At 37.0% G+C, this 252,394-nt stretch overlaps 8 protein-coding genes across 14 annotated transcripts in view; 2 read left to right on the top strand and 6 right to left on the bottom strand.

Moving 5' to 3' along the window:
• def6a (DEF6 guanine nucleotide exchange factor a) overlaps positions 1-6,727 on the bottom strand; it is a 13,380-nt gene extending 6,653 nt beyond the window's left edge. Inside the window, exons 1-4 of one of the 2 annotated variants that reach the window (XR_014609489.1) lie at positions 6,560-6,727; positions 5,166-5,306; positions 4,682-4,861; positions 1,013-1,240 (exon numbers count right to left, since the gene is read on the bottom strand). Coding sequence is in view for 1 of the 2 variants with exons in the window: in XM_084138693.1 (XP_083994819.1) it covers positions 1,013-1,240; positions 4,682-4,861; positions 5,166-5,306; positions 6,560-6,655 (645 nt within the window). In the remaining variant the exon portion in view is untranslated. The remainder of the gene's footprint in view (positions 1-1,012; positions 1,241-4,681; positions 4,862-5,165; positions 5,307-6,559) is intronic. The other variant, XM_084138693.1, reaches the window with a different exon arrangement.
• A 2,371-nt stretch (positions 6,728-9,098) lies between these two features.
• sin3b (SIN3 transcription regulator family member B) lies at positions 9,099-26,695 on the bottom strand. The gene is made up of 19 exons (XM_084138583.1): positions 26,196-26,695; positions 24,652-24,758; positions 24,408-24,561; positions 22,719-23,057; positions 21,208-21,360; positions 20,298-20,420; positions 20,079-20,168; positions 19,852-19,970; positions 19,544-19,754; positions 18,738-18,854; positions 18,398-18,636; positions 17,268-17,451; positions 15,912-16,605; positions 12,700-12,869; positions 11,878-12,051; positions 11,626-11,718; positions 11,379-11,470; positions 9,767-9,965; positions 9,099-9,593 (listed from the first exon to the last, which is right to left on the bottom strand). Exons 1-19 carry the CDS (start codon positions 26,304-26,306, stop codon positions 9,360-9,362), a joined length of 3,603 nt encoding a protein of 1,200 aa, XP_083994709.1. The 5' UTR covers positions 26,307-26,695; the 3' UTR covers positions 9,099-9,359.
• Positions 26,696-27,279: 584 nt separating this feature from the next.
• xpr1a (xenotropic and polytropic retrovirus receptor 1a) lies at positions 27,280-94,825 on the bottom strand. The gene is made up of 15 exons (XM_084138442.1): positions 94,389-94,825; positions 88,245-88,296; positions 49,077-49,178; positions 45,675-45,895; positions 44,595-44,744; positions 44,318-44,401; positions 43,200-43,281; positions 42,874-43,061; positions 42,216-42,395; positions 39,693-39,861; positions 38,731-38,925; positions 33,326-33,492; positions 32,559-32,698; positions 31,392-31,613; positions 27,280-30,669 (listed from the first exon to the last, which is right to left on the bottom strand). The coding sequence occupies exons 1-15, from the start codon at positions 94,455-94,457 to the stop codon at positions 30,612-30,614; spliced, it is 2,079 nt and encodes a 692-aa protein (XP_083994568.1). The 5' UTR covers positions 94,458-94,825; the 3' UTR covers positions 27,280-30,611.
• Positions 94,826-96,282: 1,457 nt separating this feature from the next.
• Positions 96,283-131,549, top strand: acbd6 (acyl-CoA binding domain containing 6). Its single transcript, XM_084138441.1, has 8 exons — positions 96,283-96,874; positions 97,459-97,523; positions 97,809-97,905; positions 99,166-99,248; positions 103,190-103,295; positions 110,894-110,983; positions 126,591-126,621; positions 131,093-131,549. The coding sequence occupies exons 1-8, from the start codon at positions 96,599-96,601 to the stop codon at positions 131,245-131,247; spliced, it is 903 nt and encodes a 300-aa protein (XP_083994567.1). The 5' UTR covers positions 96,283-96,598; the 3' UTR covers positions 131,248-131,549.
• A 5,219-nt stretch (positions 131,550-136,768) lies between these two features.
• On the bottom strand, positions 136,769-149,221 carry lhx4 (LIM homeobox 4). The gene is made up of 6 exons (XM_084086537.1): positions 148,956-149,221; positions 145,381-145,552; positions 142,508-142,710; positions 140,425-140,579; positions 140,168-140,339; positions 136,769-138,685 (listed from the first exon to the last, which is right to left on the bottom strand). Exons 1-6 carry the CDS (start codon positions 149,038-149,040, stop codon positions 138,297-138,299), a joined length of 1,176 nt encoding a protein of 391 aa, XP_083942663.1. The 5' UTR covers positions 149,041-149,221; the 3' UTR covers positions 136,769-138,296.
• A 9,694-nt stretch (positions 149,222-158,915) lies between these two features.
• qsox1 (quiescin Q6 sulfhydryl oxidase 1) lies at positions 158,916-188,621 on the bottom strand. Its single transcript, XM_084086761.1, has 12 exons — positions 188,215-188,621; positions 187,090-187,190; positions 185,674-185,722; positions 184,863-184,965; positions 184,051-184,141; positions 183,590-183,735; positions 178,994-179,128; positions 176,922-177,051; positions 169,586-169,708; positions 168,302-168,440; positions 164,332-164,508; positions 158,916-160,595 (listed from the first exon to the last, which is right to left on the bottom strand). Exons 1-12 carry the CDS (start codon positions 188,501-188,503, stop codon positions 159,727-159,729), a joined length of 2,352 nt encoding a protein of 783 aa, XP_083942887.1. The 5' UTR covers positions 188,504-188,621; the 3' UTR covers positions 158,916-159,726.
• Positions 188,622-190,667: 2,046 nt separating this feature from the next.
• On the bottom strand, positions 190,668-227,418 carry cep350 (centrosomal protein 350). Of its 6 annotated transcripts, none has more exons than XM_084087583.1 (40): positions 227,278-227,418; positions 226,291-226,381; positions 224,754-224,954; positions 224,408-224,504; positions 224,277-224,320; positions 223,389-223,503; positions 222,489-222,645; positions 221,095-221,654; positions 220,739-220,852; positions 218,835-218,954; positions 216,302-216,418; positions 213,842-214,464; positions 213,307-213,431; positions 211,807-212,702; positions 211,258-211,408; positions 210,879-211,024; positions 210,475-210,646; positions 208,460-208,713; positions 208,163-208,332; positions 207,959-208,069; positions 207,582-207,722; positions 207,347-207,480; positions 206,884-206,991; positions 206,610-206,776; positions 206,312-206,514; positions 205,914-206,101; positions 204,293-204,380; positions 203,984-204,130; positions 203,715-203,869; positions 199,409-199,644; positions 198,317-198,507; positions 197,661-197,802; positions 196,861-197,021; positions 196,554-196,690; positions 196,371-196,453; positions 194,315-196,254; positions 193,508-193,981; positions 193,253-193,399; positions 192,885-193,007; positions 190,668-192,716 (listed from the first exon to the last, which is right to left on the bottom strand). In XM_084087583.1, the coding sequence occupies exons 4-40, from the start codon at positions 224,490-224,492 to the stop codon at positions 192,555-192,557; spliced, it is 9,087 nt and encodes a 3,028-aa protein (XP_083943709.1). In that variant the 5' UTR covers positions 224,493-224,504; positions 224,754-224,954; positions 226,291-226,381; positions 227,278-227,418; the 3' UTR covers positions 190,668-192,554. The 6 variants fall into 6 exon arrangements, with proteins under 6 accessions (XP_083943709.1, XP_083943707.1, XP_083943711.1 ...); XM_084087581.1 differs by having other exon boundaries at positions 218,835-218,957; positions 227,278-227,406; XM_084087585.1 differs by having other exon boundaries at positions 205,914-206,098; positions 218,835-218,957; positions 227,278-227,406.
• A 22,329-nt stretch (positions 227,419-249,747) lies between these two features.
• The window catches only part of cacna1ea (calcium channel, voltage-dependent, R type, alpha 1E subunit a), a gene marked incomplete at its 5' end in the record, with an annotated part of 148,361 nt that continues 145,714 nt past the window's right edge, over positions 249,748-252,394 (top strand). The window contains one exon of the mRNA XM_084086491.1: positions 249,748-250,223. Within this exon, the coding sequence (XP_083942617.1) occupies positions 249,748-250,223 (476 nt within the window). The remainder of the gene's footprint in view (positions 250,224-252,394) is intronic.

Raw genomic sequence — 252,394 nt, 5'->3', positions numbered from 1 at the left:
AAAAAACTTAAAAAGGTAATTGCTACTGTTTATCACACAATTCGGACTTTTTTCCTCACAATTGCAAGTTTACATCTCACAATTTGGACGTTATAACTCAACAATTGAGATATAAACTGGCAATTGTGAGAAACAGAATCAGAATTGTGAGATAAAGTCACAATACCAGTTAATAATCCAAATACATTTACATTCAGCTCATTGCACATGAACACTGAACTCCAAGAGAGAGGGAAGTTGCACTGATTGGCTTGCGTTGTTTGTGAAATTACAGTCTGACAGCAAGATTTAAAATTACTGATTCGCTCTGTTCATCTGGATGAATTAGTTTACTTATTCAGCCTGCATGCTAATTATTGTTTGCAGGAATTTAGCACATTTCAAGCATGGAACTTGTAGGAATGATTCAAATGAGGTGCAATACCCACAATCCTGCACTAAAATTCAGGCCCTAATATATGCATTTATATATTCAGGATTAAAAATATATATTCTGACTGATAACTATATATTCAGTATTTACATTTATTCAGAGTTATAACTATTTATTCTGACTTATTATAACTATATATTCAGTATTTACATTAATATATTCAGACATGTAACTATATATTCAGATTTATATATTCAGATTTATATATTCAGATTTGTAACTATATATTCAGGCTAATAACTATATATTCAGGATTTACAGTAATATATTCAGACTTATAACTATATATTCAGGATTTACATATAATTATTACACACACTTTTTTTTAAAGACAGTAATACTTAATACAAGGATGCATTTGAAAAAATTAAAAATTAAATTAAAAATTAAAAAAAATTCACAGTAAAGACTCACACGTAAAAAATATATTACAAATAAATGCTGTTCTTTTTAACTTTCTATTCATAAACAGACTTCTTTCATACACACGTTGGGTTTTCACGTTTTATGGGGAACAAAGTCACAAACAAAACGAAATGATTATTAAATAAAACTAATATAAAAAGATAATGCTAATACCTCTTTCAGCACATCACCCACTATTTCCCGGTACACCTCCTCTATTGCCATGCTGATGGTTTCCTTGACAATGCCCCTCGTTAGTTTCCCAGAATTCATCATCTCCAGAAAGGCCCATACAGAGAAGCCATTCTGCTGAACAGAATCCTGGGAAACGAAGTCCTCGAGTTCAACAAGGTTCAGCTCAACACTCATGGCCATGCATATCTTCTTGAGTAAATATTCAACCTGTGAAAAATAAATAAATATATATATATATATATTTTTATGTGTTATAAGATTAGCTATTTGATGCTGCAGTTGTGCATTTACCAACCAACCTAAAAAGACCGCATTCAAACAGGCACAATGCAAACACTTGTTTGTTTTAATGCTGAAAATATTACAATTGTATTGTAGCTACGAAGCACCAAGATATGTCTTTACTCCATTCTGTCTTACTTCTCTTCTATGAAACTGTCACAAGTTACATTATGATTTTACCAACAGTTGCAAAACGGGGCACAGGAAATCAATCAAGCTGCAAGAAGAGAAACAGCACAAGGGCGGTGGGAAAACACACACGTTCAGCACAAACACATAAAAGAGAGAAAAAAAATCACCATGTAAATAGGCTACAGCAGCTCTGACATCTTCCCACTGACACCAACATCACCCTTGTTTCCTGACAAAAGCTATTTAAAGCATATATGCATGCATTGGCAGTGTTGTGCCGTTCACAATGAAAAGCAAACAAAATAAAGATGAACATGACAGACTACAAGCAGATTTGGCAGTATGATTATCAGAAACCGAAAAACCTGCAGGGGTTTTGACGATTACCAGTTTCAGATGAAGTGGAAAAACTGAAAATAGCATATAGTAAATGGTGGTCCTGTGGTTAGCAGCAGGTTTACAGGCGTCTGATTTGATTTACACTCTAAGTTCTAAGAATGTTCTCAGAGTCTCAGAGTTCTCACTGTGACAGACAACAGTACAAAACATTCTACTTTTAATAGGAGAAATATAGTAGCCCTAAAAGTATTTTTAGGTGTATTTGTAAGTAACACTTGAATGTCATTGCATTAGATGTTAAATGTTAAACTAAGAGGAATCTGCAAATAAATTATGTTACAGCTTTTCTCAGAACTAGGTTCACATTTCTGAGGCATTTTTGCACTGTTAAAGGGGTGCTATAATGCCCTTTTCACAAGATGTAAAATAAGTCTTTGATGTCCCCACAGTGCGTATGTGAAGTTTTAGCTAAAAAAAAACCCACAGATATTTTTATATAGCATGTTAAAATTGTCCCTTTTTGAGGGTGAGCAAAAACACACAGTTTTGTGTCTGTTCCTTTAAATGCAAATGAGCTGCTGCTCCTGGCACAGGGGGCGGAGCTACAACAGCTTGTGTCTTGAAAATTTCAATGTTTTTATGTTCAAACCGGAGTCAGACAAAGATGGAGAGACTCAAGAAGAAGTGACAACATGTAGACAACATCACCCTTGTTTCCTGACAAAAGCTATTTAAAGCATATATGCATGCATTGGCAGTGTTGTGCCGTTCACAATGAAAAGCAAACAAAATAAAGATGAACATGACAGACTACAAGCTGATTTGGCAGTATGATTATCAGAAACCGAAAAACCTGCAGGGGTTTTGACGAAACCCCTGCAGACTTTTGGCATTTTTAAAGCTCTTCTCAAAACAAATTTTTTTAAACTTGCATTTGAATGCTGATGTCTTATTGTGATCGTTCTATAGTTATTTTTATGTTGCTGTTGTTTCTATTAAGTTTTACTTGTAGTATTTCCAGGTGGACTGTGATTTTATGTACAGCGCTTTGAGAAGCTGCTTTTAAAGGCGCTCTATAAAATAAAGTTTATTATTATTATTATTATTAACATTTCTGAATGGTTAGTTGATGAATTTATGTAGCTTATGTGTAGATATCTTCTAGTCACTGATTAGCATATTCTGTCAGGGTTTATGTCAACTTTAGGGTCCGTGATGTCACTAACCCGGGAGGAATGTCATGCAGTCCCTACCAGCCATTTGTTGTAGTCCTTAAAAAGCAATTTCTTTAAAAGAAAATAGCTCCCTTTGCTTTGAACTTTGAGCATCATGACTCAAACAGCAACATTACACACTATTTAAAGTTAAAAAAGTGAAATCAAATGCCACTTGGTTCGATATTTTATCAAATGCAATTAATACATTTTTGAAACTTTATTTTTTTTTTAAATTTATTTAATTGATTGGATGGTTAAGGTTTTGCTATTGGTCGATCTCATGTGAGTGACAGGTTGTCCCACCCTCAAACCAGTAAACACATCATCAGAGAAGAGAAAAGAAATCACCGTTGTGCAAATGATGTGCACAGACACATCATTTATAATAAATAGAGCATATTTCATAAAAAGACAAGAATTGTCCATTTTGATTTCAGATTCATGACATTAAGTGTGCCCAATAATATTTGGTGCCACTATTTAACAGCCTTTCAGGTAAAAAAAAACATATAGTACTGCATAGAAAAACTGTGGGTAACACTTTATTTTGATGGTCCCTTTTGAACGTGCTGTTGACTATAAATAACTTTGCAACTATATGTCAACTAACTTTCACTGGAGTATAAGTAGACTGTCTGCTTAAAGGAACACTCCACCATTTTTTGAAATAGGGCTTATTCACCTTCTTTCCTACATTTAGATAGGTGGGCAAATGCATTTTTGTCTCAGTGCATGCATTGTTTTAGTTTGACAGGGTCGGCGCTAGCTTAGCTTAGCATAATGAATGGAATCCTTTGTTGCCAGCTAGCATGTCCTTAGTAAAAGTGATATAAAAAATAAAAAAACCCCACCTAATTACTTCTTGTGGCCTGCGTATTCACAACGAGTACAGATAGCGATGCAGATTAACACTAGGCGATTTCCTAGGCAGATATTGACTTATATATTAAGGACTATATTAGGGGGAAGCACAGGCGAAGCACTGCTACTTGGGCGTGATATCTCTGCGCCCAAGTAGCAGTGCTTCGCCTGTGCTTCCCCCTAATATAGTCCCAAGTCAATATCTGCATAGGAAATCGTCTAGTTAATCTGCATCGATATTTGTACTCATTGTGAATACACAGGCCACAAGAAGTAATTAGGTGGGTTTTATTTATTTTTTATATCACTTTTACTCAGGACATGCTAGCTGGCAACAAAGGATTCCATTCATTATGCTAAGCTAAGCTAGCGCCGACCCTGTCAAACTAAAACAATGCATGCACTGAGACAAAAATGCATTTGCCCACCTATCTAAATGTAGGAAAGAAGGTGAATAAGCCCCATTTCAAAAAACGGTGGAGTGTTCCTTTAATATCTGCAAACACTTTATTGTGATGGTCCTCCAACAGACACTCTACTGACTACAAGTAATTTTGCAACTACATGTCAACTTAATCTAACCCTAACCCTACCAGTCTATTAATACTTAACTAACACTCTAATGAGAGTTAATAGACACGTAGGTGCAACGTTACTTATAGTCAACAGAATGTATTAAAGGGACCATCAAAATGAAGTAAAACCAAACTGTGTACTGATGGGATTATTTAAGGCTTCTGAAAATTGATCTAAATGACAAATAAGATGTTTATTTTAGGCACTGAGACGCATTAAGTACTGTAAACATGAATCTCACCTCATCAGGGATTATGACCAGTGGATATCTGTCCTCAGAGAGAAATATGAACAGACACCAGAGCCGGAAGGCGTCTTTTCCAGGTAAAATGCTCTTTCCCTCAGGTCTATAGTTCTTCTTGGCAGTAAGAGTCCAGCAGAGCTCATCCACATTTTCTTTGATAAATGTTCCTTCCACCACCTTACAGAGAGGAGACAAACTCTCAAGTCAGAAACTATAGCATCAGGAAATGCAAGAACGTTAATGATAAATCATTGATGTCAGGCTGAGTTTATGATGAATGCCATATCGGCCAGCACAATATAAAAAATAAAAATAAAAAAAAAGTTGAAAATGCACTGATTCGGAGTGCTGGAGGAACATATATACCTTCATAGAAATGCACACAAAAAACATTGTCTTGCACAGAATGACATAAAAAAGCCTGGGTCTCAAAACAAAATGGCTACTACAGTGTACGAGAATGTATAGCAAGGCTGTGTACCTTGTCCAGGATGTATTTATTGAGGTAGGGCATGTATCCCTGACTGGACACGGGACCGTCGTCATCGTCTCTGAAGTGCTCCTCGAGAGCCGCCGGATCGTGCGGGATCCCCAGAACTGTGTAAAGATTATGAGACAAGACCTGCAGAGCAACAGCACACATCTTAACATTCACCAATGGTCATAAATACACAAAACATTACAGGGGATTTAATTGATGCTTTTAGATGCATTCAGCCTTTCATAATTGCAAAATTAGAAAAGAATGCAAAAGACATGCATTCTCACACTCTTCGACCCCACTTTATGTATAAGTGAAAATCAACTTGTCCTGAAATGAGGCAGACCACAGGTAGAAGTATTTATCCATATTAATTTTAGCATTCTCTGCTCTCAGAGGTTTGACTGAATTTATGATACTGATATCATAAGTCATATTTATTTACTCATTAATGCTTTTAACAGGCAAGATTTTGACAAATTATTTGCTGTTAGATTCCAAACAAAGCATCACTAAACCCCTTCCGGCAACAGCAGGGCTATTGCATTACTTCTCTAACTTCGCTTAGGAACTTCTCTAAATGTTTCTTTGAAAATGACAGAGCTGGTGGACTAGAGATGAGTAGATCAAACAGAGTCTGATCTCACAGCACACATCCGGTGGCCACCGTTCTCAAAGCTGAAGATTCAAAGATGATCAGTTTGAGCCCATTTACCACTTCAGAGCTACAATGCCCCATGGTCAGAGATGCCCCATTACAGCTGGTCATCTTGAGATATGGACTGGACTAAACCTAATCATGGGACTAAACATAAGCAACAATCTGTACATCCATGCAAAGCCAGCATCTGTACAAACATAACAAGGTGTACTGCAGTATAATTAGCTTGATGAATACACAATTTTGCAAAACTAAACAAGAAAGCACCAGTGAATCTCAGAAACCTCAAGCCCTATGAGATCAGGCATAATTTGCTTTTTAAAATGCATGAGAAAAAGAAAATACATAATTTTGCATTTCCATAAAAATAATACATTTAAATCTATGAATGTACAGATCTAAGGTATAGGCTGAATACTATATTTGAATAGTATATATTTGGACATTTGAATATTAAAACCTGTGACCCAGATATTCAGCAAGTTCACCATGTGGCAGCTGATGATTTGCTCACACAGGAAACACATCGCAAGCAGTTAAAGCAAGTGTATGGCATTTTTAAAGCATAAGATAGGAAGGAAAAACAATAATTTAACGTAATTCATTGATCCTTTTTCTCTCTATTGGATCAAGGAATACATTTTTAAGACCTTGAGGTCTGAGAGCCGTATGGAACCCCATTTTTCAGCATCCTAAAGTTTCATCATAGTTCATTAATGAGTTTGCAGCTCACCTTTAGTTGTGACTTGGACACCTTTCCACTCTTCTCCACATCTAGAGCGGTGAAAGCGTACCAAATGGACTTGAGCAGTTCTGAGCGCAAGTCCATGACTGCACCAATTTTACTCTCCGTTTTTCCTTTTTTCACTGCCTTCTCCTTTTCTTGCTCTGTCGTTCAAGGCCACCCACACCCACCGCACAAGTGTGCATCCTCCAACTGGCAAATGACACCCCCTGCTGGGCCAAAACTCAATCAAAAAGGAATAAAGTTCAGCAAATGTTTTGATTTGAACAGAATAGAAATCATCACAACAAAAAACATGGTATATAAAAGTACTTTCTCATACATAAATGACACTTGCTTTGGGTCAAGTCAAGTTAAACTCACTTTAGATCTTGTAACTAACAAAGAGCCAAATCCCTTTTCTAAGTAAATCTACAGTTCATCTGGTCTATTTATAAGCTCTGAAAGAAGAAGCACTCATTTGGCCCTATGATGCCAAGTAACTCACTCTTAAAATTCGTTATCGGAGAAAAAGAGGAACAAAAAAAGAGAGAGAATACAAAAATAATGTTCACTCTTGAAAAGTGAAAGGGTTCTGAACTTGATTAAGCCCTAAATGAAAGCTGCTATCTTTCAACTTTTGAGCTCTACAAACCCTAAATCAGAAACTTATTATTATTATTATTATTAAATTATATAATAATAATAATAATTAAAAAAAAAATAATAATAATAATAATAATAATATATATATATATATATATATATATTTTTTTTTTTTTTTTTTTGGGTGAACAAAAAATTAACCCAGTCAAGATATTTGACCCCAAAATCAACAAAAAAACAAAATAAAATAAAGCTTGCTGAGAACCAAGTTATTCAAGTTAAGCATTTTCACCCACAATTCCTTAAAAAATAAATAATAATAATTCCTGCATCATTAAATGTATGCATCATGCTAGTATTTGTTGTACCATATTTTATTTATATTGTTTTTTTATTTTTAAAAAGAATCTAAATTATTTTAATCATATACATATTAAAATGATGGTAACACTTTATTTTACAATGTCTTTGTTACATATCTTACATGTACTTACTATAGTAATCACAGTAAATTATGCATAATTTCAAGCAACTAAACCCTAACCCTAATTATATAGTAAGTCCATGTCGTTAATTAATATCAGGAAAATAATGTCACAATGAAGTGAAATATGACCCAGACACTTTGTTCAACTTTGGTTGATATTTCACAAATCTTCTCCCTGTCAAAACACAACTTACAGTGCTATGCATAAGTTTAGACACTCATGCTAAAGTTGACTAAAAAGAGGAATAAAAATTCATCTTTTGGAAATTGAACTTAATGCCTTAATTAAAAAAATTAGGAAAAATCCAACCTTTAAGGACACCAATTTTCTTTGTGAATGAATAATGTATCCTAAATAAATAAATGTTCTTCCTTAAAATACAGGGTGCATAAGTCTGGACACCCCTATGTTAAATTCCCATAGAGGCAGGCAGATTTTTATTTTTAAAGGCCAGTTACTTCATGGATCCAGGATACTATGCATCCTGATAAAGTTCCCTTGGCCTTTGGAATTAAAATAGCCCCACATCATCACATAGCCTTCACCATACCTAGAGATTGGCATGGAGTACTTTCCATAAGATCATCTCTCAGTGCAAATCAAACCAGCTATTAGGCTAACTGAAATAAAACCAAGCCAATCTCTAGGTATGGTGAAGTGAAATATGACCCAGACACTTTGTTCAACTTTGGTTGATATTTCACAAACCTTCTCCCTGTCAAAACACAACTTATATGTACATAAAAAACTGGTTTTACCACCATAGAATCTATAGATAGATTACTATTAAAAAGTAACACCCAAAAAAAAAAAAAACATAACATTGGATAATGTGACATTCTATACCAAATGTACAGTTTACTGATGCAAAGGCAAGAATCCAGCAAGAATCATAACCCGTTCTTTAAGAACTGCACAACTAGGTTGTTTATTTCGTGATAACTGATACAGGATAAATGTTATACATTCTTTTTTTTTTTTCAAAACACTGATATTTTGTCATTTTTCTGTTTTAATATGTAAAAATTACACCAAACAAAAGCAAGGATTTGGCGAGATTGATATGATACATGATCTGGATGTGTAACAAAATCGACTATAAATCATGAGCAGCGATTGACGGGCAACACTGGCAATTCTCTGTTCAGTTATAAGAGACGATGATAACAAAGAACACAAAACAGAGAACTAAAACGAGGACGTTACGGATAAGATGCCAGTGCGCGCCAGAGAAACATAATTCTTCCAGGTCATCATTCATAGCCAAGAAAATGCACACAGAATAATCTTTCTGCTGTATATATGCAATTGCTCAAGCTCTTGAGTCGACTGTACTGTACAAAAAAAGACATACAGATGTTGTAGACATACTTTAAACCTAGTCTCTCAATACTTCAGTATAAACAAAACAAAACTCTGGTTTCAGGAGCTAAAAACTACAATGGACTTTCTTAAAAAAAGGAAAAGAAAAGTTTTTGACATTCACATTTCTGAAACGTCTGGTAACGGCATTGATCATGATGGACTAGTGTTGAGATGTGATGCTTTTCAATGAGGCATTCCCTCCTTTGAGCAGCTGTCTGTCCTCCTTAAACCACTCCCGTCTGTTCGGCGTGATTCGGCCGAGCGCGTTTAATCTCGGCCGTGAGAATGAGTGAGCGAGAAAGAGACAGAGAGAACGAGATCACAAAAATCCATCCCGAGGCTTGAGGTTGTTACGGTGAGGCGGGGGCCTTGCTGTTGTAGTGCACCTGGTACCTGTTGACATGTAAGCCTTTGACCTGCACGGACACGCAGGTGGTCTTGCAGGGGATCATGTCCTCATCTTCTTCTCCCATGAGCCAGTCCTGCACGCTGCGCTCGGCGGCGGGGGACACGTTATCGCTCAACCAGCCCCGGTGCCACTGTTCAAAGCGCTCGTGTTGAGCCCGTGCTACTCTGTGCTGGGACTAGAGAGACGGGACACAATAAACAATAAATACACTACAGTTCGAAAGTTTGGAGTCAGTAACAGTTCATATTTTTAGGTGCTAAAAGACTAGAATGAAAAATGTATATTGACTATAGAAAAGGTCAGGATTTGTTTTTGTATTGTATTAGCAATTTTATTTGATCAACATACTCTCCGGGCCTTCACCAGGGCTCCTCGGCGGTACATGTAGTCTTCGGAGTTCATCACAAACACCATCTTGTGCGTGTTGAGTTTGAAACGGCAGTCGAGGTTCCCGGCTGTCTCCACACCCATCTTCCGATGCCACTCTCTCCGGCAGCGCATGGCTTCCACCTGCTTGAGCTGCCAGCCACGGAAATGCCTCAGATTCCTAAAGCGGAGACGCACAGAGGAGCCAAACAAACGTCAATCTACTTTCAACTGGCCAGACCAAATTAAATTTACACGAGCCAATTTTTGGTTTGTTAGAGTTATGTAACTGGTCTAGTAATGAAAGCTTGTTTCCACCACAAATTAAAAAAGTTAATTGCAACTCAATTCTGACTTTTTTTCTCTCACAATTTCGAGTTTATATCTGGCAATTCTGACTTTATAACACGCAACTGCAAGATATAAAGTCAGAATTGTGAGATATGAAACTTGCAATTCGGTAGCCTGACGTCATCATACTAGTCAGAATGTGAGTCTGATACTGCTCCATTGGGCTGTGATTATGGGGCGTGTTTCAACCGAACCAGGAAGGAAAATGCATCTGCACTCAATTGGATAGACCTACAGCCAATCAGAGCAACGGAGTATGTGACGTATGTTTTCATTCATGTTTCCGATCGAAAAATGCCTTGATCGCGGTCGATATCTTCTATAACAGGCGCGATGGCGGAATCTACACGATGTTTTATTAACAAAGTTCGGGAGGCGCACGTTTAAATAATCAATCCAATCAACTTGTCATCAAACAATAACCGTCTACACTATCAGCATGAGAGGAAGCATATTCACTCTGTCAACTCACCTAACATTCCTTTTCAGCATCCCTCCACTCACTCTTGGCTTGTTCTTCCACAGCCTGGAATACGGGGGGAGTACTTTGGCCTCAGGCCGAATACCGAGCCCGGAGCCTCTCCTCGGACAGCACGTCAAATATGCATTTATTCTATCTGACTTATTTGTAAGTGTGAACTCGTGAAATCTCAATTCTCCAGCGGCAGTCATCTTTGTTGTAAACGAATTCAACCCAAGCGCTCGTTGATGACGTGGATGATTACGTTACCGTTGCTCATCTGTCCATCATCGTATAAAGCCCGCCCTGACAATTTGATTGGTCCGAACAATTTTTGTTCGGGCATAATAGCTCCTCAACGGATCGAGTCCAGACAGAACTTCCCGACCTAAAAATGTTGTGGGCGGGGCTAAGTTCGGCTGGCATCCAGGCTAGCAATTCGGAGAAAAAAAGTCAGAATTGCGAGATGAAAAAAAAAAAAAGTCTGAATCGTGAGATAAAAAGTCGGAATTACGTTTTTAAATTGTTCTATTCCGCGGCGGAAACAAGCTTTCATAGTCTAGGACTTCATACTGAGACCTTGATTAATTTATTACAGAAACAGTGTCTGATAATATGAGGGAATTTATTAAAGAAACCAAGTGGTATTGGGCTTGTCTACACCATGATCTGGGCCACCCCTCCAAATAAAATAAAATCATTGCACCTTTAAAATAAGAAATTGACTATTAACCATCTGGCTACAAAAGGGAAAGAATAGGCATAAAGAGAGCAGGTTTTTACCTGGGTAGAAACACAGGCTTGAAGTAGTAGCCTTCTGCCTGAGAGCACACAGACTCTGTCCCTATATACTGCTCCATGTAATTAGACAGGCTCTGAAACAACACCATAAAAATCAGTTAATAATAATGCACTGGAAAACAACACTACACTCCAGCCCCACCAAACCAGATTACCCCATTACATTTAAAGCTTCTAAGAAAAAACAACAACCACAAACTATTTTCTGTTGTAAAAATCAGGTAGGTACCTGAACATCCAGCGGGTCATCACCCTGAGCCTCCTCCGTGTCCAGCAGCTCAATCGTTAAGGTTACCTGACCTTTGTTTTGAATGAACATGACCTGACAAGAGAAAGAGTCAAGAAATTACATATAAAAGTAATTACAAAACATGCATGACAATTCATAAGATTAATGCAACTGAGGAGGTGAATATCACATTTTAAATTAGATATCCATATAAATGTTGGTCATATATAGGCACAGCATTAGGTCAAGCACCTTGAAGCAGTTCTCTTCGGCCATGACTCTCTCTGCCTTCCATTGGTAACTGGCCTCCCAAGCGGCACGGACACACTGGGACGAGAGATTCCCACCGGCGGCCCCCCTCTTCCTCTCGGACAGGTACAGCTCAGTGACTTGCAGACACACCTCATCACTGACCAGGTGTTGAAGCTGCCAATCAGAGAGAAGAGCACGTTAACACCCCGATCACAGTAAAGGCTCTTTGGTGTATTTGCGGGAAAACAGAGACTCAGACCGTCACTCTTATGATTCTATAATAGGGTTAAAAAATTAATTGAAATGACCATATGACCTCCCACAAAAAAAATAATAAAAAAATCTGCACCTAGAACTTCACAAAAATGGACAGCATGTCACTTACAAGTCATACAAATTTTTCTTTCCTTGCATATTCATTTATGACACTTTTCTTAATTTCAGCTTTCAGCTTCCAATATATATGTGTATTACTCTTTTTGGTAACATTTCATAATAAGGTCTCATTTGTTAACATTAGTTAATACTAATGTAGTTAACTAATGTTAACAATGTAACATTATTGTAAAGTGTTACCCTCTTTTTTTTGTACTTAATATGAACCAGAACCAAGAACCAACATCATTTATAAAAAGCAAAACCAGCCATTAGGAAAAAGAGTTGTAAATTACAAGAGTAATTTACTTTGGTGCAATAAACCTTGACTAACGTTATATTTGAACTTCAAGGGGAAAAACACAAATGCACAGATTATGGCCTCTTTGAAAGTATACAAATTACCCCTAAAAACTTAGCTTTGTGCAATCCAACTCTCTGACTCACCTGTCTTACGATGTTCTGAATGAGCTTGTCAACGGTGAAGCCGATGTAAGCGTGGATGGTGAACATCTCTCTCAGGGTGTCCTCGTACTGCGTGGACTCCAGGTTTCCATCCAGTAGACTGCGTACCATGTCTAAGAATGCTGGGTAATATTCCTCTAACTCCACCTCACCTAATTTAACAGACATTACGTGTAAACATTGAGCAAGAATGTTAATTTGGTTCTAAAACTAGACTTAACTATCGCAAAGTGAATGTGAGTGTTACTTGCTTTCCATACAAAACTTGCTGCCACAATGCAAGTGCAATGGAAGTGCATTAGGGCTGCACAATATTGAAGAAAAGTGATATGCATAACTCGTTAAATAATGCAATATTTAACATGTACAAAACAGATACTGAATAATCAAATGTAAAAATAAAACTTTTGTCTTCACTGTATGAATTAAATAAACACTGATTCTTATTTAAGCTATAAAAGTTATCCTGCAGTGAGCGATTTTCTCTTTGTTTTTTGTTGTTAGATTAAAATTAATAACACAGATGGCAGCAGGTACATTAGGCTGCTGTCACTTTAAGAGCTAATGCACGGATCCAACATACTGTTACACGCGTTTTCTTTCTCAACCGTTTACGTTCACTTAAGACACTACAACCGTTTAAGTGAACACTCACCAAGACGGGCATTTTGACATAATTTTGTGTGTATTTGGCCATAAAAGCTGCGGAAGATAACTGAATTCTGAAAGGCGTTGTCTGAAAGGTGCGTGGGAGTATGCTTTGAATTCTTTTCCGCAGCTTAACTCCTTTAAACATTATGCATATCACACGTATGTAACGGTCATGTGTCTTATTCTCTGCTATCTGTCAACCTAAAATTGACATTTACCTAACTTTTTGAAGTATTAAAATCATTCAATTATCGCAAGCCATTGTGATACGCATATCGCGATATGTACATTTGCTTTGCTCTGCTATAGGATTGATTGCACGTGGCGACCCATTATCTCGGGCAATGGTACACTTACTGAACCTGCGTCCAAGTTTGTTGATTTATTTATTAAGCCTTTTGTGAGGACTCTTCCGTCTTTCATTGAGGATACTGTGGATGTCTTAAACAGCTTGTCTAATTTAGGCAATGTTGGGTCCCAATACTTAATTAGCATGGATGTAGAGTCTTTATATACCAACATTGACCACGAGGAAGGGTTACACGCCTTGAAACACTTTATTTCTGATAGAGATAATATTAGACCTCCTTCTCATTTCATTGTACAACTCACTGAGTTTATTATTCACAACAATATTTTTGTGTTTATTGACAAACTGTACAAACAGAAGATTGGCGTTCCAATGGGCTGTTGTTTTTCACCCAATTATGCCTGCCTGTATTTGGGTTTATGGGAGAAGTTACATGTTCTTAACCCGAGTAATTCTTTTCATCATTGTATAACATGGTATGGTCACTACATAGATGATTTATTGTTTATCTTTAAGGGTACTGACACTCAGGTTCTCGAGTTTCACCAATACCTTAATTCTATAAATAGTAATATTAAATTGTCTCTAGAATACTCCAAAACCAGTATTGATTTTTTAGACCTAACTATCTCTATTGACCCAGAAGGGAAGTTGCATACTACAATTTTTAGAAAAAAGACCTCTAGAAATACCATCCTTAGGGCTGATTCTTTTCATCCTCCTTATCTCATTGATAATGTACCTTTCGGCCAATTTCAGAAGTTACGCCGCATATGTGATGATGATGTGGATTTTGAAAAACAGGCAGATAGTATGTCAGAACGTTTTATTAAAAGAGCGTACAAACCAGATATCGTCGCGCATGCACGTTCCAGAGCTCTATCCCTGAACCGGTCTGATACCTTGATTAAGAAGGTTCGTAAGACAGATGCTCAATCCCGCCCGTTTTTTGTCACACAGTATAGTAGGGAGGCTAGACAGATAAAACGGATAATTCAGGATAATTGGGCCATTATGAATTCTGATCCTGTCCTCCAAAAGGTCTTTCCACAACCGCCTATATTTTCTTACAGAAAGGCTCCGACTCTTCGAGATAAGTTGGTGCATAGTTATCTCCCCCCTGAGAAGAATGAAAGTTGGCTTAAGAGACCTATTGGGTTATATCGTTGTATGAACTGCCCTCACTGTAGTAATATCATCCCCTCAAAAACTTTTGTGGATTTTAAATCTAACAGAACATTCAAAATAAAAGATTTTATAAATTGTAACACTACATTTGTTATTTACCGGTTATCGTGCCCGTGTAAGAATGTGTTTTATGTAGGTCGCACTAAAAGACGTCTACGTGATCGGTTGGCGGAACATATGCCATTCGTATTAGTAGCCCTGACTATCAGATGGCCCAACACTTCCTACATATGCACAACAAGAATGATTCTTTACTAAAAATAGAGGTCCTGGAACATGTGAGACCTTTTGATAGAGGTGGTGATAGGATTCGTAGACTCAACCAGCGCGAGTCATTTTGGATCCATCAACTGGATGCGCTTCGATATCCAGGTTTGAACGATGACATAGAATTTAAATGTTTTTTGTGACGTTACCTATGTCTGTACATTGGTTTTGTCTCGTATTTATTTTTTACTTATGTTCATACTTGATACTTATTTTTATGTATTTCTTTTTCCTCCAGATAACCTACGTTGAGGGATGTTATTGGGAGATATTTGGGCTCTTTTTTCATTTTTTTCATTTCAATTTTTTTTCATTATTTCTTTGTTGGTCACCTGTTGGTTTGCTTTTGTTGATTTTCCCTATCCTGTAGACCTGATTGTTTCATTGGATTAATTGACTAATTTGGACCTTATTAGGTTAGTTGATGTTTTGGTTTATGGGTGTGACTTTACTTGCTTATATTTGCTGCCATTCTCTTTTTCTGTGTGACTACCCTGATGAAGACCATTTTGTTGGTCGATACATGTTGGTGCATATATATATTTCTAAAATGACTTAAGCCACATTCATTAAAGGCTTTTTAACCTGATCCTTCTCCTGTTATTTTGCCTGGGACCTGCTTTTGTTTTCCTTTGGATTTTTTTCCCTACCCCAAGAGCACCTATCTTAAACTCCTCTGACTCTACCTGAGCGCCTGGTTGAACCTCTCACATGTACATTTGCGATATTTTGATATATTGTGCAGCCCTAATGTGCATCATTCAGGAAATCTACTCACTTGGCTGTTTTAGACGCAGCTCCATGGCCAGGTCATTAGCCTTTTCTCTGCGCCCCTCTCCCATGAGCAGCCGTTCCCGATTCTGCTCCGCCCTGTGTTCCAGTAACTGTCTCTCGGCTTGCCTGTAAACCTTCAGCAGCCGTGAGCAGAGGGTCTGGTGCAGCCTCAGGAAGAAGTACCAGTTATTATTGACGAAGAACAGGTTGTAGACTCCATCCAGCTCCTTCTGGTGCTCAGCTTCTGGGTCTCGCAGATCCACCACCTCTCCTTCTGGATTCATGCTGTGGGAGGCCATAGAGGTGTCCATGCTCTGAGGGGAAGTGCATCGTCTTCGTCTGGAATCGCCGTTCAACTGTTGTTGGCCGCCTGACGCTGAGACTCCGCCTCCTGCGGCGGCGCCATCCTCACCCTCTGCCTCCTCGTCCGTAAACTCCTCAGTCTCGCTAAGCTCTCCACGACGGGCAAAAAAGAGGTCAGGAACGAAGTGCTGGATGATGCGCTTGATGTGGTCCTTGTCATCCTTGTGGATGGTGGGCTGCCGCTTGACGTGGTAGATGATGAGGGAGGCGGCGTCCTCCAGGATCTGTTTGTCTTCATGAGTGAAGATCATGTGGGGCTCGCTGGTCAAACCTGTGCCCGAGCCGTCACGACCTTGCTGGCCAACGCCGCCCTCTTCTGTGCTCTGCTCCTGCCGCTGTGGAAGGGAACAAAAGGGCTAGTAACAAGTTGTTATCTGCATGACACACACACGACTTTTGCAGCAAGTGACCTAATATGAGATTTCAGATGCTGTACTCTGTTCTTATTAAACAGGAATGCAGAATTAAAGTATTGAAAATAATATTTAATGTGTTAAATAATATTGGTATGTGGCTCTGCTGCTTTTTTGTCATGTAAAAACATTGACAAATAAATTAAAATGATTTTTTGCCAAATAAGCTAATAAAGAAAATTAGGTATCCAGTCTATTGTGTTTCCCTACCTAAGAAACATTCTCAAAATGAGGGATGCTAATAGGGATAAGAAGTGAAATGTCTGCTGCCTTTTTTACATTGCGTGGTAAGGATGAAAAGAAAAAGGTGAAAAAACAAACAAACAGTATTTTACAGAATAATGACAGGACAACAAACTTTGTTATAGACGCATTTATGCATTTGACTTTCAAATTGTCAGTCACCCACAAGTTTAGTTCTTTATTAACTTCCATTGTGACTTTAGTCTCTGAAAAGATATAGACCTACATTACCACTACTGCAGTCAAAATAATGTAGCGTGCGAGACTCAAAAAGGTTTCTTTCAGGAACGGATTATAGTCATGGGAAATAGCTGCAGAAAAAGAAGAGCCGCAAAACTCACCTCATCATAGATGCTCTCTATTTCATTGAGAAGACTCTTGGATCGGAGGGCCTTCATGTCGTTCTGTTTGAAGTTGACACCCTGGTGGTCCAGTGATTTCAGATACGCCTTCTCGTATTGCTCTCTCCAGATTTTGTTGAAACCCTGCTGGGCCTCCCTCCACTCCTCCTCTTTAGCTTTCAACCTACGGCAAGAAAATCATCAACTTTTTCATCAAAAATGCTTTTTTTCCTGCTAGATGGAGGAATTATTAAAAATTTATGAACACAAATGACTGCAAAATAGTAGGGGCAGTGCACCTAAAAATTACAATCGTCATCTACGGTTTTCATTTTAGATGATCTATCCCTTTAATTTAGCTGTCAAATGAAACTGTAGAGGTGAAACTTTAGTAGTTATTAAAGGGTTTGTTCACCCAAAAATGAAAATCAGTTACACACCCTCATGTCATTCCAAAAGACTTTAGTTCATCTTCGGAACACAAAAATATATTTTTAATGAAGTCTGATTCTGAGTCTGAAGTCTATTCACCCAAAACTCTTGATGGTTCAAAATGTTCATAAAGAGATTGTAAAATAAATCCTTATGAATGGTGTGGTTTGATCCTAGTCTTCTAAATAGACACATTCAGGCGTACATGCTTGACATGCAACAACAAACCTCATTGGTTCTCGCAGAACCACAGACATGCTGCCATAACACTCAAAGGATGAATCTCATTGGATCTCGTGGCTCACGCAAGCAAGCATTAAATCTGTTCATCTTATAAAGCGATTGTCTCTCTTCAGAAGACTTATTAAACTGCTCAATACATATAGATTTCTTTTGCAATCTATTATAAACCAATGTTTTAAATAGTCTTTAAAACTTCATAGTTTTGGGTGAAAAGACTTTCAATGGAGGTACAGAAATCTCAGATTTCATTAAAAATATTGTTTGTGTTCCAAAAATGAACGATAGTCTTATGGGTTTGGAACGACATAAAGGTGAGTAATCAATGACAATTTTCATTTTTGGGTGAACTATCCCTTTAAGGGTTTTTTTAGAGGCAGTGTGAGAGAGATGCAGGGGAGAAACAAGAGAGAATTACAAAGGAAAGAGAAAAAGAAAAATAAGATTTGTTTGTTAACCTTTTAAGAACAACAGGAACTGCAGTGGCTGGACTCCTCTTCAACCCCTCTATGATCTCTGGAGCCTTGTCGCCATATATACGATAGACTGCACGGCGCTGTATGACCTCAGAAGTTCCACCCAGGCAGTCGTCCAATCGGAAACGCTCTTGATCCTCTGGCGAAAGGCGTGATAGCTTCTTCTGCACGCTTTCCAAAACTCTTATCGTTGCCAAATTAGTCTCAAGCACAACATCCAGCTACAAGGTTTAAAAAAAAAAGAATAAAAAAAAAAAATCAAGATACATTTCAACTTAAACCCTAAACCTATATTTGATATTTTTAAAAAAGATAATCTTACCTCAAATCTCTCATCCTCACAGCGATGAAGTTGCTCTTCATATGGTGTTTTCTTGGAACTCACAAAAGTAGAGTCTTCAGACCAGGAAGGGAATGAGACCCAGGTATCATTCAGCACCTAAAATAAAACAATGAGCTTGAACCGCTTGTACTACCATCAGGATTCTGACCCCATGACTGAAGCCTCCATAGATGTAGCAGTATCTGATTGCTGCTTTAAAGATGTCTGGAACACCAGCCACTTCAGATTTGGCATGAATATCTAGCTTATTATAAAATTACTGTTTACAAACAAGCGTTCAGTGACGACACCTCCAGGCACCCTGGAAAAAGAGCTATTTGAGATAAGTGCTTCCATTCAAATTGATCTGAAAAAAGTGCAGTGTGGGGGCTGAAACACCCCGGTTTCCAAATGATTCATGGAGATTTGGATTTCTGCAGATTTGTACCAACATCCGTGGATCAGGAAAACTGACGGCTGCGTGGATGATGATTTTGTCATGGCAGATTTGCATTTATCTTGTATTATTAGCGTACGTATGAGGTGAAATGCGTATTAAACAAGTTTTTATTTTATTTTATTACATTACAGTCAATATTAAATAAACACACACACACACACATATAAGAACTACATTACAACTAGGGTTGTCAAAAGTACCGACTTCAGTACCAAGTCGGTACTGAAATTTAAAAAATGTGACACTTTGAGTGCTGTTGAGTGGAATCATAAACATCTGTGATTGGCCATTGTGTTCATTATTATAGTAGATATTACTATATCTATATCCAGTGAAAGTGCAGTACCTCTTTGCATATAGCAGTTCGGCCAGTGCATTTGGGCTGCTGGTAGGTCTTGGGCAGGGCTCTGTAGCTGGAACCCAGGCGTTTACAGGAGGCGTAATCCACTTCTCTGCCTCCAGCCTCCATATAGCGGTCGGAGAGGCCCGAGAGGGCATGAGACAGCTCTTTATCACCCAAAAATGACTTAAATTGGGTATACAGTTCTGGAAACTTCCTACAGAATGAGACACCAGTGGAATAAGACTCATGAATGTCATATCAGGGCTGCAAATAGGATTTAATAAACATGCCCTCATTTAAATCTGTCTTACCCCAAGAATGGAGTCACAAGCTGCAGGAGTTCGGCCCCTGAAACTACTTCCTGATTGAACAGGGCTATGCAGCGTAAGAAATTCTCATACACCTCCTGACTCTTGAGCAGGCGACGAACCTAAAAAGATAAATAAATTAAATTGTTCAATGGTTGAAACTATGCAAAAAATCCTAAGGCAATGGCTGACTTGCTACCGCTTAGAACAACTGTGTCTATGAAACGCACCTTGTCAAAGAACGTGAATTCCCGCAGGACTCCATGTTTTCCTACAGCAGCAAAAGACGGGTCCTTGGAACATGAATATTTCATTTTTTTCTACATGGGTGAAAAGATAAATTGTTAAAGCATAAGTAACCCACATATATTGGGAGATATTTAAACTTTACAAGTCTTTCAGATGCAGAGGTATATAGGATCCTTGCACTGGCACGAGTGAACTCTGACCTTCAGAAGCGGGGTCATGTGGGGCATCAGCATGGGTCTAGGTCTCTTCTTGCTTTGTTTATTCATTTCCTCTTCCTCTGCTCTCTTCAAATGGTCTTTGCCAGTCAAAGAACCTCCAGTGAACTGGAATCAGAGACATAGTCCATATAAAAATCACTTTATCACCCATAAAAAGTTTGGGGTCGGTAGGTTTTTTTGAAAAATGTTTTTGAAGGAAGACTCTTTTGCTCACCAATGCTGCATTTATTTGATTAAAAAAACAGTAGTACTGTGAAGTCAAGTCAAGTCACCTTCATTTATATAGCGATTTTAACAATATAGTTTGTTTCAAATCAGCTTTATAGTGATAATAGGAAATTAATGTAACAGAGATTGTTTCGGCTTTACAGCAGCTCAAGAATAAAGTTATTGTCCAGCTAAAGTTAGATTCACTTCCGTTAACTTACGGGCGACTTAATATGTGAAATATTATTACAATTTAAAATGGTTGTTTTCCATTTAAATATATTTTAAAATGTAATTTATTGCTTTGATGGCAAAGCTGAATTTTCAGCATTGTTACTCTTCAGTGTCACATGATCCATCAGAAATCATTCTAATATGCTGATTTGGTGTCAAAACACATTTCTTATGATTATCATCAATGTTGAAAACAATTGTGCTGCTTATTATATTTTTGTGGAAAGTAAACTGTGATACAAAGTTCAAAAGAAAAGCATTTATTTGAAATAAAAATGCGTCGTAACATTATAAATGTTTTAACTATCAATTAAATACAAATAATAAAAGTATTCATTTCTTTTAAAAAAAAGTCTTAATGATCCCAAACTTTTAAATGGTGGTGTACACAAAGTGAAAGTGAAAGACAAAAGGCAAATTTTTAAAAGTACACAAAGGGTAATTTTCTAACCAGAGATCTCTTTGCATCAGGCAAAAACTGGCCAAACTCCGCAAGTAGATCCTCTTGACCTTTGAAAAGGCTTGCCACTTTAGAGAAAACCTCATCTTCGGTCATTCCTCCAGTGCTACGGCCTCTGCTCTCCTTCACCTCCAGCTGCTCCTTCTGCAGATGGACACAGGATGCCCAAAATCAATGAACATCGATAAGTTTACGGGATGGATAGGAAAACAGTCCAAAAGCCCATTTCCTTTAGTGCTAGTAGGTGGTAGCCTAGTCTCAGCCACAAGGCATCACACCCACACGGTCTGTTCATCGACCGTCTGATGCATACTGAATGAAAAACGGCAGACACTTGCCAAAAATCACAAGCTCCAATCTGATTGGCTTGCTGAAACTGAAGATACCCACAAGAAGAACTGAATATTCCTACATATGCTTTGTTTTCTGATTAAATGTCTGAAATTATGAGGATTTCATACTTTTAGACTGACAGAAATTCAGATCCCAAAGTATACAGACATTGTTTGCGGACCTAAATGCACATAATGAAAAAAAGAAATAGGTTAGGTTATGGCTTTTCATGTTGTTCAAACAATTTCCAGTCTTAAACGTGCCGTAGGTGATTCTCTGCAGAATTGTTTTTTGTTATGTTGGTTAAAATTCTCCTCATATCCTGATAGCAATCACTCTGTTAAGCGGTCTATATGTATTTTTATAAATATATGTTGTCTGTGGAAGGCGTAGGACCATAAAATGTTCGTTCAATCGTTGCGTTCGGTCCGAACGGTCCTATAGCATGTGTTCCCTGTCAGTCAATGTGTGTTTGCATACCACTGGCTGTTCACGCAGACACAAGTCATCAGCGCTCTCACGTACGCAGTGCAGACAGAGCGAGAATGGCAGGTAAGCAGCAACAACCTAACTTTCCTTCTGAACGGACAACAAGTGGCACTGGCAAAGGATCTACGATCTATATATCTTCATCGGAGCCAAGCAGCCTCTCATCGTGGAAACCCTGTCATGCCAGAAATATTATTACACACTGACAAGTTTTGCTAGCTAAACCAACCGAAAACTTGCTGCATCTAATTCTGTTTTTAAGAATTTGTTTATGTTTGGTATTGTAGTGTTACTAATTGTACTATAAAGTTTTCTCACTGGTGAATGACGCATGATATTGGTATTGCAGTAACGTTGTCTCCAGTCTTCTTGGCTGTGCGCGTTCATGCTTTAGGAGGCGTGGCTGCTTTGGACGGCAATTTGCAGGGAGGGTGGGGCGTACGCTTTTACTGCTATCAGGCTAAGCTATCATTTTCCCAGATGTGCTACAGCACCTTTAATGAGCAGTAATTGGCCAAAAAATGCTACATAGTGGACCAGACCTTATGTCGATAGTCAAAAGTCCAACTCTGTGATATCAGTGGTAGCCTAGTGGTTAAGAATCTGGGCTGGTAATACAAAAGGTTGTTGGTACGGTCAAACCTAGAGAAAAACAGAACAAAAATGTGGTTTGCTCTCACCTGGTATGTATGTAGAATTTCCAAAAAGGACCGGTAGGTTTCTGGGTTGTCCAAAAATCGGTTTTTGATCTTATTGACGTAACTGATGGCGCTGTCAAACTCCACAGGACTAGGCTCTGATGTGGGAGGGGACACTGACGTGGTGGCCGGCTGTGATTGGCTGTCTCGGCTGGGCAGAGGAAGTGACAACCTGCTTGATTGTTCAGGAGGTCCAGATGATGAAGCGATGCTCTCAGGAGAGGTCACGGCTTCATTCTGAGCCGACCCTGCCTCAGCCAATGCTGACGAAGAGGCGCTAACCACAGGGCTGCCCGTGCTCCTTCCTGGTCCTGGAGAGACCTGAGGGCAAAGAGTAAGAACCATTTAACTAAAGTCTTGCTTCAATATACCGAGAAAGACAACATCCCACATAGGTTCATTACATCACTTTTACACAAAACATAAAAGTTCTGTGTAAAAGTGAACAAGCATTCAAAAGTCTCTCTCTAATACTCACCAAGGATGCATTTATTTGATAAAAAATACAGTACAAACAGTAATATTGTGAAATTGTATTACAAAGCTGAATTTTCAGCATTACTCCAGTCTTCAGTGTCACATGATCCTTCAGAAATCATTCTAATATGCTGATTTGCTGCTCAAGAATTTTTTTTAAATTATTAATGTCAAAAACAGTTGTGGTGCTTGATATTTGTGAGTAAACCGTGATACGTTTTTTCATGATTCTTTGATGAATAGAATGTTCAAAAGAACAGCATAAAGAAATTGAAATCTTTTGTAACCCCATAACTGTTTATCAACTTAATGCATCCTTGCTACATAAAAGTATACATTTCTTAAAAAAACAACAAAAAAACAGCATATAAGCTGTCTGTTGCATTTGAGAAAACATGGTATCAAACTATTTTATACTTAATTGGTTAAAGTTTAAAGGTATGAAATAAATTCATCCGCAAACTGAATTCATCATGCTAAAAATCTGAGGAAATATCCATAAAAATGCTACATAAATAATTAAAGGAATTATTATCATGTAATTACAACTATAACGGTTGACTATGACAATCAAAATGACATGGAAGCTGTAATAAACCTCTTGCAAATTTTCATGAAGTAACTGTCCATTTATTCTTAAACACAAAGCTAATGCGACCGATTCAGCGGACTACTCCCTGACAGTCTATGTGGCATGACATCACCAAAGTGTGAACTCAAAGAAGCCAGTGAGGGGCCCATTTGAAATGGGGCCAAAGTCAACATGAAATCAATATCAACCCTATTTACTCTATTAATCACATTCCTGTATTCCACATTCCACAATTCATCAGTGCGCATTAATAAAATTAAATACAAATATTTGTTTTTGCAATCACTCATTAAAATGTAATTACTTGTTCCACCTCTTCTTTTCTTTTCTGCCAGCAAGTCAGTGTGGGCTATTTGAAAAGGCCAAACAGCTATTTAGGCATTGTTTTAGCAATCTTGCATTAAGAAAAGTTAATAACTGTACTAAATAGGCTTTCTCCAAATATCTTGTTTCACTCAGAAATGTCACAGAAGTAAAATTTGTTGTGAATTCAGTGTTGACCTTTTCACAGTTGACGAACTGAAACAAGCAGTGAAAATGAAGAACAAATCACAGACACCAATGCAAACAAGTAGTAAACTGTTATGCACCACAAGTTCTACCTGTGAGGGAAACGGGGACTGAAGAAATGCCATTCCATTCTTGGGAATTTCGATCCGATAGCCAGGAGGTAAAAAGGCATTAAAACCCAGGACAAGGTCAGGATGTCCATGGAAGAGCTGAGAAACTCTGTTGATAACGCCTGGTGTGTCAATGCTGAGGATGGAGATATCAGAAATACAATCATTCATTAATTATTTTTTTAGTGTATTGGATCACATTTAAAGTCCACAGACACTCACATACCTTTGAGACTTAAACTCTTTCATGATATCCAGAAACTTATTGTATATTCCCGGATCATTTCCAAACCGTATTTTGACTTGGTCCAAGTAAGATAAGGCATCCTCCACCTGCAACAGGAATAAACCTTGTTTACCAAAATTATGCTTTCAAACAATATAAAACACAGTGACAGAATGCTTACTGGTCTGATATGTAGTGTGTTAACATGGTACAATAAAGGTATGGGAAGGTAATAACATGCATTTACAAAAAAAAAAAAAGTATCATAGTACTGTAGCACTACAGTATTCATGGAAGTACCATGGAATATAAAGACAGAGATGCATGAATTTCACTACCATGGTATAGATCAAAGTAACATGGCATTACCACAGTACTTTTTTCCAAGGTGCAAAATACTGTGGCGGTATATGGTACTTTTAGTAAACTCCTTTTTTTGGCTCGTGAAAGGACAGATGTGGGTCATCAAGTCCATTTCCAGTGAATGTGGAGCCCCATCCCATTGAATGACTTTGCATTTGCTTATAATATTAAAGTAATATATTGTCTACAGTTTCTCTGAATTATACAAGACAAAAGAAAAAAGCACGGAGACATTTTATTTTTAAACCACTACACGCATAGAAAACGCAAGTTATTCGATTTTCCTCTCTCTGTTCAGAAGAACAAAAAACCCAATGAGAAAAAAAGCACGCCTTAATAAACCTTCAAGATAAAAATAACAGTTACAATGTCCCATACAACCTATATGATGCAAAAAAGTGACACAAAAACAAGCGGTCTAAAAGAAAAGCAGCCGGTTTATTTTCTCTTTGTATTTTGATTAATTTTCAGTGAGGAAAATAAAGGCTCACTGACTCTTTTAGCTTTGCTGCGTTAGCAGTAGTGCTAGTCACAACACACAACAACCCCGCTACGATTTCACAACAAAAACAAACAAAACGCGATTCAAACTGATTTTTAACAGAGAATCGCTTAAGCGATGGTTAACAAACACTTTTGATTTCTTTCAACGGTCAGGTTAAAAACGAAAACGGATACATTTATGACAAAAGCAGGTGTTAGCTGAGCAAACCCCCTTTCTTTCTATTTCTCATCTACGTCAATTATATTAAAATAAACCGGCTTAATCTTAAACAAACCAGGCGTAACGCGTGATATTTTTTGGCGGACCCACAGTAAAAATCTAACCGGTTTTGGTTTTAACAAAGAGCAGCGGTGAAAACACGACCGCGTAAAGGGAAAACATTAGACTTTAATTCAGCAGATTTACTTCCATCTTGTTTGACTGGTAAACTAGCATGGGTTTGACCAGGAATCGGTGCGTTAATTTAATATAAATCGACTTTTCTAGCTTGAAATGGTGTGAATAAGTGCGTAAGATTTTCAAATCCATTTACACACACACACACACACGCACACACACTCAAGTGTGAATGCTTTGATATGCCCCATATGCATTTGAACAGCACAGCACTTCCTAATACAACACAATGCGTTGTGAGAGAGAAGGAAACACATGCACTTGCTGCAATGCTCTTTACCTTTAGTTTCTGAAAGTGCTGTTGCTGGACTTGCTTCTGAACCACATAGGCCTTGTCTTGGATCTGGTTGATTTGCTTCGCAGTGCTGCTGTGAGCCTGAATTTTCGCCATGGTGCGTTTCCTTCGCCACCAACAGCCACGATGATTTACGGACGCTCCGTATTTGCAGGTTGTTCTGGCGTGCAAAAATCAGTTCGGTACTGGGGGCCACCCTGCTCTCTTCCCCCCACAAGTCCAGTCTACTTTACGGACGGCCACCCAGTTACTCCAGTATAGACTTCCAGCTCAAGCCCGCAAGTGTGTCGAGACCTCTCAATCCCTACTAAAACTACACCATCAAGCGGAAGAATCAATAACGAGTCCCCATCGATATCCACGAAGAGAACGATAAACAATGTATGTTTTTTTCCCCCCTCCAATGATCGTATTTTTTTAAACAAATTGTGTATGTCTCTTTAAATTCGGCGGCAGCTGTGCGCTCGATCCTACCGTCCGGAAACGGAGGGAGTTGTGGAGAATTGAAAAGCGCATGCGCACAAACCGAAAGAGGGCGGAGCGCACGGGATCTCAGCGGCCGCATGCATGAATGGGATTCTGCACACGTTTTTGTTCATCGGGCGAGTGTTGCAAAAAGTTGTTTTGCATCGATTTAAAATGCTTTTGACTGATTGATTGCTTTGATCAGTAATTTTGATAAAACTATAGGCTATATAACATGTTAAAATATATTGTTTACAGAAATTAATCAATTTAAATGTGACAACTTTAGTTGTAAATGAAAAAATATGTCCCATTGTTTCAGAAGAAAAATAAACATTTTAGTTATTATTATATATTCGTGTATGAAGAATACATTTTCTATACTACTCTTCATTATTGCAGCAGGGAAAAGTTAATATGTCTAAAGGAGAAAAAACTTGCAACCTATTGTATACAAATTTTAAATCTGGCTTTGGGTGTCATTGAAGAAATGTATGTTGTCACCTATTCAAATATTTTATTCAGCACCATAAAATATAGCTTATACTGAATGTATCAGTTCCTCGAGTCAGTCTCTTTGTGAATAAATAAGGCGGACACAAAATGAAGGTTTTAAAAATAAGCGTGGTTTATAAAACCCAAATATGACAGGATCACCAAAGTGTATACAGAAACACAAATGAGATCATCGGTGGAACCATAGGAATACACTCAACATTAACAAACTACTCTGTAAAAGGGGAAACTCTGAGACATTTTCATTTTCATGTGTCTATTTAATCACAGAACCACAAGTTTTTCTATTTTTTCTTTAAGTCTTAACTTACTCAAAAGTACAACCATCTACCAACTACAAACAATGTCACAGTCAAGTATTTAAGAAGGGATACAACATCAAGATAGGAAGATAGAAAAGATGCAGAGATATCAAGCACTTAACATCATGGGTGTAAGCAAGCAATCAAGTCAACATAGTTTATTTCCCCCATGAAGAAATGATGTCAGGGCTTGTGTATTATTCTAGTTCTGTACTTGAAAAAGTAAAAAAAAAAAAAGTTACAAAATAAAAACCCTACATTTTGAGGGTTCATCTCATAATAGAACCCCTAGTTAGGGTGTTAATGAGAATGTTAACACGTCCCTTTCTTCTCCCAATCCTCCCAGCAATTCCTTATCAGAGTTCACAATATCAACCCAAAACCACTGTCACCCAACAAGTCCTGTCAAATGGGCACAAACCCTGGGGATGAAAGTGTTACGAGTAGAAATATACAGATAAAACCGATCACATTCCATATTCACTAAAGCATCTTAAGTTACACTATTTCCATAGAATTCACATATGTAAGACAGTGTGGGATTGTGGCTAATCAAAAATGCCCTTCATCTACCATAATACTGCTCATTTAAAGAAAAAATCTCCAACTTGTACATAAATAATTAGTACAATAAATTAAACAACATTCTTTTACACATTTCAAATGTAAAAAATTAAACTATTTACAGTGCAAAACAAAAGCAGCATGCAGGCAAGACAATTGGCAATGCATTACAAAAAGCACTGAATGGGGAAATTTGTGCTCAGCATCCATTTATATACAGCGATATTGGTTCAGAAATGTGAAAGTGTATAATTTCCCAAAGATTTGTGTGCCACTCGGTAGTCCACTTAATTAAGGATTCAGTCAGTTCTGAGAGAACTAAAGACAGAGCAAAGTAAAACAGTGTGCCAAAAGGTCATTTTGAGAACGACAAGATCGACTTTTCAATAATGTTATAGGACAAAAGGACTGCACAGTAACACAGTAACACCACATTTTCGAACGAGGATAGCACTCTATATTCTTTTGCAGCCACAAATCACATGTAGTTCTCCCCCTTCTTCTCTGATAGATTTGAATCTTTAAATTTTGCCTCAAATGTGTTTAAGCAAACAATAACTTAAAGTCAACTAAAACACAATGCCTGCTATCTGTACATCATTTTTTTCAGAAAGCAGGAACACTTTTCTTTTAAAGAGCTAATAAGAATATGAAACAGCAAGTAAGAGCGATTGTGAAGACAAATCTTTCTTTTGATTAGATTTTAGTTACAGCTGAAAGATTGTGCTTGCAAAAATACATCGAAGCATGCTGCTGAGAAAATGAACTAAATGCTGAAAAAAACCCCCATACATATCAGCAAAAAACAGCCCTGGTGTTTTCGTTTTTATGACGACAGCAATAGATATTAATCATAATAAAAGTCATTCTAAGTTAAAATGACAGTATTCGCTCAGCATTGTGATAAAAGAGGTGAAAAACACTCTCTTCTTTTAATGGTGTCTGAAATTCAGAGACCACATATGAAAATGTATGAAAGACAAGGTAGTTACACCTGTCTCGCAAAAATATACATTATAAATCATGTACAATCACATTTTTTCATCAAAATGTAAAGATGATTATAAAGATGTTGCCACACTCATGAGGCATACAAATAAACAAACTGTGACCATAGTTAAAGGGATCGTTCACTATCTAACCAAACAGTTCCCACATTCTTAAAAAATATCTTTATGTTCAGCAGAAGAAAGAAATTCATACAGGTTTGGAACAACTTGAGGGTGAGGAAATGATGACAGGATTGTTATTTTTGGGTGAACTATCCCTTTAAGATGTTGGTAAAGAAAAGGATTTCATAAAAGATATCTCCTCGACGCAAGTGAACTAGTTTTTGATGCACAAAATATCTTACGGTTTACCATAATACAAAACTGATATCACAACCATAAGAAATATAATTGACAGGCAGTGGTTGCATTTCCTCTTTGGCTTGCAGTGGTTAATAAGTGATACAAAAAGCCATGTAGGAAACACATTAGTTCTGTGTCCACTTCCCTTTAGTCTGCAATTTGGTGACAACTATTACTGAATCTTTTCAGTTTAGTGCATCATTACAATTAAAATAGTTCACAGAATCATCTGATATTTTTCAGTGGGCGGCATTTCTTTTACCCAAATGGTATTTCAAATATTAACCAGCAATGACAGGTTTTCTTACAGTAGTTTCACTGGTTAAAGTGTGAATATAAATAATAATTCTAACAGCAGTATGAAAACTTTTAGTTTAACATCAGCTATCACTCCCCAAAAGAAAACACACACACACACACACACACACACACACACACACACACACACACACACACACGTGCACGCATTCTCTCAAACATGGCAAAAATATGACAGCTTTGATATCAAAGCAATGCATGTTAAAAAATAAAAAAATAAAAAATATTTGCATATTAAATATGACGAAACAATAAAACACTATGTTTTTTATGGTAAGGAAATAACGAGCATTTCCAAACAGTGCCACCAGGGCCGTACTCTGATGTCATGACAACTCAAAAAAAAGAAAGAAAAAACTATCATCTACTAAATATAACAAACATCAGCTACTGAGCTGATGTTATTTCTAAATGTGTGCGGCTTGAGTCCGTGCTGTGTACGATATTATATTATTCTTTCATATGATAACTCTCCTCCCTGTAGATCCTAGTTATTTTAAGTTTGTAAACAGTCATGTGCAGTAATATAGATTCAAAAACCTAAACAAATGTACAAAAATGTATCAATATAGAAGAACAAAATTAACAAATCTAATAAAAAAAGTACCTTGAGGAAAATTCCACACTTGGCTTTTCCGTGCGTGTGTGTGTATATCGTTGTATGCGTGTGTCCGTGTTTGTACGATGTCACTGTTGTGTCCTGATATGTCTCAAGGCTGTTTTTGTGCTTAACTCTGTCCACTACTCTGTCTTTGGATGGTATCTGTTAGTGCTGAAGTGAAATATGTGTGTATCTGTGTGTGTTTGAGATCAGGTGTGCTGAGGCAGCTCTGTGAGGAACCAATAGAAAGCCGAGACAGGTGGCGGGACAGTGAGATCTGGGTTCAGCTGAAGGCCTCATCGTCCGTATCCTCAATGAGCACCTTAGTATCCTTCTTAGACCTGTCAGAGAAACAGATACAGTATCATTTCAAGCAGCTCTGAAAAGTGCTGATCTCAAACCTTTAGATTCAGTTTTTTTTTTTTTTTAAGAAATGAATGCATTTGTTTTTAGCAAGGATGCAAATCAGCACATTAGAATGATTTCTGAAGGATCATGTGACACCGAAGCCTGGAGTAGTGATAAATTATAAATAAATTACATTTTACAATTTATTAATAGACAACAGTTATTTTAAATTGTAAGAATATTTCACAATGTTACTGCTTTTGACACTATTTTTTATCAAATAAATGCAGAACAAACTTCTGCAAACAGAAAAAATCTTACCAACCCCAAACGTTTATATATATCTGTTAAATACACTGTACAAAGTGTTGACTTGCACTTTATATCAAATTACATTTTAAGTAGCAACTAATATTATTACCTAATCTAACCCTTAAATTTAGTTTTGTTAGTGCAACCTAATGCATTTAAATAGATTTGTTGATGTTAATATATTTAATAAAATAATATTTTTGATATTTATGTTTTAGATAAACTTTTTTTAGTGAATTACATATTATGTTTGCAATGACTTATTTATTATATATGTTATTTAAGTTATTTCATTAAGTGTTATCAGTAGTTTAAATACAGACTAATTGCATAAAGGTGCACTAATCGGGGCTGCCTATCCAAAAACTGCTGAAATCTGTCTATTATATCTATAATGTCTTACTGAGAGGACAGCAGGGGCCGTCGTAAGGACAGGCTGTAGCTCCGTTTCCAGCTCTTTTTGCCCTGTCTGTTCCGGACTCCATCCTCCTGGTCCATCATCTGCTCCAGCAGCGTCTGGTCGTCAGCGTTTAGAGGAGCCACCGAGATGTCCCGCACCGCTCGGAACTCACCGCAGTTATTCAGGTGCTCGTTCTCAAGACGGAAGAAGTTCCACACAAAACGTCTACGGGGAGAACAAATGCAAAGAAAGGGAGAAGATTGAGAGAGAGAGAGGGAGAGAGAGGGAAAGTTCAGCATGTGTTTAATGTTCTACAACAGGGTTTCCAATACTGGGCTTCATGAATTAATGAAAAACTAATTAAAGAGGCCATATTATGCCGTTTTACAATGTTTTGATTTTGTTTTTGTGGTCTACTAGTTTTCATGCTGGAATGTTAAAAAAGTTTTTTTTTTTTTTTTAAACACAGTTTATATTGTTGCAGCACTCCTCTTCCCAGTCTGTCAGTAAAACTATGTTTAGTTCCTGTCTCTACCCTTCCTGATTGCTTGGCTGGATCAGTCTGATGGCAGTTTTGGGTGTAATGCATTACCAAGTAATAATTTACTGTAATTTAATTACAGTAATGTAACTGAATTAAAGACTGTATAGACAATAACAATTCTGTATAAAACAATGGTGGATTTAACATCAAAGTTTAGCAATTAGTAACAAGTAATGCAATGCTTTTTAGAGAGAGCAAATAGTACACAAATCTAATTAATAATCTAAATAATCTGTTGAAGATGTAATTAGTAGCTAGTAATTAATGACATTTTTAGAGAAACTCAACCAACACGATTGGTTAACTGCTTTGAGCATGTCATGTGACCATTAACTGACATCAGAGAACCATGAACATGCAAATGTGTAGTGAAAATCTCAGGGGGTACTTCAAGTAACTTATAAAAAAATAATAATAATATGTACTGCGATTAAACTGAGAGGGGTCATAGCACTTGCATATTGTTGTCCTACTGTTAGTTTAACTGCTTCTATTGTTCTCATTTGTAAGTTGCTTTGGATAAAAGCGTCTGCTAAATGAATAAATGTAAATGTAACTATTTTAGCTCAAAGGGATTTGGCTGATGAAAAGAATTGGGAATCCCCTGTTCTACACAAACATCTCACCTAAACACTTCCAGAGGAGCTAAAATTGTAACCACGATGTCCTCGATGGAAGGAATGGCAGTCATGGAAGTCAGAGAGATCTGCAGTGTCCAGGCGAAGCGCAGGATTACATCTTCTATAATAGCAGAGTAGTAGTAGGCCTAAAAGGAAAAGGAAGTGACATCATGACAGTTGGAGGTAACAGATAAATATCCCTGCTGACCGTTATAATAATAATATCCCTGCTGAAAAAACATCTTAAACCAACCAAAGCTGTTTTGCTGCACTTGTCAGCAGGGGAGAACAGAAGGCTGAACAACTAAACCAGCTTAAAGGGATAGTTCACCCAAAAATGTTTATATCTGAATAAAAGCCTAAATTAAATCTGTTCATCATATAATGAGATTGTGTCTCTTCAGAAGACTTGGTTTGATTTATACATTTTTGAACCATCAGAGTTTTGGGTGAATTAATGGAGGGGAGAGAAATCTCTCAGATTTAATTAAAAATATCTTCTAATTGTGTTCCGAAGATAAACGAAATTCGTATGGGTTTGGAACGACATGATGGCAAGTAATTGATGACAGATTTTTCATCTTTGGGTGAACTATCCCATTAGCAACAAACCAGTTAGTTAGATTGATTATTTTGCTTTGCTCCTTAGAAGGATTGAACCAGCAACACTGTGCTCACCAGAGCAGGTTTTTCACCACTACATCACATCACATCACCCATGATGGACATAATACTGTTTTCAAGATGGCAGATTATGTTCTGGCATATCTTACTTTATGTGGGTAAACAATCTCCTCTCTCAAGAAGGTATTCTCGCCTGCGTTGCGGTCGAAAAGACCCCAGTCCATCTTTAGGTCCCAGATCAGGGTGTAAAGCGAACTGACGACTGAAGACAGGACCAGCATGTAGAAAAACACCTCAGCGTCTGCATGTTTCTGATCTGAAACAGAGAAAGACACAAGTTAATTTGACACTATGTCCACTAGAGGGAGACATCCATCCATCCATCTATCTACACTTTAAAAAAAACTGTTTTGAGACTGTTTACATTACTAATGCCATTGTGTCTGTGGCTATTAATCTATTTAACTGTCATTCACGGTTAAATTACCATGTCAAATACTAGTGCTTAATTTATATTAATTAAAACAATGGCATGATGACCAAAATGCACCTTAGTAGGTTAAAGATACATGAACAATAAAAAAATATTTTCATATAAATTTGAATCTAGCCTGCACTTTTTTACTCCCCTTCTGTTTTTACTGATAAAAACTGATACATACATGTGTCCTACTACCATTACCTTACATTACATTACCTATTACACTACCATTGTCCTATTACACTACCAAAATGTCCTCAGATATATTTTTAAAGAAATCATTGGTTTTATGTATCAAGGATGCATTCATTTGATCAAAAGTGACAATGAAGACATGTTTCAATGTTTCAAAAGAAAATCTTTCAAATAAATGCTGTCCTTTTGAACTTTATTACTCAAAGTATTCTGAAATGTATCATGGTTTTCGTAAATATTTTAAGCAGCACAACCATTGATAATTATGAGAAATGTTTCTTATTTCTTCTGCACCAAATCAGCATATTAGAATGATTTCTGAAGGATCATGTGACACTGAAGACTGGAGTAATGATGCTGAAAGTTCAGCTTTGCCATCACAGGAATAAATTACATTTTAAATTATTAAAATAGAAAACAGTTAATTGCAATAATATTTCACAACATTACTGTTTAATAAATGCAACCTCGGTGAGCATAAGAGACTTCTTTCAAAATCTTACAAACCTAAAACTTTTGAAAGGTAGTATATATTTAGCTATTTTTACAATGCTGTTCCAAGAAAATAATATTACATTGGATATTACATTGAATTATTTATTTTTTTTGCGGCTTAAGACCAAAATTGCAATAGTACAACCCTTATACATAAGTAACCTTGAAGCAACTGCGTTATATAATCTGTTGAAAGGCAGAGGATAGAAGCTGTATGGGAAAAGGAATTAGCAACTAATATTGATGATGAGGCACGGGAGAGCATATGGAATCATGCCAAAAGATATTATTTTGCACAGGGGCAATACAATTCCCAAAAAAAAGAGTAGGCAGAACTGAAATATAAGAATAAGAGCTATCTTGCAGTACAACATTAGAGCATCAGTGTAAGTTAATAGGGGGCGAGACATTTATCAGATGGTGGAACAAGGCAGGTCTCAGGTCAGTGAATGGTTAAATCTCTTAGGCCTCAGACAGCAGACGGTGCTGAATCTGGAACAGGCCCATCCGTCTTAATAAAGCCTTTCACACGCTGCCATCCAGGCGCCAGGAAACCAGCGGAGGACATTTTTCGCCGGAACACATAATAGCCCTGTCCTTCCTATTTCAGAGCTGAGCTATGAGTGCCCATGCTGAATACGGTGTCCCTAGATTACCCAAGATGCTCCAGATGCTCGCCCCAACAAGACACTTTAAGAGTGCAATGCAAGTCTAATCCCTTCACACAGGCCAGCGGCATTCTAGGGAAGCATCAACATTTGAGCTGATATTAGAGTCATTATAAAATGGAATATTGCAGTATTTATTATAAATTATGTATCCGTGCATATCATTAATCTTTTTTTTATAAATTCATGTGCCCTCATAATCTTTAATCAAAATAACTTCCCCTCCCTCTTGCAGTGACATCTCTTCTCTTCTATTCTCTGATGACAATGACTGTGTTTGCTAGTGTGAGGGCGGGACAACCTGTCACTCACATGAGATTGACCAATAGCAAACCACAACCATCCAATCAATTCCAGATGGACAAAATCAAGTCACACTACATTTTTTTCTTGTTTGAGAAGTCATTTCACTCGGATATACAATAGTGAAGAAAAGACTATTGCAACTTCCGTTTCATGCCAACTTTAAGAATTGTGTTTTACATAATACACTGCAACATATTTCTACATTTGATGCACATAATTATTATTATTTTACCTTGACAATACCTTTTGCTCAACCTTGCCCAACAGCAAAGCTCCATCCCAAGATCATCTATGAAAACTAAGCTGTGAAGATGGATAATTCATGAATCTTCATAGCTTTGACATCTCATCTCTGAGAATATTCATATTTGACAGTCTAGATCTACATATCAATGCATATTTAGTATTAAGCAACAGTGTGTACTATGCATGTAAAGTTGAAGTTAGCCAATTAAAACAGCAGTCATTTAACATATATAAGTCTTAAAGATACATGAGCACAAAAAGCCAGATCAGAGAGAGAAAATGGTCATGAAAAAACAAAACAAAAAACAATTTAGGGTGCAAGAAACATTAACTAAAATAAAATCAATAATGCTACAAACGTGAACATGGTTCCTATAAAACGTTATCCTATATCTGAAACAATACTTTGATATTTGGGCCATTATAATTTTCTGTAGTATAGTATATATATATATATATATATATATATATTAGATACAGTAGGTCTGACAATATGAGATTAACGTATTGGCCAACAACCGTGCCAGTTTGGCCAATGAACAGAAGTGTTAGTTCCCCATTGTATCAATTATAAAATCCTCGTCAACTGATAATACATATTTCTGTTTTCAAAGTAGTAATAATCTTTGAATATGAAAATTGTCTCATCTCATTTGTCATTAAATTGAATGTAAATACAGGCCATCTGCTACCCTGCTCAATAGATTTCACCATCGGCCATTAAAAAACCCATGTCGGTCAACCACTACTGGTCACACTGAACTTTCGCTTTAACCTCATTAACACATCAGAAGATTTATGTAAACATGAACTGTGATGACCCAAACACATTTCCCAAAGGACCAAATCCCTCTCAGTATCCTCCTGAGTCCTCAGACAGAAATAGTTTTCATCCTTTGAACATTGACAGTGTTTTTGTGTCTTTGGTAATAGAGTGCAGGATGTGAAATAGAATGTGTCACTCTCTGCACTTGACCACATGATGGGAACATGACAACGAAAATCAAAAAGAACATCACTGAGTTTAAAGTTCAGGTATGTAAAGATTTTCAATATTGACCACATTAACTGATTAATCTGTACTAAACGGTAATATTTATGCACATGAGCTGTGATATTTGACTACATACAGCCATCTCTTGTCAATCATTCCTGCGTACTTCATCTGAAGCATATGTATTCTTGGGTACATGTGGTCTACATGAAACGGTTTAAATCTGTGCAATGAAGCCATCAGAGCAGGTAAGCACAGGTGTTCATGTACACATCTCTATAGCTCTCTAATATGCTTGTTTTGATCAAAGATCCAGGTCTGATACAGAGAGAGAGAAAAAAAAATCAAATCATTTTTTAGCGGTTCAGAGCTTCATCATTATTCTAGCGATACGCTCACACTGTTCTGTCTCGCCACAGGCAGGCAATTACAGCTCAACCTCCTCTAGATAGTCCATTTTCCTTCATTTCCTCTTTTATTTTTTGCTCTCTTTCTCTCTCCTCTCATATTTCTCTCTCCCCTTTAATCGTTTTTCAGTGTTCACGTAGCATCTTTCCTTTAATCTCTGTTTGGATTTTGCTGTCTTGTTGGATGTCATTGAGCTCTTCAGCACATATAGCTTAAGCTCAGATTGGCATTTCTCATTTAAGTTTAAATTAAATCTTTGAGGATATCGACCCTTTACCATTTCTACAATCAGTACTACAGTGAAATACAACACTAAAAACATGTGTAATGATAAAACAAATACACTTACCAATGCATAAATTGCCATTTCAATGCTAGTGTGCAAGGCTAATAACACATCAAACTTACAATCTCACACACCTGTTTGGCTCGTGACTAATGTTAATTTATACATTAATTATGCTCAGACATGTTACATTCCTTTGGGATTAGTTTCCATGAAAACTAAAATAAATAGAATCCATAGACTCATTTATCAGGGCAGCTTACAGGAGTGAACATCAGTTTCAATCAGGGCACAAATGATGGAGGTGATTTCTGATGCATTCATAAATTAAACTGGCTCACTGCCAGGAACGTCTCGAGCGAATCCTAATGAGTGCATTGAATGCATGGCGAGATTGTTGGGTTGAATGGGGCCTCTTTCACTCCTATATCACTAATACAGAGATGTCTCTAATACACACTTAAGTCTGGACAGGCTGTCCACCAACATTTGGATACTTCGGAGTAGAATTCTGTTCAACGAAAACATAAATGCAGTGGCGTCAAATGCACCCATGCTTGATATTTAAACACTGACATTCAAGGGAACTACCCAGAAACGACTGTGTGTGCATATAAATAATGAAATGGATGAAACGGATAAGCTGAGTGCTTTGAGATCGATTTTTGGCAAAAGTTGTCTTTTCGAAGAGATACGGGAAGGCATGGAGGCTGACTGTTTGATAAGAGAAAGTGAGACAGGCAGAGAGACATGTTTGAGCAGCAGTCTTCGCACTTCAGATGGATTTCAGTGGCAGAATAATCAGACGGTAATTGTAGATAGAGACGAGGGATATGTCTGGAATCTTAATGACATGCTTTTAAACTCTTTAGATTTTAGACCGAATGCAGGATAATTGCTGTGATTGAATGCAAAATGTGGTGTTTGGCGACAAATGAGTTTTTATAAAGCAGGGTGGCTCTTTTTTAAATGCATAAATGAAACGCCAACCTGTTTCTTCTTGGTACAATTCGTCTCTAACATAAAATTGAGATGTTTTCTCTTTATGTTGCTATATAAACCAGTCTCTAACAGACAAGGACAGGCTCATTTTTTCTTTCTCTGCTTTCTCAAAACATGCTTTTGTTGCCTGTTCACCTGTATCTGTTGTAAGCAAACAATGGCAGCCAGGTGCTCTCTTTGTACTGAACATTTTACACTGGAGTCAGTGTTAGATTACAACAGCAATTTCCACAGAACAGTAAAAATACAATGTATTCAGGATATAAAAAGCAAAACAAAACACTGTTTCTTGTATAACCAAATAATTATTTTTACCCAGATTCCCCCGAGACAAAACTATTTTCAAGTGACATTCACCAGTCTGAGCACAAACCTTCAGAGAGTTTTGTTTTTCAAGCTAATTATAATAATTATAATGATAAGTCATGGTCACATGATCACATCATGTTTGCAGTTAACTTGTTTGTTTTTACCTTTGTGAGTTCTGTAGAGGGCTGCAAATGTGACCACAAAGAAGGTGGTGGAGTATTTCCCAGCATTCACCAGGTGAGGGAAGGCCCTTCTGGTGTCACGGTAACGTCGCAGACACTGAACAAACCGCAGCCAGGCAGGCAGACAGTGGATGATGGCCCGAATTCCGTAAGAGTAGCTGTTACACCTTTCGTCACCTTATTCCGGAGGAGAAACTTATGAAAGCATGTTGATATTATCAAGAATATTCTCTCAATATTGCAGTAGAGTAATATTAAAACATACTGGATTATTTTTTATATGTATTTCTACAAATTAAATGATGATTTTATAATATAGTTCAGGGCCCAACAATTAGGATTTTGTCTTGCAAAATAAACTGAAATACAGTATATTTTACATATATACACAACATTATTAAATAAGAAAATTGTAAATTGTGCTAAATAACTAAAAAAATTAATACATATTTTAACAAATATTTTTGTTATCATATTTGCAACTAAATTACTAAACCTAGAACTAAAACTAAACCAATTTATCATATTTGCAACTACAAATCTGAACTACTCATCTGACCAGGCCAGCAGAAAAAAGCCATAGAGTTGAGCCCTGTTGCTCACTTTCACTTTCTCTTGGTCTCTCTCACTCACTTTCCATCTTTTTCTTTCTCAGTATTTTCCTGAGCTGGTGTTACACATTTCTGCACCATTAGACAGCCGCTGATGTTCTGAATTTCCTGGTCCATTTCACATAAACTCCACTGAACCTGAAGAACTCCTGTCTGTGCTAACACAGCCTGTGCAATCTTAATTCATATGCAAGGACAACTAATCATAACCACCCATTCATCTACTGTTACATACAGTATAAGGTTGAAATTGGGATGGCTTAACATGAATGACTCTGTCTGTTAAAACTTGAATCAGTACATTATAAGATGGCTTCATTCTGAATCAATTACCATATGTGGAGGGAAGTAAGCCGCTACGATCTCCCCACTGCAGCTCCATGCTGTAATAACAGACCAGATACTCCAGATCTGTGAGCACAATGACCAGGGAATTGAGTTGATCCGCCAGCCAGAAGTCTGCAAACTCCACTCGGTGGAACGGGGCGGTGGACACGCGGAACTGAGAAAATACAAACACAGGAAATATGAAGCATAAATATTCATACTGTATACAGTACATATAATGATCATTGTGGACAATAATAAACAGCAGAAGTCATCTGACGTGCTTTATGCAAAACAGCTCATCCCTGAGGCAGAGTGAACTCTATGAGACAGCGAGCGAAAATCTTAATGAGAACTCAGCCGGCTGAAAGCAAATCAATGGGGTTTTTATTGCCTGATGATCTGCAATATCAACTCATTGACCTCACCAATAAAACACACTTAACTGTCTGTTATATGTGAGGATTGAGTTAGATGTGTTGCACCATTAATCCAGCAAACTGTGCCTCGTTTAGAAACGCATGACTACACATTTAGAAATCATATCCAGCTGCCTGAGATTGAGAGATGCACATGAAAAAAGTAATAACCATTTAATGCCAAAATAGGTTTAATGCCATGTTGAAGTATAAAACTATATGAATCATTTGGATAAAGACCATTTTAGTAAAATTAAAAAATAAATTATTAAAGTAAATATTTTTCCCAAGAGTGTCAAATACTTCAGGGTAAACTGTACCAGCATCTTTGCCTTCAAACGCATATCATATTATTAATAATATTTAAAATACTAAAAAGTTGCATAGTTACAAAAGTACATATATAATATACAGTATATATATATATATATATATATATACTGTATATATACACACACATATATATATATATATATATATATATATATATATATATATATATACACACACATATATATATACACACACACACACACATACATAAAAATATATTTTTTAAAAAGTAATTTAAGTTTGATGACAAAGATGATAATTTTTATGCATGCACTTTCAACAATTACAATATGTACTAAATACTACAATACAAGAGCTGTAAATAAAATTACACAATTAGACAATAAATAAATAATTAAATAAATAATGTGAAGATAGATAGACATTGTTTTTTTTGTTTTTTTAATGTTATTCTGTGGCACACTCTATGCCATGAAATGAAATGTTACCTCTCTCAGCCTTCGGGGCAGTGCTGACATTTCCCAGCAACACACTTTTGCATTACACCGATCTATGCCATCATTCTCTTGAGGCTCAAATGCCAGAAAAAATAGATTTCTCCCCACACAAACTCTGATCAGTTATTTTTACCTAATGAAACAGGTGAAGGCAGTCCACAAAAAATGCTTTTAAGCATACAGGTCTGGATTTGAAGTACGTTTCAAGGTTATACAGCTGCATGTGCAACGCACAGCTTGAGTGTGACAGCGAGTTCGAGCTCTGGGAAGAAAGCCACCCACTGTTTGGCCATCAGTACGTGTCGGTTTTAATCTCCAGGAAGTGTGTGTGTGTGTGTGTGTGCGTGTGCTCTAAGGAATAAGGCTCCAGTCTAGGTCAATTAGATGTAGGGAGGGCAGTGAGACAGAGGCAGGCGGCCGCTGATGGCTCCATCTCAATAATGATTGCACAGGCACAGTCTTCACATCCGCAGAGATAGAGCAGCAATCTATTTTCCCTCACCTCACACAGAGACACACATAATCACACTCGTGTACACACACACAGACCTCACTGAAACACTCCCAACACACAGGTTGGGGCAAGTTAGTTTTCTTTTTTTTAAAGAAATTGATACTTTCATTCAGCAATGACACATTCAATTGATCAAAAATTATATATTTTAAATAAATTATAATTACTATTTCAAATAAATGCTGTTCTTTTGAACAAAGAACCCTGAAAAACATATCAGTTTACACAAAAATATAAGCTATGATAATCAGCAAATTAGAATGATTTCTGAAGGATCATGTGACACTGAAGACTGGAGTAATGATGCTGAAAATTCAGCTTTGCATCACAGTAATTAATTACATTTTAAAATATATTCAAATAGAACAGAGTTATTTTAAATTGTTTTAATACTTCACACAGTATTATTGTTTTCACTGTATTTCTGATCAAACAACTGCCACCTTGGTGAGAAAAAGAGGCTTATTTCATAAAAATGCCCCTGTATCGCATGCTACATGTGCTATAAAACATTTAAAACAAAATTTGAAATGCTGTCTTTACTTGTATAACATAACCAACTTTACTTGAAATCTGCCACACTTCTAAGTTAAACAGGATATTTGGGGTGGAATGTTTTTTAAATTCATCTGGAACTGATTGGATCACGAAAACTAGGCATTGCATATCTGAATGGAGCCTGCTCACATTATGATGACGAAAAAGGGTCTTCACTAATTATCAATAATATTCTGTTGCAATTAGAACTCTAGATTTGTAATATGTAAAGGTTTCACAGCATGTGCTGAAAAGTTTTGCCTCTCACCAGAAGTTTGATGAGCCAGAAACGGGATTTGTAGTAGGCAGTTTTGAAGGGGTTGATGAGGAAGAGCAGCATGAAGCCATAGAGGATGAGGGGGTTCGCCTGCATAGGGAGCCAAGTGTAGTCCGCAAACAGACAGGAAAGGATGCTGAGACACCACAACACCCCCAAAAACCCTGCGATCTACAGCAAGAGAAAAGAGGAAAAGATTAAACTGAACATCAAGATTTTCAAAACCTGGAAGATTTTTTTCTTCCTTCCTGTTATTTTATCTGTCAAATAAATGCTTTTCTTTTGTATCACTGTTTCCACAAAATATTGCCTAGCATAACTATTTTCAACATTGATAATAATAATAAATGTTTCTTGAGCATCAAATCAGCATATTAGAATGTTTTTTGAAGGATCATGTGACACTAAAGATTGGAGTAATGATGCTGAAAATTCAGCTTTACCATCACAGGAATAAATTACATTTTAAAATATATTCAAATAGAAAAAATAACAGATATTTTAAATATCTGTATATTATTTAAAACTATTTTGATCTTGGCAAGAATAAGAGACTTCTTTCAAAACTATTAAAAAATCGCACCAACTTTTAAACGGTAATGTATACAGAGACTCTCTGTAAAGTTTCCTTCTCCATGACGTGTCTCACCTCAAACAGATGCTGATGTGAAAGATTGTTTCGGGGGTTCAGCTCAAAGATCAGCACATGATTGACACCCGCCTGCCTCCAGCCATAAGTGTTAATCCCCAAGAGAAAGAGAAACTGGATCAAAAGGAAACCGCCGCGGTAGATGCGCACCAGTGGCCAGATGTTCTGATTACGAATGAAAAAAGCACCTGAGAGGGAAAGATCAGTCACACAGTTGTATAAATTACTGCAGTATTCTATCATGAATTTATACACTGGATAAGATAAAGATTAACAGGTATAGTTGGTATGTTGGTCTGAGTGTGCAACAAGGTTAAAAACTGTACCAGTAAGGACGAAAGCAACAGCCAGGACCATGAAGATCCCACAATACAGTCCCACACGGAAGGTGGTCCAGGCAGGTGCAGGCTGAGGTTGAGGAAAAAACAGACTTGATCAATGCAATAACCTTCAGGAACACAAGTAATGCATCTCAGTGCAGCTTTTCTATAATGCATTATGATTTAACTTTGCATTAGCAATTGCACATGGGCAAATATTCAAATAATGGTATATTTTAAGCCATGGCAACTTAACATTTCAAGTTAAGTGCATTTTTAAAAATAATTAAGTGGATGACTTCAACTCAAAAAACCTGTATGCTTTCAGTTTTACAAGCACATACATTTTTACACTTATGTCATGCAAAGTACAGAGGGACAAATACATTATCCCAATTAAATGTAAAGCAGTATTCTTTTCCTGCAATGTTTTGTACATGATGTTCTAGGCAAAGGTGTATCTCTCCACCCACACTGCTTTTGCATTGTATAGTTCCTGAGGATTTACACAACTGTTACTGACCTAGAACTAAAAGTACTGCATGAAAAGAGACTGCAGATACTTTTTCACATATTTTTCTTGGCTATCATGCTATTTTTTGACAAGCATGTTTGTTGTTTCATACTGGTTAAGTGTTTTGTATTTATCACAAAAATATTCTACACAGACTTCATTGAAAGTCACTTTGGCATATAAAATATATTTTATTAGATGTATGTGTAAAAATAATAACAGTCAATAACCTCTTATTTTTCATTAAAATTATTTTATTCATCATATAAAGCGATCGAGTCTCCTCAGAAAGTTTGGACTAAACCGCTCAATTCATATGGATTAGAATCTCTTTATGATCATTTTGAAGCGTTGAAGTTGTAGTTGCATTGCTGTCAATGGAGGGACATAAAACTTTCAGATTTCATCAAAAAGATCTTCATTTGTGTTCCGAAGATGAACGAAAGTCTTATGGGTTTGGAAGTAAATGGTGACAGAATTTTCATTTTTGGGTGAATTAACCCTTTAAAGGCATTGAAGACAAACAAATAGCATCCAGTCGAAAGTCTGAGGTGGGAAATCACTAGGTTACACAATTTCTGTGTTTGCATAAGTGAGTTTCTTTTGTCACCTGTGCTGCTCCAAGAGGTGGAACCCTCAGCCTCTTCATGGCCTTCTGACGGTCACCACCTTCCAGCTCTGTGGTCACCAGAGCCTGGGCACACGAGGGTCAAAGGTCAGACAGCACACTTTAATTTGATAATTTCTGATCTTAAGCTTCATTCTAATGCACTCTAGGGGTTTAGCATCACTTACAGCAGCTACGGGAGTGTACAGTAACACCATCACAATCTGATTATCTTACGAGCAGGAAGTCAAAAGTCTAAACGTGGAGACAGGCAGTCTACCTCGGTCTCAGAGATGAGCTGTGTGATCTTCTTACAGGTGTAGAATGGAGCCACCTCCACGTGAGCCACACGCCAATCGGCTCCACGCTGTGTATCCAGAATCTTATCATGTTTCTTCAGGATCTTACGGAATCCAGTGAAGTTCAGATTCTGTATGAGGTGTGGGTAAATCAGAATATGAAATTAAGTTACACATCTAACACAGAGTAAAGAGCAATCCTCTTTTTCTATATGTTGAGACTTGTCTACTCATTTATTTATTGCTATTTTCCACAATTTAGGATAATGTAATAAAATTAGACATTTTAGAGAAAAGTCATGAAAACAAATAAATATTCCAGCTCTTCGCTCTGGACATCTGATGCATCCTGGGATATGTTGTATGTTGTAACTATATTAAAGCAGTTCACATGTGAGTTGGATACCTGTTGACTACTTTCCCTTCACTATCCATTTAAAGTCCACATTGTAAAGAAATTCACATGTAAGCACAACCAATATTTGGGTATGAAATTTATTTCAAGAATTTAATCGTAAACCTTTAGATCAGGGTTTCCCAACCCTGGGAACTGGTTCATGAGTTAATGAAAATAATTGATGTAAAATAAAATATTTTTTAAATATAAACAAATCAAAATAAGATACTAAAAAAAGATGAAATATTTTATTGGTTTACCTACATGTCTTGTAAACAAACATCAGAGAACCATAAACATTTGAATGTGTAATTAAATTGTCCAAAGAGGTTTGACTGACAAAAAAATTGGAAATCCCTACGTTAAAATCATGAAAAACACAAATTAAGTCAACCGTTTCCAAACTGATGGAAGGATCAAGAAATATGGGCAAAAAAGAATATGGAGATATGTATAACATTTGTAAAGTGCACAGGAATGAAGATAAAATGAATGAAAACCCAGCTGAAAAGAGCAGCATATGTTGAGCTTTGAGTGCACGAGTGGTGGTCTCGTCAACAGAGAACAACAAAAAAATGAAAAAAGTGTCAACAGAACCAGTCAGGAAAAGGTCAACGTTCAGAAGAGGAGATGAACAACAACAAAAACATGACAAATTTCAGACCTGGTAGTTCTGCAGGAGAATGAGGCTGAGGTAGAACTCGCTGAAGGCCAGCTGCAGGTCTTTGATGTTGCGATGTTTGTTGCGCTCCTTGTTGGACAAAGGCAACACCGTTTTGCGGCGACTGCGCAGCCCTGGAGCGTTGCTCTCCCGCTGGGCGTCCAGAGACGTCTGCAGCTCATTCTGCAAAGTTGCGAATCGCCGCTGCGCCTCAGCAAGTTTCTCTGTGAAGATCCAAAAAGAGAAGGAAATATTAATCATTAGGCCTTATTGATGATTATTATTTGATTTGATTTATGGTCTTAGAGAGCAAATGAAATGGCAAACAAAAAAACCTTGGTGTACGCCAGGACGGAAAAAGACGATCTTAAAAATGTATTAAGAACTATTCAACTATGTCTATCGAGAGACATAAAGTCTGCTTGGCTTACAACCCTGCAACGAGATTCACCAGAATCCATTTGCATGACAAATAAATCCCTCATTTTACCCATCAAGTGGAAAGTAAAGCAGACAGATTTCCTGTCAGAGATGAGCTTCTTCCTGTAAGGGTGATATCTCAGACAGCATTATCAGCGCTGGCCTGTGTCCCAGCACAGTTTGGTGAACAGGAGCCAGCTCGCCCATCTCACTTTCAGAGGAAGGAAATGGGTATTAGGTTCAACAAGTAAATACTGGGAGCGTATGGGCTATAACCCTCAGCGAGAGACGGCAGAGTCCAGGCTGAAAAGGAGAATGAGGAGGAGAGCTGCCACACTTTGTATCTACAAATCTAATTTGTCCACTTTCTCAGGGATTTCTTTTAGAACTGCCAACATTTTCTCTGGTCCCAAAACAAAAAAATATATAAATGTAAAATTTTTATGAAAAATCCTAATTTTAAAAAGTTCTCATTTTAAAAGCATTTATTATTTATTTATTTATTTTTGTTTATATTGTTGATAGAATTTTATATTATTTATGTGTATATTATTTAAAAAATATTATTTATTATTTATATTCTTACACATAAATGTAACCGTTTTTTCCATGAATGTTCTGGTTTTCTTTACAAGAACCGCTGAAAATTTGGGTAACACTTTACAATAAGGTTTCATTTGTTAACATTAACAACATTTGTTAACATGAATGAAAAATATTTCTACAGCATTTATTAATCTCAGTTAATGTTAATTTCAACATTTACTAATACATGATTAAAATCGAAAGCTGTATCTGTTAGCATTAGTTAATGAACCTGAACTAACATGAACTAACAATGAACGGTAGTATTTTTATTAATTAAATGTTAACAAAGATTAATTAGTACTGTAACAAATGTATTCCTTATTGCTAGTTACTACTAACCTTAACTAATGGAACGTTATTGTACCAAAATGTTCATAAACTTAGCTGGCTGAAAAATATGGCAAAACATTTCAACCAATTTTTACTGATGCAACCAAGGCAATCACAGGTCAAAACCTGATTTATGTTCGCCAGTTTAAAACCTGGCAAGTTGACAAATAGAATTTGCAAACAAATGTCACAGAAATTTTTCAGAAATGTCCATAATAATAATAATATAAACTAAGATATAGTAATGGCTGATATAGGGAATGTCCAGAATAAACATTGGCTGTGAATAGAAGATCTGTCCTTAGGATCAAATGAACGGCACAACCTCGTTTTCTTTCATGCCAATTTCAATAGTAGTCTATAATAGTCTGAATAAGTTCTGTGCTTCTGCATGCTGAACTTGGCTGCATGATGGTACTATGAATTTATGTGCTTAGCAGATCTCGTCCACTGGGACAAAGACTGCATGTACTGAAGGTTTAGAAGCTATGTTGTTAATTCAGGACGACTCAGGGGGGAGGCAGGGGTCTCGGCCATAACACAGTCTGGGTCAACTAGACAGAATTAGTTATAGTGCAGTAACAGCGGCTGCCATCCTAATATGAATTTCAGTTTCTAATTCATCAAATATGAGAATGCCTTGCATATCACTACATAAACCTTGAAAACAGGCCTGTGTATGCATGGACAACATTATCTGCAGAATAACATCGTATATTGGCTAAATGAGCATTTATATTTTTATTGACATCTTTCCTGTTTTATCTTGTACTACTTTCTAGTGAAGGAAACCTTATCTAATTTTGCCCTTGTGGAAAAACATCCATGTGTTATTCCAAAAGGAAAAAATAAGATGGGGTCAGAGATTTTTCCAGCTTAGTGGACTTGCCAGCTTTCTGTGGCTGGGCAACTCGATTAGAGTTTATTTTGGTCCGACCATCAGACCTGCAGCACTGAGGGAGTGAATGATTTTTAGTGGCAACTGGAGGATAAAAAGACTAAACCAAGATTATAAGCAGAATGAATGCTTTCCTTTCATGTTAAATTATCAATGTGCATCTGCGTCTTTGTTTCAGAATAAATGCTGATCCCTCTGTCACATCTCATTTTGAGATTTTAATTTTGAGCAGAATTAGTTATTGTTATATTCTCATTTATGATGTATGCTAACAATGCATCAACATGCAAACAAAGCATTAATCTCATGCTTCCAATGTATGTCTGTTCTATCCAATAATCAGCCACTAGAGGCAGTAGAGATCAGACATTCTTGTTGCCCTGAAGTCAATGCAACAAAACAGCTTATGTTGCAGTGTGCATTTATTATCAGTCCAAACATAGTCTATTCCCCTTGACGCAAGTTAAACCGACTATGGCAGGCATTACATATTAGGCTACATCATGTTCCCAAAGAGTGCTGTACACCCTGACCTCATGCAAAGGGAATCCCTTGACGGCATTTAGCAGACCGCTGCATTTTAACCACGTGGACACAGTAAAGTTTGTTTCCACTTGTGCCATTTATGGGTTACAGATAGAATGCAATAATAGTAGTCAAACAGTTAGTATTATTAAAAGTTAATTATTAACGATGGTAAAAAAGTTCTACTACTGATTGATGGATACATACATGTACTTTTTGTGGAGAGATTGTTAATTAATGTATGAATTACCATTTAGAGAAATTAATCATTTGAAGGAAATTAAGATTTTTATTCAGCAAGGATGCATTAAATTGATCAAAAGTGACAAAAAATTCTGTTACAATGAACACTGTTCTTTTGAACTTCATATTCATCAAATAATCCTGACATTTTTTTTATCAAGGTTTCCACAAAAATATTAAGCAGCACAGCTGCTTTCAACATTGATAATAATAAAGAATGTTTCTTGAGAAACAAATCAGCATTTTAGAATGATTTCTGAAGGATCATGTGACTGGAGTAATGATGCTGAAAATTCAACTTTGCCATCAGTAATAAATTACATTTTAAAATTGATTAAAATAGACGACAGTTATTTTAATACATAAAATACAGTTTTCATGGCATGCATAGAAAACAATACCTGAATAGAATGTGTTGATCTTGGAAAGCTCCTTTTCGCATGTCTGAAAAAACTTCTCCTCAAACTTGGCATAGTACCTTTTGACGGTGTCTTCATCTGTGACTGAAAGAGAAAAAATACAAAGGCGTAAATCTATGTTCATGTTCATATTCAGCAGTGGGCACTAATCCACTCACACTAGAGATATCCACATTACCATTCACAGCTTCATCTTTATACGGACTCTTCAAGGCCAGAGAGAGTTATAAAACGAGCGCTTTGAGCTTTAAACAACAAGTCTAAATTCCAGATTTCATATGCAATATAAGCATGTTTGTTAAGTTGATAAATGTTCAATGTTTAAATATGTTGCAGCTGTCTGTCTATTTCTGTCTGCTGTCTTTTTAAATTCAAAATATGACAATTAAAACAACTGATTGGCTACTGATTCCAAGATATTTTACGTCTATGTATATTGTGCATAGTACCTGTCACTTGTCCATTTATGTAACACTTTAAAAATCAGCAAAAAGGTTATATAAATAAAACTCACTATGAAATGTATTAATTCATTTGCTCCATCTGAAGTTATCTGTACTGTTCACACAAGTACGAGGCATCTATGCTCACTTTGGCTAAACAGAAATGTGTCCCTTTGCAAAAACAAACATTGACAAATAAGAGAGCACGACACTGTGTGACAGGGGTGCAAAACTCAGTTCCTGGAGGGCCACAGCTTAGCTTTAACCCTAATAAACTTTGCAGGGCTGTGGCCCTCCAGGAATGCACCCCTGCATGATATAGAGCTGATATAGGGCAATTTGTTCAGCAGAGTGATGCAAACTTCAGTATGATTGCATCATCCATGACTTCTATAACATGATGCACTTCATATCATGCATGACACAATATCAGCTTCAGGGTCCAGTTGTACAAACATAGCCATTATGTTAAGACAGTGTCTTAACATCTAGTATGACACACTAGCAGTTGGTCAAGGGGCAGTCAGTCTTTCTTTTCGGTATCAAATCAGACCAATCTACGTTTTTATGTAACTGACTCAAAAAAGTTATAAACAGTCTTAAAGAAAAAGAAAGAAAAAACTGACTTGTAATAGTCTTAGCGGTTTATTCAACCAACCCGAGATTGCATCAGTCATTGTTTTGCCTAAAAATCAATGACTGTCCAAAGCTAGTGATAGACTTATTCATAGATCCAGTCAAAGATATATTTTAGTAATTTCTGGTTTAAATTGAGATCCCCTTCCCTTTATAACTCCCTTATCCTCTGCTATTCCCAAGTCAAGGGTCATATTTATACTGACCAAATAGCATCTTGAAAACTAGAGCCAATCAACAATTTTAAGCATCATTTTTGTTCTCAGTGACACAAAATTAGTAAAGTTTGCATTTTGGTTATAGCTAAAGAAGCATTTTGGCTGTAGACCAGTTTTATTAGAGTATGTCTTACAAGAAAATAATGTTTCCTACTTCAAAATTGCATGTTTTACAAGATTCTTTGAAAATTCTTTCCACACCAATTTTGTTTCCAATGTGCTTTTGAAGATTGACAACAAAGAGAGAGAGAAATGACCCAGGATGAACTCTGACCCCTTGCGTCTCTCTGTGTGATGTATAGCAAAGACAGAAAGAGTAATTCTCTACAACCATGGACACCTGTGCTGTTCCCCTAACAGACACATTCAGCCCACATATAACTGCAACTCAACTTCACCACATTTCCAGTGATCAGCATAAATTCGTAACATCTTAATCTTAATGCACGTTCCTGGTGCTGCACAATTCATCCATGCATGTTATTCTAAAGAATAAAAGTTTGTGGTAACACTATTTTAAGGTGACGTAGTTACACGTTACTACAGTACATGTACATAGTAATGACAGTAAATTATGCATAATTACAAGTAACTAACCCTAAACCAAACCCTAACCCAACCGTAACTCTATAGTAAGTACATGTTAATTACTCAGTACTTATTTGAGGAAGTACAATGTAACTATGTCCCTTTAAAATAAAGTATAACAGAGTTTGTTTTGATGGAAGTCCTCCATTAAAATGTAACAGTCTACAAACATGTAACGACTGAAACTCCTTGTCTTTCCTGCTGAAGATACCAAGGCTGTGTGGGCAGGGATAAATAATAAAAACTATCATATAACATCCACAATCCAATCAAATCCCTATAGATAAAATCCATTTTCCACTGAATATTCAGTGCCACAAATGTGTCACATCACAAACATTAAATTTAACTTTTAACAATACGACAAGAAAATGTAATCAAATAGCACAGATTGTTAAAAGTAAAGCATGTAAACTCATTATGTTTCTGTTGTCACAGTAACAGAGGAAGCCATGTGTAATGTCTTTCCTGGCGTCTTCCTGCTGTTTACCCGTGACCCGGACACAAAGGAACATGACTCAGAGAGGAGAAAAAGACCACACTGGAAAACAGAAACATGTGCTATGTCATGTCTATATTGATTCTTGCCATTTTGTACGTATGCAAACACAATAAAGGTGCAAGTGTGTGTGTATAGTATCAACAACAATCAAACCCACCATCTTGGTGTCACTACAGCCATGATCTACCAAGAACAGGGTTGCAAATGGGCGGAAAATATCCGGTAAATTTCCGGAAACTTTCCATGGGAAGTTAAGCTGCATTGGGAATTTGGGAAATATTCCAATTTGGAAACTTAATGGGATTTTAGGGGAATTAAAGGAAATTCATTGGAAATTTGGGTAATTTGTTCAAAGTATCATTTACAAACAGAAATATAAACATTTTGTTTGGTCATATTCAGACATGCATGTAAACTAATAAAAAATTTAAAAAATGACATTTTTGACTTTGATTTATTTGTCAGTAGAACTTTAATCGATTCTTCATTGAACAACAAAAAAATAAAAAATAAAAATAAAGCTGAATAAAATAAATCCCCCCCAGATTCAGGGGTGTGGCCAAGTCCCCTTTTATAGGCTCACCTGCAATCTTGCAAATGTCCAGTTTATTTCCATTAATTCACGTTAATTCTCATATATTCCTGTTAATTGCCATGGAAAGTTTCGAAACCCTAACCAAGAACACAAAACACACTTTTTTTTCTTTACTCTCATTCAGTTTTGATGGAAGATAATCCTATAAAGCCTAATGTATTATTAAACTCAAAACTTTGCTGAAAAACCTGTTGTACACAATCTACACCATGCTTTCTGTCATCTGATTGATAGTTTATAGTAAGTAAAAGGTCTTTTAGTTTATTTCTAAAACTGTCTGCCTTCATGTTTCAAGATCAACACTTAATGAACTAAAGCAATTTAGGTTTACTTGATTATCCATACATTATTTCAGAAGAAATGTGAGTATCAAAATATGATACATCAGGCTTTTGATGATACGTCTCTCAGTTATCATTGTATTGCATTACATTGTATGTTTTGCCCCCCCCACAATAAAAACTACAGAGCTTTGATCATAAAACAACGCATTTATATCATCTTACTAAGGCATATTATTGGGAGATATAGAGTGACAACTGATATTCATATGCATTTTATGCAAGTAGTCTGATATACTGTTATAAAGATATCATTGGTTTACATTACAAGCGAGTCAGTATTTCATCTTACATTTTGCCTATATAAACATCAGCAACTGCATTAAATTGCATGTTTTTGCTTAGATTGGGTCTCTTAATAAAATTGAGGCAGTTTTCCTTTCCTTTTTCCTAAATCAAACTATATGGGCCATAAAAGCCTAATGTATCAAATATTATACTCTATGATAATATAATATAATATAATATAATATAATATAATATAATATAATATAATATAATATAATATAATATAATATAATATAATATAATATACGTAAACTTGTTTTTTAGATTTTGTCTTATGGTTCAATAAATGTTCAATTTCAATATTTTTTTTCAAACTATTATTTCATGTCAGGCTTGGGTTAAATTTTAAACTGATATCTAGAAAAATACTAGGCTGTATCATATTTGTACATTTTAAATATGGTTTTCTTTTCAACCTGTTTGGTTTCATCCATAAAACACATTAACTGTCAGTGCTTTAATTTAAAGAGTGAAGTACAGAACCCTGACTTCAGCACACTTTTCCTGACTAAGGAACTTCCTGTGTCTTAAATCCTACACATAAATCCTGCACGCCAATCCTATAAAGCTGCAACTAACACTTTTTTTTAACTGGGGTTATCTCGCTCTCCCTCGCTCTCTCTCTCTGTCTCTATCATACCTCCCTTGACAGGCTCACATGAATATAACATTTTCCCTGTGGGTGCCTAGATTTACTAGAACTGACTGTACTCAAGGATCAAGGGATCAGACAGTGTATTGTTTTACCCAAAAAGCCCTGCAGGAAGAGGATTCATCTGCCTTGCCTTTCGGAACAAAGAAAGCAAATGTTTCTTTTTTCCCCAATTCTTTTCCATTAGGATTACATTGCAAGACTGGCAAGTTCAATTAAGCAAGTACACGATTTTACGTCGCAGAGAACGAGAGAGCAATGCATGTATTGTCCAGGGTGAGCGATATCATCTCTCATTAGAGGGCTACTGGTGGTGAGTGTGTGAACACAGCGATTCCTCGACGACAGCTGAATGACCTATCCTCATTTTACAATCCATTTAACCGCCTCAATGCTGTTTATCGCCCTCGTCTCGCTGTTTGCATTGTCGCAGCGCTGCTAAACATGGGTGTGAGTCCCTTATCTCCCCTCTACATGGTGATCTCAATCATCGCAGTTGAATTAAACAGTGCGCCTGGCGGCAATAAAAAGACACAGGAAACGCTCTGTTGTTGGAGGCTTTTACGAGGGCCCATGATCCAGAGTAAATTAGAGGGGGTGATTATTCGCTCTCGCTGGCATGCTCTATTAAAAGGCTGAAGTGTGTGGGTGGGATTGCAGCAGGACAGCCGTGCGGTGGAACCCGTTAAGCAGGAATGATGCATGCTGGGAAAGAGACACAAAGTGAAAACATGAAACGTAGCACATAAAAGCCTCGTACAGCCATCCGTTTGCCCCCCCTGCCCCCTTGCTAAGTTCAACCAGACCCTCAGAGATGAAGGAGAAACCTTGTAGCAGCCCCAGTCTCAGTCTCCACCAGCTCTCTCATCCCTCAAGCCACAATTAGCCCAGCCAATCAGAAAGCTTCTAGGGTTGGGAGATGATTAGCAATGCACATTATTGAGTCTGATACACCCAGAGCAGCCTCCATGTAAATAACATGTATAAAAGCAAAGTAAGCACGAGGGAGAAGTTCTTTCGAGGTCTCAGTCTAGACTTATTCATCAGAGAGCAGCTCAGCACATTGAGAGTGTAAATCTTGGTTTCCGTAGGGTTGGGGGCGGGGGTTGCGGGATTCCCGGCAGCATCCAGACTGGGCGAATGCATTAGGAAGTGGGGTGGATGACACAGATGGGATGTGAAATGGATGGTGGGATATGAAATCTGAGCTGGTCAGAGACATGATGCTGCCAAGGATTTGGTTCACAAAAATGACACAATGAAATATTCAGCTGTACATGTCATCCTGACAAGACACTTTTAGAAGGTGTCTGCTAGTTCCTGTTCACTTCTAGATTTAGGGTGCGTCTAAATCAGCTCCCTATAGCTTCTGAGCTAGTGAATCAGTATATCATGTTCACAAATTCGGGAACTGGTAAGGACAGTAAAGGACGCTGGCTCACTACACATTTGGACACTGACTGACACTCTATTTCTGGCAACGTGACAACGTCGTCCTTGTACATCATCACTACTGGTATTTATGAACATCTGAATCTTTCTGACATTACTTGTAATGTTATTAACTTTGCTTGTTAGATATACGTGCAACATTTCAGCTGTGAATAAATTAGCTAGATTATGTTCATTACCTGTCTAGTGATGTATGTTTATGCTGAAATATAATAAAATAATGGTTTGCCAGTCAATATAGAATTTTTTTAAAAATATATTAAAAGAATATTACAACATTTATATGTTTCACACATTACACAGCAACCTTATAAATAAATAAATAAAGACTGGATTAATACATATATTAGAACAGGAAATCTTTTACCTGGGACACCTTCAATTATACAGTTTAGTTGTCATTATATTTATGTGTTAGTATGTAAAACTATTGTGCTTTTATAATAGTGAATATTTTCATACAGTCTCTAAAATTCAAATGAAAGAAATAAGAAAGAAAAACAACAATAGACAAAAGATACCTTAAAAAAAGTCTAAATTGAAAAATAGGCACAGAACATGACTAAAAAAGTGGGTTCCACTTGATAAATCCATGGTCCAAAATGAACATTTTAACATTTCAAAAGCGGGATAATTCAGAATTCAAAAGACAAAAATGGGAGCCAAATTTGACACTGCTCTTGGCAAGTGTTTATACCTTGGATAAATCAATGTATTCATTCTAAATTTCAGAGTTTGGGAATATCTAATAATCATATTTACCATGGCCTCATTTGAAAGCAGCTCCACTCAAGTAAGTGAGCTGTCCGTGGTTCTGAAATTGTGTTCCAATTCCAGAACGCTCTCAAAAACTCTGGTCTAAACTCTTTATTTAGAACAATACACTTTTGTGCAACTATAATGAGACATTCCATTTCATTCTCGAAGAGAAAAGTTACATTTATGAAGGTATTCATGATTACACAGTTTGACCTAAATCTTTCAAACTGCATCACAGGAACCCTTAAAATAATAAGCCTCAAAGTGCACAACTACTTCAGTCTAAACTTTGTTCTCATCCTTCCAACCATTATTCTCAAGATATCAGATGGGAAGATCTGGTCCATGTCATCAAACCGACAGATCAACACAGATTCATTCCATTCACCAAGAATGTGACTTGACAGTAAACGCCTGTAAATAAGCAAACATAATTTGCGTGATTTACCCAACTCTAACATCTGCAGTCTGTTAGAGAGCAGTACAGACAGGATATTCCCCTGTAATTGTGTTAGGGGTTCCTGGGCTGGAAACATTGCATTAGAATTAATCGGGGAAGGCTTTGTGACTAAGTGGCCAGTCCTAATCTACTTGTTTTTTAGAAATACATAACATCTTTAGAAACATTAAAGACTGGAGAGCTTATTCTTATTGACTGAACAGATTTAAGGACACATTAACATAGAATCTCAGTGGAAATAGCAGAAGTTAAAAGTTTAAGATGAGAACAGCAAACGCATCTCTAAAAAAGGATTGTCTGCTTATCTCCACATAATCCCTTAAAACACACAAAAAATTATTCAGAGATTGCAGCCAGAGGTCTGTTTAATTCTGAGTCTTAAAATTTCTCTCTCTTTAGCTGATGCGTGAATGAAAAGCTGCCGCTGAGATTGGCTGTGTGCCGAAACCCGCTGAGCATCTTAGCTGTGAAGTTTTATCAGTCCAGCTCACAGTCAGACACAGGCCAGACGTCTGCATACTCTGCCTTAAAAACAGCTTCATCACGGCCCTGTGAAGATTTCTCTCTCTCTCTCTGACTCACAGGAAGCTAGAAAGGTCACTGATAAAACCACCACTGAAGATCTGTGTCCTCTGTTCAGCTCAGATGCTTATTTTAAATGTCATAAGTGTAGGTTTACAGCAAATTTCTGACAGTTATACAGGTAGACTAATAATGTATGAACAGCATTTGAACTGTTTTATATGGAAGCTTGTTTCCGCCACAAATTGAAACATTTTAAAAGATATTTGCGACTTTTTATCTCACAATTGCGAGTTTACATCTCGCAATTCTGACTTTATTCTGACAGAATTGCGAGATATAAAGTCAGAAATGCGTGAAATAAAGTCGCAATTGCGTGTTATAAAGTCAGAATTGCGAGATATAAAGTAAGAATTGCGTGAAATAAAGTCGCAATTCTGACTTTATAACACATAATTGCGAGTTTATATCTCGCAATTCTGACATCTTTTCTCCAATTTCTTTTCTCCAAGTCCAATTCTAAGGGAAAAAAAGACAAGACTTTTTTTTTTTTTTTTACCTCAGAATAGTTTATATCTCACAATTCTGACTTTATAACACGGAATTGCGACTTTATATCATGCAATACTGACTTTATATCTCCCAATTGCGACTTTATTTCTCAGAATTGCGACTTTATATCTCGCAATTGCGACTTTATTCAGAATTGTGACTTTTTTTCTCAGAATTGCGAGAAAAAAAGTCACAATTCTGACTTGATATAATGCAATTGTGAGAAAAAAAGTCAGAATTGTGAGATAAAAAGTCGCAATTATTATTATTTATTTATTATTCAGTGGCGGAAACAAGCTTCTATAGTTTTAGCTATGCTCAATGAATAAAATCATCGTCAACCTGCCAGGAAACACTCACATATTTAATAAAATAGGATAAAATAAAATAAATAGATTAGAATATAACAGAATACAATTATTTAGTTCTCTTAGTTATAGGCTTCTTGAATTAATCATGACAAGAAGACATCGTCTACCTCAGCATGCATTCACAGCAAAGACATTTCACCACACTTTCTGGACCAAAATGTAGTGAGGAAGATACTTTTAGCCTTGTTTCACTTAGTTTTCTTCAAATGCAAAGTTTGGAACTGTTAGTACAAAGGCAGGGTTCCTCTGTGACGCCACAGAGGAAATGTCACCTTTGAAAACAGCAGAATGGAGCTTTCAATTATCTTCAGGCAGCATATCTACAGGCCAAGAGGCTTATGAAACAAAAGACTTATTAATCCAGTCCCCAGCGGTGAGCTCTGTCCTTGGAATTAGCAGGGGTGCGTATTTCAACACCTCTGTATGCAAGTGCTGTCTCTCATCTCCGGTAAATGTCAGAGAATAGAGCAAGTTTACAGACATTATAGAAATTTTTATGCTGATCTTCAAAAATACGAGTATATAAGACTCTTCACCGTAGTATTATAGCCAATTCTAATGACACTCTAAGATTTAATGTTTAACACCCATATGTAAGGTATTAACATATGATCTTCATCTTAATTTTACAGCCAATTAAGGCATAGCTATTAGCTTAATAAGATTGCTAATTCAGAGATTACTTTAAAGAATAATGAGCTGATTTAAATGCATTAGGCAGAAAGAGCATGAGTGGGTGGCTTAAATCATGTGACGCATTGCATAGAAATCTCCATTAAAACACTCTCTGTTCTCTCTCTCCTCCTCAAACCCAAATAATAAGGTTCATTATCACATCCTCCCTTAAGTATCTTTGCAAAGACTGTAACCTGTTTATGGATACATTCCACTGCTCTGTCAGGCCCATTACACACACACACAGGTGCCTATACATCTCTATTACAGGCGCGGAGGAAGAACAAGAGCTGGGTGGAAGCATTTTGACAGGATCTCAAAATATGGAGGACTACGATAATGCTTCAAGCCGGATACAGCGCCTCCAAAATTGGATCCAGATTTTTAGCAGATTTCCTACCTTGTATCCATCTAAAAGAAATTTAATCAATATTTTTAGCCCATTTTCTGGGAATAGAATATTCTACATTTATTTAGATGGATACTGGAATAAACACTCTCAGAGCTAACAGATATGGACTAAAGCTACAAATCGCTAATTATGATTCGTTTAAGAGTCCATGTTTAAGCAAATTATTAGCGCGCATTACCAGTGAGCATCTTTATATGACAAAATTACACCACACCACCATAATCAACAAAGCCTGATGCCATTTTATTTGCAGTCTAGACAGCTTCATTGATTTTAATGGGAGCACTGTTTTAGGGTATTACATGCACTTTTTATGATACAATAATATTTTATATTAGTCAGAATTTTTTCACAAACCATAAAACAAATTCAAACACTCAATCCTCACATTACACCTTACAGTCACATCTATCTATAAATTACAGAAACGTCTGTCTGTCTGTGTGTGTGTGTGTCTGTGTGTGTGACTGTGTGTCTGTCTGTGTGTGTGTGTGTCTGTTAACCACATATCTCTCGAACCGTTAGTCCGATGGATTTCAAACTTGACAGGTGTCTCGCTACGGTCACGAGTAAGTGCAGTGCCAAGTTTGACGTTGTTTGGATGAGAAATGCTAAAGATAACGTTAAATATATAATTTTTAAAAGGTTGTGGTTTAAAAATAAACATTCTGACATTAGAGGGTTGTATCGGTCAAAGAAGCCCCAAGAAGGTTGTGGTTTAAAAATAAACATTCTGACAAAAACACTCTGTCAGCTACACTGTTTACTTCTGAATATTATATTTTATTCACGGCCATCAATAGTAGTAACCTAGCCTGCTCCCTGAATTCAATGCGTTCACAGTCTCTTTCACGGGCACCAAACCAACAATTACTAAAAACACACACAAAAACTGATTTTGCACGGGCATTTTGCACTAGTAACACGAAATTCTACATTATATATTACATTCACAAAAAACACAATTATACATTACATTCCAATAATACCACGTTTTCAGTTAGTGTACTTTGATTATTGATAATGTTCATAATTCAATTCTAAAAATGTCACCACACTCTCACCTACCCAATCCATTAACATTATCTGCCTTGTTCCAGGACTTCATTTTATACACAAGATTAGCTTGAATAATGTTCATTTGTCTTTTATATTGAAGAAAAGACATATACAGGTAACCTCTGCGGTCATCCGTAAAACAGGAAAGCGTACCACTCTTTAGTCTTGTTACTGATGACAGTCTTAAGCTGTCTCACATCTATAGGGCAATTCAACGACACATTCAAACAGCGGTTAATGAGATGTCTCGCATTTCTGCCTCCTCAGGCCCTCTTGAGACCAAAACAAGACACACAGCAGCTGCTCCCTGTTTCCTGAAGATACTCCAAATGTGTGTGGGAGAGAGAGAGAGACAGAGAGAGAGACAGACAGAGAGAGAGAGTGAGAGACATGTGCTTGTGTGTTTTTTCAGTGTGTTGCATGCAATGTACAAATCTAATGTTGTGTTTACACTGCAAAGGTGGCAAAGGAGCTGCATTTAAAGTGGCATATAAACCCAAAAAAGTGCATTTACACAGGTACATTTACAAAGAAATTACAATGGTATAAACCGTTGTGAAATAAAAATTTACAACAACAGAAAAATGTTATATTAAAACACACACACACACACACACATATTATATATATATATATATATATATATATATATATATATATATATATATATATATATATATATATATATATGACAACTTTAGGGCTGCTCTAATACTGCATTTACACAGAAGCAAAGGACATCAGAACTGCCTTAAATATCCCCCCAAAAAATTGGAGAAAAAAGCATTAGCAAGCGTAAAGTTAGAAATACTCTTTCCACTGTTTTTCTGAGCTTTTTCAATTTCTCATCTTGTTTTGTCTGCAATAATGACATCCTACCAGAGAGCAATTTTATGTCATCTGTGTTTGTGAGACTGACATCGCTGTTATTGACCCGTCATAGGCTCCTGCCGTTACCTTGTAGCCATTAGCAACCGCCACGAGCAAAACGGCCTTTCAACCGCCCAGCCAATTGCCTTCACATGAGTGTGTGTGCATGAATGCGAATGAGCAGGTGTTTGCTGTGTGTGTACATGCATTCCAGCATGTGTGTGTGGGAGTTGGAGCCGCAGCATTGCGGCTGTGTGGCATTTGTATCTTTTGTGCGTGCAATGTTTCTTCATTTTTCAATTTTCCATAGGCGGCGAAGCATAACCAACATTTATCCGTATACACAGAAGGCATAAATTTCACATTTCTTTCAGACAGAGCTTGTTGCAAGCAATCAGCAGGAAAACTAATCAATGCAGCTTTGATTGAGAATGCCTCCTGCCTTTGTGCTGCCTGATATCCACTCGCCCATTGATTATGTATATCCCGTAATCAATAATACACACAACTATTACCATTCACAGCACCATTACACAGCAAAGCATAATGAGATCAGACAAAATCTCCATCACAATGTGTGAGATAATACCAGTGACTGGGAAACACATGATTTTATCGCCACAAATTACAAATAGAAACAAATAGTTGACATACTCTACCGATCAAAAGTTTGGGGTGTGTAAGATGTTTTAAATGATTTTTAAAGAAGTTTCATTTATTAGTAAAAACTGTAATACTGTGAAATATTACAATTTAAAATAACTATTTTCTATTTTATTACATGTTAAAATGTTATTCCTGTGATGGCAAAGTAGAATTTTCAGCATCATTACTCCAGTCTTCAGAAATCATTCTAATATGCTGATTTGGTGCTCAAGAAACATTTCTTATTATTATCATCAATGTTGTGCTGCTTAATATTTTTTGTACAAGTCTTTACTGTCACTTTTTAGCAATTGAATGTGTACTTGTAGAATAAAAGTATTAATTTCTCCAAGAAAAGAAAACGGAGGATCTCATTTTTTGTTTTACTTTCAACAGTTGTTGACAAAAGTCTCTGCTAAAGCTCCTGAAGCTCCTGAAGATGCTGGAACACAGAAAACCTTTTAGCAGTACTCGTCTGCAGCGATATATGTGTGTGACTCTCACTTACAGCAGGTCAGCTGTAAAACGAGAAGGATTGTGGGTAAAACCTGTTGTCTGTGTTTCTTTCAGTGTATTGGGCTCATCTGTAATTGCTCGTGTTTTTCACACTGGTAATTACCAGAAGGCCTTTGTCTACTGTTACCGTGGATACCAGGTCATGTGACTAGCTGGAAGGGTGTGAACTGCATATATGAGGACCTGTGGGATATATGTGTGCGTGGATCTGAATATTTATTCATCCCTGTAAAAGCTCTTAGTGTGATGATGGGCCACATAACCTCCAGAGATACACCTCGCCCCTGTCAGCCCCGCCCTCTCGTCTTGGCCCCGCCCCCACCTTACCCCACACTGACACTGCATGAATGAAACCACTGTTGATCACACATTCACCAGCACAATCTCCAAACATTTCTTGCTCATTAAAATCATCACCAACAATCCTGATTGGATCCTAAATGTCATTGTGTTGAAGGAAAAGGCATTAGCCATGATGCTAAAAATAATAAGCAGCAATTACTTTTTTAGAAGATCACTATGGTTTTTTCCACCAAAAGTTTGCCATGTTGGTAGCATCAAATCTTCTAAAGATATTCAGTTTCTTTTGAGGCACTTACATTTGGCATTTTATAATCAATCATTTTAATTGCTACAAATAAAATTAGGCATCACAACAACAGTATGAAAATGGAAATTCATTTTAGGGTTTGCGACGTAAAAATACAGAAAATTAGCATGCACAATTAAATATTCATTATATATTTCTGATATTCTGTATATGTGACCCTGGACCACAAAACCAGTCACATGGGTAAATTTTTTTGAAATTGAGATTTATACATCATATGAAAGCAGAATAAATAAGCTTCCCATTGATGTATGGTTTGTTAGGATAAGACAATAGTTGGCCGATATACAACTATTTGAAAATCTGGAATCTGAGGCTGCAAAAAAAAAAATCGAAACATTGAGAAAATCACCTTTAAAGTTGTCCATTTATGTTTGCGATTGTGCTGCATCACTCACAAAAATAAATGTTTTATATATTTACGTTAGGAAATTTACAAAATATCTTCATGGAACATGATCTTTACTTAATATCCTAATGATTTTTGGCATAAAAGAAAAATCGATCATTTTGACCCATACAATGTATTGTTGGTTATTGCCAATAATATACCCGTGCGACATGTGACTGGTTTTGTGATCCAAGGTCACATCTATCCAATATTGACATATGTGGATAAGTATAATTAATACAAAAATAAAATTAAAAACATCAGTTAACCACTGTCACTGATTGTGCATCCATGCCCCTAAAAAGTATGTAAAAAAACAAGCCGTGCTTGCTTACTTTACATAGTGATCAGTCAACCTTCTTCTGCAGAGGCCCGAATAAGCTGCAATGTGGATCAGACTTTATGCCGAGAGACAAAACACACAGAATCTGATGTGAGAGTAGATGAGGAAGACAGACCACATGAAACTCAGTCACCCTCATCCCCATCATCAGCTAAAAGGAACAGAAACACACTCAGTTCCCCTCAATTGCTCTTGCTATTAATGAATAACAGAGAGATGGAGGAAAACAGAGAGAGACCCTAATTTGCATCCGTAGCTTTGCATTTAATTGTGCAGTGAACGGTGAAAATCACAGCAGGCTGCTCATTTAACAGCTCCTACGCAAACAAGCTTCTACAAAGCTCTATTTTTAAATGCCATAACCTTAAACTGTCTGTATTACAGGTGCTCACATCCATCACCACGTATGAGTCAACCATTCAACCACCCAAACTAGCAGCTTTCAATCTTTCAGTAGTCAGGTCACTTTGCTGAGCATGAATGAAGAAGAAACATCAGATTATTCTGTTATAATCTACTCCCTTGCTAAAAAAATAAATCTGTTATAATCTGCTAAAAAATATTCTATTATAATCTATAACTAAACTAAACTAAAAAAAACAACAACTACATTTTACAAAATTAGTGGGCATCTAATCTTCTATTTTAAATCTATAAAAGGAGATTTCAATTATCTCTTTTGATCTGTTCCATCAGTATTATTAACAGTGATCAGCAGAGAAATGGTAATGAAAAACAAAATTATGACTGTTTATAATGCAAAATTATTTACTAAAAATATAGGTGGACTACAGGGGAAAAAAGTAAAACCCATAAAGTAAGGGTGCATTTACACAATAACAATGTAGTAAAAACAGAGGAAAAGTTTTTCGCATTTACAGGTCACCTGGTGTACGTGAAGTTGATCACTCTTTCAAGAAGACGCGGTATGCTTGGACAGAAGACGAGACAGAGTTCTTTATTAAACTCATAAAAAACACTGGATTCTAAGCAACAAAGAAATGGCACAATTTATCAAGACCTTGAAGCAGACAGGAGGGAGAAACACACAGAAACACCTCATACGTTCATAAGTATAAGGGGCTTTTCTTGCCATTAATGCTTGGATAACACGCCCACGTCTCCTTCGAATAAAAATAATGGCTTGTGTGGTGGCTGCATTGCTAGGATTTTTGGAGTGACTTATCATGAGAGGAAAAAATGACATTTTGGTCGCATAACATCGGTTAATGGAAACGCTGTAGTTTCGCAATAGTTTTTTATCGACATTTAGAAAATATTGCTAAAGTTTTGTGCAAATCTGTAATGGAAACCAGGCTAATGAAACTCCTTGTGATTTCAGTAATGTGTGATGTGGCCTTAGAGAATGAATGCAATGATTGGCTCTTGCCCCACAGCTACGGTATAATGCTAATGTCATGACCTTAGTTATCGATTGCTCTGCTTGTAATGCCGACAAACACACACACACACACACATTCTTGTTAAAGGCCTTACTCTCTGGAGTGATTTTAAATGACCAAAGACCGCAATCCCCCCACTCCGCCCCTTACTGGCAGGGCCCAAATGGAGATTGCCCGCTGTTAGGACAGGAATAAATCTGGCCCATAAATTGGTAGAATGGGGTGTAGTGAGTATGTATGGGCGTGTTTAGAATGGGGGCAGAGAGCCAGTAAAACCATTTGAGTATGTGTGTGTGCTTTAGCTTACCCGGTGAGCTGTCTATCACAGGGATTCAATTATTTTTGTTATGTCCCCACTGGACTGAGTGTAATCAGGAAGTCTTTGAGCCAATCGGACGTTTAATTAGATCAATGCGGAACTAAAGAGCAAGATAGTTAAATGTGGAAACAAGAGGGAGAGAAACTGAAGAAAGTCTATTTATAATCAAGAATAGAAGAATGAAAAATTGCTTCTTTCTCATACAAAAGTTTGATCACATCCATTATCGTTCAAAAGTTTGGGCTCAGATATTTAAAAGGTTTTTGAAAGAAGTCTCTTATGCTCACCAAGGCTGCATTTACAGTATTTGATCAAAAATACAATAACAGTAATATTGTGAAATATTGTTACAATTCAAAATAACTGTTTTCCATTTGATTATATTTTAAAATGTAATTTATTCCTGTGACGGCAAATCATTTTTAGCATCATTACTCTAGTCACTTGATCCTTCAGAAATCAGTCTAATATGCTGATTTACTGCTCAAGAAACATTTCATATTAATATCAATGTTGAAAACATTGCTTACAATTTTTGTGGGGATTAATATTTTTTCAGGATTCTTAGGTAAATAGAAAGTTGAATAGAACAGCATTTATGTAAAATATAAATATTTAAACATTATTTAACATTTCTTAAAAAAAAAAAAAGTGTAGTTTGCAAAAAAGTTTCACAGACTTAAATGAGGGATAATTTGACTTTGACCAGTAAGCAACGCTCTAGCAACAACCAAAAACACCCTAGCAACCATCCAGAACACCCTAGAAACCATCTAGGATGGCATATCAACAGCCAAAACACAAGTTTTACACAGACAAAAAGTTACACAGACAAACATCGAATGTAAAAAATACATAATATATTCCAATTCTAACAAATATAAATTAAATTTTAATCAATTAACAATCATCTAATCTTCCCCTTTCAATTATGAAATTTGTGTAACAGAAGGTGTGAAATGGAGATGAGTGATTTCCATTATCTTTTTTATCTGGTCCATCAGTTCACCTGCATTAATAAGAGCAGTGAACAGTGATTCATCCAGATGTGGGAGGCACATTTCCCATCAACATATGATACATGCAATCATGATGTGAACTCCTCTGGGGTATTTGACTGTGCTGAAAAGTCAGAAGGTCAATTCTGTGTGTGTGTGTGTGTGTGTGTGTGTGTGTGTGTGTGTGTGTGTGTGTGTAGGAGAAAATAAGCAATAAACACATCACTGTGAACAATGGTGCTGGGTGAAAGAAAAAGAGAGCGAGAGAGAGCGAGCGAGCGAGCGAGAGAGAGAGAGAGAGAGAGAGAGAGAGAGAGAGAGAGAGAGAGAGAGAGAGAGAGAGAGAGAGAGAGAGAGAGAGAGAGAGAGGGGCTCACTGTTTATTGCACTTCTACAGTCTGGACATACAACAAAACAAACACACACACACACACACACACACAAGATGAAAGTCAAGGACTGTGAGAGGGGAGAGTGAGTCCAGCCACTGAGCTCAAACACAATCGTTTCATCTATACATCTATCAATATATCTCTCTCTGGCTCCCCTTTCTCTCATACTTCCATGCCCTCTCTCTCTTTTAAACACACAATGCATGCACATACACATTATTTACACATAAAATATACCAGCACTGGTCATGCATAAACATTTTAAAGCAGGTTTGTTGAATAAACAGAATGATTTACTGCAGGCCTGAATCCTTCGAGGTCTTCCAGTAAGATCTGCAATGCTTCTGCAATATATTGCAAGCACCTCACTATGAAGGCAACCAAAGTAACATCAGAGCCTAAAACACTTCCGCTGCAGCCGAAATCGGATACTTCCTTACTATATAGTAGGCAAAAAAAGTATGCGCACATATGTACACTCGCACATATCTTTCCACACAGAGTGCCTCTTGAGTGTTTTTTTACTATTTATACAGAAACCCTTGACTACTTGTCTGTTTTAAGAGTCACTCTTGACCATAAAGCCAAGTGTCTCTCAAGCTCGACTTCCCCTCCCCTCATTTAGAGCATGAATTTTGACTGACAACTGATATGATGTCATTACAGAATGTTTAAAAAAATATGCTTGACTGTTTATGACAACTAGTTCAACCATTTTGCATTTAATGATTTATGCAAGGAACTAATGTTTTGAGGGGTGAGCCTATTCAACAGGGCAACAGTAGGCTATAATATATTTTGATCAACATGACATAAGCAATTGATAATGTAGGAAACCATAGACAATTGCACATAATCAATTGCATGAATGTACCAACGCATTTGCAATTTGTTCAAAAGAATCAGAAATGATGATGTGGAGGTTGAACAAGTAGTTTTGAGAATTTTAGTTGTGATTTGAGAAATGCACCAAAGCGACTAAGAGAAACTGTAATGATATTAGGCCATGTGGAAAAAATAAATTACACCCACAACCAGCAAACTGTTTCTCAATTAGCAGTATAAATGTTAGACAACTCCCAATGGATGTTACCTTGAAAATGGATGATAATTAAAAAAAAGAAGAAAAAAAGAGACATTTTTGCCTGCCAGGTTCTTTGAGAGCCGCAGTGAGACTTCCTTCTATTGCTAAACAGTTTTCTTAATGTCACAGAAGCTGAACCAGTGAGTAGTTTACTCTCCTCTGGGTCATGGGTTTGCTGCCGTGCGCTGCACTGTGAACAGATCACAAGAATTATCGGCGAGAACCACTCTCTGCTCTTTCCAGCCGAGCATAACAATGCTCTCCTCAGCTGGCATGAAGCCCAGCCTTTTGCATTAAATTAACACACCAAAGCCCTGCGAAACAAGAGCCAACATTAAAGTTAACACTGCTCTCTATGTTCTTGTCCCAAACATGGTGGAGATTGCTTGGCAGTGCATTACATTGCATTTCAGCATGCACAGAGAGACCTGTGATTTGCTTTAAGTTCAACAAAGTACTGTGTACAGAAATTAATTATGCTAGAAATTATTGGCCAGAAGGGAGTGCAGAATGCATAAATTTACATGCATAATTAAGTTGATGCTACAGGTGTGACACTGATTTGAGGTCATTCATATCTGGGGCACAAATGGTATGGGAGGAGTTGCGCAACAAAGTTTAATACTAAGGATTAAGAGTTTGTTTGTATTTGCTCACATTAGTTACAATTTACAGTCCAATCAGCACAACAACACAGCGAACAGTTTTCACGTTTAGCAATTGAACGCTAGAAAGAGAGTGACAGTGATGGCTAATTTTACAAAAGCTCTTTGCTTTGGCTGGAATTTGCATAATTGCAGCACTTATCACGCCATCACATGGAGAGTGAACAGTTTCGCCCAGAAAGGACTGTCGGCATGGCAACAGAGGCAAGAGTTCAGCAGGGACGAGGCGAGGGAGGTGGAGAAAGGGGTGGAGAACTCTGAGGTGTGGCCGTGCGATAACAGCGGTGATTTCAAGAGAAAGAAAGACTGCCAAAACCAATAAACAGGACACTTTAACATGATAATTTGTTAAACATTCAAATTGAGTTCAGTTACATTTTTACTTTAGGAATCGTGTACCTGTTTAGCTGTGAAAATTGGCAACCAACTGATGACAATAGAGGAAAAGATGACTGATTTCAAACTTCATACCCGTCGTCTCTATACCAGTCGAGAAAATGCCAATGAGATGAAAGGGAATGCAGTGAATAGTGTTTTCCAGGTATTAGGTATAAAATGTTTGGTTACCAACATTCTTTAAAATATTATCTTTTGTGCTCTGCAGAAGAAAATAATTGATACAGGTTTTGATCAACATGAAGGTGAGTAAATAATGACATAATATTCAGTTTTTTGGTGAACTGTCTCTTTAATGCTAATAATAACTCTTAGGGCCCTATTTTAACGATCTGAAACGCAAGTGTCAAAGCGCAAAGCGCAAGTAACTTTGTGGGCGGGTCTTGGCGCTGTTGCTATTTTCCCAGCGGGATAAATGACTCTTGCGCCAGGCGCAAATCTAAAATGGGTTGGTCTGAAGTAGCTTCATTATTCATAGGTGTGGTTTGGGCGTAACGTGAAATAAACCAATCAGAGCGTCATCTCACATTCCCTTTAAGAGCAGACGCGCTTTGTTCTAAAGCGGATTCCTATTATAACGGCGGATTTGCCAGACGCGCGCCAGGAGCGGTTCACAGCCAAGGAGAGCAACGCTCTCGTCAGGGACGTTGGGGATGGAGAAACCCACCCAAATTAACTTCGGTTAAAAAGGAGTATGATAATTTGGGTAAATGTGTAAGCTAGATGTATGCTTTTATAATAAATTGTCTATCTATCTATCTATCTATCTATCTATCTATCTATCTATCTATCTATCATAATAATGTATGATTTGCAAAAATGAAAACTGCTGCTTCTGTGTAGATGAGAGAATCAAAGTGTATGCGCGTTGTGCACACGCTACATTGATTATGGCCAAGCATGCGCCCTTAAAATAGCATATGAATAACATGCGCAACGCGCCACTGACTTTAAACTATTTTTTCCTGGTTAGTGGCGCAATTGTTTTCTAAACCTGCAAAATAGCATTAAGGAACGTTTGCGCCGGAACACGCCTCCTTTTTTGCGCTGAACCGCCCAGGGAGCGCAAGTTCATTCCCTAGTTTAGCGACGTGCTTCTGTGGAGGGAAAAGCGCGCTTTGCGCGGGTGCAAAATAGGAATGATACATGCGTCAGTGTACAAAGTCAATTGCGCTGGGTGCAAGATAGGGCCCTTAGAGTGTGTTCACACTTGTAGTTTGGTTCGCTTGGTTGGTCCGGACGAAAAAACAAAACAAAACATTTAGTCCTAGTCCATTTAGCATTCAGATTGGCATTTTTATATGTTGGCAAAGAGATATGTTCACAACCTGATTGGTTGGCTTTTATGACGTATTGCCTATTTTGAGACGGAACTTACCGAACATTCAAAACAATGCTGTGTGCTAGGATAAATGCGCTCATTGTATGTGCGTAGCCTAACCAAATATGATGGTATTTTGACCAGCTGAGATTTTGACCAAACCCTTCCTGTTGTTGGTCCGTTTACATGTGTTTGGTCTGTGTTACGTTTATATTTCATTTGAACCACACCAGAGTTAGTTTGGAAGTCGAATATAGACCCATCTTTTCAGAGGTCTCGCTTGTTTGGTGCACACCAGGGTTCGGATGGCAGCGTTCACACTAATTTAAATGAACCGCACTAACAGAGCAATCGTACCAGGGTTTGTTTTAATTGAACCAAACATGCCAAGTGTGAACACCCTTAGAGACATTAGTACGAAGCAAGTCCAAAATATCACAGAAGACAACATCTATTCCCGTTAAAAAGTTGGGCAGTGGCTGTGACCTACATTTCACCCAGAGTTCTTACTTAACTGAGAGAGTATAAACATAGTTTATAGCAGACCTCCAAAGCTCAGTTTACTGTCTAAATACTGCAGCGAGGTGAGTCATCCAACCAGACCGCGAATCAGAGAGCTGGTTCTGGGCCTCTGTATCAGTACACACCGCCTACATAACTGATACCCTTAAGAAACCAAAACACCACATAAAAAAGCACATAAATCAAATAAACAGAGCACAAACCATAGTTTACACTGACAAGTGCAGCACAATGCTGTTCAAAATATATAATTAAAGGGTGCACTTAAAACATGTAATCCTCTTTCCTTGAATGCCTAAGGTTCTGACTGTTATAAAACAAAACAAAACAAAAACTACAACTATAATGATATTTAAAGTCCCCCTGTGGTGAAAATCAAGATTTTAATGTTGTTTTTATGTCTATGTGGTGTTTTTAATATGCTAGTCAACACCATTGCTGAGTATTTTCTCTTTAAAACTGCAGCGATCTAAAGCACGGTTTGAAAAATGTGGTTTGAAATCGCAGACGTTTCTTACGTCACAAACTACCTTGTAACCAATCACGTCAATGTGCCGGCTTAGCATAGCTGCCTCTCCATATAAAACTGGAATAGGAGAACATATTTTAACATTGATAAAAACTTTTAACAACTTTAACTAGAAAAGGTGTCAGAAGCAGTACATTTTAACACCAGTCCAGGTAAATCAGCAGAAAGTCTAATACCTATTTTATTCATCTATTAATCTGTTGACCCATCATATCATATCATATCATATCATATCATATCATATCATATCATATCAATATCATATCATATCATATCATATCATATCATATCATATCATATCATATCATATCATATCATCATCTATCAACCAAAACCCCAAATTTACTTTATTTTATTACATTACATTACATTATATTACATTACATGTCAGAAATGTGTATATTGACCCATCAAATCATCATCTATCAATCAAAACACAAGAAAATCCCTACAGGTTGGAAAACACAATGACATTTTTGCTAGGGATACAAATCTCCCAAAAATAAAATCAAATAGTATTTTATTTCATTTGAATGAATCACAGTGCAGAAACGTATGAAAAAGACTCAATGATAAGCTGGTGAGTAATTATTAAAATTCAGCTTTATATAAATAAATAAAAATAAATAATAAATAAATGAATAAATAAATAAATAAATACAAATAATTGTTTTTAAGTATTTTGGTTCGTTTTAATAAATCATAGTGCAAAATGTATAAAAAAGCCTCAATTGTAAACAGGTGAATAATTCTTAAAAGATTTTTATCTGCACATTCAGTCTGTAGCATTTTGCTGATAACTCAAACACAAGAATGTAAAGGGAATGAAACGCAACATTCAATGCCATTTGAGCTTAAAAATGTATAGTTCTTGTGCTAAAGGTCCTTCATCCTTTGTTATGCAAATACAAAAACGATGGAATCAAGATTACATCAAAAGGCTTGGAGGTTGAATGTAAATAAAAAGTGCTGGAGAGAGAAAGAGAGGAAAATAAAGAAAGAGTTAGGTGAAGACAGGAGGAGGTGGTTTGCCTTTTTTTATTAAAGCACTTACGATGTCAATCACTTTCAAGGCCACTTGCACAATATGTGAAACCGCTGTTACCAAGCAACGCTCCTGAGTGCCTGGATACTTACAGTAGCTCTCATCCATCAGCCAATCAGCAATCAATGCCGACATCCGCAGTCCCAATGGACCCACTGACCTTTCAAAGCGTCTCTGCTGCGCTGCTACCTAAACATCCACACATGACAGCGCTACCTGTGCAGAATTTTCATCTAACAGAACATCCATCTAAATATCCGATGAATATCCTATCCATCCATCAGTCAGTATACACCTGTCAATCATCCATCAGTCAAAACACAAGACCATCTCTACAGATTAGAAAACAAACTGACATGTTTGTATTATTATATTATATTATTTTATTTTAATCACAAAAGCATTCACACTATCTAGAATATAAAATGTAGGCATCAAAATAGAATACACAGTAGAAAAATGGATAACTGTTAAATAGTTCTGATATCAGGAACGAAAAAAAGTTTACTGATATTATCTGCTTCCAATACCAACTGAATCAGACCAATTGCAATAAATAAAAAAATAAAAAAATTATATATATATATATATATATCCCTTGCATCCCTTGAATGTGTCTTGAACATAATTGTTTGCATCTTTATTCAATGGAATGAACAAAATATAAAAATCTATTTCTAAACAAATCCACATATTTCAAACATATCCAAGCATTATCTCAGATGATTTACTTTTTCTCTAAAAAGGAAAAACAAACCAGATAAGCCTCCTAGAAGTAATCTGTACAATCACACTTTTAGGTGCCACACTTTTCTAGCATAGCTTCAGATAATTTCATCTTTCCATCTCGACAGATGCTGTGAGGAGAGTTGTTTCAATGAATAAACACAGGGAGAGGTCTCAGATACTCTCTCACCGTCAAAAGAACAGAAACAGCCCTGTCACCGCTCATCTTTGTACTTTCACGCTGACAGCCCTCTGCTCCACCACTTTAGTAAACTAAACTGTTCTCTAAACAGCCTGTGACAGCCTCTGTGATGTGAGCTTCAGCGTGCGTTTGATCCGGCAGGTAAGAGAGAAATCACAGCTCTGGAGGAAATCTCATTCTATCAGTAAGCCGTACGAGATCCGGAACATTAACACTGACGCTGGTGTAAACTTCAGACAGCCATTAGCACTAAGAAGAGTATCAATAATGCAACGCATTAGCCCAGTACAGCAGGAGAAACGTAGAGACCTGCCACCTGCTGCCGGGGTTTTATGAGGAGATATGACTACCCCATGCAGCTCAGGGGTCATAAAAACTACGCTAAGTGTTGTGTCAATAGCCTGACCAGAGGACATTAATCTTAACCAAAGTGTCTTGGCTACAGTTCAGCGAAGGAAAATACACAACCACAGCCAATAATAAGAGAGAATACACAACTCAAAATGACAGTACACTCAAAAAAGCTGCTAAACTGAAGCATACATACACAACCGGCCACAAGTTTGGAGTTGGTAAGATTTTTTTTACGTTTTTGAAAGTATCTTATGCTTACCAAGGCTGCATTTATTTGATCATAAATACAAGAAAAACTGTAATATTGTGAAAAAAAAAAAAAAATTCTAGTTGGATATATTTTAAAATGTAATTCATCCTGTGATGGCAAAGCTGAATTTTTAGCATCATTACTCCAGTCTTCAGTGTCACATGATCCTTCAGAAATCATTCTAATGTGCTAATTTGATGGTCAGGAAACATTTCTTATTATTATCAATGTTGAAATCAGTTGTGCAGCTTAATATTTTTTTGGGAAACTGTGATACTTTTTTGTTTCCGGATTCATTGGTGAATAGAAGGTTCAAAAGAAGAGCATTTACTAGAAATAGTTTTTTATTTATTTTTTATTTATCGCATCCTTGTAGAATTCTTTTCTTTTACATTTTTAACAAGTAATTATTCAAATGTAAATATCCAAATAAATTCCCAGTTGACCTGGCATTGAACCATGAACTTTGCAAACACTGGCAAATTCTTCCTGGGATGCATTTATTGTAGCCTTGGAAACTTTTTTCTCCCAGGGCAATATTAATCACCTGTGCAGCCTGACTCCTGAAAATTGCATGTAAGCAAGCCAATATGATTGCAGCTTGCAATTTTAGGCTTTCTTGTCTGTCTGAGACTGAGATTGAGATCACCTCATAAACCTCGAAACTAACACTGACTTATAAAACATTCAAATTCTTCTCTGATACACCATTTCGATCATTTGATATCCAAGTTTCCTCAAGTTCTCAGGACTGGTTAGATTCAGCGTGTGACTTCTGAGATGTTTGCATTGCCAGTGTCTCACCCATTGCAAGCTGCAGGTTGTTGATAAGGAGTGAAACCCTGGGCTTTTCTTTGAGGACAGTAATAAAGTGAGTAACGGATACGCTCACACAGGCCTGTCTGAGCTCTTTGTGTGACAGATAGATAGGGGAGAATGCTGCCCACAACAATGGATTAATAGGCATGAAATGCCAACTTTAGAAACATAATTATTTGCTTTTTCTAGCAATTTCTTTTTCTCCAATTCACCTGCAATACTGGGAACTTTTCAGAAATATGGTGAAAAATACAACCTGATACTCAATGGTTAGGTGCTCAGGGCAATAATCATTCTAATATGATGCTTTGGTGATCAAGAAAAATTTCTTATTACCATCAAAAAACAGTTGTGCTGCTTAATATTTTTGTGGAAATACATATTTTTTCCAGGATTTTTTGATTAACAAAGTTCAAAAGAACAGCATTTACTTGAAATAGAAATCTTTTGTAACAATGTAAAAGTTTTTACTGCCACTTTTGATCAATTTAATGCAACCTTTCTGAAAAAAAATGTGTAAACTACATTTCAAAATTTAACAAGCACTTGTTCAAAGGTAAAAACTCATCCCCAGATGACCGTGCAATAAACCATGAACCTTGCAAACACTGACAAATACATCGATTTTTCCTTGGAAGCATTTAATGGTTCAGCTAAATATTATATGACCTCTTGTATTTTATATGAGGTTTGAGTCTTTTCTCCGCCAAAAATTGGGACATGTCTCAAGACTGTTTAAAACCCTCTTGTATACTTGTGCATATATATCTTTGAGGTGGTGAAAATCACCATTTTAAGGTGGCAGGGAGAGATATTTAATGCATTTACAACAAGTTTGTTTTCATGCTGTTTATTTAATGTTATATAATAGTTTATCAAATGAAATGCATGGTATCTGTGTCCTAATTTTTTTTTTTTTTAAAGTGTACCCTCTGTGTGGAAAGTGCTATTAATAACGTAAAAACGAATAGGCACAAACATACATTCCAAGTTGAAATGCACCCACTTTTCAGATTTTACATGCATTCTGACACAACGTCCAAAAATAAATTTCCTTGCTGAGCTCCACATGAATAAAATGATCTTTCCAGTGATTATCATCCTGTCATATCACACAGAAATGTTCGGCTCTGGAAGCTCCAGCTGTAGTTTACAGGGGTGAGAAATGACAGATACTCGTTGGCACAAATCCAATGGTGTCTTGACATCCAATAAAAAGCACCATCCAATAAAAAGCACTCATTATCCAAAACAACATCCACATGAGGTGGGATGCAAGGCACGAGGGATAAAGGAAAGTTGGGCTAGTAAATAAAACTCTGAATTTAACTTTGACAGGTGAGTCAATGTGGCATAAACATGGTAAGTAAATGAAACCGCCATCATTAAAAGTCAAGTACAGTATATTTAAGTAGTAAATCAAAACAATGTAGCATCCAATACAGTATGATAAATGTAACATTTGGTTACTGTTATTGTGGAGAGGAGAATAATCCTATTAGATGTGAAGCGGATTGCTGTGCTAGAGGAGGAGGCTAATTTTAGCATTCTTAATCAACACGGCTGTTTTTCTAGCTGTCTCTCTCTCTCTCTCTGGGAACTATGAATCTTGTTAATGTTCCATGATTCCAGGAAGTCATCTCTAAAAACACTTCTAATATTTCTATCCTTTAACAACTCACAGGTTCAGTTCCAGCCATTCTTAACCAGACTTTATAGATGACCTGTAAACAGCACACGAGCAGAGATGCAAAGCTCTTGTCCTGTGTCATTCCTGAGCTTGTTTTGACACAGTACAGAGACATCCTGACTGTCTGGTGTTTGAATCCCACTGCTAATGCCCTTAAGAGTTCCTCTTCCATCATCCTGACGCAGGGCCCTATATACGGGAATGCTTTGCTTGGCTTGATTTGATTATGAGCAATTTCCATGCTTGATTGAATAATACAACATTGACCTTGGCGGTTTCATTTATTTTTCACAATGACTCCCGTTGAAAATGTAGAATTTCAGACATTGAGCAAACCATTTTCCAAACCTTTTTCCAAAGAAATGTAAAAAAAAAAAATTGTTTTAAAACTACTCACTTGTGAAATTGTGTTCAATGCATTACTATAACATGTATGGTCTGTTTTGGTTTCATTTTCACTGTGTCTGTTTTCTCCAGTTAGTTTTCTTGGTTGTTAATGAGTTCTACACACCTGTTCCGTTTTTATCTTGATTACTCTCTCCATATATTTAAAGGATTAGTTCACTTTTTTTTGTGAAAATTTTTTTTTTTGCTGATAATTTACTCCGATGTCATCCAAGATATCCATGTCTTTCTTTCTTCAGTCGAAAAGAAATTAAGGTTTTTGAGGAAAACATTCCAGGATTTTTCTACACAGAATGGACTTCAATGGCAACCAACTATACCAATGTTCAAAGAAGGTTCAAATGTCCGTCTCAATGCAGCTTCAAAGTCTCTACGCGATCCCAGTCGAGAAATAAGGGTCTTATCTAGCGTAACGATCGGCCATTTTCTAAAAAAAAGTAGGTTTAAAAGGTTTACTACAGCCATACGTGACTATACACTATGCACATATGAAATGCAAGAAACAATTCATAAACACAACAAATGAGCCTGTTGAATTACTATCCTTTTTCTGGCAGACTGAAAAGGTCACTTCAGGAATATCCCTGCAAAATACAGAGGCTCTATTAATCATGACAGTATCCAAGGCTAAATTAACATTTCATTTGCATATTCATGCACTTATATTTCTAATTATTTAACAAGTCATTAAAATGATTTACTCTCCTGACAAGAGCTTAATTTTCATAAACAGTGTGAATGTCATATTAAACCAGACATAAAAAGGTCAGATGTAATGTCACCTGTTACTTGAGGACAGTATGCATTTTTTGATACAACGTTTTTGAAATTGAGCAATGCGGACTAAACATTTTAATTAAAAAAGATTACAATATTATTTGGTTTTGTGGTCATGATTTGGTTTGACACACACACATATATATCATTTAATACACAGAATAATAATAATATATATATAATTTAATAATAATATTTATATATAATTAACTATTGTAAAATATATTTTGTCTAATTAATAATATTAATTTAAATATGCAAATAAACTTGGTTGATTGATCTTTAATTAGACAAACAATTTTTGTTTTAAAGTCACTATGAAATCCAAATAGCCAATTCTTGTTTATGGAATATTGCAGTATTTATTATAACTGATTTATCCGTGCACATAATTATTTTTATTTTTTAATTCATGTTATCTCATAATCTTTAATCAAAATATCTTCCACTCCCTCTTGCAGTGACATCTCTTCTGTTCTCTGATGACATGAGGGCGGGACTACCTGTCACTCACATGAGACTGACCAATAGCAAACCACAACCATCCAATCAATTCCCGATGGATAAAATCAAGTCCCGCCCTACATTTTTTCTTGATCGAGAAGTTGTTCACTTGGATATATATGTTACAATAGGGAAGAAAAGACTGACTTGCTGACTGAAAAAAGGATTTTATTCAGTATTTCATTTTAAATAATCTCTTAAATCTCACCTAATAAAGAAGACACTGGTATAAGCTACAGGCCTGTTAGACTGTAGTAAACACAATGAAGCCTAGTGAATGTTGCTAATAAGTGAATCTGTGGTTCTCCTTCATATCACTGATCCCGCCCCCACTCGTCTCACCATCAGATCGCTCCTTTTATCTACTTCTCCAACTCCCATCTACTTCCACCCTCCGTCTCCATCGTTCCCTCCCCAGGGCTTACGTGGGCCATCTGTACGTAGCGTGAGACACTCTGGTGTTGGATTACAATTAGGTTACAGTGGTAATTGGTGATTATTAATACTCATCTCGAATATATTACCCGCAAGCCGTGGATGCTGAAATATGAATGCATCCTCAGGCGAGAATGTAAATTGTAAATTGTGGATAATCACTGCATTCTTGCTAAAAAAAAGAATTACACAGTCACTCTCTGAAAGCTTTGCCAGCAGATGTTGAGGTGATCTATCAATACATGCATATATAAAACATCTGACTTGAGACCAGATAATATTTACTTCAAATAATATACGTAATTAATGCCCAAACAAAACAAAAAAATATATAAATATTTGACATACTGATTTACATACTGCCGCCTAAAAACATCTACAGATCAACGTTGTCTAACCAGAGCTATTAATCACAATCATAAAATAATAACGTAATAAAATAAGATAATAAAAAGCTTCAAAACACATCATGTCATTTACTTATTCTGATGGTTGTGTAGTTTTTAATTTAATTTCCAATCCAATAAAGCTGGGGTTAAAATACTGAGGTGGGCTTGCATTGCACATCTTTACTTTGTGAATAATTCATCATTTAATATAAATCAAGCTGACCGGGAACAATAAGCATCAATAATTCATACAGCCATTTCTCCTAGAGTGTCTGGCTTTTCAGAGAGCTCCTATATGATTTATATCAGATTTTTTTTTTAAAGATAACACTGTTTATTTGAGTGATTAAATAAAATGATCATTTTAAGTGAAATTATACAGGAAGACTGTTTTTGTGATCTTCATGTCATAAAGTTAGCTAATGAGAAGTGCATTGTAGGTGTTCAGGTGTAAAGAAATGAGCTCCAGGACTCTTCCTTCTTTCTCTAATGTCAACCAATGCCTGTCAATGTCAACAGAGTTTCTACAGTCTGTGCTTTGCTCTAGGCTACAGTACGGCATAAAAGGATCTAAGCCAACATGGGAATATACGCGCACACACACACAAAGACACACAAATCACAACACACACTTACCCAAAGGGGCAACAGTCAAATTAAACCCACCTGCTTTGGCTCACAAAGGCAGCAGGATAAATTTAGCCCCTATAAAATAGTACAATGTTTCCTACACGGCCACTAAATGAGTTTTTGACATCTATATATAAAAAAAGGCAAATAGGCCAAGGTGACTGAATAGTTGAATAGTTGCATGAACACGACGACTAACAGGAAACCAGTTATCCTCTGCGAAACACAATCAGATTACAAAAGATTTTTTTTTTTAATCTACCATTTACCGTCAAAATGTAAAAGTATCCTTGTATTTCCGTGGTTGCAGGACGTCCTGTATTTGCTCAATTTTCTCACATTGCTATGGGGGTGCTGGCACCTCTGTGAACTCCCTGGAGAGAAAGACCATTAGAATATAGATTAAAGATGAATGTGTTGAAGACCTCTCAGCAACACAATCTGTTCTGCTGAGACACACTAGAGACAGATCAACCAATCAAATTTCAGCTATCAAAGTGAAAGTGGAGATGCTGATGGATATAGTCTGTTTTTTTGTAGCATAAGGACAAGGGATGTCCCAGGATGACCTTATAGGGATGGAAACTGTGTGCATATTAAGATTATTTGATCAAATGAAACCACAATGGATGATTAATATCAAATTCAAAGTTCACAAATGAACAAACTGTTCAATGGTTCAAAAGTATTCATTTTATAGAAATAATTTGATACAAAAAAAAATCTTTCAAATAAATCCTGTTCTTTATTCTTCAAAGAATCCTAAATAAATGTATCAGTGTTTCCACAGAAATATTAAGCAGCACAACTGTTTTCAAAATAAACTGATAATAATCAGAAATGTTTCTTATACATCAAATCAGCATATTAGAATGAATTCTGAAGGATCATGTGACACTAAATACTGAAAAAATTATGCTGAAAATTCATCTTTGACATCACAGGAATAAATTACATTTTAATATATATATATATATATATATATATATAAAAATCAGTTATTTTAAATTGTAATTATATTTCACAATATTACTGTTTGTACGCTTTTGTTGTTGTTAAATAAATGCAGCCTTGGTGAGCATAACAGACTTCTTTCAAAAACGGCAAAAAAAATCTTACCAAGGCCAAACTTTTGAATTGTAGTGTAACCAGAGATCATAGCGAATAAGGCACCAAAACAAGAGGAAAATGTGCTTTTGTATGCGTAGCAGAGATTTGAAATACCTGAGCATATGGCATCACGGCTGCCTCCTATAGTTTTCTTTAGACCTCCTCCCTTAGATACAGCACCAGCATATGTGCGTGTGCATATAAACGAGAGGAAATGTGTGCAACAAAACAAACATTACAGAGCAGATTATGTCTCTATTTCCAAATGACATCAAGAGAAAACAGAAAAAAAAAATTGTTTCAAGTTTGTTTTAAAGAAAGAAGTAAGGTGTCTATTCCATGGCTCATTTAAGTGAAGTCATAAATTAAAAATCTAAAGACAAATGTTTGATGATATAAGTGACGTTTCTATCCCTTGTGTTTCAGATACTGCTGCACTGAACCCGTAGTTTCTATGCTATACATCAAGCGATGTCTCAAAAGCCATTATAAGAATAAGTATGTGCTAACTCTTTTAATAACATATCTTTCCATTTATCTTTATGGCAAACATTCTGCGGCTTCTGGATATTGAAACTGCAAGTCATAGATGCATCCATCAAATGCGGTCTTAGATGTTTAAAAGCTTAAGTGCACATTGTCCAATAAGACCTTGACTCCTGCTGCCTCCCATAACCTCCTGTCTTCCCCTCCCCCGTTCTTCATCTACTGCTGACAATCCCCCACACCGTTCGGCCTAGATGTAATTCACAGATGAATAATGGATGGACTTTCATCTCTCCTGGATTTGGGGTTCACTGCTCTAAGCTACTGTATCTGAGGCAGCTGCATTTAACATGAGATGTGGGATTCTCCTACAGTCTGCCTGACTGTATCTCTGTCTGACTGTGTGCTAGTTTAGGCATTCCTGTTTTGAAATGTTTCACCTATCAGTAGGAGGAAGAGATTTGTGATATCTTACTACGCAAACTCTTCTTTCATAAATACCTGTCCCTCAGCAACCACCATTTCACTTAAATGCATCAAACTTCTCTTTTCAAATGATTTTAGTATAAAAGCTGGCATTTCTTAAAAGACAACATGAAATCAATTTTTTTTTTATGAAGCAAGTGTCCTTGATTTGATTGTGCAGGGTTTATCAGTGTACATTTCTCTAAAAAAAAAATAAAAAATGCTTTCATAAAAATTATTTTTTTTACACCTCTGAAACAACTTTGGAGAGATAGGAAAAAATTGAATTGTTAAATTAAATTAAATAGAGATACAATAAAATAAATAAATATCTAAATACATAAAATAAAGAAAAAAAGAAAAAGAAAAAATATATAGATAAAAATAATATAAAATTTATATTAAAAAAGAAAAGAAAAAAAGAAAAATAAAGAAATAAAGAAAGAATAAAATAAACCAAATCAAATTCTAATAAATAAATGTAAAAAATCAAGTACCACTCTACATAATTTTTTCACTGAATATTCTGAAATTCCCACTGAATTCCTCGGAAATATGTCACATGAAATAAGTTAAATGTGTCATGAATGCAAGTTTATTTAACAGACATTTGAACTCTGCTAACCACTCATGTGTTTTTCCATCTTATAAACATCCTTCCCTAGCATAAATGTTTTCATATACAGAACAAATTCACTACATTTACAATAAACGTAATCCATGTTTATTTATGTCAGAGTTGATGCATTTCTTTCTCCACCAAGACGGAAGTAAAAACAAACCAGCTAGTGCACAATTATCATAGTGCTCCACATCTGAGTAGCAGTCCATCAATAATGCAGGGTATGGGGGGTCTGGCACCAGGCTGATTCTGCGAAGCTAGCGGAACCCGTGAACCTCCTGGCCTCGTGTCCTTGGGCCAGCACAACCGGGGAACGGCGCACTCCCAAAGCTCCCCGATCGGAATCTGTGCTAATGAGAGCTTCTGCACCTCCACACGCATGCCGAATAATAACAACAACAACAAGACCTCCTACACTTAAAATAGCCCATCACATGTCTATCAACGGCAGGTTAAGACAGGATGGAGGGAGACAAAACTAAAAATACACCTCCGCAACACAAGAGTTGCAAGTAGGAAAATAAGCCACTATTATTTGTGCAACAGCTTTAATTAATTGGCTTACATGAACCTAGCATTCAAATGTTTTTAGGAAGGTTGTCCAGATGGTCAGTAAAATAGCTTATTCATACCTGATTAATTAGCAAACAAAGTAGTGAATGAAAGGCAAACATAGTTAGATCTTTTTGAATACTGAAAAGCATTGTATTCATTGTGGCATTTGTGCATCAAGTGCACCTGAATAATTTAAATGGATAATAAAAAAAGCCTGAGAACCAGACAATTTAGTCCATCAGAACACGTGTCTGTGAACCGTGTCCAGATTCAAAGTGGAAGTTATAGTATGATGCCGTTCGCTGCTCTTTGATCAGAACGAGCCTAAAACACTAATTACACTGGCTGCTCTCTCAGCAGGCAACAAGCTGTTCACAGCTCTCCATGACAAGAGCCCTGCTCAGCTTTAAATGAGCTGTGTGAGCAGCATATACAACACGCACACACACACACACACACACACACACACACACACACACACACATATATATATATATATATATAAAAAAATGTTTCAATGTATCGTCAACTATTTACCATTAAAAAAAAAATAAAAATACAGTGACAACAATAGGATGGTATTTTAGTAGCTGTATATCTTACTTTTAACCAGATTTTTCCTTAAAGGTACACTAACTTTTTTGTTCAAAATTAACTATTTAAATAATGAGTCAATACATCTTCCAAAACGTATTTTGTCTTACTCTGATTCACTATGTTAAGCCTATTATTACAAGTGTTTATATGTTAGGCCTGAAGGGATGGTTTTCACGGGAAATTGCATACATGCGTCACTCACCCGTATGTGTCGCGTCATATCCGTAAATAGAGAAAAGTTGCTCTCTCTTTTTCTTTTTTTAGTTATGAGAAAGAACAATATTCATCTGCACAAATCACAAAGAGCCAAAGCACAACCAAAACAATGTTCTTCCATAAAATACATGCAGTTTTGTTTGTTAACCGCCAGAGGGCCAAAAATTACACAGTGCACCTTTAAGTGCACTATATAAGGCAAGGCAAGGCAAGGCAAGTTTATTTATATAGCACATTTCATACACAGTGGCAATTCAAAGTGCTTTACATAGAAGAAATTAAAATAATAAAAAGAAATAAGAATAATTAAAACAGTTTAGAAAAATAAAAAATAAAATACAGTACAGTACAAACAGTCGGACGAACATTGGCACAGTGCTCATTCATTAAATGCACAGTTAAACGCATGCATTTAATTAATTATTAATTAATTTAATTATTAATGAATTATTATATAATAATAATTAATAATATTAATTTACCAATCTAATTGAAGCATTAAAATTGACTAATAACCACCATGACAATACAGGTGGCAATAACAAAAATGAGAAAAAGTCAAACATAATCTAATGTGCCATACAGGAACTTCTGGGAATATCCTTTGAATTTTTGCACAGTAAATTATATGGGAATTTATAGTTTTTACTTGCGATGTTCAACCATTTATAATTTTTTTTCTGTAAAAATGACTAAATTACAGTGTAAAAAGATCATTATTTAAATGTACTTGACTCAAATGTATGTGACCCCCAGATACAAGATCCAAGGTCATCCAGTCCCCCTGCTTACTGCTCTATACAGAGCAGGACTCTAGATGGTTTCTTATGTCCCTGTGTTCATTGCAACCAGGAAGATCATTTCACCTCATCTCTCTCGCTCTATTATTGGAGATGTGCCCGAGCAGCCAGCCAACCAAGAGCTTAACCTATAGAGCAGAAGAAGATACACACAATTGCCTTTCTGCCGGTATTGATTCAGCATCATTAAACCTTCAAAGGCTGGAGAATTCAATAGGAATGTGTCTGAATCTTTCCATTCAAAGACCGAGACATAAAAAAAGAGAACTCAGATACTGTAGTCCATGAAGAGACATGCTAAACCACTGGATATATTGAAAGAATACTCAGTGAGGAAAAATGCAAGGACTTGATTTTATCCATCTGGAACTGACTGGATTGTGAACACTGATTTGGCCATGTGATGTCAACTAAAAAAGAAAATAATAACATTAAAAAAAAAGAAAAAAAAAAGAGAGAATGGACTGTTGATGGTCATGTGCCTCTTCCTGTCTGTGGGCGGTTCTTGTCCAAAATAAACAGCAAAGTGTATACCAGAGAGCCAGTTTCACACAATTTTCTATATGCACTGTGGCCATAAACACAAACACTCTCTATATCTTAATATCTAATATCACTCTCTGTATATCTTTAAATGTAGTAATTTCTAGTCGTTTGCTGGCTTTAGCACATAACAGAGCTGACAACAGCACTAGCTTCACAAGCACAGCAAATCTCACTCATTGGACTTCATTCATAAAACATGAGCATAATGTTTTTTGTGTAAATCGTACATAAAACCATTCTGCCATACATTTTTGAATTCATGAAAGTGTTCATATTTTCAAAATCTTCGTACGAAAATAAGACGCTATTTTTTACCATAAATATATATAATAACAAAATGAATGAGTTAACTAAATGTGTGTTAACTGTGAAAATACATTTGACAAAAATGAACAAAAATGATTGAAAACAGCTGTGTAGTACATTTTACATTTTATTGCAGACCTGTTTGTGAATCCTATGGAAAGTTTTTTTATGAATGTTTCATAAATGAGGCCTATAGTTGTGTATTACTGTAGTTATTTTTCTGAATTAATGCTCAATTCGTCTGGCTAAAACAAAAGAAAGAAAGCAAGCAAGCAAGGTAGTGCTCATATTTACTTCAATGCTGTCTCGTCTTTAATTAAAACTGCAGGGCTCAGACAAAAGGCCCGCAGTGCAGGTTAAATACTCCAAATCCATAAAAGTCTTGGAAGAAGCAAGCACACACAGGCCATTTAAATGCACTAACCTCAATTACATTTAAACTGATGAGTTTTAAACTGGCAAGTTAAGCAGAGAGACATGACTACAATGTTATGAATCACTCACTGGTGGGAGTCAGATGACCTTTAGGTAACCATGGGCAAACCATTACTATTACAAAAGTGTAGTGTCTTGGCAAACCCCTCTGGCTCAAATTCATATTTACACATGCTAATGAGCTTTGTTTGCCACAAATGTGCCATTTACTCCGCTCACAAGTGATATGTTATGTTGTTCAGGTAATGAACCAAAACTCAAATCAACTTAAAATATTGTAAAATAGTTTTATTTTCATTTTTAATCAGACCAAATAACTTTTATCAATGCTTTTTGGTATTCTGTATCACTGAACTTGGATTCCTTTCTTTATGCTTCCCTTAAAATGGGAATCATCTTAAAATGGAAGGCAGCACACTAGGTTTTGGTACACTAAGGGCCGGTTCACACCGAACTTGTTTTTGCTAGAGACGTGTTTTTAAAAGTTTAGAAATTTTTAGAAAGCCATGTCATGTGCGAGACGCTGCATTAGACATGAGGGGCGAGAGTGATGGTTAAAGATGTCCGTCTAGCGCTTTTACATTGAAAAAGTAGCACAGTGGGATATAAAAAAGCATTCTGTGTGATTGGCCCCTAAGTTTGTCACAAATAAAGGGGTCTTGCATAAGGGTCCACAGCAAGTTTACAGTGATCTTTCATCCTCTGTCTTTCAAAGCATTTATAAAAACACTCACGTACATCAGTCCTGTTTCCCTGCTCAAACGCTTTAGCATACTGAGTCGATCTGTGTTCCTGACACTCTGAACTGCCCCTCTCTCAATATTGAGCCTTCAATATGACTCTATCAAATCAAGCCAGAGAGAAAGAGAAAGAGGGCCGTAATAACCCAATAAATTACCTCCCTGGGGCACCAGTGTGTTCACAGAATATCAAAACTCCTCTTTCTTACACTCTGCAGACTGTGAAGGAAAAAAGCTTCCTCGTAAATCTAGCAGCGGTAATTAGTGTTCCGGGGGAGGTTTATTTAATAAAATCATCACTTGATCTCAACAGACTTTGACATTGCAAACCTGTATGTGAAAAACTACTGCGTTAAGCCTCACAAATCACGTTAAGAGTTTTGATAGATATGAAACTTAATATAAAAGCCACATGACAGGTGCTTCAATAAGTCTGTCTATTTTTCAGCTCTATTTTCCTCTCTTTCATTCTCCATCAATCCACTTTCCCTACAGAGGGATATCAAAGCGGTTTAAAAAAGGAAAGGAAGAGACCGCACCACAGCTGTGGAGATACTGTTAACTGTGTGAGGCTTCGGATGAATGCTGGGAAAGCGAGGAAGCCATTGATCTTTATGGATTAGTTCTGATATGCTGGGTTTAGACACGGGCATTACAATACCATATGCTGGTCACATTACCGTTATGATTTGAATTAGCTTAATCCTGTGCTTGCATGACATTACAACTGTTATTCAGTTGATCTCCCACTTGAATTTAAAAGGTAAAAAGTATTCAAGGTATGTGTTCTGGTTCTTAGATATTACTTAAAGGCATAGTTCACCCAAAAATGAAAATTCTGTCTTCATTTACTCAAGTTGTTCCAAACCTACGGAGCCCCTAAAGGGACATGGTGAAAATATGAGATGGATGAGAAGTGTTCCCTTGCAAAAACGTTTGCATTCCGCCGAGAAACTTTGGGTTCATGCGCAAAGAGCTCAAAAGGTTTAGAGAGTGAACGCAAAGTTTCTTGGGGGAACGCAAAACATTTGTGAGAGAACGCATTGGCTTATTATTTTTCCTCCAATTTCATTTTTTCCCCCACCACCATGTCCCTTTAGAGGCTCCGAACAAACCTGTATGAGTTTCTTTCTTCTGCTGAACACAAAAGAAGATATTTTGAAAAATGTTGGTAACCAAATAGTTCATGTGCACCATTGCCTTCCATAGTTTGGGGAAAAAAAGTTATTATGAGTGTTTTTAAATATTAAATGTGAATTTAATGTATTTAAAGGGGAAAAAAGGGGGTAATAGGCCATAAGCATGCACAATTCTATATCGAATATTGATCAATGTATCTATCCAATAACAATAAATTAAAAACAAAATAAAATTTGTAATATTAGTCTATAACCGTTCTGGCCACACACACACAAAAAAAAAAATATATATATAATAATAATACTTCATGTGTTTGTTTTGAGTAAATCATGTTCACATGCAACCTGTGTATTAAAATAATGTAAACCAGGGTGATTATATGCAGGAAAGAGAATTTTGTATGCCAGTAAGCAAAGCCCAGTTAAAATGCAGCTCAGGCTTTCCCTCTTTTCCACCCAAAACGTTTTTAACACAATAAATCTGTTATCCTGACGAACAGACATGCCAACTTTTCTTTCATTTCCCACCTCAACGGAACCCTGAATTCGAAAAACAAGGTCAAAGTGGCCTCCACACACACACACACACACACACACACACACAGAGTCTGACAGTGACATTCAGAAGCACTGACTGGAAAGAACATCTCTTCTTTAGTTTGACAGGACCTTACAAACACACACACGCACACACACACACACACACACACCATCTCCTGAGGGCTGTTAGTTTTTAGTTCCCCGAAAGATGAATGCTAAACTGTGTGGACCTTTTACAGGTGTCTGGCACTGTTATTAATGGCTTACTCAGTCTTGTTTCTGGCAAAATATTCTGTCCTATTGCTCATGACCCAGTTAGCTGACTCATAGGACACTTTAGACTAAAATTCACATCATATCATTTCATAGCACACAAAGCCTGTTGTGTCATGCTTTGCCATGTAATAACACCACAAGAAATCAAGTCATAAAACAGCGAAACTGATACTCTGGCTAGAGGAGCTACTTCAAAGATCACCAGTAACGCCTCTATCCAAACATTCACCTTGACATATACGCATACGCTACATAGGAGGCAAAAATATTAATTTAAAAGTACTAGAACAACATCCTCACTTTGAGACTAAATGACCTGAAACCCAAGAACTTTGTTTACTACTTTGCGACAGTGCTTTAGATAAACCATTTCCCCGCCACACCCCGTCACCCTCACGCCTCATGTATTAATTATAGCTATGCCGAGCTGCCCCACTGTCTTGCAAAAGATGTGGCAGTGCTGCTGAAATGTCCTCTATTTATAGTAAGGAGTTCGTTCTAGACGAGTACGGGATGGAAAAAGGGTTTGGTCGGTTACATGTTCAGAAGGTATTTTCCTTACCTTCTATGGATGGGGCCTGGTCCTGGGCCGCATACAGCATCTCCTTGAAAGCCTGCGTCAGAAAAATAGATACGATAATGATGAGATCACAGTCTCGTGGTACAGGTCAGTGGGGTAATGATGTACAGTATTCTTACACACTCCATTAAAGCAACTTGTTATGGCAAAGATGGTTCACTTGGCTGGATATGTAAGCTAATTGAGGTTACTTCAAATGTTGATCTAACATGCTATAAGGCCATCTAGCATGCTTTTGTTACTTTAAACATGAATATTAAACTCTTTGTGTGAAATGTCTTTCAGTTCTCTGGGAATATGGTTACCTACTTCTGTTAGCATGTCATTAACCTTGAAGATAATAGAAAATCGCTGGACAATTATGCATGATCTGTATGATTTTTCAGAAAACATGCAACTTTATCCCAATGGTAGATTCCCAATGATGATAGATTCACCTTTAGGGCTGCCTCAGTAATTTGAATGCATTTCATTTCATGTCAGTAAGATTATTCTCAGTAATGGGTGCGCCGCGGTTTCATTCAAGATGGGAGATAATGCAGCATTATGAAAAAAGTGTAAAGCATCTTAAAGTTGAAATGTACATTTAAAAACATGCTAGAATGTTTTTTTTTTATGCAAAAGGTGCAGTTATTGCAAAGTTAGGGGCAATTACATTTTTACCTGAATTATTTCCACATTCATTCATTAATTGGAATACAATAAAGGTAAAAGGTACCCAAGCTATTTCAACATATCAGATAGGTCCTTCTATGTAAAATCAATCAAATTTGGGAAACTTCCCCAGCTCAAATGTTTGATTTTTTATTTATACTAAAAAAGTTATACTTTTTTAGTGTATATTTTTAGTTTAATATACAGTATACATTTTTTTCTGAAGAAAGACACACATAAATAGTGATGAAAGCTGTTGGCGACTGTTCAAAAATGGGAAAAGCACTTTTCCCCCCAAGTTTACATGGCTGTAACTCAATTAAGATATCTTAATATTCTTTTATATTTTGGTTTTTAACAAACATTTCTTTTGGTATCTTCATTTTAAATGCCCTATATGGTTCAATCCCAGAGTTATGGAGATCTTTATGCAGCTTCATAAGTAAATTGTGCACATTTTCAGTGGTCAAAAACCAAATGTGGTTCACTTTGCACACAGCTGATACTTATTGCATTTAAAGGGGAATGTCTCAACAACAAATAATATTGAAACTAGAAATGTATCTTGTTTACGTCTATCAAAACAATTGCATACAACATGCCTCTCTCTTTTTTTCTTTTTTGTTACTAAAGTAAACAGATTTAGTAAACATCTCAGTGTAAAAATAAAATAGTGATGCTGCCATGTTTCTAAAGTCATTTTGACTCAGAAAAATACATTTATGACATTTCATATTTTGGATTTCTTGGATTTATGTATTTCTTTCACCACAAAAAAAAAAAAGGATCAAAATAAAAAATTGTATAGGGACCTCTGGTTGAGTTGACATGGAATGATTTTTTACATGATTAAAACAAGGTAATTTAGCCAATCAAGCTAATTTTCTTTACTTGACAAAATATATTTTGCAATGGAGGATTACAGACTCACTTCTCTAAATAAATAAACAAATAATAAGATCTATCGGATGTAGCCCACAAAAACATTTATCAGCACTCAGGGGGCGAAACATTATCTGGTGATTTTCTACACAAGCTCATGTCAGTGCGGGGAACTGCTCAGTCAATATATAGCATACACTGAAATGCATATCTTGACACAATAAAAGACAAATCGCAATCAAGAACATTTATTTGCCAAGCAGAAGACATCCCTAGATCAAGCTGAACGCTAACCAAGACAATTAGGGCTGTATGGATGCTATGAAGACTTCTTTTCACTTTAAACAAATCTCACACTCAAGGTCAAAGCCTGGCCAGTGTGTCCGCCAATGACATAAGAGAATCGCTGCATTGCCATGGCAATAATGATGATGACACAAAGGCTAGTCGTGCTCTCTGGGGTATTCAAGTTATACAACCAATAACTGAAACCAGGATACATGCGCACTATACATCTGCTCTTCCTTCAGAAATATGTGTGCATGCGTCTGTGTGAGATTTGGCCAGATCTTTGCGTCCAGCGAGCCTGACAGCAGATGTCATCCCAGTGGGAGAGGGAGCACAAGTCGCTGTGTGTATATGTGTCTGTGTGTGTAAGTGTGTGTCAGTGCATGTGTGAACAGCAGGTCTGTGAAGTCAGCCAGCAAAGATCCATACATCCCAGCCAGTAAGCAGACCTGCTGCTTTGAAGAATATGAAGAAACAAGCCACATATTCTATATATATATAAATATAAATATACACACAGACAAGTATCACTAGATATTGCTCATACTTAGGGTTAGTGATTTACTCTAAACCCATTATCTAAATTCATTTAAGCTTAAAAACTTGTACTGTTTTGCCTCAGACATGAATTATACCTCAAATGATCATACTAACATTTTCCACCAGTGGACAATAAAACAGGCTAAATAAATCTTATAGATGTACTTTAAAGGAAGGATCAAAGTCATATTTAGGGATCACAAAAATTTGTGGGTGCATGGGCTCTACTGATTTGCAATCTGCAAAAGCCCAACATTTCCTAATAATGCCTTAGCAACAGCCCAGAACACACTAGCAACCACATAGCAACACACATTCATTTTCTCCACAAGGAAATTGATTTTGAACAATAACTTAAAACCTTTAAAGACAGACCTACTGTGAGCTACGAGGTTGTTAATCCATATTTGTTTCTGCTCAACTGTCAGCCATGCGTTATTTCTGGTTATTTTTTAATAATCATTTCAACAGCAGAATTCCTGGTGAAAAAATAAATTACCCATGATTCTGTACAGAAAATTACACCAATCAGAGAGTTTAAAAAAGCAACACACTCCAAAAGAGCTTTTTAGCTCCGCCCACTCCCATGAAGCACGCAAATTATGTAATCTCCCTATGCTTTCAAAATATTGAAATACTCTATATTTGCATATTTTGCAATAAACTTAAAATATATTGTTTTTATGTATAATCAATGTTCAAAATATTTTACGGTATACTCCTCCATCGTTTTAATTTGATTATGCTGTTTCCAATGCTTCATGGGATTGTAGTTCTTTCCTTCACTAAAGCCGTTAAGTACACACAGTTTTGTCTCTATATTTTTGTTCGATTTTTTTTGCTTCAAATCAAAGTTTGTAGATTCACCTCATAGCTGATTGGCCTGGTTCATGGCTTATAACTTAACTTAAACAAAGACTTTTTAAAAATCCCTACGGGAGAAATTAATCCAAAAAAACAAAACAATCTGGAACCAGCACTGCTGAATAAGGCACTCTATTAGCAACTGCATAGCAACACCCTAGCAACGGCCATAAACACACCATCTTTCTCACTCTCTCTTTCTCCCTTCTTAGTCAGGCTTAAAAGTCAAATAAAAGCGATTTAGCTATTTAATATGCACAGCCCGAAGTGTGAATCCTAATTAATTTATCACTCAATCAGTTTGTCAATTTATCGACAGAAAGACTAAACGATTCATCAACCTTCTTTCACCCTTCTACTACTGCAAAGCCCTTTCCATCTTAGCACGTAATTCACTTGATATTTCATAATATTTTCAAGGTCATCCTTTAAATATGTTATGTAAAGTATAAAACAATAAATATTTTGTCTTGTTCAAAGTTTTAAGGGAAGGACTAGGTAAGGAAGTTTGGCCCTTTAAGAAGTTCATTCCTCGTAAGGTTCCTAAAGCCAGTTTATGGACTCAGTTTTATTGCTCAGAGCCTGTGCGGCTGCTTCACATTGACTTTCTGTGGCGCTGTCAGCCACTGGCGGCAAAGCAATACATGAGCAGAGACAGAGTCCATAGTTATCATGGCTTAACTGCTCACAGAGGGACTTCAATGACCAAACATTAATAAATTCGGCTTTTCTTTGGGATACACTCTATAAGACAGAGCTGTATCACATTGTATTAAATGTAGCTGAAAAAAGATGTTCGTCTTCATCTTGTAAATCAGATCTTAGACTCTCACTACTGCACAATCTGTCACTGTATGTAAAAAATAGAGCCAGACAGTTCATTGATATGGCTGTACAGTGCTGGAAAGGATATTGCTAATCCGTCTGTGTCACATAAACGGTAAACACAGTTCACAAATCCATTTAACATTCCCTGTAGTGTCAAATGACAGGCTGAACATTATGAATTAAACTATTTTCCTTGAGTCCTTTGTCTTGTCCTTGACAGATCAAGCTGGAATCTCACTGCAGTCCGTTCACACGTGCAAATTGGCACATGCGGCCAGTAACTGAGGTTTGATGGTGAAAGTCAGATGCAACAGATATAGAGGCACCATGCCACTAAATCACTTGAGAATATCTGCATGTCATTTCTATTAAATGGTCAAAGACTAATCAATCTGCCAAACTATGTGAAAACAAAGAATTACTACAGAATAGACTGGATAAATACATTTTGTTTACAATAGTCGCAGGAGTTCATGGTTCTCCGTCTGATTACAGATTCAGTGCTCCAGACAAAGGAATTCTCCTGCTTTGCGCCAAGACACATGCTGAAGCCCTGACCATCCATCATCACACAACAAATACCATTGATTTATTGTCTAACTGTGCAGTCAGTCAATAATTTCACAGCACAGAAACAATAAATAAATCAACATGAGATTAAAATCTGGCTTGAAATCCTTCATTATTCAACAGTTTGAATGACCAGTTCAACATTTTTTTTCAAAACTAATTACATGACAGTCACTAATACTACTACAAATAATAATAATTCCTCAATTAATTTTAATTGAGAATGTTCTTCTGATTCATTTTAAATGAGAATGAAATTGTTTTATTTTAGGCAGAATTACATCCTCCTAAAGCTGAGGCTTGATAGTGGGGCATGTTATATTTGGCGATGGATATACCATGAATCTCTCGGAGCTCTTTCCTTTGTTCATAATTCATAAAACTAATGGTGGATGGAAACCTTAGAAACCATGGACTGAAGCTGTATTTAACCTTTTGTTAATGAAGAAAAATGTGTGCATTATTATACCTACTATTACATGTATTATACTATTATACCATTATTATATGTTGTGGAAATTATGCATACATTTTTTGCCATTTTTTAATGCTATATTATATTTAATAAGAACAATCAGAAATCATGATTATCAATTTACTGTATATACATTATATGCTGGTAGAAAGAAAGAAAGAAAGAAAGAAAGAAAGAAAGAAAGAAAGAAAGAAAGAAAGAAAGAAAGAAAGAAAGAAAGAAAGAAAGAAAAAGATTTCTCAGCAGAAATACTTTGAACTCAGCAAATTAATTGATGCAGACATAAAGTGGGCGAGCAAGCTAATTACATCGAATGACCTTTCTGGCTTAATTCCAAAACAATAAGAAGAAAATAAAGGAAGAATTTAGGCGAGTTCACTTAATATAACTTTACAATTCTCTTATATTGAAACATAATTGATTATATAGATAGTTTATTATTATTATTATTATTATTATTATTAATTTAAGTGATTCTTCTTTGTGCCAAATGTGCAGGCAGGTGATTGGCGATGCTCCAGACGCGCGAGAGTGTCAAGAAACCAGAATAAAATCAATAACTGAAATTTCAAAAAGGAACAAAAACCATTAAAATATACAAACATAAATAAAATTGTCCAGATGTAAAAGCTGCCAAAGGGTCCCTCATTAATACCAAAGACCCTGAAAAGGCAATTAATTATGAAATTATCATGTAGGTATTGTAATTCAATACAAAAATGACAAAAAAGTGAATTTAGCAATTGATTATTTTCCAGAAACATCATTGCTTCACCTTATGTCTGATACGATTTATTTTTTTAAATACATGCAGGTCATTTAACTTAAGCCTGTAACCCATCTTTCTTTGCTTACACATAATATTTACACTAATATTTACACTATTCAAATCAAACAATCCGCTGAAGTTCTGCTCCGCAAATCTGAACAGGCTTCTGGAACCTCTGAGTTGCTTCTCAGTCTCTAGACTAGGACGCAACTACGGACTACATGCACCATGTAAAATTCATACATAAATCTCTCACCTCGTATTGAATATATTGTTTCCTCCATTCTGGAGTAATATGGGCGGACAGGTGCTCCGCAAACTTCATGCTGGCGGAGCAGATATCCACAGTCGGACTATAATAATATCCTCGGGTCGGACAGCGGCTTCTTTGGGGCTTTTGTTATTTCTGTCACTAAGTTACGGAGCCTCATGCGTTGCGTTGCTTTCCGCTCTGTCTAAATCAAGTCCGGTCTATCACAGTCCACTATTCCCCGGTCCCACATATTACCCCGTTCAAAGTAAAACCCGGAACTTAGAGACTAAAAGAAACCTCGTCCGACTCCCCAAAACAGGTGCCTGAATGACAGCGCTACAGCCCCAGTGCGGGCGAATCTGGGAGTGACTTTCTCTCTCCAGACTCTCTGGGCGTTTGTGAAGAAGCTGTTGTCCGCCATCAGCGCGCGCTGAGTGAGTGAGTGAAAGACGCATGTGCGTCACCGCGCACCGCGAGGCGCGTTTACAAATAGGCTTGTTGTTTGTGATTAATCATGCCCTTTGGCTTAATATTTTAGAAATAAAGTTTAACTTTTTTTTATTGTTGTATTCTAAAGCCTGGTTTCACAGACACATTAAGTAAGACTTAACATTTAAGAAACTTTAGTTGACGTGCCTTAGAAAAAAAACATTACTGGTGTGCAGCTTGAGACTAAACAATATGGCACTGACATGTTTTAAGATATGTTAGTGCAAGTTGCTTTCAGTTAAAACAGCTCTTGCATTTTAGAGTAAAATGCTTAAACCTTGTCTGTGAAACCAGAAGTAAATATTTCTTAATAGTGAAGAAGCTGTAAAAACAATTAAAGTTTTAATAAGTAGCCTATAATCTTGCAAATATTTCTTAACATATTGTATATATGATCTTATGATATATATGATCTTATGATATATATATATATATATATATATATATATATATATATATATATATATATATATATATATATATATATGGTTAGATAATTATTTTTATTTGTTATAATATGATTATAGCTATGTTAATATTAATATAATGATGCACATGCGTATGACATAATTATGATATTGATATCATAATAAGGCTATGCCAAAATTCTATAATTTAGCCTACACGTTCTTTCCCAACTTGGTTGATGGTGGTGGTTTATTTCTTGGAAAAATAGACATTTTATAACAAGCTGACCTACTTATCTCTATATTTAGCATACAAGAGAGCATAAACACTTTCAAAAAGTACAAAAAACATCACAAAATATATCAGTATATTCACTGATAGATAATCAGGATTAAAATTACATTAATGATTTAAATACACAATAAACAAAAAGAAAGTTAAAATTAGACATCCAGCAGGCCATCTGTGCCCTTCACTCGTGTTTATGTTAAACATATTTACTTACATTTTACTGATGTATTGCTTGCTGACTCAAGGCCATAGAGAGCTGATTTATGCCTACAGCTTTATGTTGTAATATTTTTGCACACCAGGGTGGCGAATTTAGCTTCTGGGCAACAGTTTCGGACTACTACCGTTCTCCAAACAGAAATGTATATATATAAAAAATACAGTTTAAAAAAAATGGTTAAATTAAATATTTTATAAAATTTAACAATTTAGTTAATGAGCAAGGGCATTGCACTGGCAGGAATAACAGCGAGATTCGCCTGGGAAAATGTGATTTGTGTGTCATCTAGTGGACAATGTTTGCATTGCAAAAATCTTTTTTGCATTGCAAAAAATAAATGAATATCAGGAAATGACCACTAAGAAAAGTTTGTTGTAAATGTAAATTAAATGTTTGTAGCCCTTCTGAGTTTGACTTGAATTCTGTCTGCGTTCTAAGTTCTTTGAAATTGCAATGGCCAATACTTCATGTTATTATGTCATATATAGTACAGCAAGATCTATAGTAATGTAATAGATGATACGTCTATAAAGTTCGTGAACGGTTGCAATATTGATTTTGATTTAATTTCATGCGTTTACTCTACTGTAAAACGGTAGGACCTAAAAACCGGCCGCAGGACGCACTCGTGCCTATTATTGTGACGTACAACTCACGGACCAATTCTCAAAACAAGTCCGACTGAATCGGATTACGGATAACGTACTGTAGCAGTCAACTGTCTGCGCTGGTTTTATTAGTAATTAATAATAATTAAAGCACAAATACTGTTGATTGCCCCTATAAGGCATCTTCATTATCTTCAATGGCGTCCCGATCTCCGTCCTCCTCCCCAGACTCAGCGACAGGCTCCGGTACTGATCCAGCCCGGCCTGACACCGGAGAGCCGCTCGGTGGAGGATCCGACTCGGATTCAGATTTCGGATTAGGGAAGTTTGATTGTGGTTCTGCGGATACAGCGCTTCGATTAGACGGAGCAGAACTGGAGAATGAGTTCGAGGTGGCAGCGGACCGGGTCAGAGATCTCGCCCAGACAGCCAGTAGAGAGCAGCTGCTGTATCTGTACGCCAGGTTCAAACAGGTAAACAGAGCCTACTTGTCTTTTCTTTTAGTTTTTACCATATCTGATACTCTACAATCATAATAAATTTACGACGCGTTGAGATTATTCGTGATTTTATTGATTTTTATTTACTTATATATTTTTGGTTACACTTTATTTTAAGGTGTCATTGTTACAGTGTAATTATACATTTAAGGACTGAGTAATACTAGGTAATATAAATTAACAACATTTACTTACATTCGGGTTAGGGTAGGATTAGGGTTTGGTTTAGGTTTAGTTCGTGTAATTATGCATAATTTACTGTTATTACTGTGGTAAGTACATAACATATGTAACAGGGAAACTGTAAAATGAAGCGTTAAGTTACCATTTTTCTTAACAATGAATGATGGCTAATACAAAGTTACCCAAAATGTTATGTAGTAAAAATAACTAGTAATGGTGTTTTGAAGTAAATTATAGTTTCCATGCTAAGTTTTGTAAACTCTGACAGATGACCGTGCCTGTTGGTTATGAAGTCGAAAAACATTGGACACTGGGATCAGTTATTTGAGCATTTGTCATATAAGTAAATATATTAATAAACTTATGTTTGACAGGTCAAAGTTGGAAAGTGCAATACAGCAAAACCTGGTTTCTTCGATTTCGAGGGTCAGAGAAAATGGTAAGACTCTTAACAAGTCATGTTTCATGCTAAATCTGAATTTTGATTTGGGCTCATTTCATAGTTGACAGTGACATTTGTTGTCATCATAACTCCAGCCACCTGATTAATACTATGAATATTGTTGGCTCTTATGACAAATTGCTTGTAATTTTCCTCAGTTTCTTGGATATAACCATCCGCTAAATGAATAAATAAATCCACTTTGTGTCCAATAATATGAGCTTTTTGAGAAAGAAAAAAAATTGAATCTTTAAAGTCTGAGAGAGTGCTTCCTGTTTACAGGTCAGCATGGAAACAGCTGGGGGACATGAGTGCAGAGCAGGCCATGCAGGAGTACGTGTCCTGTGTACATGCCCTGGATCCAGAAGGCAGCGAGAAGGTAAATATTAAACTTACTGTAGGGGTAATTGCATAAGGGGATGAAAACAAGGTTTTTCTTTGGTCTTTTGCGATAAAATTGTTTGATGTACTATGATATTGATGTGAACTGATATTCACAAGTCCCAGTCCACCTATATAAGTTATGGATTAACAGATTTGCATAGTATTGTTTTGATAGATTGTCACTTGTCAACTTGGAGATGGATTTGTTGCTCGCAAATAAAGCAAGACATTAATCAGTATTTTTTTTTTTTTCATGCAAATAAACTTTACTTCTAGTAAGTGGATCTGTGCTGTAATGTTACTGTGTTACTGAATAACATGTCCAGAAGAGGGCAGTCTCTGATTGTGCAGTTGTGGTTGTGAACTCCTGAAACAGGTAGTTCCCTTGGTTTTGAGTATCTATCTATCTATCTATCTATCTATCTATCTTCCTGCTTTTTACCCATAATCCACATATCAGAGCAGATACATCCCCCTTCATTGATACTGCTGCAAGTAACCCAGCCTGACTGCCATCCAGACCAGCACAAAAGCACATAAACAAATTCCCCACCCTTCAGAATGAACTGATTGTGTTAGTGTGTTAAAAAGAAGGCAGGCAGCTCCATTACAAGGTAGAGAAAGAGCCCCTGGCGAGGGAAGAGAGACAATAGCTAGTTGCTGACCTCCTGTGCACTTCTGTTGATACGTGCACTTGCTGTGGAGGGGGAAAAAAAAGTGCACAAATTTACGGTATTTTAATGCAAGCCTGCTATTCAAACAGAAGTGCAGATGCAGCACTTTTCTGCCCTGAACTATAATATTTTGAAGTCATTGAATTAAAAATGCTGTATAATAGAGCTGGCCGGCTGCACAAAGCAATTTTAATCTTTTCCTCAGCGAGATCCACCAGTGGTTGAATATCCAGAGTCCTTTGTGCTCTTGCTGTTGCCAAGTGCTGTGCTATCTGAAAAAAGGGAAGAAAAGTGAATATAACAATGTCAAATATACAAAACCTGTCAAGTCTAGCAACATGTGCAATGTCCTGCCAGATTTCTGTCTTATTTGAACTCGACGGAGGCGTATTGTACCTTTCTCTTGTAAACTAAACTGAGAGTGACTACTATGCTATGGGCTACTGTTGTGTTTCTGTCTTATATAGTTTCATGTCCTGTTTCTTCAGCAGGCGAGGGATTTCACTTCAGTTTTGTGGCTTTAAATGGATCTCTAGGCTTCACTTGTGGGCATTATGACAGTTTTCTGTTTCTTTTTTTAGTCGTCGGAGCGAAGGGGAGGATATAATAGAACTGGATTCGGTGGGCCAGCGGTTAGCTCTCTATACCAGGAGGAAAAAATAAGGTAACAAGTCTTGCTTATGAATATGATTATTTTATTGTAATTTGTTATTTGATCCAGTGATCACTCTTGTATCAGTGATGCATGATTCATTTTCCTGCTCAAGGAACTCATGGATACCAGACGCCCCGTTGCTTCTTCCAATGAGACAAATTAAGGGCTGAATTCACATGGTTTTACCTCTTAAATTAACAGTATTAGTATGCAAGCATAGGGGGTGAAGAGGCCTTAGGAAGCAGTGGAATATAATTACTTTTTTATGATTATATCAATGATAGGAATGTAAAATGGATCCAGGCATGGATGGATAAAGAAATATATGGAAGTATCAATACAACAGGGGTTCGTTCCCCAAGTTGACGTGTCCCGGGAGAATGTGAGTCGTTCATTGGGGACGGAAAAGCAAAGAGGCAATTATCATCCCGTTCCCCCTCCTCTCCTCCCATTTGTCGCTCGCTGAGCGTCCCATTTCGGGCGTGACCCAATCAGACCGCCATGCAGACTGCTTCACTGCCTTCCAATTTCCAAGCTCTGTGATTGAGAGCCCTCCTGCATATTCAAACCTCTCGTTAGCATTGTATTAGAGCGTCTTAATGGATTCTGCATTGCCCGATTGCAAAACCAGATGACCTGTAACTCCAGGACCATCTCATTTTTTAATTTATTTTTGCTTAAACTCACTTGAGAAACAACAGCCGATAAGCTGATCTAATAATCCTGTGCTTCTGCAGTAATCATGAATGAGGACGCTTCATTCACTGTAGAATGCATGATAGATGAGTTGTTCTGTGACGCCTTGGAGAGAGATGAATCAGATTGATCTGATCTGATTGATGGGAGCAGAGGTGTCAGTTTCAGAATTTCTGGCTATTTTGGAGGGCAGTGTGTATGTGTCAGCTCTGCTCATCACTGATTGATGATGTTAAAGGGATGGTCCACCCAAAAAATTCAAATTCTGTCATCATTTACAGCCTCATGTCGTTACAAACATGTAGGACTTTCTTCTGTGGAACATAAAAGATGATATTTTGAAGATTGTTGGTAACCAAACAGTTTCAGTTCCATTGTATGGACAAAAATACAATGAACCTCAATGGGAACTAAAGTTTAAATTTTTTGGAGAACTATCCCTTTAACATTACCTGGTGTGCAAGAAGGATTCGAGACGGATCATGCAGTAAAACTTAAAGGTTATTCATTATATTTTAATATCTATGTTTTAGTCTTTTAAGATTCCCCTGTATAATCTGCATTGAGGTCTGTGTGTGAAAACTTGGTCTTTTGTTTGGTCTCTCACTAGTCAGAAAACGTTGATCAAGCGTTGTGGAATGACAGAGTAGCCAGTGACCTTCCCAGAATGCTCAGCGGCATCGCTGATGCCATGTCGTTTATCAGTGGGCCATTAATCAGGTGTAAGCGTGGGCTTGTGTGCGTGTGTGTACTCGGGCTTCAGGAGCACAGGCCAGCATCAGTCTGACGAATGAGCAGTTTTATTGATTAGTTGCCCCGGGAGACGGATGATGCCCACATGGCACAGACACACTGGGTCACGGTAAGACCACAAACACTCACATATTCATCCTTATTTACTATGAGTGAGATAAGGCCAGGTTTAGTGCACGCATGCATGGGCATAAGCCATTTTCCATGAATACGGTGGACGTTGGTGTCCCATTACTTTTAAGCACAGATTTGTTATTGAATTTGTTCTGAGAATTATTTGATATGTTATACAAACTATTATATTACATAAATGTAAGATAGCAAGATGTCGTAGCTAATTTTAAACACCAACATTTTTTGTTTACCCCTTAAAATTCTGATTTGGGCCTGTCACAAAAGGTAACCTTCATGAATACAATAAAATAAAATACGATTATGGTTATGTCATAATTGTGACATAATCTGATGTCAAATTCATGTTACAAACTAGCTTAATTTAGGCTAAATTTACAACCATGTTTCTTTTCCATAGATAGATTTATTTTTAATTTTATAAATTCTGCGTATTTAACTGTAGTTTTGAAAATGACGAAATGTAGGATACACTTTTACCCAATCTAGCATGGTAATCTTTTAATTTTCTTTATTATTTTTAATTATTATATTTTTATTTTTTAATTTATTATTATTATTATTTTATTTTTATTTTTTTATAAAAAAAAATGTTGCATATTTAACTCTAATTTTAAAAATGACAAAATTTAGGATAAATTTACAACACTTGTCTTGTACCCATTCTAACATTAGTAGTTTTTGTTTTAATTAATACATTTTGTATATTTAACGTCAATTTTAAAAATCACCAAATGTAGGATCAATTTACAACCCTCTTATCCATTGTGACATATTTTTTAATTTGATCAATTTTGCCTACTTTAATAAAACAAAAACACAGATTTAAAAAAAAAGAAGAATTTCAGGCCCTTTTTGAACCTTATTTGTGGAAACTGCAATAAATGTTTTTGTCTTACTGTAAGTAATTCGTTGTGTTGTAGGGTGTCTTTCCATTTTTATGCTGACGATATTCAGATCTATTTACCAATCAATAGAAATGTCAAATCTTGGCTAGCACAATTTTTTTTATCTTTAAATGACACGATTTCTAACCTACAAAACTTTAGATATGGCTTTGTTCATGCATGTATTACTTCTCGGTTAGATTACTGCAACTCTCTATTCTCTAAATCTGGTATTTCCAACTGGTCCAAAATACTGCTGCCAGATTTCTACAGAAAAGTCATAAAAGCGATCACATCACTCCAATTCTGAGGGCTTTTCATTGGCTGCCTATTCAGTTCAGAATTATTTGTTCACAAAACCTTACATAACCAAGCTCCCATATATCTAGTTGAACTGCTGCATCCTTACACCCCCTCCAGAAGTCTAAGATCAAGTGACCAGAACCTTATTTTTGTCTCTTTCCCTGTGGTTGAGCCACGGCTATGGAATAACCAGCCTTTAGATTAGATTAGACTGGCACCTTCCCTCATGATTTTTAATTCTCTTTTTAAAACGTATTTGTTCTCCCTGTCCTAGTGTTTTTAACTAGAATTGATCTTTTTGAGGCATATGAAATGTAAGATGCCAGGCGTAACATGCATCAAGTTTTGCACACAATTAATGCATTTATTCAGTTGGTATCAGACTTTTCCCACCACTGTGTGCATATATTTAATATTTCTATTTTGTGTCAGTCTGTTGATTGTGTATTAGAAATACTCTGACTGATTCAGTCTCAGATATCAGTTCATTTAAAGTTGGCCCGCCTGTATTTCCTGTCTCTCTCAGGCACGGAGGTCCCGTCCGCTGCTAGTCTCATCTGCCCTGCCCCCTGTAATGAGAGTGAGGGGCGGCCACACAATAGGGCTCCAAATGCAATTAATCTGCCATCCTGCATGGGCAAGAGGGGCAGGGGTAAATCTCTTAATGAGATTTCTCCAACCAACTGTACCTCGTCCCCTGTAACCCTTTTTCTTTCTCTCTCTCGATCTCTTGCTCTGCCCTGCCTGGTTCGGCCCAAATGCCACAAGGTGATTAGAGAGGAAAATAATTAAAACTGCTGTGGTGAGCGCCAGCCTCCTGAGAATGCGCCACAGAGGTGGATGGGCATGTAACCATGAGATGCCTGCCAGTAACATGATTTTTGTGCCTGTGCGCATCAGTTTGGCCCTGTTTAGCCTGGCATTATCTTGGATCATCTCATCACTCAGTCATATTTATTTACAGGGTTCAGATTTTCTAGCGTCAACCTTGACCCTGGTTATGTAACATTAAGAATAGACTATTGGTTTCTTATTTCGTTACTATGATTTAATGCTATTCCATCAGATGTTCTTTAATTCATTTCTATGACATTTCGTAAAAGCCTCTTGGAATTGCTCCGTTTATTATTGCTTGAAATTTTTTCAGGGTATTTTCTTTTCTGTTGTGTTTGACTTCAGGGAAGAGGACAAAAATATTTTCGACTTCTGTCGAGAGAACAACATCGAACACGTCAGCAAGGCCATCAGCTCCAAGAAAGTGGACGTGAACACAAGGGACGAAGAGGTTGGCTTTTTCTTATATTTATACATTTTATAAATGTAGTAGTATTTTTTATAATTTGATACATTTTTTAAATACTAAAAATTAAGCATTTAACAGCATATTAGACTGAATTCTGAAGGATCATGTGACACTGAAGACTGGAGTATTGATGCTGAAAATTCAGCTTCTCCATCACAGGAATAAATTACATTTTAAAACATATTAAAATAGAAAATGGTTATTTTAATTTGTAATGATATTTCACAATATTACAGTTTTACTGTATTTTTGATCAAATAAATTCAGCCTTGGTGAACATAAAAGACTTCTTTCAAAAACATTTATAAAAAAATATATTTTTATTTATTTACACGAGTAAAGTGAACTTTAAAAGACATTCCCTGTTCAGTGTGTAGGGACCTTGTGAACCGCACCCTACTCTCTCTCTCTATCCATGTAAAGAGATCAGTCCTCGGTATTTCCCACACGGCTAAAACTCCAAAGGTCACTGGATGCACCATTCATCCTCTCATCCCATTTTTATTCATACATCACCGTGACCAACTGGCCCGTTTCATTTCTTTCAGCACTCCAATTCTGAAAGTGGGGAACCAGTTGGCTCAGCATCAGGTCGGCCAGATGGCAGCCTTTGTCAGTCCACCATTGTTCGCCTCGCTATAGTGCAGTTCAACAGATGAACCAATAGAGGGCACTGGTGAATTGAAATCTGGTGTGTAGACTTTCAGGCCCAACTACACTGATTTACATGGGGATGTGAATTAGAGAAGAAAACTGGTGGAATATTTTAAATTATAATATTTATTATAATCAATTCGCTTTTTTGTTGTAGCTGTGGCATAGCCTGTGTCTGTAGTGTACAGGTGTGTGTTTGAATCAGGCTTCCCTTCTCGATCCATTTCTTTTTCTCATGCAATGAATAACTTTCATGTAATTATATATATATATATATATATATATATATATATATATATATATACAGTGAGGAAAATAAGTATTTGAACACCCTGCTATTTTGCAAGTTCTCCCACTTAGAAATCATAGAGGTGTCTGAAATTGTCATCGTAGGTGCATGTCCACTGTGAGAGACATAATCGGAAAAAAAAAAATCCAGAAATTACACTGTATGATTTTTTAACTATTTATTTGTATGATACAGCTGCAAATAAGTATTTGAACACCTGAGAAAATCAATGTTAATATTTGGTACAGTAGCCTTTTTTTGCAATTACAGAGGTCAAACGTTTCCTGTAGTTTTTCACCAGGTTTGCACACACTGCAGGAGGGATTTTGGCCCACTCCTCCACACAGATCTTCTCTAGATCAGTCAGGTTTCTGGGCTGTCGCTGAGAAACACGGAGTTTGAGCTCCCTCCAAAGATTCTCTATTGGGTTTAGGTCTGGAGACTGGCTAGGCCACGCCAGAACCTTGATATGCTTCTTACAGAGCCACTCCTTGGTTATCCTGGCTGTGTGCTTCGGGTCATTGTCATGTTGGAAGACCCAGCCTCGACCCATCTTCAATGCTCTAACTGAGGGAAGGAGGTTGTTCCCCAAAATCTCGCAATACATGGCCCCGGTCATCCTCTCCTTAATACAGTGCAGTCGCCCTGTCCCATGTGCAGAAAAACACCCCCAAAGCATGATGCTACCACCCCCATGCTTCACAGTAGGGATGGTGTTCTTGGGATGGTACTCATCATTCTTCTTCCTCCAAACACGTTTAGTGGAATTATGACCAAAAAGTTCTATTTTGGTCTCATCTGACCACATGACTTTCTCCCATGACTCCTCTGGATCATCCAAATGGTCATTGGCAAACTTAAGACGGGCCTTGACATGTGCTGGTTTAAGCAGGGGAACCTTCCGTGCCATGCATGATTTCAAACCATGACGTCTTAGTTTATTACCAACAGTAACCTTGGAAACGGTGGTCCCAGCTCTTTTCAGGTCATTGACCAGCTCCTCCCGTGTAGTTCTGGGCTGATTTCTCACCTTTCTTAGGATCATTGAGACCCCACGAGGTGAGATCTTGCATGGAGCCCCAGTCCGAGGGAGATTGACAGTCATGTTTAGCTTCTTCCGTTTTCTAATGATTGCTCCAGCAGTGGACCTTTTTTCACCAAGCTGCTTGGCAATTTCCCCGTAGCCCTTTCCAGCCTTGTGGAGGTGTACAATTTTGTCTCTAGTGTCTTTGGACAGCTCTTTGGTCTTGGCCATGTTAGTAGTTGGATTCTTACTGATTGTATGGGGTGGACAGGTGTCTTTATTCAGCTAACGACCTCAAACAGGTGCCTCTAATTTAGGATAATAAATGGAGTGGAGGTGGACATTTTAAAGGCAGACTAACAGGTCTTTGAGGGTCAGAATTCTAGCTGATAGACAGGTGTTCAAATACTTATTTGCAGCTGTATCATACAAATAAATAGTTAAAAAATCATATATTGTGATTTCTGGATTTTTTTTTTTTTTAGATTATGTCTCTCACAGTGGACATGCACCTACGATGACAATTTCAGACCCCTCCATGATTTCTAAGTGGGAGAACTTGCAAAATAGCAGGGTGTTCAAATACTTATTTTCCTCACTGTATATATCTCAAATGTAAATTTATGTCCCTGTTACACTTCATTTTCCTGGTTAAAAAAAACATTACATAAAGTAAATACAACCAAATACAATTCTATTTTGTATTTTTACACTAACTATGTAATGTTCTTTTTAATAAATCAAGTATACATCAAGTTAGATTTCATCAAGTTAGTTTTTTAATGCATTTTTACATTTATTCCAAAATAATAACTAAAGTCAGAAACAATTTAAATAATACATATTATTTGTGAACTAATGTTCAGCTTTTCTTTTTAATAGTCAACTTATTTTCAGCAGTCATAAAGCGTATACATACACTGGTCACAGACACGAAGAGTAATTTCCCCAAGCTGACTGCTCACTAAAACCCCCCACAGTCATCATGTTTTCAGCCCATTTCAAGTTTGATTTTGACATGACATAAAGCTATCATATCTAAGTGGCTGAGTTGTTTACTTAATTTTAAAGGCACACTATGCAGTTTCTGTTTTTCTCAAACAGCGACCCCTAGAGTCGCTGTGGAGTACTTGTATTTAACGTTACTGCCGTAAATACCACTCACACAGAGCCGTCTCTGCACTCTTCCGACAGCGCTTTTTTTCGTTTTCTTTGTCGACTCTGCCATGATTCACGTCTGAAATGCGTGCTGGTGTTTTCTTTTAGAAGCTGCTTCATATGTTGTTGATGTATGTGACGTCGTGCCGTAAAGCAAGTCGTAAATCTCGCGAGATTTGGCGGGGCGCCACCTCTCAAACTTGCATTGCTGGTTTTGCCAGCGTTGTCCCCCCCTGCTTTGCTATCGGGATGATTCGCCCTACTACGAGTTCGTTTACCATCAAAATGATTTCGAAGCTGTTATATTAAGGTACAAATCTTGCATAGTGTGTCTTTAATTAGTCTTCCCATTAACCCATCATTGTCTTCATTCAGGCCGCACACGAAAACAAGAGGTGGGATTTATTGCACAAACCTATCATATACAATCATATCGCAATGGAGGCATTGCCTCCTCTCATGTGACTTTCCCCCCATTCATTCTCAACTACCCCCCCATCAAACTCTCCGCTCACTTTGGGGGTCTGTTAAAACTCAATGGGCTCAGGGGAGGCAAGATTCCCACTGTAACTTTACCTGTGGGTGTCGCTGTTGGACAGTTTTTACTTTATAAAAACATGTGACTTTTAAACTTTTTAATGTCACATTTTGTAATATTTGCGTTGTTTTATTTTTGTAATATCGATTATTTTCTCATCCAGTTTTTTTGGAGGAGACACTGCCTCCCTTGGGTTGATTTTTCTGTGATCTTCCACCGATGCTGCGCTACATGCTCAAGGTCACACCTGTGAGAAACAAGCCTTGCTTCTAGCTTGAAGCCCTAAACACACTCTCTAACTCACTGCAGCATTAAGATGTGATGTACGCGGTACGCACTCTGCTCTGAACATAATGCCATTTGATGTTTTCAGCGGAGGCTGTTGCCAGTGGTTTAATTTGGGCTGAGATGAGCTTCATAGCTGCCATTTGACCTCCTACAGGTCGGCCCGTCTCTGCAGGGGTCAAATACATTACCCTTAATGTACACGTGCAAGTGGGTGCGGGGCAGCGGGGAAACAATCTCTGTGATGATGACAATAGATCCGAATAAACTGGGAAACTTTGAGTTATTCAGGTGGGATGATAGTGGATTGTTAGCAGAGGGGTGCTGGGACCTGGGGGAAGTACCACACGCTTTACACTTCACTGCTGGAGAAAGGGTAGAATGGACTGCATAACCATGGACACACGCGCACTGAAGGTGGACGTGATTATTCCGGTTTGTCTGTGTTTTTTTTTTTTTTCAGTCTGAGAAACTGATTAAATGCAAAAACTGACTGAAAAACTCCTTTGTCTTAAAAGTTTTTTATATTGTTTAGATATTTCTGGGCCTTCACTTATAATAATGATAATAATAACGTTATCTAGGCTTAGATAGAAAATATTGTATTTGGATATGTACGGTGAGGTCCAAATGTTTGAGAATTTTTTATTTTATTTATCAATTCCTATTATATTATATTATATTATATTATTAAAGACATTGACTATCTTAAACTTAAACTGAGATAGTCAGTTTATTAGTGAGATTTGTTTATTTTCAATGTGGGTAATTTTTTTCCTCACATCATTGTTCTAATAATATATTAAGTAATGAAAAACAATGGTATTAACATATAACATTTTTAGATTTAAGTATTCTCACTAGTGGTCTCAGTCTTTTGGCCCCCACTGCACAAATGTTAAACCATGATATTCTTGGAGTACCATGTATAAAACACGATGTAAACATGGATCATTCAGTAGAACCACAGTATATTTCAAAGTACCATGATATTTCCATCTCCTACCATCACCCGACCACCACATAGTGTTTTTGTAAAATAATTTATTTCTGAATCAGATAATGTTAAATGAAAACAACAGCATTCTAACTCATGCAATCATATCTGAAAATATAAGCATAGTGAGGAGCTTTTCAGTGTGAATTTAAATGTTTTTCTGCCGCTTTGTTATGCTTTGCAATGGTGTTTCATGGTTTTTTCTTTCTTATTGTAATTGTGATGTCTTAAATGACCCTGTGTGTCTACACACGCCTCCAGCAGGCACGAGCCCCTCCGCCTGAACAAAAGAGGGCCGGACTCATTTGTGCAAATGTCCCAAGAATTTCTTGCTTTCTTTTTCTCTCTCTGTTTGTGCTGGAGCTGCCCCATCAATTACAGGCAATTGAGCCGGCAGCTCTCCACCCTCTTTGGCAAGGACATTGTAAAGCAAGAGGTTTCCTATTCATTTGCACTGAGCCCTGTTCAATGCAGTAGAGTCCATGCCTGTCACACTTAATCCAGAGCTCTCACACGGGACAGGAAGGTGTAATCAGTGGGATTTCTAGATCTTTACGGTTTCTAGAGCCCTTCCGCTTAGATGGAAATTGAAGAAGAGGATGTAGGTTTTTCCATGTGTTGGCTATCTTTGCTGAGACTATCTATTATAGCACTTTCTTTATTATTCACACCTGGTCAGAATTTCAAGAGATTAATGTCCTTGGTAAATATGCTTTAATAACAATGTATACACTACCATTCAAAAGTTTAGGGTCTGTAAGAAATATTATTACAATTTAAAATAACTTCTATTTGAATATATTTTAAAATGTAATTTTATTCCTGTGATGCAAAGCTGAATTTTCAGCATCATTACTCCAGTCTTCAGTGTCACATGATCCTTCAGAAATCAATATGCTGATTTGGTGCTTAAGAAACACTTCTTATTACTATTAATATTTAAAAGAGTAGTACTTCTTAATATTGTAGTGGAATTTCTTTTTTTGGGATTCTATGATGAATAGAAAGTTCAAAAGAACAGTCTTTTGTAACATTATAAATGTCTTTACTGTCACTTTTGTTCAATATAATGCTTTCTTGCTTAATAAAAGTATTAATTTCTTTAAAGAATTTTTTAATGACCTCAAACTAGCCTATTTTTTTATTATAATCATGTCTATATAACTCGCAATGTTAATTTTTTCCCCCCCCATTGCAACTTAGTTTTTTGCAACTTTCACAATGTGACTTTTCTTAATTTAAACTTTCTCTCACGATTAACTTTTTTTAATTTTCTATGAGGCAGAAACAGGGTTTCATAGAAAGCACATCGTAATTGCACAGCTATAATAAAAGTATATATGAAATAGTCAAATATGTAGCAGGTCTAGCTGTTGAAACCACTACAATTTTGGATGTTTTTGTCTAATGTAATTAAGTGTTTGATAAAGACTTAGTAGACATGATAAAGACAAAGTAGTGCAGCATTATGTATCAGATGGTAATATGGATATATACTATGGTACTAAATGATTACCATATTTATTTACACTATATAAATTTTACCATGATTCAAATAATACCATGTCTAGAAGCTATGGTATTATCATGGTACCGTGATAATAGCACCATGATACTTTTTTTTTTTTATTCAAGCGCTGTGGATCCAGAGAATTGTTTGTCTTGGGAGGAGAGTGGGAGAAAAGAAAAATGTTTGGCTATATCTCTGATGAAAATTTGACAAACAGTCCAGGGGACACCCTCCGCTCCAAAAAAAAAAGAAATCCTTGTGGTGTAAGGCTTCAGACTCCCTCATAAATATCAATTTTAACATGCAGCAGTGGAGATCAATATAATTTCAGCCATGGAATACGACTTAAGGAGTTGGCTTTATCTAATTGGCCTTCACTGAAAAATGAACTCTGCAGGCTTGATAGGCACAAGCGGCTTCAGGCCTGGGGGGCGGCACTGGTGATCAAGGGTCTACTCTCTTTTTGTCCCCAGAACCACATCAATCACCGCTAAAGAGTCTCCCGTCCCACTGCAATTTGTTTCTGGAGCGCCCAGGATCTTTCCCTCCCACAATGCCCTTCTCTCTCGCTTGCACGGTGGCCAGAGAAGAACTCATCCTGTCAGCACGTCATTATATAGTTGGGTCTAAAGGCTCTGAGTTATAAATTGTTGTGCATAATTTATTTTTTCTGGAGGAGAGAAATCTATTGTGAAGTTAACTTTATAGAGGTCCGCATAACAAAAGGGAATAAATGAATGTGTTAGGGGTGAAGAGGGATTCATCCATCTGAAGGAGTCGACCCATAGGTTGTGTGGTCTGCAGACACGTCGATGGTTTTGGGTTGCAGAGGTCCTTCGCAAATACGGGCTGTTATTGAATATTCTACACGCCTCTTGCCTGGTGCTCATTTTTATGCTCTGAATCAAAGCCAGAAAGAGAGTTTATTAAATAACTGTATCTAAATCAGAGTAAGGGATTGAATTATGGGATCGAACTCCATAGATTGACTTAAAGACGTATTACGCTTTGTCTGCAGCAAAACCGAACCGAAAAATTTAAACTGTCTGCACAGAGATTTTGCATTTGCATCCACCATGATTTTTTTTTTCTCTTTTATCGCAATAAATGATTTTTGTGTTTCAGGGCCGAGCTCTCCTGCACTGGGCGTGTGATAGGGGCCACAAAGACCTGGTGTCTCTACTCTTGCAGAATAACGCTGATATCAATAGCCAGGTGAGTCTGTAAACGCACATAAAGACACTCTGGCTGATGAAGATGACTAGATCATTTTCATGTTATAGCTGATTACCGACGTGACGGCCAAAATGTATTTTGGCCATCAACAAACACAGACTGACAAAGGCGATTGCATAATGGATTGCTGTGAACTGTAGTCAAGTGGGTTTATGTTCAATAATATGTAATAAAACAAACAATATATTGACTTTTGAGACTGAGATTTAAATAATATGAATAATTGATTGGCATGTCATGCAATTAATTTTTTTATAATCTATTTAAAAATAAATAATAAAATTAATATACATTTTCACTGTACGTAATGTTTATAATGTGTATACCTAACTTCACTAGTAGCATTTAAAATGAAAAAAAATTAAAATATAATATTTAAATTTTTAGTGGTTTATATATATATATACCAATTAGTATACCAATTAGTCCATTTATCAGTTGTATATCATAAACATGAAAATAATTATAAGCTTATCAGCCAGAATTTTATTATTGGTGCATCCCTAGTGTATACAGACGTAAGCATTAGCTAGCTTTACTTCTCGAGTTACTACTGGTATTATTTGTGGTTTCTTGGCAGTCAGTACACTCGTTTTGAGGTAAATATGTATGAAGTTAATTTATGAGCTGAATACTGTGGACTTCTGTGTATTTTGTATAAAAGTATATATTTTACTTTTCGATCCCAGAGCTAAAAAGACCCTCATCATCACTAATCTGAGAGAACAGTGAACTGGGAAGTCCTACTGCCATCCTCCATCCCTGAGATTAGCAGCGGCTGTACTTTAATCATTTAGGGATATGGTATCGGCGTATTACGATGGGCGTTAAGCAACACACTGTAAGCAGGTAGCTGTGTTTAAAAAAAACAAAAAACAATACAGGTCATAATGGCAGATTTGGCTTTGTCTTAAGCTGGCTGAATACTGCATTGGGAAATTAATACGGTGAAGTACAGTTATGCGGTCACTGGCTTGATCTGATTCTCGCTAAGACAAATCAATTGGAAGTAATCAGCCAAATTGTTTGCATTATACAACCCATATAATCAGAGCATTTGCAAATGACTCTCTCTTTTTTTTTTTTGGTGGCGGTGGACCTTTATTGTGTGAGCAGAGAGCAAATGCTTGGCCTAGACGACAATCAATGCTCTTCTATTGTTGTTTTTTAACAGGTACACTAATGTGAAATCCCCACTAGAGCTACAATAGAGAACATAACGTCATATTATATGAAATAGACATTTTATCACTGGCTCTGTATAGCATATATAATCATATAAAGTTGTTGTGTGCATAATAACACAGAATATGGTTACCGATTAATCAATTAAAAAGAATATATATATATAGACACACTTAATCACCGGCCACTTTATTAGGTACACGCAAATATCTAATCATCCAATCACATGGCAGAAACTCAATGCATATATGCATGTAGACATAGTCTAGAGGCTTGACGATCTGCTGAAGTTCAAACTGAGCATCAGAATGGAGAAGAAAGGTGATTTAAGTGACTTTGGACGTGGCATGGTTGTTGGTGCCAGGCAGGCTGGTCTGAGTACTTTAGAATCGGCTGTTCTACTGGGATTTTCACACACAACCATCTCTAGGGTTTACAGAGAATAGTCAGAAAAAAACAAAATATCCAGCGAGCGACAGTTCTGTGGGCGAAAATGCCTTTTTGGTCAGAGGAGAATGGCCATACTGGTTCGAGCTAATAGAAAGCAACTCAAATAACCACTCTTTACAGACGAGGTCTGCAGAAGAGCATCTCTGAGGAATGTGAATCTGTGCCAAATATATATATATATATATATATATATATATATATATATTTGGATCATAGGTGGTCCCCTTACATGAATACAGCCATGTATAGTCTACAGATGTCCTTCAAAGTTCTGTGCCGGGTTACTGCACTGACCAGCAGAAGGTGAATATTGCTGGACGACAGCAGGAGAATTATTGAGGGCAGATTTATTAAGTAGCGTTCAGGTGGCATGAGAGAAAATATGGCCGTGTTAAATCATGCTACTGCTCCTGCCAAAATTATTATCCTATGTTAATACTTTCAGGAAGTGTGATTTGATAGCAATATAAAACTTAGTAGCCACTTATTAGGTTCAAGTGTGAGCCATGACTGCATTTGAAAAGCACACAACGAAACCACAAATAGCTCAGTTTAGATGTATTTTCTTATTTATAATTTTTTCCAGGTACTTTGTTTGCACTGTGTTTACCAACTGACTTTGATTAAATAAAATCTAAGATCAAAGTTAACACATTATCTATGAAAAATATTACAATAGACCATCAGTGAATGATGGTTGGCGTTCACGCATCTGTCCTGTGATCCGATTTCAGCTTAGTGTTAAATAAAGATAAAAGTGGTTTATATTTTTAATTTGTTGATTGAAAAGGGGGGAGGGGAGGGGAGGGGGAAAAATGCTATTATGTCTTCAATGAAAATTGTATTGAAATTAATCAGCTGATGGACGTGGTGGTCGTGGGAGTGTGGTAGTTTGAATATCGTGGTGTTTCGGTGTAATCCTGGATCAAGAGAACCACAATAGGAGCAAAAAGTCCCCTTGTTCTCTCAGATTAGCTCATATGCCACCTGTCAACAGCCACCTGGACAACATCACAGCGACAATAAATATTTAGTTCTCTCTGCATAATTGAACAGAACTGGGGCACGTGGGAGAGTTTGGGGGGACTCGTTTTTCCCGCGCATACAATGTAGTTCATGTGTGGCGCAGTCAGTTGTGTACTGGTAAAGTCTGTGTCTATGAGTTCATGCATCTGTTGTTTTCAATTGCACTGAAGAGGAAGTAGAACACAGTCAACTATGAAACCCAATCTGCGTGTGTTTGTTATTGTGTGCTTGTGAATATGTATAAGAGTCTATAGAGTATATGTGGTGTGATGCATCAAAAAGAATTCTCATTATAATCAAAGCTGTGAAAGCATCTGATTTGTTTTCGTCACAACATGCATTGCCTTTTTTATACATATGTGGTTGTTTTTGCATGGTTCACTTCAGACATTCTACTAACTATAATTAACTCTGTAACTACATATCAACTAACTCTCATTAAACTATTAGTAGACTGTCTGCTTAATATCTACTAACTCTTTATTTTGATGCTTCCCAACAGACATTCTAATGACTATAAGTAACTTTGCAATTACATTTCAACTTATTCTACTTACACCAAACCTACTTAGTCTACTAGAGTCTACTAATAGTCTAATGAGAGTTAGGTGAAATATAGTTGCAAAGTTACTTACAGTTAGTAGAATGTCTAAAATAGACCATCGAAATAAAGTGAAACCAAAAACTACTGACCCTAAACTTTTTTAGGGATTAGCAAGGATTTAAAAAGTAAATAAAAAGGTTTTGCTATTCTAAGATAATCCATAAAAAGTTGCATTTTTAAGCAATACAAGTTAGCACTCACAGCTGATTGGTCTGTGGACGTGTGCATTCAAAGGTGACGTGCAACTTTGACGTTACCAATGTAGACAGCTTCACGCCGTGAAGCCTGATCTGATGAAGGATCCAGTTTTTTATAAATACCAAACAGAACACAAACAACATTTATTAGAGATTTGATTCTAGGAGTTGGTCAAGCTCAACTCATTATTGCAATCATGCTAAATAGCTGAATCTTCAGTCTACAAATAGAAACAGTTCTGTTCTGTTAATGCATTCTTTATACATTCATTCAGGGGCTTTTGAAGTTATTTGCATGTCAAGCAATCTAACAAACAGTTTCAGTGGCATGATCAGAAATTAGAGCATGGAACTTAATGAGCTTAGCATCACAAAGCATGTTTTGAATCTCAACGGCCTGACTAATGAGCGCTTCTCTCAAACAAAGAAGCAGGCAAGCCATAACACTTTTGGTGAAACTTCAAGGAAAATATAAAACATTATGATAATCATGTATATTTTTGCATTGCTTGGAAGACAGCATTGTAGTGATATTGAGGATTCAGGTAAAGGATAAAATAAAATATTCATGCCCAAATATGAAACTTCTATGATGAATTCAGCGCGAATCGCACATTCCAATTATTGTTTTGCAGATAATTTCAGCCTTTGACATATAACTGTGTAAAATGGCAATTTTAGTATGCTATCCATTTTTGTTATAAACTTCATGGTTTTTAAGAAATTTGAGATTGTAATGTAATAATATAATGTATTTCACCTAAGCATTCGGACACGATTATGTCATCATAATTTATTTATACGTAACATGATTTTATTTTTTGTGACCAAAGCCTAAAACCTAAGCATACTTAAAACTTTTATATTATTGCTGCCTTAATTGTGATCACTTAATGCCATCCAGAAATGCAAGTATATATTTTTTGTAGTCGGCTTGTTTGCCAGTCAGATGGACTTTGTCTTGTGGACTTTTTTCAAATTTAGCTTGAGCTACTGTTTTTGTCTTTCTTTATTTTTTATATTGGTAATTCTCAGTTTTTCTGTCTTTCTCCTCCTTTCTTTGTGTGTATTCTTCTGAAAACAACATGATCCGCCAGCAGTGGAGGGTGAATCCCAGAGCCGCTGTGTCTAATTAATCCACTCCCCTTCCTGCACGGCTGCGCTGGCCACACGCTCTCAGTCCATCAGATTGAAATTCATAACTTAATTGAGGTCAGAGCCTGGAGCCGAGAGAACAAAAGGCCCTGGCGAGGACCAGGTAGATCAATAGTGATAAATATCTGCCTGGGCTACTAGTAGTTCATGGTGAAGAATCGTTTGGGACAGAGAAAGGATGCTGTTTATTTACAGGTAATTTTGTGGTAATGGAGAGATGTTTGTTTGTTTGTGCCATAGGTTCTTGATTGCATTTTTAAGGGTTTGATTTGGTTTTACATAATGTCACCTGTTGCATAATTTTATTGTAAAATGATGCATTTGTAGTTGGAAATCCTACATATTAAGTAGGTTTGAAAAAATGTCAGCGTTTGACTTCTCATTTTCAAGTTCTCGCTGCACACTTTCTTAATCCCAGCAACTGTTCAGAATTCCCTGTTGAGAACATTTTTACACATTCAGGTCCTTCTGCTGCTGCCACAGGTCCACTATAACAAATGGTTCCATCCTCCACGTCATAACAAATACCAGAGGCAATCTGTCATAAGATTGGCGAGGAGAGGCGTCCAATCGCCACCTGCATGAGAATGGGGCTCAATGGTGGGATGGTTTAGCCGGATGGGGGTGAAACACCTGAGAGTCACACACTTTTACAGCTCAATCACTGGAGTTTTGCTTCTGATCTGAGGCTGGCTTTGCTATACAAATCGTAATTATTGTAGGGTAACATTTGAAGCTAAGAGAAGCAGTGCAGGGCAGTCAGTGATTTTGGTTTCTCTAGTTTTGATTGCTAGTTTGGCGCGTGTTGTGAAGTCCAATTCATTTTAGCGAAAACAAAAAAAAGCAATTTGTGTGAGCCATTGTTTAAGAATGTTCCAAGAAGTCCTTGCTCTGCTTTTTGCTTTATATTTTGAAGTGAAACATGTTTTTATCACTGTTTTTCAAGTAGGTGTAATAGATTTAATCTATTAAAAATACCTGTTCACACCTGGTATTAAGATGCATTTTGGTCGATCGGATCACAAGTAGACAAGGGAGACACATTCCCATTTACACCTTTAATCTGTCTCTTTTGTCCACTTTCAACCACTTTTGTCCTGATTTCTTCGAGGAGACGGTCTATGGGTGGGTAAATGTATGGGCTTTTTCAGATCTTTCGATCTAATGGACAAAATAAGCTCGCGCAATTTACGGAGATGACGGAAAAACAAACGGAGAGCAGCAGCTTTCATTTCTGCTCTGATTGCTGCAAGACCACGCTGAACGCTGCGAGTGTGTGTTAGAAATCAGGAATGCTGAGAGAACATTGTGCTCGGTACGTTTTTCGTCTTCAAACCAAACTTGGGTCTTCAGCCGACAAAGTTTAAATCCTGTCTGGTAGCGCGCTTCCCATAATGTTTACGCAGTAAGTCAATAGGCAGAGAGTAGGCGTCTTTTGTGGCTTTTCAAACACATTCAACCACATGAGCGTTTACACTACGAAAGCAATCCGGTCCAATGCATTTTAAACTACCTCTGGAAGTGGTCGAAAGTTGACAAGCTCGAAACGTTTTAGACCCCGTTTACACCTGTATTTAGTGTCGTCCACTTGTGATCCGATCGACCAAAACGCATCTTAATACCACATGTAAACAGGGCCTAAGCTGCTTTGAATAAAAGCATCTGGAAAATTCACAAATGTAAATATGTTTAGGAAAAAAACACTAGAGTGTTGCTGTAAAGTACACCAGATCGGCTTGCAAGATGCCCTGCCCTTAAATCACACCATTCCACACATATTTTTTGCAGCACCGACTGATTTGCATAATTCCTTTAGTGAATCATGTGCTAAAATGCAGAAAGCACGTTAAAATAAACGACGCTATCAGCGGGCTCAATTCATTCTCATCGAAGTGTTTCATTCCAGCCGCGGGCAGCTTAACTCCTCTGATGAAAAGCCTCTTCAGAACCATCTGTTTCTCCCTCTTCCTGCCGCCTTGCCACAATACGTACACTCAACAGTTTTCTTCCTGTTTTCAAACCATCCACATAAATTGTGAAGGACATTAAAGCTGTCCACAGCTGTGTGCTGAGAGAGAGAGAGAGATTGAGCATATTTCCCAGCAGGGGCAGAACTTGCCCTGTGGTTTATTAGTTTTCCCCCCACAGCTATTTAGCTGCGCCTGCAACATTGATTTTCATATTAGAGCAGTTTATGCATTTATTTATTTTATGTATTTCTTTTTGAACTGCTCTGATGATCCTAGACTTGCCCATGGTAATTCTCCGCCACTCTTGGCCCATGTGAAATTGCTTAATGGATCCTAAGACGTCCCCTGGGGTGGACACTGAGATGCAGACACAGACGAGAGGGGGGCGGAACTGAATTCCACGAATGTGTTTTGTTTTCATTTGCACTTCTTCTTAAATGCTCTGCGTTTACCCAAGGACTGTCAATGGGAAAAGAGAGTCACTAATTCAAAAAGAACAAAAACAAAACCCAGACAATGATTTAATGTGGTTGTAGGAAGGCGTGAGTGCTGGTTATGCAGCTGATTAGCATACGTACTCTGTTGTGCATTAGAGAGAAGAGAGGTAAACGCTGCTCTGCCTCGAGGATTGACTGTAAAAGAAAAAAAATCAATCAGTCGTGCTGCTACTAATCAATCTCCCTCTGAATATTACAGCCAACTTAAACAGCCCCGTTCTCCTTAATCGTTTCTTTGGAAACAATGTGTCTTTCTATATCTTTCCTGGTCTCTATTTCCCTTGATGGGTGTTTTTTTTTACTGCCAAGTCAGTTAGGTTAGAAAACTGCATGCAAATAATGTCAGTGTGCTTCTTCTCAATTAAGGTGCATTTTTATTCACAGAAATAAGGATTTAGTAAAGTATTAGACCTAAGTCACGAGAGCCTGTGGTAAAATCACTGCAACTGTAACCAATGTTGCAATAACTGCATACTTCAAATGTTTTATCCAAACTGAGTGATACAGTTTGCATAAAATTATTCAACCCCCATTGCAAATCAGGTTTATTGGCAAAATTTACATACTTTCAGCTGTTTGCAATGAACAAATTCAAATTCAAGCTCAACAAGTGGTTTCCCCAAATTTAAATGCAACTTTCTCAAAATTATTCAGTCAGTTATTAGCAGCACAAATCTGCAAAACAGGTGTTGTCTCAAGTACACCTGGTGCAACTAATCAAGGGCTTCATTAGTTGCATCAGGTTTGCTTGAGCTAGAACACATGAAATACCTGAACTTGCTAGGTTTGTTGAGTGTCATGTTTGACTGCATGTCAGAAACAAATATGGCTAAGGCCGGCCACACAATTGAAGATTTTAAGCCCGATTTTGAGCCCGATTTGCACCCCCAACCAATCAGTGGGGGGTGTGGCCTGATTCGATGCATGTTGCAATTGACTTTTTGTCCAAAAAATCCTCAGATGTGTGGTGCCATTAAAACATTTTTACTGCTCCCGATCGCATCGGAGCCCGCATGATCCCAAATCGTAAATATCAAACATGTTCTCATGACTGATCAGGCTGCCTCTGACTTGATAGCCAATGAGAGCTAGCAAACTTCATCGGATGTTGCGTGCTTCTATAGCTGAAACTTGGCAGCCACAAATATGCCACGAATGTGGAGTATTGAGAAAGAAGATCACCCATATTCACCTTTGTTTATTTTCCAGTAAAACAACAATCACGCCAGAAGAACCAGCTGACGACGTCGGTCGTCCTCCATCTGTTTTTCTTCTCAAGTCACGTTTGATCTCGCGAGTCTCCGTTAGATCTTGTCTCACTGTGAAAATGTTACTACAATCGACAGGTGTGTGGTCTCACAGTCTGGACGAATCTTCTAGTGTGTGCATTCGGAGGATTATAATGCTAAAAATTGGTTGAAACTGCCCTTATGTCTGGTTTCCCACAGTTTTAAAATCGATTAAAATTTGAAAATCGTCTAGTGTGTGTGTCCCAGGCCTAAGTCAAAAGAATGGTCCAAAAAGTTAAGAGAAATTATCATCGCCCTTCACAAACAAGGAACAGGATACAAAAAGATAGCCAAGGCACTAAATGTTTCTATAGACACCATTGGAAGCATAGTTCGCAAGTTCAAAGTTAAAGGACCAGTGATAACACTACTACAAAAGACCAGTAAGACTTGGTGGCAACAGGCACTGAGGTTTCGGCTTGCACAGTAAGATATGTACTAAACGCATGCGGTTTCCATGCCAGAACTCCAAGACGTACGCCACTACTGACCTAAAAGCACAAGAAAAGTGCTTAAAATCATATAAATAAGCCACAGAAGTTTTAGGATTCTGTTCTGTGGAGCGATTAAACAAAACTGCAACTTTTCGGCCCTATGGATCAGCGGTATTTCTGGAGGAAGAATGAACCATATGCTGGAAAGAACACTCCGTCTACAGTTAAGCATGGTAGCGGCTCTGTGATGCTCTGGGGCTGCTCTGCATCTTCTGGCACTGGAAACCTGCAGGGTGTGGAAGGCAAGACGGATTCATTGAAGTATCAGGAAATCAGAAAACTTCATGCCATCAGTGAAGAAGCTGAAGCTTGGACGTCATTGGACCTTCCAACAAGACAATGATCCCAAGCATACCTCAAATTCCACAAAGGCTTAGTTGCAGAAGAAGTCCTGGAAGATTCTACAGTGGCCATCACAGTCACCTGACTTATAGAAAATCTCTAGTGGGATTTGAAGAAGGCGGTTGCAGCACGCAAACCCAAGAATATTACTGTACGGGAGGCTATTGCTTGTGAGGAATGGGCTAAGATTGCTCATAAACACTGCTAGAAGCTGGTCTCTGGTTACACATCTCGTTTGCAGCAGATCATAACAACAAAAGGGTGTTCTATTAAGTACCTAAGATGCTTGCCATGAAGGGGTTGACCCAATTATTCAACCAATTTTGAGACTGCAGCCGTCTTTAAAAGTTGCATTTTCAGTTGAATTTGGGTAAACCACTTGAAACATTTGTTGTGTTGAGCTATTTCAATTACTATTGTTGTTGATGTGCATTCACATAGTGACATTTACAGTGGCTCAAAACCATCCCATCATGATTTCTGAGTCATAACTATCTGCTTTATAATATCGTATTATATCCACCATCTGCATTTTTTTTATTATATATATATAATTGTTTGTGGTGTGATGGACGCCTTCCACTGAACTCCTGTTTGTGAAGATGCGCTTGAGTGTTTTAAGATGGTACTGTGAGGGAAACAGCCTGACCTGACGTTTACAGAGGGTTTGTCAAGGACATTTTGGGATTGAGTGATATGCACTGACAGGCTAACCCTCACACACACAGACTGGCTGGCAAGGTTAACACACTGCACACAGAGGTGAAATAGATTCAATTAGGAGCGGTCCACCCGCCTGATCCTTTTAACACAGCTTTCCCAACGAGAAAGTACCCTTGTGCACACACTTGAATGGGTCATTCCTTCTTGTCTTCTTCATATGCGTCTCAATATATTGGTTAAAATATTGAAATTTATACTTAAAAGTATTTCGTATTTATTTAACTAAGAACTTAAAAGTTCTAGTTACATTTTTGCCAGTTTTCTTTAATTACAGTATCACAAGTGAATATTTTCCTACTTTGGTTTGAGAAGATGTTGCCATTTTTGAATTTTCCCTAAGTGTTATGCACTAACTAATACCAGCAATTTCTTAATGTTGTCCTTTCTCTAATTGAAATGTTCCAAACAAAACTATATTCATTTTGAGAATATTGTTTTAATTTGATTACATTATCCTCCAGAAAATTACATATTTTTTACATTATAGTTAGTGTTTATCACTTTAAAACTTTCCATTCTGATATATACGGAATAGAGATGGATGGATGGATGGATGGATGGATGCTTTCAAAGTTTTGGGTCAGTACAGTTTAAGTTTTTGAATGAAGTCGTCTTATGCTCACCAAGGCTGCATTTATTTAATCACAAATAAAGTAAAAAACAGTAATATTGCGAAATATTATTACGATTTAAAATAGTGATTTTCTATTTTAATGTATTTTAAAATGTAATTAATTCCTGTGATGGTAAAGCTGAATTTTCAGTCTTCAGTGTCACATGATCCATCAGAAATCATTCTAATATGCTGATCTGCTGCTCAAGAAACATTTCTTATTATTATCAATGTTGAAATTATGAATGCCTGAACTTGACCAGAGCATATTTCTCAAAATGTATTTTACCCTTTTATAGAAATACTTCCTCAAATGCTAATTATTTTTTAAACATTACAAAAGACACTGCATAACAGCAATAACCCATACATGTTTACATGTTTCCTCTGTATGACTTAAACATCTTCAGTTCAATATATGCAAAAGAACAAGAACTGCTTTATTGTAATGAAGAGGGAACCCAGATATTCATAAATCTTGTATTCTCTCTGGGTTAGACTGTAGGTGTTATGATCATGCATAGTGCTGCATTTTTTGCATGCTCTGATTAATGGCACCTGCTCATCATATGCGTATCTGCATATGAATGCCGTGTGGTTATATCGATTCACTCCTCTGTCTGTCCCTCTCTCCCCCTCCTGCGTACTGCCAGGGTCATTAAAAACCCTTCGCTCCCTGCGTACAGTGATCATAAATCATAATTGCATGTGCATTTTTCCCCATTTGTTTAATGTTTCTGTCCGTGACAGCAGAAGGAAAAAAAAGCGAGCGAGAGAGATAAAGAGAGAAAGGGAGTTCCTGGAGAGATTTAGTCGTACTAGATAAAGCTGTGATGGTGGCTCCCAGTACACCTACCATATGCCGCAGAGAGCTGCCGGGTTGTGCTGGTATGAAAACATGAAAGCTTTTAGTGACCTGGTGGGCAGCGTATGCATGCCAACTTCTGTTGTACCCTACACAGATGGTATTAGTGGACCGTCTTTACCACAGACACCACAGATCCATTTTACGATTACCACATATAACCTCATCTTCACTATTTCTCTTTTTTTTTTTTCACTGTACTTCTTTGCTCTGATACACTGTTCTTTTTCCTCTAATCTCTTCCTTCCTGTGTCTTTCCCTCCTGTGTTGTCATCAGTTTTGCGGTATTCCTTTTTGGGCTAATCTGATTGGACGATGCTCCCTGAATGGGTTGGAATACATAGAATTTAGTGATAGCAAAGAGAAGTGTTCTAGTGCAAATAAATAATGCCTATCTGTATGACTAGAAGAGTTTAGACTTTATACGCTTGTACAGAAGTCTATTTAATCAAAAATACAGTAAAACAGTAATATTTTAAAATATTATAACAATTGATATATATATAATATGTATATATATGATTTGCTGCTCAAGAATCATTTCTTCTTATCACAGTTGAAAATGTTTTTGTGGAAATAGTGATACATTTTAATATGATTCTTTTAATATGAAGTTTAAAAGAACAGCATTTTGTTTGAAATGGAAGTTATTTATAACATTATAAATTTGATCAGGTTAATGTGTCCTTGCTGAATAGAAGTATTCATTTCTTCCAAAATAATCCCAAAATTTTTCAAAGGTGGTGTATTTGCTAAGTACAAAAGTACAATGAATTGAATTGTCATTGTCAGCATAAAAAGAAGAGTAAAAACATTTACAATTTAAATTTTGAATCGCAGGTTTTCATCTCAGACTTTTGAACCCCACTGATTTTTCTGTCTTTCAGTGAAATAGTTTTTCACATTTTCATCTTTAGATTAGGATGTGAATTGGTTTTCTATATATATATTTATATATGGATTCTCTCACACATTTGGTGTGTCTCAGTGATATCTTGGTTTTCTGCAACGCAAGGGAACCTAGAGATCTAGTAGTTTCTCTCTATGTAGGTTCCTGATTAGGAGTTTGCTTGGTAAAAAATGCTATGCTAGTTTCTTACTTGACTTTTCCGCTTCTCCCTTGAAAACCAAATGGAGGACAATCCAATTTATGCCTGATTCCATCAGTCTGCTCTAGAGACATTAGTCCCTGACCCCCTCACACACGCACACACATAAATACAAAAACATGCGCTCACACATACATGCATACATGAACACGCATGCATTCACACACAGAGCTGCATACAGGACTTCAAACAAATTTGAACATTTATTTTATTTGCAACATTGCAAAATTAGTCTGAGACTGTATTTTGTTTTTTAGATGGTTGAGATGGATCAGATATAGGAGATGCATCCAACAAGTGTCCATCTTACATATAAATTCCTTCTGTACTCTTTAAAAAGCATCCCAGGATTGAACTTTTACTTAAAATAAAAGAGGATTTAGCTATTATTCTAAAACATAGAAAAAAGTGGTATAAACTAGGTGTGAACAGACTACATTTAACAGGTGTATGTCTCAATCCATTTCCCATGAGTCATAGCAGTTTATGTGATAGCCAACCTGTTTGTCTGCTGTCCCCGTCCACACTGCCTCTTTTTGTCCATACACTAGCTGACAGCTGTGAACCAGAGCTCAGGGCTGATGCAGATGTTGCCTGCACACAAGATTAGTGAAAGAAGATTATGTTTCGTAAAGCCCTCACTGTTTAATTATGGCTATATGTATTTATGTGCATCTCCATATCCTTTGTCGACCATTCTCATGAACATCCGCCACTATTATTCTATCTAGAAAGAAAGAGAGAGAATTCTGCTTATTTTTACTTCTGATCTCTTAATATTTGTGTTTATCTGGGTAAAAAACATAAATATTGTCCTTAATTGACTAATTTCTATAGTTAAAAATATATTTCCAATGTGATTTTATGTAGCAATGTTTCCCTTACAATGATGTACCATAACCACAGGTTTTGGCAGAATACCATAGTTAGCTATTGTTGCAAGTAAAATCAAAACCTTATTTAGCACTTTCTGTCATGTTAAGTATTTTTTTTAATCAGTAGTGACTAAGTTGCCACCATTTTTATCACAGTCGCAAAAATTGCTGTAGTAATTATGGTAAAACCAATGTTTAAAACTGTTACCTCAGGTGAATATTAGGAAGGCTTTTTTAGTATATATCAAATCATTTTGAAAGTTATTTTCTTTATCTCTCTTGCCTCACAAGAAAAAATATGTATTAATTAAAAAATTCTAATTATAAAAAAAGCTATTTCTGTTTGTGTTGTTGCATTTTATTATGTAAATAACTAGTATTCCTGGACTCTGTATCCTGTTCAGAGAGAAGTAACTGTATCAGAAAGGTGAGGAGAGAGACTGCATCAGTATTCTGTTCGTCTAGTGGGATTTTAACCGGCTAATCCAATCAGAGAGCCTCTGGAGTCACTCTCTCGCCTCTCCGTAAACAATAGCATCTGACTCTGGGATCGTTTGAGAGCCCTGGCCCTGCTCTGGTGAAGATTTTTGTATTTGGAACAATGGGATCAGACTTTAGCAGCACCTGATTGACAGGCCCATTCGCCATCTCTCTAATTTGGAGAAGAAATTTCACTTGGTTACAGCTTAAAAGATTGAGTTTCTGCCCGCTCGTTGTAAAATCTTCCCGCTCTACTGGCATTTGTTAACGACATCCGCTTCGAACAATACAATGCTCATGATAACTTTCGTTAACTACAAATAATCCACTTCACCAGCTAATTACTCTTCGACAGCGATGCCATAGAAATATACAGACCTACGCTTGTTTCTTTGGCGCATAAGGTCGATGCAACTAACCTATTTTCTTATTTCACTCAACAATGCAATTTTATTACATTTATTAAAATTATTCTTCAAGTGTACATTGAAGGGGGACTCGAGCCATTTATAGAGATCAGATATCATAGAGACTTGATCCTCTTGAGGTGGGCTCTCTTGTCTTGGGCCCGTAAACATCCGCTTAGCAATACCCTAGCTCTTGAAGAACAAAAATTTCATAAAACTTCATACTAAAAAGTAACATTAAATGAAATTAAAAGACTCTATTTTCTTCAGTAGTTTTTGTTATTTGATTTACGCTTCTTAGTGTTGCATTGTTAGCTTTTCAATAACAGTAAAGTCTGCTTTCAGATTTCTAAACAATATGCATTACCAAAAATATGTATGACCTGTATAGCAAATCCTCTGTACAAGAGTCTGTACAGTTGGCTTATGATATTGTCAGTAAAGTTTGATGTTGTGACAGGGAGACAAGCGTGCAACATGCCGTTAAACTCTCTCCGTAGTTCTCATTGGGTTCTGATGATCTCCACCAACCACCCAGCCAAAACAATACTGCCATTTATCATCATTATAAGGCTGAGAAGGCACATTGAACTGGCAATTATACCATAATTTGGCCTGACGACACATCATCCGCAGAACTTCCTGACCTCTTGAGTGTTGCATTCCACTGGATTTATATCCACACACATGCAATCCCTAAATATTGCCCTAAATATGGCTTTCTCTGCATCGCACCTCTGAAACCACAAGCCGTGTGGCAATTTGTCACCAGCTCACCAGGCAGATTGGTCCTATTGAATAAGCATCTATTGTTGTGTGATGCCCTCAGTCCCCGCGGCTAAACCATCTGACACGGTCCCAGCAGGGGACAATGAATAGATCATCCTAGACCTTTATACACATACAGCACGATGGCCTCATAGCCTCGTTGAGCACGCGGGTCAAAGGCTTGTTCATATTAAACTGGTTTATATATCCACCCAAACAAAGTCCTCAAGCTCCTCTGATCCTGGTTACTTGTTCAAAAGTCTGTTTTGGAGGTTAAAGGATCTGATTGTTTATCTGACTGGAAATCAATGTTTAATTTGTTCTCCTAATCCCTTCAAAGTCCAAATCACCTGGTTCTATCATATGGCGGTAGTTGAACTCAACAGGCAGGGTTTACACTTGAACATGTTTGTTTGTTTTATGGTCCTTTTTGGATTCTAAGTCATTATGGATAATGATTAGAAAGTGTCTGAAGAGTTTCACAAGAGTTGGAATGGTTTGATATCTCTAGCTAACGTCTTTCTTTTTCTCTCACAGGATGATGAGGGACAGACAGCACTACACTATGGTAAGAACGCAACTATGCTATGGCAAGAAAAATCTTTATTCTTACAATTCAAATGTAAGTCATCTATGGTAAATGAATGTTTTGGGTTTAATGCATCTTTCACAGAACTGTGCATTAAAGGAGACCAGATACTGATTACATGACAATCCATCCTCAGGAATTCAACAATAACAAATGAATAAATTGTCAATATAGACCAGTTTACACCTCAAATAACACTTTTTTTGTTCTGAAGAATTAATATAACTGTTTCAACAAAACAAAAATTGTATTAAATTATTATTAATTGGTTATTTTAAACCCTTTATAATGTCTTGTCCAATAGACTTCCATGGTAAATGGATTACTGTAAACACACTTTTTGTTTGTTTTTCCAAAGTGAGGGACGAGTATTTTTATGAGTGATCTTTTTTCTAACTATGGTTCAAATGGTTTGGGTCGGTAAGCTTTAAAAAAAAAAAAATTGTAAGTCTCTTAAGCTCACCAAGGCTGCATTTATTTGACCAAAAATGCAGTAAAAACATTGTAAGTAATAATGGGAAATATTTTTACAATTTAAAATAATTGTTTTCTATGTTAATAGAGTTTAAAACGTATTTTATTCCAGTGATGCAAAGCTGAATTTTCAGCATCATTACTCTTCAGTGTCACATGATCCTTCAGAAATCATTCTAATATGCTGATTTGCTGCTCAAGAAACATTTCTTATTATTATTAATGTTGAATACAGTTGTGCTGCTGCTTAATATTTTTTCTGGAAACTGATTTTTTTCAGGATTCTTTGATGAATAGAAATTTATTTGAAATAGAAATCTTCTGTAACATTATAAATGACTTAACTGTCACTATTGTTCGGAAATATTTACTCTTTTTGGTGGAAATCTCTATAAAATGATTTCTGAATGAAGTTCTTGTCCACCTGAGCTCACATGTTACGGGAGAAATGTGTATTTGTGTGTTTGTGTGGGTACATTTGTCCCCACAGCCACACGTGTGGTAAACAGAACCTGTAATAATCGCCAGTTGTCCCAGAGGAAATCAACAGTGTTCCTCTGTCATGTGACACTACACATGGGCGGCCTCCAGGCCCTTGTTCTCTATGTGTGTGTGTGTGTTTGCCATCTGTCCTCAGGTTGGTCGTGTGGCAGGGTAGACGCCTGAAGATGAGCACCCCTTAGGGAGGGGGAGCAGAAAAATGATGGGGGGGATGGGATATAAAAAAGTGACTAATAAACATAAGCGATGAACTCAGAGAGACGAATAGCACAGAATGAAAATTCATTTCCACCTCTCCCTGTGTGGGGCCATGCGGCTGACACATGATTAATTGAGGGGTTTACAGCACGCTGTAAATTGTTCTTCTTCTCTACGGCTCCCCAGAGGCACGAGGGGCTTTACGGCCCAAGGACCCGCACGCGTGCCGAAAATAAAATACAGTAACAAAAAAAAGAAAAGGAAACATTTTTTGTTGCTTCCTACTTAAAGTGACCGTTAACCCAAAAATGAAAATTCTGTCATCATTTACTCACCCTCATGTTGCTTTAGACCTGTATGACTTTCTTTCTGGCATGGAATTCAAAAGAGATATTTCATACAGTGGATGTGGAAGTAAATGGGGATCAAGAACAACCATGGTCACCATTTACTTTCATTGTATGGAAAATAGCAGTTCTGCAACTACTTTTGTGTTCCACACAAGAAAAAAAAAATTCATATGAGTTTTAGAACAAAATAAAGGCGACTAAATGACTGATTGAAAAATGATTTTCAATCAGTCAATTGAAAGTATTTTCAGGTGTAGATTCAGTATTTTCAATCAATTTTATTTTCAAAATTATTTTCAATCCCGGGGGGGTTTGCATTTAATCATTTAGCTAACACTTTTACCAAAAGCTCAGATATGAGAAAAAGCACAAGCAATTTATTAATTCAGTAATTCTGAATTTTAAGAGTATTTTATTTTTGAATTAATTTGATCACATTTTAATTAAACATTTATTTTATAAAATTGTTGAAATGTTTACCTGCCATACAATTAAACTTAAAACAAAAACAAACAAAAAAACACTGCCTTTCAAAAGTTTGAGGTCGTATGATTTTGTTTTATTTTTAAAAGAAATTAAAAATTGTATTCAGCAAGGATGCATTAAATTGATCAAAAGTGACAGTAAATAATTTTACATTGTCACAAATGTTTTCTATTTCTAATAAATGCTTACTTTTTCAATTGATAAATGCTTAAAACATCATGGTTTCCACAAAAATATTAAGCAGCAAGACTTTATTCATCATTGACAATAATAAGAAATGCTTCTTGAGCACCAAATCAGCATATTCGAATGATTTCTGAAGGATCATGTGACACTAAAGACTGGAGTAATGATGCTGAAAATTCAGCTTTGCATCACAGGAATAAATTACATTTTACAATATAGAAAAAGTTATTTTAAATTGTAACAATATTTTACAATATTACTGCATTTTTGATCGAATAAGTGCAGCCTTGATGAGCATAGAGACTTCTTTCAAAAACATTTAAAAAATCATATCGACCGTTTTGAATGATAGTGTACATTTCAAGGGGGACTCGAGTCATTTATAGAGATCAGATATCATAGAGACTTGATCCTCTTGAGGTGGGCTCTCTTGACTTGGGCCCGTAAACATCCGCTTAGCAATACCCTAGCAGTCACATGGCAACATGCACACTCTTGAAGAACATTCTTGTGCTCGCCTTCTCTTTTTCCCCCTCCTTCTTTCTTATCCTTTCTCTTCCCTCATTCTCTCCTGGTCGCGGGTCTGAGGTTAAAAGCTACTCTTGTCACTCAGGGTTTTCCTGCTGACATCAGCCACTCACCTAAGAGTAAGAATAAGGAGAGCATTTCCCTCCTTTTTAAAAGAAGGCAGTAGTTGACACAGACGTGAAAAAGCACTCAAGCTTAGAGGATTGTCCCTGCATCAGCGTGGCAGGACACACTAACAGAGTTACAGAAGTGCTGGCCCTCCCTGCCCTGCAGCCTCCTAATGGGCCACAAACTGCCAGTGGGGCACAAACGCTCAACCACAGGTGCAGTCGTCATGTGTACTGTAACAATTACTTTAAGTGTACAGGTGAGGAGACTGGGCTGGTTTCAGTTCTTTTCAAAGTGTCATGGGGGTGTTGAACTGATAGCATTTTAGTATCATGGAGATACTATTATAGTTTTATTCATATTTTGAATTAGTTTTTATTTTAAAGTCCCCCTGTGGTGAAAATCAAGCTTTTGTTGTTTATATGTCTATGCTGTGTTTTTAATATGCTTTAAGACTTTAAATTCATAAGTCAACACCATTGCTGAGTATTTTCTTTTTAAAACTGCAGTTTGAAATCGCCGGTGTTTCTGACGTCACAAACTACCTTGTAACCAATCACGTCAACGCGAGTTTTAAGGGATAAAATGATTGACTACAGGCGGACTTTAACATTTTCTGTTTTCATTTTTTACGTTTTTGAAATTTTAGCATTTTGTCATTTTTATTATTTTTATAGTTTTTATTCATTTTTATTTCAGTTTTTGTTTTAGTTATTTTAGAATATCAAGTTAAACTAAATGAAAGTTACTATAATAACTTCAGTTAACTATAATAATGTTAGATTTTTAGTGATGGGGATCAATTTAATTTAATTCAAATTGTTAAAATATAAGACAATTTTAACAATAAAAAAACATTCTCTCTCTCTCTCTCTCTCTATATATATATATATATATATATATAGACAATATATATATAGTGCTGTCACTATATGTGCTGTCAAATTATGCATGTGTTTGTGTGTGTATACATACACACATGTGTATGTATATGTGTGTATATATATATATATATAATTTAAACAAAAACTTTTGTTATATGTGATTAATCACGATTAATTGATTTAACAATACATTTTTTAATTAATAAAGATTACATTTTTCCTATTAATTTTAATAATTTGATGAATTTAGATTTTTTTAAATGTTTATAGTCATGCATGTCGCATGTTATTACAAATGTATTATCATATCTGCTCAGCATAATTTCATCAGTTCAGCAGTGCACTGTTCAAAAAATTAATTTGCAGTTAGAGAAAAAAAAAGAATTTTATTAGAATAAAAGGCATGTAATTTGACATGAAAGTAAGGTAAAAACACTTGCCTCTAATTCCTGCTACAGACTGTGTGATTTCAGCAATCCTATAAGATCATTACAAATCACACTGTATGACATGGATCTATTAAACTTGGGTATGACATGAATGTAGACTGTACGATGATGACACCTATTGAATCGTAGGCTACGACACAAGTTAGAATAGAAGAAAAATCGTACAGTGTATACTGGGAATAAAGTGCTGCTCTAGCAGTATGTGTGTGACTGACTCCCTTGCACACAATACAAATAAACCCAACAGTATTTGAATGCTTCTTTCTTGTGTTCCTTCTCTCTCTAGCCTCAGCTTGTGAGTTTGCAGAAATCGTCGAGTTACTCCTGAAGGCCGGAGCTGACCCGTCAATCAAAGATCAAGAAGGCTCCCTTCCAGAGGAGGTGACAGAGTCTAGTGCCATCTCCTCTCTCCTGCGCCAGTATACTGCTCCTAAAGGCTAAAGCTCACTCTGTGAAACCCAAAAATCAAACCCAAACCACATGATCACCATCCTGTTAAAAGTTTATACAAACTGTGCTCCTTATCCAAATGGTACATGCTGTCAAACCAACAATAGTTCCCGAAATGAACTCGATCGGTTCAGCATTTTAGAACTATTCTAGTTCATTCCATTTGGCTGTGGAGCATCGATGTTATACTTTCAAACAGTTAAGTTCAGACAACCTGTCCTCCCTGTCCTAGAATGGTACATTCCAATGAATGTGTTACTGTTGTTACTATTAAAAACATGGAATCTCCTTAACATGGTGTCTCCTTTTTCTGCCATATGCTCTGTTCTTTAATTATAGCATTACCAGAATCCACACACATATCTTTAGGAAGTCATTACAAAATGGTTTTATTTTTAGGTCAGTGATTTTCAACTGCAATATACAGCAAGTTTGACAATAAATTGTACAGTATGCTTCAGAATCATGGTAGATGTCAAGCAATGTGCTGTATATTATATACAATGGCATAGGCATAAAACTTTGATAAGCACAAGAATTGATAAGCTACCTGAATTGATGGATAGTAGAACCTCTTTTTGATTCTCATTGGATCCAATATTAAATGTAGCACGATTATATACTATATTAGTTTTAGGTCCCTGGAGAGTTAATAGCATGAAGTACTTCTGATCAATGTCTTCATGTTATCATTGCATTTTTGGCTATTTGAATCTTTATGCTTCGAGAACACAAATATACTGGGTGACTTAGTATTTTTGAACATTTTCCAAACAACCAACAAATAGGAATCCTTAAACTTTGTTTTACTCAAAGCTATCTAAAACAATGGGATGATCCTGTCTCCAATTGTGCGGTCATATTTACCATTGTTCTGTTAAATTTTGTGGGCGAAATCCAGTCATTTCAATAAGAATCCACACTTTCGCATGTTCCACCTGAGGTCAAAAAATGTCTCCATGCAGATTCCCCTCATGTTCAGTTTGGTCACGTGATTATTCCATGTTGACCAACAGAATGATGCTTGTTTTGAAAGTGAGGAAATTTTGAAAAAATAGCACTTATATGACTGCACCTTAAATCGTCCTATGACTTATTAAATAAAAAGGGGGTTTAAGTGGAGGAGTGAAAAACATTAGGCTGGGTTTGGGCCTTCAGAGCTGCATCCCTCCTCGAGAGCTAGATCCTCTGACAGTCACTTTAGTTATTCCACAGACAGGCAGGAATTATGGTATTGGTTTGTTTGTAAAGGCTGTTTGTCCCTTATTCCGGTAATTTCCATAAATCCGCTGGAGTTGGGGGAGGGTCAATGCCGCTGACGGCATCCTCCGTGGGCTTGTCTGCACGACAGTGACACTAAGCCCATTATGTTTCCATTATGTGCCTCAATTTCCCACTGAGCTCTTCACTTTTGACATGGACTCCTCTAAAATCATGTCCCATATTGCTCAGCTTTCTTTACTTAACGTTTATGCATTTTTACAAGTCGCCTCTCTGGATGCTTCCCTAACACCATTAGTGCCAGATGGTGGAGGTTTGTTACTCTCACTCTTTCTCTCTCTCTCTCTCTCACTGTCCCTTTCACTTTCTCTCTTTTTGTCTATCTCTTTCTCCGGCTATTCAGCTGCTTGTCCAGCTTAAATGGAATGGCACGTACTGGACTACTCTTAATGCAATGCTTTACTCCAGCCTTGCTTAGAATTTGCCAGCCAGCAAAATATATTGAAAAATATCCCACTAATATCTCAAAAATAATAATAATTTGTAGTTAAAATATTGTTGCTCGGTGTGCTATATGTAAGGGATAGAGTACAGTCAGACAAAGACTCCAGCATTATTAAAGTAATATTAAAACTTTTTAATATTGAAAATGGTGCCAACTGCAATTGTATGAAACGAGACAGCGCAAATCGGCATATAAGTAGTGCCGGTTTCAGACAGTTACCCAAATAAAGTGCTGCAGAGATGACAGATTTTTGTAGGTCAACCTGGAAGTTAGCATCACCCTGGTTCCCTCAACAAAAACCTGGATTATTGCAGAAAATAAGCTATGTGACCAGCACATGTTTATGATTCTTAAATGTTCTGTGCATTATAATCTTCAGAAACTTTAATGGCTTTTAAAGTCTAAAAACAATTGCCAAAGGTAAAAAGCTAAAAGTATAAACAAACTACACTAATGTTGCCATCACTAATCCAACAACTCTTTCATTTTTTATTTAAAAGCATTTTAGTTTGCAAGAGCAAGATTATAAACAAAGAGGCTGTGAAAGCGGACTAGTAAGTAGATTAGTTGTGGCTTTTATTCTCACCAACAACCTCTATAGTCCCATTTAGACACTTATTAGCAACCACTTTTTTAAGACACATAAAAGCTTTAAAAAAAAAATAATAATCACAAGACAAAGAAAAAATAAAATAAAATAAATCGCACATCTTCTCCAGTTCACATCCTCTGTTGAGTCTGTCAAGGTCAGAAGTCCGCAAGTGAAAACAAACACTGGAGAGCTGCTTTATACTAGAAACTGAAGTGTAATTCTAATTGAAGGCAATATGGACACTGTTTTTTTCTTCTTTTTTTCTTCATGTTCAAGTATCTACATTTTTCACACAGAACAACCTCCTGGATAACAACCAGTCTGGTTTCAAAAGCGGACACTCTGCTCTCGGTTATTGAAGCTTTGAGACGAGCAGCTTCCAAATCATCAGTACTCATCTTGCTGAATCTCATTGTCTGCTGCTTTTGGCACAGTTAACCACCAGATCCTCATGTCAACCCTCGTGACGAAGGGCATCTCAGGAACCACACTCTAATGGCTCAAGTCTTACTTGAGGGTGTCGTGGAGGGTTGAGGTATCTAAGTCGTAACACTAGCTTCTGGGGTACCTCAGGGCTCAGTCCTTGGACCACTTCTCTTCTCCATCAACATGTTACCACTAAGAATCTGTCATTCAGAAAAAAAAAATTCCATCACTGCTATGCTGATGACACACAACTCTACCTCTAATTCCAGCCAGATGATCCGACAGTAGCTGCTCACATCTCAGCCTGCCTGAAAGACATTTCTTGTGGGATGAAGGACCACCACTTTCAACTCAACCTTGCAAAGACAGAACTGCTTGTGGTCTCAGCTAACCCAACTGGTTGCCAATTGCTGCTTGCATCAAATTCGAGGCACTGTTTGCCTAAAGAACAACCACTGGTTCTGCACCTCTGTACCTAAACTCACTACTTCAGACTCATGTGCTCTCTAGAACTTTGCATTCTGCAAGTGAACGGCGCCCTATGGTTCCATCACAAAGAGGCACAAAATTACTTTCACTGACCTTTACCTTGACTGTTCCATGCTGGTGGAATGATCTGCTTAATAGGGAATAATCACAGCACTTACATATTGTTGCCCTGTTGTTGGTTTGATTGCTTTTATTGTATAAAGTGCTATATAAATAAACGTGAAGTGACTTGGAGTGTCGAATTGCAGAGCTCTTGCAAACATGCTATTGCTATTACCAGATGCTTTCTTAACTGCTGTTTTCTCAATGTTTTTATTTTTGTTGTGTGTTTATTTTGTTATTGAGAGGAAAGAGAGCAGCACATATTTACATATTCATCTAAACGTCGCGCTCAGCAGCATAAGCGGTGCCGGGATGTTCGCTAAAACATTTTATCGCTGCAAAGGTATTTCAAACTTATTTTTATCCCTAAACTTAAAAAAAAAAAAAAACTTTGCTGTGTAGTAAATCAGGCCCTACGTGTTCTTCTGACGACGTCAGATTTCAGACCGCTGGATGGTCCGTTTGACCTATCAGAATCAATAGGCTATTTCAGAGAGAGCCGAGTAATAAACATGAGTTTGTCAATCAAATGTAGAGGCCATTCTAGTGCGTATAGGCCATCAACTCAAGAGCTGGCTTCTATATTACATCAAATGCAAATGAAAGTAGTTACTGCCCATTAGGCTACACCTCTACAGTTATACTATGTAACCGTTTGTCCGTGCAAAATGACCTTTATTTATTTGTATGGCTGTTGAATTAAAATGCCAGCTCAAGTCACTGAATGCGATCAGACACAGAAAAATACCCCGTAGGCTATATGCTGCCCAGATTAAATTTAGGCTGAAGAACTATTTGCTTGTTAATTTATTCCTTCTCACCCGGGAGGCTGGTGAATCGTTGGCTTCAGGAAGTTCGTAATAAAAGCTCGCAGATCGATGATAATGGCATTTGCGCTTGTGTTTGTCATCTTTGCAAAAGCAACAGTGCAGGAATTTGCTCAGATTTATATGTATACTAGTGCTGTAAGTGGCGTGTAAATTATCCCAACTGTCTTTGTCGCTGTTTATCTTTGTAAGACTGAACTATTAAAGGCTGTACATTAATGGCCGCGGCAGCTCCAATCAATGGCTGAGTGAAATCAGCTGGTTTGTGGCGTACGTGTTTCCTTGCAAAGAGCTCCCGTTTTGCTATTAAAGTCCTTCTTTTCAGGTTTATTCCATAAATATTGCTTTCATACCAGAAAATCGATACTGTTTCCAGCTAAACGCAAACTGAAAACACAATCTAACGATATTCATTCTATTGTTTTAGAGACAATTTGGCCTTCTTCGTACGTTTTTATGAATCGGATAGTTTAGGACGTGGTTTTGGGACGCAAAAAAGTTGAAATGCAACTTGTGGTTCTGTCTATATAGCATAGCCTATAATATATTTCTGTTTTGTTAGTATCAGATCCAATCCAATCCAATCCACGCGACTGAGAAAGTCTTTTGAATGTGGTTATTTTCCCCACAGTTGTGTTTTCTGGCCGTTGAGAACATCAGGCAGCCTGCTTGTCCTCATTTCACGGAGCAGTTTACAATTAGGTAACCTTTTAGGGGATTAGGGAAGGTTTGACTAAACAGCAATCTGCTACAGTCTGTGGAAGCAGAAGGATGAGCTTGTGGAGAGATTTGCGTCTGAAAGTTCCACATGTTTGTGTGTGTGTGTGTGTGTGTGCGGTATTTGCAGAATTTTTTTTTTATCCCATTGTTCTTGGTGTATAACCCCAATGTATGGACACATGTAGATGTGTTTTGTAGTTCAAAACATTAATACCGAAAATTAAGTAATTGCTGACGTGCACAAATGCAACCAATTTACAAAATAAATAAAATAATCTGTGCGTTCAATGCTTGAAATACTATGTGAATAATTAAAATACTCCAATGACATTATTGTTGTGAATACATTAAGATAGAGCATCATTAAACATGGTGACATAGTTGAGTTTAATGACTCTAAACCATGGGAGGTTTCTCAACACAAAGTTTGTGTAGTGAGGAGGTTATACATTTTGTTTTTACATATATTATGCCATTATTTTGCATTATGTGCAATGTATTTGTGTATTTGAATGATAATCAAATAATTTATTTACTATTAAAAACAACTGTTATAGCTGTGTATAACTTTATCATCATTATGAATAAAAGGGTGTGAGAAAAGAAAAAGAAAAGAACCATCGCAGTAACCCAAAGACAATTCGGCTTTATTTCTCCATATAGATTTGACTGTACACAACTCATACCATTGGACAGAAGGCATATAGGACTAAATTCAGTGCTCTTTTTTTTCAAAGATCCATAGCAATAAATAATGCTCATGAGACAAGACTGTCGACACCTTTTGAGACTTTACAAAATTTACAGCCATTAAGACTAAAAAAAACAAACATTTCTGAATGGATATTTTTCTTTCTTTTTTTTTTCCATGTTGCTTTTTGTTAGCTTATGTTCACTCTTTCAGCAGCGTCATCTTTACTCAGTCACCATTATGTGAGTCCAAATTTTGCAATAACAAAATTGAAATTATTTTCCTTGTGTTTACAATTGTGTCACCAGTTTTATAGTTTTACATCAACACATACTCTTTCCCATAATCCAACTCTTCATAATACTGACATTGGTACCCACAACAGGAATAAATAACACAAAATCCTCATAGTTGTTGCTAAATGTGTTAAATAAGAAATTTTCCCTTTCACATTTTTTGCTTGATAATAATTGGTCAGGCCATACTTGTGTCTGTGTAATGGCCCAATCACATATTCTGATTAAAAAAAAAATTCCACTGCTGTCATCTGCTCTGAAATAAATTACATTCTAATGCATGTATGATATTTATTTTTGCTCATGGAGCAATAACTAAGAATAGCAATGGAAAAACAAAAGTATTTTGATGGTTATACCAACCTTGTAAATAGTGATTATAGATCATAATTAAATAGTGACGGAAATAAATATGAGCTTTTATTTTAAACTTTTAACCAGCTTGTTTTGTTTCATTGCTTATCCAGGATGCCTGAATTTAACGGAAAAGTGTTGAACAGACAGGGACCATTGACACAGAGATTTTTTGAAAATTCAGAGCAGTGCATGCGGATTCGTCCTTATTAAAAAATAATCTTTATCTATTCTTCAGACCTAACGTGAAGGGCCACCTCTAGTAGAGCCGTTTAGAAAGTTTCAACTATTAAAATCCCAAACCCTTGTAAGTAGGAAAGATACACTTGTGCCACTTGTTTAAATATCTCTCCTTGCTCGGTGCACTCCTCTCTTTACCGTATTCAGCCTGCCGTGTGCAGTCGAGGAGGAACATAAAGTGCGTCGCCATTTTGAACGTGGGCGGTTCTCTTCCTCATTCGGAAACATGCATGGGCCCTCTTGTTCTCAGAAAGTGGTGGATCGTGATTGTTTTTCCAGGGTGGTCTGGGGTTTGAACGCCATTCTCAGCCCCACGCCATTTCATGCTGGAAATCGTCCGATCCAGTTTTGAGAACAATGAAAAAATACGAGTTACAAAATTATGATACAGCGCAGACATTCCACGACGGGTTGCTCGTATCAGCACGCCATTCAGCAAGGTTGAAGTAGCTGCCATTTTAGGCCTACCAAACACCCTTGCCACATAAACATTTCGCCACAGTTCTGGGAAAGATGTCTATAAAATCTTCAAACGTCTTTGTTCGTAGTACCGCACTTTCCATTTTGACATTTGACCTCAGAACTGGGAGTGGTCCATTTCATCGAGCCATGAGGCAGGGCTGGTGGGGAAGTCTGGGTAGCCCGTGCTACTTCCTGTCGACAGGTCAGAGGTGGGTCCTCCAGCCATTGCTCTCAGAGCTTGACCTACATTGGGCTGACCGCCCTGACCCATGATGCCGTCCATGCTGAAGCCTAAGTTGTTGAGCAGCGGGGTGTGGCCAGGGAGGGAAGTGATGGACGAGGGCGACTGTGGCAGGCCGTAGGGACTTCCTGCCCGCAGGTCATGGTAAGGCTGCCCGCCCCCCTCCAGGGAGAAGCTCCCGTTGAGCATGTTGCCGTTCGAGACGTCTCCGATGCTACCGTACAAGCTGTTGGCGTGACCCAGGTCTGACAGGATCTGGTCTTCTGTTAGAGAGAGCACACAACATCACTTTTAAGATTGTTCTCACAAAATACACCTACAATATTGTTCAAAAGTTTGGGGTCAGAAGAAATGAAAACTTTTATTCAGTGAGGGTGCATTAAAGGGATAGTTCACCCAAATCTAAAAAGTTTTGTCATTACTTACTCACCCTCAAGTTGTTCCAAACCTGAATGAGTTTCTTTCTTCTGTTAAACACAAAAGAAGATATTTTAAAGAATATTGGTAACCAGACAGTTGATGTTAGCCATTGACTTCCATAGTAGGAAGTAGAAAAATACTATGGAAGTCAATGGGTGCCGTCAACTGTCTGGTTAACAACATTCTTTAATATATCTTCTTTTGTGTTCAACAGAAGAAACAAACTCATTCAGGTTTGGAACAACACGAAGGTGAGTAAATGATGACACATTTTTTATTTTTGGGTGAATATCTCTTTAGATTGATCTAAAGTGACAGCAAAGACATTTATAATGTTACAAAAGATTTCCATTTCAAATAACTGCTGTTCTGAACTTTCTATTTAAAGAATCCTGCATTCAGCTTTGCCATCATAGGAATAAATTACAGTTTAAAATATATGGTAACACTTTACAATAAGGTTTCATTAGTTAACATTAGTTAACAACATTAGTTAAAATGAACTGCAGCATTTATTAATCTTTGTTAATGTTAATTTCAACATTTACTAATACATTATTAAAATCAAAGGTTGTATTTGTTAACATTAGTTAATGCACTGTGAACTAACATGACCAACAATGAACAGCTGTATTTTATATACCGTTTACATAACTAACGTTAACAAAGATTAACAAATACAGTAACAAATGAATTGCTCATGGTTAGTTCATATTAGTTAATACATTAAAACAAATGAAGCCTTATTGTAAAGTTTCACAATATTACTGTATTTTTCATCAAATTTGATGAAGGCATCTTACTGAACCTAAGCTTTTGAACGGTAGTGTATTGAAACTCTTACACATAGAAGAAGAATTGCAGTTATGAGAAAGACCTCATAAATATCCCATTTAAAAAGGAGATTACATGCTTCTGGAAGTATCTGAGACGCGGTGAGCATTTGTGATTTACTCTCTGTACGCACAGGAGCGCAAACCAGTCTCTGTTCTTTCAATAACAACAAAGGCCCTGTGTGCTTCATCTCTAATTGACTAAAAGCTTCACCAATTTTATAGAGTTTGTGCATCGCTGCTTTCATTTCTCGTAAACACAGCCTCCCTTTGAAACCTGCTCGAGACTTTTATGAGTTCTCAAAACTGGCGGACAAAAATGAAATAATCATAAAAAAAACACGTAGCAGAACCAAAAACCTCTTTTGAATATTTCATCAAGTGGCATATTTTAAAAATAAAAGGAAAAGGGGAATTGAGAAGGGAAATAAAAATGTTTGTGAAAAGAATACAAAGAGAAAGAGGCATCATGGGAGATGTAAATAGTCTCACCTCTGAAACTAAGCTCACTATCACTGAGTCCTGCGTCATCGGCTGAGCTCTCCTTCTCCGTCTTACTGGACCCTCGGTTGCGTTTGACACTTTTGTAGAACTGACCCCAGCGGTGCCGACCAGCGTCTTTCTTCAGCCGTTTCTCTTTTGCTCGTCTGTTTTGAAACCACACCTGTGGACCAAAAAGTCTCAGTCAGGACTCAGACAGCCACACTCTGAAGCCTTATATGAAAGGTTGTCCTGAGTCCTGGTCTCACCTGCACCACTCTCATGTCCAGGCCTGTTTCTGAGGACAGCTGCTCGCGCACATGTCGTGCTGGCTTAGGCGAGTTCTTGTAGGCGCTTTTGAGTGTCTCCAGCTGTTTGGCTGTAATGGTGGTCCGTGGACGTTTTGCTCCTGTCTCTGAATCATCTGTAACACACCAATTTTAAAAATATGTTAAAAGTGTGTCTACCACTTTTGGACACCAGACTCTCTTTTGCTTACCAAAGCTGCACTTATTTGATCAAAAAAACAAACTAATATTGTGAAATATTATTACTTTTTAAAATAACTATTTTCTATTTGAATATATTATATAATGACATCCCTGTGACGTCAAAGCTGAATTAAAAATTTTCAGCATCATTACTCCAGTCTTCAGAGTCACATGATCCTTCAGAAATCATTCTGATTTGCTGCTCAAGAAACATTTCTTCTTATTATTATTATCAATGTTGAAAATATTTTTTTTTCTGTAAACCGTGATCATTTTATTAAGGATTCCTTGATGAATAGAAAAGTCAAAAGAATAGCATTTATTTCAAATATAAATCTTTTTTATTGAAAAAATTATAAATGTCTTTACCATATCTATAACATATCCATTAAACAATAAAACAGTAAAGAAGAAGTTTAGAAGAAGTTCTAAATTAAATGATGTTTTTTGTTATTTTTATATTTTTACTAAATGCCATAATAACCAACATTTAACTGCACTGAAATAATTGTCGCAATGAAAACATGTGTAAAGGTTATTTTGAAATCGACATTAGCACGACTGAACTGAACTCAAAGAAGTTAATCATCAGGCGAAATGTCAGTAGCTCATCTACTGTGGGGTTCAGGGAAAGAAGAGTTTGTGGGATGCTTTGAGTGGAAGTGCTCACACATGGCCAGTCGATACTCCCCTGAAACTGTCACACTGTGGCGGAAAAGGGAATAAATCTCCACGGAGAATGGCATGCCAGTGCGAGTTATTGGGGCCCTACCGTAAAAGTGCATTGCATCACTTAATATAATCAATCAACAGCCCACAGAAATCTCCATAAATACAGTGTGAGGGGCTTTCAGAGGCAGATCCATGAGAGGTCAGATCACAGATAGACTTAATATGCCAGACACTGAGACCCTACTAGACTGTAGTTAATGGTGATTTTGTCTCCTTACTACCATCCTGTTGCCTCCTCTGATCTCTCAGTGTCTCTCTATGATTGTAAAAGAAGAAGTTAATTACACCATCTCCACTCCTGAACTTTGCTGTCAGAATGATTTCCAATTGAGACCATTTCCAATCCTGTGAGGTCGGCCGAGCCCGAGGCAAAAAATACTGCATATACCGCAGCCATATAAAAGCATAGCCAGTTCAGCAACTACCTACAATTCTGATGGATCTGTAGTAATGGACATAACTCATGTATATAAATAATAATAATAAATGTTATAATAACATGTTATTTAATATTAATTATATATTTAATATTGTGTTTTTATTTTATTTTAAATAAATGCATGTAAAGTAATCTCATACATACATTTTAAGATTGAAATATTCATGTTTAATCCCTGAGTCCAGACCTTAAATTAACTGAGAGCCTTTGGGATGTGCTGGAGGAGACTTTACAGAGTGTTGGACTCTTGCATTGTCAATGCAAGATCTTGACCAAAAATGTATGCTTCTCTTGATGGAAATAAATGTTGTGGTGTTGTGGTATACAGTCACACATGATAATTGTCCTCCAGGAAGTGACATAATGTCACAGTTCTGTGATGTTTTGTAGTGTTATTTGATTTGCCTTGCTTAGTTTAAAACATTTAAAACATTTATGTTAACACTCAGTCCCTTGGTAAGTAATGGTTAAGATTAGCACTTTATTTCTATCTATTCTATATCTATCTTGTCATTGTGTTAATCAATATAATTAATACATTTACTGAGCGTATTTCTGAAATTCTGATATAGTCATCTTATCCTTTAACTCAAGCATATACATTTTTAAAAAATGATGAATTTTAACAGCAGCAACCAATTGATGGCTCAAGAAGGCATGATTTACACTGATCTGAAGACAAGAGCTCACCATTTTGTTTGGCTGTTTCGTAGTCCTCCTTGCACACGAGCCTCCCGTCCTCCATGAGGTAGAACTCGTCCCCAGTGGCCAGCTGTCTGCTGCACATTACACAGGCGAAGCAGTGAAGGTGGTACACGAAGTCCTGAGCTTTCCGGACCACCTGTGTCGGGGGAATCCCCTGCTGGCACGATGCACATTTTGTCCCGAAACGCCTGAAAGTACACACACAATGTCAGGTAACACTTTACAATAAAGTCTAATTTGTAGGGATGTAACGATACCCTCATGTCACGATTCGGTACATATCACGATACTGAACTCACGATACAATATTATTGCGAAACTACAAGACATATGATAAAAGGTTAACAAAAAATGAACTGTTGATTAAAATGCTAAATTTGGTATTACATTTTATGTGTAAATGAATAGGCTTGGTAACCCAATGCATGGGACAATGGTGACACCAGAATAAAAATATTCATGATTCTGAAGCCGAAAACTAATATGCTTGCACTCTGTCACTGACTAGATATATTTAAAATAGTGTAGGCCACTTTTTACTGGTAACATAAGACATTTGGCTTTATTAGGACCCACAAATATTCCCCCATTGCATTATTATTATATTCAACATTATATATAGTAGTTTAATGTAGTAGGCTACTGACACTAAAACTCTGAAAACTTTAAATTTTTATTTTTGGTGAACTATCCATGATACATATTTTGGCATTTTTGTACTGCGATATATTGTGACACAATATATTGTTATACCTCTACTCATTTATTAACATTAGTTAACATAAACCAACAAAAAGCATTGTTTTACAGCATTTATTAATCTTTGTCCATGTAAGTTAATAAAAATACAATTGTTCATTGTTTTGTTTGTTCACAGTGCATTAACTCTCATTTCTCAATTTCAGTCATTTTTAACCATTCAGAATGTGATGTGACATCCAAACTATCATAGACAATTACTTTTGACCCTTTCCCATAATCCTAAAAAATAAAATAATATATAATCCTGGTTATACTGTATGTACTCTTGTTTGTACAATATGCTTAGTTCTAAACAATTAAAAAACATTAACTTTTGATTTAAAAAATATTGGTAACATTTTATAATGAGGTTCATTAGTTAACATTAGTTAATGTATTAACTAACATGAACTAACAATGATCAATACATTTGTTACTGTATTAGTTAATCTTTGTTAACGTTAGTTAATAAACAATAAAGCTCATTGTTTGTTCATGTTAGTTCACAGTGCATTAACTAATGTTAACAAATACAATGTATTAGTAAATGTTGAAATTAATATTAACTAAGATTAATAAATGCTGTAGAAGTATTGTTCATTCTTAGTTCATGTTAACTAAACTAATGTTAACTAATGAACCTTATTGTAAAGTGTTACCAAAATATTTTATTAAATGCTGAAATTAACATTAATGAGATCATTAAATGCTGGCATTGTTAGTTCATGTTAACTAATAGTTAACTAATATTGACAAATTAAACCTTATTGTAAAGTGTTACTGAAATTCATTTTATAATGTAAGCATCATTACATCTTGTATTCTTCTTCAATTTTTTAACTGTGGCTAGTTGTATAAGTAATAACGGCAAAGTTACAAACGCACAGAATACTATAGCGAGCATCTTTGTTTGTGCTGGTCATGTCCCTGGAGTTGACAAATGGTCTTGATCAATGTAGCAGAGGCAGTGAGATTCACAGGAGAGAGAGAGAGAGAGAGAGAGAGAGAGAGAGAGAGAGAGAGAGAGAGGCCACTTTAAACACACGCACAGAACGGCTCATAAAGCACTGAGTCAGAATAGGCTGTAAATCACAGTGTGAATACTGCTAAATAAACCCTCCTTTTACTTAACCAAGGTGAAGTTTTTGCAACATTAACGGGAAGGCTCGCCCCCCGCACGCCCCCCTCGCCTGTGAACCGCCAGCATTTCCTCCTCCATCCCCCCCTCTCCGTCCTCCTCAGCACCATGCCGGTCTTAACATTAAAATCCCTCCTTTTGTCCCCACGGGCTTGCTAATAAAGTTAGCCTCCACTCTGAGTCTTGCTAGCGTTTTAGGTCTCATTGAAGCCTGTGACATTAAAACCTCTCAAACATGATTTGGTAAAAGCCACTACTGATCCTGTTTTGGATAAAAGTCAAACTTAATTTCCTTCCTTAAAGCCAAGGGGGGAAATCCAATCGCAAAACAGAAGAAAAGAGGAAAGAAAAGGAAGGGAACAGAGGGATGTAGAGTAAAAAATGCTAACTTGCTTTCTTAAGTTCTAATATAGCATTGGGAATTGAATTTGGGAACACGCAGTCTTTGCAGCTGAGTTCCAGCACACTGTGCTTCCTAACCTGACACAAGAAAAATGAAACACAGCACTTTATTAATAATGACAGAGAATCTATGTGCCAGCCTTTACTTGAACATAGAAGCACACCGACACACACTCACACACACACTAGTGCCAAACTGCACTAAAGGATCTGATGTGAAGAGATATGACAAAACTGTTGGCCGACAGTCTAACTTGAAGCAGTTGGTACTGTCATTTCCAGTCCTTGAAAATGAGTGCAGCCAATATAGTGATTGAAACAACAGAAATTAAATAAATAACATATCTCATCATGTATAATCACATGATATATAATGATGTACAGAGGCCTGACTCCATTAACCACGTATGCATTTATTTCCTTGGATAAATAAAGGTGGACTATTATTTGTTAGGTTATTTGATGTCTATTTATCATATTTTGATAGATAGATAGATAGATAGATAGATAGATAGATAGATAGATAGATAGATAGATAGATAGATAGATAGATAGATAGATAGATAGATAGACTCACTTAAAGAAATCCTCTTTGCAGTAGACATTCCCAGCGCGAGAGAAACACTTGTCTGCCAGGAGCGCGTGACAGTCGGCGCACTTGAGGCATTTTGAGTGCCAATGACGATCCAGCACCTTCAGAATAAACTTATCCAGGATGTGTTGACTGCAGCCTGCGCACTGGGGGATCTCTGGAGGAACACACACGACACACAAGGGTCAAATATGCATACAGAAATGTTGAACTTTTTTTAAAACTATTTCTAAAAAAAAAAAAAAGGGTAACACTTAATGGTAATTTTAAAAAGTTTCATTTTAACTCATTAAAAAACATGCTTACATTATATAATGGTGGAAAGGTCGTTAGGTATTGCACTTTCAAATAAGTAGAAATGACGTGAATATGGTTCATACTTTATGTAGGCTATATTCATATAATTAAAAACGCTACTGATCTGTAATGATCTATCGTATATATGATGATATATAATAATGATCGTAATAATTGAAGTTATTATATGAAGAAGATAAAAAAAGAAGATTAAAAAAAAAAAGATTTAGAATTGGTAGATCTTCTATGTGAAATCAAGTCGTTTTGACACCAAGGTGCAATGATGATCTCAGCATTTTACCTTGTTCGATTGCATTATTAAGAAAATTATAACCTTCTGTTGTGAAACATAATATAAAATAATAACATGGTGGGGAAAATACTGTTAAAACCTATTGATTTTTAAAATGTCATTAATATTTACTATTTTTGAACATACAAGTACAAATCAATAAAAACGCGACAAAAATGACATCACTGAAAATTACAACAATAGCCTATATATAGGCTAATAGGCTAATAAGCTATAGGCTACTTCTAAAAATATAATTCTAATGGAATTACTATAATAAATACGACTTGAAGCCTAAATAAATTGATTAAACATATACTATATATATATATATATATTAGCCCTATAAGTGATTAACATACTACGTTGGAGATCATTGTGGCAGCAAATTTAGAGAACATTCCACGAGACAACCTATGGGACCGGTAAATGGTGGACAGGCGAGGAAAGATGTCCATTTGTTGGTAAATAATCAATATCTCTGAAGAAAACGGCCGAGGACATGAGGACATTGAGATTGAAATCATATAACTGCTTCATTGATTCTTTAACAGAGAGAGTCTGTCACTTCAATTACTGATGCTCAAGAACAAGTGATCGAACAAAACAAACACAAAACACCGACATTTAAAACCAGAACCTAAAAGTATAAAATGAATAAATGCAGCTGATCTTATTTGGTAAAGTAGGCTAGAGAAAATCCGTTCCAGCGTTCAGACAATACTCGGTATCATTTCTTCAAATCATAATATCATGACATTTAATATCGATATTTGACCTTTGATGCTCTATTCCTTCTGTCGGCAAGTTCTCACACTTGCTGTTTAAATGGATTCAACAAGGCAGGATATTCTGATATTACGACGCAAGAGGATAGCCTAGTAGTTTTAATAATATCAATTAAAGAATTTTGATCTCAGCAGGTGCTTAAATGCGTAATCACGTGAATGCTTTATGTCATTTAAACCCACGACAAATGTCTCAAAGTTCATCAAAATCGACCTCTACAGCAACCGTAGCCAATAATGTCACACTGACAGAGAACAGTGTTACACACATACACACAAAACACCATCGCACGACACTAAAATAATGCCGTAAACGTTAACTAAATAGTAACATAAAAAGTAAATAGTAACATTTTTAAAAAAAACATTACTTTTTAAATAAAATACAAACAAATGTGATAGTTTGCGTAGAAATTCCAAGAATTCCCATTTCCCATAAACTAACAGTCGCCTACTTTTTACTTAACACAATATTTTTCCAAAATGCCTTGTTAAATATACAGACTATTTTTTCCCACTGTAAATTACAAGGTAATTTATACTTTAACTTTCATAAAAACTAGGTTTTACTATATTTTACAGTACTACATATAGGCCTATTGTATTTTGTAAACAAAATAATTGATCGTTTCTGGTAAGGTCATATACAGTTAGCCAAATGAACAGTTTTTACTGTTGCATTTTACATGAATGTTCTGTAGGAATGTTCGGAGCGAGTAAAGCCTCGTGTGGTGCTGAAGGAACAGCTCCCGCCCGGCGCAGCTTCACTCACTCACCCGCCTTCAGCTTTTAACGCTCATTTACTCCAAGGATGTATTTGATTAGCCATTCAATTAAAAGATGGCTGCCATGGCAGGCCTTTCTTTAACATCAACGTGTGCATCTGAAATATTCCAATTAACTCACTCGTTTCGTCCGATATCACTGGTTTAATTTGTTTCTTTTTTTTATTCAATGCATTCTCTTTTAGATCTCGTTTTCTTGCAGGCTTCTGTTTTCTGTTTTAATTACCCATATGTTGTTTTAAAAGCACCCTGTTCGTTAGAATAATATTTAGATCCATACCGCAAGAACAGATTATTCTTAAAATAATCCTCACTTAATCCATCATTTATTCGCCAAGGGAGGCTGAGTAGCAGTATCTTTTAATCTTCTATCATTTAATGAAATTAGGCATTCGCCTGCACTGACAGACCTATATATCGCACACTTAACCTTTGGCCATTCTTTTGGCCAAAAAACCCAAGTGGTTCGTTTTCCAGCATTTTCTTCTGTGTTCACTCAGTTAAATGCCCATTATTATTTTATTACGCACGGATCTAGTGACTAAAATGATGCGTTCTCTTCTTTACCATAGACAATTGCATAAAACAAGTCTGGCCCAAACAAGATGAGGTCCATCTGTACATTTCTGAAGCTCGCCTGTGAATAATTAGGTCAGCAATTTATCCAATTCAAACTCCATCTTGATTGTTAGATCAGATTATATAGGCCTAACACAGATTAATTTGCGACTGATAAAGACCAGATGCGAAGATAATATGAAATGCCATTTTTAATATAGAATGTTCATGTACTGAATCAAGATGGTCTTATAATCTCTGTTTTATTTAAACAAATAACATGAAATGCACTCTGCTCCATTTAACCTCTGCATTATAGAGAAATCGGCTTAAATTATTTTTCTATCCGTCTCATTGTATCGTTTCTTGCAGCTTTTGGACCGCTGTCCCCAACCACAACAACTTATTAAGAGGTGCAATATATATGGAACATGGATATTTGTCTAAACAATATGCAATCAGGCTGGGTTTAATTTTTCTTTTATATTGTAAGATTATAAAGCATTGCATTTAGACACAATTACAGAGCTCAGTTATGAACAGATTCAAGAAGAACGTTTATCAGCTATCATCATAAAATAATATTTGGGATCTAATGCTCGAGATTAAATGAGAATTTATGATTATCAACTTATAGCCTACAGTTAAAGCTATTTACACTTAAAAGTCGTCTGATTTAATTGTACCACCCAGTTAGTCCCGGTGGCTCACTTCTGATTCCCCAGTGGAGTTTAATTAAAAGCTACATGTTATTCCACAGTGGTGGCCTGCAGACGCCCGGAGGAGGCCTGCCAATTCTCTGATTAACTAATCAATATAAGCAGAAGAAAAATCCCTTACGTTGCAGTGGCACTCCGAGGATGTCCGGCAGACCCTTCACCGCGCTCTCGCCGGGCAACACAGCCGCACTTTGCATCATTTTCATCCAGTCTGATAAAACGCGCACATGCACACGCTCGCGGAGGTCTGAGAATCTCAGAGGTGCATTAAATAATTGTTCTCCCCGGATAGTGTCCTTTTACAGTCCTCGCTCCTGTGGTTATCCTCGTGAAATAGTCGGGCGCTCGCTCGTGAGTTCGGGCTCGTGCGTTCTTTCGCTGTGTGTCACACAAACCGCTTGATTCATTCACACTGCAGGGGCGGCCCTGACGTCACTCCCCCGGGAGGCCAATGGGAGGCGTGGACGGGCGCAAGAGAGGCGGGAACTTGTGCGGCTCGCGCTCTCAGGTAAGTAGAAAAAGCGATAAGGAAGTGATGACGATAAATACAGGGCCGCTACCGAAACGTCAGAATCTGAAGTGTTTTTAAACCCTTTTGAGACCTGTCAGGGGTGAGTCAAGCAAGTCACGCAAATATTAGATCTACGTGAATATTTAAAACGTGGTTTATTTCAGGGTTGCTATTTAGTGGATATCTAGGAATATGCAATCGCCTCGAGTAGCCTACATGTATGGGGGTGTTCTGGAATGTGTGGAATTAGACATTACCTAGCTAGAATGTAAATAATATTCATAATAAAAAAGAAGTAAAATGCTATAGGCTAAACCCTGATTATTGGGTAGCCTACCTGTAAGTTACCTTGTGATATAGGCTATAGCCTATATATTTTTTTAATTAAAGATACTAGCATACATTTTGACTGATATATTGTAAAAAGAAAAAAAAAAGAAAAGAAAAAAGTATAAATTACCTTATAATGCATTACAATTATGAATTAGGCTATTCTCTACGTTCTGAGAAAATGTTAACAAGGCAGGCAATATGTAAGCTAAAATAAAAAATAAAAATATAGCACATTCCATGCGCACGCTGTTACATTAGTTTCTATTTTATTTAAAATTTAGTTTCTGTCTTTTATTACAGCTATATTAAATAGCTCAAATTAGCTCTCATTATTTTGTCCTGTTGACCTGACGAGTTCATAGGACAAAAACACTCAATAGTGTCTAGAAAACGTTTGCTAAAAATACAAACTCAAGAGAGCTTTTACGTTGTTTATCAGCCGTCTCGACACAGTCAATCCTGACAGGACTCATTTCATTCGAGCTTTTCTTCCTCCGTAGAGAGCGGGGTTCAAGCGAGATGAACTCAATCTTCACTTCCAATTCTCTTCATGGACACTATAATGCGCCGTGTGTGTGTGTGTGTGTGTGCGCGCGCTCGCGAGCTCATGAAAACAAGCTTCACAATGGAGCAGTCAGTCTCATCATCGTCAGTCTCGCTGCTTTTCTACGTAGCCTGAATCACGTAGCTTATGTCTTTACGTCTCTCTTCTCTTACCTCACTCACTCCTCTCGCCCTCATCCTTACAAATACTTCAAAGGCAGATTTTTTTATATTAGGCCACATGTGCTGTGGAAGCTCTGTGAGATGCGAATACACGGCTGATGGGCGAAAGAACAAACTCTGTGGATACAACTATAGTTTCCTCTTGCTAAATAGAAATTCACAACACATTCAAAATGATTTGTTATTTATATAATATTTATAAATTAATTCTATCTTACATTTTAACGTAATTATTTAAAAGAAAGGCGAAGCTTTAAAAAAGAATCATTCTTACTGATCATTTACTAGTTTCACTATTCTATTCTATTCTATTCTATTCTATTCTATTCTATTCTATTCTATTCTATTGGAAAGCATTATCAATTCCACCTACCTCCCCACATCACACCACGCTTAAATGACTGATAAATCTCTCCGTTTACTGGACAGTCTCGTTGAAACTAGTTACTGTCCAATTTCAGAACACTAATAATAAAATCAATATCAATCTAAAATGCTCAACTTGAGACTGGAGAAACACAATGTAACATCCAGAAAAATCCTCTCATTTATATACACAGCGTAGGCTATTTCAATCCCTAATTATCCTGCCTGGTGTAAAATACAGCAAAACTATAGGCTATATAAATCATGGGCAGATGGATGTTACAGAGATATGTAAATAAGACGTGGATATCATCAAAGTCAGATTATTTCAAGTTTTAAACAACACAACCCCGTCCACAGTCTTGCTTAATGGCTCCAGTGTAATTTAGTTAAATGAAAGTGATCATCAAGCTGATTAAATGGTGGCAAACCCTCGAGCTTCACCAGATTCCCTCTTCATGGGCCAATGGTGGACATGGGAATTATCCCGGGCCACGCTTTTGATTTTCATTTTGATTATGGGGTGGAGTATTTATGCAGATTATTCGATTACGCTGATGGTCAAGGGAAAATGTGAATTTAGTCTTACTTAAACAGAACAGGGGAGCAAATGCTCTTAAAGTGCCAATGTTTTGCCACACGATTAAATCCGCTCGGTGCACGCGCGCAGTTATTTTGCATCTCAAAGTCAGTTTAAGTCACTATAAAATGCACTAAAGGGCACCTGTCCGAACAACGAGAGACCTGTGCACTATAATTCAGCGAAAGGGTGCGACTCCCGCTGACCCCGAGCACCTCTAATTACTGCCAGTATTTCACAGTATCCGCATTCTGACACCACGAGCTGCTGCTCCATCATATTAGTAAAATACAGGTCTCTGCACGCGAACAGCAATAGATCAGATTTCAGCCCCCCAGTCTTCTCTTCATTGAGCGTATATAATCTGGACAAATGAATGTGAACTTTACAACTGGAGCTACTATTCTTCAAAACGGTGTTCTTCACAGAATTTCAGATGAAAATAAAATCAGGATCATTAAGTAACGCTTTACATCATTATAATCAAATAAAGCAACCCTAAAGCGTTTAGATTAGACTAGTGCTGGAAAACGGAGCGTGTTGTAACACAACCACAATTACAAACGAGTAATTCTGGGTAAACTAAACTATCATACATGACCACTTCCCTGCTGGTGATATATAGGCTCTCTCTCTCTCTCTCTCTCTCTCTCTCTCTCTCTAGAGAGAGAGAGAAATAAAATTAAAATATTTTATTAGGCTATGTCTAGTTTGCAAATCAGCAGATTCATTTGAAATATAATCTACACAAACTTCTATAAATCTACGTAAAAAAACTAAACAAAACAAAAAAGAATATTGACCAGACGGTACTTTTATAAATATTACACAAAATGGGATAGTGGACAAATGTGTCACACTTGTTTCTACTTGTTTTAAATTAAAAATGTAACATTTTAATCAAAATATATTTAGAATGAAATTACATTACTTGAAATAGAAATGAGGGATGACATAATTATTTTGAACAAGTTAATTAACACAATGAATTCATGCACAACATTTACAATGTCTGTTAGTGTCAGCATGTTCTGGCAGCGCTGTTTGTATTTGACTTTAATTGTTGCCAATCTCATATAATATCAAAGTATATAATATCAAAGTGTGAGATATATAGCGTGAAAACAAACAAACAAATACTTCTCAGTCTCCCTATAGCCGACATGACAAATGCTGTGTTTGTTGTCTGTTTTCATTCATTTGTTAATTTAAAAACATTTAAAACAGTGTCATGCACAAAAATGTGTCAAACAAATACGATTTAAATACGAAACGAAAATAAACAACGTTTGCGCGCTTAAATAAGCACATCACGTCGCAGAGAGCGTCATGCAAACCTACCGCCAGTCGCGTGGCATGTTCGTTTCAGCACTTCGCGAGCTGGACAGCGCTCGAGCACACAGGAAGTCCATCTACAGTTTTCGGCTCACAAATACAAACAAATACTAAGACAAAGACAGATACGTTTTTACCTGTCTACCTCAGTCTGGTGGTTTCTATTCCGCGTAAAGAGTAAATAAATGCTGGAACATCAATGTCAGAAGCCGTTCCCCCCATTTTCCCTGCAAAGGAAAGACAGAAAGAGATGAAGAGACCTCAAGAGAGGGCAACAGTGGAAATTAAATTGCACTTGGGGGCAAATTCTATTAGGGAATAGTTATTGTCTCTTGACAGGTCCTGTCCATTTACGTAATTAGTTGAAGTACGAGGTTCGGCATTGTTTAATCAGAATCTAAATTCAGGTTGAGTAAGTCACACTTAGGAGACATTTACTATGGTGGGCTTCTCCAAAAATCAGTTACTAAGCCATATCAGTCAGTTATACACGATATAACAAAATACATTCAATTTATACAACCAGTCTTTAATATGCAATATACAATGCACAATATACAATACAATACAAATACATGTTTAAAGGTGTATACTGTGTAATTGCAAAACTCTTAAAAAGTGAACCATACAACACAGTGATGGCTGGCCATTGCAGACCAGGTCAGGAATAATACATTATAATTGTCTAATGCATTATAATTGGCTAAGGGGTAGATCCTGCTTAGGTTAGAAATTCAATTAAAGGCGACGGTGTTTCACCTTAAGCTTATACCATTAAACAATGAAGAATCCCCTGTAAGGTTTTTACTTGCTTTAGCAATCGATACCTTTATTTATGTGTATTTAAGCGGGCTCCCATGAAGCATAATGATTCTGAACTCATGCATGATTTTTATTGTGTTATTCAATTGAAGAAAATGCTTTAAATTAAAGTGCACATCTAATAGTTTAATTAGATAAGCACTGAATAATACTAATGGACACAGGCCTAATTGTTTGTTTTGATAGCATGAATACACGTTGTAATTGTTATTGTAATAACTTACATGGAGCCTAATATGTGTTGCAACACAAGTAAATGCAACACATTTGGAGTTCATACAAACAAAATGATTTACAAAATCTTGAGTTGAGGTGTCTCGTCTAAGACAGATCGAGGTAAAAGAGAGGGGCATTTAGCTGGTAATATGTAATTGCTTAAACGACACTGATGAACATCTTTGAAGCATCTTCATGGAGATTACATTTCCGGTGTTTGCTGACAAGTCCGTTCATTCTGCTTCATTAACGCATGTTGATGGACATTCTCGGGAAGGCATCCAAACTCATCTTATTGACATCATCTGGCCTGTCCTATAGAAGAATGGTGGCTTTCAGGATAGAGCTTGGCCTTCTGCTGATCTCAGACGACCTTCACCACTCTATTCTGCAGTCGGTATATGAAGGGCATGGAGATCCACAGCTCTAGCCTATGTAGAGCTGCATGCAAAGAAGCTGTGCATATATACTACTCAGGAATAAGAAACGTCCGCTCACTTTCCACTGCTTTCTTCCCAGCAAATTTCCAAACGTGTAAATATGAACATAAAAAGATTCAACAACTGAGACATAAACTGACATTTCACAGACATTAACGAACAGAAATGGAATAATGAGTCTAAAAAAAGGGGTGGTTGGGGTCAGTATCTAAAGCAGCAGTCAGTCAGTCAGTGTGTGGTGTGTGCATCAGCCGCTTTACAGTGCATCTCATCCTCATGGACTACAGCAGATTTGCCAGTTCTTGCTGTGAGATGTTACTCCACTCCTCCAACAAGGCACTTGCGAGTTCTCGAACATGTCCGGGGAAACATATGGTTACAAGGATGAGCTGCTATCTTTCCTGTCTCCCTGTAGCACTGTCTTAGGAGTCTTACATTATGGACATTGCAGTTTATTGCTCTGTTCACATCTGCCCAAGGCACCTTTTTCTTTTTCTTTTTTTTTTTCAGAGTCAGTAGAAGTGTCCTACTGTAAGTTATTGGAACTGTGACTTTAATTGTCAACCGCCTGTAAACTGTTAGTGTCTTAAGGACACAGGTGCATGTGAAAAAAATGGTTCATGGTTCATTGAAATGAAATGAAAGAATGAAAAACATTGTTTAAATCCTTTCCAATTAAGATCTGTAAAGCTTGCAATTTGGATTTGACAAAATTATCCTGAAAAAGAGACATTTCTTTTTATTGCTGAGTTTATATACTTGCGTTCATTGGAGCAAAGGACAATTATATAGTGTATCTGAATGGAGCGTACCTTTTCTGTTCCAGCAGAACTGTGTCCCTGTGCGCAAAGCAAGGTTCATAAAGAGATGATTTACTGAGCGAAACTTGACTGACCTTCACCAAGACCAGAGCTGAAACCCTTGACGATCAATTGGAGCGATGAATGTGAGTCAGACCACATCACCTAACATCACTGTCTGACCTTACTGATGTTACAGTGTCTGGATAGGAACAAATACCTGTATCCATGTTCCAAAGCCATCACAACAGAACAGAAGCTGTCACAGCAGTAAAGAAAAGACCACATTACTGTTAATGCATATGGGTTTGAAGTAAAATGTCCACATATCTTTGTTTATGTTGTATGTAGGGAACTTGCTCTTGTTCATTTAAAAATAAACACCACCAAAGCAAAAGGATATACTAAGAACCTTTAAAAAATAATTGAACCTTTAAACCCTAGGCAATACAATGTAATCTCTTTTTTTATCATTGAACCTTTCAACCAGATTTGGGGGCTTATATCAAAAATCTCATCACGTGGATATTCAGTATAAAGACAGAGTTCAGATTCATGCACATGTCCTTTGTAACTCATAGTTAATGGAAAAAATATATACATACACATACACACACACACACATATACACTACCGTTCAAAAGTTTGGGGTCAGTAAGATTTTTTAATGTTTTTAAAAGAAGTATCTTATGCTCACCAAGGCTGCATTTATTTGATAAAAAACAGTAATATTGTGAAATATTATGACAATTTAAAATGAATTTAAAATAATCATAAATGTTTCTTGAGCACCAAATCAGCACATTAGAATGATTTCTGAAGGATCATGTGACACTGAAGACTGGAGTAATGATGCTGAAAATTCAGCTTTGATCACAGGAATAAATTACAGTTTAAAATATATTAAAATAGAAAACAGTCATTTTAAATTGTCATAATATTTCACAATATTACTGTTTGTTTTTGTTTTTTTTATCAAATAAATGCAGCCTTGGTGAGCAGAAGATACTTCTTTTAAAAACATTAAAAAATCTTACTGACCGGTAGTGTATATACACACATACATACATAGGGTGTATGTGTATGTGTGTATATATATATATATATATATATATATATACATACACATACACACACATACATTGATAGGCCTATAGTAAACTATAGTAATGTCTTGTTTTCTTATAGTGGTTTAGCATGTCGTGCCACCTCTCACCTGTCAGCAGTCCATCCGTTCATTCTGACTGGCCACATTAAAGCTAAGAATGAGGGCTGCATCTCAAAATATGCATTATGGACATGGGGAGGACTGACGGTAGTAAAATGAGATTATCTGACCTGTTTGGCTCCTGCTTTAGGTAACATTCAGGGGTCAGAGTATAAATGAGCTACAATAACGAAACCATATATTAACCCTTTTCCTCTCTTCACAGAATTAATTCACTCTCAGTGTGCATACACTCACACACCCTGTGTATGTCTGTGGCAGAAGCTTTATTGTATTATTAAAATCAGAGTGGTATGACAGCAGAGGTATCAAACCTGTCCAGCATTTTAATACCAGTATGCGATCGACCATAAACACGCAAAGTACATGTTGGAGGGCCTCAGCAATAAAACCCAGCATTGTCTAATTTATGGAACACAACACCAGCAACACAAGGTGATGTTTTACCCTTGCTTTCTGACGCTTTTGGTTGGGGGCTGGGGAGGTATCTTTTGTTCCATTGTTCTCATAGAACACAAGCGGGTCCCTCACTTAAGTCTGGCAGGGAACAGGAAGCACATTATTATGTGTCTTCACACTTATACAGTCTGATTTGTACATAGAGACACTAGCAAGATTACTAGCTATAGTGTGTACTACTCACCAACATGCTGGCAATTTGCTGGGATGTATATAAAGATAAATAAATCCATAAGTTTAAAATGATCATTTAAATGATCAGATTAAATACAAAGTACATTCATTTAAAATTTAATTAAAGTCTTGGTAACTAAAAATCATTCCTTTTGCCCGTGCAAAACTCGCTGCCACAATGCCAGGCTGTTTGTGGTTGCTAAGGTGTACTACATGTTTTTTAGGGTGTTGCTTACTGACCCATGTAAGAGTCCATCCTCAAGTCTCTGTGTTACTCCGATCTCTACATATCCTGGGCAAAAATTAAAACTCCAATCACCTAGAAAAAGTAATAGCACACATTTCTCTGTTCAAAGAAGACTTTTAGATATGGTTTTTAGTCCATACAATGTAAGTCGATGGAATCCAATTATATGATCAATAAGTTATGACAACATATGTTTTTACATTGCTTTAACTCATCAAAATAAGTTAAGCAATTTGAAACTTTTTTTTTTTTGAAGTCAGTTAAATGTAATTTAAACATCCAAGTTGACTATTTATGGCATCAACTTTTTTTTCTGTTTTTACAGTGAGTGTTGTTTGGATTCTTCGAAATATCTTGTGTTTCACAGAAGTCATAAAGGCTTGGAATGAAATTAGGGAAAGTTAAAAGGGTAGTTCACGGAAAAATTAATATTCTCTCATCATTCACTCACCCTCATGCCATCCCCGATGTATATGACTTTCTTTCAAGCATCAAATTAGTGGCATCAAATTATTATGGACTCACAGAGATGGATTATTTTCCTAATTTTTTTTTTTTTTAAGAAATAAAGTCATACATCAGAGAATGAGGGTGAGTAAAAGATGAGATAATTTAAATTTTTGGGTGAACTATCCCTTTAATGATGATTTTGGGGGGAATTATCACTTTAAATGTAGCAAATAAGTTCAAAAAAGATCATGTGATCTATACTCATCCTCTTTGTCCTTTGCAAGGAGCCTTGAACTTCAGAGCTTTTCTTTTTAACGTAGTCACCATATTTTTAAACGCTCAACACGTCAACCCAAAGACTCGTATAGTACATCTAGTAAAAACAAGCAAACAGAGATGTGGGACAAAAGGGCAGCACTCAGATTTCCACGAAAACCCTAAAGCTCAAGATCAAGCGACGGTGCCCTTCAGATGAGCCTGTAATCTGGAACACTTCAAACCCTTGTCTTCCAGTGTTCCTCCTCAGATCCTCTCTCCCTGGGGTCACCACCCCCTCCCGGGCACAGCCAACTTCCAAGTGTGTGAGGGAAGAGGCCTTGAAAGCCGATTGCGTTTTAATAAAGTTTATTATCGGGTGGGGGCTAATCCCCGTGGTAATCTCCCGCAGACCCAAAGGAAAGCAGGATTACTCACTTGCTATAATCCCAATGAAATTGTTAGGATTTAGCTAGCAAAACAGACCAGATGGCAACAGGCTAGTTCTTCCACCCACGGGTCAGCTCACCCCTTCCCCGACCACTCCTCACCCAAGACACACTTAAATGCAACACATGATCTATTCATTGAGACAAACGCACACAGCACTGAGGACACTGATAGGGTGAATGATGCTCAGGCTTTGGAAAGGCTATGATGACAAAGGTGTTAAGAGTCATGGTGTATCACGAACGGTTACTGTCACAGTCAAGTTTACAGCGTTTGATTGAGGAATGTCTGGAATACACTCCAAGACTTAAATTCTGAACATTTTTCAAAGCACTAGTCATCAAACACTGGCCGACTTTGTAAATGGTTACACAGCAAAACTGGGGATGATATGATTAAACAAATGAGATCAATGTGTTCTAAAACCGGAGTTAGCTGCCATCATACAGTACATGAAATCTGTCGACTCAGACCGCCCAAAATCTGCAATTAGGGTTGACTCCAGACTGCAAAAATCTGGACAAAAGTTGTGTAGTGTATTCCAGCCGTTACTTATTCTACTGACTGTCTACAGTAGGATTAGTCTGTGACGCACACTCACTATAAGTGTTAAAGACACTGGAAATGTTATGTCAACATGGCTTAAAAAAACAAAAAAACAATTGGAGTTTTAAAAACGATACAAGACATTTTTTGAAAAAATAGTTTTAATCAGATTTTACTCAGCAAAGCACTTGCTTACCTAACAGGCAAAAACCATAATGTCTGTGATTCTGATTGTTAAAGGTACTTGTTATAGAGCCGCTCTGTAATACACATTTAAAATATTTTTGTGAAGAAAAAAAAAAAGAAAAAAACAAAAACAAATATTTGATCAGGAGGGCACAGTAAATGAACAGGCAGTGAGATCACGACAAAATAAAATGGTTTAAACACACATACAGATGTAGGGGTGTATTTTCATTATAATCACAATCATAGAGCAGCTCCAAATTCAAAACAATATGCATTTAGAAAGATTTCATTATTTTACTAAAGAGAAAGTGGGTATGTTAAAAATGCTGTTCTTGAGCTAAAATATTTCTTTTTATGTTTCAAAGATATTATACAAAATGGTTGGTGCTTTTAAAAATGATGTGTGCTGCAGATTTCTTTGAGTGGTCATATAAAAACAAATTTTGTAGGATAAACAAATAAAGACAAAAATGTCATCATCAGATGCTTCTAAGAATGCAACTCACAGATCAAGTAAAAAAGAAAAGAAAATTCAGACCACAAGCAGCCCTTCATGGACAAGTGCAAGGTCCGTAAAATAAGACTTTGGCATTTTTCCGCATTACCCTCTTAATTACCATGAAATCAAAAACAATACTTTGTAATCTCTCAATTTCTGTGCATTGTTACTTTGGCCCTGAAGCTGTCAGGTTCTCTAGTAGCCACAGCTTGTGAGATTTGGTCGTCTCTGCTAAAAAAAGTAAAAGTTTACGCTGGAGCGATGCTCTAGGCCAGAGACAATTTAGCCCGCCGCAGCTTTATCCTCAGTTTAAAATACAGGTACATGGCGAGCAGGCACATGGTGGAGAGGAAGTACAGCAGGACACACAGGCTCACATCCAGCCTGGAGAATCCCACGCTGAGCAGGGACATCCAGCGCTTGCTTTGGGGTCTGGGGTTCGGTTCCATCCAGAGGTTCTCTTCCCGGCTTCCCAGGTCTCGCTTCACCCTCCAGCCTCCCTCGAACTGGAGGTCTTCTGCATCCTCCTTCTTTTGCAGACTCCTCCGTCGCACTACGCCAGACATGGCTGCAGCTTGAAGGGCTTTGGCTTTATAGTGTTGGCTTACAAAGGAATCCAGGTCTACTATGTCCTCCTGGCGCTCCCGTAGTTTCAATCCCACAATTCTTGGCTTGTGCTGGGACTGCGGCCGCTGTGGCTTCTCCCACGGTGCCTGGTTATCGGTCGCGTCTGCTCCAGCCACCCCCATTCCCTCCAGCCCCGCAGGGTATGGCTCACTGGCCTGCTCCTCCAGTGTTGGCTCTTCCTCTTCCTCCTCCTCCTCCTCCTGCTGCTCCTCTTCTTGAGGCTCTTCGGCAGGGTGGTTGTCGAGAACCTCTCGAGCTCTCCGTTCCATGCCTTTATTCTCCATCTGAGCGGACACAATTCGGTTCCTCTGATTGGTGAGAACCTGGGTCTCGTCCTGCAGGTAGTCCATCAGAATGTGATCTGAAGAAAAGTAGTTTTGGAGGAAGGTCAGCACCTGCCCCTGGTTCCAGAAGTGCTCACCGGTCTTCTTTACTTCATGACAGCTAGGACACAACTCCGGAGACGGCCACTGAATCTTAGGGAAATGGGGGTCTTCACTGAGTTCTCCTGTGTGAGATCAGAAAAACAATGAAGAGAGGAGTTTCATAAACCAAATCAACCATAAATCAAAAGAGGAGTTTTGACAATGAACTACTAAATCACAACTTTGACATTGCTAATCCAAAGCAATTCTTGAAGCCTATTTTAACAAGAAATCTCATTCTCATTACTGTATTAAAAAACAACAATGTCATGTAAATTGTAAAACATTTATACATCAAGGTAGTATTTATTGTAAAACCTTTAATTTATCATGTTTTAAATAAAAAAATTGTTTCTAATACAGTAAATAAAACTATTAAATTAATAAGTGCCAAATGAGAACAATTATCAAAAAAACCTCAAAAGTAAATTGTCTGCATGTATTAAAACAATGAGAATTTGAGGGCGAAACATGCTCAATTGTTGTGAAAATAATTACATATAATTTCCCACTGCAAAAGCCTAAAAGGCTTCATTTATATAATATTTATATTAAATCTATTATATATTTATATTTTAGTGACCTGTACATGTTTTCATGAGATTCACCTGCTAATCCCCATTTACAAGCGTCAAACACTGCTTAACCCAAGGTTAAAACTGGCTTTAACCCAGATTAATTAGACAAATGATCTAACTTAGGGTTAAGTTTAGTGGGAAAAGCCCAAATTAAATCAATTATGTTAGTCGACAGCTTAACATATACTTGGAGAATAACACATCATTTCCCAGAATGTTCTAATTTACCTAATATATTATATGACCATTAATTTCAAATGTTGATGTCAATATTTAGTTTTATAAAAGTAACTGAAAACAATATTTTGTGGATTAAAATTGGTTTTAATTAGTTCAGAACAAAATTCATTCTGTATATCAGAAAGTAATTGTGCATAATTAGCCAAAATGTAGCAAAACCAGGTGAAAAAATGGTTGAGTAACTTTTGAATTTCTGTTGCAATTCCTCTTCCTGTCATTCAAAATTCTGAATTTTGCCCAACCTTGAGGTGCTGTAAGAACCGAGTGTGTGTGTGTGTGTGTGTGTGTGACAGGTCTAAAGACATGATCAATAGACATGTGGGCTCTCCCAGAGGGAGGATCGTGAAGATAATAGATGAGGTTGGGGTGAACAACACACCCCTCCCCATCCACATGCACACACACCAGCCTCTTCTCTTCACACCCCCTATGAACATGCCACCATCTCCAAATTGAATATGAAAGCCAGCACCTCTGGGCTGCAGCTCTCCCTCTAATGAATTACTATTTTTTTCCCGTCAGATGTTTTCCTTTCCTCCCTCCCCCCAAAAGCCACCCGGACGAAGGCATCCGCTAATAAATTGCTTGTGGCGGATGTCAGGGGGTGGCCAGGACACTACAAGAGGTGGCAGCAGCGGTTAGTTTACATCCCTCCCCCATCTCTTACGTAGATTAATCTGATGTATATATGCATGTGTGGACGTACTCTGCATACCGCACTTTACATAAGAGATACATCAATTTTACTATGCGTCTAGAGGAACCCAGGGGTCTTTATGCCTCGCACTGTGACAGCACTCATTTCTGGCTGTGATGTGATGCAATGCCTATGAAGATCTTACTTTTAATCATAGCGGCCTTCAGCACAGAGGTGACTTCAGCTGTAGCACTGTTAACATTGATACAAAAGCTTGCTGGGGCGGTGCATTAATATTCATGCGTGTGAATAGGGATAAGGAGTCGTCACGTAGGACAGTTCCGGTAAGCGTGAGTGAATGTGAGTGCCGATGGGTTGGTGGCCAGGGCTCCTGTGTTCAGATGAAGGGTGGATTGGAGGACTTACTAAACAAATGCAAAACCAACATACTGCATAGGCTAAACCTCTTCTTGGGATTTTCAAAAGAACCACAGAAACTGGGGAATTGGAGAGACTTAGGAAGACAAAGGAAACAAGAGGCATGTTTGGAACTACTATACTATGACTAATTTCCAACTAATTTTGTAGTATGCAAAAAATGAGGTGAAATAATATATGCCGCAATGCAATATACCTGACTTGATCTGGCACCATGAAACTTATTTGTCTTCCTTCTGCAGACGTCTCCCCCTCGACAAGTTGGCATCAGCGCTGGACTGAGGCCTGTTGCTTGGGCCTTTATGCCAGTTAAATTAATTGTGCAGCAGTGATACTAATAGGCCACTATTCATGCCTGGTTAGCTGTGTGTTTGTGTGCGAGATGGGAGGGAACTACTAAAGAGGCTCACGATTAGGAGGAGAAGGAGGGTCCCGCTTGGGGACAGAGAGGAATAAAGGGTGTTGGAGGGTGGGAGGCGGAGGAGGGGGAGTGCCACCCACCTCACACACACTCTGAGTTAGCCACTTGGGCCAGAGATTACAAAGCAGAGGAAGGCTTGATGCTGGCGGCGTGGCGTGTGCCACCTGCTGTCCCAGGCGTCTGGGGAATAGAGGGCCGCGTGCCCCAGGCAGGAGACACTGTTGCTGTATCAATTGTCAAGCGGCAGGAACGACTCTCCCGGGACACAAGAGACAGTAAGACCTAATCAGCAGAAGTGACAGGGGACCCAGAGACACAGAAGAGAGCCATAGGGGGACACGCATGGGGGGGACTTTTGTCCAATTATTCATGACTTCATGGCTGGTAAAACGGAACAGACGCTAAAGAGGCAGGAGACATCAAAAGAGGACAAACAAATGAATTAAGCAAGTGTGAAGAGAGGCAACTAACTCCCTTTATAGCTCTTCTGGACAACAGCCATGCAGGATGACAAGTTGTCAGAGAGATAACTAAGATTTTTATTGCATATAGTTCTTTGCAGTCACTTTTATTAGTGAATTCTTATTAAAACTGTAAGGTAATATTGTTCTTATCAGAACAATAAAACGAGTATAACTTAAAAATAAAATAAAACATTTCGATTTTAATTAATTAATTTAGCAGACCCTTTTTATCCAAAGTGACTTACAAAACAAAATAAAATAACTAAATAAAAGAAAATGATAAAATGAAAAATAAGGGGAGCAACAGAAGGTGTGAGAAATAGAAAAAAAGGATGTATGCAAGTGGAGGGATAGAGAAAAAGAGAGATAGACGGATAGAAGAGAAGAGGACAGCTGGTGTCTGCCCAGAGGATCGTCGAATTAAAGGGATTTAAAGGGAAGAAGCTGCACTGGTGCTCTGGAGAGGGAAAATCCACCCAAAAACTCCTGGTGTGCTCTCTTCTTTTCTCCTGCTCTACATTATGGTCAGGAGTGACAGGACTAAATAATATCCTTGGTTAAAGATTATTTGTACACAAGCCATACCAAGTGAAACTTATTGTACACAAATAGTACAAATAAACCAGTCAAAAAAAGGTCTATTATGTTTTAAATTATGAAACGATAGCCGATAGATATACTGTTCAAAATGAAGACAAAAAGTATTGTGACACTTTCTGCTCACATGAGCATGTCCATAGTTAATTTTGATGATTGACACCTATTGTTACTCTGCTAGGACGCCTGTGTGAACTTGAGGGGAACTGCCTTCATACATCCACTAAATATAACCCTGACACCCAATGACTCCAATGGTTCAGTAAAAGTGCTCAGAAAGCATTTTAAATGCAGTGAATTACATTTAAATGTGGATTTTCTAATTTTAAGTTGAAATAAATTTCAAAACACTGTCCAAAATTCATTTTGTGGCCACTGTATGCATGTTAAGTGTTAGTCGTTAATGTTTAACACTTAAAATTTGTTTACACTGAACATACTGACCTGCCAGGCGGTTGTTGACCCGGTTGTGGCGAGACCACAGCCACAAGACAGCGTAGGACAGCGAGGTCACATGGACCATGCTCTCCAGGGCCATACTCTCAAAGTGAGTTGCACAGGACCTGCATCCGAAAAAACTGTTGACATAACCTCTCATCGCCTGCAACACTTCCTGAGGGTCTGAGATCAAGAGACAGAAAGAGAAGAAAGAAAAGAGGAAATGGACAAAAAGAGAGTAAAAGAGGAAGTTAAAAAATACTGAAAGTGTGATTGCAAAAGAAGTACCAACTTTGGGTGCATGAAACATAAATATCTATCTATCTATCTATCTATCTATCTGGGGGGGCTTTTCAGCATCCTTTGGCTAGCGTTACATTATAAGATCATGCTCTTATTCATGCAAACACTTTTAAACATTCAAGCGTGACAAGACAAAAGAGAACCTGCTGTCTCTGAATGTCCTGTCTATATGTGACAAACACACAGAAAGGCACGCGCCAGCATCGTGTGCACAGACAGCACAGACATAAAAAAATATTTAAAATATACTGTCTTCATGTTGTTTCAGATTAACTGTGAAATTATTATATTATAAAAATATATTAAAAATGTACATTCATATTTTAATCGATTGACAGCACTAATTATAATATATCAATATTATATTTCATAACAAAAACAACAACAATAATTATAGAAACTGATAATAAAATATTATTTTTATGATATTATTATATTACTTATATTGCTAACAAGGCATAAATTCTCATAATTAGCTTCATAACAATATACTACATCATTTTAAATTTTAAAAAATAAATTATACATAATACAGCATATGAACCTCTCCTGTAAAATGGTTACATATTGGTTACTAATGCATGAAAACTTCAAACCTGTTAATTCAGACACACCATGGGCCACTAACTAACCTCTCTCCGGACCCCAGATTACCCTACACTAATTCCTAAGCATCTATTCACTCAAACACAACACATTCTGAGGACAAGTCCCTGCAGGTACCAGGAGTGAGAAAGGTCAGTTCTCACCCAGAATGCTCTCTAAGTTAGTTTAGTGTTGCGTTTAGTGCACTTCTTTCTTCTGTGTTTAGCTGGTGGACATAATCCAGAGCATTGCCAGTGGACAGATGGACACCCCGTCCCTGGCCTTCCATCTGCAGGTTACATGACCCCCCTCCAACCGCTCACACAAACACAAACACGCATCCACACGCTGATGCCCCCTCCGCTCTTCTTCCGCCCACTGTAAGCTGCTGGATTAAGTGTGAGTGGAGAAGCTGTGTTCACTAGGTCTTATATTAACCCTTCAGATTCCAATAATCTAAACAAATCCCTCTCTTATACCTACACACAATTACATTTCCAGCAGCAAAACAAGGTCCAAGAATAACAGTGGCACACTGGTTTCCTGGAATGAGACACTCTGGTGTGTATTTGTATTGGACCAAGAAGGATTTTTCAACTAAATGCACCATAAATGCTTGAGGAAAGCACAGACGGCCACACACAGCCTAATACAAATGCATGTCCGCCTTCCTTACACAATAGACAGGGCTCATCTGTCTACAAAGGGCCTTGAAGGTTGTGACACAGGGCAGCTGATGGCAGCTCTCGAGGTCACCAACAGGCCAAGATGGGCCACATAATTCAGTCCCAGCTTCTTTAGACCACTTACAGAGTTTCATTTACATAAGCCTGAAACATATAAGGTCTGTAGCAGAAACCGCACAAAAAAATTACAGATCAACAAAGCAGACTGTGCGACACGTCTCCTGACTGATGTTTCATTGATTTGTTCTTTTTAGCATATTGCATTTATGAAAGATAGTGTTGCTTTTTACAAGCCTGAAATAATTAAAAAGTCAGCATGAAATCCAAATGGACCTTTTTTACTTTTTTAATAGATTTACATTTGTGCATTTGGCAGACGCTTTTATCCAAGGCGACTTGCAGTGGGCTCCACAAATATTGGCATCCTTGGTAAATATGAGCAAAACCCGAGTGTGAAAATTTGTGTTTGCCATTCCTCCTCTTAGTCTTTCATTCAAAATATTCACAAAAATGTACCCTTTAATTGAAGTTAATTTACACAAAATAAAAATAAGGCATAAATGAAATAAATATGTTTTTCTCCAAAATATGTGTGCCAAAATTATTGGTAAAAATCTAACTTCAGCATATTCCCATGGTATGTTTTTAAGTTCACCTTAGTGATCACGAACACTTAAGTGATAAGGCATGACTTCCTGTTTCACTGGGCTTTAAATATGAAGTGACACACAGGCCAAATTCCTCATCCATCACTATGGGAAAGACCTGAGAACTCATGAAATGGCTATATGATAATGGTTAAATTGCTGGAGTACTCTTTTCCACTATCTGGGCAATAATTAAGTAGTTTAAATCAACTGGAGATGGAAACAAACAACCTGGAAGAGAAAGTGTCTATATTGGCCCCACATGTACTGAGTAGGATAGTTTGAGTCGCTAAAACCTGTAAGGATCAAAGTATTTAAGATGCTAGTTGGGTCTTGGGGTCAGAAAGTCTACAAAACTAAAAGATTTTACCTATATAACCACAACTTGTTTGGTAAGGTTGCAATAAAAAAAGTCTTTGTTGACATCAAACAGCAAACCCATCCACCTGAAGTTTGCCAGGCATTACTGGATCTTTCAGTGGGACTGGGCTTTATGGTCAGATGAGACCAAAATAAAGCTTTTTGGAAAAACACCAGAGGTGGGTTTGGCATAGACAGAAACATAGCCATGTAGAAAAATACCTCATCCCCACAGTGAAGTATGGTGGTGGATCTTTAATGCTGTGGAGCTAATTTTCATCCAAAGCCCCTAGACAGGATACATGGTATCATTAGGTACCATCAAGTACCTGCAGATGTTAAATCAAAATCTGACCGACCGCCAGGAGGCTTAAACTGGGTCGTGGTTGGATCTTCCAGCATGACAATGATCCAAAGCACATGTCAAAATATACAACAGAATGAAGGTTTTCACCATAGACATAGCAGTCCCCTGACCCAAACCCCATAAAAAACATGTGGGATACGCTGAAGAAAAGAGTCCACAAGCAGACCTCTGAATCTGAAGGATCTGGAGAGATTCTGTATAAAGGAATTGCCTCAGATTTCTTGCTATGTGTTCATTAACCTTAAATCTTGGTAAAGGGAGGTTGCACAAAGTATTAAATGAAGGGGTGCCAATAATTGTGGAATACATATATTTCAGAGTTTTTTCTTTTTTATGATCTATTTGACTTTAATTAAAGCTTAGATTTTTTTAAATATTTTGAATAAAAGACTAGGAAGAGAAATTGCCAATACAAATGCTCACAGACGGTTTTGCACATATTTTTACCTGGGTGCCAATATTTGTGGAGCCCACTGTACATTGCATTTATGGTATACATTTGATAAGTTTGATATGCATTCCATGGGAATCGAATCCATGGCCTTAGCTTGCTGCTGTTTGGGCTACAGGAAAGCTGTTTTTGATCTTATTGTAAACATCAGTACACATTATTACAAAGAAAAATCTTTCATGAAAATGTAATAAGCAACTTTCCTTTTTCGGATGATGCCACCAAGGCCACACAAACTAACCAATTCTGGGGTAAAAAAACCACACACACTTTTCACAATAATATTAATTTCTAATAAATAAAATAGTTTATTTTAGCTTATTTAATATTCTGTTTTATATGTCATAAATGTCATATTACAGAAGAAATATGGGTGGTAAATTCCATTTTATATAGTCTGGGCTAGTTACCAGAAGGTTTAAGGTTTGAGCCCCACAAGAGACGGTCCATATCATCATTGTGTCTTTGAGCAAGACATTTGGAAGACTCCTACTTACAATGTTTAAAAAAAGAAGGGAGCATTCTGTTAATAACTTAATGTGTGCTCTAGTTAAGGTGCTGTGCATATTAATAGTACCTGTGCTGCCATTTTCTTTAGCCTGCACCGTAAGCACATGGAAGAGTTGCCAAACAGCACAGGGGTATCGACGGTATTGGGGTTGAGATCCCTGGCAGCCCACCCACTGAACACCTTCAGGCAAAGCTGCATCGCTCGTCTTAAAAAAAACACATACATACAAAGATGGAGTCTCAATTGACTAGTGCTTCACTTAAACGACAAGAATCAATTGAAGTCAATCAATTTTCCTTTCAGTCACTCCTCAAATGAAGTAAGGTGGATACTGCAATTAAAGCAGGTATGAGTGTTACAGGAAATGAAAGCTCCTCAATCATATTTCATTTAATGCGTAAAAAAAGGAAATATCAAACAACATTTAAACTCTTTGGTCTGGTTTGGAATGAATCCAGATCTCCCATTGGCCAGCCTCTTGTGCAGAGTCACTCAGCTGTTGATTGGTGGGCGTGTCTATAAGAGGCGATGATCTTGATGACACCAGCCCTTTTCCTTATGGAATGCCTTCCTACTTCCTCATTGATTCATTGACTGGGTGGCTAAAAGCTTATGATGTCACTAACTGCTCCCGAGTATGTTTGTGTATGTAGGCATGGAGCCTCGAGACAGCATTATATAATCTTGTTTAATCAAAAATGAAAATTCTGTCATCATTTACTTACTTTCTTCACAAAATAAGATGTCAAAAGTGTTTTTTTTGTCCATATAATGAACACCACTAGGGTCCAATGTTGTTCTGTACCCCATTGACTTTCATTGAACATTCTTCAAAATATCTTCTTTTGTGTTCTCCAGAAGTAAGAACACCTTACCAGTTTGGAACGACACGAAAGTGAGTAAATGATGACGGAATATTCATTTTTGGATGAACTATCATTTTAAGTAAACGCAGCTCTTTTGCTTAAATTTGAACATCTAACCATAGCGTATAATCACTATGCCTTAGCCTTATGAAAATGTTTATGCAGCCTGCATGTGATGTTGAATGTCATGTATTGAAATTGTGCTTGCAACAGCTTAAATAGTTTAAATAAATGTTTTAATAAATTTAAGTGAGTGACAGTATCCCAATACACTGACCTCATGACCCAAGACTAAGTGGAGAAATGCTTACATCGAAGTATTGACAAATTCGGGTACCTTTTCAAATAAATGCAGTACTTTGCTATATCAAATGTCTGGTTGTCAAAATTCTAATTTACAATTTCTAATATAGTCATAAATGGAAATAAAAAATGAAAACCAGAGCATTTTCTGAAATGTTCTGCTCAGGTAAGCTTGACTAACCTTTGCAGCATTGTCCAGCACATCTCTCAAATCGCTGTATCTGATCTCTGTCCCCTTCTGTAGTTGTAACCAGTCGTCCATGGTCTTCAGTGCACTCTTTACAAACGGACGACCTGGGAAATACTACACAAACAAAACAAGCACACACACACAATCACACACTTGTGTTTGGGACTAGGCTAAGCTAAAGCATCTCATCATTTACATAAGTTCTTTTAAACCTTATAAATGTGACAGCCATTTCTGCAACGCCAGTAGCTGTTGTCAAATGGTGAGATCACTAGATTTGCTAATGTGCTACTAGAAGACGCTAAGTAACAGTGAAAGTACAGTAGACATTGCAATGCTCTGAAGAGTTACAGTCATGAGAATATGTTCCTTAAAAAAAAAAAAAAAAAAATAAAATAAAAAAAAAATAAAAAAAAAATAAAATAATAATAATAATAATAATAATATATAAATATATAAATATATAAATATATATATATATATATATATATATATATATATATATATATATATATATATACACTAATTACACTAAATATATACACATATATACATACACACACACATACGTATACATTGATCACAGTTACAGGACATGCTAACCTTTATTAAATGTTGTAAAAAATAAAAATAACAATACTAACAACAACAATAATTATTATGGTACTATAGATTGGGGTCTGTTAGCTATTAACTAACTATTAGCTACAACTTTTGCCTCAATAAACTAATTATAGAAACTAATATTAATAGTTAGTAAAGTAGTTGTTAAGTTTAGGTATTGGGTAGGATTAAGGGACGTAGAATATGGTCATGCAGAATAAGGCATTAATATGTGCTTTATAAGTACTAATAAACAGCCAATATCCTAGTAATATGAATGCAAATAAGCAACTAGTTAATAGTGAGAATTGGACCCTAAACCAAAGTGTTACCACTATTATTATTGTTGTTGTTATAATCGATCAATAGTTATTGATTATTATTTATTAGTGTTCTTTATTTCAGGTTAAAAAACAACTTTCAATGATACATTTAATCCTACTTTTTTCAAGCAACTATTAAAGTAACGCATTACATCTAAATTTACAACAAAGTTACACAAGTTACTTTGTTTTCCCAATTATTGACTGACACCTCTCCTGTCCCCATGTTGAGAGAAATCGGGAGTAAGAGCAGAGGCGCTGTACAAAAAAGATGAAATGCAAACTCAATATTATGCAAACCTGTAATAATTAAATATGTTAAATTACAAAAATATACTTTACGTATTTAATCTCACATTAATAACCAATGTCTTTGCTGCTGACCTTCGAAGATCCAATTCAGCCATACTAATAAGCAAAGCTGACTTTAGAATAACCTCATATTTGTGTTTCAGGGTTTTTTTTTTTATGGCTGAAGTAAGTGTTTCTTCTCCTGCATCCTATTCTTCTGCAATATTGTAATGCATTACTTTTAAAAGTAACTTTCCCTAACACTACCACTACTACTACCACCTACTATTAATAATAATTATTATTATTGACATATTAACAATTATTAAATATAATAATAATTATTAATATTATTAACAATGACATTACAAAACATAATGCTAATAATATATTATTCAAATTAATTTTTTAAACCAATGAAACAAAGAACACTTTTTAACATTATTATTTAATAATAAAATTAAATATTAAGTCTTCTTTTTCCTTCAGTATTAAAAAGCAACACTGAATGTACTATTGGTAGATGCACTTCTTTCTTACACCAGTGCAAATTTTATAGTGTTAAAGAATGTGTGTGTGTGTGTGTGTGTGTGTGTGGAAGACTCTAGAAGCTCAGTGAAGTAATGACCAGCCTGAGCCATGTGGCACGAGGGAATGGACAGATTCAATGGCCCTGGACGGACGCCAGTGCTGACCTTACAATTCTGTGTCTGAGCTGGGGCCACAAAGCCAACGCTAACATTCCGTCATGGCCCCATAAACACAGCCACATTAGTGCAGGCCAATGCCCGTGTGTGTGTGTGTGTGTGTGTGTGTGTGTGTGTGTGTGTGTGTGTGTGTGTGTGTGTGTGTGTGTGTGTGTGTGTGTGTGTGTGTGTGTGTGTGTGTGTGTGTGTGTGTGTGTGTGTGTGTGTGTGTGTGTGTGTGTGTGTGTGGTGTGTGTGGTGTGTGTGTGTGTGTTTGTGGGGAGGCCCCACAGGATCCCAGAGGTGCACCTTTCTTTGATTTGTGCTCTTGCGTCTTTTCAATTTTCCTGTGGCCATCTGTTCAGCATGGTGTGGTCTTCTATTCATCACCCTCTAACAGGATCTCTATTAAAACGCAGCTCACTTAAAAAGGCCTTGCAGAGATTTACTTAACCCCAACGCCCCACTCCATTCTGATTTGTTTCCTTAATCTGGGAGATTCGGCCATTGAGAACGCAGCCAAGGAGGAAAGCTAATCAAAGCTGCACAGGTGGGAAAAGTAGAAAGTCTCTGAGTGTGTGTGTGTGTGTGTGTGTGTGTGTGTGTGTTAAATAGATCTGTGCACTGGTCTGGCCTCTAACTAGTGTGAAAAGCTCATTACCAGACCTGGATGCTGAAGAGGGTAATCTGGGATTGCTCATACAAAAGGCATTGTTCAAAACTAGGTGAAAACTCTGTTCTGAATCTCTGCAATCAAAACAACACGGCCCGTGTGAATAACTCTCCAGGGTGCTGGCAGCTAGTGAATGAGAGGCTGTGGAATCATTCTGTTATGCTGCAAAGTCTCTTTACGAGTTGCATGGAGAAAGTACACAGATACAAATTCTAATGGACTCAATATTTGGTCTGGTTAATAGTTTAAAGTAAAGAAAACAATGCAGTCAACTGGCTCACACACTTCGATATACGCTGGCCCCAAAAGTATTTGGATGCTTTGGCAACACATGCAATACCATTCAAAAGATTTTTTTTTTAAAGAAATTAATTTTTTTATTCAGCAAGGATGCATTAAATTGATCAAAACTTTTACATTTTTTAAATTTCTATCCTAAATAAATGCTGTTCTATTGAATTTTCTATTCATTAAAGAATCCTGAAAAAAATCTTTCATAGTTTCCACAAAAATATTAAGCAGCACAACTGTTTTAAACATTGATAATAATAATAAGAAATGTTTCATGAGCAGCAAATCATCATATTAGAATGATTTCTGAAGGATCATGTGACACTGAAAACTGGAGTAATGATGCTGAAAATCAACTTTGCAATCACACTTTTTACATTTTAAATTACATTTTAAAGTACATTAAAATAAAAAAGTTATTTTTTTTTCGCAATAATATATTACAGATTTTACTGTATTTTGATCAAATAAATGCAACCAACTTCTTTTAAAATAACTTACAGTACATACATTTTACACTACCGTTCAAAATTTTTGGGTTGTTATGTCATTACATTTTCTATCAAAATATTAACCAAGTCGTATTTACTTTAGAGAAATGTAGCACAAAAGCAACAGGATAACAGGATAACATGTCACAATGAGGTTCAATTAGCAAAAACACTTGAAATAACAATGAACAATACTTCTTCAGCATTTATTCATTATACTTTAATGTTAATTTCTACATATATTAATACACTAAAAAAGATTTGTTAATGTATTATGATATTGAACACGAAATAATTACGAAAAGTATATTTATCAATTAACATTAACAAAGTACAACAGTATTTATAACTTTTAATAATCTGTTAGTTTATAAAACCTAAAGCATTAACTAATAATAAAGAATTAAACCTTATTGTACAGTGTTACTGATAAAGCATACTGATACTGTATTTGGTTGTCAAATGTTACATGCCCATAGTCAATGAGTGAACTTGAGGGAAACTGACTTTACACAACTACTAAAAATTGGACCAGTTTGTTTAAGTTAATAATGGCACAGAAAAGTAATTTTTTTTGCAGATGCCATGATACTCTGCTATCTAATGCAATAACATTCAGACATTTTTAAGAGTGACTTTTAGGGACCTCTGTAGTGATTATCTTTTCAAGAAAAGACAATGTTTTCAAAGATACTGTACTCTGATATTCAGACAGTTTCTCAAACAGTATTTTCATTATATCCAGTATTTTTAAGAGTATATATATATATATATATATATACCCTCTGCATATTCCATTTACCAAAGCAGGGATATAGATCACTAACCACAAACAGCCCTTTCCAATCACTGTCCTTACTGATTCAGCTCCCCGCTCTCCCTTCTTCCTCCCCTTCGGACCATGACAATCCACTTCACCCTAGCAATATGTCATCTCCAATCCGATTAGTATCAGCATTCAAGAAACCACAGTCTCTCTCTCTCTGCAGTGGTTCAAAAGAGAAGGCATCTGTTGGCCAAGCACCGAGGAAGACCCCCGTTTAATCTCACCCTCTGGGACTCATATACAAGTGGGCCATGTAAAAGCCATCTAAACTGTTTCCCTGTTATCACGGCACTAACCAACAGCAGGTGCTAGGTGTCCCCCAACATTAGGGATCTCTGAAAGTTGTTCGAATGAAAACAGGAAACGCAGGATCAGACATTTGGACACCATGCCCTGAGATAAAAGATGGAGGCACGGCTGGATCTGGACCTCAAATTGCCTTCTAATTCCTTGTTTTATTCTCTCCCTCTTGCGTGGCAGGAAGCCTCTTTCAAGAAAGCAGGATAAAGATGGGTAATCCTAAAGCCTCTCTGTAATGCTCTCATGTCTCCAAGATCCACTCTTTTAATCCTGAAATACATGTTCTGATTCATACAAATCCGGATTGTGCTGCAAACCCAGATACGTTAAGCAACAACGTGACCGAGGAAAACACTGCTGTGTCAAACTCCACTCTGGCAGTAAACCACTGTGCTATATACAGTATATATACAGTATACAGTCCACACATATGCATTGCTGGTCAGAATTATTTGCATATAGTAAATATGATCAAAGATGGCTGTAAAAAATAAATATGCATTGTTTATCCTTTTGATATTTCATTAAAAAAAAAAAAAAGTAAAAAAAAAAAAAGTAAAAGTGAAGTAAAAGAATTGAAAGTGGGGGGAAAAAATCACATTATGAAATTAATGTTTTTCTCCAAAACACATTGGGAACAATCATTTGCCCCCTTTTATTAAATACTTTTTGCAACCTCCTTTTTCCAAGATAACAGCTCTGAGTCTTCTCCTATAATGCCTGATGAGTTTGGAGAACACCTGACCAGAGATCAGAGACCATTCCTCCATACAGAATCTCTCCAGATCCTTCAGATTCCCAGATCCATGTTGGCGCTTCTTCTCTTCAGTTCACTCCACTCATTTTCTATAGGGTTCAGGTCTGGGACTGGGATGGCCATTGCAGATGCTTGGTTTTGTGCTCAGTGACCCATTTTGATTTTGATTTTGATGTTTGTTTTTGGATCACTGTCCTGTTGGAAGATCCAAACTTGTCCCGTTATAAGATTTCTAGCACAGACTGTCAGGTTTTGAATTTTTATCCGTTGGTATTTGATCGAATCCGTGATGCCATGTATCTGAACAAGATGTCCAGGACCTCTTGCAGAAAATTAGGCCCACAGCATTAAAGATACAGCAGAGTATTTCATTTTACACATGGGCTACTTTTTGTATTCCTGTATGAACCAGACCTATATTAAGTGTTTGCTACAAAAAAGCTATTTTTTTCATCTGTCCATACAATGCATATTTATTTTTTACAGCCATCTTTGATCATATTTACCAAGGGGGCAAATAATTCTGACCAGCACTGTATATATACACATATACACACACACATACATTTTTAAATAATAAAATAGTAAATAATTTAAAATAATCAAATAAAAATAGAAAACAGCTATTCGTCACATATACTGTTTCTTATACATATATTTTTGTGTGTCATTTTAAAGACCCCAGGGTCACCTGGTGCAGGAGAAGGTTCAGGACGAGAGGGTAGGTTCACAGGATTACCCCATTACATCAGTCTGTCTGCATTCTAAGCATCTTAATCTAAAGCACCAAATCTGTAAGCAGCCAACCTAACTGTGTTTAGCATTCAAGCCACTGTACAGATCTTCAGCTCAGAACACGGAGTGTGTGTGTGTATGTGTGTGAGAGAATGTGCTTGTTCCTCCGTGCCACCATTAATCTCTCCATGCTTTGCTTTAGTGGGGTTAAACACTTCCTCTTCACAGAGTGTCAATTAATGCAGCCAGCGTGTCTGTTTAACAAGGCAGCTCAAAAGAGCAGGCCAAAAACAGCAAGGACACTCTGAAGAGGCCCAGCTAACACTAGAATACCAGAGGGAGCCGGGAATATTGACAAAACTAACCACAGTTAATGGGAGGCCTGCCCAGGGCCCCTGCCACTCCTCCAGGCATCTGTGTAGACCTTCCCTGGAGAGCCCTAAATAATCAGAGAGATTGGCAGTGCTACGCTGGACGGACGCAAAGCCAGCGAAAGGTCATTGTCTCAGACCTCATCAAAGAGATCCGTGGCACGTGTCTGATCCAGCAGAGAACAGTAAGAGAAAGAAGAAAGACAACATATAGGGAATATTCGAGTGAATCTCAATGTTAAGAAATGTTCAATTCATATTTCACCCTCATAATCAAAGAATATATAAGACATTATATTTATTATCATTAAAATAAGGTCACATAATACCATGATACATATGTATTTATTTGATTGCGAGGTGAACATTTCTTGTGAGAAAGATTGTGAGGAAACAATAGAACAGTGCACCAATGCAGTGAAATACCCAGAATCAAAGACATATTATGAATAGTTAAATAACTCAAATAATTATGCTTTTAGTATGCATTTTTTAAGATAAGCAATTGCAGTCTAAATTATTTTCTTTTCATTAAAAAAATTAAAATTAAGTTATTTTCAGCTCTTTTAAAAGGAAAATGAAAACGGAATACCTTGGATGCATTCTTAAATGTCAGAAAATAACATCAGTGGTTTTGCATCAAGTGCACATGCTGCTGTGAAAACATTTCAGCATCAAGCTTTTATTACCGCTGTACCATTTTTGTCATAAGTGCTGATATATTTTCTCCCTGAATCATCCATTTGACCATATGTCTAAACCTTTCTAAAATTTGACTGATCTCCAAGATCATTTAAGTCCACAAGCACTGAAAATCTTTGTGCTAAGGGTTGAAAAACACCTCTTAGAATGAAATGTTCAGTGTATCTCCCTCTAGTGGTTTGTCATGTGAACTGACTTGGCTAATACAGTTGCTATGAAATAAAAGGATAGATATTTAAAAAACTAGATATTTAATGTGTGTTTAATGATGGACTCACCTTAGCCAGTACATTTATGTACTTTTTGAGTGCACTCAGATTGTCTCCACTAATGCTGATGTGACCAGACAGCTCTACACGCAGAGAATAGTGCAGCGCTGATTCCAAATCAGACATGTACACACGCGTCCTAAATACACACACACACATAGAAACCTCTGTAGGACAATCGCTGACATTATGTGTACCATTTAAATCATGAGAGGCAACTACGAAAGGCCACATGATTTGATTTGTTAACACTTTAAAGGGATAGTTCACCCAAAAATGAAAATCATTTACTCACCCTCATGCTATCCCCAATGTATATTAATTTCTTTCTTCAGGAGATTTTTAGGAAAATATTCCATCTCTGTTAGTCCATATAATGCAAGTGAATAGGTGCTGCTAGGTTGACGCTTGAAAAACCACACACAGCGATCGTGATGGTAATCCATATGACCCCAGTGGTTGAATCAATGACTTCTGAAGTGAAACGATAGGTCATTGCATCCAGTATACTGCCATTCAAGCGTTCTTGAGAGGGACGTTGTGATGCGTGATGTAAGTGTGTTGTGGAGCTTACGCAAAGAAGTGGCGGTCCTCTTTGCTTCCGCAGTACCATCATGATCGCTGTGTGTGTTTTTTCGAGCATATCCCATCTTTCATTATACAGACTTTTTTCTTTTTTTCTTTTCTTTTTTTGTGTTTATCTGAAGAAAGAAATTCATATACATTGGGGATAGCATGAGGGTGAGTAAAAGAGAATTAAACATTTTGGGTGAACTATCCCTAGTGTTATTTAATGTAATCATGCTTTCTACAACAATGATGTGTCATAGTTCAAGGGATAGTTCAACCAAAATTTAAATTTTCTCTTGAACTATCCCTTTAACTATAACACATCATTGTTGTAGAAAGCATGATTACATTAAATAACACTTACAGGGATAGTTCACTCAAAATTAAAATTCTCTCATATTTCACTCACCCTCATTTTGTTCCAAACCCATAACTTTGGTTAATCTTCAAAACATAAATTAGGATATTTTTAATGAAACCTAACATGTTTCTGTCCCTCCATTGAAAGTCCAGGTTACCAAAACCAAAAATATCCAAAAAGGTTGTAAAATGAATCCATATGAATTAAGCGGTTTAATTTAAGTATTACGAAGAGATACGATCACTTCTTGCTTACATGAGAACCAATGAGGTTCGTCTTAGCACGTTACGAATGCACAAGCTTCTGTGTTTACCATATGTGATGGCTTACCATTTGCTCTATGCATATATGTGAACGAAAGCCTAGAATAATTCTGTTCATCATATAAAGTGATTGTATCTCTTCATAAGTCTTACAGTGGATTCACACTGGGTGTCGGCGTTACCGCTTCTCGCTTACTTTACTCGTGTACTTAGCAGACGCTAGCCAAAAGCGATCATCCAACACTGGAAAAGTAATGTGATTGGCTGTTGTCACTATAATGGTTGCATCAGCACCGAGTTTCAGACACACCCTCCGTCAAGCGTTGACGCCCCGTGTGAATGCAGTGTTACAGGTTTGAAACGATATGAGGGTCAGTAAATGATGACATTTTACATTTCTGGGTGAACTATCCCTTAAACCAGGGTTCACCAATCTCGGTCCTGGAGGGCCGCTGTCCTGCAGAGTTTAGCTCCAACCCCAATTCAACACACCTGAACCAGCTAATCAAGGTCTCAGTAGGCATACTAGAAACTTTCAAACAGGTGTGTTGGAGCTGGTTGGAGCTAAACTCTGCAGGACAGTGGCCCTCCAGGACCGAGATTGGTGAACCCTGCCTTAAACAAATGAAACTTTGATTTATGAATGTTCAATCATATTTTAACTTTCATTAACTTTTCATTAACTACTGATTTGTTAAGTGTAATAAGACTTAATAAAAATTAGCATCCTGTAACAGTTTGTTCAGTGCATTAATCTAGTCACCATGTAAATAATTAAATTATGCATGAATATGTAAATTATGTCTAAATGTGGGAAGACAATGAACAATTTAGAGGCTTAAATGGCTCAATGGTTGATTACTCTATGTCAGCTTGTGTGCACTAACTTGTTAAACGGTCTCCATTCCTCTAGAGTTGAGTTCTTGATGAGATCAATGATGGGAATCTGGGGTTTGCCTGTCCGCACTACCCCTGGCAACCTCTGGAGGGTATATGTGTAGAAAGTACGAGCTTCACTGAGTCTAAGGGAGGAGAAAAAGGAATGAGGGTCACACAACCACTAAACATGACCAAGTATGAGACAACATTTGACAAAAGAATGTGGAGTGGTTATCATGTCGGTCAGAACCCAGAAGAGCTCAAAATCCATGTTTATAGAGCTGCTCTTTGTTGAATCAGTTCAATTTAGGACAGGAATTAAAAGAAGAGTTAAGGTTAGGGTCTGGATTAGAGCCAGAGATAGGGTAGAGACAGTCACTCTACTTCCAAATATAACTACTTCCCTACTACACAGTGTGCAAAATGCAGTATGTCAAATGAGTAGTATGTCAGAATACATAGCATTCATAAAACAGTAGGCACAAAAATGACCTACCGCATCTGACAGGGCAGAAGTGTTCAGATTGTATTCAAACTACATGCATACTTACAGAAAATACTGGATCGAGAAATATGTTCTTCATCAAATGCATTACATATGCTGACAGTATGTGAAGTCGAGTTATAGACGGGAAGTGAGGTAAAAGATTTAATTTGTGACTAAAGCGACTAAAATATCGGCCAGGCAGATTCATCAACTGATGTTTGGACATTTTGAGATGCATTTTTAAATATGACTTTAATAGAAATTCCCATGTCAAGGAGATAAAAAAAAAAAAAAAAAAAAAAAAAAAGGGTATGCCTGGCTGATTAACAGAAGTGTTATTTTCCTTTGTGTCAATTCAAAATTATACCAACAGGTAGCCTTATGGATGAAAAAATATACTGTTAAAAAATTTGGGGTCTGTAAGATTTTTTTAAATGTTTTTGAAAAAAATCTCTTATACTCACTAAGGCTGCATTTACTTAAAAATCAGCTTAAAAACTGCTTAATATTTTGTAGATTTCTTCATAATTCTTTTATGAATAGAAACATAAATGTAACAAATGTCTTTACTGTAACTTCTGATCATTTGAATGCATCCTTGGTAAATAAAATCATTAATATATATATATATATATATATATATATATATATATATATATATATATATATATATATATATATATATATATATATATATATATTAATTAATATATATATATATATATATATATATATATATATATCTTACTGACCTTATCTTACTATTTGGCATTATATCTGCCACTGTACCACTGGCTACCACAGCCTCTAGATATAAAACTGACTCCTGAATTCTTGACACTCGAATTCAAACCTTTCTTAAGAATTCTGGAAATGAATAATGTTAAAAAGCTACTTTCCCCCCAAAAAATATTAATTGTGTCTAGGAATGCATTGTGAGCTTATGCTCCCATGTCTCACTTCTCCTGTTTTCCACTATCATCCATTTACCTTTCTTCCTCGGCTGAGCAGATGGTGGGTGTGGCGTGCTGATGAGATGTCATTACTGATCATTACCCTCTTCACTAACCCTGGCAATCAAACAATAAACACCACTGTGCATTCCTGAGTCTCTCGCACAGGCGGACACACACTCCCTCATCTACCCAGGCTTCAATCAACCCTCGCCGGGGAGACGGGGCAAAGCCTGAGGTCCCCAGGGTCTGACGGCACGCTTCTGAGACCACAAGGACCTGTTCCGCCCAGGGAGATCGTGGAGATAGAGCGTGTGTGTTTGTATTTTTGCACATGTTACACGAGATCAATCACGCATTCAGACCTGACGGCACGCCATCTGTTGCTCTGCAGAGCAGGGACTGTTTGGCAGGTGAAACGCAAAAAAATGAACACTATTGTTTCGGTGTAGAAGATTAAAACCCCCTCCACACACATGCGCACACCCTCTGCACACCATCAAGAAGGACGGAAACAACATAAGCCAACCATAAATCATTTCTCTTTTGCATTTGTCATCTAAAGAGCCCCACACCCGTGCCAAGTTATTTTTCTCAAACAAGCATAACAAAGCAAGTAAACCTCTGATTTATGCTCCTGGTTAGAAATGATTATGAAAGCTCTGTGATCTTGAATAATGGCATGTATTAAAACTCTGTTGTCTCATTAACATTGCCAGATGTTGTGGAGATTTTTCCTGGAATGGCTAATGATCATAAAACTGAGAAGATGGGATCAGGCAAATGCTAAATACTTAATTATAAGAATCTAAGAGTTAAATGCCTCGGCTCTAACTCATGCACCAAGAAAGAGAGATTAAAGGCAAAGTGTGTAATTTTGTTCTTTCCAATTCAAATCTATATAATTTTTTTCAACTGTTTTATAAAAAAAACAATCAAAATCTGGAAGTCTGGTTGCTTAGAAAAGTAACAGCACAGCTCGCCTCAAAAAGAAACATGATTTGAGGCATTATTCATGCCTGTAGCACAAACAGTACAGAAAAAGTTAAATATTGAAGTGTAATACTTTTGTATGATAATCTTAAGTATGAGCATGAGCAATAATAAAAGGTATCCCAAATACTTCCTTCATCTGTTTTACGACCACATTCTTTAGCCAATTATCTACATATAGGTAGGCGATTTGTTCCAGAAACATTTTTTGTTATGCTGGTTGAAAGTCTCTTCACATCCTGCAATCACTAAGTTAAGTGGTCTAAATGTATTTATATGAATATATATATTCTCTGTGGAAGCACAGGACCATAAAATGTTCATCCAATCATTGCATTCAGTCCGAATGCAGTGATACGATGTCCTACCTATCTGTCAACATATGTATTTCCATACCTCCATGAACCCTGCAGGTGCAGACATCACACTTCAACAGCGCGTTAGTCACGAGCACCGCAACCGAAACAACAGCCACCTTTTACAGTTCCTCCTGAACCAAAACAATGAGCTAATGCTGCGCTCACGCCATAACTACCGTCATTTGGAAGAGATGGAAACTTGTGAATTTATACTCGGTTTCAATGGCAACACGCAACACTATCAATGCTGAAATGAATCTGCAGCAGTCAGGTGGTACAGGTCAGCGCTCTAAGTTGTTCAAGTTCATTATTATTGTAATGTTATGTGCTTTAAAACATGAGGTAGTTTAACGTCATCTCTCGTCTCGTGACGCTTTGCAAACTCTGCTGTGTGTGTTCATGTGTTTTGAAGGAGGCGTGGCTTTGGAGACACTCTGAAGGGAGGGTGGGATCTTATGCTTTCAAAGCTAGCTTGCTTTTGCTTGCCGCTCCAAAAATTGCCTACCCTACCTTTAATTGACATGATTTAAGGGGAGACACGGCAGGCAAAAACATTGGGGTTTTTTTCACTGGTCAATTTTGAGATTTTGGGCTATTTGTCTTCGATAACATGTCTCCGCGATCGCTGTCTGCACCCTGTCATCACATATACTGTTGGAAAGCTCTCTCTCTCTCCTGTATCCAAATATGGTCATTTCCTTTTTTATCAGCAACCAATCGTGAAAGTACAATGGGGCATTTAACTCTAAAAGCGAAATCTCATTGGCTGATGTCAATTTCTGACAACGTGATTCTACATGGGACCGGTTGTGTGTGTTTTTTACATTTTTTTTAACTGGGGTTCTGTTCAGTTGAAGGCCATAAATGCTGTGTTATAAGTTTTGATGTGTTTTAGGTGGTTTGTATTGTTGTTGCTAATGATTTGATAAGATATTGTGTCTGTAAATTAGCCTGGCAAGCCAGACTACATCAAGATGTTTAGTCTGGCAACTCACCATAGACACGCTCACTCCGAGGGGTGGGATAAACGGCTGTCTTTCAAATTCCCTCTGCACGCAATAGGACAGCGCTTCAACCAACCAGAGCGTTTTCCCAACAGCGGAGCTAGTTGATAGATTCATTCAACTTTTGCCATATCTGGCCGGCAAAACGACGAACACATCTTCCTTTTTTAAACAATGACTTAAGTGCCGTTCTTTGCTCTTTTCTCAAAGAAAAACTTAACTCCATGTCCTCCAGAGTCGCGGACAAAGCCGATTCGAAAGACTGTTCTCCAGCAGCCGTCATTCTTTGTTTTCAAGTCGCAGGCAGGTAACCGTCGCAACTCTGTCGTCATATGTTAAGCCCGCCCCGCCTACTCTATAAGCGACGTGATTGGCCTGACCCAATTTAGGTTTTTGCAGCTAGAAGGTCTATTGAGAGTGCCTAGACCCACCTGGCTGCAAAATACATTTTGCTGCCGCTAGGGTGCGTCTAGATTTCTAGGCTATCTGTAAATAGTTGTTTCCACTAAAAAGTATGAATTTTTACAATACAAATACAAATACAATACTTTTTCTCATACTCTGAGCCAGAAATCTCCACTTCAGCAGCACTTACATACACCAAACTTTCCAGATGTATTCCTATCTATATTCTTAAGGTTTTTACAGAGGGGTTTGTTCATATATCATTCATATTCTGATTTATACAACATTTTATACCAAAAAACAGCGTGAAAATGGATTTTTTCCATGAAATTAGTCATTGCAAAATCATGTAAACTGATTTTACATCTGCTGTAGAGATGAATGAAGGAAATGGAGCACTTACACTTTTATTCTACACATGTATTTGGACGGGTAGTACAGGTAGCAGGAAGGAAAATCGGTCACAGCAAACCTGGACACCAAACTTGTCTCTGTGTCCAAAACCCTGCGCACAGCTATGTTCTCATACTGCAACAAATCCAATGTCACCTAAAGAAAAACAATAAAGAAAAACAATTCAACGTCACTTAAGATAAATATCCAAAAATCTAATCTAATCTAACCTATAGTACATTAGTAAATTTTGTACAGAAAAATCCTATTCAACAAAAGTTATTCCGTATTTTTCCATTAAGTCTTAATAGAAAGATTGAAGCTTGAAAATACATGAAAATAATTATGAACAAATTAGTCTAAATCTATTGTTTTGTGTTCCATGAAAGGAATACAGACTTGGAACGACATGGTGACTAAATAATGACATGAATTATTCCTTTAAATCATCTTTGTGTAAACTGATCTCACCTCTCTCCCCACATAGGAGTTTTTCCTCTCAAACACAAGAACGAGGTGCTTTACATTGTTGGTCTGAAAAAAGTTGTCGATCTCTGCCTCACTGTGGAGAGAAAATGTATTATATTCAAATAGGTAAAGATAATGTGATGCAAACCGGTCTATAACGAGGACACGGTCTGACTCATATCTCATATACTCATATCCTACCTAGAGAGCCTACTAAAAGCAAGTCTTAAACTAATTTAACTATGATGCTAACTTTTTTTTTTAACACATTTAATATATATATTTTAGTTTAAATTTTTGACATGAAGGGCATCCGACGTAAAACCTGTGCCAAATCATGTGTGTGTGTGAAGCGGACCCTGCAAATGAGCGGGAATAGCGCTAAGAAAGTGAGAATATATATATTTTTTTTTAACTCGAAACCTTAAATCCCTCTCTAAACTATTTCTGACATTTCTGTGCTTTCTCTACTTATTGGCTTTCAGAGGACAAAAAGCTTTTTATGTAAACATTTCCTGCAATGATTTGACAGATGACACCAAAATAGAGAAAGGAGTATGATGCAAATATGGTGTGTCCTTTTCCTTCCCTATGAGCATATGAGTGAACTTTTGCACAGCAACGTCAACTAAAAGCTCACAAAACCAACATGTTCGCTGACCTTATTGCTTTTTACATTACAGAACTTATTTATTCAACAAAGAGAGGATAAAAAATGAGATTCAAGTCCAAATTTTTAAATAAAAATAAAATAAAAATAAAAATGAAGATATGCTTTAAAATCAGAGTACAAAAGTAAGACATTGTGTTCTAACCTAGCTGTCTCTAAAGGTGGACAAGCTGGTGGCCAAGCCTCATGTTGCTTCTCCAATTTATCGATAATGTGGTGCCGAAGGCCTCTCACATCCCTCGAGGATCCTACATGGACATTCAAAACATGTTCATACATAGATAAAGGTCATCATGCACATAATCATGCACATCACAGATCTTGATTAAGATATTAGATTGGATATTAAAAGGGATAGTTCACCCGAGAATGACAGAACTGGTAGAGGAAAAGATTTTTAGTGTATAACAATGTAAATTTAGGGCTGTTTCTCACACTAAGCTGTCATGAATTCAAAAGACTCTGGATTACTATTATACTACTTTTTGGGGCTAGAGAGCAGAGGTTAAGCTACAAACAATCGATATTCATGACTTTGATAGACTGGGTTGTAAATGTTTTGTCATGCTTTATTTTCAGTCAGTAAAATACTAGCACTAAAAATGTGACCACAAGAATCTGTGGCACTAGGATTTTTCATTTGCTCTTGAAGTGTAAAAAAACAACAACAACAAAAAAAAAAAACAGTTGCTGTGATGTGGAACTACATTTGACTACATGTGGAATTTCTAGTTCCTCTTCCCAAATTCCTCCCAGTCTATTTTGGCTGGAACAGTTTAAAACTTTATATTCCCCCCTTTTCTTATCTTCTGAAATGTGGGAATGTTTCTTACAGACGGAAGAATGTCATAAAGGTTTGGAACAACATGAACATCAGTAACTGAGAGAAATGTTTTCATTTTGGAGTGAACTAAAAAAAAATAAGAAAGAAAAGAAATAAAGAAATACATTTTTACCAGTGAACTGCTTCCCCGTAGACTCACTGCTTGAAAAAGCAGGGAAGAACTGAGAGAGACAGAGGGAGATCATTAGCTTTGCTACTTGAGACCTTCTCATCGGTTGCCTGCAGAGCCCCACTGACAGCTTTAGTCAACAGTTCTTCCTTTTAACCCCCCCTCCCCCCTCTTAAAATTCATCAAAGCTGTGGACTCAGTCCCTTTATAAGAATGACCACTTTATTTTACAAGACAAGAACACAAACTCATCCTAATCAAAATCCCGATGCGAAAATACCCAACCAGTAGAGGAACATGTAGTGATGATTTCAGGATGTTTTCTTGAAGGAAACTGATGACAGATAATAATTCAAGGAATGGCAACAGCTGAATGTTTACATGGAGAATGGACAAAGAACTAACAGACTCTGTTACATCAGTCCGTCCCTCTGGCTTCAGAATAGCCCGGACCCATAGTGCATGACTGAACAAAGAACAGTTATTCATGAATAAAATGGATTCATCTGTGTGGAAAAACCTCACAAGTCAAACTATTGCAATCTGCAACGGGCCTCATTCACGAAACACAAGCAGAATGAATTTCTGTGTAAATCATTTGTCGAGGCAGCAACAATTTGAGAATGGTTTTATGAACAATTTACAGACAGTTTATTCTAATATTTCATGAGAGCCAATAAACGCAATCTACCATTTTTAAAGATGATTTTATAATATCTTCATTTCCATTTAGTCAATTGGAGTATACACACATTTATAAAATATGCTACACACAAGACAAAACTGTATTGCTCAGATGTTGCTTGCATTTTCAGAGTTCGGAACATTTCATTAAATATCAACTTTGTCTTGAATGTTTCAGTTCTGTTTTTTTATGAAATCAGCATTGCATAAAATGATGAAATGTCACAATCATTCAAAAGTTTGAGGTTGGTAAGATTTTTTTAAAGTGTGTTATGCTCACCAAGGCTGCATTTATTAGATCAAAAACAGTTTTCTATTTTAATGTATTTCACAATGTAATTTATTCCTGTGATGGCAAAGCTGAATTTCAATCAGCCGTTACTCAGTCTTTAATGTCACATGATCCTTCAAATATCATCATGTTAATAAATAATCATAAAAATGTTGAAAACAGTTGTTGCTAAATATATTTGTGGAAAATATTCTTCAATGAATAGACAGTTCTAAAGAACAGTATTCATTTGAAATATAAATCATCTGTAACATGTATTTACTGTCACTTTTCATCATTTTAATGCATCAACAAACAAACAAAAAAATCTTACTGCCCCAAAACTTTTGAACAGTAGTGTATATATGTTATTTTACAGAAAAAAAATTAAAAACATTTGCAGGTTTCCTTTACAACTAAACAACCACAACAGCAACAGTAATTGTACTCTAACTGCACACTACCTTCAGTGTGGGATATCCTGTGATGCCGAATTTGGTGCAAACTTTTCTGTTGCTTTCATCAGCGCAATCAATAGCAGCCAGATCCACAGCAGGCTTCCATTCTGCAAAAGCAACACGACACAGAATGCGGAGTTTATGAAACTGAATAAATGCACAGAATGGGGTTGATAACGTTTTTGCAAATCAATTTCAGTTGCATGTTGTGAGGTTGCAAAAAGTAGGTTTAAAGTTTAAAGGCTGTGTTATAACAACATATGCTCCAATAACCTTTCACAAAGGGGACTTCCAGGAGTCTGCCAACAAGTGTTTTTGATGAACAAAGACACCGTCAGCCTAGATTAGCATCTCCAAAACCTCAAAACTAGAGCAACAGAAGAGGAAAAAATATATGTGCACTTCAATGTGGTGGTGGCGTCTCAAAACCTAAAGGAACTGCCTATTTGGTATGGCTTAAAATGAATTGACTCTGAATGCACCAATGATGTCTGGTAGACATACTCACTTGGCAGACAGCTATGTCACGTGATACACACTATTTAAGCTCACTATTGGTAGCTCACTTGGCATGTCACTTACTCGTTTACTTGGTAGACAGCTTAGGTTTTGAGACATTGCTTGTGTATGTGTAGGTCAACGCCTTTGCACAAACTAGGTCATTATATCACCTAGCTGTCTGTGACCAACTGACAAAGCTAGACTAGTTTAACAGCTTAGTGAAACATCATTGAGGTTATTAAAAGTTGCAGGCTGAAGGTTTTCAGTGTGTCAGAATTCAATGTGTTGCATAAGATAGGCTACAGCAGGCTAAAACCTCTCACAAAAACATCACATTCGGCAAAAATTACAATGTGTTTAAAATGTCCTTTAAACCCTGTAGAAGATTACTGCCATATTGTGTTTATATCTTTTTGTTAACAGTGGTGGCTAAAGATACCAACAATGCCATAGTTTTACTACTGTAGTAACACAAACAGTAACTATGATATTTCGGACTGAGGAAACCGGTTACCATGGTAAATGATATTGTAAGGAAGTCGACTATTTTGCACTGAGGCTACAGGACATGAACAGCATTTTTACTTTGCAACAGTATCTTCATGGTGTGGAAATATAGCGCACACTAACCTTTAATATCTCTGGCGAGGCTTTTCCAGGTGGGTGAGAAGTTGATACAGTGTCCGCACCAGGTCGCGTAAAACATCACGAGACGAGTCGCGCTGGAGTTAAACAGCACCGAGTCCACATTCTCCGGTGATAAAATAATAACTTGGTCCGACGCTGTGTACAGCCCAGCTTCAGCGATTAAAGGACAAATACTTAAAAAAGAAATAAAAGCACATAAAAAAGAGTTAGATAGATTTAATTTGTTTTTTGTCGTGTAACAAGACGTGGCACCGCAGCTCCACCGCGCCATCTTCCCTTATTTCAGGTCAAACTAAACTAACTCTATTAAAGTGATAGAAAGTTTACTGCGACTGGTCACACGTTCAGCTCCCTCCCACTTAACTGTGCCCAACGCGCTCTCTCTCTCTGAACTCTAACGTTACTTCATAGCTAAACAAACTAAACATGGGCGTTTTTAACACTTTTAGGTCACAATCGGTTGATTTTTTTTAAACTAATAGATGTTTTTCTCTTGTCCCTGGATCAGCAAACACAGAACGTTCCACTAACGTTAGTATTTGGTTCCCGTTTGGATTTTTTTTAGAAGCAAATAATAACGTTCTGAACGTTTTTTTAGGTTTTAGTTTTTGCAACCATAAAATAACGTTCCCAGAACGTTGCCGGGAGGTTATTTTTAAATAACATAAAAATAACTTGTACAGAACGTTCCATAATGGTTTTATGGTTGCAAAAACTAAAACCTAAAAAGAACGTTCCTTACATGTTATTATTTGGTTCTCAAAAAATAAATAAATAGTAACGTTCTGTTTGCTTGATCCTGGAAGTTAGCAAAATCACTGTCGCCTGTCCCAGACCCATCTGTTCAATCTTAAACTATCAAAATAAAATGTTTAAAACTATGTCAGTCTCAACAAAGAATAAAATAAATATAGTTATTATAAAAAATATATGTTTTTTTATAATAGTTATATAGTTTTTATAAATAATAATAATAAAAAAGATTTCCATTGTAGGCTACACAAATTTAAATCGTCCCTCAGTTGTGGCTTTAATGCCATCGCGAACCAAAATCTTCTAACGTGTTTTCAAACATTCTGAACAATGAAACATGAAGATAAAAAAACAGAAAATCAAGTACCAATTTTATTATTTACAGACTTAACATGGAGGGAGGCATATTGTATTCCATGTTTCCTTCTCACTGATGCTTTAGGCATAGGCCCTACTGTCACATATACGTTCATTTCTGAATTTAAGTAATCTCAATTGTCATAAGCCTCTGAAATTGCTAAATTGCCCTGGTTCATTTTTTCCCCTCCCAGGTAGAACAAGGAAAAGCCACACTATTTTTTTTTCACACTATCACACAATATCCTTTTTAATCACACACTTGTAATAAATAAAAAATATTTTCATGATTTATCATCACAACTTTTTGATCTTTTGTCAAATCAACTTAGATAATAATGTGGTTCAGATAACAATATTTTGAGTTTCTATTTATTAAACCAATCTCCTTTGTTCTATTAACTCAAATTTATTATGTCAATTAACTATTTTTTTTTTAAGTTAAACCAACAATATATTTTTATAATAATTTATATAATAAATATATATTTTTTACAGTGTAGGCTTAGTAAGCCAGAGTAGGTTTGGTCATTCCTGTAGTTCTGTATTGACAACTTGATCTATTCGTTTAGAACCCCCACCCCCCCTTTGCTCAAATATTGACATTGCATATGCGCATCTAGTCCAAAGTTTTTGACGGGACACATTCCACCCAGGCAAACTTTAAATCAATGTTGATACTGAAAGAGGCCGTGGTTCACTTTTGGAGGATGAAACTGACATTTTACACAAGGCACATATCCCAAATACAGTACACTTTGCTGATCCATTAGCATTAGAGGCACAAATCTTATGCTTTTTTTGTTGTGAGAACAATTGAATGCGTTGAACTAGTGTCTAACACAAAACTTTTTACTGCCTTAAAAAGGTGACTTTGGCCTGTCCCACCTTAGAGGTAACAGTATACTTTCTGGATTGTATCCAACAAACAAAATCATACAATATAAAAATTTGAGATTATGTGTAACTGATATTATTATTCAATGCAATTTATATAAAAACATTTTTTTAATTATTAATTTAAATGCCTTTTTTTTTTTTATAGAAATTGTCAATTGTGCTTCATTGTGCTTTTTTAAATTGTTCATTTCAAAAAAAAATTTTTGTTAAACGTGCATAAAAACACTTTTCTTGACAAAAAACAACAAACAAAGATGGACGTGCTGAGCTCTTGAGCAAGAATGAGTAAGAATGAGTAAAACTCCTTTAAAAGAAAACAAACATGTCCTTGGGCCAGCAATAGTGTAACTACCATTTAATCTTTCCTTAAAAAGACAAAAATGTACTTTAAAAATGTTCTGAAACAAACAATCTCACAGCAAATGTTATGACTGAGAAATGAGATCATCTTTATTTACAATTTCCAAAGGATCAGTTCAGTTAACAAATTTATCTATAATATGTACATGGAAGCAAAAGGAACCATGCCCATTTTCACAGCAATCTTCCATGAGTCCACTCACAGGAGATAGGCATCGACTCTATTTACATGGGTAAAACAATTTACAAGTCTTCAAGTGCACCTCTGTCACTCACAGAACATCATTATAAATACACATACACTTACGGGATGAAAAACATTTCTATGACCTACCAATTTAAAAGTAGAAACTGATTATCAAACCATTTGTGCCACACAAATCCTAATTTTCCCTAAGGCAGAGAATGACCCGCCCATAGTTAAAAGTTTAAACTTATTAGCCAAAAAGACTATTAGTAGTAGCCTATTCTCAGAACGAGGTAGAGATCTCCGTTACCTATTAGACGTGCTATTGGATGAGCGACTGATGCTGGGTATCAGAGACTCTGTTGCTGCATAGATGAAGTTTAACCCACTGACACGGCACAATACTCTAGATCTAACCTCACAGGTCACTAAAGACTACAGACTGGCTCAGAAAGTACAGCTTTAAGAGGTGAGAAAGGGCTGGTTACAGCTAATTAAACATCTCAAGACACTATGATCATAGAATGTTTCTGATGAAACCAGGATTATTATGGGAGACCGATTTACAAACAAATATGTACATCACAGTATTTGTAGATAACAGTTTGGTTATAAAAACAAAATGGACGTGCTGAGCCCATGAGCAATTCCTCTGTAAGGTACACAATGTGTAAAACGCCTCCTTTAAAAGTAAACAAATGTGTCCTTGTGCCAGCGATAGTGAAACATTACCGTTCATATTTCCTTAAAAAGACAAAAATGTACTTTAAAAAGGTTCTGATGATGGATACACACACAAAGTAAGGCTTTACTTCTTACACTATTAGAGGTTTGTCCAGCTATGAAGAAATAAGTTAAGACAAGATTAAAGCCAAAGAGACCGTTATGACAAGTCAAAGGAAGGCTGGGAAAAGTCGCTCATGCATGAGCAAACATAACAATGGAGGCACTTAAAATGAATGGGATAAAAGGCAAACGTTGAGGCTAGAACCCAGCATGTCAGTGTTTAGCACAGTTAATGTATGTCAAATTTAATCTTTTGGCATCTAATAACCATAGCGCGTGTTGCCAATACAACATTGCTTGTAGGAGCAAAACAAAACCATTGCGAGAACAGTTTTCCTGTCGCTTTCAAAAAGCAGTTAAATATCATTTACATATTTTTGCATTCAACATTATCTTGCATCAAATCCCTTTACATTGTATTGCCATTTAAACATTCAAATTGTACTTATTGTGCTTAGTTCTGCAATTAATCATGTCAATGGTAAAATAATCTCTTTTCTTTACATACTTTCAAATGCTCCTTTTTTAAAATATAAATTAATAGGATTAAAAGAAAAAACATTTGTTATTATACAATCTAACTGGAGATAGAAACAAGTCTAAGTATTCAGGCCTGTCTTGATTTGATCTGACTCATTTGTATTTTATAAGACTTGAGAATGGCAGAGCCAGTTTTAGCAGCAATGATGAACAGACACAGTGTGGGGAATCTGGACCCAAACAGCTGCTACAATTAACACCGGAACACCAGGAGTGTTCATCAGACTTCCCGGATGAGAATGTGATTATCTCCACGACAAGTCAGACCTCTTGACAAGGTGTTATGGCCTTGAATCCTGAATCCACTATATGTCTTGTCATGGACTGCCCAAGCAGACTGAAAGGGAATTCCTCTCTAAATGTCCTTTTATGCCAAAGCCTGGATCTTATGTTTAACCGAAGGTACCTAAAACTTTTCTCTGTACAGACGAGAGCATCATCAAAGAGTTCTTTTGGACGACTTCTCTTGGATTTGGGTCAGAACGTCAGCTGTGTCTTTTAGCAAGGCATCAAAAATCCCATCAGCTAGCTGCATCTTCACAAAAAGTTCATCTTCGTCATAGTTTACCCACTGGGATTCCTCCTCATGCAACTCCTGGACCTAGAAGTGGAAGAGTGATTATGGAGTTATGCATTTAGTATAAACTGCATACTGTCCTTACCATAATTAAGCTTAAGTGGCAACATTAAAATAGATTTACTCCATGGTCAGCAAGTTTTTTGCAATTTGAGACACTAGCATTCTGAATGGGAAGTTAAAAACACTTACCAGAATGTGGTCAACTCTGTCTCGCTTTTTCCGTCCAAATTTTATCATTTTCTGCCAGTCTGTTTTCTGGTTCTGCTCTTTCTTTAGACCACACAACTTTAATACCTCAGTGGTGACAAATTCCTGAAATAAAAAAATAATACTTCAACACATTAAAATAAATAAATAAATGAAATAATATACAATTATGTAAGTAGGGTAACACGTGTGTCCTTGTTACACATTACATGTAGTTACTATAGTAGTAACTATAAATTATGCATAACTACAGCCAACTAACCCTAACACACACTGTGACAGTGACACCTTAAAATAAAGTGCAACTAAGTAGTATTGACAACTAAAAGCAGCATTGACATCTTGCATACCTGGACTGTTGTGATGTCATTGGGGCTTTTTACCCGATGGAAGTAGGTGGAATTAAGGCGACGTGGCTTCATCCATTGTGGCAGATCAACTTTCGGATCTTCTGCATAGATGTCTTGAATGACCTCCCATGATAAATCAAAGACGGTCTGTAAATAAATACAACAGCAAACATTTTTATTGATTTTCCTGGAAAAGTTCACAAAAACCTTCCCAAGGCTAAACAAGCACAAAAATGTCAGAATCTCACTCCCTACCAGTCTGTAGCTTCGTTGACATTGAGCCTCCAGGTCACTGGCTTCGGCGTCTCCTTCCAGGAAACTATTAGAGGGTTGAGGTTTGCGTACTGCAGTCAGACTTGGTCGACCATGACCCAGTTTGCAGCTTTTCCAGATCTCTTGAGTAGCAGCGATGACCAGTTTCTCCACCTCCTGGACAGTGTGAGGAACAACCATGGCAGGCTCCTCTGGTTGCTTCATCTGAACAGGAAGTTCAGGCCTGGGTGGTGTTTTGACCTGTTCCCCTGCACCCAAACTCAGGGAGCTAGAAATCCCATCTTGCTGCTGTTGAAGTTTTTGCTTTTGCTGCTGTTTCCGTGAACTGAGACCAAAGTCCTCATCGAACCAGTCCTGCTCGTCACCAAGGACATCGAAGAGCTCTCGGCTCAGCTCCAGCTCTGCCAGACGTTTAGCTAACTCTTCCTGTCCACTTGTACCCAGGACAGGGCTCTCCTGTTGAAGAGGCATAATTAACATTCATCAGGATCACCTCTTTACAAGCTTCATCAAGAGAAGATCTGATTTAACTATACATGTTCTATTTGAACTTTGAAACACACTGCAGGCCTAAAAAGAAGGTTCCAAGGTAACATCAGTCTTTGTATATCTGTCAGTTCAACTGGAAATGTCAACTTAAGCATTACACATCAGCAATGTTATCAGTTTGTTGGGTAAATCATTCACTTGTTTTGAATAACTTTAAATACTGTTTTTTTTAAACTGGTTTCTCATTTTATCGAGTTCTATATGATCTTAAGATTAATCAAAATAGTCAAAGTCACTTACAGGTCTGTTGCAATGCTCTGGAGATGAAAGTTCTTCCTGATCATCATCAAAGAAGGTGCGGAAACTGTCCGTCTTTGTTTTGGATGCAGACCTGCCCTGAGACTTGAAGTTGTTACTTCTAAGTCCATCATCTTCATTGATGAAGTCTCTTTTAAACTGATTAGCAACTGATAACTTCCCCTCTTTGTCTTTCTTGATCTTCTGAAATTGCTTCACCGCATCACTTAAGAAGTTTTCCACAAGTTTATCTGCGAGGGTAGTCAAAGCTCTTTTGTTATTCAAGTCTTCTCTATTGTCTAGACTGGCCTCCTCGATTGAGATGTCAGTGGATTTCTGAAGACCATCAATTCTGGATTTATCACCCTCAACCAAAAGGTCCAAAATGACTGCTGTTGGTTCCTCTTCCTGCTTTTGGTTTTTGGATGTCCCTTTATCCAAATTATTGAGCAATGGAACGACTTCAACAGATGCGTCCTCGAATTTGAGAATGACGTCCCTGTCTCCGCCGTTAGGCACTGTGTGCGGACCTTTGTCACAGTCCTTAATGATATTGCAGTCAATATCGTTAAAATCCAGGTTATGCTGAGATTTAATAAAGGTGCTTTGCCCAGTGGAAAGCTGTTTGATGTTGAGTTCCAATGGCTTTTCATGCTCATCCAAGGGCTCTCTGGCCTCAGGATGTAAATCTAGGTCAGATTTTTCTCCTTTCATTTTGTTTAGCAGATTTATGTGCTCCAACTGCTTCTCTGAGCTTTTGTTTTTTCTGTTTGGCTGGTCATCACATGATGAATCTTCATCTTCTGTGTCTGGACTGGCCTCAAACTTCTCTGGAAGATGAGAGATCTTGTCCGGTGGAGCAAATAAACCATGTTTTTCTCTACACTCGAAGTACACCACCCCATCATATGTTCCATTGTTACTTCCCTCAGGGTTGTCCAGTTCAACCCCAGCCCAGAATCCATTGGCAAAGTTAGTTTGTCCCTTGAATCTCAGTGTCCCTGGTTGTATATTACTCACCAGAACCCGGTCACCAATGCAGAAGCCTGGCAATTCGTCCTTTATTGGCAAGATTGGCATTTGGGGCTGGGGTGAAGTTGGACATTTTGATGGGCTGGTGATGTCTTCTTTGGAGCCTTTACCAAGGCTATTCAGGTCTGCATGACTTTCAGTTTGGAAGCTGCCATTAGAACTTCCTGACTGGACACTTAATTCTTCTTCAATTTCCTCTTCACTACTGTACATTGGAGACTTAAAAGATTTTTCTTTAGGCTCTGGGGCAGAAGGTGATGTAGGCTTTGATTCATGGTTATCCTCCTTGAATGATGACCCAAAGGAAGACTCAAAGTCATCGTTATAGCCATCACCTGGGGGTGACTGTGAATCTTTCATTTTTGGTAAATCCTCCCTCTTGGACAACAACAAGTCAGGGGTATAAGAATGATCTATGACCGAAGGAGTCTTTTCAGCTGAAGGGTAGACTATATCTTCTGCAGAATCTCGAAATGCTGGCTTGTCTTCAGCATCCTGCTCAGACAATCTTTCCTCTTCAAATTTGGAGTTCACATCCTTTAGAAATGGCATCTGAAGCTCAAGATCCAGTTTAAGCAGAGGATGAGAGTGCTGGTCAGATTGGTCATTCTCAGACCCCTCTGTCTTTGCATATTCCAGTTCCTCCATAATCCCAGACTTGTGGCAAGAGACCACGCTCTCATCTCCTGAAAGGAGGTCTTTGGCCTCTGGCCTAGCAGAATGCTCTTTGATTGAGGGGGCATCTTCTGACTGGTGGCTTGGATATTCTGGACTATGCAAGCTCCTCAAAACGTCCATATGTTCTGGACTTCCCATAACTGGGGTTGGAGTGACTGTAGGAGGATCTTCATCTGAGGAAATGTCATCATGTTCTGATGAATATTTATGAAGTCCTGATGGTGCAACATCATCTGCGAACAAAACCAGACACCATGCACAATTATAACATTATGTATCCTTTTATTCTGTTTCAAAGCAATATTCTCAGTTTCAGCATGTATGTGCTGTAGTCTAAAAGGCATTGCACCTTTTTCTGCTGACCCTTCCGTGGCCACAGTCTCTGATTTCTCAGTTTCTGTGACAATCTTCCAGTTCCTGCTAGTTTCGGGCCTGTGAAAGTAAACATGCATCAACCGTTATAAGCACAAAAGACAAAAAAAAACTTAGAATGAAGAGTGAATTAAAAGGACTGGTAAATGTCAAGGCTGACCTCTGAAGAGGAGGGGGTTTTATCCGAGGCTTTTCAGTGGCTGACGTGGGAGTTTTAATCTGGGGTTTGGTAGCTGGAGTGCTGTCAGGCTCTTTACTCAACTCAGCTTTGGTCTTCTGAATAAAGTCATTATATGACTGGGAAACCATAGGAAGAGACATGTCACAAACATTAACACATACAGCATAAGAAAGTTATAGTATAGCCAATTAAAATAATGAAAAATTGCAAGAAAAGTAATTTATTTTAAAGGAACAGCATAATGTTCTACAGAAACAAGTGAATACGGAAGGTGCTGGTCGCTGACCTCCAACTGTTTCAGTAGACTCGCTTCCTGAGCTTTCAGACGCTCTTTTTGCCTCTTTTTTTGCTCTTTCTTCAGTTGGTACACCACTGATTTGCGCTTGCGGAGCTCATCCTTGAGGGCACGAATGCGACTCTCAATATCACTCTGATCAGATGTGGTCTCTAAGGTAAAAGTACAAAAATATTACACAACCTCAGCTAAGAAATATGAAGTTAAACTATTGTCATCACCAAAAACATTGCCTCATGTGGCAATAAATATTTTATAGTCTCTATAAAGATTAGAGGCTAAATAAAATATTTAAATATTATAGATGGACAATGTTTGAACCATAAAAGGAGCACAGTCTCTTTCACACAGATAATCAGTGAAAGGCAGGTAGACTCATCTGTGCTTCTAATCTACAACATGACTAAGCGGTTTGAGCCAGAGAAGTGCACACATAGAGCTAAACATCAAGCATTATATTTTGCTGGCACAGTGTTCCTCTTCCAGTCTTCACACCTCCAATTTAGTATAGATGTGAAGAATAAACCGGACCTAATTAAATTAAACCTAAAACAGACGGGGCCTTAATGAGTAATGAGAACTATGATTTGAAATGTAAATAAAGCAAGGAAAAAGAAAGACCAAGTATTACAAGTGAATAAGAAGAGGTAGTCAATTTAAAAGATTAGAAGAGTCAAATGCTACATGAAACTGAGTATTCTGGAAGTTACAATCTACAAGGAAAACAGGCCTAGACAATAGAGCAAATCCTGATCATTTCAGAAGTCTGCTGGGTGAAGCAAGGATCTTACCGGATGGAGTGGTCGAATGAGGGTCACAGGTGTGGGCCTCACTGGTCTTGGATTTGGAGCACACCTGCATCTTGCTGCTTCCACTAGTGCCAGGCTGGCTACTGTCTGAATGATGAAGAGAGCTGACTTTCCCTGGAGGAGACTGCCACACACACACAAAAAGAGGGATCCAAGGTCAGGACATGTAAATCACACTCACCAAAGAGAACTATAATCAACCCTGTGTAATGTCACAACAGATTAAAAAAAAAAAACTTGTGCTTGTAAGATGCAAACAACTTTGCAAATCCCAATGCTCAATATTCAATAACTGCTCAAATAAATATCACTTATAAACATGCAGCATATTCCATGTTTGACTTCCTGTCCTAACACCTATACACTTCAAGGGCAAAAGATTCCTTGATAAGGAGCATTTAGTTGCAGTTATTTTCCTTAATGGTGCCGATAATTACATATTAGGTTTAAGGGGGCATTTACTTTCACACAGGACTGAGATAGATGTAATCTAACTGAAGGAACAAAACAAACATTAAATTACAGTATTTTGTATTCACTCAACAGTTGAGCACTCTAAATAGACAATGTCACAAACATAGGGGGCAAATACTTTTTTTTTTCTAAACAAAACTATTTGCTCTGCAGGTTCCATTCACCTGTTTGCTGTCTGTGGAATTAAACTCAAGTGAATAGAGGGTATCAGGGGCAGGGCTGCTTCCCGGCTGAGGAGAGTGGAGCTCAGAGACAGGCTGGTCTGAGGAAGGGCTTGCCAGCTGCTCTGGAACAGACAAATCAGTGTGCACACTGGACACAGACAGCGCTGGAGAGTCATCTTCACTGACTGCTTCTGTGAAAACATGGATGAAGATATACAAGATGTACCAGGTCAATTTATAATCTTTGCTTTGACGCTCTTAAACACCAACCTTCAAAACAAGTAAACACAGTAATCATAACACAGTGTGGAAAACCTTTCCAGGGGCTAAAAGAGCATATTAATAAAAGGCTGTGCTGTACAGTGATTTTACCCCAATAACAGATGTCGTTACACACAAGGTGAAGTTCCTAAAACCCCCTTAACCATGATATTACAACTGTAACAAAACTTCTAGTGACTTTTTTATAAAACAGAAAAAGGGGAACAATGACAAAAACTTTTTTTAAAATAACAATCACAGTATAAATTGTAGAAAATAATAAGGCCTAACTTAATCAGTTGTCAGTAAGATTTTTTTTAAACATGTTTTGAAAGAAGTCTTCTTTCTCACCAAGGCTGCATTTATTTGATCAAAAATACACTAAAATCTGTAATTTTATGAAATATTATTACTTTAAAATATCTAATATTTTAAAATGTAATTTATTCCTGTGATGGCAATTTTTAGCATCCATTAGTCTTCAGTGTCACATGATTCTTCAGAAATCATTCTAATATGCTGATTTGGTGCTCAAGAAACATTTCTTATTTATCAAAGTTTAAAACAGTTGTGGAAGTTGTGTTCCAAGTGTTTTTTGTGGAAACAAAGGATTTTTTTTCAGGATTCTTTGAATAGAAAGTTCAAAACAACAGAATTTATTTGAAATGGAAATGTTTTATTCTTTACTATCGCTTTTGCTAAAATAAGGTATTAATTTCTTTCAAAACAAATCTTACTGACCAACAACTTTTGAATGGTAGTGCATACGGAGTACAACAGATGTGCGGGGGTCACTGATATGAATATATTTTCCAATTTCACTTCCTTCACCTTGCCCTGTGGGACTCTCTTGTCCACCGCTGGTTTTACTGTGCTCACTTTCCCGGCTGCGCTGCTGCAGTGGTGTTCTGTTGCGTGGCTGCTGCTGTTTTTCCCAGGCCGCCAGAGCCTGCTTCTCCATGCGGCGCACTTCAGCCTCCTCTGCATCCAACCGCTGCCTCCACTCGAGAAGTTCCTCCGCATGTCTGCGCCTCTGCATCAACTGCTGCTCCCTTTTAGTGAGAAATCTACAGGACAGAGAGTGAATGAGACAAAAGAGAGACAGAAAAGGCAGAAGGGAGAATAAGATTGTGTAAAGCAAAGTGACACAATTTGGAGACATCCCACCACAAGAGCAGGCAAAGCAGACGTCCAAATAATGCCACTCACCCACCTTCTTCAAACAACAGATTAGTCTCATTTCCAAAGGATGTGCAAACAAACAAACCCAGACAACAAACACACACACATTCACACTCCAAAACATGCTTCCCAAAACAGGCACGCCTCCGATTGGAGACCTGCATTCATTTAAATGGGGGAAAGTGGCAGTACTGTGCCTTTAATGTCCTTATTAGGGTAAAACTCATGCACCTGGTACAGTTCATATGTGAAACACACAGAGATGACCACTTCACAAACTGAAACACACAGGTTCCACCCGGGGTTTGACAAAATGTTATGCTTTTGTCTCTGTAAGAGCAATCCTGCAAATCAATTATTTTTGATACTATATTTAATTTGCACTAAAGAACCGTTTGTGATTTTTTTTTTTTTTTTTTGAGTGCGAATCACAACAGAATTCCTGCTATTTTTGTTTTGCACTTCTTTCCCATAGCGAATTTTCAAATGCTTTGTCAAATTATTTGACATGCTAACAAAGCACATTAAACTGAATAATTAACATTTCATATGCTATACTGAATATTATAATATATTAATAATTTTTAGCAAGCTGCATCAGGTAAAACTTGTGCTTCACTTAAGGCAGATCATTTTTTCAGAGGAAAAAAAAGTCCTTCATGCATCATGACTTTGGTCTGAGAGATCAAACCCGCCTGCCTTTTTCATTGAGGTTTAAGATAATTAAAAACATGTTAGAGAAAAACAAATGGCTTTATCTAAAAGCAATCGCCTTGCTTCGTGAATACAACGGCCATCTGCATCTAACCATAAATTCTATTATGTTGCCTCAGTCATATATACTCATTAGCTCATCGCGGGCTACACTTATTTAATCAGGGGCTGGAGTTAAGATTTACTGTGGCCATTGGGCAGATGAAGAAGTCCTAAACTAGCATTATTCAGAAGCATACAATATATCAGTCTGCCCAGGCCTGTCTGAAAAGAGATATTCCTTCTGGTCTCCACTCACCACAATACCAAGTTCAAGAACTGATTTAACAGAGACAGTTTTTCTGTGCAGTGCATGGGTGAAGCTCACAAAAGTTGTCTAGATTGTATTTAACTACAAAATCAGGGAAAAAAAAGTATAAATGCAAAATGATAATGAAGCCTATTTTTTAGGATAATCAACACTATTTGTATAGTGATTTTCATGACAATTAAGCTACTTCATTTACCCCCCTCCTCATTATTTCTATAAATTAACTTTTTTTTTTCTTTTTTTTTTTGCTGTTACAGCAATGACAATCTAATATAAAAAAAATAAATAAAAAAAATGACAATATAAAAATAAAAAGGAAAGCATTGTGGCAATTTGTTATTAAATGTCATGAAAATGCTGCAAAAAACGTTACTGGTCATAAAATAGGCTTCATCTATGCAAAATATATTTTATTGTTTTCCATTTGAATTTGAGGTGAAATGTGTACATTTTCGTGAGATTCACCATATGTAAATTATATATATACATAGTATATATATACATATACATAATTATATACATATATATATATATATATTAATACAAGACTAGCAACAAGGCAAAGACTGGATTTGACAGGATCACACCACAGAGACAAAAAAACAAAGGACCCAGAATTCACTCATTTAACCCACCATGATTTAAACAAGTCTGATCTTTGGCTTTGGGATTGACGACGGTAATCAATTTCAAGAGATTTGCCTGTATCTGTTCAACAAATAGACTCAAAAACCAATCATGAAGGATTTCGGTAAAACATTGAGTCATTAGAAATAAAAGATAATCTTCCCCAGTCAGATAAATAACTATGATTGATATTTAACTTGCTTTAGCCAAAGAATCAGCTTATTTCACCATGGTGTAGCTGGTTCATTTTCATCCATCCATTCATCCCTGCATTCCTTTTTTCCTGCTTGTATCCCCACCAAACATTCCCCCACCCATCCAGCTGTGGCAGTGGATGAACAAAAGCATGCTCCATGGGAAATAGGTGCTGAGAGAGGGGAGGGGCGGGTAGAGGAGGATTGTGGGTAACTGTACCTGACCAACTGGCTGTAGATAAAGAGCTGGAATTTGGGGTGAAGTTTTGGGAGACAGACAGACAGAGAGGCCCAGTGATGAGCCGTAAAGACAGAGAAGAAATAATGGACAGGAGAACAGTGTCTAAAAACAAAGGAAGAAAGAGAGGAGAGGACAGTCAAATATCAAGAAGCGCAGAGTTGGCAAGAATGAAACAATAAAAGAGAAGAGAGACAGACAAAAGAAACACAAATATGGAGACAGACACAGAGAGAGAGAGAGAGAGAGAGAGAGAGAGAGAGAGAGATTGAGTGTAAACATATGTAATGTGTCCTTATTTTCCTCTTACTAATGAGCAAAAAACAAACCAACCTGTTAGTGACTGTTAGCATTTAACTACGTGCTGCAAATCCTTAAACCACTACTGTGAGCGTCATACATAAAAACATAAAGTCAAACTTTCAAAAATGATCAAAGACACTATGCTTTAAAAAACATTTTACGAGTAAGATGAAAGGCCTTGGTAATTACAAGCTTTCCTGGAAAAGCAGCCTGTAAAAAAAAAGTATTCGCTCCAAACAGCAGTCTGGGGAATCTCACAAAATGTCTAGTTCATATTTCAATCTTCCCAAAATTAAAATTAAGATTTCTTTTTCATATTGAGACATTTAAAAGTATGACAATTTAAATCCTCAATTCTCATTACTGTGACTGCAAAAAAACTAATAAATAAACACTTAAATAAAATAAAATAAAATCACTTACTAATGTAAAAAGGTGGGTAATGAATATATATGCATATATTTGTGAGTTTGTGTTTAATTAAAAAAAACAATTATTATTAAAATAATCAAATTCAAAGCAGTCCAAATACTACTATGTACATTTACAAGTATTTACAGTTATATAGAGCAAGTGTGGAAGTATACTGTATATAGAATAATTAAGGATATAGGATATTTATTTACAAGTACAATTGTGAGGTATCTTTGTAAATATACTTAACAGTAGTATTAATTTATGCTGGCCATATAAATTGTTTATATGGATGAGCACTGAATGATTACAGCTGGAAGTTATACAAAAGAGATCATCATGCTATTAGTCAGAGTGAGAAAAAGTTTGAAGTGTGTGAATGGTGCTCCAATCCCAACACAGAAAGTGATTGAATCAGACAAGGGTAAAATCCCCTTCTCTCTGTATACCAATTTTATTCGCAGGTCAAAAATATGTGTGCCAGTACTATGAAGTTTTTAAACAATGGGACGACCCTCACCAGTTGCCAAGATATAATACTAAACAAGAACCTGTTGTCAAAGCTTGAGTGGCTGAATATGGGAGAATGAGATCACGTACAATGGACAAAGAATTTAGAGAACATGTGGAGCTTTTGAAATGCATTAGTGAAACCTCATAACCAGCTGACTGTTTCAGAAATCTGGCTGTCAGAATGTACTTCCTGTTAACTAGTGGCATAAGGAAGCTGCTCTCAATTTAGACTTGAAAGATTCCTCCAATCATTAAGGGAGATGGGTGTTTTCCTACATAGAGCACACTTCTGTTCAAACCAAACACTGTACACACAGAAATAAACACTTTAAAATGTCACACAGTCAGGAAGCTGTAGATGAACCTCAAGGAAATGAATACATGTTATTAGTAGTATTAGCCAGTCATAAATGATAAGAAATCACCCCTGAGCACACCAAACATACATTGTTTGTTTAACCTTTTTGGAAGAAGTTTGCACTGCAAAACTCATGCATTTTTAAAGTTTCATTAAAGTTTGATAAATATAATCAAATGGATAAAAAATTCTGATTTTCTTCACAAACCAATGCATCACTTGAGAGGACAGAAGAGGGATAAGATGGAAGGATAGAGAAGAAACATGCGTGAGGTTGTATTTACTTCTCGTCCATGTGAGAGCGCATCTTTTTCAGTTTCTGCATGATGCTGCTGGTTTCGCTGCCTGACACAGACATGGGGGAGGGACTTCGGGTCTCTGCGTCTGTCACTATCACACTGGGCGGAGCTGACTCCTCCGCTACACCTGACACAGGTGACTGCAGATGTTTGATTTAAAAAAAAAAAAGTCAGAGAAATGTACATTGTGTCTTTATTCAGAAGAATTATAAATAAATATTATTGCTATAAAAATAATCATTCAGAAGACTGACCAGCTTTGTGTCCTCAGCGCTCTTGAGCCGCTCTTTGAGTTTAAGGGTTGTGTGTCTTATTCTCTCAATCTCCTCCTGCTGTTTGAAGAGCAGCTGTCTTTCTCTCCTCGCCGCTTTATTGGCCTCCTGTAGCCGTTTAATCTCTGCCTGTGGGACAAACCATACAGCAAAGTTTGGGTTTTTATTTCTGTGCCGTACACAAGGACTAGTATTTGAATACTTCAACAATTGATGAACATTTAACTTGATATAAATTCATTTACAAGTCTATCTTAGAAATAATCTCATAATTCCACATATGGTTGTCACCTGTTCCTGCTGTAGCTTCATTATCAGGCCTCTCTGTTTCTTACGAAGAGGTGGCATCTTATCATCCTCGCCTTTATCTCTGAGACGCCTGGTGGAAAAGAAAGATGATGAATAGCATGTCTCTATAGTTCACTAGTATACAGTCTTTGAATGTATGGGTTTCTATTTGAATGAGATTTAGCAAAAAAATTATATTTCACACATACATATATATATATATATATATATATATATATATATATACACATACATGCATACACACACACACCTTTAAAGGTGCAGATATAACAATATGCATATTTAAAAATATCAAAGCTGATTGAACACTGATGAGAATATTGCTTCAAAATAAATTATATTTACAAAACAAAAAAATTCCGGACAAGCAACTTTTTAACTCGGACAATTACATAAAAGGCTTAATGTTGAGCCCTGTATGTATATATGTATATGTGTATATGTATGTATATTATATATATATATATATATATATATATATGTGTGTGTGTGTATATATATTTCTGAAGTAATATTTTCTCCCCACCTGTGTAGCCTTGGTTAAATAAAAAGTCATAACTTTCAGAGGCAGTACAAGTTATTAGGTTTTGATGAAAACATGTAAACAAAGCGCTCTGCTTGCTCAGTTCACTCAGGGACACTCGCTCAGAATGCTCGGTGATATGCTGGTTCGAGAATATGTGAAGAATATGCGTCTAAGGTTATGGAGTTCAAATAATATTTTAATGGAGTTGCGAACCTTACACATAGCCTAAATGCACAGTAAACATCAAAGTTAGGAACGAAGGAGGAGAAGAAATTGAAAGGGAGTGTGGAGAAACTGAGTTAGCGAGATATACTAAAAGCGAAGTTCTTTTAAATTTTTTGCTTATGGATAAAAAGAAGTTTGAAATACCTTCGCAGCACTATACTGTAAACAAACATCCCGATGTCCACACTGATGAGAGCACAGTTTAGATGAATATGTGCCAAGCATTTTCCTCTCAATAACAAAATAAACATACCAAGAAAAATGACAGCGGTGAGAAACAGGGGTGTTGAAATTAATCGTTTCTACGGAGTTCATATATCTGACTGCTTGCATTCATTGATGAAAATGTAGCCATGTGCAGTAATAGTGAAAATTGAGGATGTAACTCATCGTGATATCGAATCAAATCATTGACATAATTGTAATCTAATTGAATCGTGAGACCAGTGATGATTCACACCCCTAGTGAGAAAACAGCAGTTAAGAAATCATGTGATCATAGTGATGTGGATATGTTTGCACGAGCTCTGCAATTCAGCATTATCCAGTCAAGTCACGTTTATTTATAGCTTTATAAAATATTGCTTTAAAGCCACAAATATCATAACTGTTATCTATAGGGCTACTGTAATTGAGACATTTATTCAAGAAATTCATTAAATAGAAAGACGTATAGTACAGATAAATTTAATGTCGGGGTGAGATTTATGGGAACGTCGTTTTACCAGTGAGCGCGATCGCGGTCATGAAAGCGTTCGCTTGGGCCATGAGCGATTGAGGGGAGCACATTGGCATAACGCGAAACATGCTCTGGTCCTGATTTAACTCAATTAACATGAATGTTTGTCCTGCCTCTTTTGGTGTTCCAGCCAGGCCAGTTCAGTCTTGGTCTTCTCTCGGAGGGCCTTCTGACGCAGACGCAACAGAGAACTCTGATGCTGAGCTCGAACTTCCTCCTCCTTCATGTACTGACGCACCAAGTCCATGGTGAACTTGGAGAAGCTGTCCTGGCCGCTGGAGAAGGGCATGCTGTCATCCTGCTGTGTATCCCGTGATAAGGAAACAGAGCAGGGGGCACAAGAACACAAGGGCTGAGTCACGTATCCATCACATACTTCTTAACACACCAGGAAAACACAAACAACCTCCAACTATGACAACCAAACAGAAAGAAACACAACAGGTCCGTTCATACTGAACAAAACTGGAGTCAGAGACATGTGGCATGAGGAGAGCTGACAGGAAATTACCTTTGAGCTCACTCTAGGGCTGGATCTGTCATGGCTGTGATCATCATCAGACTCAGGGCGAGGAATGGGCTTCCTGTCCAGTGATTCGCGACGGTGGGCTTCAGATGGTAAAAGAGAGCGGAAAGATCTTTCTTCAATGTCATCCTCTGTCATCGAATCATCAAACTTCACAGAGTACTCTGTGGCGATGGAGGCACTGTCTGCTGATTGGAAGAATAGACAGGAAGTGGTCAAAATAACTAACATTTCCTCAAGACAGACTGGACAGACAGAATGTCCTCAAAAATGTGAGCTTTACCTTTCTCTTCAAGCGGGCTGCGCACACTGTCAGAGCAAAGGGAGTCATCGGCAGCGGTGTGAGCCTGGTCCTCCACTGAACTACTGCTCCTGTCTTTCCCTGCTGTCCTCCTCTCCTTTTGATCGGAACGAGGTGGACTCAACTGGGTACTACTGCTGCCACCACCACTAATAAAGAGACAAAAACGAGCATTTACCGACTCTATGTTCATATAAAACCATTAATTTGTGCTGTAAAAGGAAAATCATCTCAAAAGAAAAGTACACATCGTTACCTGATGGTGGGTCTCCTGGAAGGGATGGACTCTGAGAGGCTGTCTGGTGGCGTCTCGATCTCTGACGGACTCTGATGTCTCTCAGGAGACAGCTCATTCTTCCAGCTACTGGAGAAGATCCAAAACAGCATCAGTACTGATGTATAGATAGCAATCACTAATATGACAAATTTGAAAAAATCTTTCACTATAGAAAATGCAAAGTGAAAGCACAGTTAAAATGATAGTTCACCCAAAAATAAAAATGCTGTCATAATTTACTCATCTCCATGTTTTTTTCAAATCCCCTGCTGTGGCTCTCATATCTCATCTGCACTTTTGCATATTTAAACTTTCACATAAGTTTTGGAACAATATGAAATAGACATTTTCGTTTAGAAATGAATTATTTATATTAATAAAAAACCTTATCTAGCACCAAGCTGAAGCGGGCATAGTACAGGAAGATAAATAAGACAGTTACCTGTCCGTGTGGGGGTCTGGCTGGTGCTGTTTCAAACTGCGGTTGTGCTGTCTCTGTTGGTCATAAGGGCTAGTGATAGAGGGTCCAGGAACACTTAGCGCTCCCGCAATCTGTGAACGAGCCAGCTCAGTCATCTACAGGGGAAGAGAGAGAGACCATCAATCCGGACTCATTTGAGAAAAAAAATCAAAATGCATCTGTGAATTGGTTTCCTGTACCCCAAAATTTAGCTCACCTCTTTAATGTGTCGTGCCGTTTCAGCTGTGTGGCGTGCAGCCTCAGCTTGCTGGCTGATCATCTTATTTGTGGTCTCATGCAAACCTCCTAACGCCTGCTGTTGAGAATGGAACAAACTCTCCTGCAGCTCTGCATGGGCCTTGAATCAAACACAAGCATGTCACAAAATATGTCTGTGCAGATACAAATCATTTAACTAAAAACTGCCATTTTTAACTTGGTCTGAATTAGATTTAGATTTTATCACCCTTTCCCTTTTAAGTCCTCATCTCATGACGTTATCATACAAACAGCTTTTTATCCTAAAAACCAAATTCTGATATGACATGACCTCAACAAAGGTCTTAAACTATTAGCATATTGTGGTGTAAATACCCGAGCAGCTTTCTGTCTGCTTTCTTCCAGCTGCCGTTGTGTTTCGAGGGCTTCCTGCTCTGCCTTCATCCTCAGCAGGTACAGGTCACGTTCATGCCTCTGCTGCTGGGACTGCAAGAGTCAAAGGTTAAAGGTCACCCTCAAATACATGGCCACATGACCACAGAAGTTCAGATAATTGCTTTAGCAGATTTAGAACTTCACCTTAAGAATCTGAGCGAGCGAGACGGTTTCTTGCTGAGCGAGAGACACCCCTCTCACTCTCTCCACATCACTGAGCTGTCGCATTGACTCCTCCACTGCGTCCAGGTAATTGAACTCAGCAGACAGGCGCTGCTGCAGGACCCCTGGAGCAAACTGGAGCTCCGCTGAACCTGGGGACACAGCAGAGTAAATCAAACAATTCCAACAATTCCAATTCTGAACTAAAATTCTCCATTATCAGAGCAGACTTCTTCAGCATTGCAGTTGCTTACAAAAATCTAGACAAAGTCAGTTTACCTGCAGTCCTATGCTCTGTTCTTCCTGGGCTTTGAGTATGGGGTGAGGGGTTGGATTTAGCCCTGGCAGCTGAAGAGGAGGATGAGGAGGAACTGGGAAGAGCTGTGTGAGGGGAGCCAGAGCCTTGAGCAGATTCTCTGATTGGGATACGGTCACCTGGAGACAACCGGGAAGAACGAGAGCTGGCTGGAGAACAAGCGGCAGGAGTCGGACCAGGGCTTTGGGGAGATTTCTTTCCCTCAGAGCCAAAATGACTAATGAAACAAAATAGAGAGAGGAAAATAAATAATAATAATAATAATAATTATTATTATTTATTGACAATTAAAAAAAAAGTATTTGAATACATCAATACATTTTAATAATTGTTTCTTATATTTTTTATAATTGCTTTTAATATTTTTTCAACAAACAAAATGATTCAGCCGAGATTAGAACAAGACATTTTCATTAAAAGTTAATCTAAAAGGTAAGCATCTTGAGTTGAATTGTGCACAGCACTATACAATGACCATCTAAACCTCCAATAGTCCAATAACACTGAACAATAAGGATTTTGTGCTACTGTGGATGGAAATTATGTCAGAGAAGTGTGCTGATGATAGGAGTAACTTAAATGAATCCAGTTCAAACTCTGCTGCTGGATAAACCCATCCAGAGACCACATACGGCCCTCTGAATGCTGAAAAGACAGGAAGGCATGAGGGGAATCTGACTCACAGGCTTTAACAAATGCCACAGGGAGGTTCGAATGTCACACTAGAGGGAAATATCTGCTTGGCAATGAGCCTGACCTGCGGCGCAGATAACCAACTGAACAAAAGAGCCAGTGTGTGCCTGCACGTTGCCTCCTACCTCGTTTCAGAAGGGCAACAGCAGGCCGAACACTTCTACCCTCCACCTGATATTCAGCAGCACTAATATTGACACTGGCTCCACTGGGCTCTAATAATTATGATAAACAGGAACAGCAAGGATATTGCATTTAAAGATATTTCCGGTCTGTGCTCAGAATGTCCGAGTTCATGTCCGGTAACTTGCTGAACAGCAGAATGGCAATGAAAGATGACTGGTCTAGTAAATTAAAATAAAAAAGACTAGCATGAAGGTACATGCAACAGGTACATGCGGCAGATGTTTTTATTCAAACTATGGTGGCTTCAAGTATACATTTTTATCAGTGACAGGCCAGCTAAGCAACAGAAAATCCCTAAAGGTGAAATCAAAACTGGTGTGACTTCATTTCCAACAAAATCTGGCCAAAAGAAGAAACAGCTCACCAAACCAAACTTTTAAGAAAGCTTTGTGCGGCTAGTAAACGCCTTCGAACTTCCACTTCTGTAGTTCATTACTTTTTGAGTCTGGTGAGTTAAGTCACCAGATATTAACACACCAGATAACTACTTCATAGTGGAAAATGAAGTTGTAATTATAATTTTGTAGTGCTTATAAGTCTGTGACTAACACTGTTTTTTTCTGTGCAACTATATCTATAAACAAACATGACTTGACAACTTGAATAGAGTGATGAATTGTAAAGCTGGTGCAAACATTTCCACATCCTTATTCCCCATGGATCAAATGCTTTCTTAACTGCTCTTTCCTTATTGTTGTAATTTCTTTTTGTTTATTTTGTTATTGAGTGAGCATCCCACATTTGAATGTTTATCTAAACGCAAGCGTGGGCAGTGTCAGAATGTTCGCAAACAGTATCATACCTCTTTTGACCCCTGAGCAAAGACTGAAAAAACAGTGATATCGGGGACTCAATGTGTTTAAAGTCACCAAGAAATCAAAATTGACTAATCTTTTTTTTTTTTTTTATGGAATATTGTAGTATTTATTATAAATGATTTATTTGTGCACATCACTTATTTTTTATTTCCCAATTGAATAATCAAGTCCTGCCATAATTTTTTTCTTGTTCAAAAAACCATTTCACTTGTATATAGATCACAATAGGGGAAAAAAGACTATTGCAACTTTTGTTTCAAACTGACTTTAACAGGCCCTACCTATGGTTGGAGTGGACTGAGGCGCCCCCCAGTGTGCTCTCTGTGTCCACGCTCCTGTGAGAGCTGCGACTGGATGCTTTCTCTGAGCCACTCTTCTTGAAGCCCTCAGCAGGGAGATCGGAGACTGCAGAGGAAGTGTTTCTATGTCCTTCCAGCGGGCTCCTTTCTGAGGCTGTAGGAATGTACACAGAGATAAAATTTGCACTATAATCATGATACAAAAATGTCTGTTCAAAACCAACATCAGTGAAATTGAGTCAGTACTCCAGATACTGTTGAAAGACTAGTTCCTAAGTACCAGTATTTCTGAAATCCCTATAGGAATGTACACAGAGAACAGAAACTCATTTCACACTGCATCACCCTCAAGATCACATGATGTGGCCCTCTATAATATATCTGACCTCTCTTGCTGCTTGAGCTGGTTGAGTGCGGAGAGGAGAGGGGTGTGAGAGCTGGTGAACGCTGAGATCTCTCTCCAGCTCTGTTACTGTATGCAGATCTCCCACTTAGCAACTCGTCTAAAGGACTGAACCGACCATGGCCATTACTGTGGAGAGAAGGCATCAGATATTATATAACTAATATACACACAGATATGGACAGTATACCATATTATGATTCTACATGGAGCTTATGAAATGGGAGTAAGGGCTGGTATGATGATAGAGCAACACTGCCCTCTTCAGGCTGATTACTAAAAATTGTTAACTTCACCCTCTTCATCCATTTATATATACACAAGGCAGTGATCTTCTGAGCATTAAAATTATTTTGTTTTACCTGAGCCCATTGGGACTTCTCTTGGGTGCTGATTGGCTACTGCCACGTGAGGAAACAAAGTCATCTTCATAGACCATGCCATCCAATGAGCTGGTACCAGACAGAACAGCGCGGAGAGCTGGAGAACTCTTACCTCCCCTCTCCTCAAACGCTACACAAACAAATATATGCAATGAATATATACACTAACATTCAAAAGCTCAGGGGTCTGTAAGATTGTACAGGAATTTTTAAAGAAATTAATATTGTTATTTAGCAAGGATGCATTCAGTTGATCAAAAGTGACAAAATATTAAGCAGCACATACAGTTTCAACATTGATAATAATAAATGTTTCTTGAGCACCAAATCAGCATATAAGAATGTTTTCTGAAGGCTCATGTGACAATGAAGACCGAAGTAATGGCTGCTAAAATTCAGCTTTGCCATCAAAGGAATAAATGACATTTCTATGTGTATTATTATAGAATGCAGTCATTTCACATCATTACTGTTTTTACTGTATTTTTGGCCATGTTAACACAGGTCAAATGTTTAAAAATGTCTCACCTTTGCCGTAACTCATGTTCTTTGTAAATATATTAATAACACTGTGTGGGCTTCCCTTGGCCAGTTCTTCCCACGGTCCTTTGCTTCCTCCTTGTACCAGACTAGCCGAACTATAAGGAAGGTGCTTCTCTGCCTCTTTCTGAAAGCGTGAAATTGGGTTCAAACTGTCTCCATTCAAATGGGCTGCACTGTATCCTGTGGTTCTCAGTCTGGATTTGGGCAGCTCTTGCAGGTCTTCGTCAGACATACTGCCCTCACTCAGCAGAGGACCCTCGCTGATAGAACCTCCGCTGGAGTCCAGCTCAGCTTCCTGAACGACAGGCTTTGGAGGAGAAGGGGTCTTACGTACGTTTCTAAAAGGGAGGCCGGAGGACGCAGGTGTTTGTTTGTTCCAAGTCTCCACCCTCTCCCTAAAGCCGTGCATGTTGCCCACACCTGGTAGGGCCTCATCATAGGTGCTTTGACCCTCAGCAAGCAGTCTTTCAATCCTCTCGACCAGGTCATCAGTCTCCGTCGGATTCTCTCTGACTGGTGGACTGACAGGTTTAGCCCAGCGGTCATCGGTAGGGATTAAAAGACCTGTGCCCATATCCTTGCTGCAACCGTAGTTTATTCCAGCACCGGCTAGCTTGCGTGCCTCGCTCTCAATACGGCTAGAAAGAGAGGCAGCGGTGGCCTTAAGAGCCTCAATACGGCTCATTTTGCGGCCTGTGGCTGAGGACAACGACGCATGTGCAGTTCGGGACTCTCTGTTAGGTAGTGAAGGTTCTGGATCAAGTTCTAACAGTTGAGAGAAGATTTGACCAGAAGGGGGCGGTAAAGAGCTGCTGACCCTCAGAGCGGGACTGCGCTGGTCGGATTGAAGCCAGGGTGATCCTGCAAATCCCAACTCATTCCTACATAAACAATACAAGACAACAGATTATTGAAGTATAATTACCAGATGACCTAAAAAGAAAAAAAAAAAGAAAAAAAAGACTGCCACTAATGAATAATAAAAATACATTACAAAAACCTTTGAAAATGTATATCTTAAAATTCACACACTGCATAAAGCATACCTTCATGTAATTTTACCAAAATAATTCATTAGTTTAAGGATTCAGTTTTTCTCCATTTTTAGGAACGTCCCAGTGTCCACAAACTTAACATGCAGCAGACACCACCAACTACATGCACCTAAAAGTGGCCATGGAAACCGATACAGGCAAGCAACAAACACTTGTCACTAAGCACTGAGCTGACGGATTAATCTGTTCTTACAGAACTACTTGAAATAAGAGCATTTCAGTGTAAGGGAATATAAACGACTTCCCATATAGGGAAAGCGGATATTTTATTAATCTGTTCAGCGCTTAGAACAGATAAACACCAAAAAAGGAAGCTCTTCGGTGGAAACAACAGCTAACAATTTCAGGGTTTTCTAGATGAAAAACCAAACATTACATTATGACACACATGATGTAATGGGATTCTGTGTGCGTGTGCATGTGTGTTTACCTGGAGAAAGGAGGCTGCCGGTGCTCCGTGAGGGACAGATCACTGCTGGAGGTGGCACTTTGAGGTCGATCATGTCTTTTGTTTTCTTTATCAGACTCTCCAGACGGCTGGTATACTGGTCTCGACTGCAATGTCACAACAACAAAAAAACTTACAAGAGTGGGCAATCAATATGGACTTAGCCAATATCTAGACACCAGGGTGTCCAATGGTAAATAAAAACGTGATATTTATTTCATACAGCCTAATACAAAGACAGCAAAAGAGACTTTTAACTGAACTAAAATGACTGAAATTAAATGTTTTATTTACACTACCATTCAAAAGTTTAAGGACGGTAAGTCTATTATGCTCTTGTGCAATATTATTACAACTTATCATGGTAGTGTAAATTTGATCACCTAAATAAAAAAAATATTATTAATTCATAATTATATACTATAATAAAAAATACTATAATATAATTAATGTTATGAAATATAACAACTTCAACAAGATGTTTAACTGCAAAAAAAAGTGTTCAAAAAAGGTTTACCTGCTGGCCTATGTTTGTTATGTCAGCACCATTAATATCGCCTATGAGCTGAGTCTGTTCCAGCAGCAGTTTGGTGTATGTTTCCTGGAGCCGCTTCTTAATTGGAGCTTCAGGTGCGACCGGGCCCTTTGCAGCCCCTGCTCGTTGTCTCCTGTAAAGCTCCTGTAAGCGTTTATTCTTGTTCTCTTCCTCCTCCCTCTGAGCTCTCTTCTCCTCCGCTTGCCGTTTTTTCCGTTCTTCCTGCTTTTGAGCAATATACATTCGCACAGCTTCTGAGTCATAGTGCCGTTTCTTTAGCACAGGCTTCTCAAAAGACTCTACTCTCTTGGTAGTCTTGGCGGGGCTGGCACTTCGGGAAGCTCGGGTCGAGGCATGAACTCTGGAGCTGGACGCTTCCGCCCTTCTGCTGATGCCCTCCTCCAATTGAAGGTCATCTAGGATTCCCTGGATGTCAGCTGAGAGGAGGTCTGTGCTGGGAGGCTTTCTTCTATCATCCCCTGCACATCTGGAGGGTCCAGCTGGCTCATCCCGAAGGACATGATTGCGATGTCTTTCCACACTGCTGGGCCTTGAACGCCGGCTACGCTCAAGACGAGGATCAGAGCTGGAACGGGGGACAGGGCCTGCAGGAAAAGATAGAGAGGAAAACAGTGGACGATGAAAAAGAGAGACGACATATGAGATTATTACACATGTCTAAACAACCGTCAAATGTTTGGAATAATTCAGTTTAATTCAGTAATAAGTCTCTTGTGCTCATCAGGTCTGCATTTATTTGATCAAAATCAGTAAAAACGGTATTGTGAAATATTACAACTTAAAAGAACAGTTTATTATTATATTTCCAAATATGTTAAATATATATTACATATAATTATATTTTAATATATTTTAAAATGTAATTGATGTCTATCATAGCAACGCTGCATTTTCAGTCTTCAGTGTCACATGATCCTTCAGAAATCATTTTAATTTGCTGATTTGGTGCTCAAGAAACATTTCTTACTATCAATGACTACGTTTACATGCAGCCAATAACCCGTTCAAAACCGGAATATTAGCAATAACCCGGTCGCGCACGGCCATGTAAACACCGGCAAAAACCCGAATATGCTCATATCCCGGTTTTTAAAAACCCGGATATGATCCCTGGGGTACCCCTTTTCTAACCTGAATATTTGGTCATGTAGACGCGTATCGGCATATCCCCATCAAAAGGAACATTGATTTGTGTTCTGCGCATGTTCTATTCGCAAGGAATCTTGGTCTTTTGAGTAGAGACGGCACATACAAAAACCCACGTGCAGTATACCGGAAGTAAACAAGAAGTAGAGGTAAACATGGCGAGACGCAGCACAGCACCACACTTTTGGAGCGAGGAGGAAAGCGCAAACAAAGGCGATCGCTATCTGCCCCGAACTATTCATTATCCGCGTGCTGCTGCTGTTGTTGTCTTTGGATACAGGAAGAAGAATCGGAAATGACGCATATTGCGTCTTAAGGTTGTCCGTACGTCCAGACGCTAACCGTGATATTGCCAATTGATTACAAATTCCATGTATACAGGAGTAACTCTCTCTACTCACGCATGTAAACGGGTTATTTCGAATGTTTCAGAAACCCAAATAGTGACCTTAACCCGACCATAACCCGAATATTGACAGCTTGCAAACGTAGTCAGTGTTGGGACGGATTTTGCTGTTTAATATGTTTTGTGGAAACCATTTATTTATTCCAAAGAATATTTAATTGAAATAGATTTTTTTGTAACATTACAAACATCTTAGCACAGTGCTTAAATACAGTAACAGTTAAAGTATGTCTTCTGTTTTAATCAATCTTTTTTTCTTTCTTTTTTTTTTTTTAAGCCACCTAAACACAAATTTTATGCCACATGCCCTGTAACCCATGTCTGAACTGGAAAAACATCCTCTTCAGCGGTTGCTTGCATATAATGTTTAAATCAATTTGGAATTGAACATTTCCGTCTCTGCAGTCCAATAAATCAATACTGGAGTGGCTGTATAAAGTCTGGGTCCATCCCTGCATGTGTGGATGGCAGCAGGACTGTGAAAGAAATCAGGTCGGCTTGTGCAGTGAGTCAGAAACACCAAGTCGAACCCTATTCATTACGGTCACTGGGCAGCAAAGTTTACCAATGTGGGGAGGCTGTCTGAATCTTTATTTATTAATAGACCTGACACTTGGAGCACTAGCTGCTGGAAGACTAGCACTTCTCAACAATGTGGTATTTAATAACAGTTGCCATTAAACTCATTTAAAACACCTCAAGAACATTTGGTTGGGTATCCAAAATATGAGAAGCCAAAAACCAGGTATCTTGTGACATTTAAGGCTAAATAAATACAGATATTTTAAGTTTGGTTTGTGATGTGGCCGAGCTCTAAACTGTCTGCATGGTGACAGGAGCAGAGCCTGGCAGATATCTCACCCTCTCACCTGTTCTCATCTGTGTCTCCGAGGACTGCGCCCGAGGCTCTCTGTGTAACCGTGGCGGCGGCCCCAGCATCATCTTCACCAGCTTTTGCCCATCTCGCCATGATGACGTGCTGATCGCTATGGAGACAGGTTACGCAGATGCCTTGAGACTAACAGTTGTTCCAATAATTAATTTGTACTTTTTTTTTTTAACCAGATGTGATTAAGGCAGAGAGGAAAGTGTGACAAAAGTAACTAATAATAAAGAGACAGAATAGCTGCTCTGAATCACATTCGCACAGATATTTAATGATCTTTCTCCAGAGAAAACCCCCCACTCGCATTTAATGTAACACAGATAGCAATTTAAAATTGACATTATTTACTTTATTAAATGAGTTCTCTGGTTATACGATGCATGATTCATCTGTGCATGGTATTATAAAGAATACAAATGGTATCAAGATATATTTCTCAGCCTCAAAAACAGGGCTTTTATGTTGACGTACTCAACACCACATGAAAAGGGAACAATATTAACCAATGCCCATATTTCACAATCCAATCAAATCCAGGTGGATAAAATCAAAATACTCTATATTAATTTGCAGCAGAATATGGTTTCATTTTGAAAAACAACAAATTTAAATAAATAAAAAAAAACTAAAAAACAAACCTTAATGCTGCCACCTTTATCAAAATAGTTTAAAAGCCAAATATAACTGCTGACGAAGAATGACAGCATGCTTTAAATTCCCTAAAGTATAGTTATCATATCATAAGTCATGTATAGAGCAGGCATAATTTATTGCTAAAAATGTAAATTTAAAAATGATTTATTATTATTTATTTGTAGTAGTTTATTTTGTAATGAAATTTAAATGTGACATATATAAATAAATAAACACATTTTTTAGCAACATATTTTATGTGGCATAAAATGTTTAATATTATTTCTGCCACATAAAATATGTTGCTAAAAATAAAATATACTTAAAAAAAAAAAATGGCAGGCCCAGTGAAAAGGGCAAATAAAAAATCTGAACGACTGGTCCAACTGGGCCAGGAGGATAAAATCCTTACTCTTGAGCCCTGTATTAGGGGGGAAAGAGTTACCTTCAAATGTCTGTACCATTACACCAGAGTATTAAGTAGCCACTTATAAAAATGACAAAAGTTTAACTGTTCTCATCAAACTGTTTGCTTGACAGTAGGTTTGCTTGAAAGTGACAACTGACAGTTAACGCTAATGTCTGCATGCAGCACCTCAATAGCCGTGTTTCCATTACCCTTCAATTGCGCAAATTGAAACTGCGAATTGAAATTAAGCCCAATGGAAACATGTAAATTTTGCCAAAGTTTACCGCTTATTGCCGTTTTCAGGCAATTTGAAAAAGGAATATTTTGCAAAACTGCAATGGAAAGTTTGTTTTGCATCTACAGGTTACCTGGCGCACGTAAAACTCAATCATTCTTTAAAGATGACGCGGTATGTTTGGACAGAAGACGAGACAGAGTTCTTTATTAAACTCATAAAAGACAAAAGAATTACGGAAACACTGGATTCTAAACAACAAAGAAATGCCACAATTTATCAAGACCTTGAAGCAGACAGGAGGGAGAAACACAAAGAAACACCTCATACGTGCCGCTCACAAGTATAAGCGGCTTTTCTTGCCATTAATGCTTGGATAACACACCTATGTCTACTTCGATTAAAAATAATGGCTAGTGCGGTGGCTGCAATATACATAAACCTATCAACATCCGTTGCCATGATTTTTGGAATGTCTTATTGCGAGAAATTATGTTTTTGTCGCAAATCTGTAATGGAAACGCGGCTAATGTACTTGAATTGTGTTTGGCATTGCACTCCAAAACATTGCAGAATGCAACATCTAGCTTGAAAGCAAAAATCTAGCTTGTATAACTAGAAGCAGCCTTCACTTGGGTTGTGTTAAACTAAGAGAGACAACGTGAGAAGAACTAACAGACTTCAGACATCTATTTCTGAAGTTAGGGCTGCACAGGGTAAACTAGTGGAGGGGTGGAAGGAGGAGTCAGATGTCACTTTTCTATTTAGTCGTGACAAGAGTGACACCTCTCCAGCTGTCAGCGAGGCCACAACGGCTTAGAGCATTGTCAAGCATTTCTGCGTCAGCGTCACAGCAATCCTGTTAATCTGCATGCTACACATTCTAGAAATTTCTGTGGAGATAAGAGACTTAGCTTGTGCTTGCAGACAGACATTAACACATGCCTGTTTCCAAGAAAGCCCCGCAGAGAACAGGGCACAGTAACGCTGGCAGGTCAAGAGAGGATCACACAGGCTGCCAGGACAGTTTGTGGGCATGTATGTGTGTTGAGTGGAACATTTGCACATTTTCAGAGCAGATTGTGATCTTCATATGCAAAACTACAATTATATGACCATTATATGTGCATTCAGATGTTGAATTTCAATATCATTTGCTTAGATAAGCTACAGTTGTTTGCTTGAGAGACACACAGTGTCCAAAAGACAGACAGTGAGAAAGTAAAAGAGAATTCAGACCTGGTTTAACATTTGAATCTGGTGCAGAGGAAGATCTGTGTACTTTCCTAACAGGCTTTGATGGTTTCTTCTCTTTTACCCTCTCTCGCTCTCCAGGCCTCTGCTTTGGCTTTGTGCTCTCTGCTGTGAAAAGACAGAGTTAATCACTGTTCATCATGGTTATTATTGTTAACTAAAACTATTAAAAACATGCTAACTGAAATAAAGTTGAAACGAAATAAAACATAAATATTAGAAGTAAAACTTTAGAAAGTTGAAGAAGAATAAAATTAGAAATGTTGCTTTGGCAACTAACTGAAAAAAGTTTAAGTTGAAGCACTAAAATTACTTACTGGAAATAAATCAAACTAAATCTGAACTAAAACTAAAAACTGAAGAAAAAAAATTAAACCTAAATAGTAATATTTAAATAAACTAAGATAAATGACAAAAACGCTTAAAATTACTAAAAATTAAAATGAAACAAAGCATAAAAATAAAAGCAAATTCAAAATATTAATAAAAAATATAGTATATAAATCATACGAAAAAAATAACAATGCTGTTCATCACATTACACTCACAACCATGCACATATTACCCACTGATCTATAATAGATTAGTAGATAGTTAGATAATAGATAGTTTTATAAAAACTTTCATTACGTTAATTTCATGTCTCACAGGTATGAGAGCATTAAGATTTGATCGATTCCCATGAATAAGTTCAAACTGCATGTTTCGATCTGTTTAAGTCAATTGAAAACAAGGAACAGACAGAGGGTGGAAAATTTACATCTAAAACTAAATTCCATTTTTGTGAAATAAGAATCTTTACATATAATGATAAAATAACTAAAATGGACTTTCAGGAAAAGAAATGCAACAAATTTGTACCATATGGCCTCTTTAATGATAGCAACTCAAATCTATTGCATGCCAACAGGGAATAAGCAGCATTGTTATGTATACTAATGAGCTTGTTCCATAATGATTTTCTAAGGAACTGTGGAGCAAACTGATGCAATCCTTCCCAATAACCTTGAAGAAAACTCCTAAGAACAGTCAGGGCTGACATGAAAACTTGTAACTATAGCTGTGGCAGTACGCCTGGAAACTCTGAGCCAGTTAGGAGCATGTAAGTCAGCGTCCAAGAGCGGTTTGGATTAAACATGCTTTTTGACCATACTGCAATCCAGTAGAGAAACATGAACTCTGTGAGCTGCATTCAGTGGCAGTTAAAACAGTGATGCTGTCCTAATTCCTGTTCATTACTCATGCTTCATGACTCAGAGGGCTTGCAATGGGCAGTAAAAAACATTTGAGCTCCGTCACATCAAATGGATTAACATTTTAATTCCAAATAAATAAATGCCCCATTCACTAATCTGCTATTAGGCTGAAATAAAGAGGAAGACTCAAATCACAAAACATAATTATAGCACGAGTGATTAAGATCCAGTGAGCTGTTTATGATCACGATACTGTAACATTTTTGTGGGTACCTTAATTATACCACTTTGCTTTAGAAGTATTGGTAAGACTTAACAATAAGTTTGCATTTGTTAACTACATTAGTTAACAAGAACTAACAATGAAAATACTTCTATAGCATTTTTTAATCTCAGTTAATGTTCATTTCAATTGACTAATACATTATCAAAATCAAAAGTTGTATCTATTAATGTTATTTAATGGTCCTGAGCTACCATGTGCTAGCAATAAACAACATTAACTAACGTTAACAAAAATGTATAATGTAAGAAATGTATTGCTTATTGTTAATTAATAAATTAGATAATGCAAACTACATTATAACTAATGTGGATCTTATTGTAAAGGGTTACCAAAGCATTATTCATTGTTATGTTCATGTTAACAAATGAGACGAAATATAAAATAACAGTCTGGAACACCATGTATACCTGTGAGCTGGTGCGTCAGGTCTTTGTATATTTCCCTGCTTAAGTTCTGGAAGTCGTCCTCTGCCCACACTTTCCCATCAGGTGTGCGAATCTTGGTCTCAATGGGGTTGAAGCCTAGAAAACACAGAAGTAAGCCTCTTCTCACTCAACAACCTCATAAAACATTTAACGGATGCTTTTATATTGAGTATCTTAGAAAACAACTATTACTGGGACTGTAGAACTGGAGCAACCTGAGGTTAAGTGCCTTGCTCAAGGGCACAATGGTGATAGCCCTTATCGGGTCTGAACTTACTACTACACAGTTACTAGTCCAACACAAGGGGGGTCATCTTTTCTCTCTGGAGTCAGCTTACCTTTATAAATGGGTGCAGGAGGGGCGGGGGCCACTTTCCGGACTTTAGCAGTAGGAACTGTGGTACCGTGTCCTGCTGCCTCAATACCCACAGGTTGCTCCAGGTATCCCAGCAGCTTGTTTCTGTCCTCCGTCTCTTCCAGATGTTCCCTCTGTCTGCGGATTCTCTCTTTCAGCTTCTCCAGCTTTTCATCAGGTTGCCGTCGTCGCAGGTTCTCCAACCGTTGTGAGGATGCGATTGAACCCGGGCTGGACCTCAGGGACGTCTGGGATGTCTCAGCCTGTAAGTGTGTTCTGGGCCTGACTTCTGACCCTGGTGTTGCTTGATCGGGTTGGTGAATGGCATTGAGAGCAGACAGATCGTTCAGGTAGCGTACAGATGTGCTGTCTACAGCCGAGGAGCACAGGCTGTCCAGGTCTGCAGTCTGCATGTCTCGGGTGTCACGCTGATAGACCAGCTGGCTTAAAGCAAAGTCAGGCTGAGTAATGGCCACCTCTGTTGGTAACGAATGGGCTTCTGGTTCAGAGTGGGTCTGGGACATTGGCAGTGGAGATGCTTCCCTATAAAAGAAAGACATGATTCCGTTTAAACTGAAGATCACGAGACTAGAAGTCATGTATACAACAACTCAGATGGCAACAGAAAAAGTAGGCCTGTAAAGGGAAGTATCAGCTACATGTGTGCTGAAGTTACTGAAGCCAAAATGATGGTTCCTTGTTCAAATGTCTTGTATGAGAAGATCAAATAGCAAACTTAACCTTCAGACACAAAACCTGCACTCATTGACCTCAGCATACTCCATAGTCTGCTCATAACTTTCATTCCTTTATCAATCAGACATGCTGTAACCAAATAATGAAGTTATTACCAAAACAAATATTTTAATCTATTTCCTTTAACAATTTTTTTTTTTTTTTCAAAAAATGAATGAACTAATTTTTCCCCATTCTAAACTACTTCAATGGACCCTTTTCACATTTACGGGGGTTCTCAGAAGCGGAATTCGTCATAGTTGGGTAAACTTCTATAGTGGTGAATGGCAGATGACAGCAATATAATTTCTGTATTCCCATTTGCTCCAAAAGCAAAAGCAAAAATCCATGATAGCATCGAGAGACTGATTAAATTGGTCAGAAGAGAGAAAGATGTCATATTTGCCATCACTCCCTCAGCTGTTGTATCAGAAACACCATAGCAGCAGCGTTAGTTTGTGTTATATTACTTTGATAACTGTGTTGTTTATGTTGATAACTGTGGAAACGTGTCATCACAGTCTGTGAAAAGGGTCCATTCGAGCTGCACCCAATGTGTAGCATCAAAAAACTTTTTTTTTTCAGTTCTGTTTGCTATTACAAACTTCAGCTTTAACACATTAATTAGTTTGCAGATTTTACCTGAATGAAGCGAGTGGCTCTCTGAACTCCACGCCGCTGGGTTTCCTGGCATTACTGTCCAGAGTGCTGTTCCTCAAGGGACTGCGGGAACTTTTGTCTGGACTGCGCCGACTCCGTGTTCTGGATTTGGATCCACTTTCCTCCGCACGATGACCATCTGTAGTAAATACATAGAAGACACGTAAACAATGGAAGAGGCAAAACTTTGAAGAATGTTGTACCATTTTATATATACATACATATATTAAAGAAATAAATAAAGGGGTGTGTGTGTGTATATATATATATATATATATATATATATATATGAAAGTATTTTAAATTTTTTTAGAAATAACTTTATACATTTTGCTGTAGTTCACTTCAATAGTCATGCATTGTGACAACAGAATTTTAAAAGTACAATATTCTTATTATCAAATATGAGGTATATACAAAAATATTGTATTACTGTACAACAATTAAAAACATTAATGTCAACATTAAGATTAGTATCAATTCTTTTGATGAATCACTAAAAACTCATAAAGCTGTTAGTAAATTAACATACTGTATGAATCACTGAATTCCAAGCCTTTACTTTTAGTCATATATGACTTGAAATAAATCAAAAACAGTGTATGTACTAAATGTTCATGTATCTTCATTAACAGAATAAGCGAAGCTAATTTAAATAATAAATGGCTTTTAAAAATGTACCATTAAAAAAATTAACTGCAAATTAAATAAACTAAATTATGACCACATATAAATTAAAAACAAACAAAAATATACCATTCCACAAAACATACATACTGATCTAGTACAATAATATATATTAGGTGACATTAAAAGCATGGATGTATAATATTCTCTAGTGAATTTCCTCTATATGTGTTCCAGAGGATGTGACTGTCTTACCTCTGCGGCTTATTTTCCGACCGCCACTAACAGATGCTTTCTTTGTGTCTAGCACTGAGTCCAGAAGCACTCCAGTGCCTGGTGCAGCCTCCAGACGATTCTCAATGTGTCGTAACTGAGACAAGACCACAATTAGCCATTGAGTCAACAGTTCTTGTGGGGATAATGCTACAGATAGTAAATCGTCTTACAAAATATCGCGCTATTCAATTATATCGTCTACTCGAGCCCCACCCCCGCCGGAGACAACACTGCCGCCAAACAATGTAAACACACATCACGTTGAGTTTGGCTGCACTTTATCTAATTGATAGCTTGCGATTCAGTTAGTTTAATTTAATTATTGAAACGTTAAAAGTTTTACGTTTTACTTTGGTTAGTTTGAGCTTAAACTTACATAAAACAGTAGCTTTGCTGTTATGTTAGTGTTGCAAATAATTTACACATTGCTCTTATCAAATTTGTGCTTGAAATGAATTTTGTTTCATGAGGAGAACTGTTTTCTATTCCTAACCCTACTAACTACTAGTCTATTGAAAACATATAATTCATGCTATTGCATGTGAATAAATATGTGTACGGTAATTATGGGGCTATGTGAAATATAGCTGTCATTTTTCCCCGAGATTATCGATGATCATCTGGTAACTGACTGTTAGAATCGACATCGCGATACTAATGAGACATTGTCAATATACGATAATTTCATCATATCACCACGCCCAGCCCTACAGAGTATATCACTGAATCTTACTTTTTCATTTATTTATGAACAGCTACTTATAATTGCACTTACTGAATTACACATGACAAAGTCTATGTAACAATGTATCTGTTTTGGCATCATAAGTAGGTCAGAACCTGAAACACGGGTTAAGAAATACTCACGGCAGCTTTGGTCTGATTTAGACTGTTCCAGGCTTGAGATATCTCTGTTGAGAGAAAAACATTAACATAAGAAATCACGCAAATATGCTCACATTGATGTTTAAAGTATAGAATTACATAGTTGGACGAACCTCTCCTGTTGTCTTGCCCAGCAAGGGCAGGCTGGGAAGAGACCGAGGCTGACGGCCCCGCCTCACTTCGCAAGCGACTCCACATCGCTATGCCAACCTGAGAGGAGGGGGGGGGGGGGGGGGGGGGACAGGCAAACAATGTGAGAGAAGAAATTGTCTTGTCAACATCTGCCGTCAAATATTGTTTTCTTTGGCAATGGCTTATTGCTAAGATTATCACTAAAACACATGACTTCATTGACAGTACTCTTTGTGCTAAATTATATTTGGCCAAACCACAAGTTTAACTGATTGTTACTAAGATGGATTGATCAAAGCACATCACTATTAGGTTTTAAAGTCTCACCCAAACGTCTCAGTTTTTTCATCAAAGCGAGGGTTGAAGTAATGGTGTACAATTTGTTAGATTGCCTGAAGGCCAGACATATGATGGTCTCCGAGCTTTTCAAGTCATCTGAATCACCCGGTCTTCCTCCAAGCACTACCCTTATAACACTGTGTCCCTGTCCTCGAACGTCCCCAGAGCAAACAGATTCAATGGTCTATTCTAGAGTAAAAAAAAAGAAAAGTGTTTTGTGCAGACTGTCTGAAGCACTGCAACAACTCGCACTAAGTATTCCAAAGGGACACTGAAATCACACCCTCTGCTCAGAACCTTAAATTATATAGTATTAATAAAGCATGCATAAGACATATCTCAGAGGCCTACATGTATTTTCAGACCTATGCTGGAAAACAGAGGTGAAGAGGCATTTAAACACGCTCTACCACTTCTCTAACAGCACTGAATGAGGTAACGGAGATACCAAATGTGTCTGGAATGAGGAAAACAACAACACTTTAAAGTCAGCATTAAATTCTAAATGCATATTATAGACCTTATTGTGAACGATTCATCTGCAATTCTGCATACATTAAATTTTTTTGACCTTGTATTGTTTAATTAAAATGTCATAACAGGACCTTCCAGTGAAAAACACACACTTCTCTCTGGTGAAGTGTGCAGGACTTCTCCAATCATTTAGTCCACTTAATCCCCAACCCTGCAAGTTTGTGTTCATCATACGGCTCCACTTTATAATGCACATCTCAACATCCAATCAACACGTATACCAAGCCCTTGCCTTACATTTTTGTTTTTTAATTATGCTACACTGGGGTGTGCAAATAAAATACAGAAGAAAAGATCTGTCACTGCTACCCTTTATTTAAACCTTGTACACATTTCATGCTCTTTCTTTGCATGTTTGTTAAAGTCGCAATGAAACAGAGGCAGCAATAAGTCTTTTCTTTCGCATTGTTATGAACAATGAACCAGTGAAACAGACCATCGAGAGAGGAAAAATAAATAAAACAGGGACTTGGTTCTATCCATGTTAAAACAACATGCTTTGGACTGGAGATACTGACAGAAACGACATTATGATCTGATTCCTTTTGAACTAATCAACACTTGTTAAAACGAACAAAATAAGCACTGCAAAAGAATCAAAGCTTTACTCGCCTCAAAGTACAAAATGGGCAAAATAACTGCCAAGAAAAGCACAAAACATCCTTTGATTTACCCATAAAAGACCCACCATTCTCATCCATATCCTCTCTATTCAGCTACTCACAAATATAATACACTTCAACATCACTTTCTAAAAATGTGTAATAAAAACAAACACCAGAAAAATAATATTCTCTTCCTGATTCAATTTCATATCACATTTTGGGAATTGAAACTTCATCTAACCTTGTATGCACAGCACTCGACAGTTATGAGATTATAGTTTCATTTAAAAACTGCTCACATGTAAACAAATGATAAATAATACTAATTAACAAGACTAAAGAGAAGGATGCATTTCATGCTTAACACATAATGGACCAGGACTCACTTTCCAGCAGCTTTATTCAGAGAGACATAAGTCCACCTTGTCTTCTGGCCAGCTGGACACATCGGACATCTGGCGATTCTGTCACCTCTACCTGCACCCAGACCGAGTACAAAAAAGGTGAGCTCAAAGTCTTGACTTATTAAACTACCAGTTCATAAATCATTATACAAATCTAACTCACAGCACTTATATTCACACTTATGTCCACAGCGTTAGATAGATTCTGGAATCAACACAGCTAATTACTGAAATTGATTAGCCTCTCAACAACTATTCATGGGCATTACTCTGAATTAAAGGGAAAGGGAAACAACATGACAGATCAGCAGCATCAGCTGAGAGATCAGCTGACATCGCATTCAAAACCAGGATAAAATATCAAGCGGACGCTTCTAAGGGACTCACAAATTGTCCGATCGCATAATACATATACTCTACATTGCTAGAGCTTTGCTAAAAAAAAACACATACAACATAACTTAAGTGGACAAAAAGGATATAAGAAAATACGAACATACATTACAGTTGAAGAGCAACATAAGCATATAGACCTTTATATGAATACAGAATCAGAACTACATTGCTCTAGCAAACAAACAAAAATTATGAGACAAGAAAACATTCATATGAAATAAGTATATAAAGAAATACAGTTGACGTAAGTTATAGCCTAAGTGTCAATCACACAAATAACGTTACAACTTCACGCGAACTACCTTACTGAGGAGAAATCCAACAGCGAACTAAATCAACCAAACAACCGACTCGACGTCTACTTGAAACAATAATTATGTACCTCAGAGAGTTTCACAATATTACAACGAAATTGTAGGCCTATGATTTTAAATTCTCTGACGAAAGTTATCGCTAACAGCTGCTGCTAACCGGCTAAACCATTAAAGCTCGCTAACAAACTTTTTTGCGTTTCTGGGATCAGGTTGTCTTTCGTTAAGCGTCCAGGTCAGAATGTGATTGGTTAATACTTACCTAAAAGTTTATTGTATCTGCTACCCGCCTTTCGGTGTATGTTTCCCGGCTTTAATGATAAGTTAGGACGGCCGTTGGCTAGATTTGACGGTCCGCCATTATCCAAACAACTGTTTCAGGAAGTTCACGTCTGAGAGAAACTCGCGATACTTCCGTAAAGAACGTGTGTTTATTTCGTGGCCGTGTTTGACATCTAGTGTTTAACTAATGGAATTACAACAAAAATAATTTTACTTTGATCCTTGAGATGTGGCACAGATGTGGCATTACATATTTCACCAGTTATGAGTTCAACAAGGTCAACTGGCTCTGAGGTGTTTTTATTATCATCATTATCATTGTCATTATAATTATTATTATTGCGGTTTCAAAGATATGTCAACAGTCACATAAATATTAAAGAAATCGTTTTCATAAGAATAATAATAGTAATAAATGTTAATAATAATATAAAATATTTTTATTGTTGAGGTTATTATAAGAAATAATAAAAAGTAAATAAAAATATGTATTATTATTATTATTATTATATTAATAAATAACAATACTTTTTTATAAATTTGTAACATTTGTTGATGTTACTATAAAAATATTTAAAAGTTAATACAAATATTAATAATAATAATAATAATAATTGTATTGTTGTTGTTATTAGGCATATTATTATTGATAGTGTATTATGGGATGTATAGTCTACACTAGTTACAACAGGAACTGCTGTCACTCCACTTGTCAGTATTTGTCATGTCAGTGAGGAGCACAGTTGTGATCTTGCCAGCATGGAGCAAAGAGCAGGATTTTCGAAAGAATGAGCATCTTTTTTTCTTTAGCTTCAGGATTGCCCAGAGCAGGGTGAAGTGGATCCTTGAAATCAAAGGATAGACATGAAGCCTAACCACAACAATTGGTTTTTCATTTCTTTCTCCAATAAAACCCATTAAATAAACCATGTAACACACCACTCATCCAAAACATAATGAGGACCAGACAGAAACATTTTATATTTTCAGCTTCTGCCTCAAACAATGCAAGAAATAATTAAAAACTATGAAAGAAGCAATTTTTAGCATATATTTCACCCAAGGTGGGTCACACATCAACCATAGGCAAGCCCTGAAATGGCATAAAGGAGAGGTGAATATCAAGCAAACATATTAACAGGAAACATATTAAATAAAAACTATTTAAATTACAGATACATATAGCCTACATCTTTTGCACTCTTTTGAGGCGTTGAATTTACATAGAAAACAGAAATTTATTGGAAATATCGACAAAATCAAGAACAAAATGGAAAATATTGTTCAATATATATTAATAAAGCTCATTCAAGCTCATCAACTGAATTTCCATATTGAAGAACCTGAGCAACAACTCAACCATACACAGATTGATAGTCTACAGTAACATAACAATTGGTTTGAAATTTCTTTCTCTAATAAAACCATTAAACAAGCCATGCACTGTGTAATAATTCATGCATGGGATTTCACTTACCCAGAAAACTAATATTTCCAGATTAGACAGTCCTCTTAATAATAGCATATAAACCGAGCTGCTGACCATTGTATCATTGTGTTAAAACCATAATGTGAAATATTTAATAATTGATGTTTTCTAATTACCGAGACAGTTACTCTCGCCCCCCTCTGGTGATCTAACCTGTCGTACTCTGTTTGAAACTGGGTATTTGTGTTCAGCACCCGCAATCTCTCCAGTACATTAACCATTTTAGTGCTGTATCAGAGAATGCGCGCGAGAGAAAGACAGATGTAGTAGGCTACTTACTCGCTTAACAGAAACATATTTTCAGAATACGGGCACGGCAGAAATGGAAAAACGCCACTCAGTCGCAGGTGAATGTGAGGAACAGTGAAGGAAACTCTGCGTTACGCTATTGCGGTGATGGAGCCCAGACTCAGAGCACTTGTAGCTGCGCTCCGTTTATCTGATGCTGGTAAGCTTATGTTTTTATTATCGCTCATTATCATTATACATAGCCTAGGTATTAGCTTGATGTGTTTAACATTGCCACCCACTCGAGATTTATAATTGCAATTCTTACAGATGTTTTGCTGGACGTGTATTTACATTAGATTGTCGTTAACTTCTTGTAAGTGTTTTGATACAATTATTTTTGATTCATTTATTTATTTGTTTGTCATTTTTGTTCATTTTAGTGGATCTACGTGATGTGCCTTGTTGAATCATTAATCAAATCAAGATGTCAAGAAAATGATATTCTTGTTTGCAGAGACGTCAGTCGTAGCCTAAGTATAGGCTATTTAATGAACCTGCGTAGTTACGATTCCAATTCCTCTTTAACAAATCTTTTAGCTGGCCAGGCTACTTTTGAGTAGGCTATAAAATATTTTGGAAAAGAAGAAAAATTCTTATTGCATTACTGCTCTTGAAGCCTTTGATGAGTTGAACTGATCATTTGTGAGTTACAGATTTAAACAGAAAAGATAACACATTAGATGCTTTTATTTAGTAAATACAGAAAGTTTGACTTTTTAAATGACTTTTCACTGACTTTTTAAAGGCGGTATATTTGCCCTATAGCTATATAGCCTATTGAATAACAACACTAAACAGACAAAAATGTGTTATAGCCTAACATTAGTTAATTCATAGCCTATTTGTTTTTATGAAACAATAGGCCTACAAAAAATCGTGTAGGCCTACCTATATTTAACTACACGCAACCAACCAGTAAGTAGCCTACACCACACTGATTTAAATGTCCATTTAAATGCCTAGCTACAACTAATAACTCGATTCGAATCGGACATTACGAAAGCAATTGCTTATGGTTCAGTAAGAAATTGATCATAAAGAACCGGCTCGAGTCAAAGGTGCGATTCGAGCGATTCGAGTCACCAAAAAGAACCGCTCACAAGAGTAATTTGTTCGAGAGTCGGACTGGTAGCGTTGTATGTTTTTGATTCACTAAAAAGAACCGACTCAAACGAGTCATTCGTTCTAATCAGACTACACAAGTAGGCTATATATTTATATTTCACGCGCAGCGCAGTAGAGTAGGAATGTTGTAGTTTAGGCAACGCTGACTGTACCCGAACGTTGAAAATGCAGTTTACAAAGGTAGGAAGAAATCAAATCATGTTCGAATGAATATTAACGAAACATCCTCTACTGACAATTTTAAAGACAGAATGCATTTGTAGTTGGCGATATCCGGTTCGACGGTTAAATAAAAATGGCGTCTGATAGAGCAGTTGAGTAAATTAATTCGTATATGTGGATACAATATTAACTGAATGTTATTTTTTTATCGTTCCATGTCACCATTCGCTTTACTGTTGGCTCGCTACCCCTCCCCAACCCCCAGTAGGCCTAGCCTACACAGTAATGTTACCCTAGTAACGTTACTAAGTTACCTGACTATCGGTATTATGAATGTGACTTCCGCTAAAGTGTTGCTCCATGTTGACAGCGTTTTGCGCAATAAATGCCGCTAAAAATGAACATTCTGCCGGGAAACGCTTTGTATATACATTTCAGTAAATACCAGTAATGCATCATATCAAGGATTGACAAGAATCAGTGATTGAGGCCATCTAACTTTATCGCTCCACGTTGTATAATTACTTTTAGTTACACACAATATTGAATAAAGATAATGTAAGTAGTTGCTTTAGTAAGAAACTATTCATTATACAAAAATGAAAATTTAAAGTGAATATTTGTAAACCAAATAAATGGACATTAAAAGAATAAGAGCCGCACCTGTCACTGACCATGGTTCAGTCTATGTTCATTTCTAGATAGCATGAGCAAGGTCCTCTCAATGCACATTGATTCTTGGTCAGGGAACAAGGTGTTAGTCAATACAGGTTCTCTGTTGCAAAGTAGATAAACAGACATCACCATTTTTAGAGTCTGCACCCCAGGTTGTGCTGTCAATGTCTGTGTGCATTATGTAGTGCTGTTTGGAAAACTACAGAACTGCCACATCACTCATTAATTGTACTGACAAATGGCTTAACCCCATTCAGTTATCACTGCATTATTTATTACTTAAACAGTTACTGGAAAAATGATGCAATCTTCATTGCAATGCATCTTAATAGCAATTCAATTCACTTTTTAATTTGGACAATAATTATGGCTGTTGACCAGTGGGTTTTTACTTTTTAGTCTTTACAGACCAGCAAAAAAGTGTCCTTGGTAACACAAATCACGATATAATGATTTTCACTAGCGCTGTGTATTGACACAAATTTCACGTTTTAATTTGATCTGATCTCAATTCATAAGCTTTCAATTTTATTTCAGTTGCTAATTGAATTCAGTTTGCAATTTGGAATACAATACATGCTGATTTTTCTTAAGAAAAAAAAAATATTTTTCACCCAATGCTGTAAACTAGACCCTGTGGTTTAAAAATGAAGTTAATGAACAACTGATTTGTTTGCAAACATTTACATTGCAGAAAATGCCGTTTTTTAATATAATTTGTTTTTTTTAAATACAGCAAAAAAGTTTAAATGGTGGCTATCATAAAAAAAAAAGTTATATAAAAGTTCTTTATGATATTTGTTTTAGATTTTAGTTTTACTAAGACAAGGTGAACATTCAATAGGCCTGTCACAATCATGGATTTTGTGCTGACGATTAATTGTCATACAAATAATTGTGATTAACGATTTAATTCTGTTTTGTTCCTATCACTTACAGTTTGGAATTGTATAGAATATTATAATAAAATAGGCCCATATACTTTAATGCTGTGAAATCTTATAATATAATATAATAAAGTTTTCTGCCAGTATCCTAACATAATATAATGCAGTCTGAACACCTTTGTGAAAGGAACACCTTTGATTAACTTTGTGTCCTTCACAACAGTGTTTTTTATGTTCTTTGGCAAAATGTGAAATAAATTTAAACTGCACAATAATGCGGTTGCGGTTATCTTAAATAATTGTGATTAAATCGAAAAACCACAACCAGATGATTAATCAGTAATCGTGACAGGCCTAACACTAAATAAAACCGTTAGGCTATCTACTAAGACAGCTCAGGGTGCCAGCAGTTTTAGCATCAGAGTGATTCGATGTCTGGGTACGTCTTTTTCCACTTTGATTTCCATGAAAGCTGCCTGTGAAGTCACCAGATGTCAATGTTCCTGGAACTTGTCGTTCTGATGTGCCGAGTTAAAGAGGCTTGCACCAGACATGCAAAAGGCTTCAGAATGTCTATTGAAGTCCATGCCATTTATCCAATTTTCTGTGCACGTGTGTATACACCACAGTTGTGCTTTGATCCAGATTCCCGAGTGCACAGAGTATGAAGCAATGTGAATTGCTCTCTTATACGTGTATGTGGCGGATTCTTTGTTTGTTGTCATGGAGACGAGGCTTGAAATTCAAGTTCATTGTTGTGTTCCACTTAAGTTTTAATTAAGGATTTTTAGCTTTCATGGATCGAGCATCATTTGATCCCTCAGAACTGGACTTTTGTCTGTTCTTCATGTGACTGTGAAGGCATGACCTTGTTGACAACAACTTTTCGTGTGACCTCAGAAATGTTGTTAAGAAACGTTGATAGAATTAATTAATATCCCACAGGGGCATCTGTTGTTTATGAAGACGAAAATCAGGCAAAAAACCTAATTAAAATGAGATGTCTTTCAAAGGTATTTTGCTGTTGGTGCTCTAGAGAAGATATTTATATGTAACAAAAGATGAGCAGGAATATATTTGACTTAGAGGACAAAATTAGGCTGTAAGTGAACACTGTACAGTGCCCATCTCTCAGACCACAATAGAACATTTGCAGAGAGTTCAGTAGCAGCTCTCTTTTCACATTCACAAGGCTTTATTGTAAGGTGGTGACTGCACTAGAAATTTCTGAGTAAAGCTTTTTTCTTTAAAAAAAATTACTAGCAGAGAGGATTAAAGGTGCACTAATGGCTGGAATTCAGAGTCTGACAAGTCATCGATTATTAAAGCATATTTTCAGCATAATTAGCCCCTGATTAGTTTTGAGCTTGTTCTCTCCGTCTATTCTGTTGTGAAAGTCTCAGCTCTGTCCACTGAGGAAGTCGCATACGTCTTGAGCTGTTTAATTCGAATGCACCTCAGATCTTCAGCACCAGCGTTAAAGAACTCAGCGTGACGTATGGAGTCTCATTTTCGAAATGGGCGAAGCCGTCACGGTGACACAGGCCATTTAGGTGACTTGTCAGGGCTCTCCAGAATTCAAACATGCCTTGTAAACGAGGTCTGTTTTGTTTCTAAATGACTATCCTATACTGGCTTTACAATTCACTGAATGTGATACCTCTTGCCACCTTGAGCGTGGCTATCCTTTGATAGCGACTCTCAGAGATAAATAAGATAAATTGACTTGTTATGTGCACGAAAGACCTATTTTTGAGTTAGACAATAGCATTAGCAACAACATGTTTATTTATCAGGGGCTGTTCACATAGGATGTGTTCTTGTGTCCAAAAAGCCTCTGCAAGAGTCTTGAGGTGCATTTTTACAAGTTGTACAATTTTTAACATAACCCGCAACTCGTGGCAAAAGATGTGGAGAAAACAAGCAGACGCATTGCAACGATCAAAGACATCCATCTAGTGCAGGAGTCGGCAACCTATGGGATAATCACTGGCACCGACCTGACAATATTAGCGAAAGAGGTGAATGTATTTCATTTAAATAAAGTTCCTCGAACTTGCATATGCATGTACATTTTGAGGTAATCATTCCTCATAGTCACACAGCCTGTTAGAAGCTACTAAACTGTGCTAGTCAACAGAAGCACACAGCTCTGAAAAACCATTAATGTGACTGGAGGATCTAGTGGATGCATATTAATACCAGGGGTTTCCAAACTTTTTTGACTGCTCAGCTCCTTAAATGTAAAATATTTACTTGAAGTACCCCCTGATATTATAAGTTAATACTTCAATAATGTAACAACACATTTGCATATTCACGGTTTTCTGATGTTGGTTAATGGTCAAATGACATGCAGGTAATAATTTTCAGTAAATGTTTTTATTTGGTTGTTTTTATTTTAAAATTAATATGGTAGGTTTGCGCAACTTTGCAAAACATTATATTGCAATTATTTTGTCATATATGAAGATATTAACAGTGATATGACATTTCATCTCATATGAAAATGTTGCATATTGCTGCTGTTGACATCAACTAAGACTTATTTCAGGGTCTTTATTATTAAAATGTATTTATTTTATAAAACTAATTATAAAAATTGAGACATGAATATAATACTGATGTAAATTACTATTGCTCTGTAAAACAAAAAAAAATATTTGATTGACACGCGTTGGAGATTAATATTTTGTAAATAAAGTGGTAAATTATTATTTTTTTTTTGCAAACAAAGCACTCGCGTCACCATAAAATTGAGGTTAAAAAACTGGAGTCAAAAGGATTACTTTTATGATTCTTTACTACCTTTCTAGGCCTTGAAAGTGGTAGTTGCTAGACTGTCAATGGAGGGACATAAAGCTCTCAGATTTTATTAAAAATATCTTAATTTGTGTTCCGAAGATGAACGAAAGTCTAACGGGTTTGGAATGACATGAGGGTGAGTAATTAATGACAGATTTTGAATTTTTGGGTGAACTAGCCCTTTAATATTGAGCCTATATCTTATATTCTTCATTTTGAAATGTTCAAAGCCTTGAACTTTTATTTTGGTGGAATACTGGTGAAGTTCTGTAAACTTCTGCCCACAGAAATGTTAGAAATTATGCAAAAAAATAAAGTGAACCAAGTGCACATTGCATTCCAAAAATGCACATTAAACTCACAGCACATACAGAGATGGAGTTCGTGAGAAGCAGCATTTACTGTGAACCGGAACCATTAAAGGATGACATGATACGTGCATTTGAACCTGGGACCATGCTAATAAATACCCATGACCTCATTCTTCTTAAGAAACTATTTCCAAGGACACTTTATGCCCTCGCCATATTTCCCAACTGCTCTCAGCTGTTTCGTCATGCTTTTTGAAAGGCAGTAAGGGTAGATCATTATGTGTTTAGTCTTGCTTTGTGTTCACAACAAAATTGATGCTTGTTGTTCAAGGCAACCTGGGCCCATTCTATTAACAGTGGTGATAATTAAAAAGCATAAAGTGCAAATGAGTGTAATTTTCCGTGGTTGATGTAGTAGACTAACGGCAGGGGATGGGCAGCATTCTTTAACACAGGCAATTTCCTTATATTTATGTTTTTTCCCCCCGTCTCTATTTAGGATTGTCTTTATCTAGCTTAAGTATGAAAATGTGAACAATATGACTTGCATATGTAGTAGTGTGATTACAATGTTATCCCACGGGTGTGTAAACTAGATAACTGTCACCCTGTGCTCATGCAGGGCTACTATAGCTGCTATTATGCTCAGCTGATACAGAGAAACAAAGATGTTGTTACTCTTTCATAGCTCAGGAAGACAAGGATATATTTTGTCTCAGATGATTCTCCTAAAGCTTTTTAGGAAATCAAAATAGACACAAGTGAGACATGGTTGACATAGTGGGAGTACAGAGCTGTCCAATTAATATCAATAGCAAAGGTCAGATAATTTGGTCCTGGAAGAATTTGATGAAAAAGTTGAAGTTATAATGAAATTTCTCACTCTTGATGGCAGACTTTGGTATCTTGACAAATCTAAGCACAATTTGTTAAACTATTGAGACCTTTTTCAAAAATGTAGAGGAGAAAATTTTGAGAAGCATGACTAAAAGGGATAGTTCTCCCAAAAATTAAAATTACCCCATGATTTACTCACCCTCAAGCCATCCTAGGTGTATATGACACAAGCCTTCTGAAGTGAAGCGATGCGTTCATGAAAGAAAAATATTCATATTTATAATTTAATCGACTAAAATAACTAGCTTCCGGCAGACGGCCTACGCAAGTCGACTTACGCCAAAAGACACTTGACGATGTATGATGTAGGAGTAGCGTAAGCTTTAATGCCTCTCGCGGTTCAAACAAACAGGGCTGGGCAACAAACTCAAGCTCCTCCAACATTTCTCTTTTAAAGTTCTTGTTCTAGACTTCTAATTTGTGACTGGTGTTTTGTTTTGCTCTATCCTCTGCGCTTCCGCGTTCGTCAATGCGTTATTCGTCAGGTCAAGTGTTAGCCTACTCTTTTGCCGTGAATCGACGCGTACGGCCGTCTGCTGGATGCTAGTTATTTTAGTCAATAAAGTTTTAAATATGGATATTGCCAACGCATTGCCTCGCTTCAGAGGCTTTTATTACCCCCCCGGAGCCGTGTGGAGCACTTTTATCATGGATGGATGCACTTTTATGGACTTCAAAACAGAAACGGCCATTCAATGCAATTATAAAGCTTGGACGAGCTAGATCATTTTTTAATATAACTCCAATTGTATTCTTCTGAAAGAAGAATGTCATACACCTAGGATGGCTTGAGGGGGAGTAAATCATGGGGTAATTTTCATTTTTGGGTGAACTATCCCTTTAAGTCCCCATTTGCTTGCCAGTTGAATCATTGCTGTCTTTATTTTAATTGGGAATTATGATGTATCATTGTTATAGTATTTAACATTATGAAAAGCTTCCTCTGTCATTAGTTTTCATTAAAATTATTCAAAATATCATGCTATAACTCAATGCTAAAAATATTTAAAGGTGCTGTATGTATTTTTTTATTTTTTTTTACTGTACTAAAGCACAATAATAGCATAATGTGTTTGCAGAGATTCAGAAAACGTGCCACGTTCAAATACTTGTTTCTCTGAAAAACAATGCTACAGCCAGTTATTTGAAACGTGTGTTCCGTCTAGGAATGTCTGTTTTTGTTTTGGTCTGTGTGATCCCGCCGACTGCCAATTTACCCAATAGTATTTCGACACCCCAGGTTACCAGTTGACTAATTTGCAGCCATGGAAGCTAATGGAAGCTACAAATCCTCGGCAATAAAAAACATTACAAACATATACATTAGTTGATTAACTGGTTTGTCACTTTCCATTGCCGGTTCGGCTCGTTCCTGTTGTGTGTCTTTAATCTTGCAACCCGCGTAAGCGTCAAGTCTGAGGAGGATGGGGCAGGGGAACAACTCTCTCCAATATTTTGAATTTGGACTTAAGTATTTCAACTACTACCTGTCAATATTACATACTGCACTTTCAAATACATTTTTTTACTGTTTTTTACTGTTCAGTTTTTCATTATTCAGTTGTAGCTGCTGAACAGCATAAGTCTGCTTGGCAAACACATCCTTTATATTGGTGTGGATACTTTTTTGGCTCCTTCAGGACTCAACATCTTCATCTTTTAATTGATGTATTTCATTTTCTTAGTAACCTCAAAAGAAGTAAAGTGTATAACTGCAGGAGGTCAGGCTACATCTGGCTGAAAGCTTTTAAGTTCTGTGTTGATGGGCACTGAAACCTTTGTGACTAACACTGAATTTGTCTATCATGTAGCTTTCCAGGAAAGGATACAGCTTTACCAAGTACATCTAGGCAGTTTGAGATTTAAAGTCAAGCGTTTTATCATTTTAAAACATTTCCGTCTCTGGCAGTGAATTTTTATCTATAGTTGTGGGTATTGATCAATTTTGTTAGAAAGTCGGACACATGACGGTGATTAATATGATTAGCCTTTGGCTTGACTACGTTATCAAACAGCTAATAATGTGTTGCTAAATTTACACAAACTGTTTTCCCGTTCGCCAATAAGCATCCTTAGAAACGCTTTGAAAAACTCAGAACGTCAGTGGAGAAAGGCATAGTTCACCATAACATCGCAATATTCATCTGTCCGCCCGCACGTTGACGTGATTAGTTACAAGTTAGTTTGTGACGTCAGAAACACCAGTGATTTCAAACCGCGTTTTTGAGACTCTCTTTGGTTCACTGCAGTTTTAAGGAGAAAATTCTCAGCAATGGTGTTGACTTCACTTTCTGTCGCGACATTGTGAAGCATCGCAGACACGGCGTCGGTTGTCGTCCACTGTATGACAAACTATACGAGATTAAATGATCGATTCTTGCATCCCGACGGCCATTGTCGGCTACAAATCACCACGACACCCCACGTCAAACGGATCGTGCCAAAATCGGGCTGATATCGTGTAGTATGTGATTATTTTGAGATTAATCTCAAGGGTCAGAGGTTTCAGTGGAGTGAAAATGGATCCCTGTCTCAAGAATGTGTCTGTTCATTTTAATGGGTGCTAAATGCGCAGGCATTGAACCTTATAACGAGATTCTCCACCACTGCTCAGTAAAACGGCAGCTGTAGCACGCTGTGAAGGTTTCAGTGGCTATTCTTATCTTCCAACACAGTGGCCTTCATTCCAGTGGCTCCTCAGTGCCATACAATATCGGTGGACATTCAAAGAATTGTGCTGTTTTCTCCTTGTGAGCATGCACTCAAAATATAAAAATGTTCAATGAAATTAATTAAATTCAGGGCTTTTTTTTACACACAGTTAAATTAAGCCTTTTAAATGGATTTTTTGTTTGGATTTGTTCTAGTCGTGTCATGTGAACTTGAAATTAATTTGCTTATAATGCAATAAAAATGTGAAGGACTGAGTGAGATTTGAATGCAAGTCCCTGTCCCACCACTCATTGTAGACCATGTGTGCTCCACCTTTACCTTTTTGAAGAAGTATAGATATTTTTATTACTACTGTACTGAATGATGTCTGAGTCTTTGTATTACTGGCACTTCTCGTGTTTATTGCCTCTTTAAGATGAATTGCTTGCTGTATTCCTCAAAAGTCACTTTGGATAAAAGTGTCTGCTAAATTAATAAATGTAAATTTACATTTAATTTTTTTAAACATTTATTTTTTTTCAAACAATGGTTTATATGGAAGTTTATTTCAGCATACATGAATAAATGAATTAATTACCATATTTTAATTTCGTAGAGTACTTCATTAAATAAACATGGGAGGATGATGTTTGTTAAAAAAAGGCACTCAAATCAGATTACATTGTGAAATTACAGCAACTTGCAGCAAATTCCTGTAAATGCCAATTATAACCCACGTTTCCTTCCCTGTGCCTGTGGAAGACACCATTTTCTTTTAATCAGTTTTTTTTTTCTTAACCCTGAGCTCTGTCTTTCCTTCCGTGTGTTTTATCTCCCTTTCATTATCATTTCTTGTTTACTTTCCTCTGCGCACAAATATATTCTTTCTCTGGTAAATAAACCGCCTCCTCTAAACAGCACGGGATGAGCCGTGTTCTCTTCATCATCTATTGCAGCTCAGCGAGACACGCACAGACACGCTTCAGTCACCATACTACAGTAATTAGACACATGCTCACTGCTGTCTCTTTCCCCCAAGCTCCATTGTTTAGGGACTGACAGGTGCTGTGGCCCAGGTGAACGTAGAGATGAGTTCCCGCAGATGGGTCGTTGCCCCGGCTGACGTGAGCACCGGCCAGACTTTAGGTTAGACTCGTTTCTACTGGTCTGCTTGTCAAACAGACAGCACTTCATACCGTTTCAGTCCGCCAGCAATGAGTCATGTTCATTGTGAATGTAGCAGAGGAGACAAAAAAATAAAATCCTCTCCATACAAGGCTGTTTAGTCTCTCTCTCTATTCCTCTTATGGAATATAGTTTTACACAAGAACAGATCTGAAGAAGAGTTAAGCTTGCATGTGCTCGGATTTGGGATTCATAACAATAACTACTGAGCTGACTACTTAGTCATCACCATCACACTTGTAATCTGGATGTTACAAAGCAAAATGACGTTATGTTATTCTGAGGCACTGGTGCATGTGTCACAACTCAGAAATGGCTATATTTCCATATCTATTGTTGACTTCAAAGGCTGTCAGTCCAATCAAATTATAGACCTGTTGAGTGACACCCCTTATCTTCAAAAACCATTAATCAAACTGTGTTAGGTCAAAGAGAGTTTTTCTTCAACCCTAATTAAACGCACCTGGATTAGCCAGTTGTCATCTTCAGAGTGTCCCAATGTGCATATTACACATCCGAAATAGTATGCGAGATTAGAATAAGTGTGTCTGAAAGCATAGTGTGAGTATGCCAAAAGTCCTCGGATTGATTTTTGGTAGATCCGTGGATCTCTAACGGCTGATATTGCTCGCTTTGGAGAAGGATTCAGTACAGATCTACAAATATGGTGGATGTGTGTGAGACCGACATTTAAGGAGAGATGGCATGAAACTGAGGGTGTGATAGTCTTTGGGTTCGTCTCAATTAGCATTCAGTGATCAGGAAACCTCCATTTTAAGGGCTGTCTCAGTTGCAAAATCTTTCCATTGCACTGAAACGTTCACTCCCTAAAAAGTCCTACAATGCACTGTGAAAACTAGGGAGCACTCACTATGTTGGAAAAGAGAAGGTGCATGTGCACACCTTCTTTGCATTTTCTTTGCGTTCCCTTGACGGAAGTTCTAAAGCGTGAAACATAAATAACGTGAGCCAACTTACTTTTCAATTTGCTTAAAAGCCTTTGTGGTGAGGAGAGTTTTTTAGGTTGACAGTTAAAATAAAAATCTTGTATGTTGTTAATTCATAGTCATAGTTAATTCAAAGCTATATGCGGTGTTAAGTTTCCTACTGACTTGCAATTGGATTGTCCACTTTGAGAACGTAACGTTTTGTGGAGCAATTAGCGTTATGTGGTGCCTGTAATGTTAGAGAAAATGCACTAAAGTGCTCTATTGCTGGCTAGTACCCAACTTTAAGAGATTTAGTTGATTTACTTTATTCAGTCAGTCAGGTTTTTAAACAATTTATCTGAATAGAGTTAATTGTTAGGACACCCATTTCCAACTGAAATCATGGCTATCCTATTTATCCATTTGAATATGTAGTCTGTAGATAGTAGACAGTGATGCAGTTATCTAGGGTTTGGAACAGAGCTTATATATTATTCTATTCTAAAGTGTCTTTTGACATTGATGGTCTCTTTCTCACTTTTCTCTATGACGATAATAATAATGAGGATGATGATGTCGGTGATGCCAATCATGGCTGATAAAGCTATGATTAATCCTTCACACACTGTAAAGTACCAGACAAAAAAGGACAAAAACAATCCACAGTCCAATGATTCAGATAAGAATTTGAATAAAAACCTCTTCTTTTCACAGCCGTTTCATAGCTGACACACAATGCAACCAAAGCTTGTGTCATCCAAAGCATAGCCTATTGCCTAGTTGTTTTAGTGTATATTTTCAGCGTCTGCCATTTGTGGAAATTGCACCAACACTTAACCTCACAATTTGTTTCCTGGTGAATCATGATAATTCCCTCTTACCACCTCAAGCTTGTATAAATGTAACATGTTTACCACCTTGTCGTGTGAAAATAACGGTATTGTATATGCATAGTGTAATCGTGTGGTATAATGCAGTAATGTCTAAAAACATGCTTCTTCAGTGATCGAAAAGTGAAGCTGTTTATAAAACTGAAATAGTCTTTTTATGGTAATCTGAATTGCCCACTCATAGCATGGTGAAATGACGCCATTGAACACAGTTGAACAATTCGGAGGAAACAACGTCACCGTGCTAGAGTACCTCAGCTGACACATTTTGACAGACTCATTATTCAGCTGACGGAAATGTGCTTGAGACCATTAACACTGACCATTTTTTCCTCACTCAGTGGTTGTGTGAGAAAAGCTCTTTAATTGTGGTTTAAAACACTGTACTTGGAAAAGAGCTTAGGCTTTTTGCTAACAAGCATGAGAGAGAAGATAGCAGACTTTTTTCCGTTTACGTATTTTCTGTAAAATAACAAAAGTACAATGTTTTTACCTTGATATCCTTGAAGTGCATGTAAAGAAAAAGTGCTGCGTCTGAAATCTCTATAGTATAGTACGTAATTGGTTTGAAACCAACAGTTAAAAAAGTATGTTCTATAAAGTATGAATGTGTGTAGAATTAATGAAATTTGAACGTACTACATCTGCCACGTTGTCATTGTCATGTAACCTACGGCGTCAATAGCGCCGCTTCTCCTCCTTTTCATAAATCCTCTCCAATGGCCTCATGGGATATAAAGTGTCCATCGAAGTACAATAGGTCACCCCAGTACTTTCCGCCCACTGTTTTATGAAAACAACATAACAGTACAACAATTGTTTAGTACAACTACAATTACAGACTAGTTGAAACTTTGGATTTCTTATTAAAAAATATATTTTGTGTCATGTATACTATCTCAATTCAAATTAAATTCAAATTCAGGAATTGAACTGGAATTGAAAAGGTATTCTCACACCCCTGGTAAATACCATGGTACGTAAACATAGTAATAATCCATTGCCATGGTATATATCAAGGTACTTTTTTGATATCCTGATATTAATGTTTTTTTTTTTTATTAGTATTCTCTCTGCAGAGTGATTAATTAAATATTAAATGTGATTGTGGTCTTTGTAGAATTTTAGCTTGTTTTCTAGCTGTATTTGTGTTCTTTTGCATGAGATGGAAATGTTTCCAAGAGCTGTGGAGGTTCAGAAGTTCTCATTAATGAGATAGAAATGGTCCAGTGCTGATGTTCTCTTCACATCCTGTGGTAAAGCAATAACGGGAAATCAATTTCATCTCCTGTATTTCAGGCTATCTCTGTTGACTCGAGCTCTGATAATACTACCAGACAGGCTTGCTAAGTGTCGCAGGTGATGAAAGAGGGCAGGAAAAGAGGGGGAGGACAAAAAGGGATTTTAATGCTTAAAAGGGATTTGTTCAGGGTAGCAGGTGTTTGCAAAGGTTATACGCACTTTTACCCTCACCTTGAATTATCCAGCGCTCAGAGTTCAAATTCCTCTGAAAAGCGTAAGGGCATGCTTCCGCTCTCTCATCCTCGCTAACACATCCGGTCCACTGTTTTAAGTGTTCAAGGCTCTAAAATGGTTCTCTTTTGTCCGTCTTGAGTGAGTTTGGATAATGTCGATAATATCTTGTTCCCATTCCCAACCCACCCGGGCCAATTCAAAAACAGGACATTTCTCATTATTTTCTCTCCCTTCAATCTCACTTGAGTAATTCTTTCTTGTGATAGATTCATCTGATGTTCACCCGCATTCCTCTTTTGCTGATATCATTGACTGTTTTTGAGAGATGCGCCATATATTTGACAAAAATGTTAACGAAGAAAAAGCATGTTACATTTCCTTATGGAGTATGACTCACTAAAATAAAAGTACTTTTAAGGTGCCGGGTAAACATAGACAGCAGGAAGGAAAGGTAAACAATACTGATACAAAGAATAACCCCAACCAACTGTGTTCCTCCTGGTCCAGGTGCAGCTTGTTAGCTATTTGAGTGGAATATTGGATCTGCGTCATTTACTGCCATAAATTACTGGAGACGCTCTGCTGTGCTCATATTTCTTGAGATTTACTGTTTGGTTGTGTTGTTTCTGTCGGAATCTCATGGAAAATAGAGAAATATATCGCTATAGCAATGTGTTTACGTGTGTTTTAAATGTGAATTTCCTGTGTACCATTTGTATTACCTTGGCTTTTTGTATATGGTACTACAGTGATACCAGTTTTTTTTTTTTTGTTATGTATTTTTTTTTACATGTACCATGGTAAAACTATTGTACTTCTTGAAGCAGCTTGGAGTACTGTGTAAATACCATGGTATAATTTAGGAGCACCATATTATGAGAGACACCAGGGCCAGTCATATGCATAAAGATGTATACATTTCATAAATGTCAGGTCAGGGCAAGTTGTCAAATGTGTTTTAAATGTTTGCATTTACTGTAACTGCAAAATCTGTTAGCCAGAATGATGACTTCATATTTTTGTATGTTACCTTTTACATTTTCGCTTCTTATTATTATTTTTGCTTTATTATTTTAATTTTAAAATAGGCTGTTTAATGGCAGGTTGTGACAGCTTACCCATATAATCTGACAATATACCACATTATTTGGGGCATGTTGTCACAAAATGTCAACAAGTGTTAAATGAACATTATTTTAGTTACTGAGATATTAACTTACATGATAAATATTCATTGGGAATAAAAAGTGTGATGACTTGCCCCGGTCCCTTTCAAATCAAAGGCCATGTTGTTATCTGACACCACAGTAGTTCTACAGCACATTTTATAAATAAACTTATTTAAAAAGTACTCCCAGGATGTCTGAAACTTCAATTACTGTCATTGACTCATCCGTTTGAAAACAATATCAGTGGTATTGTTCAGATGTGTTTAGTTCAGGGGTTCATTTACTGCAATCATTTAGGACGGTTTATTGTAGGAAATGGACTCATTACATCCATAATTAATTGAGAGTTTGCCACAGAGAACCTTTCCTGGTTTTTGTTTTTGAACAAATGCATTTTTATTTCTCAAACATTTCTTCCTTTTTCATTTATCAGAGAGTAATTAATGGCTTTTGCTGAAACTTGGCACAGGCAGGTGTATGCTTTTCCCTCGCCGTTGGAAGCTCTTATTCGTTATTATGCAGCTGCAATTAATCCCTGCACTTCCGCGTCAATACGAGGCCTGTCATTAACTCACCAAGGGTTAGGCTACAGCGAGACTCACAACTGGGCAGAAATTTAGCTTCTGAATGGAAGTGTGACAAAAATATCTTCTCACAATGGTGGGATGTGAAACTGAAGGCTTTTGCATTTTTTTTAAAAACATTTTTTTTTAATGTTATTTGTTGCTTATGGTGAATAATTTTGATTGATTCAATTTGAGAAATCTCAATCTGGATCTAGATTAGATCATTTAGGATTCTGTTAAATCACAAATAAAATCGCTTTAATATCTTGGTTGACAGCAATGAGATTAATTCGAGAGCTAATGGAGCAAGTCTTCTGCCTTTAATATTTTTCTTTTGAGGAAAAAGAGGAGAATAGATTGCATTGTCTCAAATTCCAAAGTTTTTCCATCATATTCTTTCCAAACCAGGTTAACTTCTATCCGTTTTATAGCATATTTCTTATTATTCTCCTATTATTGCTGCTTATGCTGCATTCACACCATGTTGTAATTACCATAGTCTCAACATGACACACATGACGTTATATTCTGAGCTGTTCAGGTCCTCGGACTGGGATTATGCGTTTATATAGCACCACAATGAATCTGCAACGGTCAGGTGGTACAGCAGTCACATTGTACAAGTAGGAGCTCTCAAACAATTCCCATTTTACAAGCTGTAATTATGAAGGTAATTATGACATGGCGTGAACGCACCTTTAATATTTTTGTGGAAACTGTGCTACATTTTTCATCTTTGATGAATAGAGAGTTCAAAAGAACAGCATTTATAATATCTCTTTTGATCAATTTAATTGTGTCAATCCTAAATCACCAGCCCAGTCACCAGAACTACACTTCCAAACATCCCTTCTGATCCCCACCTGCACTCAGTCATCCATCAACACACCTGCCACAGATAATCACTCATCACCCATGCACTGGCTCATTATCTCCCTACATAAGCAGTCACGCTCCTCATCACAGTTGTCTAGTCTTGTCGTTCAACACTGAACTTCCACCTGACTACTTGCCTTCAGATTACCTACGCGTGCATCGAACTGTTCCGTCCTTTGTCTTCTGTTTCTGCCTGACTTCAGTCCTCCGGTCACTTCTCATCTCAACCTGCAATGGATAAGACCTGTCACTCACTTGCCAGTATCACCATAATGATCTGCTCTCTAGAGACTCACCTGCTAACTTCATGCCTGTTATTCAATAAACTCTGTTCAGACGTTACCTGTGTCTGCATTCTTCTGTTCCATGACAGAAGACCAGACCCAACAATGACAACAAAAGCCACAGTATGAGCCTTTCCCTCAACTCTAGAGATTCAGTGAATCTGCCCATCTCCATTTTTCAAGATGATTGTCCAATTGAGAGAATTTCTTGAACTTTCCAACTTGGTTCCATGGAATAATGGTGCCATGAAGATCATGTTTTGGAGCGGATTAGACGACCATCTTTATCCCCAGATACCAGCGCCATGCTACCACTTGTTTCCTTGAGAGCTATTGATTATGTGCTTTGGCTAAGTGGTTTTTCCCTCACTGTTGGCAAGGTTGAAGAAGATGCTAGTTTCATTCATTAGCTCTCTCTACAGTCCACTCCAGCCATCCTGGCATCAGAGGTTTTGTCCATCGAGCCACCAAACACCACTGAACTTTCCAAAGTACTTCGCCATCTTCACTCCTCATGCGAGCTCAAGAGTCACCAGCAGTCATGGCCGCCAAGCCAGAGTCCAGTCTTCCCTCTAGCCTGGAAGATGGTATCGAACAGTGCCTACCTGGGAGCGAAAGTTGCAGATCCTGTGGTTATTTCCATCTGGAAAGCCCTGAAAAAATCTGCCCCTCTCAGAACCCTACATCCAGAATCCACTTCCAAATCCATTCCAGTCTGTAAAATTCCTGAGCTTGTTCCAATGAGAGGAATTCACCAGTCCTCTAGCCCCTGAAGCGGAGTCCGGTGACAGAGGGAGGGTTAGGGTATTCGTCTCCAGCCATCTAGTGTCAAGGCCACAGAGGCCAATCCTTCCCAGTTCCCTGAGCTTACCGGCGCCTCCCTGACTCGCTGTATCACCAGTCCCACCCTGGAGGCTACCCTTCCTGCTGGCACCGTCCTGGTCACCTGTTCTCCCCACTGGCTATCCTGTTAAGCACCAGGGCAATCTTACTTGCCCTAAACTTTTGTATAGTAATGTATCATGGTTTCCACTAAAAATAGCAGCAATAATAAGAAACAAGCTATAAAACCGACAGAAGTTAACTTGGTATAAAGAATATGATGGAAAAAATGAATCACAGTTTGAGGCAATGTGATGCATTCTCCCCCTTTTCCTCAAAATAAAAATATAAAAGCACAACTATTATCAACAATGATAATTCTAAGAATGATTTCTAAAGGATCATGTGACACTGAAGACATGGAGTAATGGGCGCCGACAATTCAGCTTTTACGTCACAGGAATGAATTGCATTTTAAAATATATTTAAATAGAAAACAGTTATTTTACTTTTTTTTTTTTTTTTTACTGTATTTTTGATTAAATGCAGCCTTGGTGAGCATAATAGACTTCTTTCAAAAACATTTAAAAAATCTTAATGATTCAATGATAGTGTATATTCTTACTATACTGTATATCAACAATTGTCTAATTTCTTTCTATTTATATTTCTTCTGAGAAATCTTGGGAGAAACATTAGACAGAGTTGATCTAAAAAATCCAACACAATTTCTTTTGAACTAGAGCAACCTCTGAGCAATAAAATTTACATAGCTATGTCACTGAGATAATAATATCCACATTTAAACAGGATTTGCCTTTTTTTTCTACTCGCCTAAGGCTAGCATCATACTATATTTCACCCTTATTAGTGTTTGAGATAATGTTGGATGTGGGCCACCATGGTAAATATAACACCAACACCCCTGCATCCTTCTGCAGCTGTCAACCGCTGCTCCATTTTCAGCTGGGGTTTAATAAGATGCCACACCGCTTCTGCGTAGATTTGCGTGATGAATCACAGAGCTCTGAGCGCAGGATCAGTTTGTATTTTTCAGTCACATTGTTTTACTCATTGTCTTACTAATTTATGCCCTGTCAGCTCTGGCTTCATGGTGTCTCCATGTTAAAGGGGCCAGATGATTAGAGCTGGACGCTGCAAACAAGGTGCAATGAAGAAGAACAGATGCACTGAAAATGTATTTTATTTTAAACTATAAATGGCCAATACTATTTCAACAGTAACAACAGTAATCTATAGAGAATCCTCATGGAAAAATAGGCAATCTGCTATCAAAATGTTTAAGATTTCATGAAATCTGCTTTGCAGGACTGCCAAAGTTAATGTTCAACTATGTATGTGTATATATGTGTGTGTGTGTGTATTTATCTATCTTTTTTAATTTTTTTAATTTTATTTGTAATTTCATTTTTAAAATAGCTATACAGTTTTTTTTTGTTTTTTTATCTTTCTTACTGGGGGTTTCAGGGCACTGCTTTAGATTAATATTTATGGTGGAAAGTATTACATTTATTTCTTTTCAGGTTTATGCAATTATCATTACTTTAATAGTGGGTATAATAATATAATTAAATCTTTTTCAGATAATATTTTAACAAAAACAATAATTTAATCACTTGTTGTTAAAAACATTGTTTTGTAATGTCATGTCATTGCATTTACTGTAGGAAGACTGAGAATTGTGGCACTCTTGTATTGTTAAATAAACTCTAGATATGTTTTGACAGATTACTATAGAAGCTAATATGGAGAGGACACATGCATGAATGAATTGTTTAATAACATTCTTTTGCATGATTTGTGACCTTAGCTGGGATTTTATTACGATTTAATTTGTTTATAAGCTGCATAACTGATTCCCTCATTAGGTTATTGTGACTAGAACATTGTCATGATTTTTAAAGGCTGCCATTGTCACTAAATTGTTTTAGTGGCAACGCATTAAACAAGCATTGGTGGCAACATTCTTTCTACAACAATTAGGGCTCCTTGTGAATGAGACTGGAGGGAATATCTCATTAAATTAGTGTCGCATTTGACAGTGAATAAGCTACGGATGCTAAAACTCTTTCCCTTGATGCTCCTGGCATATCAAGGCTTTGTTAGTTATTGATATAGTTAATAGTAAATGTGTTTTTAAAGTCTTTGCATGTTGATGACCTCATTTGTTTGCATGAACAGAAGATCAATGGTTCTTTTTTTCTTTCTTTTTTTTTTTACTGTTCTTCAAAATGTAATGTAGCCTATGTTTGAATACATTTGTCAAGTTTTTATGACCATTGCCATTTAACCATTTAGCCACCATTTAAATGTTTATATTTCAAATATTATTATGTAATTATAAAGTTAGTATTGTTCTTTATAAAAACTTTCTTGTGTATAATTTAAGTGTTTGTAAATAAATCAATTAATTTCAACCTTTAGTATTCTAGTACAATTGACTCCCTGTAGTTTACAGCATTAGTTGAATTTTTTCCTTTTAGTACTGCACCTTATAGATACCCCAAATAATCGATATTGAATCGCAAGCTTGTAAATCGAATTGCAAGCTTGTGAATCTAAATTGAATCAGATTGTGAAATGTGTTATTCATTTTATAAATGTACTAGTAAATGTTGAAATTAACATTAACTAAGACTAATAAATGCTGTAGAATTGTTCATTGTTAGTTCTTGTTAACTAATGTTGTGTATTAATGTTAACAAATGAAACCTTACTGTGAAGTGACTTTTTCCAGTTTCTAGAAGTCTCGCTTTTAAAATTTATATCCAGGTTTTTCAAGACCATCGAAACCCGAATCGGAAGCTTGTTTTGTCTTATTTAAAATAATTTGAAGTCATCTTGCAGTTTTTTGAAAGCATGATGAGGCCCCCTAATTAATTGTCGCCTTTCCCTATTTTCTCTTTTAACAGAACGATGCTGAGAGTCTGGCCTCAGGATGTTGGAATTGGGCACGTGTTCGGTCAGCGCTCAGACCCTCTCTGACCGTAATGCCCTGGCAGTCCCGTCTTTCGGTCAGGGCATGTGTGGCGGGAGCACACCCCCGCGATGTTTTCTCCTCCAGCCCAAGGACCCGGAGAGCTGGCTCAAGCACCGGGGAAACCTAGAAGACGGCTCCCTCTCCTGTTCTCTCCTGGAGCCCCAGAGACTGGCTGACAGTTTCCTGTACCATGCATCTAGTTTCGATACACTTTACGTCCCCCACGCCCACCCGGTGGGTCTGGCACCATCCTCCCTGGATCTGGGGGGGTCATGCGAGGGGGCGGCCGCGTTAGGCTTGGACCCCGACATGCCCGTCAGCCCGAATATCATTAACAGGCGCAGGGGGGGACTTATTGAACAACGGGACATCATTAAAGCACATCAGGCGCACAAGATCCAGAGCACCCCACAGGCCCGGCGCAAGGAATGGGAGTAAGTGGCACGTGCATACACACAGCATGCAATTGAATTAGCTCTTCGCACACTTCGTAGAAGTTTCTTTATTTTTAGGCTCTTATTGGTCACACTACTTAGAGAAATACTTTACCCAGAGATGAAAATTCCATGTTTTACTCACACTCATGTAATTCAAACCGGTAAAAATAATACATTTTTAATAATACTCTGGTTCCGCTGTTTTTGCCATTTCAATGAAGATGCTTCATTTAAGCTTCGAAAAGCACCATAAAATTATAATAAAAGTGGTCCAAATGAGTGGTGCTCTATGTTCCAAGTCTTCTGAAGTCATACGATAGTTTTTTATGATGAACAGACCAAAATGTAGGATGTTATTCACTTCAAATTGTGTTCATTAGAGAAATAGAAATGTCTGATTCACCAACAAGTTGTCCTTTTGTGTTCCATGGAAGAAAGAAACTCATATGGGTTTGAAACCACATGAGGGTAAATAAAAAATGATTTTAAGATTATTAATTTTTGGGAGAATTCCTTTAAGATAGCTATAACCATAAATAGACAACATCTGCCAGTCTCATACTGGTGTTGTGGCATTGTGGAGTAACAGTTTACTTCTGTGCCATCATTGATATCTAGTGTTTGAATTCAGGTGATGACATGCTAAGAATCGGCCTCTTATGATACAAAGCCTTGTTTCCACTTATAATAGAGTGATGCATCATACAGGCTGATATATATCGACATGTATTTAACCCCTCTTTTTTTTAAACCTTACTTTTAAATGGTAGTGTATCACAGTTATCTAAAAAATATTAAGCAGCTGTTATTCACATTGATAATAATAAGAAATGTTTCTTGAGCACTGAATCAGCATATTAGACTGATTTCTGAAGGATCATGTGACACTGAAGACTGAAACTATATCTGCTGAAAATTCAGATTTAACATCACATGAATAAATTACATTTTAAAATATATTAAAATAGAAAACACTTATTTTAAATAGTTATAATTGTTTTTACTGTATTTTTAATCAAAGAAATGCAGCCTGTGTGAGTATAAGAAACTTCTTTTAAAACATTTAAAAACTCTTACCAACCCCAAACTTTTGAATTGTAGTGTATGTCACAGTAATATATCAGTCATAAATAAACCTGTTCTCCAGAAATCAGCATCAGTTATTGAAACATATATCAGTCGACCACTTTCACAGTGTAGGTCAGATTATCATGATTAGATTCTATACAGTATATTTCGGGTTACAAGCCAATATGGAGGGAAACATGGGATTCCACATTCATTGTGTTCCATTGGTGATTTTTAATATTAAACAGTTGGCTTTGTGTGCTTTTGAGGGCTAGTCTTTATCCTCTGCTTTTTTCATTAGGACGGTGTGGGTTTTACAGTTGTTAAACCAGGAGAAAAGGGGGCTGAAAGGAACACTCTGAGCTTACTTGTTATCGCTGACTTATATAGTACATGTCATAACACTGGGAAATTATAGGTGTGTTGCATCAAGAAAGATTTTCAGTAGAGTCATTTGAGTGAAAAGACTATATGAGCAGAATAGAAAAGACTTTTTTTCTTTAAAGAAGTAACAGTTGCAATGGCTACTTTTCATCTCATAATAATCCATACGAGATTTTCGTTATAAAAAAAAAGTGATTTTATAGTCTAAAGTTCTAGTTTATAGTTACTCTATAGTCTCTTATTTGATAGACTTTACGTATTAAAGTCTCTCTATTTAACCCTTTACATATTAAAGTCTCTCTATTTAACCCTTTAAGTGGCAAACTCAGGAACAAAAACTGCATTAAAAAAATATTTATTTGCATTTCTTTGCATTATGAGCTTTTATCAAATAGTTCAGATGTTCATTAATGGGTGAAGTACATTTTTTAATTATAATCAATCACTTTATTTGGGGTAAATCAGACCTGCTACCAGTATAATGCAAAATAAAAAACTTCTGTATAGTATACCAAAATATTTTAACATGATACACACAATTCCTGTAAAAATACATAAAATAAGTGCATGATTTTAAGGGAAAGTTCACCCAAAAATGAAAATTCTGTCATCATTTACTCACCCTCAAGTTGTTCCAAACCTTTTCTGCTGGGCACAAAAGAAGATATTTAGAAGAATATGGGTAACAATTAAATGCAAGTCAATGTGGCCCATCA

This window comes from Abramis brama (genome assembly GCF_963993115.1).
Source record: "Abramis brama genome assembly, chromosome: 16".
NCBI lineage: Eukaryota > Metazoa > Chordata > Actinopteri > Cypriniformes > Leuciscidae > Abramis > Abramis brama.
The sequence above is the reverse complement of the archived record's forward strand: the minus strand, read 5'-3'. Positions and strand labels throughout refer to the sequence as shown.

Bases quoted from the DNA above. Each gene is read 5' to 3' on its own strand.
- xpr1a (XM_084138442.1), bottom strand. From the start codon at position 94,457: ATGAAGTTTGCGGAGCACCTGTCCGCCCATATTACTCCAGAATGGAGG. The intron at 44,745-45,674 runs GTCTGAAATTTG...CACCTCATACAG, and splicing joins TTCTCCTGCAGAACTACCAG to AATCTGAACTTCACTGGATT. The intron at 43,062-43,199 runs GTACAGTTTTTA...TTTCCCTCTCAG, and splicing joins TGTTGCTTTCGTCCTTACTG to GTGCTTTTTTCATTCGTAAT.
- sin3b (XM_084138583.1), bottom strand. From the start codon at position 26,306: ATGGCGAAAATTCAGGCTCACAGCAGCACTGCGAAGCAAATCAACCAG. The intron at 24,759-26,195 runs GTAAAGAGCATT...TTCCTGTTGCAG, and splicing joins AGCACTTTCAGAAACTAAAG to GTGGAGGATGCCTTATCTTA. The intron at 23,058-24,407 runs GTAGAACTTGTG...CTTTGCCCTCAG, and splicing joins AGTCCCCGTTTCCCTCACAG to GTCTCTCCAGGACCAGGAAG.
- qsox1 (XM_084086761.1), bottom strand. From the start codon at position 188,503: ATGGCGCGGTGGAGCTGCGGTGCCACGTCTTGTTACACGACAAAAAAC. The intron at 184,966-185,673 runs GTAAAAATGTAT...ATGTCCATGTAG, and splicing joins TACGGGGAAGCAGTTCACTG to GATCCTCGAGGGATGTGAGA. The intron at 168,441-169,585 runs GTTAGTCAAGCT...GTTTTTTTTAAG, and splicing joins TGCTGGACAATGCTGCAAAG to ACGAGCGATGCAGCTTTGCC.
- lhx4 (XM_084086537.1), bottom strand. From the start codon at position 149,040: ATGAAAATGATGCAAAGTGCGGCTGTGTTGCCCGGCGAGAGCGCGGTG. The intron at 142,711-145,380 runs GTGAGTCTATCT...GTGTACTTTCAG, and splicing joins TGCAAAGAGGATTTCTTTAA to GCGTTTCGGGACAAAATGTG. The intron at 138,686-140,167 runs GTGAGACTATTT...TCTCTCTAACAG, and splicing joins TAGTGAGCTTAGTTTCAGAG to AAGACCAGATCCTGTCAGAC.
- acbd6 (XM_084138441.1), top strand. From the start codon at position 96,599: ATGGCGTCCCGATCTCCGTCCTCCTCCCCAGACTCAGCGACAGGCTCC. The intron at 97,906-99,165 runs GTAAATATTAAA...TTCTTTTTTTAG, and splicing joins ATCCAGAAGGCAGCGAGAAG to TCGTCGGAGCGAAGGGGAGG. The intron at 103,296-110,893 runs GTTGGCTTTTTC...TTTGTGTTTCAG, and splicing joins TGAACACAAGGGACGAAGAG to GGCCGAGCTCTCCTGCACTG.
- cep350 (XM_084087581.1), bottom strand. From the start codon at position 224,492: ATGTGGAGTCGCTTGCGAAGTGAGGCGGGGCCGTCAGCCTCGGTCTCT. The intron at 220,853-221,094 runs GTAAGCTGACTC...TGTGTTTTCTAG, and splicing joins TCCTGCACCCATTTATAAAG to GCTTCAACCCCATTGAGACC. The intron at 216,419-218,834 runs GTCTGAATTCTC...CTGTCTCCATAG, and splicing joins AGATTCAAATGTTAAACCAG to CGATCAGCACGTCATCATGG.